General features: G+C 40.6%; 2 protein-coding genes across 4 annotated transcripts in view; both read left to right on the plus strand.

The window, feature by feature from the left end:
• The window catches only part of LOC117455499 (CUB and sushi domain-containing protein 3-like), a 405,573-nt gene extending 367,222 nt beyond the window's left edge, over positions 1 to 38,351 (plus strand). Inside the window, exons 54-72 of the mRNA XM_034095008.2 lie at positions 5,282 to 5,455; positions 8,704 to 8,877; positions 12,031 to 12,204; positions 12,804 to 12,989; positions 13,986 to 14,159; positions 17,593 to 17,775; positions 17,925 to 18,101; positions 20,691 to 20,870; positions 24,023 to 24,196; positions 24,574 to 24,747; positions 27,541 to 27,614; positions 28,564 to 28,675; positions 28,777 to 28,956; positions 30,565 to 30,624; positions 31,811 to 31,969; positions 33,495 to 33,631; positions 34,314 to 34,401; positions 35,413 to 35,548; positions 36,099 to 38,351. Coding sequence (XP_033950899.1) covers positions 5,282 to 5,455; positions 8,704 to 8,877; positions 12,031 to 12,204; positions 12,804 to 12,989; positions 13,986 to 14,159; positions 17,593 to 17,775; positions 17,925 to 18,101; positions 20,691 to 20,870; positions 24,023 to 24,196; positions 24,574 to 24,747; positions 27,541 to 27,614; positions 28,564 to 28,675; positions 28,777 to 28,956; positions 30,565 to 30,624; positions 31,811 to 31,969; positions 33,495 to 33,631; positions 34,314 to 34,401; positions 35,413 to 35,548; positions 36,099 to 36,258 — 2,876 coding nt within the window. The 3' untranslated portion in view covers positions 36,259 to 38,351. The remainder of the gene's footprint in view (positions 1 to 5,281; positions 5,456 to 8,703; positions 8,878 to 12,030; positions 12,205 to 12,803; positions 12,990 to 13,985; positions 14,160 to 17,592; positions 17,776 to 17,924; positions 18,102 to 20,690; positions 20,871 to 24,022; positions 24,197 to 24,573; positions 24,748 to 27,540; positions 27,615 to 28,563; positions 28,676 to 28,776; positions 28,957 to 30,564; positions 30,625 to 31,810; positions 31,970 to 33,494; positions 33,632 to 34,313; positions 34,402 to 35,412; positions 35,549 to 36,098) is intronic.
• A 48,296-nt stretch (positions 38,352 to 86,647) lies between these two features.
• Positions 86,648 to 205,496, plus strand: tshz1 (teashirt zinc finger homeobox 1). 3 transcript variants are annotated; one of them, XM_071204828.1, is made up of 5 exons: positions 86,648 to 86,722; positions 136,421 to 136,508; positions 172,152 to 172,226; positions 172,679 to 172,774; positions 200,910 to 205,496. In XM_071204828.1, the coding sequence occupies exons 4-5, from the start codon at positions 172,735 to 172,737 to the stop codon at positions 204,242 to 204,244; spliced, it is 3,375 nt and encodes a 1,124-aa protein (XP_071060929.1). In that variant the 5' UTR covers positions 86,648 to 86,722; positions 136,421 to 136,508; positions 172,152 to 172,226; positions 172,679 to 172,734; the 3' UTR covers positions 204,245 to 205,496. The 3 variants fall into 3 exon arrangements, with proteins under 3 accessions (XP_071060929.1, XP_033950945.1, XP_033950946.1); XM_034095054.2 differs by lacking the exons at positions 86,648 to 86,722; positions 136,421 to 136,508 and adding an exon at positions 171,709 to 171,987 and having other exon boundaries at positions 172,152 to 172,285; XM_034095055.2 differs by lacking the exons at positions 86,648 to 86,722; positions 136,421 to 136,508 and adding an exon at positions 171,709 to 171,987.
• The last annotated feature ends 51,121 nt before the right edge of the window (positions 205,497 to 256,617 follow it).

The raw sequence follows: 256,617 nt of genomic DNA on the forward strand, positions 1-256,617 counted from the left end.
GAGTTTACCCAACAAAGCTTTATAAATAAACGTGTACCAATGACTGAGCCTCCGTACAGAGAGTGATGGTAAACCTGCCTTGGTATACAGTGTACAGTGATGTGTAAGCGCTTTACAATTTGTGACAAATCTCAGAGCACTGTGATACGCAGCATCCAATTTGCTCAGGTAATTGGCAGGTGCATTCATATACAACAAATCACCATAGTCCAGCACAGGTAAAAAGGCCACAGTGACTAGCCTTTTCCTGGCCTCAAGCGAGAAACAGGACTTGTTTCTGAAAAAGAACCCTAGCCTAACCCTCAGTTTTGTAAGCAGGTTATTGACATGAAGTTTAAAAGAGAGACAATCATCAAGCCAGATACCAAGGTATTTGTAACAGGCAACAACTTCAAGTTTTGTTCCTTGCGTAGTTACAATATCTAAAACAGGCTCTGGTGTCTTTTTAGCTTTTGAAAAGAGCATTACCTTGGTTTTATCCACATTTAAAAGAAGCTTTAATTCAGAGAGCTGAGTCTGAATAGTGTTAAAAACAGCTTGTAATTTAACAACAGCCTCTTTAATGGAGGGACCTGCACAATACATCACAGTATCATCCGCATAAAAATGTAAAGTAGCTTCATCCACATTATCACCTACACTGTTAATATATATTGAGAATAAAAGTGGTCCTAAAACAGAACCTTGTGGTACACCATTAGAAATGTTTAACCATTCAGAAGACAGCTCTGGCTCCCATTGTACTTTTAGAGACTCTAGGAACAACCAACAACCCTGCATTCTTGGAACGCAATGCCCTAGTAGGACAGTAGGGTATAATGAGATATTTAAGGTAAGATGGCGCCTGCCCATTAAGGGCTTTGTAGGCGAGAAGAAGAATTTTAAATTCTATCCTGTGTTCTATAGGGACCAAGTGTAAGGCAGCCAGAACAGGAGTAATGTGGTCCCTTTTCCTAACTCTGGTTAGTACACGAGCTGCAGCATTTTGAATCAGCTGAAGCGACTTTACTGACTTCTTGGTACACCCTGATAATAAGGAGTTACAATAATCCAGCCTTGAAGTAACAAATGCATGGACTAGTTTCTCTGCATCGTTTTGAGGCAAGATATGCCTTATTTTTGCAATGTTACGTAGATGGAAGTAGGCGGTCCTTGAAATTGATTTTATGTGGGCGTTAAAGGATAAATCCTGATCAAATATAACACCAAGATTCCTTACAGTCTCACTGGAGGCCAAATTAATGCCATCCATAGTTAGTATATCTTTAGATAATTTTTTTCGTAGATTCTTCGGGCCAAGTACAATAACTTCAGTTTTGGTCGTGTTTAACATCAAAAAGTTTAAGGTCATCCACGTTTTTAAGTCCTTGAGGCAGTCTTGAATTATATTTAGATGATTAATTTCATCAGGCTTGATTGATAAATATAGTTGAGTATCATCCGCATAACAATGAAAATGTACAGAATGATTCCTTATAATATTGCCTAACGGAAGCATATATAATGTGAACAAAATAGGTCCGAGCACTGAGCCCTGTGGCACTCCATGGCTAACTTTGGTTTGCGTGGAAGATTCATCGTTGACACGTACAAACTGAGAGCGTTCAGATAGATAGGACCTAAACCAGCCTAAAGCAGTTCCCTGTATGCCAACTAAGTGCTCTAGTCTTTGCAATAGGATGTCATGGTCGATAGTATCAAATGCAGCACTGAGATCGAGCAAAACGAGAATAGAGACAAGTCCATTGTCTGAGGCTATTAGAATGTCATTTGTGACTTTAACCAGAGCTGTCTCTGTGCTATGATGTGTTCTAAAGCCAGACTGAAAATCTTCAAATAAATCATTGTTTGTTAAGTAATCACACAACTGTTTTGCGACTGCTTTCTCAAGAATTTTTGAGAGGAACGGAAGATTAGAAATAGGTCTATAGTTGGCTAAAACCTCTGGATCGAGGTTGTGCTTTTTAAGAAGCGGATTTATCACTGCTACTTTGAATGATTGGGGAACATAGCATGATAATAAAGACATATTCATAATATTTAATAAAGAAGTGCTAATTAATGGAAAAACTTCCTTCAACAGCTTAGTTGGAATTGGGTATAACATGCACGTTGATGGTTTAGAAGAGAGAATCATTGAATGTAATTGTTCAAGGTTTATGGCTGAAAAGCATTCTAGTTTACTATCTAGTGTAATATTAGAACTTATGTTTCCAGGAGCTGTTGATAACACTATACTGGTCAAAGGCAAGAGTTCATTAATTTTGTTTCTAAGAGTAACAATTTCATCGTTAAAAAAGCACATAAAATCATTACTACTGAGTGCTATGGGAATAGAAGGCTCAGTCGAGCTGTGGCTCTCTGTCAGCCTGGCTACAGTGCTGAAAAGAAATCTTGCATTATTCTTATTCTCATCTATTAATGAAGAGTAGTAGGCTGCTCTCGCTTTACGCAGTGCTTTCTTATATTCATTGAGAGTAATATGCCAAATTAAACGAGATTCTTCAAATTTAGTGGAACGCCATATCCTTTCAAGTTGTCTCGACTTTTGCTTTATTTTGCGGGTTTCGGCATTATGCCATGGAGCTAGTCTATGTTGTTTTATGTTCTTCTTTTTCAAAGGAGCAACATAGTCTAATTTTATTCGCAGCACATCTGTAGCACTATCAACAACATGATCAATTTGGGGTGGTGTACATTTTGTATAAGTTTCCTCCCTTACATGCAGACATGCTATCGAGTTAAGTATTGGTGGAATCTCTTCCTTAAATTTGGCTATAGCACTAACAGATAAGTTTTTGCTGCAGGAGCTTTTGACTAATGCTTTGTAGTCTCGTAACAGTACTTCAAAAGTTACTAAGAAATGGTCGGATAAAGCAGGATTATGCGGTTCGACTAATAGTTGCTCAATTTCAATACCATTAGTCAGAACAAGGTCGAGAGTGTGATTATAGAAGTGGGTTGGTTTATTTACACTCTGACGGAAACCAACAGAATCTAATATAGAATTAAATGCAACAGTAAGGCTATTTTTATCATCGTCAACATGAATATTAAAGTCACCTACGATAATTACTTTATCTGTTTTAAGTACCAAAGTTGATAAAAACTCAGAGAATTCTGATAAGAATTCTGAATAAGGACCTGGTGCACGGTACACTGTAACAAATAAGATTGGCTGCAAAGTTTTCCAGGTCGGATGCGTAAGACTAAAAACGAGACTTTCAAAGGAGGTATAATTTAATTTTGGTTTAGTATTGATAAGTAAACTTGAGTCAAAGATTGCTGCAACTCCACCTCCTCGGCCTGTGCCTCGGGCAATATGAGTATGAGTAGTAAAGATCATGGAGAAGTCATTGAAAAGTCATTGAAAATCATTGGTGAAAAAGTGTATGAACCCTGCTTATTGTCATATATGCTGTATAACGGGCAGTTGCAATATACAATGATACTTTAAGGCTCATCTCTTCACACTTAAATATTAAAAAAAAATGATACATACTAACTAACATATAAGATTAAAAAAAGTAAACATAGTGCATGATGTGCCGCATGATCAAATAAAAAATAAATAGGATATATAAACAGTAGGGTAGAGTATGGCGTATAAATATGCATATGAATAAAAATAGATGGACTTAAAAGTATTGTGTAAAACAATATACAGTAGTGACAGCCAGTGTTTGTTACTTTTGTGTTTTTCCTCTGATCCATTAAGTGCAAAAAATAAAAGCAATCTCTTAATCGATTTCTGGAATCTCCTGTGGCCGCCTGGCAACTGATCCAAGCCAAGAAATAGCCGGGCACAAAATCCCTTGTAGAACAATGAATTGTTGTGAAAAATATGAAATATTCAAATATTATATGGGTGAGCTTTAGATCTGCTGGAATGCGGGTTCAGTTACAAATTAACTGAAAAACAGCTTATTTCCAAAGCTTCTGAACTAAGGCATCTCTCAGACTGACAGGACTGATGTGCTGGCATCACTGCAGCATGTCACTCCAACACACTCATTATGTGCAGTTTACTAAACACACATTCAACACCCAACACCCATGCTTGTCACGTTAGTTATGTTCTATTTTCATTTGTATACCTTGTATTTATTATCTTACTTCTATGTACTACTTAGACTCTGCTCCATTTATTGCTGTGTCCTCCTTCTTTGTAAATATGTATACATTTTTTAATATACTGTAATGTTGCACCATGTGAGGCTGTTGTTATTGCAATTTTTTTGTGCTTAATGACAATAATGTTCTTTGGCCTTCCTAGCTTTTTCCCTGTGTTGCTATGATTTGCTAACCAGCTGTTGGCAGTTCATATTTAATAGACGGATAAGAGAAATATATAAATGTTCAACATCTAAATCATCCACAAATAAGCGTTTCCTTCAGATGCAGAGCATGTTTTCTGATTACTTTATGTACTTCTTAATACAAATAATGAATGCATGAGCCATTAAAACAAAAAATAAATTATATTTCAATAAATCAAGCGATAACTAACTGTACAAGGAAAACTGCTTTTTCTTACAATCCATTCTCACCTTGACATTTTTGTCATAAGTTATTTCAAATTTGAGGATTTCTTGACATTTGAATGAATCAATGTTGTTTATTTAATGTTCAGAAATGTTTAGAACCCCAAAGCAGAGAAGGATACTAGTTCAGTTTGAAGGTGTTTAATAAACAAAGCAAGGAAAATGGAGGGAGTTAATGAAGGCAGGGAGCTGCCTGGTTTGCAGAAAAAGTCCCAGGCAAAAACACAAAAAGTTGCACAACAAACTGCAATCTGGAAACCACAAGGCTTGGGCTGCAGAGAGGCACTCTGGATCGTCCAACAACATTCAGTTATCTGGCAGAGTAGTGGAGTGAGGACCAGGCTCTTAAAGTGAAGGTTGATGAGGTGAGTGGTAACAGGTGTGCCTCATCTGCAGCCAGGAGAATACGAGCCACACCCCCTGCCACACACCAGCCAATCAGAAAGGAAGAACAGAGAAGGGGACAAGAACAAGCACAACAACCAAAAAATATGCGGAAACATTACAATATACCTTTATAGAAGTGTGTGACATTTCAGAAATGACTGTTATATTCTTCACCAGCAATTGTGAATTTCCATTGTAGTAAAAAAGTATGTATTCATTCCAGATCTTTGAGAGTCATTGGTAGCATAGTTTCTTGAAAGCAATGCTCTTTACCAACAACTCAAATCAACCTGGTGCGTATTTGGTACATGAGTGCTTTAAAATGGTTTGTTTCTGCCTGTGTGTTTCAGTCATATCCTGCGGAGAGCAGCCATCTCTTCCCAATGGGAAGAAGATCGGTACTCAGACGAGCTTTGGGGCTACAGCCATTTACACCTGTGACGCTGGTTTCATGCTGGTGGGGTCAGCTGTCAGAGAGTGCCTGTCCTCTGGGCTGTGGAGTGGAACAGAAACTAGATGTCTAGGTATGTAAGGACAGGAATTAGTAATGTATTCAAACATGTAAGTATGTAGATATATATTTTAAAGGTCACCTATTATACAAAATCCACTTTTTCATGTCTTTTATACATAAACATGTGTCCCCTCTGTGTAAGGAGATTCTGAAAGTTTCAGGAAAAAAGATTTTCTCTCTTTTTGTCCTGATCCATTTATATAAAAACCTGTCTGAAAATGAGCTGATCAGATTTTGGCCACTTTATGATGTCATAACGATTTTTTGGCTTGTGTAACCATTAGCCAATCACCAACCAAGGTAACCCCCCCCCCCCACCTTATCACCTGAATCTCCTCCTAGAGCACCATTGTGTTATTTTTAACCAAATATCTCTCAGAGGGGCGTTTCCTCTAAAGTAACAGACAGAGAATCGGCCCTTTTGAAACATGGCTGAAACAGAGGGGTTTATGGGATGCTAGAGCCAAACATTTCAGAGACATGTTTTCTATATATGCGAGACCTATAATATATTGATGAAAAATAGTATAATAGGGGACCTTAAAAGTATATCTAGAAACTGTATTGTATACTTAGACTTAAAAGGAAGTCATATTACTGCATGCCTCTCTGAAACACTGACCATTGGAAAGGGGGTTTGAGTTATTTGTTTTCAAGTCAAGATAATGAGGACAGGTATCAAAGGCAGGGTCTGCACAGCTGCTCCGCTCTAACCTCGTCCACCTCCCAAGAAAAAACTATTACGAGCTTCTGCTGTGCACTCACTAAATTCAGTTAGAATGCTTTTTTTTATATATATATATATATATATATGCCAGAAAAAAACAGCTTATTTCTTCTGTCAGTGTGCCAGCGAAAGTTAACATATGCTATGACAAGTTGCTGTCATTTCTCCATGAAGCCTCAGTAGAAACAGCGCTTCCCAGAATACTTCACAGGCCGAGGGGGATATGAGATGCAATTTAGAACGGGAAGGTTCATTCAAACTTAACCTAGACTGATAAGGAGGCAAGGTTCTGGCAAAAAATAAATGTATTGAGCCCTAAAAAAGTGCTATAAACAGCATTTTCAGTCAATAACTTTGCCAATTATCCTTTGAACCCAATCTGGCTTTACTGTACTTGTTTTGCTAATTTTAAAGTCGGTGTTGTTGTGTTTCTTATTTCCAATCATCTTTGTAATCAAAGCTGATGCACAAAATATGTTCTATGATTACCCTCATTTGTTCAATCATGAAAAATACGGTTTGTACTAATGTCTATTCCTTATACATAACTTTCTGCAACATTTTCAAGAAAGTTAAAATCGTCTTACTTTAGAAATGCTGCAAAATCTCAAAGACAATGTGGGAGGACAAAGGTTATGCAGAGCAACCTTTTCTCTTCCTGTTCCCTCCCACTCTCCTGGCTGCTTTTGACACTGTTAGCATTTTGCATTGAAGACACAGTTTATCTACTGTAAAGAACAAAATCAATAGCCAATCCAAAGTTTCTGAGAATACATTTACTCCTGTTTGGTTGGCTGTTACCGGTAAAGCCTGATACTTAATAAACACAGAAACATCTTCATTTAAAAGGTAGATGCTTTCGACAGCAATGACACATCTGTGTAAATGCTGTAAGGGGGCAAATTCCCATCAGAGACTTCAACATAAATAGAGAGGCTAAGTCCTGCCCATCTACTTCCGACCCATGAGACCTTATTTCGGAAAAATTATGTATTGAAGTCAATGGGGAGAGAAAACGTATCTTTCGATCCCGTTTGAATTATGCCATGAATTACACATATGATGTTTGTCAATCTTAAAAAATCATTTCCATGTCAAAAAAGTCACAGTTTGTCTTAAAACTGTTGAAATATAAGACTATGAAAAATACGCAACTAGAAAGACTACAAATCCCAGAATCCCGGTCCCGCATGCTGGCTCTTACGGAACCGACTAACTCCCCTTCTGTGTATACAGCTCTCAACATGCCCAGACTTGTAGTGATTTTCACCTCTTTTAATACTTTTCGCCTCATTCTGAAAGAAAGAAGTGAAATGTGCCAACGTGACGGCCGTCTTGCTGTGTGGTGCAAGGCGGGAGATGTAGTTCATTGAGCGGGTTCACACCAAAAAAAGTGTTACTTCACAGTTTTACGACACATTTTAATTTTTTTGACTTGCAAAGTTATCTTTTAAATTGACAAACATCATATGTGTAATTCGTGGCACAATTGAAACAGAATCGAAAGATAATCTGTCTCTCGCCATTGACTTCAATACATACTTTTTCCAAAATAAGGGAGCTCCCCCGGAAAGGGAGGGACTTCGCCTCTCTATGACAGGTTGTCCAATTTATGATAGAGCTTCTAATATTGTTCTTGAAGATGGAGCGCTTGTTGTGCTCCATCTTTGATGTTTCATGGTGTGTGTTTGCTCAGATTCAAATGTTTCATTGACAAGAGAAACAGGTTTCAAGCTGCAATTGCTTCTTTTACAGGCTAGCAAAATGTTTCAACAGCTGTTTAACATCTTAATGTCCCATATGGAGGCAACAAACTGCCTCCTAAGCCAAGATGATGTTAAACCCACAAGGTTTGTTTAAAACTACAAGGCTTGATTCAATTGTTACGGTTTTTCTGAGATTCTCTCCCTGTAACCCAGATGCATATCATGGTTATAAGCCTGAACCTAAAACATCATTGTCATGAAAAAGTATTTAGCCCTAGGTTACATAGGAGATTTGTTAAAAAATCGTAGAGTAAAATTGCACGTTAACCTCAACGTTTTGAAGATTTTCATTTAAATAACGGTCTGTTAATTCACCCTCTTTCTATCGCTGAACGAGCCACCCAAAAGGATATTGAGCCTACGGCAAACCGAAATCAAAGCCTTAAGATTTGCAATGTTAAAAATTGGTTGTCTGTTGCAAAATTTTCCAGGAAAAGGCAAGACTGTTTGGATTTCTTTCTCAATTACCCCTCTTGATCATAGATGGCACCTAAGAGAATAATACATGGAAATCTCCAAGATTTTCATCCAATACAAGATTTGTATTATGTCCGTTTTGTCTATCTAAGGTAGATATAGGACAGCCAAGACCTGGAATAATAGAGAAACACATGTATAGGAATAGAATCTGAAATAGTTAATAATGAGAGAGGCCATTTACAAATAAAAGTGAGTGCTACAACATATTATCTTCGCAGCAACGTTTCTGAGGCACGTTCAGGAACACCATTCTGAGTCGTCTGTATGTCTTTCTGTGTCTTTCAGCCGGTCACTGTGGGATCCCAGAAGGCATTGTGAACGGTCAGGTGATCGGGGAGAACTTTGGTTACCGTGATACGGTCGTGTATCAGTGCCTGCCTGGATTTCGACTAATAGGCTCATCGGTTCGAATCTGTCTCCAAGAAAACCAGTGGTCTGGACAACTGCCTGTCTGTATATGTAAGGAATACACTTATCTGTCTCTTTTACAACCTATGATCTGGTCGGCTTCCTGTCTTTTCAGAAAACTGACATTACAAGTAGTAGAAGAAAGCATTTGTTCAGAAGGAAGCGGTCGACTCAGTGAACAGGAAATCACTAAATCAAGAGTGTATCCTGATCCAGCACATCATTATAAAAACGCCTGAGGACAAATATTTGCTGTAGTTCAGTGGTTACACAAACTGATTTAGGGAATACTAACAAGGATCAAGCCTTTTGGGTATGTGGGAGTAAGTGTGGTGGTGTTGATGTGTGGTTGATACAAATAATTTAATTTATTGAAAACTATTTTTATTTCTGCTTGATTTGCTCTTAAAGGTGGGGTAGGTAAGTTTGAGAAACCGGCTCGAGATACACTTTTTGTTATATTCCATGGAATGCTCTTAACATCCCGATAGCATTGAATATTTTAAGTGCTTTGACAAAAAATCTATAAAAAAATGTCATCTGTGGAAGCCGTAATACTGTAAAAAGCACGACCGGCCCGGCTAAAATAACTGGATGGCCTATCTGCCTGTCAGCCTTCCATCTGTGCACAAATTTATCTCATGCCCTCATTGGTCATGTGCGCGTTCGTGTGTGTTGGAGGAGGGGCTCTGTAAGGAAGTGGCAGATTTGTTCCGGCTGTGTATTTTCAAATTTCAAGTTTTGTTTTGTATTATAGCAGCTATCGGATGGAATCAATACATGTGCTGCATAGCTTGTCATGTCCGACTATCATAAGTAGAATCATAATAAAAATACACCGGTAAAATGTGCCTGTAGAAAACGGCTTATGCCAAACACATTAATAAACAATGCACCACAGCACTCTGGAGAAAAGTATAGGGGTTAAGAAGTAGTTATTTAATTTAATCTGGCTTCGTATGATTAAAAGCAACACGATTATCGACCCAACGCCATTGGGGAGAAAATCAGCGACGTAAACGGTGAGGTCATGACGATGACGCAATGACGCAGCACCACTCGGGCTCTGTGAACAAAGCGGGGGCTGAAAAGAAAAAAACGATTCCGATCCAGAAAAGCTCTAGCACAGAGCTAGAACGGGTACCACGTTGGTGTGAAAGGGGCATTAATCTGGTCGAGCCGATAAACCCCATTCCAATTTCACTCGAGGGTGGAAATATCAAAATTAAACCTTTTTGTTCAAGAGTGATTCAATATGTATTTTGAGAAATATTTTTGTATTCACCAAATAGTCCTGAGGTTCGGCAGATTCACACCAGCAGTCTTATACAAAGGGCCAGAGGGCCAAACTGCCTGTGTGGTCTGGCTGAGATAAATTGCTAGGCTTGATGATAAAGCAGACCACTTTGAAATGTCCAGGCTTCTGTGAAAATGTTCAAAAATCGGTCACTTAATATGGACGTCCTGAAGGTTTTTAGGCAGCAACTGGGCACGGGTAAGGTGGCGATGATGAGCCAACTCCAGCCAGCCACAGGCACCTTTTCCCAAAGAGACAGCCTGTTTGTTCACTAAATTAGAACCATGTTTAAAAGATGTGGGTGGTGAAGCAGTGTTAACATTCTGGAGTACCAGGGAGTTTATTTCCTCTAAGAAATTGTTTTGACTATGACACTTAAAGGACGAGAAGTGTCATCATAGGGACTTTATATCAGAAAGAATCTGTTTTTGTGTATATATTTGTGTTTATGTTTAGGATATGTGTGTGCTCCGCTGTTTTTATTGTGGTTATTCATGCAGGAGTTATTGACGGAAATCATTTTACAGCCAAATTATATTGTAATTGTTTAGAGGCATAAACACAGAATGATGATGAGACTGTGATGTGCCTGTGTGTGTGTGTGTGTGTGTGTGTGTGTGTGTGTGTGTGTGTGTGTGTGTGTGTGTGTGTGTGTGTGTGTGTGTGTGTGTGTGTGTGTGTGTGTGTGTGTGTGTGTGTGTGTGTGTGTGTGTGTGTGTGTGTGTGTGTGTGTGTGTGTGTGTGTGTGTGTGTGTGTGTGTGTGTGTGTGTGTGTGTGTGTGTGTGTGTGTGTGTGTGCAGAGCATGCTAACGGTGTCAAAAACATTTGTATCTTAGGCAGGCAAACAAACTGATTCTCACTGATCAAGTGAAAATAAGGCCATGCCTTCCTTCCTGTCTGCTCTTATTGTCGCTATCATCTCTTCTAGTTTCCTTTTTTCTGAAAATGTCTTGGTTTTTTCTCCTTTTCCCAATGCACCTTACTACCCTCCTCGTCTGTGTCTTTCCTTTTTTCGTTCTATGGTCAACCTCCTCTCCTTTCTTCTCCTCTCCTCTCCTTTAAAGGGGGTAGTTTAACTATCTGTTAACACAAACATTAAAACACATTGCACAATGAGGACAAGGGACACACACAAACTTCTAAGTAGCTCCAGTTAGTGAAGTTAACACAATGAATAATTATGATGCACAATGCCAAGCAGAGGTCACTTAATGCTAATGCAGAAGATGCAAGATCTAATTTTTTTTTTTGTATTCTGTCCCTAAATAGAGATATTTGCTGTGTCTGCTAGATCATCAGGCATCTCATAATTGTTTATCCAATACTCGTAAAAATTGTATTGATATTTGTCCCAAATCTGTGCTTCTTTTAGGTTGTTTGTTTTTGCAATACATTACATGGTCTCAGATTTGTATGTCTGCTAGAGATCGCACGTTTGTAGCTTTTATCTCAAGAGGAGATTTTGCTGAATTTGATGTTCTGAATTTAATGAGAACATCTGCCAATTTGATATGAAAAGTCAACATATGTTGACATTTAAACTAGTGGTCAGCTGCAACTAAATGACATTGAATGCTGAAAAACGTTTGCACCCAGAAACATTCACCCATCATAAAGACTTTATATCTCTATATCGAGGGAAAAAAAGTAATTATTGTGGTGTCAAGCAATGAACAGTAGATGTTACAAAACATATAAATGTTTCTGTGAACAGGGGTTAACACATTTTAAGTTTATTTCCTTTCATGTGATTTAATATCGGTTTTAAAGACATTCATATTAAACACAATGACGCAACCCGACATGTACATTTGTAATGAGCACTCTCAAAATAGACTTATTTAAATATATTCAAAAATCTGCTTGTTCCATGTCTCCACTGTTCACTCTCTTGTCTTCCCTTTAGCGATCAGCTGTGGCCATCCAGGAAGTCCCATATATGGTCGTACGGTGGGAAACGGCTTCAACCTCAATAACGTGGTCAGTTTTGTGTGTAACCGGGGTTATGAGATGGAGGGGCCCGCACATGCTCAGTGTCAGGCCAACCGACAGTGGAGCCACCCGCCCCCAACGTGTAAAGGTGGGGAGAAAAGTTAAGTGTATTCCCCCCTAACCTTATTTATCCCTAACCTTTTATTAACATCCAAACTCTTATGTTTATTTACCCTTTCTGCATTTCCCAAGTTGGCTCTCCCGTGTTTTACCACTGCTCGTTTCATTTCAGCTCATTGACTCTTCATCCTTTATTTAATTTATTGAAGTTTTGAGCTAGATATTTCTCTACATCCCTCCTGGCTCCAGCCTCATGAATGGAAATGTCTTGATTGTGCTCACAAGTTTGTACACAAGCTATCAGCGCTCTACCAAGATTACATAATGAAATGGCAATGAATCGTGTAAAATGTAAAATGCAACCCATTGAAAGCAAGCATTACCCTGCATGGGTGCTGGATCCAGAACACACAAACCTGCCATCATCATCAACTCATTTGCCATATTTACCATTTTAAACACCATCCTTAATTAATCTCCTTTTTAAGCCCTTTATTATTTCACAGGCAGAAAAAAGGAAGAGAGGGAAGAGAATTGACTCTCCCTGGTTTAAGCCAAATAACACATGCTTTTCTCTCTCTGTGTACTTGTGTGTGTGTGTGTGTCTCTGTGTCTCTCTGTGTATAGTGGTCAATTGCTCTGATCCAGGTATCCCAGCCAACTCCATCCGGCAGAGTAAAATAGAGCACGGGAACTTCACCTTTGGCACTGTGGTCTTCTACGACTGTAACCCGGGGTATTACCTGTTTGGATCACCTGTTCTGTCCTGTCAGCCTACTGGACAGTGGGACAAACCTCTGCCCGAATGTATAGGTTAGTTTGATCCGTGTCCTTTTGTCTTTTTAATTTCACAATGAAAAAGATAGTGAATTGCCTTTGCTAAGCCTGACTGCCCTTAGTTACTGTTGCTGCACCTGTCACGTATTTAATTATAAAGAAGGCACATAATGCAGTTTATAATAATAGCGGCGGCAGAGTAACCTCTCAAAACTCGTAGTTATTTTTTAACCTTGGTTTTTAAGACAGGGGTAAGACAGCAGACTTCTCATTGTTTGGCCATGGAAATAACAATCCATACCACCATGGACCGTGGAACGAATGTTAACCTTTAAACCTTTTTTAATTGGACACTTGGACCAGGCACCAGAACAAAATGACTCAAGGTTCTGCCAAAAATGTGGTGGGTTTAAAGTACAAGTCTTCTGAAAAAACACTGTTGGCTTTTATTAATAGAGGTGTTGATACTGTATATTTAAACAATTACATTTTGATAAATTATTCCAATATCCAAAATCGAAATCAATGTCATGAGTTCAATAAAAGATCAGTATATTGCCCTCTCTTCTATGATCCCCCTATTTCTCTGCTATATCCTCCTGGGAACTGAGGGAAAAAAGTGTTTTCCAATCTTCTTTATTTTTTTTTAACCCTACCTATTTAGGGTTAAAAAAACATCTTGCAATTTAGAATTTTTTTATTTTATTGAATTTTTAAATGTTACAGTATGTCCACTGTAGAGGACGTCAAGACCATTTTAGTTTGAAAAGACAGCCAAAATACAGTAGCTGCACATGCTAAAGCTCACTTTATACATATTTCTTGATTAAAGGAGTGCTTAAAATGATCTGCAGTGTGTCTGCCTGTTTCCTCACTACCCACAATCCTTCACATGTGTGTTCTAAATCTGTACTTTGAGTTCTTGACAGCAGTTAATGCAGCTCCTCTCACAAAGCTGTGTTTAGTTGAAACTAGCTGTCTATCCTCAGCCTCTCAATCCCTAACTCTCTCTCCCTCTCTTCTGATCTCCAGTTGTGGATTGTGGTCACCCCGGCTCTCCCCCTAACGGTGTGCTGAGTGGAGTTAAGTTTACATTTGGTTCAACGGTCCGATACTCTTGTCTTGGTGGGAGACAGCTGAAAGGAGAATCATCCAGGACTTGTCAGCTCAACGGGATGTGGAGTGCCCCCATGCCCTTCTGCTCTGGTAACCATTTTAACCTCTATTGAATATACCGACTTTGTAGCCCACCCTGTCAGAAGGGGGAGATGGATGGATGGGAGATGTAGATGAAAGATGAGATGTCTAAAAACATGTAGACTCAACAGAGTGTGGAGCACTTCATGCAGGCCCAATTTCTTATCCCCTTGCACTCAGTGGAAGGGATAATGGGATGGATGGATGGGCAGATAGAAGCTCGGCCTGGCGCATGAAAAGAGAACATATCAGTCCCTGTCTGTTAAAAGGGTTGTGGAGCATAACCTCCCCCCCCACACCCACATACTGTAAATCCACAGCCATGGACCCTTGGCCATGAGCATTTATTTTCTGGTTGTTCAATTTCAACTATTTGTAAACCTACTTTTCTTTCTTATGATGTCTCTCAGAAATGAATGTGTTTTCTCTCTTGAGGAGAACTGAAGGATGAGAATACAAATGAACATATGGAGCGGTTCTTTAAATATTAACACGTTTAAATACTTCAGTGTTACCTGAGCTTTTTCTTTAGCATAAGTTCTAGTGATTTAAGACAACTTTGTTTACCGTAGTGTAGCCCCCCCCCCCTGCTGGATTTACTGTATATGCATATATCATCACTTATTGAGCTATAGTGTCTCTCCAGACAGCAAGCCTCCTTACCTTCCATCTTGTATAAACAAACCGTCTAACTTATATTGTTCTCAGAGGGATGGCTGGAGGCATGATTATGGCTCTCCAGGCTGAGAGGCTTCCAGCTGCTGCTTATATAACAAACTCACTGGAAACTCCAGACGAGTTGACTAAAAACTCATTGTTATTTACAGCTATTGCCTGGGGCACACAGTACGCAGGGTGAGCCAGGGTAATGGTGTACGTAGCAGTGATTCATGGCTTATACCTGGCAGGTTTGTACCCATGGTAGAAAAGCGACGTCAGCAATTCAGCTTGTTGACTGTTGATAAGCTAGTGTTGTTTCTAATGTAATGATGTTTCTGACAGCACATTTCAGGGGTAATAATACATTTATTTAAAACTAGGAAGTAGAGTGGTTACTGCGTCTAGCCCTGGAGCCTCAAATTACATTCATGTTTACTTTATTGAGAATACATTATGTAATAGAGCCGATTGTGCATTTTCTAACAGACTTGGAGACCTACACTAAAATGCTTTGAGACTTGATGTACTTGAGACTTGACGCCTTATTCAGGCACTGCATTCATAGCTTGAATATCTATTGATTAGGCCTATACATTAAACAGCATTGGTTCCATGTTTTTGGTTCTGTTGTTTAACTGATAAAAGATTGATACCACATTTTGATGCGTATGGTCATACCAGCATGATCTTTCCAATAAACTAATCTTGATTTAGAGGGAATGCAGCTGGTAGATGAAATGACATTTTATAGCTAATGCTATTAGTGAATTATGTGGTGGTCTGCTATCCTTTTGAAGTGAATTGGTTTTATAAAATGCTTCCATCTACTGATTATTCACAAACTTGATCCCCCAAACACTTAGGATTCAAAAGTCAAAAACTTCCCAGCTTACATTTTTTTACCCTAGTAAAATGTAATCAAAACAGACACACTACTAAAATATGTATTCATTTGGTGTTGTTTGAACAGTCTATTTTAACTGTGGTTTTAACTCAACATAATGTTCATATTTTGTATTATTGTTGTAATTAGTATTAAAAAAAAATGAGAAGACATGCATGCAGCTAGCCGTTTCCCTGCTTTAAACCTTAATGCTAAGATCCCTTGCTGGCTGCTGCATCATATTTAAAGGGCAATGGTAGAATTAGCCAAAATGTCAGCTATTCCTTAAATCTTTAGTTACAGCTAGTTAAACAAAAATGTGATTTGGAAACTATATTTTATAAGAAACGACATAATGTTCAAACGGTTTTATTTGCCCCCACCTTCCCTACTCGGCAGCCTCCAGTAAGTCTCTGGATCAGACGAGTAAGAAGGTTATAGCCTTGTAGCTTTGATCGTCGAGCTTAATGACAACTCCTGCAAACCTGGGCAAAGGAGCTTCAGCTCAGTAACCCGTGAATTTACCCGAGTCAGAGTAGAGCCAAATACTTTCTATCAGATAGACGTGTGTGTGTGTGTGTGTGTGTGTGTGTGTGTGTGTGTGTGTGTGTGTGTGTGTGTGTGTGTGTGTGTGTGTGTGTGTGTGTGTGTGTGTGTGTATGCATGTCTGTGTGACCGATTAGTGGTTGTTCCAAAGTCACCTGAGGGAAACGACCGAGATTAGTTTTCACAATGCTCTGTCACACAGACACCTGCACAGATACGTGCACGCCATAGACTTTGTATGACACGCACTTATAAATACACACATGCAGCAGTGACATCAGGTAAATTGGTTTTTGTTGTGTTTGGGCTCCGTTTTAGATCCCAATATTCACATAGAAAACCTCCATCTTGCTGGAGACGATTTTCCCACATTTCTGAGCTTTTAATGAATCCTGAGACAAAGCGGTAAAGGCTTATTTATTTTCACTTGAAAAAATCCTGAAGCATTGCACCAGATGTTATGTCATTATGAGTTGTGTCTGAAGTATGTGTAAGCTCAATTTGGCAACAAGCCTCTAGATTTATGCAGTAAAGCACCAACCGAGCCAGTGTGAAATGAGGTTATTTGTCAAGAGTATGAGGGTAATCACAAAAACATTGCACATACATTTGGGGAATTCTTCGGGTGGTTGTTTATCACACCACATACTTTGTTGCACACCTTGAATTATGGTCAATAATTGATGAGGATGGTGTGAGGAAATTGAAAATCACTGTAAAAATGATAAAATATTCATTCTGCGTTCTCAGAGCTATCCAAAACTATCTAATTAGTCGGGCTTTGACGTTACTTATATGCACATATAAACCGATGCAGATGTTAGACTATTAACAAAATTGGAAATGGTGACTAGGATTGTTTGGCTTGTACATGGAGGTGACAATGTGTGTGTGAAAGTGTGTGGGTGTTCCCAGGAGCACGCTCTGTCTGTCAGGCAGAATTTGCTGACCAGGCGACTTGGCAAGGGCAGAGTGAGAATCACTCACACTGCTTCCCAACCAGCAGCAGCACCCACACACACACACACACATTCCCTCTTAAGGCAAACATATGCCTCTTGTCACCAACATGTGTGTCGTCCACAAGAAATTGCTATACTCAAGTCTCCCGAGAATGTGATTCATATTAAAACAAAGCAAATATTCACCTCATTTTGTGGAGTTCACTTTACAATTTTGTTGATGAAAAACAATTGTTATTTTGCGTCTTTTTAATCTTTTACGTTCTCTATTGGGATTTAAAATGTGATAATTCAAAAGTAATTTGAAGGTTTGAAATACATTCTTGGTTATGTAAAGTGTTGTAGTTTTGAAGTCGGAGACCTAACTGTCTTCTCGTTGCTCTCCCTGTAGGCGACACAACGGGTTCCTGCGGCGATCCCGGCATTCCCTCCCAGGGTTCCAGGGAACAAACGGATTTCAAGATCCGTTCCAAGGTTTATTTCAGCTGCACAGAGGGCTACGATCTGATTGGTTCTTCAGAACGGATGTGCTTCCCTAATGGGACGTGGTCTGGCACACAGCCCTTCTGTAAACGTAGGAAGATAATTTTACTTAATCTCAACACATAACAGTCTGACACTGATCCAGTCTAAAGATCCACCCATGTACTGCACAGTCAGTTTATGAGCATATTCATAGAACTGGAACTCACTGAGATGCTCTTTTCTCTCATTTCCCCCCAGCTGTCCAGTGTGGTAACCCTGGCACTCCCAGTAATGGCCGGGTCTTTCGCTTGGATGGAACAACGTTTTCGCACTCTGTCATCTACTCCTGCGTGGAGGGCTACCTGCTCAGCGGCGCCACCACCAGGCTGTGTCAGGCCAACGGGACCTGGTCAGGAGCGCAGCCCAACTGCACCAGTGAGTAACCTGATGGATGATTACAGTGGTGGAAAGCTTTCCCAAGTTTTCTTGAGTATATTCACTTCCGGCAACTTTATATTTTTACTTCACTACAATTTTAGGAAAATATGCAATTTATTACTCCACTACAGTTACTTGTATCTGGTTAAGATCATTACCAGATGAAAAATATCCATACTATTTGTGTTACGTCCCCACTAAGGTCTAGGGGACCTGGAGACAATAACACACAACAACCAATAATTATGAGGGAGTCAGCGTAAAGGTTGACAACTGGTTTATTCCTTGAACAACGTAACTGAACAGAAGTTTAACAGAAATACTCTTCGTGGGAGTAGTAGTAGTAGTCAAAGGAGATTGTGCCAAACAAAATAAATAAGCATAACAAAACCAGGCCTATCACTACATCTATCCTTTGAAACCAAAACTCAAACAGAAACCCTCACTAACTAAACTACTAAGAACTGGACAAAACAGAATACAGGGGTGGCAAAAATCCGCTAACCTAGTGTGTCTTAACATTAGTTACCTACGTGATGAGAAATGTACAGGGTACCCCAGACTTACCTAACTCCCCCACCTCTCAACACACATACATTTATCAAATGTTAGAACAAACAAAGTAGAATGACTTTCTTAACAAGGCAGTCAATTGCAGGCTCCTCAATCAGCAACAGGCCCAGGGTGAGAGAGAGCGAGAAGACTTCCTGGGTGCCTCCTTTATGGTCGGCCCTGGCTGCTGATAGGCCAGCTGAGGGTGTGAGGATCCAATCAGCCATCAGACTCAGGTGCACAGGCAGATACAGATCAGCTGCTGATTAGCTGTGCAGAAGACAGGGAGAAGAGAGAAACACAGGAGGGAAGGAAAACCACACAAGTACAGCCTGCCTGGCACGTAACACTATTCATGCTATAAAAACCCTATTTCTCAAAACTTGTTGATTATTAGGTTTTTAAGTAGCACAATCTTACGCATTTGCAGCAGTAGTATGCAATATACACTTAATCAGCAGTTATATTTACACAAAAACATGTTAGATATCTATAAATAATAGTAAAACCCGATAGTATTTTGTTTATAATACTAACATCCCTTTACTAAGTAAGATTCCTAAGGCAGGACGTTTAATTGTAGTTGCGTTTTATCACAGTGTGGGATAAGTACTTTGACTAGTGGATCTGAATACTTTCTCCACGACTTATAAATCAGTTTGAACATAGTTGAAATACCTGACTCTCAGAGTAAATGGAGTTTTCTGCATTACATTTTTAGCAAAGCCTTTTTTTCTAAATAAACTCAAATTCAAAGTGATTTTAGGCTAAAGCGCAAACTGTCAGCTTTATGTATTACTTACTATATATTATCAGGGTATTAAATCCTTCAAGTAATAAATAAACACCACAGGAGTTTTCCTGATGTGTGATTATAAGGTCTGCTCCCCAGCCTTTTGGGACCCTATGTCATGCCCCGATTTAAATTATTCTGTGACAGGTTGGCTTCTGAGTAATGAAATCAGCCTCAAATGTGCATGCTCCTGTTACAGACTTTATAGAGTTACATGAATGAATAACCTTGATTGTTGTTTACTTTAGCTAATTTGCTTTTTGAACTCTGTAAATAACCATCAAATATAACATTCAGCTCCCATAAGAAATGTGACCTGGCCATGGTTGAACAAGTGTTAATCAGTGCTGCATGTTACACAGACTACAAAATCTGAATGTAAAGTTGCGTATAACAATAACGATTAACATGAACTTTAGTTGGTAACAAAATACCTTGTTAAACACAATTCTACATTGTGTCTAAAGGTAAACTTCACCTAGCTCTGGAACAACAGTATTTAAATGTTGAAATGTTTCTCTGACAATTGAAATACACAGCAGTAAGGAAGGATAAGAGAGATAGAAACGCTGAGAAACCACATCTCTTTACGATCGGTTCCTGGCAAGAAACTATGTTTTTTAAGAATCCCCTGACTTTAAGGATATAGCCTTTTACAGTAAATTACAATAAATCTATTTACAGCCATGACATTATCTGGGGTGGGTAAAAGCATTTAAAGTGCCTGTTAGACCGTGAAGGACGGAGCGTTATAAGTGTAGTTTGGGGAATCCTAATGCTCCTTAAAACAGTCCCAGGACAATTTTACATATCTGTGTTGTTTCATTCACGAGAAGGAAAGCCTATGAAGTCATCCCTTGGATCACCGGCACTTTTTTAAGACCAGATTACATATGTTTACAATTAAAGACTTAATCAAAAGCTAGGACATTCTGATATATTTATTAGAGGGTCCTTTCTAGGCCTACACAGATTTTTAAAACAGTGATAAAACTACAAAAACATGAACAAATGACTCCTTTCCCCTTTTGTCAGTCGACAGTATCCTTTTTCTGTTCACTTAATTACATCTCCTCGGCTTTCTTTTCCCTCCCTCTTTATCACTCCTTCTATTTCAATCACACATGTATGACTTTTATGCAAAGTGAATACTAAATTGTCTTGCCATAGCATAAACTGTTAAGCATTCTACGTCTTCATCCAATTTCTTCCTTTCCTATCCCACTTGTCCGTCTCCCTAGTGATAAACTGCGGGGATCCTGGTGTGCCTGCTAGTGGTCTTCGCTATGGAGAGGACTTTACGATTGGTCAGAATATTTCCTTCCAGTGCCAACCAGGATACAGGATGGAGGAGGACGGGTCCCCTTTGAGGACTTGCACCAACAATGGGACCTGGAGTGGGATTATGCCTATGTGTACAGGTAAATTGTTAATGAAACCACTTGAAGCTTGGGTAGATCATTTATTTTAAAGGTCACCTATCCATGTCCTTTATACATACAAATGTGTCCCCTCTGTGTCAAGAGATTCTGAGATGCTACAATCTGTTTGGTATTTCGAGGCCAAACACTTCAGAGACATGTTTTGTATATATCTGAGACCGATAATATATAGATGAAAAACAGTATAACAGGGGACCTTTAAGTAGAGTTTTCAATTAATCATATTCTCATAAGCTTGCTTAGAGTGCTCCATCTGCCTATCAAGCTCTCATTGAGGTAGTTTTATAGAGTTAACAGTGGCACTCCTACTGTATACCCAACGCCCTCTAGTGCAGTGGTTCCCAACCTGGGGGGCGTTCCCCCCTAGGGGGGGGGGGTGCCAAAGATCGCAGGGGGGGCGCCAGGCCTCAGATGATTTGAGGCCAAATATCATATTTAGACTTTTTTTTTTTTACATATAATTGTAACGCATACATGATTGTCACTAAAAGCCTTGTCTCTACATTACAATAAAATATAAAAAATAATTGATTAATTAATTTGAATACAAATTCAAGTTAGTAGCTATTATAGGCATACAAAGACAGAAATGTATAATTCTTTCTTTAATAGAAATGTTTCTTCTGCCTGTAAATTGTCCAAACCGGGTTTTTCTGGATAAGCGCATTTTTAAAACATAGTCATTGTCCATGCCGGTTTCAGATTATTTGTCAAAGTTGCTCCGATCAAATCGGTCTCCTCCATTTTGTAGATTATTTACGACTTTTGAATCCACATAAACACATCTGCAAAATCCGGCTTACTTTGAGCATGTGTTTTAAACAGTTTAATCCCTTTGTGAATTGTTTCCACTTGAGTCCAATAACCATCAAAGTCACTCCAATGGTGCTCCTTAATTACGCTTTCATCGTCCTTTAACAAAATACTTCACATTCATCCAGTTTGAGACAGTAGTTGTAACATTTTTGAGACTTTTAAACTTGGATTACCGATGTTGCTTCCCCCCTGTGTGTGTGTGTGTGTGTGTGTGTGTGTGTGTGTGTGTGTGTGTGTGTGTGTGTGTGTGTGTGTGTGTGTGTGTGTGTGTGTGTGTGTGTGTGTGTGTGTGTGTGTGTGTGTGTGTGTGTGTGTGTGTGTGTGTGTGTGTGTGTGTGTGTGTGTGTGTGTGTGGGGGGGGGCGCAACTTCCAACAGGAGTCATTTGGGGGGGCTCTTGGGAAAAAAGGTTGGGAACCCCTGCTCTAGTGGACTTCTCCTCCAACATTAGTCATGCCGTGTGCATTCATGTGTTTTGAGTAACTGGCCTTGTAGGTATGGGGAGGAGCTGAGATTAATTTTTTCAAAATGTAGCTTTTAATTGCTTGTTCTGCAAAGATACCTACCCCAGCTTTAACTCAGCTTAAGATATTTTTGGCAGTCTTAAATTGTTCATACATTTGTTCTATAGAGCAGCGGTTTTCAAAGTGTGAGGCGCGCCTCCCCTGGGGGGCGCCAGAGAGCTTCAGGGGAGGCCCAGCGTGAGAAAATAAATTACGAGAAAAAGACGAGTAAAGTGACACTTGCACACTTTTGGCTGTCTGTGGAGACCGAGTTCCCCCACCTCGCCAAAAAGGCTGTAAAAGTGCTCATTCCCTTCACCTCCACCTACCTGTGTGAGTGCGGGTTTTCCGCATTGACTTTGATCAAAAGCAAATGCCGGTCAAGGCTGCAGCCAGAGGATGATCTGCGTTTGTTCCTGTGCACATCAAAGACGCAGACTCATTGTTCCCACTAAAGTAGGGGTGAGTGTAATAAGGAGGTAAAGTTGACGTTCAGTGCGTTGCCGGGAGCATATAAGGATGTATCCACGATGTTAAAAATGTTTAAAAAATATGTGTTGAGAACACGGCGTGCGAAAATGTACAGGTCGTGCTGCAGCTAGATTTGCCTGTCCTCTGTAAGAAGGTGTCGGTGACTGACATGCAAGGAAGAACGGCTGTCCACAGGCTGTTCCAACTTTAACAACTTTATTAACTTCCAGGGTAGTGAATTGAACATGCAATTGTAATTGGGTGTGTGGTATATTTTCATGCACGCACACGCTTGTTCCACAACACACAAACTGAACAACACTCAATTGTCCGATCGCTACCAGTGTCCTTGCGATCTTGTTGTTATCACAACAAGTGCATGTTACTGATGCAATATGGTTGAGACCATTCAGGCTTATTCTAGGGGGGTGCAAGGAATTGTCCAAGTAGTGGGGGAGTTTTATACAATATGTTTAAAACATAAAGATAAAAAGGTTTTAAAAAGTTATTGTTTAATGTTGTAAGGAGGTGACGCTACTCAGCCAATCAAATTGGTGCAGTCAGTGAGTCAGCTCGATAGATTCAAACACACACACAGAGACGAGACAAGAAGAGAGAAACAGCCGGAGTAATTTCAAATGGCGGAAGGTAGACAGCGAAAACAGAGCATTTAATAACATGTTCTCTAACTGGACCTCTTTGAAATGCAATTGAATACCCACTGCATTATAGCAACAACAACAATAATAATAATAGCAATAATAATTGGGAGGGGGGGCGCGGCTGTTCTTATGTTCTCTGAGGGGAGGCTCAGCTTCCCACACTTTGAAAACCCCTGCTATAGAGCCTACTATACAACCACCTCTAGAATTGCTTTTTCCAGAGGATGTTTCTAGTATATAAAATGTCTCATGTTTACAGCTAGCACATGGTATGTAATAACATGGTTGCTCCAAATCCAACTAAACACTTGTATTTAAAGACAAAGATGGCAGATTCTGCTCTCCTCCCAGGAGGGGCCTCCTAAGAAAATCAAGATATCTAAACAAAGAGCCACGTGTAACCTCTTGTAATTGCCTTGATTACTTTAAACTGTGTCTGTTATTGAATTTGGCATGAAAATTAAATCAGTACAATGTAATGGCTCTGAAATTATAAACTAAATTCCAAATCAGTTGTTGAAATCAGTGATCCAATCAATGAGTCTCTCTCTGAAAAGCTATCCCTCAATTTCCACAACAGTCACTTTTCACCTGCAGCTGCTAAAAACTGGCACCTTTTTTTTGTTCTTTTCTTTCCTAACACCTCCCTTTCTCTCCCCCTATCCCTCCCTCTCACACAGCTGTGACCTGCCCGGCCCCCCCTACCATCAGTAACGGGGTACTGCAGGGCAGTGACTTTGAGTGGGGGAGCAGTGTGAGCTACAGCTGCTCTCCAGGATACGAGCTCTCGTTCCCAGCCGTCCTGACCTGCGTGGCCAATGGCACCTGGAGCGGCATGCTACCACAGTGCCTACGTAAGAACACACACACACACACACACACACACACACACACACACACCTACAAATATTCCAGCACTCACACTGCCTGTCAGTATTCTTTCCCAGTCATTAGTTACAGTTGGAAACAAAATTTACATTTGTCCTTGAGCTACATTGTGCTTATTTGCAAGGTGAGCAGCACATAGTAAAATGTGTGTGTGTGTGTGTGTGTGTGTGTGTGTGTGTGTGTGTGTGTGTGTGTGTGTGTGTGTGTGTGTGTGTGTGTGTGTGTGTGTGTGTGTGTGTGTGTGTGTGTGTGTGTGTGTGTGTGTGTGTGTGTGTGTGTGTGTGTGTGTGTGTGTGTGTGTGTGTGTGTGTGTGTGTGTGTGTGTGTGTGTGTGTGTGTGCAGCCAAGTTTTGTGGGGACCCAGGTACCGCAGTCGGAGGCTTCAAAGAGGGACGAAGTTTCATCTATCAATCAGAAGTCTTGTTCAGTTGTTCCCCACCTCTCCTTCTGGTGGGAACAGCAACCAGACAATGTGAAAGTGACGGTTCCTGGAGCGGCACGCAGCCTCGCTGTATCGGTAATTTATATTCAACTATATTCACTTGATGAGCAAACAAAACCGAGAATATACAATTCAGGGAGTCCTTCCTTTAAACTAGAGAATCTCATGCTCATAAGGTATTAGTTTGTATCATACTTATATCAACTTTCTTTCCCTACTTGGCCAAAATAAATCAGTTTGAGTTTCCCCTCGTTTTTCACATTTTTCATTTTCAAACTCAACTGCAAGTACTGATGTTTAAAATGACTTTGGATCTTGTAACATGTGGCTACACTACCATAACTTTGTAAAAATATATAATTGGCAACATATGTAATTGAAATGTCACTGATCAGAAAGGGGAATAATGAAAAAGAGCATTACTCTAACCAGACATGAAATGCCATTTTTTTGGAAACTTTTCAATATTTGGGTTTCGAGGTACAGAAAATACTGAGATTTGAAACCTAGACCCATAAGTCTTACTCAACTAAATCAAAATATGAAAGTCAAATCTTCAGCACTTTTTTTCTGAATACATTTATTAGTTAAGAAAATCCCCCTTAGGATGCAGTGCAGCCAAGTCTCCAACGTGTTTAAAATACAGTACCAAGGCTCTTAACCTCCACAAAAAAGTATTAAAGAAATTACTGATTACTTTTGAATAGTTCCTGACTATATCATCCATCATTCACCCTCACATAATCTGGAGCGCAGCCTGGCATCCTCAGGCCGGGGGTGTTATTATTAAAATGCAGAGGTAGTACATCTTAAAATGATATTTCTTAGAAGGAAGTAAAAAGTATCATATCCAAGCACAATATAACATACCGGTTTGTCGTGCCATCGCTGTACATATTTTCTTTTGATTTCTGCGGTTTCGCTTGTTTTTAATGTGTTTACTTTCTTGACGGAATAGATGTGTGGGTTTGTAACCTATGAAATGATTTTGTTTATGTTGGTGTCCTTTGATCAGGACTGGTGTGTGGCTCAGCGGGGGGGGGGGGGCTGGACTGGTGACTGCTTAATGATCATGGCAATGAATGGTCGACGCCCACATTTCAATTTACTTACTGCTGTTCTGTCAAAGTTAAAGTTACACAGACTTGTCCGAATAATAATAAGTGGAGGAGTCAGGGGAGGACAAGCCTTAAAGAGTTCCACTGATGTTAGTAAAGCTATCATTTCAAATGTGGCACCTTTACTTTTTTGCATTTTACAACTTTTAAACACAGTTCAAGTGAATATTACAAGTTTACGTGTCATTAGCTTTAGCTCCTACTACCAACCACAACTCCATTACACCAACATGTTTATCCAACATCCTCAATGGCAAGGCTTCAACTTTCATTGTACACCAAGAGTCATCAGATATATTTTAGATGTCATACAAAATACTTATTTAAAATCTAGGTTTTGCAGCTGATAATCACAAAGCCAATGTGTTTTAAAATGAATTCTAGAAACTTCTTGTGATGCCTACTCTCCCTTTGACTTTAGTGTACACAAAGTACTTAGACTATGAACCGAATTCCAGCATATTAAAGAAAATGAATACAGTATTATGTTCAAAAATATTCAGTGTGTAATTTAGTATGGATCTTCTATAGGAACCCTTTTTCAGAAATTAAAGAGACAGTCTTATGTATATGCTCTGTACCATGCAATATTTAGTGAAAAGGTGTCCAAACAAGGGCATCCACAGGTGACATACATACATCAAGCTGCTGCTATCCAGGAATTATAAATAATGAATATTCAGAACACATTACAAATAGTCCCACTGGGTCACTTCATCACCACGTGATGTTTAGAGCACCACTTCACATGTCTGACTCCGAGCAGGTGCTTAAACATCAAGTACGGTGATGAATTGTAATAAATGAGAGCTTTTGTAATGCGAACAGACACTCGACTCTTTGTTCCTTCATAGCGCTAGATGGGGCATGCTAACAGAACTCTACAGCTAGTATAAAGGTGAATGCTCCTTGTGAAATTGACTATCTAAAAATAGAAGGCTCCCTCTGAAGTGTTACTCCACTGATGTAAAGACTTAATCTATAGCGACTGCAGCAGAAGAAGTTACAGCATGCTCAGGGAAATCTTCCAGTTGTATACCACGACTTCTTCTCAAGGCTGTGAAACAAACACGAGCATACACACAAACATCCCAGTGTTTTCTGCTGTGATGGAAGTGAATGTAATGTGTGCTGTTGGGCTTTGTGTGTGTGTGCCGGGGTGATTTATTAGTGAGTGATTGCACCTGTATGTTAGTATGTGATGTGTATTACGATGTGAGAGAAACAGAATGAGTTTTGAGCCCAAGCAGCCTGTCTTTAAATAAGGAAGAAGAAGGGAAGGCAGCGGAGTGGAGGGGGGGAAAGAGATACAGTGACATGTAAAGATAAAACATTGAGGAAGAGAGCAGTTAGAGAAAGAAGGGGAGAGAGGGCAGTTAGAGAGGTACAGGAAGAGAGAGCGGGGTAAAGGCGGGGGTAAGAGAGAGAGGAGTGGGGAGTGAATCTGTCATTTCGGAAGCTGTGTTGAATCGAGCTCTAAGTCAGGATGTGCTTTACATGCTGATGTCCATGCCCCACACACACTCTCTTTCTCTCTCACACACACACACACCCTCTCAGCTGGCCCCGCTTCGTTTTCTGATAAAGCACTACTGCCCCCTGCTGTCCTGCCGGGGTACATACCCTACAGTTACCATGACAACAGAGAGGAGAGGGAAGTTGAGGGAGAGCATATAAAGCTTCTGCTAATTTGTCTTTCTTTTAGATTTTTTGTGTGTAATTACTTCCACGCCTGTTCCGTTCCTTTCAGAACCGACCAAAACCAGCTGTGATAACCCGGGGACGCCACGCTACGGATCCTTAAACCGGACCTTCGGTTTCAAGGTAACTTACACCTTCTGACAGATAACTAACTCCAGCTACCTTCCCATACAAGTAGGTAACTCTTAAACTAATATAGAAGCTGACATTGTGCCTCCTAGGATAAGGAAATAGAGCTTAGCATCTATTGTATTGCAAAGAAAGAAGAGGAGGAGGAGAGAGGCAGACAGGAGATGAAACGGACATCTTTGGAAACTGTTGCTCAGACAAAACAAGACATTTAAATATGTTAACTTGGATATGCAAATATGTCAAACTTGATTAATGTGGAAGGTAGATTGTAGATGAATCAATTATGAAACTAATTGTTGGGATGGCCTTTTACAACCAGGCAAATGAAGGGATAGCTACCACACTGCTACATAGAGGTGGCAACATATCTCATGACAGGAGGGGGTAGAAGGTGGACACAAATGTGAGATATTTTGATTACATGACTAACATTTTGAACTTGGAAGTCTATCAGGATGCCACATGATTATTCCTCCTGTCCCTTCCTGCGTTTAAGTCACTGTAAAAGATGGGCGAGGGATGATTCACAGTACAGTTCTGAAGAGAAAAAAGGCTTTCTAAAGTTCAGCCAAGCTTTCCCCTTCACTGAGGCTCATCAAAGAGAGAAACAAGAAACAAAAAAGAAATGCCACCAAAATAACCAGAGCATCCTTGCTTCGGCTGAACTCTGAAATATAGGAATGGACTGAATGAGCACTTTATTTATCCCCATATGTATAACAGTATAATTATAATATAAAGATCATTACAGCAAACTACATTTCAACCTAATTACTAATGTGAATATAGTCATAAGATGGGTAATTTACAAATGTATCTATCCGGTGTAATGACTGGATTAAATGAAATCTTTGTAGTATTCCATTATTTAAATTGTATCACTTTAGTCCTGTTTGTGTTGTCATCCCACTCCATCCCCTCTCTCTCCCTCTCTTTCCAGGTGGGGAACGTGGTGTCGTTCCAGTGCCAGCCGGGTCATTTGATTCAGGGCTCTTCCTCTAGAACCTGCCAGCCTGATCTGATGTGGACCGGTTTTCAACCTGAGTGCATACGTAGGAAACATTCATCCTATTATCCTGTCAACCTATCGCCCATCCATCCCCTGTCCGTCAGACTCTTAACTCCAGTGCACAAATCTCCTCTCCCGCTACAGCCCACGCCTGCAAACAGCCGGAGAGCCCGCTCCATGTGGACGTGGTGGGGATGGACCTGTCTGGTTTTGGCTACACCTTGGTGTACAGCTGTCAGCATGGCTACTTCCTGGCAGGAGGTTCTGAGCACAGAGTCTGCAAGAACGACGGCACCTGGACGGGAAAGATGCCTATATGTCGAGGTAAGGAATATAAACCAATGTATGACTTGAATGTGTATGTTTTTGTCTTTCTAGTGGGTTGTTCTGGAAAAACTAAGTATGAGTAAACAGGTAGTGAACACTACTTCTATTCTATTTTATTGTATTACTTGCACTATTTTATCTGTTTTATTGTGTTGCACTGTTGGAGGAGCCTGGGACCTAAGATTTTCATCGACATAACTACACTCTCGCTATGTACGAATGACAATAAAAGCCTTGAATCTTGAGATAGGAGCATTTAGTGCGTCTTGCTCAAGGACACTTTATCAGCATGCAAACTGGGGCAAACCGGCCATCTGCAGAAGGGTGAGATTAGCTCAAAGATAAAACAATATCCCACTATTAGATTAGCCTTAATTACATGTATTAGGTAGAGCGATGGAAGACTGATTTTATTGTTAGGGTATTCTAATTCAAATTACCAACATTTGTTGTCATGTATCTACACTTAAATTATGCGACGAAGTCCTAAAAAAAGCTAAAATACTCTAAAACCAAGCATTATATCTTGTCTGTTGCCACTTTGCATGTGAAATGGGATCAGTCTGACCGACATTTACAGGCATGTGTTAACAATAGCAGGCATTCTGCTATTGTTTTGTTCTAGTCCTACAGTGCCTTATTGTAAGTGCCCAATGACGTTGTATGACCTCATACACTTGCATAGGGTTTTCACCATAAGGAAGAACTCAGACGACATCAATACTTGCCAAAACCATTTATCCATAATGTGTTTTTAGTAGCTGTTCTGAAGCTTTCAATCGTATCCCACAATCTCCACCAGCAGATGGAGTTTGCTGAGCTGCAATTTCAGATGTTGATATTTCTACTCTTCTGAGCACTTTAAGGACTTCTCGTCCCCATTAGCCTGAAAGTGGCTCTCTGACTCTGAAAACGGCTGTAGACAAAACAATCTCACCACAAGGCCCATTTAGTTTGCCTCCATTAACACTATTGGAAAAAAGGGACATTCCCTAAGATGTAAAAGTTATGTTAATATGTGGGTTTTTTAGGCATTAGTAGAGCTTCTGTCTTTTTGTATCAAGACATGCTAACAGAGGAAGTTGTGCAAGGGAACAATTCAAACTTCAGCTTTGAAATCACTCACCAGGTCTGCCACCTTGTTGCCCCGTGGTAGCCTTTAAAATTAGAGCTTTCTCTGATCCAATTTGAGATTCTAGGACAAATACTCTCTCCTGCTTGCCTTTACTTGCTGGCAACAATGGCTGCATGTTGAAACGATGGTAGGTGCAGCCCTGAATAGTCAAAAGTGTCTTAAGGCCATTCTTAAAAGGATCCAATATGCACAACAGTTATTGGTCATGAACTCTATGTTTGCAGTGCCTATAAATAACCATTAAAGAGGCTTATATTGGATGACCCTAACCCTGACACTTGTCACTTATTACGAACATGTGTGATTAATAGTAAGCAACGCTGCATTCTAATGTGGTGTTCTGAACGACCAGTAAGTTGTACAAGAGTCAGACTGATCACTTTTAATATATCCACATGCTTTGTCCCACCATTCTGCTTGTGTTTTATTTGGACATTGTCTTCAACCCTCTGTCTCTCCTGTGTGTGCAGCTGGGGAGAAGAAGAAGCCTGTAAAACCAGCAACAGGAACTCCAAGCCCCAAACTAAACGGTCAGTTCTATCCCTTTATTTTATTATCCAGAATAGTCCCGTCATTCTTCGTCTATTCTTGACTCTTCTTATCCGTTTCTATTTTGGTCGGCTTTAGTTTGGTCTTGTCTTCTATACTTTAATAGATTCTGCTCTGCTCCTGTCCAACTTTGCTCTGCCCTGTTCTACACTCTTGAGTTTTCGTCGATGTTATTGTACTTCAGGGCTTTCTTTCCATCATGGTTCTAAATAATGTATGTTTCCTCAACGCCCATAGAAAGAAGGATGAACTATGGTGATGATCTGCTTTTCTCTGTATCGCTGTTTTGTTCAGTGCTCTATATTTCAGATCTGCTCTGTTGTTATCTGTACTGTTCTGTTGTAATTGAATAACTCTTTGATTTGTATTGTAACCTACAGCTGCTATATGCACAAGGGCTGTAATACCCAAACAAGGAAGCAACCTTTACATCTGAGGAATGATTCAGCTTAAGCCAGGCATTCATTATTGTTTCTTCTTGCATATACTATATATGGATATAGGGTTATAGGCGATCTGAACTTTATATATTTACTAATCAAAAAGCAAATAATAGAAAAAGGGGAAATGTGGTCCTTTATGTATTCTGCAACATGTTTACTTGACTGAACTAAATTGGATAACATCAAAGACCTCAGCCCTCTGAGACTTAACTATGTTGTAAAAAAAATTACAAGCAGTTGCTTCTTATTTTGTTTAATGAATATACAGCTTAAGCATCTAATCATCATTTAATCAATTATTTTCTTAAGTTTTGAGAATTTAAATTGTTATAAACAAAGTCAAACAATCAAATATAAGCTTTAAAAAAGACATGACCTATGTTTGTCTTTTTTTGTTCTCTTTCGTGTTCATACTGTGTTGTTTGAATCTACCCTGTTCTGTTATTTTCTAATCTGTCTGGTTGATCAGATAGTACAGGTCCTTGATTATCATTGGCTTAGGTGCGTTCAAAGCCATTGTAAAATACTCTGCAAACACATGCTGTACCTGTGCCGCATTACATAAGTGTTTCCGTGCTGAACAAATTGTTTCAAATATCAGATTATGTTGTGAATCATAGGTTTCTCTTGCTGTGTATTTCTATCTACATATATTTAGTAACCATCTAGTAACAACACGCCCTGTGGTTTAATCTGTCCCGTTTGATACTCTTCTCTCCTATAGTTCCAGATGACGTCTTTGCTCCTAACTACATATGGAAAGGCTCCTATAATTACCGTGGGCGGAAGCAGCCGATGACTCTGAGCATCACTAGCTTCAACTCCACCACAGGGAGAGTCAACGTCTCCCTTAGCAACGGAAACATGGAACTGCTCCTATCAGGCATGTCTGAAAATGGATAATTAATTATACTAATTAACTCCACACTGTTCATTCAGTACAGCACACGGGAGATGACATGACAGGACACGTCATAGTCATAATGTATGTCGTGATAATGCTACAGTATATCATTATTTATCCTTTGGTGACACACTAAATAATACACACGTAGCTTTCGGTTTAAATGAAGCTTCAACCATTTAAACATCATATAAGACTATTCATATCATTTATTCTGTGTCTGGCTTTCTCTTCTTTCCCAGAGCTACCAAGCTTCTTTTTAATTTTGTTTCTGTATTCCAACTGAAACTGACACATGCACTTTTTCACACAAAGACCTCCCAGGGTCCTACAACAGTGTATGTGGGGGGGTTAAGACCCTATTAAAACACAAATCCTCTTGAAGCAAGAATTGCTTCTTGGAGTGAGCAGAGAGCACAAAGCCGTGCAGCTTTTAACATTCATCTTCTGGCCTGAAGGAGCAGCGTTACTGTTGATCAATAACAGCTAAAGTTGCGCTCACACAGGCACAAAAGGCCAGCGCCCCCGTTGCATAAAATGTGAATGGTTTTCTTCTTAAAGGAATACTTCATCAATAACTCTGCCTGTGTTACCTTCAATTCTATAAGAACACTTTTTCCCCCCCTATTGTGATGGAGAATCCAAAAATGGAGGTCATTTTTGTTCGAGTGAAGTAAATAGGGGCCAGATTTAACAATAGCAAAACGATATCGAAACATCTGTTTACAAACTCTCACTCTACGTGTGCAGGATAAAAGTTGTGTTTATCCAGTTGTGTGTTCCCTACTTCCCAAGCTCAGGCGGACTATCCATCCAGACTCCTGAACCAGCATGAGACTGTAATGGTGGAAGTGTATTACATTTTTTTGGGGCAAAAATGAATGTGTTTGTAAGCAGTGAACATACAACTGGATAAATAAGACTTACGTTATACTGCACAACTAGTGTGACAGTTCATAAATGGATTTATGGTTTTAATATAGTTAGCATATGGTAAACATGGCCTCCATTTATTTTAATTAAGCACTGTCTTTGTCAGAACATGCTGTCAACATGATGCTGTGTCCCAGATTTCATAATTATAATTATAATTATAATTTCCCGCTTCATTTAGATAGCTTTTACATAAAATATGTATCTTAGATAGTACTTTATTGATCCCAATTTGGGAAATGTTTGTGTTGCAGCAGCATAAAAAGACATGGCATTGTACACTAAAAATTAAAATAGAAGAAATAAACAAGAAAGTAGAAAATATACATGTTGAATTTACAAATTAACAATAACAAGATATAAAGCAAGGTATTATATAAACATAAGTATGTGACAGATGGAAAATTAAATATGAATCTGAATATATAAATGTAAAATGTACAGTGTGATTGTATTCCAATGTATGTGAATAAGGGAAAGAATACACATAATCAGAGCGGTATAACTATGTAATCCATTGTATTCTTGTTAAACGGTGCTGTATTGAAACCAGTTCTTTGTGTCCCTGCAGGAGTGTACAAGGCTGTGGAGGCCCGGCTGCTGCTGCTGATGTACCAGGTGAACCACGCCAACCAGGGGAACCAGCTCAAAGACTCAGCCGTCTCTCCAGCTAAAATCATCGACGACTCCTGGACCATGGATGGATTTGTAAGTCTCAGAGGAAACGAAGCAATCCACTTAATTAGATTCAGTTGAGCTAGATTAATTTAGAGGGGTTAAAACAAAATGTCAAATGAGAAATGCTTCTTATTGTAGTTAATCAAAAACACAAGACAAGCCGTTTGAGTGTAACAACGCCCTTTTGTAAAGGCATTTAACTGAAGTGCTTTGAATTTTATTACGCATGTTCAGCCCACTCAGTGACATTTCAGTGCTTCATACTTTTCAATTCAAGCACAGTTAATGGTATCTGTCAAACTATATATCGAATAAATATATGAATAAACGTTAAGAAATATGTGAACGTTTAACATGTAACTTAAATGTCCTCCTCATATGACTAGAAAGCAGTGGTTCTGAACCAGTTGTACGTGAGGAAGTTTAGGGGTCCCCAGAAAGTGAGGAATGACTTACTTTAACCATTTTGTGTAAGTGAGCCTTATGTGTGGCACAAGAGTGACTTTGCTGATCATAGGTTTCAATTCCTTCAGGGTCATTTTCGCATCTCTTGTTCAAAAGTACAGATTCCTGGTCTTATTCATGTCAACACTCACATGTTTTAGAAAATAATCTTAACAAAAAAGTACATTTCAAGTGTCCTTGACACAAAGTTTGATGACCACTATTTGTGTTGTAATGGTTGTTTCTGTCGCTCCTCTCTTCCCCTCAGGTTTCAGCAGAGCCGGATGGTTCCAGTTACGTATTCCAGGGTTTCATTCAGGGAAAAGACTACGGACAGTTTGGACTGCAAAGACTGGGTAATTCTCTGAGCTTCACAGAATCAATGTGTTTCTTATAAATCAATGTGGTCTACAAATGGTAATTGTAGAAACTCTGATGAACTCCTTGCAAGAACCTCACTAATGGAGAAAGTGATCAGGGAGTGTCTCTGCTGGCGACACAGACCTTATACAGTAGCTCACATCAAGTCAACCTCAATTAACCTTTAACTCCATTAACCTGTGTCCAAAGATCACTACCTTCTTCATCAAATACAGTTGAGAGCAGTCACTTCCTGTTTTCTGAGCTCATCTGCACTGATCCCAGAACAGACTAGCCAAAAACTAAAGATTACCAATATCTGACCACTCCTACAACCCATGGACATCCTGCAAATGTTAGAAATTGTAATCATGCAACTAATAATCACTAAATCAATTAATATCGTAAGTCTTTGAGAATTACAATTGTTATAAACAAAGTCAAGCTATCAAATATAAGCTTTAAAAAAGACATGACCTATGTTTGTCTTTTTAGTCACTTTTATTTTAATTCTGTTTTGTTTTAATCTACACTGTTCTATTATTTTCTAATCTGTTTGGTTATTGATCAGATAGTACAGGTCCTTGATTATCATTGGCTTGGGAGCGTTCAAAGCCATTGTAAAATACTCTGTAAACACATGCTGTACATAAGTGTTACCGTGCTGAACACATTGTTTCAAATATCAGATTATGTTGTGAATCATAGGTTTCTGGGTGGACTTGAAGTGGTAAAAAGAGATGGAGAGGATAAGGGAGGAGGTGAATAACAAAAGGAGACACACTGAAATTACTGAGGGAGAAATGAAAGGGCTGCAAAAAAATAAAAAAGCTAGAACTGTTACACTCACTATGTGATCTGTTAACGGTTTTCAAATCTGGTGTGCAGAGAAAAACCTGGCTATTGATTTTAATGAGCTTTATTTCAAATGTGGAACACCACTTAAAATCACATTTTGATTAATTTAAAGCAATTGCTCTAACTGTGTGTTTCCATGTATGTCTCAGGTCTGAATATGTCGGAGAGTCAGAACTCGCCCCCCCCTCAGCTCGGTACCAACAGCAGTTCTGTGGCTATCGCTATTCTGGTGCCTTTCTTCGCTCTCATATTTACCGGCTTTGGCTTCTATCTCTACAAACAAAGGTATCTGCTTGTGTATTTCTGTTGAACTTCAGCATTATAAACTAAGACGTTTCTGTCACTGCATAGTTATTTCACCCCTTGTGTTTCCTTATTGTCATTCAGAACTGTGGAAAGGCATTGGTAACATTTTAAGAAGCTGTCTGATTCATGAAAACAGTGGCTGCCTCAGTGATTCGGTTGTTGGGAGTCATTGTCTACTGCAATCTGTGCAGCAAAACAATTCTGTTTAGGAGCTGTTCAATTGGATTTTTCAGAGATATGATTTAAGCACAATGACTGGCGTTCACATTGTTAACAGATGCAAATAACTTCTGTTCTGCTGTTAATATCTGAAGGACAAGCCTGCTGAAGGAATTAGATGGGCTGATTGGAATCTCTCTAGGCTTCCTAAAAAGCTCTCTAATCCTTCTTAAAGCTTGTTTACTAATGTTTCTACTCCCAACACTGCATTCACTATTGTCCACTGTTGTGTGAATATGAATAGGCAATTATAACTAATTTTAACTCTTTAATGGTGGTATTTATAATTTTGTTCTATGTTTTTCCACAGAACCACACCAAAAACACAGTACACAGGGTGCTCAGTCCACGAAAACAACAACGGCCAGGCTGCCTTCGAGAACCCGATGTACAACACCAACGCCAAGGCTGTGGAGGGGAAGGCTGTTAGATTCGATCCCAATCTAAATACTGTCTGCACCATGGTCTGAGGATTGATTACCCTCACTTGAACTCCATGACTTATATACCTAATGGGACCACATGAGTGCGAGGCTATGGGAGGGAAAAGCCCTACACTTCGACTCAGACCTCGACACAACACGGTCTATACATTGATTACAAAAGACCTTCAGAAACCCCAAGCAGAGGGGAAACTGGCCACATGAAACTAAAACTAAGCGATGGCTCTTTTTATTTACGGCTTTCGGTATCCACAGATGAAATCTAAACAAATATAAAATGTCTGCTGCCTTCGATGGATGCATATAACATTACATTACATGTTGATTGACTTGATAGACGCTTTTATCCAAAGCGACTCACATACTCAGTACTGTGGACAATCCCCACAGGAGCAATTTGGGGTGAAGTGTCTTGCCCAGGGACACAACGACATGCTGACTGCAGTGGGGTTTGAACCTGTGCTCCCCCGAACATCAACGCACTAATCCACTGCGCCACACGCCTCCGTACACAACACAACCAGAGTAAACTCACAGCTAAAGAGGAAGATGAAACCCAACCGGAAAACTAAACCGACTATTATCCAAGACTCAGCTGGTCATAGAAAGTGTATAATTTGATTCTCAACCGGGCACAGCCATTACATTTCAACCTCCTATTTAACCCGCTCCCTGTCCAGTAGTAATGATTACGCCATGACCTGATGTCGGTTATCATGACACCGTAACCCGACGCTGACTTGTATTCAGCGCAGAGCTTCGAAAAGAAAGACCCTCTGTGACCCGGTGAGAGGGAGGGTACACCATCAGCACTCTGGCCATGGTTTTACATCACACAGAAAAACGGCACTTCAAAAAAGGGTTGATTTAATTTGTACCAGCTGAACTGAACAATTACTTACTGTGAGGAACAAAGAAGAAAAACATCCCAGATGACACTGTGAAGCAAAGAAAACTGTTTCCAAACATCTGGGTTCATAACTGACAGTCAGACACTGTCACCAGCAGACCATCAGTTAAACACACTGAGATGTTACCAACCACACTAGCAACCAAACAGGACAACCTCCTGTCTCCATGACAACAAGAGGCTGGTATCGCCCGTCTTTTTTTCTATGAAAGCAGACTCTCAAACGGCTAATGCTAGCAGACAGTAGCTAAAGTTGCTTTGAAAACTCTTAGGCAAAGGATAAGGGCAGCCCTGGAGACAGAGCTATAATCCTAACTGAACTGGGATCAGAGGGAAAAGCAGAATTTAAAGCAGAGCAAGCACTAAAAGAAGAGAAGAGACTGACTCGTCTAATGGATAAACTGCTCCTTCACATCCAAGAGAGGATGCCGAGGAGACGGAGACAACCTCTTCCTGAACTTGAAGTCAAGAAAAAGATGAGATCTAAAAATCTTAACACAGCCAATCAGAGCCTGTCTAACCTGAAATCAACTACTGACAGAGGTCAGCCTCGCCTCTGCGTGATGAATCAGATCAGACAGAATATGGCCTTGAGGAGAGACGTTCCTGATCCTGTGAATTTAAATGGATACAGAGGACTCTGACGAAACAAAGAAATAGACTTTGAGAAACAGAGAAAGATCTGGCACTAAAGCACATTTCACAGGAACACTACCTGTCCGCCCACTGAGAGATGGACTAACGCAGGGACAGATAGAAGGGTGAGAGAGGAACTGATGACAGACAGGAAATATGACAGGTACACACACTAACACAACTCTGTGGAGACAGAAAGACAGATGGTATTAAGACCAACAGTTAGACACACAAGGAGATAGACAGGTTCAAGATGAGGAGCATCTAAAGACTGTTGCGGACCATCGTCCATTCCTCCACACACAGATTTAAGGGTTGGAAACAGATTAACAGGTTTATAGTTGGACAGAGACAGGCTGATGGACAGGAGACACAGACTGACCTAATTTGACAGACAGGCTTATAGAAAGACAAACAGGGTCGTATCCCTCCGATGTGGACACAGCTCCACTGTAATTCTGCACTCTGCGAGTGCTTATCTTCTTTCTTTGTTATTGCTGCAGAATCTTCTGATCTGTAAATCTATTGCATATATATTCGGGAGCATTCATCACCTATATTTTTGTGCTATATATTTACCACAAGGGGGGGGGGGGGGCTGAAGGGGAAAAGACGGATTATAGCGGATACTTTTTAGTAAAAAAAAATAAAAAAGGAAATAAATATCAGATTAAAAGATATTACAACGATGTGTTGTCCACAGAAGTCACACAAAGTCTTTTGGTTCCTTTGTAACATGGAATTGTTTTGTTTTTATTTGCTATGTAATGTGAAGTTCCTCTCACTATCACTGTCTTTCCCACTGAAGCCATGATGAGTGTCAGTGGTATTGTTGTCGTCGTTGTTGAGATGCAAGGTTTGCCAGCAACAATCATTTTCTTTCAAGTTAATGTTTTATCAACTTTTCAACTCAGACGGCAGATTTCTAAACCATTAAGAGATGGGGAGTCTTTTGTGGCTTGTTTTTCCCCTTTATTAAAGCTACTGTATTACAAATACATATATGTCCTTAAAAGAATGCCACCATTGTGACACAGACCACACTTCTCCTGGAATAACAGTTTTGATAACCTAACTGGTTAAATGTGCACATTACAACTCAGTTCAGTGATGTCAACACAGCAAATCCCTTTTGTTTGATTACACATGGCCAAACTCATAGCCTGCTCTGACTCTGGTCTGTTTTCTCCTAAGGCAACAGTGAGAGAACCATCACAGTGAATATTATGTAACTATTAATAGTGATAATTGTTGGTGAACTGCCCAACATGTAGATTACTGATGATGGTCTACATAAGATGTTCCAACTCACGTAGGAAATGTGTGTGTCAGTTAATGTTTGTATTCTTTCGTCATACATTTTAGGATGTTTCCAATGGATATGTTTGTGAACTCTAAAGTTATGATCTGATTTATCAGTTCATACAACCTCATCATCTTAAATGATCATGACCTCCAGGTTTTATATCACTGAGTCTTGGTTCTAAAGTTTCTCCCTGTGTTAAAGATGTGTTTTGTCTCACAAACCAATACTCAAATGTCAAAATCGCCTGAATTCTGTTTGAGTTTTTTCTGCTTATATGTAATTTGCCCTTGTACTGAAAACCAATCAATTATAAATTGGCACACATTATTTTAAGGTTTATTTTGTATGTCTTTGGCACTTTCTAAGTAGTGCACAGTATATTGAATAATTGCTTGTTTACATTGCATTTAAAAAAGGCCTTGGAAGTTATTTCAGAGACTCTGAAGTTTTAGTACAAAATAAACATTTTGTCAGAAGCTCTTATAATTTCACGTCGACAGTTGAGTAAATCCAAACACGACCATTGAGATTCAACATTTCTCCTTGCTTCTACTTATTATATTTCATGAAATGTATCCTTAAAGTTCAGCTCAGTGTTGCTTGACTGGTAGCTATTTTTCAGATCTCATTTACCATCTACTCCATCACTGTGTTTTGCTGCAGTTGCACATGTTGTTGGCAACCTGAGGGTTTCATGTTGTGTAAGTAAAATAATCCTGAGAGTTTAATTTTGTGTAAAAACCATCCAGAATCATAATGTAAGAGTTGGGTCTGAAAATGCACCATATTATATCCCTACTTGGCAAGTGGTCCCCACATGACAGGAATACATGTATCAATCGATTTGCATGTGTCTTTCAACTTTGTTGCACATTTCAGATAAACGATACTTGTTTTGTTTTAAAGAGCCTGGTTTAAAGTTAGCGAGTGTGTGTCCCACACATGATGAACACCAGTTGTTTTTAATGAGTCTGGGTGTCAGGGTGGGTGAAAACATATCCTTTGCTTTAAGAACCCCCGCTGTAGAGACCACAGGCGCACACTGCAAGCAGCTGACTGAAAACTCCTTTTAAACTCATTACTGATTTAAAAGCAACGGTGGCTGCGGCCTCCATGTTTGTCACTGCTGCAACTGTCCCGCACTGCATCGCTATGGTGACATCGCTATGGTTTCTTATTACAGTTTGGATTGATTGTTGCTGCTGCTGTTGTTGTTGCTGTTGTTGATGTTTTTTCGGTATGGATCTGACACAGTGCCTACCAAAAACTATGGGACCCTCCCTGTCATCTAGACACACACACTCTCTTTCAAACACACACACACATTCATACAAACACACACCTGCTCCAGCGCCCCCCTTTCATCAGAAGTCTTTTTTTTCTAAGCTTCAGTCTATTTTGCCACAAGCTTTTCCTACTAACTGACCGCAATAAGACCCATGTGATTTGAAAGACTTAAAGTTGTTCCTGCCTAAGGACATTGGAAATATTCACCATTTGAAAAAAAAGATGAAATATAGAATAAAAAAGTGTTTTGTACAGAAATATATTTTTATGATGAAATTATTTGTAAAATGTATGAATCTATTATGTACATTTTCAATGCAATGTAAGATTAAAAAAGGCTAATTGCTTTTGTAAAAAATGTGTCTTCCTTTGCTGTCTTTTTTTAACTGGTTCAACCTTAAATTAAATGAATTAACTGATGTATAACAGGCACAAAACCCGAATATATTGTCATTTATGAGGAATGTTGTTGTTCACAAGCTCACATACATGCAAAGCTAAATGTTGTAAATAAGTCTCATCATGTGAAATGTAAAAGTTTTGACTTGAAAACTAGTTTTCAAAGTCAGGGATTGTATTGAAGAGAAAATCCTGCAGGCATATTTAATTATATACATTACACATACATAAATATGCTATCTCACCTTGAAAGGACATCCCTAAAATGCTGCCATTTATTCACTGTGAAGTTCTTAATGACCTGGAAATTCACAATATTATTTTTGCAGTTACTTTGTGCATAAAAAGCCGGTAATATGAAAATAAAATAAAGAGTTATTACAAGAGATATGTATGTTTTGATACTTTGGAAGTGCAAGACTACATTGTTTTCAATCATTCATATTTATAGACCAAACCACATTCAACTGCTAATACTGTTCGAATCAAACCTAGCAGGTCGACCTTTAAGACTACCCCACATGCCCTGAACATTAAGCAGGCACAGGGAAATGAGACTGGTAAGCTTATTCTGAAAAATAACTCAAGAAATAAAAAAAAAACACTTCAAATATTTTGTCAGTGTAGACTAAGAAATCATTATCTGCATTTACATGTCATTGGTTACCATTTAAACTGATTGTATTGCAATGCTAAATACACAATTTCATTAGTGAATACTTCAGTGTACAACCTGAAATGTACATATTGTTCCACATTGTCCTAATAGAGTTGAAAGGTGTTGGGCGCTTGAGCTTAAATATCGGGATACATGTATTTATTTATCCTTGCAATTAATGGAAGTACTCATCACATACAGAGCATATGGTACAACTAGTTCCCCGAACAGTGTCCTTCACATGCTTATATACAAGAGAGGGTGTTACACAGTCACAAGATGGAATACCGGTTCAAAGCAGTATACAACATTTAGTTTAGATTAGCTAAGACCCACGTCAGAAAAGATCATGCTTGTCATAAGTCTATCTCCATAGAGGCTGAATCATCATGTTAATCATTAATATATGAGGCGGTATACATGACAGGATGTATGATTACCCAGAAGAGCATCAGGACACACTGTTTTAGCTATCATATGCCTAAAACAATGTGTCCTGCTCTTCTGGGTAATCATACATCATGTCATGTACACAGCTACAGTTGGGCCTTTGTTATCATGTGCTACTACTACTACTACTCCCCGGGCACCGTACATAACACTAGGATGGGTCAAATGCAGAGAAACAGTGTCGTCACATAGTACCTGTACTACGTAATGACAATAAGTTGAATCTTCAATCTTCTTATCTACTGAGCCCACCTAATATCTCCAAAATGATCCATCGGGTTGAACGGGCTATTCATACATAACCTCAGCACCTTATTGTCTGTAGGTAAGCCTTGGGCTATTCAGTTTTTCCTCAAAAATACCCTCTTTATTCACCGAGCCACTTCGAAACCCGTCAGCTTTTCTCCTTTGCTTTTTGAAAAACACAATTGTAATTTATTGTGCGATCCAGCGCATACATACAGTATTTGCTGTTGATAAATAGCACGTTAATCCTTAAACACATAATTGTGCACATTCCAAGCACCAAAATGTTTCTTTACAAAGTAGATTAAAACTTCTGATCAACAAAGGACTGAGGTAGCTGAGGTAACAGTCAGATAAACTGTGAATTAATTACGTTTTTACATCATACCACAGGAGAATGGATTAAACTCAACAAAAGCTTCACGTTTTGCTATAAGGAACAACTTTTAAACACACGGCCCTCTGTGACCTTTACTAACCTCTGAAGTTTGCAAGGGGGAACAGCATCAACTCTAACTAAACTTTTTTCCTGCTATCTTTGTCGGCTGGTAAACTCTTTAAAAGGCTTTAAAGTTTAAAATAATTAAAATAAATATAACTAAACTTTAAAGCCTTTTAAAGTTTAGTTATATTTATTTTCGAATATTCACATATCTAAACTTTGCAGATATGTTGGTCTATTAAACCTAAGATAAACGAGGATATAAAGTTTAAAAACTTCCATCATAAAACTGGATTGGAAACAGATTATAACAAAAATACAGTAGAATTTGAAAGTTGTATTACCTTTTTTGTGTTAATTCGTTATAGACTAGCCTATTTACATTTAGTAGTAGTAGTAGTAGTAGTAGTAGTAGTAGTAGAACCTTTATTTATCCAGGAAAATCAATTAAGATCAAATTCTTATTTACAATGATGACCTGACAGGAGGCAAAGGCTTCCTGAGGGGATGGGGTGTGGGAGGGAAAAAAATAAAAAGACAGACTCCGGGCACTACAGAACCCAGGAGACAACACAAACACATAGAGCAAAGATGACAGGCATAGCAGTTAAACATATACAAACTCTAAAATAATATTGCTGTGGTTCAATCAGTCATTAAAATCAGCATCAGGCAAAGCAGCTACATGTGTGTACCGGGGTGTCAATAATAGTAACATTGAAGGTGCGGGGGAGACAAAGGTTTTCATTTTAGGGGGCATTGGTGGCGAAGCGGATGGCGGAGTGATACAGAACGTCTAAATGATCGAGAGCTCCTTTACACGCCGAGCGGTAGATGGTATCACCGTAGTCGAACAGAGGAAGGACAGTCATCTGGACCAGAGAGAGTTTAGCAGATGAAGTGAATGAGGAGCGATTCCTATATAGAAAGCTGAGTCTAGCTTTAACCTTGGTCTGGATTTTGGAGAGATGTTCTGAGAATGACAGATTACTGTCAATCCAAAATCCAAGGTATTTATAAGATTGAACTATTTCGAGGTCCCGGCAATCGGCGGTCACAATAGTGCCAGTTTGGGAGGCACCACTGCGGCCAAACCACATGATCTTGGTTTTAGTGGTGTTCAGGACCAGGCCAAGGGCAGAGAGATGTGACTGGATTCTCTGAAAACTATCCTGAAGAGTTTTCAGGACAGTATCTGGGGAAGGGCCAGCAGTGTACAGAATCGTGTCATCAGCATATAGGTGGATAGAGGAGTTGCCCACTGATTTCTCCATGTCATTTATATATATTGAGCATAGGATGGGTGCTAGAATAGAGCCTTGTGGTACTCCCTTAGAGATGGATAGGGGCTGTGTCATCAGATTTTCAGATTGTACACACTGTGTGCGCATGGACAGGTAGTATTCAAACCAGGCTATCGATTGGTTAGTGACACCAATGCATCTAAGCTTTCCCAGAAGCAGTTGGTGATCTACAGTGTCGAAGGCTTTGGCAAGATCGATGAAAATGGCAGCACAGTATTGTCTGGAGTCAAGGGCATTGATGAGATTATTTAGGACTTTGAGAGTCGCCGTCTCACACCCATGTCCTGCACGGAACCCAGACTGCATGTCAGATAGTATGTTGTAAGTCTTCAGAAACCATGTTAGCTGTTTGCAAACTAACTTTTCGAACACTTTCGCTATACAGGGTAGAATGGATATTGGACGATAGCAGTTGGGGTCAGCATGGTTTCCCCCCTTTAAACAAAGGTTGCACTAAGGCTGCCTTCCAGGCAGAAGGTAGCACTGCTGTCTGTATGGACAGATTACAAAGGTGGGAGATAGCTTCTGCAATAATCGGGGCTGCAACTTTAAAAAAAAAAAAAAAGAAGGGTTCTAGCCCATGGGCGTCGCCTGGGGTAGGCAAACATCCGGGGCTTTAGCCCCGGATGTTTTTTCTTTAGCCCCGGACAAATTCTGCCACAATAATATAATACATTAACTGTACTTTACCTAGAAGACGGCAGAATTGTAATTTCCCGTGTTCCGTGAATGCAACAGAGGCAAGACACCACCAGACCAATCAGACAGTTGCATGGAAATACACGTGTTTTATTGGCTGACAGGTACGTACCTCTCCTCTGTGACAGTGTTTAAACTTTAAACTTTCAGCCGCGGACGCGGAGTTTCTGAAGATGGACATTAGACATTTGTTTAATAAAAAAGACGGCAATTCTCAAGTGGTGGCTCACACAACAACCCCAGAGCCACCACCTGAGCCAGGTGAACAAGGTATGTAAATGTCAGTAAACTTACAAGTTATGTCAACATGACGTTACTTTGAATCGCGTGGGTAAGCTAAACCGTTAGCAAGTAGCTTTAGCTAGCCAGATATATTAAATAAACACTTTGTCATACAATCTAAATGTTGTGTTTTTTTGCGTTACCTGGTGATTTCAAAGAAAGTTAGTGTTTGACATGAAGCTAGAAGCTACCTTACATTACACAGTTGATCCTGAGTCCCGTCAGTTAAAGTGTTTCATAGTTAGCTTAGCTAAGCATCAACCTAGCACTAAAATATATGGATGTTATGTGACAGTATTTCTGAGAAAAAGTCAGCTGCAATGGTGGCATAGTTGCCACTGCTTTACGTGTCGACAGCATGTTTGAACGTATTTGCAGCAGTAAATGTGACTGTTTGGCCACTGACGTTGCCATAACAACACCTGCATTTAAATCTGCAACCTCTTTTTGTGACATATTTTTGCTTGAAATTATAATTCTTCTGATTGATATTTCCTATTGACAGCTAGTTTCTATGTGAACATTATGAGATGGACAGCCAGCTAACAAGCTTTATATACAAATATTTCAGATGAAAGCTAATCCAGTGGGGTTCCTGAATGGGGGCAAGGGACGCTATGCTCCCAAATATTAAGCCTTGACCCCCATCTTAAAATTGATATGATCAAAAAATTATCTGCATTGTCGGAGGCCTTTTTTCCTCATTATCATGTCAAATTGTACAGCTTTCCTTAGTGTTGAATGCAGAAAGATGACTATATTAGAGTATTAAGTGAAAATGACTATTAAAGTGTTAAGTGAATATATTAAGTGAATTACTCAAACTGCATTTGTATAGGAATGATTCTGTCCTATTGGCAGATAACTACTCTTAACAGTGATATCTACAAGAAGTTTCCAATGTAAATGTAACTATTTTCAATTGGTTAGTATTACATTTTGTGACAGTGTGGTGACACTCATTTTAATGAAGACACATTTGTGTATCTTGAAATTCATTTATTTGACAGAGCTGGAAACTGATTGACTTACATACTTGTTTGTGTTTACCTACACAGTCATCACAGATGAGCCAAACAGAGTAGAGGATGAAGAAAGGGGAACAGGAGAAAGGGACACACAAGAAGGAGATGCAACAGACAAGAACGACAATGGAGACAACAATGAACAGGCACACCAGAACAGACAAGAGTCAATGGGTAACATGACTGATTTAGGGACTGCAGATACAGGGCCAAGGCAAGTGAGACATCACTGCTTTCCATCCAGCATGTTTGGCCAGCAAAAGAGATCATTTCAACCGCAAACAGCAAGTGATGAGGGAAGCAGCAAGTGATGAGGGATTATTATTTCCTCCTGCCATCCCTTTTTTCTGTTTAATCTGATTACTAACAACTTCTAATAATTTGACATAGTTTATGATTTAATTGGAAAATGAAGTGTTTTTAAATAATAAACCCGTTTCTGATTCTGATTCTTTGATTTATTTTTGACATATGGGTGTTGAGAGATGTATCATATCTCTTAATGTTGCTCTCAAAGTGCACAAGATTGATGCTTTTAACTTCAATATTTAAAAAAAATCTTCCTGGGGGACCCCAGAGGAGGTGATTCCCCCCCAAAATAGCACTTTATCTCTGCTTATGTAACTCCGGTGTAGTGTCCCCTCGGCAACAGATCACTCTGATTACTTTCCTGCATTTCAATGGACAGCATATAAAAAGGACACGTGAGCTGCATTGCTTAAGAGATCTTCACATGCTATCTCTTTTACAAAAGTGTCCAGTCAACAACAAAACATCAGTGATCGTATAGTGGTAGTATATTTTTCACAAGCAATGTGAAACATTAGACTTATACAAACTGGTGTACAAAACTCACATACCTGCGTTGATCTCCTGGAGTGTCTCTACTCTTTCTTCTCCACATCTCTTGTCCACCATCAGAGATTGCAAACATTTCAGAAACAGCTAGAGGTAGGGGACAAACAACTTGTTCGCTGGGCATGTCAAAAACCTCCCTGCTTTGATCAAGACTTTAGGGAGCCTCTCTAGCAAAGGGACTGGAAAGCAAGCTTTGAAAATTCAGTACCATCGACATGCTTGTCATGTTCCAGACACTGCTCTCAACCACTCAGGGCCTGCACAAATACCTGCAGAAAGAAACAATTGACTTGGTGCAGGCAGTAGATTACAAAACAGCAGTTGAGAACACACTGAAAAGTTACCGAAGTAACGAGAAAGCACATGAGGTCTGACAAGACCAAGGCCCTGTGCAATGATCTTGATATTCCCGAAACTGTGACACAGAGGAAGAAGCGTAGAAACATGGAAGACTTTGTAGTCAAGGCATCATGTGGAGCAATGTGAAACATTAAACATAAATAAACTGGTGTACAAAACTCATACCTGCATTTCAATGGACAGCATAAAAGGACACGTGAGCTGGTTTCTGGTGCTCAGATTAGCTATTGATGATCACGTTGATAAATCATATAAAACAAATAGCCAATCACACAAAAAACATGTTGCTGTGACTGTGAGCATTAAACAATTAACATTAAACTAAACAAACACAACAGTACGTTATTGTCCTTATAAAATAAAAACATACATTTTGTCCACCGAGATAATACAGGCACCTTACCCTCAAGAGATCCTCACGTGCTATGAGAATCTCCCACAATCCATTGCTGTAACAAAGCTAATGCAGGCACACGTTTGTAACACCAGATGGCGCAATTGTGTATGTGCGTGTCTTGCAGTAGAAAATTCGACTGTAGCGCCGCCACTGTGGGCTAAGCCCCGAATGTTTCCAGGTCCAGGCCCATCAAGACCTGCAGGTTTGTTGGGGTCAAGTTTGCTAAGGACCTCCAGCACATCGTTCTCACTAACTTCCTGTAGCTGCGCTAGAGGGGCTGGGTGGCGGAGTGTTGGTGGGGGGCTTAGGAGGTGCTATAGAGCCAAATAGGTTCCCACATTTAACAAAGTGCTGGTTAAAGAGCTCTGCTATGCGTTCATTACCGGTGACTACTGTGTCCTCAATAACGAGGGAGTTAGGGAGATGAGAGGATGGGGGTTTATTCTTATTCTTTATTTATTCTTTATTAGTATCTCTTTCACTGTTTTCCAGAATGTCCTTGGATTGGATACACAGAGGTTGAATTGATTATGGAAGTAATCAACCTTGGCTTTACGGATATAGCCTGTTGATTTATTTCTAATTTTCCTGAATGATAGCCAATCGTCATGGGATTTTGAGTGACGAGCAGTGGCGTTTTCGCCTGGAGGCCAAGGGAAGCCAGGCTTCCCCTGTTTTTTCGGAGTGTAGTTATAATTTTAATAAATAAAAACACTTCGTTTAGTTTAGGAAATTCTTTGTTGCGTGTTGCTGCCGGCCCGTCTCTCCCCCATTCTCATTGAGTATTTTACAAAGAGCGCCCCTCTAGATGTTATGGTGAAACAGTAGATTGCACTCTCTGCTGCGAGAGGAGGCCAGCCGAAATTGGCTTCCCTTGGTGAAAAAAAATGGAGAGATTGACCAATCAGATGAGGCTCACGTGATGCCCCTGCCAACCTGTGATTAGTCAGGGCCATGCCAAGGGAAGCCAGAGGCGGCTGGCTTCCCTTGCCTCACAATCCAATCAAATCGCATTTATTTTGTGGTGCAGTGACGCGTCGGGTTCCCTCGACAGAAAGCAATGGGATTTCTCATAGGATTTTGGAAAATAGCTCGAAATAAGGTCAGTGGAAAACGAACCTGTTAGATAAATCCACGTTTTGTTCAGCCGGATAATATCCACATGTCTACCCTACTTTTATAATTTTTGAATCATAAATCTAATCGATAGAAGATAGATAGCGTCACTGCACCACTCTCACCGCCGTTAGAAAGTAGCAAGTAACTGAAGCAAGTGCAATTATGGAGGGTGAAGATGTGGAGTATTTACTCTAATTGTACTAAACTTCCGCTACAGCAGCAACAACAAATACAATCTGATGACAGGCCGATGCCCAAACTGTAGCTGTGTACAGAGAGGAAAAAAGGAGTGAATCGGATGTAAAACGTTAAAGGTCTCCTGATTTAGTTTGTGAATGAATGCTTATAGAGTTTGGGCTGGAGAGTGCGTGCGGACCTGTCTGTTCGATAACAGGCTAACAGTCCTGCATCTGTATGATACAAATGTGTGTACAATGATACTGGGTGCTGTAATCACTCATCTGGTTACCTTATTATATAGACCACCACACCCCCGACCCAAAAGAAAGGACGTATTATTGGCTTCCCCTAATTTTGTCCCCACGCCAGGTAAGTGGTGACGAGCCCTGCGCCAGGTGGAGTTCTTGAGGTGAAGCAGTTCAGCTAAATCTCGGTTAAACCAAGGACTGCATCGGTTTTTTATCCTCATTTTTTTTATGGGAGCATGTTTATTGATTACCATACTAAAGGAGTCATAAAAGAAGGACCATGCAGCATCGATGTCAGGGATCAAGCTAATTCTGTCCCACTTGATAGCAGCCAGGTCGTAGAGGAAGGCTTGTTCGTCGCAATGTTTCAGTATTCGTCTGTGAGTGGTAAGAACTGGCTGTTTAATTGTGCCACCATTACGAATGCAGCCAATAAGACAGTGGTCACTGAGATCGCTACAGAAGACGCCAGTTTTGAACATGTCAGGGTTATTTGTGAGGATGACATCAAGGAGGGTGGCTTTTTCTGGATTTTTGGTGTCATACCGTGTAGGAGTAAGGATAATCTGCAAAAGATAAAGAGAGTCCCATTGTTTTTGGACCTGCGCAGGAGGGTTGAGCATGTCCCAGTTTAGATCTCCAGTAGCACAAACTCAGAATGAATGTGGGGTGCCAGGAGGGTGCTGAGAGCAGGTATACAGGGTACATGCTGGGGCAGAGGGTGGGCGATAGCAGCCAGCGACTGTCAGTGTAGAGTTATTTGCCAGTTTAATGGTTACGATAAGTAGGTCAAATTGTTTGGGGACAGATTTACTAGTGGCGATAGAACACTGGAGGTGTTGCTTTGTGAATATAACTACTCCACCAGTTTTAGATGATCTATCCTGCCTAGATACATTATAACTAGCGATGCCGATGTCAGAGTCTGGGATATTCTTCTTCAGCCAAGACTCAGTGATGACAAGTCCGGATTTGAGCTGTGAACGAGTACTTTTATCTGGTACATTTTTGGCAGTAAGCTTCTATGCATTTACATGTAGAAAACCTAAAGCTTTACGAGAGCAGAAGTCAGGGAAACTCAGATTGTTGTGACAAAAATTGACATAATTAAACATTAAACAACATTAACATGCTGCTAAATTTGATATAACTTGCTGTATTTGCATGTAGCCTACTGTAGCATAGGCTATATGATGTAAAATTGTAAAGGTGACAATAAATGTAATGTTATTTATATCATGTTCATAGTTTTGCACTACATTTTCATATTCTACCGAATTCAGTATCCCAAAAATAATCATATATCCGGTTGTCAAGTCACTTTCCATGTTGCCATGCAGTTACGTCACAATAGCGACTACAGGTGCGTTCTCGTTGTCTCGTGACAGCCAATGGTCACCATCACATTTACCTAATTTTGACAACCCCCGTTGAAACTTTACCATTAAAGTTATCAACTACTTCCAGCTCGACGGACCTCTTTCAGAAGTGGAACTTTCTTAAAAATGGTAAGTCACTTCTTACTGTTTTATCTGCTGCTGCTGTTTGCTAAAGTTGTGGACATGTGTTGCTAAAAAAACTTTAACTTTCACTGTTGCTTTGTTCGGCTAAATTATGCTAGCTGTCAACATGCTGCTCCAAACTAAATGTGTTATTCGGTATACATGTTACTTTCTTTGTGTTGGACCTAAGGCTTGTGTCATTGTGCTGTAGTGTTTGGGTATATTAAAATGTATTTTTTTTCACGGTAATACTAACAGTTAAATAGCTTGAGAGTGAGATGGTCTCAGCAGCAGGACAAGGGAAACATACAGTAGCATGCTAAGCTAGTTGTTGGTTGGTTTGTAATTAAAGTAGAATTGGGTGAGGAAGACTTTTCACATTGTATCATGTATATTTACTGGTTATTAGGGGACAGCACACATGTTTAAAAAAGGATGTGAGGTGAAGTTGACCTTTTTGAAAAGCCTGACTTCAGTTAGTAGTCCAAAGTAGTTGATTCCAGCTTTGAAGTTAACCCAATGTGATATTTTTGAAAATGTGGTATTTTTCATTTTGAAGACAGAAAAGGCACTTTGTTATGATTCACAAAGTTTTGTTTTTTCATCAGTTTCATGTGTATAATCATTTTAATTTAAACAACAGCCATCATGGCATTATGTCTACCTGTTCCAGTTTAAAATGTTATATTTTATACACACACACACACACACACACACACACACACACACACACACACACACACACACACACACACACACACACACACACACACACACACACACACACACACACACACACACACACACACACACACACACACACACACACACACACACACACACACACACACACACACACACACACACACACACACATGCATACGCACGCACACGCATGTAGAGCAGTTGCCAGGTAGAGTGGCTCTGCGTGTTTTCTGTGAATATAGGCCTCACTTGCAGTCATGTTGGTGTGTACAGAGCTGCAGGGAGTGTTTTCTTCTGTCTTGACAGTATGACAGAGAGGGATGCTTGTAAAATAATGTTTTATATTTGCTCCTAATGATTTGTATGATGCTGGGTCTGGGTGGAGGGCTCTACATATTGTGGATTTTGATTATTGGTCGTTAATGATATTTACTATAGCAGTATAAGTTATGTAATTCGTTGCTGAAATGTGTGGTGTATCTGCTTTTGCCTGGTATTGTATTTGCCAGACATCGCCACTAGATGGTGCCAGGTGAAATTGTTATTTATTTATTTGAGCAATTCAGCCTGCATGATGCACGCGTTTTCACAATGATAGCCTACATTAAATTAGTGCTTTTAACAATAAATATAATGACATTTAGTTAAAAAACATTGATTACTCAAGCTAAAACTAAATGTATATGATGAACCAAAAAAGACATGGCCTGGAATTTGACAGTTCTTTATGATTCAGTCTTCAGAAAATACTTGTTGGAGTAGTTTTGCCAGAGTCTGGAAGAAGATCAACACTTTCATCTTTGTATCCAACTAGACCAATATGCTCGCTTGTTTTCTATTATCTTTTATAGATGTGAGTAAACAAGTTTTAAATCTAGAGGTCAAACATATTTGAAGAAAGTATAGGCAAGTTTATTTATATAGCACCTTTTAACACAAGGCATCTCAAAGTGCTTTACAAAAAAGAAGGACATTAAGAGCATTAATAAATAGTGTGGCGCAAACATGATCAAATGGCATTTAAAAAGCAAGAGAATAAAATAAACATATAATATGAATAACACGGGTATAAAATACATGAATAAAAGTTACAGTGCAGTCTAAGATATGAATAGTTCTATTAAAAGCAGCTGCAAAAAGAAAAGTCGTTGGCCTGGATTTAAAAGAAGTATGCGGACCGGCAGGTTTCTGGGAGTTTGTTCCAGATATTTGGAGCGTAATAACTGAATGCTGCTTCTCCATGTTTAGTTCTGACTCTGGGGACAGAAAGCTGACCAGTCCCAGAAGACCTGAGAGATCTGGATGGTTCATCATTTAGCAGGAGTTCAGAAATGTGTTTTGGCCCTAAACCATTCAATGCTTTATAAACCAGCAGCAGTATTTTTAAGTAAACAGAATAATCAAGTTGTGTAAAGTTGTGAAACCGTATACTTATAAGGACAATGAGATCCAGGAGGAATATGTTTGTTTTTAGTCGTGCCACATGATCTACTCTCATCCGAAAAAATGCATTTGATTGTACGTGCCATGTGTGACCAGTAGATGGGGCCAGATAGCCTCTAAAGTACTTAGCCTGTGTTGGAAACATGCAGCTGCAAAATGTAAATGTTGGTGTTCCTAACCATAAATGTGTCTTTGAGATGTAAATAAAATCACAAGTCACATCAATATCAAAAGATATTTGTTAGAATGTCCTAAACCAAAAATATTTAACTTTACAAACAAAGTATGCCTGGATGGCAAAATAATTAAACAATTTTTTGTAATTATTCTTATGAAATGTTGATACAAAAAGTCATACCCTTTATAAATATTAAGTATGAGTAAGTTGAGAGGGATGATATAGACAGTAAGACATTCCTGCAGTAGTGAAATACTCAGTGTTCGTCCTGAATAGAAAATGCACCTCTGTATAATGCTGTGGTGTAATGTGTGTGTGGACCGTACGTCGTCAGTAGATGGAGCTTGATGACCTTTGATACAGATTCCGTTACCCGAGTAGAGAGTAGAAAGCATAACAACAGGGATGGTGTTGCTGAACTTTCCCGCATGCTTTTGAGCTGAAGCAAACTTGATGTATTTCTCACTTGATGAGTGAGGAGACGACAACAGTGAGCAAAATCATGACTTATTTATATGAATTGGCTCCTTTTGTCGAAATCATTTTAATGTAATTTCTTAGCTTTTTGCTACTTTTTATTTAATAAGACATTACAGGGGGACAATATTGTGTTTTTTAAATATCTTTCTTCATCAGCAATGTGTTCAAAACGTTTGTGATATGGCCCTTTCTCTCTGGCGGAGGGGGCAAAACGGAACGTTCAGCCCGCCGTGTGTTAGTCGAAGTGGGACGCGCTGAGGCTGCAGGCTCCGTGGGATAATGATGCAGCGAAGCTCCTCCAGAAGTCCTTTCGTGTATGAAACCCTCGCGTAGCCACGTGAGTGTACAGGAGAGCGTGTCGAGAGGGTAATTCCGACAAAGACAGGGACCATAATGTGAGAGAAAAGGTGGTTAGGGATCAGCTTTACACATTTAAATGATGTGGATAATATTCTATTTAGGATACATGCCATCACTTCTTTTTTTTCTTTAGCAGAAAATATATCCAACACTTAATCCTAACATTTAAAATGAATAAAAAGTAAAATAAAACAATGCATTGATGCATTGCTTGAAAATGTTGTCCCTCACATATCTTGCCGTTCCGTGTGTGTCTTTCATATATGAAACATTTCATCTTAAGAAATATGACATTATAACGTGTTTTCTTCGTTCACTTCTCGTATTGTCTCTCTTGTAATCACTGAAACAGACTTCCTTCCCCCGTTGTTCCTTCATTTGCTCGTGCAGTGTCCTGGAACCTCAGCTTTCCTCTCTGTGCTTCTTTCTCTGAGACAGTGTGCAGCTTCAGTAGGACCAGAATGAATAAATACATGCATGCCAACACATACACACACACATACCTTCAAATCAAATCCATGTGACTTGCTGATGCGAGCAATATATGGTTAATATCACCAATAGCCTTGAGAATCTTCAGGAAAATGGGGTTTGAAAACAAAAGAAAAGAATAAACTAACCATAGGCCTACTTCAAGGTTTCTGGCTTAATCACTTTGAGGCTTTGAAACTCCACATGTTAGCCCAGTGTGGTTTAAACATTTCATCACATTTAAGTCATTTGTATTGTACATTTTTTTTTTCAGAGCTATTTTATTATCCTGTCATTTGAAACCGGAGCTTCCAGAAGGGTTTCTTCCGATCACCCCGCTTCCCGCAGTCTTCCTCTTGTGACAGAGAGCTTTCCCAGATTTCTCCAGCGTTCTGTCTTCGACTGCTCTCAAATCAATCTGGGATTAGGCTTGATTACACGGATATCCCTCTGGGACGCTTTATTTCAATGAATTAGTCGAGTGAATGAACAGAACTGCAACAGAACGGTATTTTGTACCAGCCACATAAATTATGCATAGTCTGTGGATTGCAACCAGCCTTGATCTTCTTTTGTATGGTTTGGATTCAGAGTGAGAGAAATGGTTAATTGCCACTCTTGTCCCATATAATCTGGGCTGTGTTTGAGGTGCAATAGGCATGCAGTCTATATGTTGCTTATTTATTTAGGTGCGGATGGAGATGCTCCTCATGATGAAACGCAGACCTAGATCAAATGTTTCTGTGATGTTTTGTGTTTAACACTACATGGCTATTGCTAGAAAAATGCCGAGCATAACGAGTAGGAAAATGCAATGATAACAGAAAACTGGGACTTTGAGCATTTTGTCTCATCAATTATTTGTGTCTTTACAGCATATAACTAAATTCTATAGTGGTATGCATTTGATGTATTTGGCTTTCATAATTTGCATTCCGTCCTATGCCACATCATGTGAATCCTGCATTATGTTTCATTGGGGTCAAATGAAGAAGTAATTGAACAGTAGAGTCTAAAAACTGCATCTTTTTGAATCCTGAAAAACCCTTTGAATTTTAAGAGCTTACCGGTGATTATTAAACAGTGATAATGAGTCCTAATTAAATCTGACCAAATATATAGTGTTTGTATTTATTAGAAAATGGTAAATGTACTTTAATAGCTGAATAGTTTTTAGCTGAGACACTTATGTTTTCCCTAGATGAAAGTAATTTCACTTGAGGCATAATTAAATACACTTGCATTTCTGAGTCATTCTTAAAAGCACATGCATGTTGAAACATGATTGACAGAGGTGCATTAGTCTGTGATCAGCACGGCCCGAGACTCCAGTGAATCCCAGGGCTGGAAATATTTAAAAATGCAAATTGCATGCAACAATTTGCATATGGCAGTATTTAGAAGCAGTGTCCTTGCCTAAAGAGGGGTTTGTAGAAGACAAAGAGAGGGATTATGGGTAAACACCCACCCGCGTTTTGATCGCAGCACCATTGGTCAAGTCATGTCTCTGTAAACAATGGGCTCCTCAAGAGGCTTGGTAGTGCATTCAGGCAAACATGTACAGTGCCTTGAAGTGCTGTGACTCAGTGACTGAATGTAAATTATCATCTGGTTTAGAGGATTTAGCGCTAAATATAATCCTCTTCTTCGTTGCCCTTGAAATTAGAAACGTATATTGTGTTTAGATGTTAAACCAAATTGTCTTATGTACTGCCAGATAGAGAGATGGAGAGATAGTTAAATAGAGAGACAGACAGACCTCTTCAGCAGAGGTAAAGTGCTCACTGCTCAACCTGCAGTGGTTTGCTGCTGTGACCAATCGATTAGCATGGCATGCTCAGCCATGTCCTACAGTGAGGGGCTACAATGTTAGATTAAATGCCGGCTAGATCCTCATCAGGAGGAAAATCAATGGTTGTTGTTAGGGGCGAATAGTGTCCGAGGGGGGTTGGGGGCGGAGGATTGTAGAGTCACTTTACATGGTGTGTCCTGGGCTGTTTGCACTGTGGCGCCTGCTTGTATTGACCTGGGTAGGAAGCCTGGCTGAGGAGGAGGAGGAGGAGGAAGAGGAGGGAGAGAATTTGTCACCGTAGCTCTCCTTCACTCCCGAGTCCCCGCTCACTTCCACTGACTGTTGCTTACTTATGATCAGACTACTACGAGACAGAAACAGCACCACAGAGAAAGGGTGGAATGTTGTCACAGATTTACAGACTGGTCAACCAACACCATTTCAAATGAACAATCTCATTTGAATGTGTATGTGGAGAATTATTGCACTTGGACTTTAATGATATACATTTTTTAATATGGTTTTTACAATTATACACAACCCAAATGTTAAACTTGAGAAACCAAACAACCACCGAATGATCAATTAAACACAAATGCGCATTATATTGTGCAAGATTGCTGTAGTATGTTTCTAAATGATCCTACATAGTTGTACAGCCATTACTGCAAGTCTTACTAATACAATGCTGCTTGCTTATTATCTGTTTATGTCAACATATTCACAATTAGGTTCTAACAGCTGAACATCAAACACATCATTACGCATGAACACATTTGGCATTGTTTTGGTTAAATTGTTAGATCATTTTATATTTACTTACTATTTTCTTGAAAATAAAAATAAAAAGGTGCAATGTCCTCGCCGCATACGTTTAGATGTCCTTTTATTTGTGTAGCAGGAAATCAAGTACACACAGTATTTGTGCTCCATTTAGTTTTAGACCGATATTCTGCTTGCTTTGGGACTCAACCCACAACGTCTTCCTCTTCCAGATGTTGAATTGCAGAGGGTTTCAGACAATTAGACTAAAGGGCATTCACAAATGAAATGTGGATGACTTCTGTTTCAAGACTTATTGTGGGGAAAATCCCAAACCTCAAAAACCCTCCAAACTTCTCTTAACATGCCAAACTGACGCTTCATGTTAGTCAAACAAGAGCAATAAGGAGAGTTTGAGCCAGCCAACAAAAGAGAGCGATCTGTAAACAGTGGGGCGAGCTTCAGATGGCATGGTGTGCTTTCAAGTAGTCTGCTCTCAACTCCCAATCCTTTAACCAGGCTTTGCACAAGATGGAATTACTGCATCGATCATTGGAATTATTCACAACCGATTTGTTCAATACTGTTTCGGTTCCAGTAAACGTATTTTCACTTTAAGAACTTTTAGTCAAATCAATCCAAAGTTGCTTCGTGTTGATGTCTCTCTTCAAAAGAAGCCTCTTATTTCTTTTAAGTTGCTCAGAAGCTGGACCAATCATTTTCAGAGTACTTTTGGTTTACCGCCATTAACACCGTGATGTTAGTAAATGCCTGCTGAGTGTTCCCAGACCAAACGGAGCAGAGTGACATTTAAGGCCTGGCATGTGTGAGGACAGCCTCCCGCAGCTACACTGTTCTGAACACATACGTTGTGTGTAGCTGCTGCTCGGTACCGCCTGTCATAATGTTGTGTCATTTCAGCAAGTAGACCCGGCTAGCTGGAAAGCAGTAATTAGCTTGCATTTAGACAAAGTAAACGGAAACTAATCAATTGTATTACTTTGTTGCTTCCTGTTTAGCCCACTAGGAATGGAGCCATTCTTCAGTCGGCTCGTTGGACATGTGTATACCTGTAGTCTATTAAAAAACAATGCAGGATAGAACAAATTCTGTTTAATGGTTGCATTTACTTTTATGCCCGTGTTGTATTTGCCTGCCAAAACGGCTGTCAACGGAACAAAATGAACAACACATGAGAAGAGGGAGAACAAAGACGGTTGGAAATAAAAAATGCTTTATTGTTATTAACATCAAAAAGTTTAGGACTGGCAGTTTTTTTTTTTTTTTTTTTGCTGTGCTCAAGAATTGTATGGTGATGTGCTGATGGTATTGCTTCTCTGACAGTGGTTCCCTTTTCACTGCACACTATGGATACATCTCAACATGTATGATAAGTTATCTTAGAACTTCTGAATGTGGTGTGTGACCTATAGTCAAAGAACAAATGGGGCACCACATGGTCAAAATCCTAACATTTAATTATGTCAATGGCAGTTTAACACATGTGTTTAATTTGCATTACAGTTCAACCTTATAATACTGCATACCATACTGAGTACTCCATTCTGAAATGCATCATGCACATTATGAAACCCCCATGAAACAGGACTCCCTACCACCTGTCTGAATGCTTCTGTGATGGATAGCATCCTGTGCTAAATCAGTACATCATAAATATACTGACAAAAGGCAACACCAAACTATCCAGTTGAAGGTATAAAGACTCAACCTTTTCAAATCATACTTATAAAACTATCTTAGTATTTGTGAAACATTGCTTCTACTATATTCTAATTATTCTTCTACTACTAGGCAACAGAATATGTACTGAGGAAATAGTGAAATGATGTTCTCACCTCCTGAGTGTATTCCTCTATACCCTGCTTACACACCTCACATCCTCTGCACACCACCACTCTCAAGGACAAAGAGAGAATGCCTTCAGTGTGTTGCTGCTGCTGTGTGTGTTGTGTGTTTCTGGGGCAACAGAGAGATTACAGCAGCAGCAGCAGCAGCAGCATCAGCAGCGAGAGCCCTAGGTGCTGCTGCTCATGCCAGATAATTATGCATAAACAAACGAACCTCGAGAAAAGGTGTGCTGCCAAGACTCTCGGGCCATTTAAAATGGCACAAGTGAACCAATAAGAACACAAAAAACACTCTCTGCATAATTAGAATTTTGAATTAGTGGTAAAAAAAAAATGCAACTAAATTATTCTGAGGCCCTGACATATTTTCCTTATTTTTTCCTTTTAAAATATGAACGTGTTAGAAGGTAGGTGATTGCATGCGGTGTGCAGCATGCTTCTCTTTTTACAGTAACAGATCCATTAGACTCTTCCTACATTACAATCAGGTCCAATATAACATCATAGGTTTGGTCACATTATGAAACTGTTCACTATATATCATAACCTTATTATAGTATGCCTCAGACTGTAAACGCTGTTACCTTTTTTATAGCTATTCAGGTATTTACTGTCTTTTACAGCTTCACTGATCTACTTATGTTTTACAATCCAAAATGGAGATGTAATCAATATATGTGATCTCAAGCGTCACATTTGATTCCCAGATGTATTTTCCCTGAAAGAAACCCAAACTATTATATTTTATTACCCAGAAAACAACAGATTTTCTTAAATGTGTTAACTGTTAATTGCCTGTGATTAATTCAACACAAGACAAATAAATAATACATAATAGTAATAGTGACATAAGTACTTAGCTTAATGGAAATGTAATTTTCTCTGTGAATTTAGCAAAGAGTAACTCATCATGCTTAGAGATGTGTGTGTTACATTTAGTTTTTAATATCACATTTAAATAAAAAAGAATATCTGCTTGATATAATTTAATCTCCTGCAAAAAAATCTGCCTTGTTCATGTTTGTACTGGCAATGAAGGTCTCACAGTATGCAAGGAGCGTTTAAACCTGCGAGTGAACTGCAGCCGCTGTGAAGTGCTTGTTAACAAGTGATTTATGACTCTGGCTTATTACTGTGAGATTTCATTGATTTGTGGAAATTGCCCACCCCCGGTTATTGTGTGCTTTTCACAGAAGAAGTCAGGAGGTTGGTCAAAACTGATTTACTTAATGTTTAATGGGTTTTGTTGTAAATCTTGCAGTCACAAACATGTATACGGGCTCTGTGTGTGCGTGGGACGAAGAGGCAGTAAAACATCTACACACAGAAAGTGGAGAGCTTTGAGAAAACCTTAGAATCATCTCCCTTTTCTCACCTAGCAGTTTGTACCCTCCAATTTCTCTCGCTGACTTCATGCTTGCCTTGTCCAGAAAAACTCTTCCCCTTCATTGTAGCGTGGGGGATCTCCACAGAAAAACCAAAGGATAGGCGGAGGAGGACCTGCTGGGGTGTAGGATTGCTTGTAGAGAAGCACCCGACCGCTCGTCTGCAGGATTTGTTTGACTCGGGTAATTGAAAGTGTTTTAAACTATTATAGCAACCGGAGGGCTTGTTTAACTGTCGAGCTGCCAGTCAAGCGGGTGGGCCAAAAGCCCGAGCGCGTCAAGGCCTGTCAGTCAATGGAAACCAGAAGTGTCGGCTTAATGGATTTCTCCACAGCGCCCCGTCTGCGCACCCAGCGGAGCTAGCAAAGAGGGGGAGGGAGAGAAATAAAAATCAATGCATTGTCATGTGTGAGTGTGTGAGCCATCAAACCACCAGGTGGATTGGAACTGTATTTGTCTTGTGTCGATGTCACCATGCAATACTGGGAGTGAGCAAGAGCTGTGTGTGTGTGTGTGTGTGTGTGTGTGTGTGTGTGTGTGTGTGTGTGTGTGTGTGTGTGTGTGTGTGTGTGTGTGTGTGTGTGTGTGTGTGTGTGTGTGTGTGTGTGTGTGTGTGTGTGTGTGTGTGTGTGTGTGTGTGTGTGTGTGTGTGTGTGTGTGTGTGTGTGTGTGTGTGTGTGTGTGTGTGTGTGTGTGTGTGTGTGTGTGTGTGTGTGTGTGTGTGTGTGTGTGTGTGTGTGTGTGTGTGTGTGTGTGTGTGTGTGTGTGTGTGTGTGTGTGTGTGTGTGTGTGTGTGTGTGTGTGTGTGTGTGTGTGTGTGTGTGTGGCCTGAGAGGAGCAGGCTCTGAAATAGACAGACGTGCTGTGCCTGTCTCCAGGGGCTTTTGTTGTGATGTGAGCTGTAAAAGGGGTCGCATCACCTTCAAAATAAGTTAGCTTTTCATCCCGTGGTATCTCCACAAGTGAAACACTGCATGTTGTGCATTGATCGTGTTCTCTGTCCTAATGGACACTCGTTGGCAAGAAGAAACTGCTCACCACTGGCCAGGAGTTTATGGACGTAAATACAGTTATCTGCTAAAACAATTAATGCATTAATTGGTGGACTCTGAATTAAACAACTATTAAGATTATTGATTTGTTTTATTTAAGTCAATATCAACTAAAACCTTTATATGATAAAAAGCAGTATATCTTTGGCTTTTTCTTTTGTGGGTGTACTTTCTTTTTCCAATTTTATGGTGTATAAAAAAAATAGGTTAATCTACAAATAATTGAGTTGAAGAGTTCTTTAATTATTTACTTCATTATGGTTAGAAAATAGAAATTGTTTATAGAGATATTTTTTGAAAAATCTGCTTCACTGGTTTGCTGACTGAGGTCTTTCAACTGTCATATTTGTCTGATTTATGTTCCTAAACCCAAAGATATTCACTTTTCAATTAGGGCTGCACGATATATCGTGTTGTGACGATAATCGCGATATGCGCATGCGCAATATTCACATCGCAGGACGTGACGTTTTAAAAAAAGAAATTCTTCCCTTTTTTTTTTTTTTTAGATATTAAGTAGGCAAATTACCTCAAACACATCATGTTACAATTATTTTGCTGCTTGCTACAAAAGGAAAACTTGTGCGGCTCTCATGTCAGGGGTACTTGAGTGAGTGACATGCAGGCTCTGCATGAAACCACCAATCACAATCAAATCTCCAAATCAAACGGACCCGGTGATTAAAGGTAAAAACACTGAATAAAGTAGTTTCATGTGTTTCTCCAGATCAGTTCGGCGCTGCTAACCGAGCTAGCTCAGCTTGTTGCTTTGATAACTTAAGATCCAGATGTCCGTGACTAAAATCCTTCATCCGGTTAAATATAGTTAAAAAAATACCAATTGTATAGCATTAAAGTTCAAGAAAGGATGGTTTGCGGGGGGAAAAACGGTCTTTTCTTCAATTCCTGTATGTTTTCATATCGCAATATATATCGCAGGGGGGAAAAAAATCGCAATGTTAGTTTTTTTTCAATATCATGCAGCCCTATTTTCAATAATAGAAAACAGGCAAAACCAAAAATCATGGCAGTTGTAAAGCTAGAACCGATAGCTAGCAACCATTTTGGCTTATTACTTTATAAAGAACTTTGAGAAGATTGTTGACTTTCCCTCAATGACCTAATTGTTTCATCCCTCTTTATGAATGTTTATTGGAAGAATTTGTCCTTTTTTCTAATTCTAATTGACCTCCTAGCTGTGTCGTTCTACAAATGTCACAATAATACCTGCTCTAAAGACATCATTAATAGAGGCCGTTTCAGCCTGACATTGCCTTGTTATTAGCAGGGGTGTCCAAACCAGATAACAGGGCGCTGCACTCGTACTAAACCATACACTACCATTTTTATTTATTTTAAAAACATATGTAAATCGTATCAAATAGACCGTCAGACGGCATAGATTTGTTTTTACGGAGCTCTGAAATAAATAGGGGATCGATGTCCGGTCGGTCTGCCGGTGGACGAGTGGCAGTCAGCAGGCTTACATTGAAACTGTGATTTCTAAATTACATTATTTCTTTTACTGTTCTTTTTTCTGTAGAGCAGCTAAAGAAACAGTAAATCAGGATGTATTTGTTGTTTAATGTGCAATATATGACTCTGCAGCTTTAAGACTTGAAAAAACTATTATTATTATTGCTTCGCTTTAATACATTATTTATGCCGGAAAGGGGGCAGGGCTGTCATTTTGTCCGGAAGTGTCGTTAGCGCCCTCATACTATATTTTTCTAGAAAAACCTTTGAGTAGCAAACGTGTGACCAACCACATAAAATAGAAAAAAGTGGACCGAAAGATCCCACATGTAAACGTTGATTGGGTTTTTAAAAGTGTAATTTCTCTCGTTTGGAGTCTAATCTAAACATGTGGACACGTGAAGTGGTTGGCTGATGGATGTCCTCCAGTATTCCAAGTCCTGCTACAAGGCACAACATGAGTAAAGCATTCACACACCCCGACACACCTTACACACTACACCCCCACCTCACACACTACACCCCCACCTCGGAGATGTATTTATTTTATCATCTCTGGTCTTGGTCGCAGCGAAAAGGCTGTCGTGGCACGTACCTTCACTTCATCTCAATACCACCTTGTGTGATTTATGGCCAGCAGATCCAGCTCCAGCGCCATCCTTTTTAACCGCCCCGTCTTTTATCTCCACCAAATGATCGTATTAACCACCGCCGAACACTAACACAAGGCAGAGGGAGATGTCTGTGTTGAGCTAAACCAGACGACCCTCTGAAAGGCATCAAATCATTTCACCATGTTGAGAGCGAAAAGTGGTAATTACTTGTAATTGGCGCGTCACATTTTTCTCTCGCTCGTCCCTCTTTTGCTAAATTGGATGATTTCCTTTTTCTTTTTTCCTTCTAGAGGGACGATAGATACCTCAAAACCTATAATGGGGCCACAATTGAAAACTGTTTTTGTTTCATTTGAAATGTATCAGTGTTAATGTTCTTCCATTTTGCATGCTTTCACTCACACACACATTTTTACACACACACACTCCTGTGCCCCCTCTGATCCTGAATATGTTTCAAATATTCATGACTATGCTGTTAAGTTTTGTTTGACATATGACTGCTCTCAGTGATTTATGTTGCTCTTCTTTTAGTTTTTGGATTTGTTCTTATAATAATAATAATAATAATAATAATAATAAATGATATTTATATAACGCCTTTCAAGGGACCTAAGGTCACAGTACATAGTGGACAAACAAAACAAACAGACAAAGGGCAAACAAAAAATAAAGGAAGCCGGGGGACCAAGAAAGGGAGGGCCCGAAGGCCAGGGTGAACAGGTGTGTTTTTAATGATGATACAAATATAATATATATAATTTTGTTCAAATGCTATAACACAAATAAAGACAAAATGCAGCATGCTTTCACATTTGGGAAGAAAGAACAAGCAAATGTTAATAGCTAACGTTTAGCTGACAATTACTTAAGAGATTAATTGATTATCAACATGGTTGCCCATTAATTTCCTCTAGAGTGACTAATCAATTAATCAACTGACTGTTTCAGCGATAAGACCCTCCCCCTTCTTTCTACTTGTTACCATTAGAACACTAAAATAGCTGCTTAAGAAGAAATCACAGAAACCTGGTGGAACAAACTCGCTGTAACATTTTGTACCAACTAACCGGTCTGTCTGGTCGATGCAGACGATGGCCCACAGAAGATGTAATTATAATAAGTCAAACAACATATTTTAACACACACACAGATGGTTCAGAATTTGCAATGCATGAAATGTACATAAACATTTGTAATTACTGCAAATTCATCCATGTTTTACCACATGCATAAATAATCAAATGATTGAACAGGATTGTGAGTGGGAACCTGCTCTTTTGCGGACGACTGGGACACAAATAATTGCTGTGTAGCTCATATTGCTTTGTGAAAGAAAGACAAGAAAATTAGTACAAGGGAGGGAGAAAGGGAATGTTTGGCAAAACGAGAGCAAGGAAGGAAGACAGCCAAAGACTTGACATAGTGCTGGAGGAATATTTCCTCCTTGTCTCTCTGAATCAAGCAGTGGTGCCTCAGCAGTATTTTAATCGTGCTCTAGCATGGAGTTCCTGTTGTTATTACATGTGTGTTGCTCTGTTTGACACACACACACACACACACACACACACACACACACACACACACACACACACACACACACACACACACACACACACACACACACACACACACACACACACACACACACACACACACACACACACACACACACACACACACACACTGAACAACCGACATTGTGTAATGTTTTCAGATTATGCAGTGAAAGCTAGAGGCAGACAGTGTTCTGCACTGGTGTGAAACTAATAGTAAAGAACACCGAGGTTCTCCGCTGAGTAATCCAATTTGACCTTGTCTATGAGAAGACGGTCTATTGAATAACATTCTTCTAAGTATGGCACTGGCAGAACATCTTATGACCCACTTTTAGAGGGTCTCAGCTCACCATCTTTAAAACGCTGTTCAATGACATCCAGGGGAGGAACTCGTCTTTGTAGAATCTCTTTTAAAGTCACACGAAAGCGTTTATCTCGTCTGATATGGATGATAGAAAAGTAAAAAGGATACTGATGAGAGAAATTCCCCTTTGTATATTGGATACACCGTATGGCTTTGTGGACACCTCCGCCTCTCAGCCTCCATATATGCTCAGTCTCACTTTTCCCTCACACTGCAGACTGTGTGAGGCTGAGGGTAAAGAGCTCACTGTGTCCTGCCAGCAGCGGAGACATCAAAAGGGGCTTCTTGGCAGAAGTTGGGGGGCCTGAGCACATAGGATTGCAGCAGGAATAACACAGGGTGAGATGTTATTATTACAAGGCTGATTTAGGACTATTATGGAGAAGCTCTGTGGGGGTTTCAGTTCTAACCACCCTGACGCACACACATAAAGCACACATCACTTACACACGGAGCTCACTGGCACACATTCATAAAAGCAACCTACATAGATACACACGACAACATGGCATATGTTGTTGGCTTGCATTCCCAGTATGGAGGAAATAACACACACATACACAGGGCTTGGAGGGAGATAGATGTGTACACTCGGAGGGGAGGGGTGTGAGCTTGTCTGACGGCGAGTAAATCACATGTGACAGAACCCAAATTCAACCGAGGTGTGTCTCTTGACATGGTGCGATGGGGCGCGCCCTAATGCATTACCGTCCACCAGGGCTTTGTGTACGTGGACGCCCACATGTGTGTGTGTGTGTGCAGGCGAGCATGTGTCTATGCACGTGTGTTTATGTATGGGCCCTCTTTACTGCAATGTTGTGAGCAGCCAATCATTTCTTCCAGTCTAATTAGCACGCATGTAAATTCAGGGTAACCGTGGAGCTCGTCCAGGGAAACCAACTGCGACATGGCAACGGTTCACCATGAGGGTGTGTGTGTGTGTGTGTGTGTGTGTTTGTGTGGTTCACTGATTTGACACAAGTTGATACAAAGTGTAACAGGGTTGTCGACCACTGGTGACCAATGAAATCCAGTCTGTGTTGTCATAAGTGCTCGTATTTGACCCCATCCCCCCTGCCACAGACTGCTGGAAGGACCATCACTGACCATGTTCAGGAACCATCATCACCATCATCACCATTACCATCACCATCATCATCATCATCATCTCCACCAGCAGCCACCAAGCAGATTGTAGCCTCTGCTCTGTCAGATGTACTGGACATAAAACGGTATGCAAAATAAATATAAACTGAGTCAAAAATACAAAAATATGTCAAATGTTTCAGAATCAGACATTTGGAAAACCTGACCGTGCAAATAAAAGGCGAATTAAAATGGGTAGTCTAAAATATATATTTTTAAAAAAGGCAACCACACAGTATTAAAATAAAAATAAGAAAGATAGGCAAATGTAAGTAGCAGCAATAATACCATAGCTAAATTGTAAAAAAAAACCTGTTAGAAAGTGTTATTTCTTAGTGTTTCAGGTACAGTTGAGTAGCAGTGGTAATAAGATGATTCAATTGAAAAGAATGTTATTTATTTTGCACATAACTTGATTAGGGGTTATTTTCATGTCATGTTTCAATGACAGTAAGATACAAAAGTATATCATGTTAAAATAATGGCAACAAAATAATAATACCCATTTTATGTTTTATTCAGCTATACGAAATTGCACAATTTTCCACGGGTTGGGGGTGGGTACATATCACACCTGATGTAACAAGACAGTGTTTCCTCGTTGGCACCTGGGTGGGGGAGGCAGGAAAGGAGAGAGAGACGCTGGATCAGAGGGGGTAACGACAGGAAGAATAAACACATGAATAAATAACAGCAAAAGGCAAACGGAGCCCAGCCATCAGTCCGATTTGGCCGAGCCTTGTCGCTCGCTTGTTCACTCGCAGCTGGGAAATTCACGGTAACTTGGTTTGGTCGAGACATTGGACTCACCTCCATGTTGGCGGCCAAATGCATGTGGCAGATGTCAGCATTCAGATTTGTTTTCCCCACATAGTGTTGGACTGCGGCAAGAAAGTGTGTGTGTTTGTGTGTGTGTGTGTTTGTAGTGTATGTTTATTTTCTAAGTGTAAATATATTTGTTGGTGTTAAAAGAGGTCAGAAAAGGGCAAACTAAAGAAAATAAATATGTAGTAACTAAGGAAAATGTCACCTTTTTGTTTTTTAACATCTCGAATAGTTGGAATACTGAGATAAGTTGAATTTGTATATAAACTATATTAAGTGAAATCAGATTAAATGGCAGTGAAAAGTGCTGACACTGAAGTTTAATTTAAAGCATTACATAAATGTTTAATGTAAGTTTATGTGTAACCACTTGAAGTGTGTATGTGTCATTGTATTTAATAATTTTACATCACTTTATATTAAAATTAAATTATAGTTTTATGTCCGGTTGAGAGCGAGCAACATGGCAAAACATGCATCAACATTTTAAATAAAAAAAAATATTGATACATTTCCATACCTGTTGGTCCTGGTTTTTGAATAATAGCATGCAGATATATGTATATATATATATATATATATATTATGTGTGTATATGTATATATATATATATATATATATATATATATATATATATATATATATATATATATATATGTGTGTTTGTGTTTTGAACATTCACTCACCAGTTAGCAGAAACACGTTTCTCTCCAGGATCTTCCCCACAGTCCAGGCGTTAGTATTTAATTCCCAGAGGAGAGCTACAGTATAGGGATATTTTCCTCTGGGCTTTATCTGTGCGCACAAGCACTAATAAACACACATCTTATACATGTGTGTGGGTGTCTGTGTGGGTGTCTGTGTGGGTGTCTGTGTGTGTCTGCATGGCTGACTCAAAACCAGCCCTTTGAAGTGAAGTAACGATGAGGGGAAGTTAATTACGTCCCATTATGCAGGCTGGGCGCGACCATGCACCAGTTAAGGCCATGTTTTCCCCTTTAATTAAGTAGAAAGCCAAACGCTCGGCTGTCAGGGAGCTGCTAAAAGAGCATTTCAGAGGAAGAAACCCTCGGGGCGCTGATGAGGGGGTGCTAGGACTGGCCACATGTTAATGGCGAGGTGTTAGCATCTTAAACCGCGTTATCACTCGCCACTCTCTGTAGTCTTTCGTAAATGTGCAAGGGGAAATCTCTGGGATGGTCTCCGGGGGAAACGAGCAAAGCTCCTAGACTTTGAGAGTTGACGCTGCGCCACTACAAAGTGTTCAGGACTGGGGGAAGTTGAGGAACTTTTTTTTGACTGCATAAAAAGGAACCAAAAGTGCCTGAGCGGTAACTTCTTAATTAGAAAGTCCCTTGGATGGCTTGTGGATATTTCGCCAAACTGGAGAACTTTGGAACCTTGATTATCATCTCCAGCCTGGAGTTAGTTTCTCAAGTGCAATCCCTCCATCAGAGCTGTAGAGATACTTCCATAGATGAAGCAAGTAAACACATTTGAAAGTTCCAGTTATGTTATGTTCCCATGTAAATGTGTTACTTTGAAGAAGAAAATATTTTCTAAAATTCTCAACTCAAGTCAGACACAGACACATTTTTCAAAAAGCACATTATATGTAATGCTTCAAATGTTTGGGTTTCATCAGTGAAAAAAGTAGAACTTTCTGTTTTGTTTTTTATTCAGAAGCAGCTAAATAAAAAGCATGCGTTTTGCATTTAGAAAGGATGCAGGATGTTGATGGATGTAGGATAATTGACTTTTCCCACTTGTATCTTTTATTATATGTAGATAATTGTGTTAACATCGCTGAGGAAGTGGATGGTAACTGTAAATGTTTCATCATGTTATTTACCAACCTGTCATAATTTCATGTTGGAAATAAAGTTGCCTGGCAACAAGAGAAATCAGACACTCGTATCCACTGACAGCTCACAGAGCTGTACACTACTTACAGGTTTACAGTCATGTCCTGTCTTTAGCAGACAATACCTGAGCACCTTGTTGACACTTCAGTGTTCACCTGAGCACGCTTTGCCATGTTCACTCTCCAAATATACACATGCAGGCCTTGTAATGTCGGCTGTTTGAGAAATGACATGATTGCAAAGAATTAACTTGTCAGGTGCTGCTGGTGCAGGGAACTAAAACTAGCACACTTTAATTGCTGTGTATCTGTCTTTTCTTTGCTGTGCTCGGTAGGATAGTGAAAGTTGCAGGGAAGCACGTTTCCAAGGCGAGCAATTATACAGAAAGTGACAGCATGAAATATGATGATTACGGTTATACCAAAGGCACATTTATTGGATTGAGAAGGAAGCTAGAAGGATAACTATTTTCTTTATACCAAAGCTGTTATTTTGGTCACTTGGCTTTGTTCGCTCAGTTGATGCTCTCAGACGATTTTCAGTTTCACACGTCATAAGTTCTCTCTTCTATTTGACTGACTGCTATTATTTGTCTTGTATAAATCTGTTTTTTCAGGGTTCTTATAAAGTCAGCAAGGAGAATATCTGACCACAAATACTGTGTTTTTGTTTACCAGGAGAGTAAATAAATCATTAATTTCCCGTTTGACACAGACAAACCCAGTCAAAGCCTTGATGAGTGTTCATATCAACTCAATTATTCTTGTTTTAGATGCTTATAGCAGAGAATATAGCGCTGACCTATTGCCACAAATCATTATATTATGAATGTGTGTTTTCACCAACACATGTACCATGCTTCACATGAATACATCATTCACAAAGCCTGCATGCAAAGGTTAATTAACATGAACCCTCAAACACGTTTCCAACGTACAATACTGTGCACTGCCAAAGGGTGGTGCTAACCACAAACTGAATCAAACCTTACACACAAATGCATCTGAATCCAGAATACATATGGCCTCAATAAAATATATATGTAGTCTGCATTTATATATATATATATATATTTGTTGTATTTTCTAGTATTTGTCATTTAAGAAGCTGTTTTAGCTCATGCCAGTACACACACACACGCTCTTTTCCGCACTCTCTCCTCACTTATTGACCGGTCTGGGGGTCAATGACTGTGCAGATGACAACTGAGTTGTTATTAATGGCCACTGCGTTCCAATATATCCGTATCTGTGCTGGGAAAACGGTCCGCAGCTCCTTCCCCCCCACTGGGCTCCAGCTGTCTGGCTCCATGTGTAAAAAGATCCAGGCCTGTCTCTCTTCTTTACCCCCTCATAACCTCTTAAAACCCAAGGAAAAGCAGTGGGAATCAATAATAAAGATGCTTCTGGAAGTTCTGTGTAGTTTTCAAAATGTCATTGCAGTATAACATGTTTGTTAAAAATGCCACAGTGAGCAAAGGAAAAGGTGTCTTTCAAAATCATACAATTAAGTTATAAGTAAGACTATAGATAAGATGCGTAATCATATATGTGTTTCTATTTTCCCACCTTTTTCTGGTGCCGTAACATTTATGTACCTACTAGAATTGTGAAGTTAGGAAATGTATTAAATCAACTCAGTAAAAGTAAATCATGGCGGCAGCAACCAGGGCAGCGAGGAGGAGGAGGAGGAGGAGGAGGAGGAGGAGGAGGAGGAGGAGGAGGAGGAGGAGGAGGAGTCTCCGCTGCCTCAGAAATCATTACTGCAACTCTCTCTTTCCTTTTCGTTAATTCAGCCTCCCTCCTTTTTTCAATGTGGTTGTTTTATGTTGACTTCCTGTTGGTCCGTCCGGTGTTGCGTCCTCCCTTAAATAATCCATCTTTCCCCCTCATGCCATCACTATGGTGAACATCTCACATTGAATGTCTGCTAATTCAATCAAAAGAAGATCAAATGAGAGACTTTATGATTTGATGATACCCTGGTTCAATTTCATGCTGACGAGGAAATGCATATCTGTCTTGTTTTAAAGATAAAAGACAAGTTGTAGATGGTCTTTGTTCGATATCATTCTAAATTGAATATATTCGGGCTTTTGGATTGTTGTTTTGGAAAAGAGTCTTCCTAGTATGTTATGACATTGTATGGACAATGAATTCATCATGAATGTATGTTTGGCAGATATCCATGATGAATATAATGTTACCCCTCATTCCTAGTTTGCACTTAAACAGAGGTCATGACAATATTTTTTCAAAACTATTGTGAACTGTGTCCCATTCATAAGAGTGCATACAGTTTGGATTCAGTATGCCGTTAACCGTTTGACTCACTCCGTGGTCCTCTGTAGGTTCTATTTCACACGGACACACAATATACCAAATTGGTGTGATACTACAATGCAATATTTCTATTTCTTTGTTATCATTCACATTCTCATTTCAAACAAAGCATTTCTGGTCTTCTTTACTCTCTTCCTCCCTAGTGCTTCCCGGTGTCCTCTTTCTCTGCTTTTACTTCCTGCTCTCACTCTTCTTTGTAACTCTCCATCGTGGTCCATTCTCCCTGTCTCCCCCCTCCATCCTCTCAGTCCCTCCTCTCCTAACTCAGTCTCTCCCTCTCCCCTCTGTGTCTGTCTCCCTCTCCGGATGGGTTCCGGCTGTTGAGCTGGTGCGGCTGGTGGCCGGTGTGACGGCTCGGCTGTCTGGTGTCGCGTGCGATCAGGGCGGATGTCGCGCGGCGAGGCCGATCGGAGCTGAGCGCCTCCGCCTCACCGCGGGTCACCTTTCACGGGCAATTAGTGTCGGAGCAGAGGCGCGCTCGCCGCTTGTCGGCCCTGCTTATTGTGAAGATCAACGGCAATCAGTCTCCACACTCCACTCTGCACTCTCTCCCTCGCTCCTTCCACATCTATGCCTCCACCCCTCACTCTCTCTTCCCCCTGTCTTTCTTTGTTGCCTCTCTATCTCTTTGAGTTTTCCCCTGATGTGCTTTTGCAGCTCTCTGGCTAATGGCTGCTGTCTGGCAATATGTTATCCCAGCGTTCAGCTCTCTCTTCATTATACACTCTTTGACTTTTCGGCCACTTGTATTGAATACAAAAAATACATATGCTGTGAACAACAGAAGACACTCCACAATGTTCCTCTTCTTTCTCACGGCACGTTATTTAATTCACTTTTATTCTCTATAGCTGACTGCGCAGGATGCGTCCTGTGTTTTCAGCTCAAGGATTGTTCTCGTTGCTTTGCTCTCGTATCCTCAATATATGGGCATCCTGGAGTCAGTGGTTTCTGTTGTTTACCATGTGATCCCATATTAATGACCGTAACCTACAGAAGTCAATATCTCAGTTTTCACATTATCCTGATGCAGTGGTTCTCTTTCCATCTCGATGTTTGTTCTAAAAACTGCATTAATGTACCGCAATGTACATTAAAAGGACCTGTTTTGATCTATTCTTCGCAAGGCAAGTTTATTTATATAGCACCTTTCAACACAAGGCAATTCAAAGTGCTTTAAAGGAAACATTTTCTCAACCCTTACCCACACATTGTTAATGTTTAAGTATTATAGGCATATCATGAGATGGCTTTTTGATGCAAGCTTAGATATAGAATAATTGATCTGTATTCAAAGCAATGAACTGTGTTCCACTTGCATGCGCCTATAAGGCTTTACTAAATGATGGTGTCACGAGGATGTGTTCACACGGAAGCTCAACTTTGTTGTGTGTCGTTTCCTCATGGAATCCAGACTTCAAGGTTGTGAGAGTCTGTCCTTACTAAAAGCTATTTTTCAACAAAGATGATGCATGTCATCGTGTAACCACAGGCCGTGTGTGTGTGTGTGTGTGTGTGTGTGTGTGTGTGTGTGTGTGTGTGTGTGTGTGTGTGTGTGTGTGTGTTGTGTGTGTGTGTGTGTCTGTTTGTGTGGTGTGTGTCTGTTTATGTGTGGTGTGTGTGTGTGTGTGTACACACATTGCCTGCAGTTGACTTAGTACAAGCAAAGTGGATATCTTGGATGACTGGTGTGCTGTTTGGTCGCGCACAGTAGAAGATCCTGATCTGAGAATGACCTTTTCACTTTGAATGTGGCGTAATTGTTTGAGTAATGAGTTTTCCTTTTATGCAAACCGTCACATAAATCGTTTTTTAAAAGCCAACGTTTATAAAGTCTCTCGGAATCAGTGCATTGCATCTAGTTGTATTCTGAAGCTGTTTTATCTTTGAACATTTGCTTCTGTCGTGTCTTCTGATCCCTCGACCTTTTTTCAAGTGAGTGAATGAGATATTCACTTTTACAGCAATGCATTTTGTAAGCAAATAACACAACAATTAAACTTAACTTAATTTAACTGAAAATACTTTAGTGTGTGTGTGTGTGTGTGTGTGTGTGTGTGTGTACACAATAGTCTTTGTATGGTTATACTTGTGTGTGATGTTAAATGTAAGCAACGTAAAGACTATAGCGACACCCACCATTGCTTGAAACGACAATCAAATCTGATTTGATATATTAAAAAATATATGTTCATATGTTTCCTTGCTTAGAGTTTCTACATAGATGACACCAAAGGTTTTTATTCAAGAACATCAGTTTAAAAGAAAGAAACTGGTAGAGCTCAATGCCTGGTGCAGAAGTGAGTTGTGTGCAATGGTAAGTGTGATTCTTAACATAAATACGGTGTCCTCCATACATACATTATCCTGTGAATTTAGAGTTCTTGTGCTGTAACAGTTATGCCACATTGACACGCCCACTTTCCCACTTTCAGCCACAAACACAGAAGCGGAAAAAGGGCACGCTCATTTGCATATGGGGGCTTCATTAGATAAAGCTAAGGACAGCACGAGTGCATCTCCAGCCACAGTGATGAATAGCTGCTTCATCCGAAGTTGCTTCAGAGTAGTCTCGTCCTAACCCTCATTTGCATCGGGGCCTTTTATAAATATATGTATTACTAAGTCACATAATAGTGGACACTTACCGTTATTTCTGCATCCTCTTGAGAAACCTCTGCTGGTGTTCTGCAATTAAAATGCGCTCCTTCTGATGGCTTTAGAGAGGCTGTGATTTCAGAAACATGGGCAGTCAGTTGTGATGAGAATGAGGATCGGCAATTTAAATGTGTAGAAAAGGTGTTAATTACATGATATTTTAATAGTGAGCCAGTGGAGCATAAATGATGAGCTTTGATTTAATCACAAGAGACATTTCACTGAAAGGTTTCATGCATACACACACCATCGTACTCTAATGATAACCCTACATGTGCAGCATAACACCGTTTTACAGTTGACTTTAGTTTCATGCATTGCTTGTAAATGGAAGTGATTGCTTCTGTAACCTCAACTAGTATCACTTAGGAAATTGGAACCTCTACAATAACCAAACAACTTTTGATGAGCTTTTTTGTATGCAGTGGGTTGCCCGATCAATCAAAGGGGTTCTGGCCTATACTAAGAGTCACGCTTGCAGCTTTGAAAGGCTGCACGTAGGCATATTGGTGGCTTGGCCTAAATGCTAACTTAAGTGTGCTATCATGCTCTTTATTGTGTTGCTGACATGCTAATGTTGGGCAGGTATAATCCTTTACGAATATGGTATTCTCCTCAGGACTAAAGCGATATACCAACCCATCGAGCAGATTGTGCAATGTGCGTGCTTTTTGGAAACATTGACCAATGTAGTCCACACATTAAATATTGCATACTTGTATATAAATATAAATGTTTCCAAACCGCCGTTATGTTTATATTGCTAACAGCTGCATAGTTAGGTTGAAAACAAACTTCTTGTGTGTAACATGTAGGTTGTTTTATGACAGATTAAATATGAATAAATTGACTTCGAAGGCACGCTGTGCACTTTAATTGTTTAAGCTAGGGTTGAAACCCAAGTGTCTTATAATTGAATTCCCACTTGTTAATTGAATCACATTGCTTTATTTAAACACAGTGTTAAAAGTAAGATTCATTATACTGTTCAGGGTAAGATACCTGATCATTCACATTCCTTAGTCGCTGTGACAGCAATACATCTTGAAATGGTAAACAACAACTTCTACTAAACTGTTGTTGTACAATTTGTAGCCACATTATTTAGCCTAAACAAATGTGATTGAGTATTTTATTCTGTAGTTATCAGATGAAACTTAAATGACCACCATTAAATCCAACTCCTCACTTTGAGTGTAGAACTATTGTCTCGAAACAGAAAACCAAAGAAATGGAACTTCCTCATGAAGGTGAGAGAGATAAGATCCTGCCTAATAGCACGGGATCAGTGCTGAAGTCCAATGCCACAGGAATCTAAAATCCATACGCTTGGGACTTCAAATCAATGATTTCTTAAAAAATGAATCTGCTCTCCAAGAAAAAAGCACATAGTAAACATGCTAAATAAATCATATTTCTTTCTCTTTCCTCCCTGCTCTTTTTTACACTCTGACTCTATTTTTATTTTTTTTATAAACAGACCCATGGGCGTTAGCATCTCCCAGGCCTCATGCCATGCTGTCTTTCCAACGCAAACCTGTGCGGATAGGCCTTGAACGGCTGTTTCATCTCGTCATCCAGGGCCTGACTAGATCTGACTGGTCCAGTCCCAAGTGAGTCCTGCATCTCAGCGGCTAGCCATCACCCTCCATAAACAAACCGTGCCCCAACAATGTCAGATGTTGGCTTGCATTTAAACGATGGTCGCTCTGGGAGGCGAGTAGGAAGGGGTGGGAGAAATAAACACAAAAATCAAGAGCTCATGAAATAAAACAAAACAATCTCAAGAGGACTGTTTTGGCCCTTTTAGAAATCATCATAGTACGATAGTTTGAGTTGCAATTGCTGACTTCAAGATCATCCCCTATCATTCTCCTTCTTCTCTGTGTTCAACAGTGGTGCTGTTGTAGCTGTTGTAGCCTTCCAAGACTGTTGATTCTCTTCACAATATTTTCCCAGAAAGCTCTTCATTTGTTGCAGCAACTCACATGTTCGAGCTCTCAATACGAAGCTGCCAAACATGTTGACTCCACAAAAACATGAAAATGCTTCCAATTTTCTATTCTACAGTACATGGCCACTGTGCATGGCTGCGATGCCGGGAACAAGGGTCCCGGCTGGACTCAAACTAGGGTCATTCCAGTTGCATGGTTTATAATGCCACCAAGACGTTCAACTCATATCACTTACTTTTTAGTGTCTTAAGCGAGTCTTTGATTGCTCTTAATTGGCAATACCAAACGTTCTCTAAAGAAACCGTAGCCCAGATTATCTCCTAACCGAAGCAGCCAGTTTTATCTTCATTCTTCCGAACCCAAGGGTGAAGCCTAAGCCCGCCTTCGGGACTGCAGTGCTCTAAATCTTATGTACCAGTCTTTTTAAAAAGGAAAAGGCAAAAGAATATATATTCCTAACAGCTTGCCGGCAGGACTTACATTTTTAGTCACTGGCCCACAGTTTATTTGATTTTGAAGAAGCTTTTCCTAAGATGGCTAATGAGAAGCACAGTGCTGTTGAATGATTTAGTAAGGAAGGATATTGAGCTCATACAGAGAGAAAGTCACAAGACAAATTATCAGTATATTCCCTAATTGGTGAGATAAAAAATGAGGTAGTTCACAATAAAAAATGACAATTTAAAAAAGGGTTGCTTACTCTAATTATGCCATATGATTCACTATTAGCCAAAGAACTGCAACAGTATCATGCCACGACTTTAAAGGGGTTTTATTTTTTTATTAAAGGCAATCAACAAAGTGGTTCTACGCTTAGACACAAACCCACAAGAACCACCAAATGATTATTGGTTGAATCACTGTCAGTAGCTCCTCACAAGTTGGCAACAATGGAGGCATCACATATATAAAGCCGGCCAATCGGATCAAACTCACATTTTGGACTTATACATTCACATTTTAAGTAGTCTTTTGGATTATAATGGATTTTTTTAACATACTGTTGTGAGCAATAAGCGATAAGCTTTACTTACAAAGTGCAGCTTCCTGTTTTGCAGAAGTTCTTCAAACCACTGGAAGATGAGGAAGGGTAGCCAGAGGAACTTACAGGGAAATCAAAAATATTGCCTCCATGATCAAGTTTTCCAAAAATCCGCCTACTCACATAATCGATTACATTACATTACATGTCACTTGTTAGATGCTTTTATCCAAAGTGACTTACATTCAGTACAGTGGGTAATCCCCACAGGAGCAATTTGGGGTGAAGTGTCTTGCCCAGGGACACAACAACATGCTGACTGCAGTGGGACTCGAACTTGCTGTCCCCTGATTCGAAGTCCAGCACACTTACCGCTGAGCCACAGCTTCCACAAACCCTTCGCACTTATCTCAGGAGATTGTACACCCGCCCACTTGATGTGTGTTGTACTTTGCACTAACCTTGGCATCAACCCGAGGCTTCAAGCTGTGGCCCGCCAACCAATGGAAGATGTCACGGTGACTACAAACACTTGTGGTTTACATTCTGAAAACATTGCAGGAGACGGGTTAGTCTACCACTCAGTAAAATACGTACGAGACAGACAAACCTCCCTCTGTAAAAAAATGTTTTTGAAATGATAAGGCTATGCATCACCAATCCTGTTTGTAATATACATGGATGGATTTCGAGGCGTAGTCGTGGGGGAGGGGGTCTGCAGTTCGGTGGACTAAGGATTGCAGCACTGCTTTTTGCAGATGATGTGGTTCTAATGGCTTCATCGGTCTGCGACCTTCAGCACTCACTGGATCGGTTCGCAACCGAGTCTGAAGCGGCTGGGATGAGGATCAGCAACTCCGAATCTGAGGCCATGGTTCTCAGCAGGAAACCGATGGACTGTCCACTCCAAGTAGGGAATGAGTCCTTACCCCAAGTGAAGGAGTTCAAGTATCTCGGGGTCTTGTTCTCGAGTGAGGGAACAATGGAGCGTGAGATGGGCCGGAGAATCGGAGCAGCGGGAGCGGTACTGCAGTCGCTTTACCGCACCGTTGTGACGAAAAGGGAGCTGAGCCAGAAGGCAAAGCTCTCTGTCTACCGGGCCATTTTCGTTCCTACCCTCACCTATGGTCATGAAGGATGGGTCATGACCGAAAGAACGAGATCGCGGATACAAGCGGCCGAGATGGGTTTTCTCCGCAGGGTGGCTGGTGTCTCCCTTAGGGATAAGGTGAGAAGTTCAGTCATCTGGGAGGGACTCGGGAGTTGAGCCGCTCCTCCTTCGCGTCGAAAGGAGCCAGTTGAGGTGGTTCGGGCACCTAGTAAGGATGCCACCTGGGCGACCCGACCACGGATAAGCGGGAGAAGATGGATGGAAGGCTATGCATCATATATTTGCTCTTTTTTTTTTGCATTTGAGAAGATGGGGAAATAAAGTCAGTTTCAGATTATCTGAGCCCTAAAGGAAAATGATCTTGGATGGAAATCATTTTATATCAATTTTGACAAGAACTCTTAAAGGTATAAACGGTCCACTTACTTTCATCCTCCATTCGAAGAAATACACTAACATGCTGATGGAAAATACATTAGCAATTGCCCATCACATTTTGTAAGATAATTTACAGAAAAGAATTGACACTTGTATTCCTTGAGCAGGCGGATAGCTTAAATCTTAAAATGGTGGAAGACTGATGATTTATAAAAACATCTTTACAGGTAATGTCAGGTTTGGAAAATGTGTACATGCAGAAGAACCTGAAATATTCTGCTGGCTATTAGGGAGTGCATGTAAAACTGGTTATTCTCAAAACAGTTTTGATTGTAAGTGGATTTGCTGTTCTTGTAAATATGAACTTTGACCCCTTACAAGTGTAGCGGAAGGAGGACTAGGCTCATGTTTATTCAGCATGTGTAACAGCCCCTGGGACAAATCACACTCAAGAGTGGCTGTCGCCCCTGGAGACTGAGAGAACCACCTAAGGGTGTGGAGCTAAATATGGAAATTGCAAGACATGCTCCAATATGCATATTCACTAATGTGTAGTTCCTCCAAATAAAAACAGCTCCTCGTTCACATTATCCGCCCCTCCGTCTGTCTTTTGCAAATACCTCAGTGTAGAAATGTAAAGCTGCCATTATCTGAGGCATGTTCCATTAATATAAATAAACCCGAGTCATATTTTTCTTCATTTTGATCCTTTTCCATGTTTTGTGTGTGCCTGTAGAGGTGGACTGAGAGCCGGTGTGTGTGTTTCTTTGCCCGCCCAGCTCAATGATGTGTTTGCTCAGGTCTGTTTAACTGAAGCTGAAGTTGTCACTGTTAATATGGGTTTGTATTCAATCATCCTGTCAGCTTCTGAGAGGCGTATGAGTGACGGATGTAAGAGGCAGTGGAACTGGGGGCTAAATTCAAGGAGGGCAATTTCTTTCCTGTAAACGTAAGATCTCCGACAGACGGGCGTTAGCTGCCGAAAGTTAGACAACACCGTCTGGTCCAGTAAACGCATTGACAGTGATCAACAAAGGACTGTTGTCTTACCTTTTTTTAAATTGTCTTCCTGCGGTCTCAAAGATCAACTGTTCAGTTTTTTTTTTGTCAGCAATCGTCAAACGTGTGTGTGTGTGTGTGGTGTGGTGTTGTGTGTGTGTGTGTGTGTGTGTGTGTGGTGTGTGGTGTGTGTGTGTGTGTGTGTGTGTGTGTGTGTGTGTGTGTGTGTGTGTGTGTGTGTGTGTGTGTGTGTGTGTGTGTGTGTGTGGTGTGTGTGTGTGTGTGTGTGTGTGTGTGTGTGTGTGTGTGTGTGTGTGTGGTGTGTGTGTGTGTGTGTTGTGTGTGTGTGTGTGTGTGTGTGTGTGTGTGTGTGTGTGTGTGTGTTGTGGTGTGTGTGTGTGTGTGTGTGTGTGTGTGTGTGTGTGGTGTGTGTGTGTGTGTGTGTGTGTGTGTGGTAGGTCAAAGGCGATTTCCCCACGAGCTGTATTCGCAGAGATGCTCTCAAAGTGATCTTGCACATGTTTGTCCAGCTTGGCGCTTCTCTCTGAGGACGTCTTTGGTTGTTGACGGGCCCGGCTGCGATCATCATTTTTTTCTTCCCCTTCTGCTGTTGAGTAATTTCAGCTTGTCTCCCAGAAATGATTGTTGCTCCTATTTTTAGTCCAAAACTCCAATCTTCTTCAGTCAAGTCCATCAGAATTGTCTAGAAAACACCTGCTGTGAAGTTCCTCAGAGATCACCTGTCTAAAACCTGGTCAGTTGAGGGTTTCTTGATTGAGCTGAAAGAGATCATCATGACAGGAGATTAAGAGGAAAGTAAGGAGACGCGAGGCTTGTCATTTGAATATGTTACTTAAAGATTGGTGATAGATTTCCTGCTATTAAGTTGCCTTAAGCACAACTCCTGCCTTTCTTGCTGCGAGTAGATATTGAGAGAATCCTCCAATGGGTCTGTCTTAGGGAATAGCAAAGCATGGTGAAGGTACCCGACCGACCACACTTTGAAATGCTGAGCTCAAAAATGAGGTTATCACTCAAAACACAAGCAACAGCAGCTTCTCCAAAAAAGAGAAGCTCAGTTGTTCATAATACCTGTGTTGTAAGTCAGAGGAAACATGCACCTGTAGTTGCCAAATATATGTGTAGTTGCCAGATTTGACAACATTTGGAGGGATTTAGCCGCTGTTTAAATGTTGGCAAGAAAAAGATACATTCGCCATTGATGGAGATTATTGGATTCATTACTAACTATCTTTTTTGAAGTATTGGCCTGATGGTCTGACGGTTATTATGATTTTTGGCCATACAGTCGCAGTGCAACTATCTGTTAACACAACACTGCTATATCATTACCTACGTTAAGATTTTAAACCATGTACACACCCAGATGAGGTGGAGTAACGTAATCATTCATATATTTAGAGTTTCTGGTCAAGCTTTTAATTCTGTTTTGGTCACCACCAGCTACTGAGCAATCCATTTAAAGGTGGGGTAGGTGATTTTGGAGAAACCAGCTCGAGTGCGCTAGAATTAGAAAATACACAGCCGGATCTGCCACTTCCTTACAGAGCCCCTCCTCCAACACACACGAACGCGCACATGACCAATGAGGGCACACGATAAGTTTGTGCCCCGATGGAAGGCTGACAGGCAGGTAGGCCAGTTACTTTAGCCGGGCCGGCTCAGATGATTAATCGTGCTTTTTACAGCGCTACGGCTTCCACAGATGAATTGTTTGTATGGATTTTGTGTCAAAGCACTTAAGATATTCATTGCTATCGGGACGTTAAGAGCATTCCATGGAATATAACAAAAAGTGTATCTCGACCCGGTTTCTCAAACTTACCTACCCCACCTTTAATGATTTGATTGCTAAATGCTCAGCTACGTTCAGCAACTGGTTCCTGACCTTGTTGGTGTTGTTTGATGCTCGGAATGGTGTGGACAGTCGGTTTATCAACATTTTATTTAGTTTTTTTGTGCTTCAGTGGTATGACTTAACCAAAACATCAAAAGTCGTGACTCGTGATCATTAAAAACCAAAACAAGAAGCTTTGAGATGCTAAGATGCTCCACAGAACCGATGCCAACTGCAGTCAGGTGATCATTATCTTTGGGTGTTAACACATTATCAGCTTCATTGTTACGTTTGGATACATCATTTCAAAATGATACCTTAAAAATGCTCAGGCAAGTATAAAGTTGCATGTTTAGAAAAGAAGAGTACGGCTTTGTGGAGGTGGCTAAAATAAGAAGCCATGCCCGAGGCAGGCCGTGTTGGTGGCTGACTCTGTCATGGGCATATATGGGAATCATGTGATAACAAAGTAGGAATATTATCCAGTATGAAAAAGATGTATTGCTTTCATATTGCCGCTACCCTCAGGATGAAGATGCACAGTCAGAGCCCTGCAAGGTTGAACGGTCGAGGTCATCAGGCAGCTGTGTGACATATTGTCCTGATGTGTGGCTCTATGGGCACCTCGTGGGCCCTCACCCCCTCATCTACTCATCCCCTCTCGAAACACATGAGGCCAGACCAGCTCAGATGAGGAGCTTGTGGCTGTTGACCATAAAAAGAACATCAGGGCAATGAGCCACAGAGAAAAGAAAGAAGGATGCAGTGAATAGGGAGGTGAATGAAGATGAACAGGAAAAAGGCACTGAGGACTGGTTGGTGAACAACTAAGATGAGAGTGAGAGAAAAACAAGAGTAAAGTATGGAATAAAGAAGAGCATGGCAAAGAATAAGGCAGCGAGAGATGGAGGAAGTGAGAGAGAGTGTTCACTTTGGGCCAAATGGGAGTTACACTGTTCCAGCTGTGACCATAAAACAGCAGGTGGATGCCGTCATTAGGCCTGGCAGATACAGCAGAGTTCCCAGAGTCCCCTGCTCTCCTGATGCATCCCTCTCAGTGCCAGACGCTCATGACATAAAACGTGACTCTGAAAGAAGAGCAAAAGCCAAAACATGTAAGAATGACAACCTACATTCACATTCTTTCACTTGAACTTCAGGCCTTTTTATTCTCAGTCTTCTGTTTGTCGTGGCCATATACAGGGGTTGGTTATTTTTTGACACATACAACCTTTTAAGGCCAAAAATAGAGTACATCAGTGTGCTGATTGGTTACTTTGGGGGCAGGGCAGGGGGGGTGACTATTATTAAGATATGTAATGTTCGTGTGTGATTCATGATAATACAGCTCAACACTTACAGTATAACACTCAGTCATTTTCTAATCCTACACAAATCAATACATTTTCCATACATGATTTATAATCTGGTTCTGGATTTATATATTTTAAGTATAAAAAAGAAAGTAGATGCAATCTTTGTATGCTTTTTGTCCTACAGGTTCCACCTCATGAAGATTATACAAGGTTCCCTATAAAGTATATTGCGCCAGGTTTCCATACAGTGAATCTCTTACTACATATTTAAAAAGAACTTCAGGTCAGATTTACGTTTTTAATAACTGCTCTCTGAAGTGTTTGCAGTAGCGTTCCCACGTCCTCCTGTTTTTTTGTTCAGCGTAAGTCTGTGGGAGAGTTTTGAGTTTAGCTAGGAGTGTACCTCAGAGCTGTCGTCTGGGATGATAGTTTGATGATGGCAGATGAGAGCTGCCATTGCAGCAGCCTCCAGGAGCCCTCGGGGCTAAATGGAGGGCTGCAACACGGCACTTTCTCAAGGAGATCCTGCGCTCTGATTTTTCTTCAGCTGGGTTCTTCCTGCCATGAGCAGACATATCTTTTTGGGATGCATCCTTCTTTTAACTTTGTTGTTTCCTGACTCACTTATGTTATGTTCCACCTTCCTATTGAGTAGAAATAGACAGAGGCCCATACACTTCTGGTAAATAAGATTAAGCATTAGGTGTTTGGAATAAGTTTGAAACCTAATTTGAAGTGATGACTGACGCGCTTGAAAACGTCCCTGATTAATGAGATGATTTCAAACCTTTGTTTGCACACGATGTTGTTTTTTTCTCTGTCTTTTATGAATAGTGCATCTATTCATTAAATGAACTGTTGTCAACAGGGCAAACTTGTTAAATAGAAATCTACTCAATCAGTGGTAACAACCGCTCACTGAGAATCGCTGTGATGTGGAGGATCTTCCTGATTCTGTTGTTTTGGATGCGGCAGCTCCTGATGCAGCTTTTGACTTTTTGATTGGTCTTTCGCTGGAGTTCAGTCGTTTTCCCTCTGTGGCCTCAGCGGGGAGCGAAGTGGTGTGGAAGCATGTCATCCCCTGATTTCCTTTTAAAAAGCCGACCCTGATGCTTTTAAATGCATCATCAAGGCAATGGGCTGTCCAAGTCGGTTACAAGTTAACCAAATAAACACTGACAATGAAATTAATAATGCATATTGTTTGCGAATGCCTCAGCTGGATGATTTGACTGATGTATGCAAGGATGGTAATTTATTGAAAGTAAATTCATGTAATTGTGCAGCGGAACTTGATGAAGCAAAAGAAGGTGTCAGCACGGCTTCCATCATCATCAGAAGAAAGAAATCATTAAAGAGCAAAAACAAATCCAACTTCAAAGGACGGTGCAGAACAAACACTTATTTTATGGATGTGTTTCATTTAGAGCAAAGTTCAGAACGGCTGTTATGGTAAATATGTCAGATTTGTTGCTGGTTGTTTGCTGATGTGATAGTTTTGGTTTATTTATTTTTCTCAAAGTCCACAGGGATGCAAACCCTCACTCTGCACATATCAAAGTAGTCAGTGTAAATGTAATTTGAAGATGAGGGTGAACAAGAGCTAAAATGTAGTTGTCATTGTCGAGACATATTTCAAGGATGAGGAGCTCAACAGACAAGACGATCCCAGCGCCCAACTTGATAAAAATAGTTTACAACCAAACTGTCTTCATAATGATTATGATATCAGCAAAGTGACATGATTTGAAAATGATGCGTTTGCCTCACTGGTTTCCAGCAGTAGTGACAAACTAATGTTCAGCTTGTTCCAAGAAGTGCTTTCACTCAAAGACTCTGCAGCAGGCAAGTCTATTATGGGAATGTATGCAGTAAGGGCATTCACAGTTACTTGCTTGTACTTTATCTTGCTGAACATCAAACTGTGCTGACCTTTGTGGTCCTTACTCTCTTGGGACAGTCTAGATCCCTTCCAGTATTGTACTGATATAGACACAGGCTCAAGTACATCTAGTGTTTGCTATTTTTTAACCTGAAAACTGCTCTTGTTACATTTTGAAAAAAAGCAAAGATAAAAGCATCTACGTCAGACTTCTATTATTTAGTGCTTTCAGAACCAGAAACATCGTTGTGGGTGAGTTACAACAATTAGAAGACCAATGTTATGGCAAAACATCCCAAGAAAGATCATGACCTAAAACAATATTGATGCAAATGATTGGTCCTCCTGTTGTTCAGACCATCTTTGGAGTGCAGGTTTATGGTATTGCTCATCAATAATGAGCACGGACCAACACATCTGTGTTGAAATGGCAGGAGAGCTAGTGTTCGTTAGCTTTTAGCAGCTGGCGGGTAGCACAGATTTGCTAAGTCACAGACGTTACTAAAGCTACAACGCTAATGGAGGCTGCAATGAACTGTCTCTCTAAGTAACCTTGTGATTTGTTCAAACGCTAGTCAAAATGCATATGCATGATTGGTTTATGTATGAGGGCCCAAGTCACGACTATTACCTTAAACCTGTGGCATTTTACGGCCTGAGTTGCCAGGCCAAGACAATGGTAAGTCAAACACTGAAAAGCAATGTCAAATAAGAGAGTTTACACTAACTTTGGGACGGTTTAAACTATTTTTCAAGACACATTTTGGGCAGTGATTTAAGAAGAAGAAAAAAAGCGTACGGGATTGGTTACAGATTTGATGTTTTTTTACCCATTTTCTCTCTTTTCTCACCCTTCTATTTTTTTTGTAAGTGTTGGACCTTCCTCTGATTCTTAAAAGTGAAGCTTTAAATATGAGTCGGTGCCGGCGAACAGCTCACTCACAACTTTGCTCATATCGGCACTCGCATCACTGTGGCCTATTTCTGAAAGGGCCCTGTCAGACAGAACACGACAATGGATGTTGAATATTAATAAAGTACACCATATGTTCCCGGACAAAATATTATCCATGCATTATTAAATGTGATTCGCTGTGTCAGCCGTTAATTAATGCTTGTTAAAACATAATAAAAGAATGAGATGTTGGACATGATTAAAGAAATTAAAGTTTGTTGTAAACACAGAAATCCTATGAAGGGTAATGAGATAAGAGAATACATTATTGTCAGAGATTGTCCTTTACATTCTTTGTGGGCGCTGCTAAGAGAGCTACTTCTGATTGATATGTGGTCTTTGTTGTATCTCATTTGAATATTTGACTCGTTTGCATATTAAACATTATGATGGTGCTGTATGACTGCACGTCTGTCTCGATCTGCGTCTGAGATGCAGCGGGTTGTTGAGGGCAGCTCAAACGCGCCGGACTGTTTCTTTGCTGTCCGCTGGATCGTATGGGAGAAGGCTTTGAAAGTTGGATGTTTAAACTGTCAAATATGCTAATCCATAAACTTCAGAACATGGTACTTTCACAAGATAGCTTCCATCAGTGGTCTGTTCAAAGAAATGTGGGTCGTTTAACAATTGGAAATACTTGGAAATAACTGTTTTACAGGAGCTGTGAAACATACACACACACAATCTGTATGTTGCTCTTCAGGAAGTGACAGTCTTTGCAGAGTACTGCATCTGGTTTAGTAATCAAGGACTTTTCACGATATCTTAATTTAACAAAAATATAGCTTTTCTGGTCAAATTGGTTACAAATAGAAAAAGATGTTTCAGAAAAAGGAGCTGAGGCATATCATTCAAGATGCAAGGTTCAAGGCTTTTATTGTCTTTCGTACATACAGTAGCTACAGTGTCGTTATGTCGATGACAATCTTAGGTCCCAGGCTCCTCCAACAGTGCAACAGAATAAACAGATAAAATAGTGCACGTAAATACAATAAAATAGAATAGGAGTAGTGATACATAATTTGTAAGTTGCAAACAGGTTAATGTTATGGATGTTCTGAGTTCAGGTATTGCTCTCGTGCTATGTCCTTCTATTTACATGTTGTTCTTTAATATACCTGTAGTTATAACAATTGTGTTACCCCCAGCTTCCGCTTGAGTCAAGTTCAGCAAACCTTCAAAGCAGCCCCTAACGTTTAACCCTTCTGCGGCCAACACATCAAGTTTGACCTATATATCATGTTTTCAGATGTAAACAAAGTCAAATACATTATGTTTGTTTCCTGGGTGTAGTTCAGTCATAAGATCATCTCTCCTGCCTGGCTGCTGACAGCTCTGTCAACCGAGATGTAAACCACACAGGAGGACGGCAAAGGTGGTCGCACAAGTGTCAGGATCACAGGTAACGCAGTGACGCGAGCATGTGAGTTAAGTGTTCGCTCTCAGTTTCCATCATCCCTTATACATGTTTGTTTCCAACACAGCTTTTTTGTTTTTGATCATTTTGAAAAAGGACAGTTGAAAATGTATCCCAGCATGTTGTTCTCTACGCTACTTTGTGTACAATGACACTAATACATTAACAAAGAATCGACTGACAAAAGGACATTTCACCCAGCAGCTGATGAGTTGAGTCTTTGACACCTGAAGGGGGGGGGGAGCCCAAGTGTGTATGTACTGTATGTAGGACTGAATCAAGTGTTTACAACTCATCTAAACCTGAGCAGATATTCAGTGTTTTTGTTGATTGGCTTGTTGGAACAAAGTATAACCAATGATAATTAACTTGCTCACATGACGGCTTGACCCGGTTGACTAATCAAGACCGTTACAAGTGAAGTGATTGGTTTCAGAATCCAAATCCAGATTCCCCGTGTTCCTCCGTCAGATGAAGAATTGGAATCGGAGGAGAGCGAAATCACCCATCAGTGTTTCTCCTCTGTCTTTTGGCGTGTTAATTTGATTTCGAACCGCCAAACATGGTGTCATGGTTTTCTGACAGGGCCTTGGGAGAGAGTTTATCTCATCATTAATTAAATATCATATTTCCCTACATGCTGCCTTTGCTTAATTAGGAAGAGGGGGTCATTTTGGAGGGCTTATTAACTGGAACAAATTTGTTAAAGGAAGGAGACCGAGACAGATAAAAGAGAGAGGGAGCAAGGGGAGAAGAGCGCCTCTGGGTTCAGTCGGCCCTGACAAGGCTTGGCTTTGGTGATTGATAACTGCAGCAGTCACGGCTCGAGTCAGACTGGTGGAGATGAAGGAGTAACTGGGGAAGAGACAGAGGGGAAGAGAGGAAATCTGGGAGGAAGGAGAAGGGGTGGGGGCTGGGAGGAAATGATTGGAGACATATGCTAGCGCTCAAGCTAGATAGAGTTAGACAGAGAGGAGGGAGATGTAGGACGAAGAGGGAGGGACAGTGAGATATGAAAACAAAGAGAGAAACAGAGAGAGGGGGATACAGGGAGATGGAGGAGATTGATTGCGGCACCAATCCACGTCACAGAGACTTTATTTATCGCATCCCAACCTCTCCAACATTCGCATTGTATTTTTAGAATGCTAAATATGATCGTTGAACAACATATGTCAGAAGGATGTATAACTTCTTTTACTGTCTTACCTTTCATCAAAATTCCATGGGATATTTGCACTGCTTTTGGTAAGCGAGGGAAAAAGCCAATCGGGCGTTGGTGTCTGATTCGCGAGTGACACTGTTTCCTGTTTCTTTAATTGACTGCGACAGAAAGGGTCGGGCAGGCCGGTAGAACAACAGATGTTTTACTCGAATGTGACAAGAGGGTTGTCAATAAGTCGTAGTGCACGAGTCTCGAGCTGACCTAGCACACGTTGTGGCAAACGGGGAACAGCACGGGAAGGTATGACGTTCGGGCACAAAAGACCTGCCATCAACAATTCAAATCTCACACATGAATTACAACAAGGTCAGTTTAAGAGAGGTTCTCACACCATAATGTTAAACTTGATGTCTGAAGAAACATCAACATGACATTCAATTCCGATCCATATCTTTATTTTTCTGCGTCTTTGTGGCCTAGGAGAAAAAAGTGTAGGAGGTAAACTTAAATTCACCAACACATTTTCAGACATATAAGTTAAATACCATGAAGCAAACATGTCTGTCAATCTGCAAAGAACAAGGGTTTTGCTCGACTCTCAAATAAAGACAGACCGGAATAGATGTAATTCATTGTTGGATGCAGTGATTGAAGCGCATGTTCTTTTTTTAACACACTGCTCGCACCAATCTTAGTATCTTTCCTCGGTACCCTGTTCTAGGAATAAAAACACAGCCTATGTTCTTAGCACGTATTGCATGACAAATGATATAGTTCATGTTCTTCTTAAACTCATCTTGGCAGGTCTTGAGCTCTGTACTGCAAGTTTCATTCGGTACCTTTTCAGGAGGAATACAAGCGCTGATAACTAGCAGACACCCAACAAACTTTATCAGACTGTGCAACACCATCACTTTGCCGCAGTGAAAACTTCTGAGAGCTATTAAATCTTGAGTGGACTGTCTTTGAAGGCACGGGCAAACACTGGCGCGTTGATTGACAGGGTTGGCCTTGGCTTAATAGAACATAATTGGGCAATTTTGAAGGGTCTCTAAAAAATGACCAAATAATAACACATGACTTATCTTGAGACTTGTTTTCTCAGATAATTGTGCAAAAAGCATCTGGCACACCATTAGTTCCATTTTCACATTAGAATAATAATCCTTTTGAACTAATAGACTCGCTCAAAAGTCTGTGCTTGGGTGGTGGGGACCGTGAGGGGGAGAAATACTGTATGTTGCTCACAGAAAGTGCAGAGAAAAGGTAATTTGGGGGGAGGATGGAAAATAACAAGGAGTAGGTTTTCCTTGAATTCATCATGTCGCATGAATTCAAAGTCCTCTATACACCCCACATGTTTCAAGTCATCAATTAGCTTCTTTAACTGTGACATTTTTAGTTGTTAAATGCAAGAATTCCGTTATTACCATTTACCTAACGTTTTCTATAAAGCAATAAATCACAGAATGTGTATCAGGAGATTCTTAAATGACAAATGCTTCGTGTTTTGAACAATAAAATGACTTTTCACTGTGACACCTTTCTAAATGTCATGATCATTAAGAAAATGAACACTAAGAGATAATACTAAATTAAAATACACTGTGCGACCTAAAACAAGTCCATCAGCCTGATGAATCGGTCTTTTTTGTAATCAATTACTGATGTTAATTGAGCTGCAGACAAATATTCCTGCAAGTACCAAAGTATGTATGTAAAAAAAAAAAAAAAAAAAGGTTTGTACTTTGCCCTGCCTTTTTACCTTTTTAATGTGCAAAACAATAACAATCCCCAAGGGGACCGTTATTGTTTGGGTCTTTCTTCCAATGAGAGATTGCACCAATATCACCTCTCAAATTAAAGGATAATTAAAAAATGTTATTTCAAAGTTATTGCCATCCATAAAACTTTGATTAGGCAAACATTACACACATTAGGGCTTAATGGCCATTGCCCCTGTGATTACAACAACACTTTTATGTACTGCACTAAGCATATGAAGAAATGAATAATTAAGAATGCAGAAAAAAAGGGGTTTTAAACAGCAATTATGTGGCTAATGTTGGGCTGTTTTTAAAAACAGCTTGTGTTAGGTAAAATGAGGCTGTGTGATTGAAACAGCAATGTTTTCAGTACCCACACTTTTTACTGCAGAATAACTACAGAGGACAGACAAAAGAAACCGTTTCCATTTAGGACACTAAGCATTCAACCAGTGAACAAATAGTAAACTTTACATTCTTACAAAGAAAGCTCAAGGAGTTGCAGACTTTGATTTATTCTAACTTTATTTATTTTCAGTTGTTTTGTATCTTGAACAATGTGAATCATTGGAATAGCCGATTACAGTATACAGTAGCAATCACTGTAGGTGTAATCTTAAAGGTGGGGTAGGTAAGTTTGAGAAACCGGCTCGAGATACACTTTTTGTTATATTCCATGGAATGCTCTTAACATCCCGATAGCAATGAATATCTTAAGTGCTTTGACACAAAATCCATAAAAACACAAACTTATCTCGTGCCCTCATTGGTCATGTGCACGTTCCTGTGTTTTGGAGGAGGGGCTCTGTAAGGAAGTAGAAGATTTCTTCCAGCTGTGTATTTTTTTATTCTAGCGCACTCGAGCTGGTTTCTCCGAAATTACCTACCCCACCTTTAACACAAAAAATGAATATTTCTCTATAGCCACTGCTACATTTTTAAACTGATAAAAGGAACTCATCGTAACTTTGAACCAAAGTTCTAGTAAAAACTAAACTTGTGCAAGTACCGTAGGGCAGCATTATTTTTGTACAGTGATCAAATAATAATTCACTCTATAAAATGTTGGATATAGTGAAAAATATTTGTAATAAACAAAAGCGACTTTTTACCCCAATTTTAGTCAAGAAGTTGTCAAGCGTTTACATTTTTCTGTCGCTTTAGCAATTGTGTGCCACAGCTGTTTAGTATACAGTTTGATGATTACAAGAGTTGTCTATCAAGAGGTCCGAGGAAAGGTCTCTGTCTTACTGCCTGTGTTCTCCACTGGAGAACAGCTGATCTATCAGAAGCAGGATTCAGTCTGTTAACTCAAATACTATAAAATACTATTAATGCTCTTGATTTATCTAGAGATGAGAAGCGTAACAATGGATCCTTGCCTTTTGTTTGTGCTGGCCTGTATTTGAGTTATTCTCGACTGTTTAGTTGCAGCGTTTGTCTCATTTTCACTTTATCAAAATGTAATTTAGATTTTTAATCTGATTCAAAAGATAACACACCAGACAGAAGCAATATGTTACTCAGTGCAAGATCATTATTTTAATCTGTAGTTCAAGTCAGGCGGCTAAATCTTCCCCTGAACAGACAGTATTAGGAGCAGAGGCCGATGCAGTTTTACTAGACACGAGCTAGGCTACAGTAGTAAAGATGCGCGCAGGTCATTGAATAAGACATTGAAACTGTACAATTAGTATTTCCTCTTATCAGTGTTTCACATTATTGTTGAGTTTGCTATTTGTTGCCTACTAAAATCATGCATTTTGGTCTCATTTATAAAACCTGTGAAAATTAAGCTGTGTTTGTGATTTAGCTCGGAGAGATTTACTAGCAAGCTTTGGTAAAATGAGATGAGTCGTTAGCGCCTAAGGTACTGTTACATTCAATAAACATTCCAGCCATTTTCATAAAGCCAGTTTATGGCAGCATTGCACCATATGCCCCCTTCCCCCCCCTCTGGCTCTGCCAACGGTTCAGCATGCAGAAGAGGCTTCAGTCAACTCGCTGTTTATGTTTCTGATGGTATTTATGAGCGGTGTCACCGCAGCGTAAAGTTGTGGATTAACATTTATTACTGTGACGATATTGCCAATCCATCTCTGGGCATGTCTCAAAACGGGAATGAATGTTTTTTATTAGATAAGCAGGGATGAGCTCTTTAAGAGGGAGGGTAAGATAATTGCAGATTAGTTGGAGTTAGTGTTTATGGTTTAGGAAATCTTTCATATGGTAATATGTATGTATATTTGAAGTTTGAGTATTTTTTTTGTCTAATTAATTTGAGGTTCTTGAAATAGTGTATATTATGTTTCACTGAGTGAGTTGTATCACTGAAAAAGACAATGAGATGCAACTGGAAGCTCCAGAAACAAAGGCTTTATGCAGAGGTCAATACATGGCTACATGCTCTATTGGAAGAAAAATGAAAGGGCTTAACAGTGAGCCCTCTACTTTATAAATCTAATGTTTTAATGGTCTGTTTTTAGCTGACTTCCAAATGTAATGGTTGTCGATGGTTATTGTATTATTTCTTATATTCCAAAATATTAAAACTTCCTTCAGTCCACAAAACAGTGCATTGTTAGGGTCTGTTCAATAGTTCCCGTTTTAATATCATGTTAAAAGTTCTACCCTGGTAACACGCACGCACGCACGCACGCACGCACGCACGCACACACACACACACACACACACACACACACACAGACCTCCCCCCTTTGTTTAAACAATTGAGCTTCAGGGGTTTCAATGGGCCTTATGCTGGCATAACACCATGTATACATCACTTCAGGGGACATTACATTGACTTATCCTAACCTTAACCATAACCAACACATGCCTAACCCTAACCCTAAACCTAACCAAGTCTTCACCCTAAAATTAATGATTCCCCTTATGGGGACCTCCATTATGTCCCCATAAGGGAGGCGAGTCCCCACACGTGACTATGTAAACAGATGTAGGTCCCCACAAGTATAGTAATGCTAGACTGACCACACACACACACACACACACACACACACACAACACACACACACACACCACACACACACACACACACACACACACACCACACACACACACACACACACACACACACACACACACACACACACCACACACACACACACACACACACACACACACACACACACACACACACACACACACACACACACACACACACACACACACACAGACCTCCCCCCTTTGTTTAAACAATTGAGCTTCAGGGGTTTCAATGGGCCTTATGCTGGCAAAAACAAGGAACTTTTCTTTTTTTTAAACTGCCTCTTTCCATGTAAAACTTTGTTGTGTTCCTCACACTGTAATCTGCAATGGAGAGTAAAAACCACTTCCTTTGTGCCATTCCTGGAATGCATTATTAATTGTGCTTTCATGTTTCTTCATGATGCTAATAAAGCAACAATGCTCTTCCAAATCACCTGAAAAACGAGTCCAAGGACAACGGGTATTGCACGGGAAAGGCGTGGCTGTCCTCTGTGAGAAACGATGGGACTCAACAACCAAGATTAATGGAACTCAGATGGCTTTTAATTAGTGCAGCTGTGCTCATTAATTATCTGCCCACAACACAAATGTTTTTATATTTGGGTAAAGTGTTGATTTATTTGATTTTGTTTGCCAGAGGATCGAGATGAATGGCTCTTCATTTTGAGTTTTTGCGAGCACAAAAAGGGAAGAATAGCCAGTCCGGTATACAGACACAATGTTACGGACGATGGTGTGATGTGACGGCAATCAGAACATAAATATTGAGAGTGAATTTGAGGTTGGTTCAAACTGTTTTTAAATGTTGTGGTTTCCCTTTCTGCTGTAATCGTCGCCTTTACCGTCTTATTTTGGGCCTTTCATGAAGTATTGATCTCTGGCCTGTAAACGTAAACATACGTGATCATTGAAACCAAACACTGTCAAATTGAAGTAACTTCCATTGCTATAGGCTTTTTTAGTTTCTCTTATACTTTTGAAACACAATTATCTTAGACAATGGGTACTACCACCTCTAAAAATAGTGGCTTAGTTTTGGTTTATGTGCAGAAATTGGTTCCAGTAGTACCACATAAGCTAGCAAGACACACTTTGATTGAGACATAAAGAGATATAGAAGATATCAAATCACAACAAGGAGAAATGAATGCGTAACTTAAAATATATCGTTGTAGAACAGTTTCCATGATGTTTTTCAAATGTGTGCCCTGTTTTGGCTTCTCTGAAAACGTTCAACTTAAAATAAATGATCGAGCCACAAGTTGGCAAATAGACATTGTACTAAACTACTTAAACCTTAGACTTCTAATATGTAAACTCATTGAGTTGTTTCTTCTCTCCATGGCACTTCCAAAGGCAGAGAACTGGTGGGGAAATAGTGTTTCTGTGTTTCTGTTGAACAAATTGACTTTTTTATAAAGCTGTTGCTGAAGTTAGCCTTTAAAAAGGGCATATCAACTTGTTGTAGTGAAACTGGTAATAGGAGTTTTCTTGGGCATCATTTCATGTGAAAGTTCCTCGTTCTAAGGAAAGGACATTGTTGAAACGACATTGTTCATAGGTACTTTTTAGGAAATGCTTTTAAAAGTAAATTAGTACGATAAATCCTGTAGTTACATGTTTATGATATCACTTTTCAACAATTGTGGAGATTTGAAGTATCTGTAGATAAGGTTGATTTGGTTTGCCTTTTTAACTTAATTTAAAACCTTTCAGCCAATTAGTCGTGAAGATGAACAAACATTCCATCTTCTGCCTGCTTTCTGTCTTGTCTCTCTCTTACCCACTCTCTCCTCCCCTCACCCTCCGGTTTATTTTTTCCTCACAGCCGCAGTACATTTCTTTGAAACATTCATCCGAACACGAATGAGGAAAACGCAATGGCAAGAGCAGAAATTAAAATTTCATTATTTACTGCGCCCGAGTTTGGGAACGCAATTAGTATCTGCACTGTGTGGCCCAGGGATATTTACTGCTTTGGCCTCTCCTCTCTTTATTGTGCTGTTTCTTTCATCCCGTCTCGCAGACTGTGATGCTATCACTTGCTCATTACCTCGAGCAGCCTGAGACACAGCAGACAATTACACCATTTCCCAGGGTCCAACATGTGAACTTGAGGATGGACACAGAGAAAATGCATCATGCAATGATTGCATTTCAAGACACTGGCAGGAGAAAAGCAATCACTTCCTTCACATCGAAAATGATTTATAGAATAATTATACCGAGATTTTTAAAGAAAGCAGTATCTTCTTGTAAATGGATATGTTTGACCATACACAGATGTACTAATAGGTACATCTAGGCCGGATATGAGTCATATTTTGAGTGGACAAAGAATCAAAGTGGACAGCACACAGATGTGGCTTCATAAAACAAAGTAACAATGTGTTTCAATCTATACGTAAACAAGATATAAACAACAGTAAAGACAAAGAGAATAACAACTGTTCATTCTGTCCTTCTGCAGAGGTTTTAGTGATACTACTGTACAGATCATGATAGAAGATCACAGACACTTAGCAGCTGCAGGCCTCTGTTGACTATAATCCACATCTTTTGGAACGTCTTTTCAGAAAGCTGGACTCAAATCAGCGCCAGTGTGTTTAGCCTCTGATCTGGCAAAGCTGTGCTCGATGATAACTCCTTAAGTCTTCTTACATGAAGCTGGTATTATGGTCGATACAGTGAAACGGGTCCCAACCTCTTATTTCTTTCTACTTTTAAAATCCCTGAACTATTAGTTTTCACCAAATGCCCTGGCATGATAACAACAACTTCTAGGTTTTGAATTGACATGAGATTTACGATTGTTTCAAGTAGTTTTACGTGCATTTATTTTGTCCAAAAAACCCCCAATGTTTCCTGAACCCATACAAAAACAACAATGCTGTTTGTCAAGTGTTTGCATGTAATCAAGTTCTGCTTATTGAGTCATTGATCTTTGTTTTATATATTTAAAAAAAGACACGTAAAGCATGGGTGTTGTTAAGGTTTTAATGTGAAATGTGCTATTATACTCATATATTATTCAATAAGGGCAGTACCTTTTTAAGATGAAACACCAAACAAAACAAAATGAAACCTTATTTACATACAACGCTCCCTAAGCCACTGTTTTTATTATGTGCAATTAAGGACAAAGCTGCGAGTGCTAATTTGCTTGTTGTGCACTTCTCACTGGCAGCTCAAACAAAACACCACCACCAACAACACTAAGAAGTGCAGGTTTTTATATTAATACTGGTTAGCAAACACTTCCTCGAACAGGGGCAGTGTTGTTTTCCCTCTCCCATATGTTTCCTTCCTGTTCCTCGACATAATATGCATATGAACACTGGAGCCTGTCGGATATAGGAGATCAGACGAATCGCGGCAGGGGATCAAAGGGACCTATCTGATCTTGTAAAATCATATTAAAGGCCGTTGCTTCATTCCAAGACACCACGTATTGATCACAGAGGAGACAAGGGGGGGGGAAAAGACTTAAAAAAACTAACTGAGGAGAAGTGATTCAGGAAATCGCGCATGCTGGGGGTCATTAAAACGGCATGGCACTCTATGTATTCCACAAACAATTGGATGGTTAACTCGAGGGCAGAGAGGGGAAAACAAGAGCAGCGTATGTTCATAATCGCATCCCTCCCACCTCCCCAAAAACCCCCCTTCCTCTTCACAATTCATTGTATTTATCTCCATTTGTTGATGGCGCCATCTTCACTAAGTGCGGAAGACAAAAGGCAGGAAAGTATCAGTAAAAATACCCCTCCTGTCAAGGGTGCAGGGCTCCTCAGATGCTGTATGCAACTAGGTATATAGAGAGATTTGATTATAGCATGCGGGCGGCGCCGTTGTTACCCAGTTTGACTAATAAGTACTTTTCAAACCTGCCCCACTCCTTCCCATTCAGCGGGAGAGCTGCAGTTTCTCAAGGAGTTAACCTTCACACACTATCATTACTGTCACTCTGCGCTGAAACTTCACAGAGCAGCTCACGTTCTGCTCAGTGTGTGTGTGTGTGTGGTGTGTGTGTCGAAACTCACTATTTGTCTCTAATTCGTCTCAATTACAGGTTCCCCTGATGTTAAAGATGGCTTTTTCTGTGAACTGTTTCCAACATATTGCTTTATGAAAGTAAAAGAAATAACTTTAGATTTAACCTTAGGTATTTTATTTTTCATATCGGCTCTGAAAGCGTGCCAATGGCCCCATCTGCATAAACTCATGGTGTGTGGCAAAGCTTCAGAGCTTCACAGTGTTTGAATTCTACTGAAGAAGATCCAAAAGTTACTGTCAGATGATGAAGTTTGGCGTAAGTTTGAGGAAAGTTTTAACACAATCATGGTTTTGATTATGGATTGTAGCTTAAGTTACGTTTTGGAACAAACATATATTGAATATGTATTAGATATGTCAATGAGATATGTCAACTTCACTACAGTATGTGAGAAACTCACAAACTAAGTAACTCAATTGGGATTTGAAAGAATTATGAAGGCGTTTACAAAATATAAATATTCTCTATGCTAACTATGTAGCATAAAGAATGTCTTCAATGTATTTCAGGCCAACGATCCCTTAGCATAAAGAGTGTATGATCAGGGACCTTTACTACATAAGTATACATTGATTTGAATATTAAACTTACCTTTTAATTCTAAGCTTTTAGAATAATAATTATTGTTCCGCTCATATATTTATCTTGTTTAATTTCTAGTCATGTAGAAGCCACAGTGAGGCTAATATATGTATTATTAATAATGCTTTGGATTCATGTATTTGTATTAGGGCTGAACGATATATCGTGTCATGGCGATAACCGCGATATGCGCATGCGCGATATTCACATCGCAGGGACGTACAATTTTATACATTTAAAAAAAAAAAAAAATTTACATTTTTTTTAGGCCTGCGATATTAAGTAGTTAAATGAACTCAAACACGTCATGTTACAATTATTTTTGCTGCTTGCTACAAAAGGAAAACTTGCGCGGCTCTCATGTCAGGGGTACTTGAGTGAGTGACATGCAGGCTCTGCATGCACAGCAAACCACCAATCACAATCATTCTTGATCAGATCACAGCAGGCCCCGCCCCGCTAGTTTGCAGACCATCAAAACACCGGTGAAAAATGAGCGAGGAACAGGAGGGCAATACCGGCGAGAATGAAGATTTACTTCCAAAAAGAAAAGCAACATCTGCCATCTGGAACTATTTTGGATCCAAAAAGGTTCTTCTCTTCTTCATTCACAGATGAACCCCCTTATTTGAGGGTAAGCTACATGCATTATCATGACATGTTAGATCATGACTTAAGGTATGATGAGTCAACCAGTTAAGATCCAGACGTCCATGACTAAAATCCTTCATCCGGTTAAATATAGTTAAAAAAACCGCAATATATTCGCAGGAGAAAAAATATCGCAATGTCAGTTTTTTTCAATATCGTGCAGTCCAAATTTGTATAAAGGTATTTCATTTTTGAAAAAATAAAAACATTATCAAATGTTGGTGATTTGACAGCGCTTCATAGGAAAGAACCATGGTGTAGACTCGCATTAGATGTTGTGTTTAAGTCCTTCCTGTATCTTACTGTTCTAACCTGAACCTGCAGCAGCAGTGAAGGCAAAGCAAATCAATTCTCTCTCGTCAATAGCATCTTAACAAGCTTAAATCCTAAATGAAAATATACTGCGACCTGCAAATATGAGTCAGAGGCCAAGAGTGTTACAGATGCCCTCTCAAACAAAGCATACAGAATGTTGCTTTTATTCCTGGCTTCATTTAACATATACGGTTTCTTCTTACCAACATGTTGTCAGAAGCTTCTTGACCTCTCCCGCTGCCAGGTTCTGACGAGTTCACTGTACTCATGTCTTTGGCCTCTGCATTACCTGATGAAATGGTACCATAATCCCCCCCACTGCACTGTATGGTCCCAAAAGCAGAAAACAAACAATACATGCAGGTGTCCCAGCTGTTGCTGGTGCCTGTAAGAGAATACATCACAAAATGTTCATGTGTAAACTGAAATTCATGTCCTTGTTCAACATCTTTGTGAATCTACAGTACAGGCTTGGCTTCTAATATTGTGTTATTTTCTGGATTTTGGTTTCTAAAATATGCTGTCGGAGGATAGAAAATGCTTTGAATTTCCAAAGTGAATCTGATCAAGCATTAATGTCACACAGTTCCTGATAGGCCGTAGCCCTTGTGTACTAAGCTCTTGATATATGTACTTTTTTTTTTTTGGAGCTCACTAGTGGCTTGCCTTTGTCGTATTGCCCTCTTGACACATGCTGCCTCCATAACAAGGACTTCATTGCATGCAGCAGTTGTAATGCTCATCACATGTTGTCAGCATGAGCTGTAATCATTGTTCTTAGAATAGGCCACAGGGAAAGAGGAACTTCCAATTTCACATATCAATGTCTCTTCTGTACTTTTGCACAAGTTGTTCTGATGTGATGACACTTGACCCAGAAAGGATTAGGGCAACAAATAGAAAATCTGGGGCCATGGAGTCAGAAAGAAGTGAATCAAATGTGAGGGATATCTGGACTGGGAGCTTACTTTAGGTTTAACCAAACTTAAAACCATTGTTAGCAGCTAGTATTTTGGTCATGTTAGATCATGTCCATAGCATACAAAGATGATTCCAGCCTAGACACGTTTTACAAGGTGATGATCAAACAGAATTGAGTGGCCTTGTAACTTAAAATGACTAAGAAATTGTTTTATTTGCTGAGTTCACACTGTGTATGCTCTTTTTCAGAAAACCACTGAGGGTTTGAGCGGTTATGTTAAAGGAGAAAATTGCAGACTAAAACAATCATTCGGATAAAGTGTCCAACTTTTCTCACTGCCATGTTGAGAAATGGACATTTGTTTTGACATAGCTTTATTTAAGTCTAGTGAAACAATGATAAAACGGTATGTTGGTGTGGTAATAACTCATAATCTTTCTTTACTTTGTGTCTTTTCTCCTTTATTTCTTCTTTTTCTTATTTCCTTCTACACCAAACCCCTCTTCCTGCAGTATCAATCACTTCTCCATTTCCTCTTGCTCCGTCTGTCTGCGTCTCTCCCTCTCTTTCCACAGTATGTGTCATTATCCATCCAGTGTGACTTCACCCGTCCTGCCCTCTGGTGACACAGCCTGCCCTTGTTAAGTGGCTCCAGTCCCTTTCCTCGTTTACAGGTGAAATCTATTCTCACACACAGCCCTCAAGGGCCCAACTGGACTGTAACAGAATTTCTCCAGCCCCGCCGGGCCCCAACCACAAAGCTGAGAATAAATGGCTGAGGTGCCAGGGCTGGACAGGAAAATCAATGCCTGTTTATACAGACATGACAGTCTCGGCGCCCAAGCAATTCTCCTGCTTGCCTCTCTAGACGCTGTGTTATACTGGTTTTTTTATTTATCTAACCTCTGCTGGGGATAAAATGTTTGCCCTCTTGAGAGGACAGAGCAGTAGATGATGCTCTGTGGCCATTTTGTCCTCAATTTGTTCTCCTCATGCGTTGAAGTATTGCACGGGGGTCGACAGAATGCTTTTGATGGAGCGACTGTCAGTGCTGCGTCTATGCTGAGCAGATGTAATGCAGACAACTGGGGTCATGTGTTAGAGCACCATGCTGTTTCTCTGCTGGGTCATTGTTCAGCAGGCGCGTTCTGACAGGGTGACGCAGTCGACTTGTTGCTATTGAAACTATTCAGCTAGGTTTTCATTTCCTGTAGAAGTCACAATAAACTAAACTGGTTATGTTGCTGTTCTGAGGAGGATATTGAACCTCTGGTGAGGTGACAGAAGGCCATACAACTAAAATCTTAGTCTAGATGGTGTTCATCAATTCCCTTTCTTGTTGTCTGTAGCAAAAAAAGACGAGTTTCTTCCTTTAACTTTCTTTTTCTTACTATCTTGCTTATTTTTGCTAATTTAATGGGCAGTATATGTATGAGCAACATGTAGCAAAGGCCTTCAACTGTAATCTAACCCAGGACAATGTATGCATTTCAGATAAAAAAAAAACCATGTTTGTATTAGTTGTTCTCTTGTTTAGTGACAATTGTCTTTTTTTCAAGAAAAAAAAGAGAAACATTGAAGAACAAAAAGAACGTCCTTTAGATACAGCGTCCTAAACATTAACATTTCGGCTTTTATTTGTGTTGGTAAAAAAAAAAGCAACACAGATTTTTTTGGATCTGACATTTTACAGACCAAACAATGGCTCTTATAAACAACAAAATAAGGACCCCAACAAATAAGTACTAAAATAATTAGGGATGTCCCGATCACCTTTTTTTGCTTCCGATCATTTGATTTTGACAATCTGCCGATACCGATTTTTCCCGATCCGATCTTTATGCAATGCAATGCATTTTTTCTCTTAATGCGTTGCATAAAGATTGGATCGGGAAAAATCGGTATCGGCAGATTGTCAAAATCAAATGATTGGTCGTGTTGAACGTAGCTCTGTTCTTTCCACCACGCGGAACCTCTGCCTTGCAAACATTGCATCTGGCTGTTACACTGCCTTCGCTTTCAATTTTATAATACTTCCAAACTCCTGACATTTTCTCTGTCCCGACTCCCGAGTCACCAGCTGAACGTAGCCTCTCGTTAGCTTACTGCTACTAGTAGACACTGCGCCCACTCTGTTGCCAGATTTCAGAGAAATAAGCAACCAGGTCTGAAAACAAGCCCAAAGAAAGCAACACATACATGATGTGTAATTTTAAACCAAAACTAAGTCCTCAGGATGACTTTAAGACGTAAACATGGTCATTTTTGTTTTGTAACATTAAATAAAATAATAAAAATATTCTATATAAAAAAGAAAAAAAAAAAGTTTCCCGATCCCCGATTTTTTTCTCCCGATTCCGATCTTTTCAAAATCACGTGATCGGCTCCGATCCCCGATCACGTGATCGGATCGGGACATCTCTAAAAATAATCATTAGTTTGCACATTAATTCTGTAATGCTCACATTTTCAAAGATTAAATACAATATTTAAGTTTTGTCTTTATACACAGTACAGTGCTTAACACGCATCTTTCGTTCCTCAGTTGTATTTGTTATTGTTGATCTATTCAGTATTCTTTGCCTTATTCTTATCGTATTGATTTTTTGTGGAGATGTCTGTGATTATATCTTTGTCCACACTTTATTGTGTATATGCTTGTGTGTGTGACTGTATAAGAACTTTGTGTGTGTGTGTTGCGTGTGCTTCATGCAGGCGGTTGTGTGACTCTCGAGGGGAGGTAGCACCGCACTTGTAACTCATTCTGATTTATGCCCCCTGTCTGAATAAAACATAAATCACTGCACCTGCCACAGAAGTCACTCTCACCGTGGTGTAGCTTGTCCGGCTCTGTTGTGGGTTGTGCTGTTGCACCCTCATGACAGAAACACAATTGATTCCCTCATTGCATCAATTTGTCGCCTAATCTGGTGATATGTTGATACATTTTACAGCTTTGTCAATTAATTTTCCTGAAAAATGGGCCTGGCAGGGGTGGACACATCAATACTGAGGCAGTGGAAATATTGGTGACAAAATTAAGTGATAAAATGAATTGCCCCCTTTCCCGTCTTGTGAAAATATAACTAATGAGGGAGGCAATTATAGTTGCATGTGGTCTCCTTCGGGAAAGATGGAGGAGGTGTTAGAAAAAAGACTTCTATGGTAATTAGACAAGTGGGACAAGGAGGATCTTGGGGAAAAATGGTCATCTGAAAGAGAGGGTGACTTTAGCAAGATAGCGCAGTGGATAGATGTTTGCTTCAGCACTCAGTCACAGATGTAAAGAGACAAACAAATGGAAGTAACCTTCCAAACAGCAGCGAATCAAGAGAGTAAGAGTGCATTCCTCCTGCATGCTGACAAATGATAACTTCTACTGTTTTAAAACATTTACAAGAGAGAAATATAACTTAGTGCTTTAGTTAGATATGGTTGTTTTCCAGAGGGGAGAAACAAACACTGTCTTTCTCAGAAGTGTGACATGAATATTGTTCTTTATTTTAGCATCAGCTGTATCAGACTACATCATTTGTATATCGCTGAGACAGTCATTGATTGTACATTTCTTTAATCAGGAGACCCAGTTCTGCAGTTCCCTTTTAAACACTGTTCTAGATTTAATATAGTCAGTTTTCCCAATGGGAATGCAAATCAGTCTCACCGGCTCCTTGGTCCGTGATCAAGGTGTTTCAATCATGGCGGCGGGTTCAAATAATGATGTGACTGCAAACATCATAAGCCAAAATACAAAAATATTGCTCTGTGATGATCATTTTTTCCACAAACTGTCCAACAACATTTCCATTGACTGTATGTTACGCAAACAGGACGATGCAATACAAACTGCAACTACAGTGTGTGTTCATTTTTAAAGTCTGTTTTTTGGTAGTGTCAATAATTTGATGAACGTAGCCTAGATTGTGTATTTTAGATATTTGACAGGAGCTATTTGATAACTAAACATTTGACACAGGTTGATCATAAATCTCAGACAGGTTATCTTTTAACAATTGGTCCTCTGACTTGTAACCTGGCCCTAAAATGTCATAGTCTGTGTGGTATTTCTGGTACATTACTTGTAGCCATTTCAGAGGTTTTAAAGCCGGTATCACAGCACACTGGGGAAGCATTAAGAGAAAGTACTTTAGAAAGGAGAGCTCATTGTAAGACTCTGGTGCCCACAAACAACCCTGAAAGTGACTCTCAAGAGCAGAAACATCATTAATACATTCATTAGGAATGGGTTAAGCTATTGAAGAGCTTTTTGAATGGCCAGTAGGCAACATGGGAGGCGCATTTACATTATATAATCACTATCTCTGGGCTGCTGTTGTTTGCATGCTTTGTCAGGAGTAATGAGATCCCTCCATCAAACAAACTCTCTGTGGGAAAGGAGCCATTCTTCAAAGAGGCTCTCTTCAGGGTGAAAGGCAGTGATGGTCGAAACATTTTCACTTGTCAGTCTCCTCGAGACAACTAGCATTTTCTACTGTACACTGTCTGCAAAGCAAAAACACTGGGTGTGTTTTCTGTTTTTATCTAGTCATTATGCGTTGGAGGCGTGTCCACGCTCCAGAGGAGATTAAGAAAATGACGTTCAAGATTGATTTACAAAACCAGGAAGCTCTAATTCCGTCATTTATTAAACGCCTGTGGAAAGTGTGTGGACGCTCCTCATGCTAGCCTCTGATGAATAGCAGCATGCTCTAACATTGTATTTTACATTGAAAGCCCAATGGTAGATGTGATCAAAGATGACAGATAATATTTATACATCAAAATTATACATTATATAATTGTATGTATGTTTGTTTTTTAGGTGCTCATATAAGGGCAACTTTATTGATCTAATACACGGACATATACGAAAACTTGGGAAATCATGTGAGCTCAGTTTCTTGCTACGAAAATCTAATTAGTGAAAACATCGGCTAACATTAAGTGTCAAAAGATACAAAAGGGCACACTATGGAGACTGTGAACGTGCACAGTAGGAGATTTAGATTTTAGATTTAGTTAGATGAAGCCTTTATAAAACGGGAAATAAAGTAGAAGAGGTCCATCTGTATGGCCTCTGTGTCCTTCAGGTGTACTATTTTAAAATAGATTATCGTGAATATTTTAGTGGTTGTTGACGACATCTCAGAAATGCCATACCATTTTTTCTAACATTTAAAGTTGTAACCATTTTCTAAGAGGATAAATATATACTTCATTAGACATATGACGTTGTTACTCAAGAGGGCTTATGCGTACATTAGGCGCTTTCACACCGCAATGTCTTGAGATTTCTTTTTTATATTGCCTTCAAAGGGTCAAACCTGAAGCATGTTAGATGTGATGCGTTGGCCAGTTTTATTTTCCATTGCACAAATTAAAGTGACAGTATCTCGTTTAAGTTAAGTTTCGGCAAACCTTATGTCTAAACATTTAAGGCAAATACATTTGTTCACCTGCTTTGCGTAAAGATGAGCTTGACTGAAAGGTGTGCCACTGACTTTTATCAGTTTATCCTCTGTTTTTCAATAAAGGTTTTTCTTAAGTAATGAGAAGAATGGGCATGTCACGGCAAGTCTGCTCTCCTAAAGGATTAAGCAGAAACTGCCATTAAGAGTAGGTGTCTGTTTTAAATATGAATCAACCCCTTCTAGTTCAAGTTGTAACTAAATAATGCAGCAACAGGGATGCATTATCGACTTGATGTAAATGTGATATGAGTGGAAATCAGGATGTGTGACTGAGATGATAATTGATATGATAATGGGGTTAGGAATGGATGGAACAATAGCAACACATAATAATGAAAGGCTAAATAAGAGATGGGTGTAAAACTGTTCGTGCAGCAGACTGCCACGCTGACAGCAGTGGGGTGGGGTGGGGGGGGCAGACGGGAAGTGAAACGCACCAGCTGCTTGGATACTAAGACTAGTGCAGTTTTGCACACGTCGTTCAATGGTGAGCAGATGAGAGAATATGTTGTAATATCTTCTAACGCTGCCCTTTTGCCCCCAGCATCTTTAACATCACCAACTTTTTGATTTTTCGTGCGATTAGGTTCACAAACGGAGGCCAGTATCATTAATGAGATCAAAAACTTCACAGCTGATGTGGTCTTCAAATCAGCTGCTCTTTTACTCCTTTTTTCTCTTCCTCTCAGCATGGGAATAAAAGGATGAAAAAGACGACGTGATGGTGTGTGTGTCTTTGAGGGGGGGGGGGGGGGCTGCATAAAAACTGCTCAAGTGCAGAGAGCAGCCCCATCTGGAAGACATCGGTCCTAAATGAAGTTGTACAAAACCATTCCATTGATAATAAAGCTAATTTTTATGGCTCTGACAAGTATGTAATTATGTGCAGTGGTGCTTTTCAGATTTTATCACAGTCAATAAACTACCACGCTAATTTCATTCCTGTTTTGACATATTTACATGGAAATATTCGATTTGGGGGGAATTAGAGGGGCCTTGAAAGCCGTTGATAGATGGCTTTTAATGATCTGTGACCCCCGGCCTGTGGGCTCATCTGTTTGTCGGCCCATCGATCTCGTGGGAGATGTGCTTGGTGTTCTGATCTCTTTAGACAGAGTGCCATCCAGACAGTGCCGTCCAATAAGCCCCGATCACTGGCCCCTTTCTTGTTGGCTGATTTTTCAAGCCCGCTGATCTAGAAAGATTAAGAGGAAGTAGATGTTTAAGTGCTCCTTTTTATCCGTTATTTATACATCATAGATAACATCAACGTACTTTTTCTTCAGCCTGACAGTTTAGGACACTGGGATATTCATGTGGAACTTTACTGCTGTGTTTTTCCCCAAACTTAGCCCCTACGTCCAAACAGAAACACAAAGAGGCCATGGTCCAGTCGACCCATCTTCAGGCTAGTGGTGCAGACAAAGTACAGCTGGCCTCACTAGCCAGACTCATTCTGTTGAGAGAACGCCACAGGGGTCAGCCGTGATGACAGGGTCCACTTATGGGAGGTGGGAATTGGTGTCAAAAGTGGGAACTGCTGCCCCATCCTCGCAGCTAAGCACGTACAGTGTCTCGCAGGAGGGGAGCTGGTGTCATAAAAAGTCCATCAAAAGCACCAGTAATTACCCAGGAAATTGACAGTGAAATTGAAAAAGTTTGCAGCCACTACGACAGACAGCCCCCCCCCCCCCCCCCCCCCTCCACCACCGCCTCAAGATTCCTGTTGTGTGACAGCAGCACTTTTGCTGCGGTGATAAAAGTGCTGTCCCAGACACCTGAGTGAACACATAATGTGCTCATGACAATTTATTTCTCTAAGTTCACCGGCCACTTTGTTCCAATGGATGTCCTGGTGCTAATCCAGCTGTTTGCGGTGGAATCTAGCAGCGAGAAGAGGAGGCTAGTTCACACCAGGTTAACAGTGTGATCTTTCAAGACCCAGATAAACATACCCTGTTTTCTTTCTTGAAATAATTCCAAACAAATCCCCCTGATTTTAGAATGGGCAGTGGATTGATTTACGTAGTGGTAAGACTTTCTTTTTTTGGGAGCCTTTTTCAATATTATGATTTCCCCTTTTATTTTTGTTATGGTATCCATTGTGCCACTCCTCATATCGGTCATATATGAAATGGGGACCAATTTTTTTTTTTTTCATCTTGAGCTGAAAATACTACCATAAATAAAAATGGGCAATGGTTGTTTGTTTCTTATCACAACCGTCATTGTTGTTGCATGACCACATTCATCACAGTTTATTATTGTCTACATGATAATGATGAACCTTGAGCTTTCCATAAACCTAAGTAAACCATTACCATTGGCTTGCCACATCATAAAGTTATTTTTTTTTAACACTGATTTGTACGTTTTTGAAGACACGGAAGAAACGTTATCTTAAGCTTTCACTCAGTTTGTCTTACAATTCACCCTGGGAGTTGTAGTTATCTCTTACGTTGTAATGCACACAATGAAAAGGACATGCCTACCCAAGCCAAGGACGTGCTCCATCAGTCATATGTAATGCTGTTAATGGAGGAAAGAATTGGCCTTTTCTTTGCCACAGGTTGTGCTTAAAATATCTCCTCCCACTTCACAACTCTGAGCTTTTGTCATTACTATCCCCTTCAGCCTAGTGTATGTGTAGACTCGACAGTGCTACAGTATTTAGCAAGAAGCTAATCTTCTAACATTAATCAGCAAATCATGCAGAATATATAGTAATGATATTTTCTATTCTATAAAAACACATGAAAATAGCTGACCTTCTCTGACCCAGAAGGCAAGGCGAGTTTATTTATATAGCACTTTTCTGTACGCGACAATTCAAAGTGCTTTACAAAACAAATTAAAATACTTTTTAGGAATTAATACATTAAAAACACATTATACAATTGTACAACAGACATTACAAAGCAAAGATAATAAACTAATACAAATAAACACCACAGGTAAACAATACATGTTTAAAAGGCATACTGTAGTTTGAATATGAGCATCTCAATTAAAAGAAAGAAATATCATTCCCATAATTCTGTGAATGTGACTTGAAAGTCTACAGGTGTGCCTTTGTCTGAAAGGAGGCGTCCTTTTGCATTTTCTTACATTAACATTCTAGAGTTCAATCAAATAAAACTTTAAATTATTTGATTTAAATTATTTTCCATATAAATCTTAAACCCTCAAAACATATTATATTGTAAAATTGTCATTGTCATAATTACACCGTAGTTATGCACACATGACAATAAAAGCCTTGAAACTTAATACAAACGAATATAAGCATAAACATTTGTTACGCTATTTTTGTATTTGTAAATGTAATTGTAGTCAGGACAATGAAGATAGCAGTCAAAGTAAAGTGTATTTCCTAGAGGGCTCACAATGCTTCTAGCAGTTGAGTCCAACCCGATAAAGACAAGAGGACGCATAAGTACATTATAATGCAGCTTGTCAATAGTAATGAAATTGTGACATGTTCAAGAACGGCCATGCGCGAGGAGGCAGCGCTGTTCTCCTGATTTTAATGCCAATCTCCATAATCAAGATGAAACCACACACTGCCAAAACTGGCATACACAGGCGCTCGCCGATGAGTGATTGATTGAATATGAAATAATGAGGGTTTCTGGTGCTCTACTGGTCATCTAAAATTCTGAATACAAATCAAATGGAAATTTTATGCAATGAGATGTATTAATGGGGTTCTGGCAGCGTTTTAAGGTCTTAATGTACAGCAATAAGCAACATAGGTTGTCTGAGGGAGATGAACAGTTGTTGCTGTTGATAGGCCATTTTAGTGCATTACTGTCAAAATAATGCATGGCTGTCTGAATATATTGCAGGGCTCCAGCCATCTTAACAATTACAACACGACCAGTTACTGTGTGCATGAATTTCCCTTTCAAACTAATAAAATAATCATTATGGACTGTACCATTAATGCCACTGAAGGAATTGTACAAATCTAAAATGATCTCCCATTTGCGTGCTTAAATAATTCGATATGTATGGTTCAAGTATTTGTTATTATGTGGGTTGTCTCTCTTACATTATGTTTAAAGCTTCTCTTTTTTTATATAGGACACAATCAATCGCTGCTTTTTATTCATCTTCACATTTACTAGAGTGCCACATCGTAAATTACATCATTAACTTTATTTCAGATGTACTAAAGATTCTGGCTGTTTTTTTATTAATTCATTCCACATGAGTGAAAGTCAATGACCTCAAGGAGCTATTATATTAGAATATATTATATAAGTATGAAGGAAAGTTGAGGCTTGGAGGTTAGGACGTCTGCTTGGTTTATTCCATTGATGTTAAGTGATTTCTACAGATTGTGGCTTGCAAAATTGCATATTAGAAGCCCAATTAACATTTACGTTGCCCAGGGCATTGTGTAGTATATCGCAGCTGGTAGGGGAGTGCCACTGTTGTGAAGTACGGTTGCCATGCAGCAGGAGATATGTAACATTGATGTAAAAGACAAAACCCCCTCATCATGTGATTAGCGTCCTCGTTAATCCGTCTGCGTTTATTTAAATCTCATTTAGATGTCCGAGCAATTACATTGACTTAAGTGGAATAATATTGTTATGGTTTCAAAATGGAGCGTCATCTGTACCAGCTCCTGTCTTTAAGAGGCGTGGTCACTGCGCAGTATAAAGCCACGAGATCAAAATGGAGGACATCGTTAATGAATGGCATTGGGAAATGTAGAAGAGCAACCCCTTTCAATCAAGCTCTGACTCCCAATGTGTAAATGTTACTTGTGGATACCTGAGTGGCAAAATGTTGACATTGTTTAAAATTCAAATATGTAAATGCAGCGCTACTGTGTGTGGTTTAAAAGCAAAGAAATGGACTGTATTAAACATTGTTATTCTTCCCATGCAGGGCTTCACACACAATACATTCTTGTTGGTGGTTCTGAAATATCATTTGTTGAGCTGTTGAATTTTTAACGCAAACACATTAATAATGAATGCTGCTTTTGTATTATGCCTGTTTGTGCAACCTACAGATTATGTACATTAAAAAAGGGAGACAAATAAACAGGCAGGTACTCTGTGTGGTGGAAGCTACTTTTAAATGTAATTTAATGGCGGATGGATCATAGCAAAAATGCTTGTAGAAAACTGTTCCTGCTTACAGTACTTGTTTGTGTCGAGCATTGTAGACAAATGATATGTATTGTGTGTTCACATGCACAGATTCAGATGTGCTGCTAGCTCTTTTCCATTGTCACTCAAACCCCCCTGGGATGCTGTTTGCACCATATATTTTATATAGACTGTTGTATGGTTTGCAACAACATGACGCAGATCAAGGTGAACGATGTCTCTTTGTTTGTTCATGTTATAGACGGCAAGAAACATTCAGAATCATTATACAAACTGACTTGTGCACAACATGTGGGCAATCATACACCATTTCCTAATGTAAACCATATTTAGTTCATATGTAGTTGTGTCCATTTTTTGCAGATATGTTTGAGTTAATCCCGACTTTTAGTTTCCATATGTGAAAAGAAATGACAGTATGTGCATGAATTGTGTCTGCTCTCCTCCACCAATACAAACTTCTTTAAGCTACGACTTGATTTAACATGTGCAGATGTTTTTGTATCATATTTTGGTTATAGAGTCATTCTTTTCCCAAATGATTGCTCATCCTCTCCTTGGTTATAGATGCGATGCACTCACTTGGCCTCGGTAATATTTCTCGGTGCTTCCACTCTTTATGATACTGACGTAGGCTGACTCTTAAATACTCTTTTATGCATGTTTTATGAGGGTTGCGATTACAGCAATTCCACTTCTGAGCCAGTTGTGTGCCAGTGATCTCAAAGGATGTATTCTCTCCATAGACTTTACATCAGTGTGACACTTAGGGAGAGAGGAACATTTCAAAAAAGACTGATTTCCTTTTTTTGTTTCTTTTCCTCCGATCGGATGATGTAGAATGGGGGGGCAAAAGGACAATTTGTTTTATAGAAGCATAGACTTCCTTTTTACAGAGATGATTTCACCTCATAAATTATTATTATTGGAGACCATCATTTATTAATTATTATTTTAACCACTTCACGAAACACCACAAACAAAATATAAGCTGTAAAATATTTTCCAACGTATTTCAAATATGATTATCAAATGATGTCTAATACATATATTCATAATAATACTATACATAATTATTTAAAATGCAAAAATGACCTCCGGAAATATGAGGACAACACAGTCTTTGTTCAGGTTTGCATGATATGTTTTATATCACAGCACAGGACCAGTAAAGAACACCATTTTTTCCAAAATATATAAGATAATCCACTTTATTTCAAAGAAGCTCACTATAGTTTATAATGGATTTTTTCACAGTAGAAATGTTGGAACAACACTTCATTCGTCACACGTCAAGTGTGAGGACTTAAAACTCAACTTTTGAGCACCAACTGAAAGTTATTTAACACGTTTTGATTGAATAAAAGAATCAAATATGTAGTCAAAATGTAATAGTAAAAAGATTAATATGATAGATAGATACTCCATTAACCCGTGTATGATTGTGTGCTGTCAGGAAAGCACTTGAACGTCGCGTTGAGAAGCAAATGGTTTCTGATGGCCATCCAGGATTCTTCCTCTTTGAAAAGCCCGGATCAAACAGGCTCTCTCTTGTCAGTGCCTGAGCGAGAGAGCTTCCCGTATGAAGGAACGATTGATTGACAGGTAGACATAGGTTGGCTTTTTAATTTCCCTGCCTCGCTTCAAATTAAACCTCTACCTGGGATAAAAGCATAGGCTATCCTCCATCAAGAACGCCCAAATCATAGGAAATGGACATTTTGATTAGCTAAGGATGAGGGATTTTCAGACTGCTGGATCTCCCAATAGTGCTGACGGTTCACATTCTTTCAAGGAGATAAAATAGTCATGAGAATTGTCTTTTTAGGGATTTTGTCAAATAGATAAAACGCGTACAGTTTGGAAAAAAAGTGGAAAGCAAGGGAAGAAGTTTTGCGATGATGACACATAGTTAAAAACATTAAAAAATGATTATAAAATATTATTTTCTTAACTAATCTTAGTAATCTCTTAACCATTTTAAAGCACCAAAGGACATGCATGCACATAAACACAACTTTAAAATCAGTCAGGTGCAATTTAAGGGTTCAACTCTCCTCTAAAACATACATCGCCTAAAACAGCTGTTTGTTGTGAGGGCGCCTGTTCCAGAGACAAGACCGAATAGCCACCAGAGAGTAATAGTAAATGTGCGGCTGCTTTTATTGTCTGTTTTTTATGAGACAACATACATTAAACCCGCTGTAGCTGCAGTAAATAAAGCGTGTTGTAAAACTGTGTTCATGAAAGAGCTTGTAAACATAAACAGCAACAATGAGGTCAACATCCGAGTAATTGTAATGCTGTATGAGCAATGAAATATAACTTAATGCTTCAGGACAAAAGGGTTCTGCAGTGTACGTGAAGTTGGCGATGATGGAAACGTGTGGTGGCTGTGGAACAATCCAAACTGTGGCTTGTTCTGTTGGCCTATTCATACAATTAACCCTGAACCGGCATTTGTCCAGAAGCTTGTACAGTGGTAATTGTGTCATACAGAGCAAGGCAGCATTGTGGTTGTTTTCATGCTGTTTTCATAGAGAGGGCCCAGCACAAATGGTGGTCAAATAGTGTGACTGCCAATAAACCCCTGGCCACTTAAACACATTAAACTTTGGCTATGTGCATTTACACTGAACAAAAATATAAACGCAACACTTTTGTTTTTGCTCCCATTTGTCATGAGATGAACCCAAAGATCTAAAACATTTTCTATATACACAAAATAACCATTTCTCTCAAATATTGTTCACAAATCTGAAAAAATCTGTGATAGTGAGCACTTCTCCTTTGCCGAGATAATCCATCCCACCTCACAGGTGTGGCATATCAAGATGCTGATTAGACAGCATGATTATTGCACAGGTGTGCCTTAGGCTGGCCACAATAAAAGGTCACTCTGAAACGTGCAGCTTTGCTTTATTGGGGGGGTCTGGGGGGGTCCGAAAACCAGTCAGTATTTGGTGTGAGGGCTAGGGGTAGGGTTAGTAGTGCACTGGCTCTCGGTAAATAGGTGTTTAAAAAAACATTAAAAACCTCCGTAAACATAAACCTTATAAAAACCCTTTTAAAAGCATTGTAAAAGCTCCGGGTTAGGGTAATGTTGTGAATCGAGTGGCCTGTGTTCGTCGTCCATAACATACGCCTGCCCATGCCATAACCCCACCACCACCATGGGCCACTCGATTCACAACATTACCCTACCCCTCACACCAGATACTGACTGGTTTTCGGACCCCCCCAGACCCCCCCAATAAAGCAAAACTGCACGTTTCAGAGTGGCCTTTTATTGTGGCCAGCCTAAGGCACACCTGTGCAATAATCATGCTGTCTAATCAGCATCTTGATATGCCACACCTGTGAGGTGGGATGGATTATCTCAGCAAAGGAGAAGTGCTCACTATCACTGATTTTTTCAGATTTGTAAACAATATTTGAGAGAAATGGTTATTTTGTGTATATAGAAAATGTTTTAGATCTTTGAGTTCATCTCATGAAAAATGGGAGCAAAAACAAAAGTGTTGCGTTTATATTTTTGTTCAGTGTAAATGCTCAGCCCAGTATCTTAATGGTTATATATATATATATATATATATATATATATATATATATTGGACACTATATATGTAGTGCTAATGCAGGTAACATTGTCTTTCTGTTAAAAGGTTGAGGTCATTTTTCAAGCTTTTTTTTGGCACACTGTCACGTATTTGGAATTATCTTTTGCTTTTGATTTCTTTTTTTTCCTTTCCCTATACTGTATTTAATCAAACAGTATTTGTCATGCAAAAGATCTTTGAAAGGAATCATTTACATTGTTGGTATGAGATGTGAAGAAAAAGAAAATCTCATTGAATGTAATCTGTTTAGTGTTATTTCATTCAACATTGTCCTGTATATTTTATTAGAGAAAGGAATTGCCTTTAGCATAATAGTCTAATGTCTAATGATAATCTGACTGATGGCACCCACAATATCAGTGGAAATGGCTCCAATTGTCCACATTGAATAGTTTTAGCTGTTTACATACAGTACGTCACTGCCTGGAACACTTTGTTTAATGATCAAAATGTTTAAATATCACAATTTTTCCAGTTTTATGATTTGTTGTTGACACTGAGATCTTTAGGATCAAAACAAGACCCTCTCATATATCAAGTTGTTCCCCTCATATGAATGCATATTGTAATGTACAGATGAAGCTAATAGAAGTGTATTAATTAATGTTTTAAAGCTAGAATCCACAAAGCTGTTTTTAAAAGCTGCCTCAGAAAAAGTTATGCTTTTGCAATGAGATCAAGGAATTCCAACATTTGATTTGCAGCAACTTACTTGAATGTATTCACTGAGACAGAAATGACAGCCAGCTTTGAGATTCCTTTTACTGATCACGTTTCATTATGTTTGGCAAAAGGGCCTGCGCCATTACCATGAGTAATATCATAAGTTATGAATGAGGCAAACGGCAAATGGCATAACACATCAACACTCAGGGCATCAGCGCTCATTTGGAGCTGTTTGAGTGTCACTGCACACTACATAGGCCCAGACAGCATTAGACGGAGAGCAAACTGAGCTTGACGTACACTTCTCTCCCTTCAACATGACTTCATTTCATAATGTGACGCCGGCCTCGCTGCAACCCAACTCATGTCAAACTGTTACGGACCATCCACACACAAATACATACACACTGACTCGGATAATCAGTGGAAAAGTTGACTCGGCCCCATCAGCATCAGATGTTTTGTTTCTTTCAAGCATGTTTTAAGGATTAGCACATAAAAGCAAGTGAAGGCTGTGGTCTGTCATGAGCACTGTAGGGGGATTTGTGGATCATTATATGAGCTGTACGCTACATGAGGCTTTAGGGAGAAAAAACTGGGGGCCCCCTGCCAGGGAACTTAGTCAGGGGGCTGAAAAAGTTTTGTCATTTGATGTTTTACATTTTGTCATTAGCAGCCGTCTTTAATGATTAACAGCATAGCCCTTTGGTTCACCCCTTTCTGCTCGCTTCATTTAACTGTTTCAACCTCTTCATACTGGGGCGTATTAGTTAAGAGCTCATAGTCTAAGACCGCTCAGTCAACATTAACAAGAATGTTAAACTTCCTCCCGAAAATTCCAAAATGCTGTCAAACCAAACGTATATTTGTTTTTGAGTGAACTTAAGAGCAAATGGAGTAGAGTGTGACAGCAGGGTGCTTTCAGGGCGTATTTCAATATTTGACTTTTGTGCAGATACAAAAAAGACAAGTTGTTTACCAAACGGCTCATCGGATCGCTTATTGATTTGAGCTGAAGCATACGCAGCGATGGCATGATGAAAGAAAACATCCAGCCTGATTATGGGATGACTAGTTCTCAACATCTAAGAAGATATTTAATTCATCACAGTAAAAGACTCACACATTTTAATCTGTGGCCCCTGTTAAGAGCAACGTTGTTCTACTAAAAGGAACAACATACTTTAAAGTACTATTTTGTATTATATTGTATTCCTTTTAACATCATGTTTGATTGAATAAAAATGTTCTAGCTAAGTCAGAAATATGCATGTACATTAAACAGCACATCCATAAATGTATGTATTATATTCTGCAGATTGTCATAGGTAATTGCTGCTATTGGAAACCTTAGCAATACAGTTGTTTTGTTTGGAGTTCACATGCAGGAAGATATAAATACGTGTGTGGCATATTCAAAATATTGATATGTGGAATGCAGGCTCCTACTGTAGATGTTACTCTGTAGTTAATAGTATAAGAGACACTCAAAGGAGATTAGCCTGAAATACATGTAATTGTTCTGACTAAAAGTACAATCATTTCACATGGGCTTCAGGGGATTATGGTGAAGTACTCAGTTCACTTCCTTCAGATGAAACATATCATTTATTTTAGAAGAAGATATAAGCTGCATTTCAGAATATAATTATTAACTGACCAGAGTGCTTGTTAAGACAGGCCCACAGTATGTCCACTTCCATGTTGTAAAATTGATAAAGATGAGTCATTCAGAAAAATCAAGAGAAAAACTATTTGAATTCGTTTTTGTTATATTTCCTTTCTCAGGAATTATGATCTGAAGCAGACATGTCCCTCTGTTGCCTGGCATGGAGTCACCTGCAAAGCTTGCCAATCACTGTGAGTGGCAGTTCTCAAGTTGGAGAGTCTAATTTCTGTCTGTTTTTTGATTGGTTTGTCAGCTTTCATCTGGGGAACCTATTTGGTACATTTTCTTACTCTGAAAGGACATGTCTGTCAAGATGACTGACAGCCCTCAGGCCCTGTGTGGAGAAGCAATGATTCCCAGCAGCCTGCTCTGCAACTGAAGCCTGCTGCAGTGTAAATCAAACCCAGTTATACACACAATGATGGACAGCTGATTGTCCAAAGGCCATACGTGGAAAGTTAATACGTCAAGTTTGAGCTTTCAGTCAATCGGTTGGTTAAGTAAACAAACGGCTCACGTCCTGAGAACTCAATCATAAATAATCCAGCATTTTATGGAGTTTTATATTTTAAAATGCAGATGAGTTAACCACATGGCCATATCTTAAGTCATATATGCTGTCTCAAGTGACTGATAGAATGAGTAGGATAAAGATCTTGTATAAACAGGAAATTTGCTAAATGTATGAACTAGGGAAAATTCTTCATTATTCAAATACCTCTCCAGAGAACTGTCACAACTGAAGAACTACTGTAGGTAACGGTTTTTTAAATGTGTAAAACCGTAGCGCAGACAATAATGTGTGCGATACACCACATATTCTAAAATGTTTACTTTGAGCTGAATGCTAACATCGGCATGTTTACAAACTTAATATTTCAATGATTATAAGAAATGAATATATGTTTTGCTGATGTCAATGGTTTTGTTGTTATTGCAATGAACATGTCCCTTTGTACTGTATGCTTCTTTTATTATCTCCATATTATTCCTTTTCCAACCCCCTGAAAACACGTGGGCCCTATGCCCTTCCCTGTGTTGCCCCTCATGTCCGTTCCCTGTTGTACCGAGCTCAGCAAAGCTGTTCATTAGTGATCTAGCGGGATCATTAACATAGTGACACTATTAGACCTTGCTGTTAACATTAGAGCGTCCAAGGTGAACTGGTACACAGCGTTCGATTTCAATTAATATGTTGCTTAACTTGGATTTGGGAATGGGATTGGAGCATGCTTCAGTGAATGAATTTACTTGGACACCTTGAGACAGATGAGGATGTCAATGCATTGAATTCTTCTTGGCAACCGTGGCCCTCAGAGCGCAGCCTGCCACTATTTGTGTAGCTTTTAAACCAAGCCATTCTAGTACCCATTGCTAAGGACCATAAACATTTTAAAGGGGTTTCCCATTGGTTTACCACACCAACACATGTTGTGTGAGTTGCATTGTGGTAATGTAGATGCCAAGTTTTGAAAAGGAAAGATATATCTTTGAATCTCCTGATTCTACTGCATCAATTGTAATCCTTTTTTAACTGTCCATCGTGAGTCAAACAATGGTAAAACAGTGCAGTGCTAAATACTTGATATCGTTTTGAGATGAAGTCTAAGGTTTGCTTGATCTAAGTCTCAGCTAATGAGGCAAGAGATTTCAGTAATTCACAGCTAGTACAGCTCGGTTTAATCGCCATAACGTATCACAAAGTGTATACAAAAACATGTCATTGTAGCTGTTATATGTTAGATACTTTGTATGAGCATTAGTGCAAAAATAAACAACCGCTCTTCTTCACATTCATCCTAACTCTTTGGAGACCAAATGTTGTCTGTAGCCGGCATTTAACTGAAAATGTGCAAAACTGCTTTCTAAATGTGTGTATAATTAACTTTTAAACAAATTAGCAATAAGAGACCTGGTCCAACAACAGCATCTTGAAGCTGTCTCAAATTTGAATATTTCAGTTTTATCCATGCAAGTATCTGAGGGTGTGCCTGTCAGTTTGAACATTTCATTTTGGCTATTTTCAACATGAATGCTTCAGAAATGAGCATTTGAATGTCTGTGTAATATGCCAATGAACTCCTTCTGGGAAAGAGTACATATGTGTGTGTATGTGTGGTCTTATCGGTGTGTGTAAGTGTGTGTGCATGTTCCACAAGCGGCAGGAGAGGACGTTCTTCTATCTGACCCGCGGCTCCACAGGGCTTTATCTCTGCCGGTGTTCCACATTATTGATAGCTGCAGTGATATTGACAGGCGATGTGCTGCTAGGAAAGGGAAAATAGGAGTTTGATATGACATATTGTGCTTCTCAGCAGGTCCCATAAATAACTCTGACACGTTTTTGTATGCATGGGAAGGCCTCTGATTCAGCCTCCCATAAAAAATAAACTTCTATTATGGAATGTATTTGTCAAGTGGTGCGGTGATGGATGGACTAGTGTTTAGCCCTTGGCAGGTGGATGGGACCCGCAAGCAAGCAGCAGCAAAGGCTTGTGGGGAGGATTTGCTAAGCAACTGTGGGTGGGAGGTGGAGGGGTGTCTGTGCAATTATTCAGCATGAAAGGGAATCATTTCAGCACCTGCTTTCTCTTTCCCATCATGCATTATTGTGACAGGATAGTTTCATCTTGTACAGTGACAGTAGATGAGAAAGAGGACAAAAAGGACATTAAAAACCCAGTTATTGGTGCAAACAAGTTAGTGTGTGAGCCTCCAAAGGGTTCAGGAGATAAATCTGAGGGGTCTTGAGATAATCGATGAGATTGAATAGAATACCATTGTCCTTTTTTGTTGTCTTCAGCAAGACAGTAAAAAAAAAAGCAACAACCGGCATGCCCCCTTAAGCCGTTCTTGCTTAGCTTCATTGATTCATTTGACTGCCTCGGGGCCCCGCTCGGCATCTTGGTTCATTTCATGGCTTCATCCTCCACGGTGTTGAAGACATCTTGGCACGATAGGAAAAACAGATGCCATTAAAAACATAATTTTGCTTGTTTTGGACCAAGTTTATGTTCTAACTTCTAGTTTGGCACGTCTTGTATGTTTCTGTGTTTTTCGTCAGTAGTACGGGACCACCCTGACTATTTAATTGTTACTGAATTGTTGACTTTTGACACTGGGGCCTCCAACATTACTTGTGTACACTCGGAAACTGTCCTTTGAATGTCCTTATCGTATAAATGGCTTCCTCCTATTATCTTCTTACATGCATAGCAATCAGATGATATAAAAATCAGCCAAATCTCGCCAGTGGGACTCCTTTTTGAGCAGCCGCCCGTAAACTTCCTGAACCAGAAAGCGTGTGATGGAGAACACTTAGACCCTCTCATCCATTTCACATTTGTTCCAATCAATTATTGAAGTAGACAGCCAATTACAAATGAGAGGATTTGAGTGCCCGGCTTTCGTTTCTCCAAAGGCTTGCATTAAACGTCTCTTGGTGGTGAATAATTGGTGCGATTAATTTACTGTTGGGCACAAGAGGTGTTTTCATCTGTCCATCGGAAAACGGCCCTCCCTTATATGATTTAAAGTATTAAGATCAGGGAGGGGGGTTGGGCTCATCAGCGAGCTTTAACAGGTTGAGATGAAGTTTTAATTGTGTTTTGATCCATGCGATTACATATAGCATTCTAGTTTTTAATCTGCAATTACTCCCTTCTTTGTACTGCTAATTGGGATGGTTGAGTAGCATTGCATGCAAATGAGGACGGTTGTACAGGGGTCCAAAAAATGCATTCATCATTTAATGTATTCACACCATAAGAGATGAAATATGGACTTATTTTTTCATCTTGCCATTGATTACTCCCACAATGTGTTTAATAGGATGGCCAGATTGACGGCTATAGCTATAGTTATTTGTCGGTCGGTGATGAATGACAGACCATAACGGACTGACGCTCCCCGTTGATGCTTCATCTCTGGATCATTTCCAGTTTACTACTCGTAGACATTATATTTATCCGGAGTCACAAAGAAGCTCGAGGAGGGGCTGAATTTGTTTAATGTGGACTTTAAATGTAATTGTTTTAGCTCTTCCGTTTTAGTACAGGAGGTGAGTAAGTGTTTGAACAGTAAGCTCTCTAAAAAAACAACTTTGTCCTTGCTCTAAATAAAATGTCGTTCTAAAAGAGCGAGCAGGTAGAGGACAGGGACTGCTCGAGCATCAAGGGAAGCTCAGGTGCACAAGGTCAGCACCCGTTTTCTCCGGAGACTCCCTTAAGGGTAAATGTGCCTATGATGGAATAGAGTGGCAACAGAACAGACGGGACGGCTGCTGTAGGCCCGCGGCACTCCATCACTCTCCCCGTCCCACAATAGAGCTCCGTACCACCCACTCCCAGCGGACCGCCAGAGTCCACCTGCTAACTTCACAATTTAGACATTCTTGTACTTCCTGCTGTATGTTTCCAGACACATCAAGCCAGTTCATGCAATGTATTGTATGTGTATGGCCTCTTTAGGATTAGCAGGTTAACTTGCTTGATCTGACAAAGTATTATCGTTAATCGTATCGTAAAATATTTTATTTGAGTTTTCAGCATTAAATAAAAAGCTTACTTTTTGCTTACTATGCAATGTAATATTAGGTTATTATTTAATATGAATTGGGGCATGTTATGGTAAAGAATGGGCAGGGTAAAGTGTTCCAAACTAACAGTGGTTATGTATTTTGTGTGCTCTTCTCATTTCGAAACCTCGACAAACCGAGTCATTTTCAGCTAGTTACCAAAGTTTAGAGAATGATGCTGTCGCTCCTTATTTTTGGTTCAATTCCCACAGATATGATCTTTTTCTTCCCTAATGTTTCTATACCAGCTTTCAAGTAAGGCAATACAAATGCAAAACGATGGGCCTTAAAAAATGCCCCTAAATGTATGACCAAAGCTTGATATTTTTGCATCTGATATAAAAGTCATAACGAAGTAATGACTAATACAACTTACTCTTCATGATTAATTGCTTATAAATCTTCCTTTTCATTTCTAACTGTCCACTACTAGAATGATGTGCTGGATAATGTAAACTCAAAGCATTTGTATATACAGTACGGACACCTCTAAGAATGCCTCTAAGATATAAAAGGTGTGCCTCTGAGTTATCCTCATGCCATTCAGGCTCACAGGTTGAAAGAATATGTAACATATGCAAGGTTTCGCATGCAGGTGTGACACCATATGTCTTCATTTGACAGATGGTTGACTCTCTGTCGGTTTCATATCATGCTAATTTGAGAGTTTGGTCCCTACATGTGCACATGGACCATTGGCAAAACCAGACATCTCTTTGTATTGCACGTGTGTAGTAAGATCTATTTTCTGACCAGACCACGCCTCCACCATCATAAGTGTTACACACACACACACACACACACACACACACACACACACACACACACACACACACACACACACACACACACACACACACACACACACACACACACACACACACACACACACACACACACACACACACACACACACACACACACTATACTACTACATCCATACTCGCAGGCCACTTGTTTTATTCACATCCCTGAATCCAACCTGCTAGTATTCAATCATTTTGATTAAAAGACCGATTTAGTCCTGAAACTGTGCGGGAGTTGGGAGCCCCATCAGCCAATGACATTTGAGGATTCATATATTTTCATAAACTTTTAACAATGTCAATGGGACATGTCTTCAATCTTAGCCTCACAATGGCAAAGGCACTCAATCTTCCTTTAGCCCTCGACAGAACATTTGAATATGAGCATAGGATTATTAATGTGACAGTTCAAAGGGGAGCATTATGCGGAGGGGGGGGGGGGGGCTTCTGCAGGTAGCTTTAAAAGGAAAGAGCATAATGTTTGCTTCTGGTTTACTATTCAGATGTGCTCTCGGCATGATTTCCTTTTTTCCTCATGATATAACTTGATCAGGTATACATACTTAGCATGGATTATGTCCTTTTGTTATGTTCATTCGTAACAAGCTGTGCAGTTCAGATGAGCAGATTATGCCTGCGCACAAATAGAAATGAGAAAAAATGAAGAATGATGAAAAGTGAATATTGTCATTCTTTTTAGTCAACAAGTCATCATTTTGTTAAATGTTAAACTCCTGAAAAGCATTTGTGAACACAACTATAGGTCTTTAAAAATGTGCTGGCTTTAACATCATTTAAAGATGTTACCAAGAAATAAAAAATAACCCAAAGTCCATTTAATAAGTAGGGCTAAGCGATATTGAGAAAACACAAATATCACTATATTATTATATTATGACATTTTACTTTTATGCAGTATTTTAAACCAGGATAATACAACACGTGTGCCATATACAATATTAATAATATCCGAAGTATAGAATGCTCTGTAGAATGCTCTGTAGACATAGTGGTCTTTCTTTACGACCGACACACAATTGAGTTTTCTTTCATTTGAATACAATTCATCAATCCCAATATGACGGCCATGCTTGATTGTCTGAGGTTATGGAAGTGGCTGTCGGTCAATAGTGGCATTGATCGCTGCAGTTTAAATCAGCAAGGTACTTCTTTACCTTATTACCCTCAGAATAAAAAATAAATGCGACGAGTAGACCTTTTCCACAGCTGTAGCCTTCAACTCCCTGAAGCACAACTCTGCTCAGCCATTGTGTTCTACTTTGTATTGTTGCGTTCAGCAAGTTTCTTTATTCTCCCTCATCTGTTTGTTTCCTCGCGGACAGTCGCATACTTTCCCATCTCCTGCCTCCTATCTCCTCCCTCCTTCCTCTCTTTAGTCTTGTGTATCACAGCTTTCTTGTCATACGAATGAATTGAATTTGTCCCCTTCAGTGCAAACAACAATAGACAGAGTGGGGACCTTACAGGGAAACAAATCTCCAGCTCCCGTCCCTGTTGGGGATTAGATACAGTATGTGTGTTTGTGCACGTGTACTGCTGATGAGGCTGAGGGGGCAGATGAGGAACAGGCCTATGCCAAAGAGCTACCCAGGGTCATTTATTAACATGTCATCCTCACAGTGTCTGTTGAACCAGCGAGAGATGCAGACAAATGGTGTTAATAATAATAAGTAGCCCTGTGGTGAGACTAGGAGGTCTGCTCTCTGTCCGTGCTGGGCACCTGATGCTTATTATGAAAATCAAAAAGGGTGATGGGTTAATGTCTGCAGTATATGTAGCAATGCAAAGGCCTTCACACTCCACATTGGGATTGTACGTGCTTTAAATAGATGCTTCTCCCCCTCTTTTTCTATTATGTATTTTTCCCCCTGCCTTCAGGCTTTTGTACCAGGACAGTCTGCCGGTGAATTCCCAGCAGTTTAGTGCCTCTGAAAGTCCTTCTTGCTCGATATAAATTAGTTGTGTCAAAGGCTTAAATTAAAGGGACACACAACTTATAAGGATAGACTTGCTGACAAGAGCCTAAAATGTCAATGATCCATGACCAGACACTCCATCACCTTGACTAACCGGCACACTGATGGTTACGTGAACACATTCAAGGACACCTTATATCCTCACTGTACAGGATGAACCATGCATCATCCCAAGTATTTTCGGTTGAGATCACTACAAGGCAACGTAGTATATTCGTTATTGTATGTATCATATACATTCATTATTATGTGTCTGTATTCTTTCTCAAACTCATAAACAATGCAATACTTTGAGATTGTCTTGTGTTTAATAGACACATGGCCGTGTTAATCAGTTTGTCACACTATATCAGATTGGTGTATATAAAGTGACCAGTATGTAAGACATTGATGCAGGAAATGGCAAAAATGTATTATTAGTTTTATCATTTGTTTGTTTTTTTAAACTGAGAAATCTACTTTTTATAGCTAAACAAATATCAGCCAATATATATTGGCATTGGCCTAAAAACAAGGCAGTATCAGCCCCGCTCTACTATACCCGTCCAGGGTACTTTACATGTTGCTGATGCTTTTATGAACGTAGTGCAAGAATTGTAGCTCAGCACCTTGTAGCTGTTTCCAGAAGCAACTATGTTGTCGACACGAAACTCACGCAGACTTGAGGAGGGGTATCTTGGTGTAAAGAAAAGTTTCTTTGCTATGTTCCCGTAACTTTCCTCTATGATATACATTTACGTACAGCATTAAATGATAAGTAAGTTGTAAAGAAAGCAGAAATTGTGCAGGGCTCCGAAACATTGGTACCTACACATATAAAGACAATCTGCAGTAGATGCATTTATGTTTGTGAAATCAGATAAATTCCAGCAAAAAGACACGATGTTTTAGTCTGCATGTTTATATGAATTGTATAAAATGTAAATGAACCGCTGTGGGGGTCTGTTAGTTGTAATCACCACGAGCATAAAGGAGGCAAAGAGTGAACGGAATAAGTTGATTAATGAAAGAAAGAGAAAAATATGAAACTCGGTATGCCCAAGTAAAGCTTCATGGAAATGTATGAAAAATTGTAAATTATGTGACTTGGTTTCAATGGTATTCAGAACGTGAAGCATTCACTGGAGTCAGTGGTTTTCATGCAGCATTCATAATGGTATCATACAAAAGTATTTTGTAAAGGGGACAAGCTCAAACCTAATCTCACATAATGGCGCCATTGACAACATTGTAATTCAACCTTAGTACATGACCAGTGGAGATCTGTTGCAGCCATTCAGACCACAAGAATATGCCTTTTATAACCACATTTAATTAATTGCAGAGGAAGGGAAGACACAAAGACAAAATGGCTCGGCTTTAATTGGCTTGACCGAACATTTTCATTACACAGAGGGTATATCTCTCTCCGACAGTTTCAAAGACCAAACTTGGTCTTTTCAGGAATTATTGAGCTTTATGGGAGCCAGGGTGATTTGTACCCATTTTATGCATGAAATAAATGGAGAAATACAAGGTCTTTCACTGCAAAGGTTTGCAATAATGTAAGGTAAATTAAGACTTTTCATTTTGCTCTTTTATTCTGCATATTGTTAATAAAAGTACATTTTTTTCAGCAAATTACATTTTGAAGTTTACATTATACTATAGTAGTAAATCTGCCATAACAGTTTTTGAATGGCCCCTGTATATATGTGCATTATGATACAGTGCTGTAAAAATGTAATGGATACTGTTTAATTTACACACCATAAGACGTGCTAAAGTTTACTGCCGTCATTTATATATTATCAACATAATTCACCAATGTCAATTGCCATCACTTTATCATATTAAAGGCAGGCTGGATATGAAGGTATGGGCTGCTGCCTTCATGCACTGTTTTGTCTCATTGCATTTGCTCTAAGCTTTATCAGATATCCGTTTAATTTGTTTAGTAACGGAGCCTGGTGAATCTGCATTTCCGGAGGCATCTTGAGTGAATTTAGCATTCCATTAGCTGCTACATTTTACAGCTGTCATTCAGATTTACCTGTGGTTATGAGCAAATATGCTACACTGCTATTGTAAGCCTTATCCTAGAGCAATAAACTGTATTTTCATGCAAATTCAGAGGCGTTCAATGGTGATTATGATAAGTGCGGTAATCTCCTCATCTCATCACAGTTTCTTTGGTTACTGAAATGTGCTATGAAATGCAGCTATACACAGAGAAATTGAGCAAAACTGCAACTAATGCCACAGTCTTTCCCCCTTATGTTACCCCTACAGCATTGTGCTGATGGTGTGGAACTACCCCAACTACATCAATCACAAAGTTCGAATCTGCTAAAAGTGCAGTTACCGGTGCAGTTATTTTATAGCAGATGCAGAAGAAATGTGTAAGCCTTGTTTCACACTTGTTTTACCAGCTGGCAGTCGTATATATTTCCATGCGGCCTCAATGATGATGGATATTTGCACGCTCTCCTGCCGCTTTCTACAGGTCAAAGGAATCCTTTGTGAAGGGTTGGTCGGACTTATATTGCACGATTAAGGCTACAATGGCAAATCTGCCCGGCAACATCTAACAGGACGATAATCAACATCAATATTTCATAGCTTTCAGTCAAAAACGTCATACTTAATAGCCAGTCGGTCAAAGCTAATTACACGGTGAAGTAACACAGACCTGCTGTTGCAACAATAGCCAATGATACATTCTGTTATTTGCTAGTAAGGCACTCTGTGACCTCGCAATAAATCACACATTTCCTTCAATATATGAACAGATATCTGTTGTATCATCTGTGCAAGGACATTGTCTACAATAGCAGCAGAGTGGCAGACACAATAAATATGTTTTAAGGACTCAACATGTCATCTGTAATACCCATAAATGCCATTACCTCACTTCATAGCATGTAGCCATAAACAAGTGATGAATAGAGTCTTCCAGTGCATCAGTACAACAGGTTTCTAAAAGCCCATTGATTTTGGATTCGAGAGTATGTGTTAACGTTGAGCACTTACAGCAACTTGCTGACAGTACAGCAAACACTCCCACAAAAGCTATTAGCGCCGTGTTAATGCGTTCAACGCCTTTTCACATAAGCCAAGGTCACATATTCTTCTCCGCTCTGTCACGTGTCACAAACAGTCTAAGGTTATATAAATGGAAACATGCCGAGATGGGGGAAAAAAACAGTAAAGTTGTGTGGTTAATTATGCCACATAATTCAATTTTGATTAATAATTAATGTCTCCTTTCCTAACTAAATATCTATAATTAATCAACAAGTCATAGCAAGAGAGTAGGCTAATTGGTTTGAAAACACAAACCTGAATACTTAATTCGTAGAGGAGGTTGACATCGCTAATTGCGGGAGTAATCAAAGCTCCACCCTTTGGGATTTGACGAAGAGATTGGTAAATGGGGGTTAGCGTGATCCTTCATAGCATTATCATGACAGCTCCATTTATAACTGGATGAATATCACCAATGACATGAACAGTAAATGGCAAAAGGCTTGCTGCATTAGGCTGTCTGAATGATAAACTCCACTGATTGAATCGTTCCAGGAGTTTCACTTAAGACTAACTTGTAACTGTTTTACTCGAGTCTCTCAGGCAACATGCAATCAGTGTAATATCTGTTAGCCTGTGAATACCTGTGTGTGTTTCTGGTACTGGATGAGCAGACAGAGGGCTGAGAGATTCAAAGCAGCATCGAGATCGAGTGAGAGAGAGGGTTAGTTTGTTAGGGAAAGTCCTGTATTGGAGGAAAGACCAAGAAACGTCGACTAATCCCATGAAAACCTAAAAGTACTAAGAACTTATCGCATTAACAAGTATTGCCTATTTAGCCAAGGATGTGTTTAGCTTAGTTTTTCTTTCGTGATAGGACACTCAAGAAGAAGAAACTAGTAATAACAATAACCAAAAAGCCCTTAAGATTTAAAGAAATGATATTACAAATAAATAACTAACACAGAACACATTAGATCTAAATAAATATATTCATATTCAATATCATATCAAGACTTATCAAAGGACAAGGTGTCTTTATTTAAACACTAACAACACCAATACACTTTTTTAATAATGTATTGTGGTAAAACAATACCTTTTTACATGTGGTTTAAAAAGTTGGCACAAGTAACATATTGTATAATATCCTGTTAATACAGGCATTGTGGTTATTATGTCCAACAAGTGTCTGTGCTTTTTCTGCGCCGTCCCAAGGTTTCCATCCTGAACGTCTTTACGACCGATTGAGACAAGATTAGTTTTCAGCTCGGTGTACCTGTTAACACATGACTTCTGTTAATGGCTCATTTGCACTGGATAAGTGTCTCCCACATTTCCGAGATGGGAGTGTCATACTCCATTTATGCATTGTCATCATACTAAAAGTCTACCATCCGTTACACATAACCTCCGATAGGGACCCATTTGAGAGGTAACATGAGTGCAAACAAAGGAAGTCACAGCTGTGAGAACAGGGTTCAGGCCGTGGGTGTGATCTCAGTTTGAGGTGAAAGCTGCGTTCAAGTGCAGCCTGACCTGACAGATTACAAGTCAGAAGTTTTGGAAAGAAATGAGCAGGAGCTTGCCAACAATCCCAGGAATGCCATTTTGTTTTGAACTCCTTCAAAAATGAAAATAAGGCTCAATTTCTATTGATGTTGTTGCACACAGTCAAAAAAGTACTTGATTACTCTTTCTAATAATGCCTCAAGTTTGTTTACCATTTCATTACAGGCCATGTTGACCTTGACGTGGCATTCTTTCTTCATTCACTTATTTTTGTGTCAATTTCTACTTTAATTGGACATCTATTTTTGTCACCAAAAAAGATGTATTACCAGCATGCAGGTGAGAGTGCACTTGACTGAAATTAGAATACTCTTTGTCCATGACATGGGCACATCCGTGGAGGGCTGCAACCTTGGAGGTGTGTTCCCTGCTGAAGGGGAAGCTGTTTGTGTGTGTTGGAAGTAGTGGTAACTGGTAATAGTATAGAGAGAGAAAAATACGGTGAGAGGAAGTCAAAGTGGGGCTATTTTCTGGGGACACTCCACCGATACGTCCCAACTGACTTCACAGTTACAGTAGGGTGTTTAATCAGCTTAAAAGTGTCACATTCTCTAACTGGCAAGGGAAACAGATCATTTGTAATGTGATTTGGTAATTGTTTAAGAGTACCATGATATTCATTTACTTTAATGCTGCTGTTGATGAAAATGTAGCTTGTTTTGGTCGACATTAGAACATAGATACTTCTATTATTCCCACCTGGGAACATTGTCACCAAAATGATTCTGCCTCAGACATACCTTTACATTGATTCCAACACTACTGACCTTTTTTAGCAGATCTGGCACAAGCTAGATTACCCATGGCCTCTAGCTGCAAGTCAGACAAGTGCTGTCGTAAAATTGGTTTGGGATGCAGGAAACTCACTAATGACAGGTCCAGAGGTCGCACCATATTTTGTCTGTGATAATGTTAAATTATGAACAACAAATCTGTGGTAACATCATCAGGAAGAGCTAGTTAATGTTAGCTGTTAGCAGCTGGTGGGCAGCAAAGTCCTGCTCGCACAAGGTTTTATTGAGTTACGGTTTGATGTGTTCAGGCTCTATTCAGTAAATATGACTATTATGACTATTAGTCACTATTACTTAGTAAGTACTTTATAACAAAAACCCACAAAGAAACACATTCTCTAAAAATGTGTATTTCCTTTTCTCATCAGCTATTTTATTCTGCCTATCATTCCTACATTTGAGTACAGTCCGGAGCGCCACGTGAGGGTTACGGGGCTAATTACGGTAATTGATTGTAAGTGTTGTTTGACAGCTCCCCTGATGCTGGAGAACAAGTGTGACGTGGGCACTTAGAGGCCTGCTCACCAGCAGCCGCGGATTGATCCGTCTGATCGATAGCTGGGTCTGTGCACAGAGACCACGTCTGAGAGGGTTCACGTGCGGTGCTAATGGTGAGCGGCGTGTGTGGTTTTCCTGCTGTGTAATTATTCTCCAAGCTTAAGGCTTTGGCAGCTAGTAAACCTCTGCTTGGTGTCTTTTTTATTTCTAACAGCTAGGAAATGACATGTGTGCCCTTTATGGAGGCAACATTCACATACATTAAGGGATACAACAAGGAACAGGCTGGTATTCCGCTTAGAAATTGGTTTTATTAATGCAACTTAACTCACTCGTGTGCTTTCTGCTATGTTGTTTTAAACCTGTAACCTTCCATCAGAGCTGAGAAAGGGATTTATAAGGGGACAGTGAAAGACCACGGTACTACATTGGAATGTAACATGGCCGTAGTAGAGCAACCATTAATCTCCCTCTCTGGCCCTTTCCCCCCTCAAATACTTTTTTCTATTTGACCATTTCCCATCACTGCCAAGTTCAGGAGCCTCAGATTAGAAAGAAAAAAAATCAGCCTTCGTCACAGCTGAGGCTCACGCTTGGCGAGTTGGCAGGCTTCTGTGTCGGGCATCGTTCGAATGTGTCCGGTCTGATATTTCCCCTCTATCTCCCATGACCTGATAATGTGAACCCTCTAATGAAGCTATTGTGTGCCTGTCCGAAGCCATTGTCTTCCGGAGGGAACTTTCCTTTCTCTCTCCGACATGCGCCGCGCTCTGTGATGAGCACACCTGTAATGGCCAAATCTCTCTGTCTCCTGTCTCCGTTCGCTTTTCTTTCTCTTTCTTTGCCTTATCATTATTCTCATTTTGGGTCAGTTTTCCACTATCTACATAGGCAATTTATTTTTCTCTTTTTTTACTCACCCTGTTTACCTTTTCTGATGGAAAGTGTACCAATGAGGTGTTTGATGCAATAATCCGAGTCCAAGGAATATAATTCAAAACCTGACAAAAAGATAATGGAAGAAATATTTGTAAAGTTATTATTAGAGGTATATAATAAGTTCAGGATTCTAGTTGACAGTCGATATGCAAACAATATAATGTGAAGATTAGATGTTAGAAAAACACAGTGGAGATCCTGAGCAATGAGACATTAAAGCTTGGCTTCCTGTGTCAAAGAAACGTATTAAGATGTTTAAGTGACATTGTACGAGTTGTAAATTCTACATATTGACCATATATGTTTGTGTTAATATAATCTATTGATGTAGATGAGCAGCTAGCGTTGCCTGTCCGTGGCAGAATGTTGATTTGAGTTATTTCTGTAAGTTTACCCAACAACCCATACAGCTTCATATGTTGAATTACATAGTGAAAGATTTAACAATATTATACTGAACCTATATTGACAGCATTCAAATGTTTAGATAAGTCTGACATGTAGGCTTGGATTATCACATATTAGAAGACTAGTTCTGATGAACTCTGATTGGTAGTTAGAAAAGGTCATAATTCATCCCTAAATCCTTAATGCTTCCATCTTTACAATACCTTGAAATAATTCGATGTTGGATTAAATGTATTTTTGTGCTCTTGCTGCTCTCACTGACAAGCATTCTTTAAATTGACTCTGCTGTTATTGACCACAGAGGTATGCTCAAATTCATCAAACACCATAATGACACCAAAGCCAGTGTGAGTCAGTGTTTGTATCTTTTGTGTGAGCGTGGCTTAGTGTGCTCTGAACTCGATGAAGAAAGACAACATTTGAAACTGATTACATTCACACCTGTCACAGATTGAACTGACTGGTGTTTAAATGTCATATTCCACTTAATTCCCCCTGACAAAGGAAGAGATTTGTTTTTTCTTTACCCTATGAAAAAATAAACTGTGGGAGCGTAGATGCGTATGTGACTTCCTTCTTACATTTCTCATTTCCTTTATGTAAACAGTGTTGAGTTAGAGGATAACACTTTAGGTGGATGCGTGAGTACATTTTTCTTTCATGCCAAGATTTCCTGAAACTTATACCCAGAGTGACACACACACACACACACACACACACACACACACACACACACACACACACACACACACACACACACACACACACACACACACACACACACCGTGCGCTCGCAGACAGTGAGAGCCGAGCACCGAGGACACCTTTGATGAAGCGAGCTAAAGAGCCTTTGATGTTGTGCGAGTGTATGAGGCTGATTCCAGATGCTTTGTGCTCTTCAAGGCCGTCCTCCTACGGCCTCTCCCACCAAATTAGAAATGGCACCTGTACACCTCCCTTATTCTTAAACAATCACTTACTGTTTTCCTCTTGCTTGTCTACAACAAATCATATTTGTTTCATTATGTTCCTCTCACTGAGGGGGGTGTAGAGAAGTGAGAATTGCCAAAGAGAGAAGTACTTACGTGAGTATTGGGAAAAAACAAATGCACTTCAAAGACCTATATAACTAATGTGTTAAATTACACACAATTATTACCCAGTTAGTTAAGGGAACACATTTAACTGAAAACAATGGCAGTATGTTTGCTTACCCCATATCCTACAGTATGTTATAAAGCAGACTTATTAACTTGTAATGTATTATTTGCACCGGTACAATAATAGTTCTGTTCCTTTACTTAAAGGTGGGGTAGGTAATTTTGGAGAAACCAGCTCGAGTGCGCTAGAATTTGAAAATACACAACTGGAAAAAAATCTGCCACTTCCTTACAGAGCCCCTCCTCCAGCACACACGAACGCGCACATGACCAATGAGAGCACGAGATACGTTTGTGCACAGATGGAAGGCTGACAGGCAGGTAGGCCATCCAGTTATTTTAGCCGGGCCGGCTAAAATGATTGGTCGTGCTTTTTACAGTACTACGGCTTCCACAGATGACATTTTTTATTGGATTTATTGTCAAAGCATTTAATATATTCATTGCTATCGGGATGTTAAGAGCATTCCATGGAATATAACAAAAAGTGTTTCTGAAATAAATTACATACCCCACCTTTAAGATAAATGAATAACATTTTACAAGGTAAAGTCTTGAATTTTCACTTTTACATAACAGAGCTTTTAGAAAATGTACTTGAGGTAAATTCAAAGTATTACATAGTTTTCTTAGAATTTAAACATTGAGGCATCATTGTGCAGCTGATGGCAGTTCATAGGTTGAGTTCATTGGAGGTATGAATGGCCAATAAGTCACAAATAGGTATAGAAATTATAAAGATAAGTTTATGGGAATTTACGTAGCAATTTTCTTTTAATTTGTCGAATGGCGTGCTCAGTACTTACATTTACACATAAATGATTTAATAACCAAATTTAGATTATTCTTTATCAGCATTGTTAAAAAACAAAATCAATATTAGCCTCAAATCTGGTTCCAGTCAGCTCTACTACTATGTATAGTGTTGGGGGTTTCTGCAAATGCATTATTGATCATGTTTTGAATGCACTACCAAATAAATGTAGTGGAATAAACAGCACAGAATTGTTGCCTAAGATTTACTTGTGTAAAGCCTGGTGACTTGTCAGTGACTAGTGTGTTTGTTCCATCTTTAGCACTGATATCTTCATAAATATAAGCCTTTAACAAGTTTAGCTGTGTTACTTTCTCTGTTGTTTACTGCCATAAAGCTACACAGCAGTACAACAAAATGCACACCAGTGTTGGAGCGTTTTATATTTTTCAGGTGTGCCTGTGTATGATGAAGCCACTACAGAAGCTTCATACTATCAGGAAACAGCTGTCCAGCTCTAATCTTTTTATGAGCGATATGCTGTTTTTAATGAAAGCCCTCGCAGCTCTTCACAATCAGCTAGCCATATCAGAGCTTATATTTCATCCTGCTATTGTGATGTCATCACCGGGCGCAGGCATAATACATAATTCCCTGTGTTATGACAAACTGTGGCCCCGGGCCAGAGAGGTATATGAACGCTTTTGGGCCCATGTCAAGTCCATGCCATTTGTGCTGGAATAATCGCTCGGGGCTTGTTGGTGGATCATCTGAAATAAGGGCTGGCATCGAACAAATAGGTCAGGGCCATTTGAATAAAAAGTGGAGAAGTCAAATGAATGGCGTTACAGCAGCTCAGATGCCTGTAAACTACCTCACTCTCTCCCTCTCTTTCTCACTCCTTCCCATCACATCCAACACACACACATGCACATGCATTACTTCTCTATAGCAGAGAAGCAAAATGATGATAAGAACAGTGATTTGTTTCCTATTAGTTTTTAACTGGTACTGGTTAAAGATAAGAATAATGTTAAGCACACCAAACATATTTGTGTTTTTTGATTGATGGATAATGAGAACTATAGGTTACTTACGTAACCCCAGATCTCAGAGTAACATGAAGTGAGATGTCTCACTATGGGATGCGCCTCAACGCGTATGCAAACAGAAGCATCAATCTCATTACGCCAATCCTGATTGTCTGGTGATCTTGACGTCAACGTCAGGGAATCCACCCACCCTTTAAGTAGCTTGCGCTACGTCGCAGCGTCATTCAAAATAAGCACCTCTTCTCGCTTCGCCTTAGCAAGAAGGGCCGTCTGGTGAGACATCTCACTTCATGTTACTCTGAAAACTGGGGTTACGTAAGTAACCTATAGTTCTCATTCATAACACTCCATTCGATGTCTCACTATGGGATATTGAAACTCCCGTATTGCTAGACATGCTTATCTCAAAAATCACCAAAACAACCAGAACTTAACAGGTAGAACCCTGTCTCAACACGGGACCCAGCACTGCGCGGGCCACACTTGGAGCAGAGACATCTAGCCTGTAAAAGCAGACAAAAGTGAGCGGTGAGGACCAGCTCGCTGCTGCACAAATGTCTTGGATGGAAACGCCCTTGAACAAAGCCCAGGATGTAGCCAGTCCACGAGTAGAATGAGCACGCAGGCCCGTTGGTGCCTGCAAACCCTGACTCGTATAAGCCAGAGCAATCGCTTCCACAATCCAGTGGGAGAGCCATTGCCTGGTAACGGGCTTGCCCTTATGAGGGTTAGCCCAGGATACAAAGAGATGGTCATTGCATCGAAACTCTTTTGACCTGTCCATATAGATGCGTAAAGCACAAACTGGACACAGCAAATTCGGCTGCTGTTCCTCAGAGGAACACAGTGGCGGAGGAAATGCCTCAATGTCAATGGGGGTACATGAGCAAAACCACCTTAGGTACAAAGGCAGGGTTGGGCTTCAGCAACACTCTTGTTTGCCCCGGGGCAAACTGAGTGCATGAAGGATGTACAGAGAGCGCATGAATGTCACTGACTCGCTTGGAAGATGCCAGAGCAGTAACAACACTGTCTTCAGTGACAGGTGTTTCATGTCAGCTTCTTCCAGGGGTTCAAATGGAATGTCGAGTGAGTCCATCTAAAACCACTGCCAAGTCCCATAAGGGCACCAGTGACCTGGAAACAGGGAGGAGCCTGCGAGCCCCTTTCATAAAACGGCAGACCAAGGGATGTTGGCTAGCCGTCTTTCCCTCAAAGCCCACATGGCATGCAGCAATAGCAGCCAGGTACACTTTGATCGTAGAGAAAGCTCTGTGTTTATCAATTAAGTCCTGTAGAAATGATAGAATCACCCCGACAGGACATTGAAAATAATGTCCTCCTCAAACACCCTCCATTTACAGTCATAGAGGGACCTGGTGGAGGAAGCTCTTGCACTCTGAATAGTGTTTATCACCTTCTGAGGGAGTCCCACTGTATTCAGGTTATACCACTCACGGGCCAGGCCCATAGTGCCAAGCACTCTGGGTGTGGGTGAAAAATGAATGAGAACTAAACCAACTACTGTAGCCTTAGCAAGTCATGTAAAGCTGTTTCAGAGGTGTAGGAAGCCAAGTAACAGAACATATAATGCTCCAGGATTGCTGCCAAAGAATCTCTGTGTATTTAAATGATAAGGCTGGAAATATTCTTTTTTTTTAATTCTCTATAAAATCCATGAAAAGACCAAATCCCACAAATAATTGTTTATTAAAACTATAATAAGTATTTTCTGTTTAGCCAAAATCGTATTTAGATTATTTTTACCAGGGACGTTCGTTGTTGTCCAAAAATGATTTAAAACACATTTATGAGTCATCAAATTGCACAGGCTGACCACCATCCATTACCTTGAACATGATATACTGTAATGCAATTTGAGTTAATGCTGCATATATTGTACTGAAGCTGTTGATACACCACTAACTAGCGCAACACATATTTAATAGCTAAAGAAAATCTAAAACAACTGCACTATTTCGACTTTTGTTAATGTTTGCTTTAGAAACATGTCTGAGCATTATTTTATGTTCGAATGAGTCAACTTATTTATGACGTATTTTTATGAGATTTGCATCATCAGTAAGACAACGTGGGCTTTGGAGTGCTACTGCAAAGGAAGAGAATGATGCATTGTTGATTTGGATTAGCAGGAATCCAACAGGACAGGGAGCGTCATAAAGATGAACGCATACCTAACTTAAATAAATGCAGGACTGAAAGGCTAATGTCGTCATGGTAAATCCTACACCACCTGTATTGAGTGTTTTAAAATGTGATCATAAAGGCGGGCGGATGCTGACTCCAGAGATGCAGGGTTCTTGTTTCAGTACGCCGGCCCCCAACCTTCACTCTCCCAGCCCCAAAAATCTTTATCTGCTACATGATGCATGAAAGCACACTGTCTTCTCATACAACTTTACATGACCCCTGACCCCATCTGCACAGATGCAATATGACCTAGCTGCCACCATCCATTTTGGCCTGTGGAGTAGATTCAATGAATTTTTATTATCCTGCATGTGTATGTCACTCGGTTTAGCTCTTTCTTTTGATCTTCATCGCCACCAATATGTCTTGGAAATACATCACTTGGCGCTCGAGGAGTAAGATGTTGAGAGAGATCTTAAGGTCTACTGTAACATAATGTCTTTGTAGTTGAAGTCCACAAGTCTGTAATCTGCAGAATACATACTGGGTGTGTGTGTTTGTTTGTTGTTTACTATAGATGGCAATTTCAACAGGATTGCGACTGATTTCCAACCACGCTTTCCTGGCAAACTGTAGAGTGTTGGTGAATATTTGAATTACTATATTTTTATAAATGTTGGCATTCAGTTGAAATGCTGGCATTGTCACATGTGTTCATTCCGAATATTCCTATTCTGCTGTTCTTTTCTGCACATAATCAGGGTAATTCTTAATCACCAAATGCTATTTTACCAATTTGTGTTCTGTACCAGAATGTGGCTTCAATAGAAATATTTGTTCTTGATATATGAAGGTTTCTATAGTCTGTGGATGGACTGTCTGCACTACAGAGAGACGCCTGTGTGTTCATCTGCCTTATTCAGTGTCTTCTTTTGTTTCCCCCAGGAGCCTCTCAAATTGTCAGAGCCAGGCAACAGCTCTATGTTCCCCAGAGGGAGCCCAAATATCCAGGGAATCAAGCGTCATTTAGCCTGTAAGAGCCTTTTCTTTCCTCGACACTCTGCATTGCCTTTTATTTCCCCCGCTCTTCTTCTCTCTCTATCCTCTCAACAGTGCAAACATTCAATCTTTGATTTCACATGAGGTGGTCTCATTCCTTTTGCCTCGCCTTCCAGCCCATCTTATTGATCAGTTTTTCATCTTTGTGTGTCTTTTTGGACAATAATGCATCACGGAATACAAGGGACACCTATAGCTAATGATTTATTTTATAAATGATGAGGATACCGGTATAGATTTTTTTTTAATTCATCTTTAAGGATATGCCTTGTAAAAAAAAAAAAAAGATAATCTTGACATCAAGCTTGATCTTTTTATTATTTGTTTCCTGTACAAAGTTGATTGCATCTAAAATCATAGTTTTGGTGAATTCCTTAAAGAGTTCCGAAGTAAACCCATTTCCTGTGATTGGATTCGTAGTATATATTGTAAAACTTACAGTAAAGTTGATGGAGCATTATTTGTTTTACAAATACAGAACGAAACATCAAGACCACCTGTTCCAACATTTAATGCACTTTTATTATCAGCATACTCCTAATGAACAGCACACAGTGAAAGCATCATGTCTTAACCATTTATGATTCAAGCATGGTCGTCCTTTACAATCCAAGGCCATTATGTTTTGGGAGGGAAACCATTTACTGTATATCTCCACCTCCCTGTTGGGCCACAAACAATTACATTGTTTAACTGTCAGAGATGACAGGGATAAAACAGGGATAGGGACATACTGCTGTAGCATGGAGATGTGTGTATGTGTGTGTGATGTCTTTGTAAGTGCAGTGTATGAACCTTTACGACTGCACTTATAGTGACTACGTATTACGCTGTGTTTTAACAAATCAGTTGTAATGCAACATTTTAGAAAATGTGTACAAGGTTAGTGAAGATTTTATCATATACAGTTCTCATTCATAACACTCCGTTCGATGTCTCACTATGGGATGCGCCTCATCGCGGAGCAAACAGAAGCATCAATCTCATTACGCCAATCCTGATCGGCTGGTGATCTTGACGTCAGCGTCAGGGGAAATCACCCCCTATAAGTAGCTTGCGCTTCACTGTCCGCTAGGGCTGTACCCGAATATTCGACTATTCGAATATTCGTTCGTTGGTCAACTATTCGGGTTTTAATTTCATTATTCGGATATTCGTTTTTTTATTTATTTTCAATTCAAATTTTTTCCTAGATGTATGCTATCAATAAAGGCGAATTTCCATATTCTTATACTATTTTTATACTTTTGAATTGCACTGTTAAAATGCGGAAATATATACAATCTCAGCCTGTGCTCCTGACATCGCATTCACTCACAGTCACGAACGCAAACGGCACGCTTCACCTCGCTTCACCTCGTTTCACACACCTGAACACAAAATGCCGAAGACTTCAGCTGTGTGGGACCATTTTAAATTGGACGATGGTAAGAAGAAGGCAGTGTGCCAAATATGCGACAAGAAACTGGCCTACCACGGTGGCACAACAACTCTGAAAAGTCACCGGATGCTGTAAGTACTAGCCTAGCTTAGCTTAGCTTAGCTGTTGTCAAGTTGCCGTGATGAAGCTGCTTTATCCGCCGTTTAAACAGTAACGTTACACATGATAAAATCGTGCACTTACTTTGCTTGGAAAATAGTTGCAAGCAAGCAACCGAATTGTTTTTTTATATTAGTTTTTCAATTTGATCCGAATAATGAAAATAATAGGAGCAATGTGGGAACATCTGGAACTAAGGCAATTATTGGCATACAGTTCGTTCATTTATTTTTCGTTCTTAATTTATTTAAATACTGTTTACTGTATCGGTAACAAGTATTACACTGTTAGGCCTACTGTTACGGCTATGTTATTCAAAGCATTGTTGTTATAACATAAATATGTGTTTTGTATCTTCAGGTTGTAAAACGTAATTTGGAAACAGATTTGGTCCCCAGGCGCTGCACTGCGACTCGGTTAAATGCAGAGGACACATTTAGTTTTAATGTATGCGAGTACTGAGACAATAAATAAATATAAATCGTAATAGTATGCTCTTTCTGCACTTCTGCTTAACAGCATGTTGTCAGGTGTCTCGGAGCGTGTTATGAAAATGTTTTGTAAAAAAAAATGTTATTTTAAAAAAAAAAAAAAAAGAAAAAAGATCTTTCCGCATCGAATATTCGCTGCTGATTACTACCGAATATCCGGAGCCCGAAAAATGGTATTCGGGACAGCCCTACTGTCCACAGACTGAACCCAAATACCCATTTCTGTCGACGGGCTCTCGCCGGCTACTCCTTCTGCTTCGCAGGAAGACGGTAGTACTAACGCTGTTAGTATTTAAAATCGACCTCGTCCTTCTCTACGAGAAAGTAAGGTAGGTCCGATTTTTTTAAGCTAGCAGCACACCTGTTGCTAGCTCGCTCCCTCTCTACCGACACCACGGTAGCGAGGAAGTTTTTTCTTTTCTCTTCTCCACGGAGGGGAAAAGGATTCAAAAGGAGCATACTGCCACACCAGTCAGTATTCTCCGGGAATAAAAGACCCACCGTCCTTTTTCTCTGGATTAAGGACAAGGTGGTAATACCTTTTTCTCCCGTCCCACCTGTCGAGAGCGGGCCCTCTCCACGCCACGAGGCGACCAAGATGGACGCCCCTCTCCCTCACACCAGAGGAGTCAGGGACTCGGTGGCTCAACTCTGCGGCTGCGGGTTGAAGATCTCGGGCACAGACACACACCAGGTCTGTTCGTCCTGCCTCGGGCTGGAACACGCCCGAGGCTCGATCGACAACCCCGGCCCATGCGGACATTGTGTCCGCTTCACCGTTAAGAGCCTCCGCCGACGGTTAGCAAGACAAGCTAGTCGGAACAGGACCCCCCCCATGTCCACGGACCCGCCGGCCGGTAGTCAAGACATGGGGGCGTCCGCCACAGAGAGTGAACCCCTCTCCATGTCGGTCTGGGGCTCACTATCTGCTATGGCTATAGAACCGGAATCCCCGCGCCCTGGCAGGCCGGGACCCGGTGACGGCAAGACACGCGGGAACGGTTTCCCGCGCTCAACCAAGCTGGGGCTCCCGGTTAGACCTCACCATGGTCTCACCCGCGGAGGATGTCCTCAGGCTGGACTACGAGGAGGACTACGAGGAGGACTACGAGGAGGACGCCTTGGCGTTCCTCCTGTCCAAATCGGATGAACAGGAAGAGGACACCTTCATGTCACCGGCTCAGGCTGCAAAGCCTGAGGCAAGTGCTGCTCTCCCGGGCGATAGCGCACCAGCTTCGCCCGGTCTGAGCATGGACCTGCAGGCCGTGTGCAAAACACGCTGCGGTCAGACTCAACGTTCCGTGGCCTGAAATGGCCAAGGAGACCTCCAGGTCCCGCTACGAGTGGAAACACCTTCCCCAAGCAGCGGGCAAAAAGAGGCAACTCCTCCCGGTCTTCCCGGAAATGTTGGATGAAGTGTCGGTCTCGTGGAGAGACCGGCCCTTCAGCAACAAGGTCCCAATCCAGGGTGCCTCCTCCCTAGACTGCGACGGAATGGAGAAGCTCGGCCTGCTCCGCATGCCGCCCATGGAACCGCTGGTAGCGGCTCACCTTCTACCAAAGGTGGGCCCGTCACCTAGCAGGAACCCCACGCTGCCAGCAAAGTTGGACCGTTTTCAGTGAGCAATGACTGAAAAGGCCTACAAAGCTGCAGCATTGTCTGCCAGGGCCCTGAATGTGTCCTCGCTGCTAACCGCCTACCAAGCGGAGCTCTGCGAGGACCTGTCGGGTAACCCGGGGGCAGCCACTCTGGACGAGATGGCAGCGGTCATGGACATTTGTCTCCGTGTCCAACGCTGCGCCGTCCAGGCCACGGGCAAGGTAATGGGGATCATGGTGGTGCAGGAAAGAGCGAGATGGCTCGACCTCACCACTCTCCCAGACCGGGAAAAGGAGGATGTGCTGGATATGCCCATCGTTCCCGAGGGAATTTTCGGCTCCGCTCTCGCCTCCATGCAAAGGAGGTGTGAGACGAAAAAGAGGGAGGACGAGGCACTCCACCTCTGCCTCCCTCGAAGGGTCCAGCCGCTGCTTTCGCAGCAGCAGTCCTCTGCCCAGGCTGCCTCTAACTCTGCTCGGTTTAAAGCACCAAAGACGCAGAGGCCGCAGCCCACCCCGAGTCCCCAGCCCAGGCTGGAGACAAGGGCAAGTTGAGCAGTTGAGGAAGAAGAAGCGAGCGGCGTGACAGCCCCTCCTTCTTCCCTCCGTGAATGTGTTCCCACCGCCTCGAGAGATGCCTAAACACCATCCTCAAGTCTGCACAAACACATGTCACACATTGGTTGATCCTTCTGTCATAAAACATTTGCAGCTGACGCATCCAGGCTTCAGGCCGAGGGCGCAGCTCAAAATAATGAAAAGAAAATCAATATAGCCAATAAACAGCCCGTCAATTGTTCCCCTTCTGAGAGCAGCTACGGCATCTCTCAAAAGGCGGATTACTGACGGGTCTGTGAAGGCACCACCGTCACGCGCATGCGCTGTGCCGGCTGGAGCTGTAAAGGCACCGCCGTCACGCGCATGCGCTGTGCCGGCTGGAGCTGTAAAGGCACCGCCGTCACGCGCATGCGCAGTGCCGGCTGGGGCTGTGAAGGCACCGCCGTCACACGCATGCGCCGAGCAGAGTCAGATTACGTAGACAAATGTCCTCATAAAGCACCCGCTCAACATGGGTCTCATAATAAAACTAAACCCCGCGCGCCACGGCGTGCGGAGAGTATTGGTTATTATGTAATGCGTAGTGGCACTACACCCGACTTTTCGAGTACGGGACGCGCCTACGGTAGGGCTGAACGATTAATCGATTTTAAATGATGCGATTATGAAATCGCAAAGCCTGCGGGGTCTCACCAGACGGCCCTCCTTGCTATGGTGAAGCGAGAAGAGGTGCTTATTTTGAATGACGCATGCGTTGTGGCTCAAGCTACTTATAGGGGGTGATTTCCCCTGACGCTGAGGTCAAGATCACCAGCCAATCAGGATTGGCGTAATAAGATTGATGCTTCTGTTTGCTCCGCGATGAGGCGCATCCCATAGTGAGACATCTCACTTCATGTTACTCTGAGTCCTGGGGTTACGTAAGTAACCTATAGTTCTCATTCATAACACTCCGTTCGATGTCTCACTATGGGACATTGTAGCTCCCGTATTGCCAGACGAGCTTATCTCGAAAATCACCGATCAACCAGAATTTAACAGGTAGAGTCCCGACTCAACAAGGTGCCCAGCACTGCTCGGGCCACGCTTGGAGCGGAGACGTCTAGCCTGTAAAAGCGGACAAAAGTGAGCGGCGAGGACCAGGATCAGGATTGGCGTAATGAGATTGATGCTTCTGTTTGCTCCGCGATGAGGCGCATCCCATAGTGAGACATCTCACTTCATGTTACTCTGAGAACTGGGGTTACGTAAGTAACCTATAGTTCTCTGTGGTGAAGTAACATCAAGTAGTTTTTCCAAAGATTCTTCAGGATTTTAGCATTACCTAAACTCCTAAAGATTTAAATAATGTAATGGGGTAGAATATACATATAAGAACCAATTGGTTTGCTTTAAAGCAACACAGGCTGGAATTGAGTTACAATTGTATTAAGATATCCAGATGTGATTGGTGGTAGTGATTGGTATCCATTGAAGCTAAGCTATCAAGGGCAATTTGTTTCTCAGAGTATAATATAATGCAAAATAAAACCCATGTACGTCTTGTTAGAATTTTGATATAAATCATTATGTAACACATGTCTACATGCAAGTGTGTGTGAGAGAGAGAGGGAGAGCAGCAACAGCTGTCAGGATGTGATGACTCAATTTCTTGACAAGCCTGACACTGAGCAGCCATTTGGAAACTGAGGGAGATTCGGGATGATGAGGAACTGCCACGGCCTATTAATTCAACCTTTTATAACACAACTACATTGTCTTGTTAAAGAAACAGCTCACAAAGGAAAACAAATATCCAAGTATCCATAAAAGCTTCAAAAACATCCCACTGAAGTACGATGCACACTAACATTGCTGGTGTTTGGTTCAGGCTGAACATTTTTCACTACACATTTAAACAGCCAGTTGAAAATCTGCAGCTTCTCTTTAAAGGGGCCTCTTATGCTCATTTTCAGGTTCATATTTGTATTGTGTGCCTCCACTGTAACATGTTTCATGCTTTAATGTTCAACAATGTTTTTATTTTCTCATACTGCCTGTGCTGCAGCACCTCTGCACCTTTTCACCCTCTGTCTGAAACCAGAGCCCAGTCTGCTCTGATTGGTTAGCTGGACGGCTCTATTATGATTGGTCAACCACTTAGAGATGTCCTGCTTCTTTGCCTATCATGTACAATGTGTTGGAGTGGTAGCCAATATAAGCGCAAATGTTATGTAGTGATGTCACTATGTTACGGAAGTAAACAAAGGAGTCCAATGGAGGTGTTAGAGACGGGGAGAAACTCCCTCTGGAGGGAACTTTAGGATGTTATCCTTTAGACCATTTACTTGCACAAAAACCAATATAAACATACCACAGGAAAGGGAAAACTCCAAAAAGCATAACGAGCCCCCTTTAACAACATCTTATTCTTCATCAATAATGATGTACTGTATCCACTAGTCTTGTATTTACAGTACTCGCAGAGGAATCCATTAGAAAACTATGACTTTGCATTGGATTTGATATATTATGTGTAATTTCTTGCTTTCCATCACCTAAGTTTCTAAGCATGGTTGAATTCTGCCTCTGTTGGATATACTCTACAATATCTCTGTTCTTCTTCTTGGCAAGTTATAAATGGGAATTAGAAATCCCTGTTTCAAATAGGAAAGGAAAGATCGGCAAAGGAGACATTGTGTAACTTTATGTACAGTATGTGAATGTACTGCACACTTCCAGAGATCTGATTCAAGGTCGCTCAGTGGACATACCCGTGTCCTCTCCAACTTATCTTCACTCAATCACTGTATCACATCTGACAGAGAGAAAAAAAGCAACATTCTATGTACAGTACAACACACACACACACACTAATCTATTCCCTATGAGATAAATATAACCCAGAAACCACAGGTAACACGCTAACAAATCACGAGAAGTTCACTTTGTCAGCAGCCAAAGGAGACCTGGCAACCTGTCTCCTCGCTATTGTTAATCGTTCTTTCTCTCTCTCTCTCTCTCTCTCTCTCTCTCTCTCTCTCTCTCTCTCTCTCTCTCTCTCTCTCTCTCTCTCTCTCTCTCTCTCTCTCTCCAGCCTCCATCTGCCTTTCCCCCTTTTCTTACTCCCATGATCTCTCTCTCTCTTTCCTTCTCTCTCACTCTCTGTCTCCCTCTCTCAGTCGTTCCTTGAAGCCCGCAATTTAATAACATCAAGTGCTGTCAGAGGAGACATTGAAAAATGGCTTCTATAAAACATAACGGCCTTAATCAGAGTACGCCGAGGATTCTCCCTGCTGCCTCCGATCCTCCCCCCCCCCCTTCCTAGAGCGCACCCCGCCCTCCCCAATCCCCGCCTCTAATGAATTAATGTTGAAATATGCAGGGGCTCAGTAGTCATTAGATGTGCGCTGTGAGACGTGATTTAAGATGGCTGCCTTTATGTGTCTGCCAGGCAAGATGGAGCGGGACGGGCCCGGCTGGACAGTGATTGTCTTGGCTGACTGAGTCAAAAGGGCTTTAAGACCACTCTTTGGGGAGGTTGATGTGTTACCATGAAGGCATTTCTAACAGAGTATTGTTGGTCAGAGCTTTTGTTTGTGTTTTTAGTAGGAAAAGCAGTGAAGTGTAATACATTTGAAATATGGACATGTGTTCAGTGGACACAGAGATGTGTGCTGATCAGGAGATAAACAGTATGTCTTGCTCTATTGGTGTATTGTATTATGCTTTAGCAATAGCATGTTGTGTTCATATGCAATCAAACCATGCCACCAAAGCCTAGGGTACGTGGTCTGATCTGGTATTATATGGCCCTGATTGGCTTACTGAACTCGAGGCTCCTGATGAAAATAAATCAACATTTCTAAAAGGGTTTCTGTGAACTTCTTTTCATGCAACTTTCCGTACAACTAATCGCACTTTCACTTCTACGCTGTTTCTTGTCATTTGCATCTTCATTCTGTGTGAAACCTGCATCTCTGTAGGTTCATCACAACAAGCAGCCCCTTCTACATTTGATGCATTGTTTATCATACACATGTAGGTTACAGCTTCTTCAGTTTAGTTGCTTCATATTAACAGCTGTCTGCTGACAGTAGACTGGTAGATTTCTTTATTTAGATTTGAGCAATGGTTTGGTAAAGTTCCATCGGTTTTAGAAAATACAGCCACGATAAACTGCAATCCTTTTGAAATATGACGACTTATCTTTGGATTTTGCATTGTTGAGTTTTAATTGTGCTTTATAAGTCTAAAGATAAACTATATTTGAGTGTTAAATGTTTTCTTAAGGTGTCATATAATACAAAACTAGTCCACATAACTTGTACTCCTTACGGTCTCATTTTGAAATAGCATGTCCTAATCGGTATATATTCATACAGTAATATGTTCTCAAAGAGGAAACCTAAAATGTAAAGGCTGTTATACATCTCACCAGCGTGCTTCACAGAATTAATCAAATTCTTGATACTTCTTCAAAACCAGCCTTACCATCAAACACTCTTCAGACCGGTGTTAAAAAAAGCAACATCAAAGTAAAGATGCTGTAACTTTTCTGAACATGTTCTGACAATGTTTCATTACCGCCGGGCAGGTCTATAATCTATTTCCTTTGAGACTTCTTTCTTAAGCCGAGATCACACAATTATGAGAGCTCTCATTCTGACGGCAGGGCGGAAATTAATTAATAAATAAACACTGCATTTTTACGTTCATCAACATGCGGTAAGAATAGCTCTAATTATCACAGGTGAATTAACACTTTCATTTTTGTGTCAAAAAATTAATTGTATCACTTAACAGCTATTCCCAGGGGGAAGTTAAAGAAGAGAATGGGGAAGGTAAAAGGAGGGAAAAAAACACAACAGTGCAGACCACCAGGAGTGCTAATTGATGCTTTCAAAGCCTTGCATCAGTGTTAACGTCTTTCCACGAGAGTGTACAGTGTCCCACAGAGAGATGCCGTGGGTAGAGCCTTGTTACAAATACTCAGATGTCAAGTCTTGATCTTCAGGACCTGGCAGGGAAGTTGTCTTCATCTCCACTTAACCAGGCACGCTGACCGAGAACAAGCTGTATTTAGAGCAGAAGCAGCATGGGGTAACTATTATGTTGAGACAAGAGTTAAATGCGTAAGTCATGTGAGGCATTTTGCTGTCGGAGCATGCCAGCTACGACTTTTACCTTCAAACATGATGATTAGATATTTTTGTACAGGTAGATTTACCAAGTATAGCAAAGCTTTAGATCCAATCCGACTTTATTTATATAGCTCATTTAAAAACAACAGAGTTGACCAAAGTGCTGTACATCAATAAATATATAAAAAAGCAGCATAAATACATTTAGACAAAACCGATAGGACAACAATAAACTAATGTAAAAGCATGAGACAATAAAACCATACTTATAGCGACAGACTGAAAACCCTCATACATGATGTAAAAACATTTTAAAACACAACAAAATAGAAAACCCCAATTTAGAAAACACAGACTGATGGATGCAGTCAGAAAATATTGTTTTGTGGTCCAGTATTTCTGCTATAGGTTAACACATACTTACATATTGCACACCAGCTCTGCCTGGGGAGGGATAGACCTGTGGAAAATAGCCCAAAGATTATTCTACTACACTAAAGTCTTCATTCACACGTTTAGAAGGTTAACCGTCAAGTAGGGCTGTGAGTAATGATTATTTGTATCATTGATTTCTCTGTCTGTGTTTTTTCCAATTAATTGATTTATACTTAAGTTGTGAGAACATTGCAAAAAAATAATCCCAGAGTCCAAGGTGATGTCTTATTTAATCTGACCAGCATTCCAAAAACAAAAAAGGTAGTGAATTTACATTAACAATAAATGGAGAAAGGCAGCAAATCCTCCCATTTGAGAGCTGGGATAGCCAATGAATGGCGTTTTACTTTCACGGTCTATCAATGTATGGAGGAAATGTTCCATCTCTTCTGTCGAGTATACCGTGTGCTATTTTTTTAATGTCGGAAGAACAAAGAGATAAGACCACAGAACTTCTTCAAAAAAATTGGTTGACTTGTCTTCCTTACCTTTTTTTTTTAAACATCTAAGTGTGTATGTTCTTCTGAGTGGGCCTGCCCTATCTAAGTGTCTTTACCCCTTTCCCCATTTTGTGTGTTAATGTCTGAGTGAATATCCTTGTACCTCAGATGTGACTGAATGACAGAATGAGTGGGAGTGAGTGTAGGGATCACTTCATGCATGCCTACTGTGTGCATGTGTGGTCAACCCACCTGTGAATACCACTGCATTAGCTGGGCCATTAGCACATTTAGCCGTCTGTAATGCCCGACTGTTAGTGACACGTTTGGGTCCCCCCTCCACTTAGGCCCCACATTTGATAGACAGGGCTGACATGCCAGGTGACAGTGTGTCACCATGTGGCAGTGTGCAGTGCCCCCTGCTCCAGAGACCACGTGAGATGTTGTTGGTCTTCTCTCTAAAAAGAAATCAGCTGGGTTACTGGCAAATATAAAACTACAGTAACATTTCAGCACTAATAACACGAGTGAGACATACAGTGCAATATAAGAGTGGAAGTGCTGCGGTAGACTCATTGAGGCTAATTTTAGTTCTAATATTTACAGTTTGATTCGTTGTTGGGACAACTATCTGAGCAAAAGGGTTGAAATCTCTCATCATACCACAACTATAAAAGGATATTGTTGTGATCACTGTCAGATACATTTGATGAATAAAAGTAACACTGATGGAAAATCCAAATCCACAGAGTAGTTTGGATTAGTACAATTGTAATTTAGCAATGAATTATATATATATAATGAAATAAACAGCTTCTAACCACTCATGCACATTTGTTTGGCGCAGAATCTGCTTTTTTAAAACAGTTTTCTGCCATTATTATTCATATCCCTGTCCCACTTTTGCAAAGTAGAGTAATATTAGGCCATCAACATGTTGGGGTTCGAACATATCTGAAATGGAGACTGTTATCCTTTGGAAATGTTGGTGCACACATCGTTGTAATTATTGTTATAGTTCTTGGTGTGGATGGCCTTTAAAGCATTTAAAGCCAAATCATGATACACAGATGGTTATTACTTTTTGCCAAAGATGTGCATACATAAATAACATCATAACATTTATATAGAATAGGTACCTTTTTATTGTTATATGGGTTTAATTAAGCTGCCTGCTAAGTTTATAGATCACAGTTGATGCTGACAATTTGTTCAGCAGCTAAGGAACACATGATGTTTTAGGCAAGGCAAGTTTATTTATATAGCACCTTTCAACACAAGGCAATTCAAGGTAAGCACATATATTTTCAAACTACTCTCCATCTTAAACACACCAACAATGACCGTGTATAGTTGGATTGACTAAGAAGATAATAGCACTTATCTGTACAGGCTGAGGTGTGCATTGAACACATGCTCTCCTCCAGTGTATAAGCGGCATGCTGTGGTCAGACACTGGAGTTTTACTGTCAGATGAATCCGTAAGTGTAAATCCAAACGTGGATGATGTGAAGTGCTTCTCAATCTTAGCTCAATATACTGCACACTGCCAGTTCACCATAAATGAAGCAATTTGATGAGCTAAGTTTGGACTCGAGAGCCTAATGGCGGCATTAAAGAAGAGACCTGAGAGATTAAATGGCCGGACATCATTCACTTTAATCACCCGTTTCATTATTCAGTGGATGGGTGCCACCTGGTCGTACATGAAGGGTGTCAATGGGATCCGGGGTCTGAAGAGGAGTGCGACGCCTTAAAGGGAGCTGTGGCCAGACCAGATACACCTCTTTATTTTCACTGGAGGCAGGAACACATCCGTCTGGCTCAACGTGTGTTCACTTTTTGAAAGATAGGAAATAAAAGAAATGAATTATATCTGTGTTGGTCCGATTTATCTTTGAAAATGAGGTCATTTCTTTAATCTACTTCACTGGAGATTGCATCGTTATGATGAAAGTCCAAAGAAACTGTGTTCACAGGGGTTGGAAGGTGCAGCAGTATTACAATCTGTTACTTTAAGTTCTGTTTTACTTTATGTGTTAGGCTGATTGAATGATTGGGGGCAGCCAAATGCAAGCTGGAGTCCTATTTGGGTCTGAATCTGGATCAGTTACTTCTTCTACATCAGCAAGATGGTTATTACTATCTTGCATTTCTGTAGAGTGCAGAGTGTATTATGAAATTGAAGAAACATCACAATGAATGTGAAAAAGCTTTGACCCTGGCTTCCTTTTAAATATGGCCTGTTCTTTGTGAACAGTTCGTCTCACTTCCTTTAACTTGTATTTTTGAAGGACAGCGCAAGTAACCTCCGCTCCATATAAAACGTTTGAATTCTGGGTAAAGGTCAGGACACAGGAAAAGTAAGCCATGCCTATAGGATGATGCACAGCCTCGCATCTCAATGCAGTCCCACCGTCCACTTTTCACAGGCGCACACCACAGAGGAGATAAGAGAGAGAATAAGCTGTCAGCAGCCGGAGTTCGCCCGTCCCCTCTATATTCTTCACATTACTACAGAGGGAACAATGTGTCTGCAGTGGCAGGTGGCCATAGTTCATAATGTGCTGATGCTGACCAAGTGTCAGTTTGATCCATGGGATAGCTGAATGGGACGGGGCTGTGGCTCCTGAATCCTTAAGCAAGCAACTGTGTGGTGTTCCTATGGGGACGGTCGGAGACATGATACAGATGAGACCGGCAACTATCTGCCTAATGGCAGACAGATACAAGCAGAGAGAGAGGGGAAGAGGGATGGAGAGGGAGGAAGAGAGTGGGCAGGACAGATGAAGGGTTGAGTATCACGTTTTAAAAAAGGCACAAAGGCAGACCCTGCACTTGTCATTCGGTGTTATTTGTCATCACAAGCCTGTAACTCTATAACTAATGATCTGAATCCGTCCCACAAACAGTAGGTGTTTGTAGGGTGTAGCCATTGTGTCGTAACAGTTTGTGTGAACTGCTGAGGCTATTGCTTTTGCTTCTTACATTCGGTGGTTCAAAAGAAAAGAAAGTTCTCTTCACTGATGGAAATGATCATTGCTGTACCTACAAACTGTATGTCGTAATGAATCATCACCGTTACCATCACGTGCATGGCGGAGATGAGAAGACTAGTTAACACAAGTGAAAAAGAGAGCTAGAGAATATCTTCAATCATTTGATTAGGATGGAATCAATTTAAAAACAAATGTCATTGGGCTAAAAACCATGAGGAAAGCAGCATGCAGTGTGTCCTGTGCAGTTTGACACACTTGTCCAATAAAAGGGAGCTACCAAATGTCACCAGATGATGTTAAACACTCATTTGGATACAAGCGACCTCATCTTGCTTTCAATCGCATAACACCGCATTGGTAGAACTTGGAAGTTGAAAAGACTTCAAGTCATCTCCATCTGTGAAAGTGGAGAGGAAATACCACAAACTACGTGTATCACTTGAGAAACACACAACTATACGCTTTTGTTAAATGCTGTGGAAGTGGATTTGAACAGACCACAGCAACCTAGGTAGAGGTATGTACTTTTAGTTTAAAGCTCTGACACAAATACATTTGGAGTTAGAACACAGTTGTTTACACAAGTACAAACACACACACACACACATTCCTTGAGGCAGGTTTTGCAGTGAGCGATGAGCCGAGTGAGCGTGATCAAAGCAACAAAGCACAGCAGAAGAGACACACACATCTTGAGCACAAAAAAAAAAAGTATAACTCACACACGCATCGACGGAGCTACTTTATCAGTCTCAGCATCTGACTCACCAGCATTTACATATTCAACAAACTGTCACATCCACAAATGCACAGTGGAGCCAGAGGCGTTTGTTTGAAATAGATAAATTCATTAAGGTATCAGCGAAATATTTACACAGTGACAATATATTCATGTCAACTAAACAATGCTCATGATCAACTGTAACATGTCGCGGCATGTCTGTGGACTCAATATGTTTATTTAATAAGGCTCAAATGTGAGATGTTGCAAGGCAGAAATCAGTGTTTTCGTTTAATTAATAGAAGGAAAGGCGGATGATAATGTGTTAATCTCATGAACAACAGCAGCACAACACAACAAATGCACATTATCAGACTATTTGTTGATGTTTCTAATACAGATAAGATAATTTTTTTCTTGTGTGCAGGTATTTGTGTCTTTATAGGTCTTGGTAATGTTTTATTTTCCGTTCAAATATTCAACTGACTGTCAGTGGGTTTACCCTCCACAACATCGCTGACCCCAGCTCATCTTCTCTCATTGTCCCTCCCTCCTCTCTCATGTCCCACTCCCTCCCTCCCTCCCTTTCTCTTTTGGTCTTCCTCTGCGATTTATTGCACGGTGCGGGCAGACAGCAGAGAAACCTCCCTGTATGGAGCGATCTGTCATCTCAACATTATCATCCAAACACACCGCCTTCCATATTGTGCTACAAGGGCTTGGGCAAATTGCTATTTTTATGGGACATGATAAAGGAAATGCTACCTTATGTTCACATTTTTTACTGCCCAATGTTAGAGCAGGACATGCCATGATTCACTATATTGGAAACTGTGTGTGTGTGTGTGTGTGTGTGTGTGTGTGTGTGTGTGTGTGTGTGTGTGTGTGTGTGTGTGTGTGTGTGTGTGTGTGTGTGTGTGTGTGTGTGTGTGTGTGTGTGTGTGTGTGTGTGTGTGTGTGTGTGTGTGTGTGTGTGTGTGTGTGTGTGTGTGTGTGTGTGTGTGTGTGTGTGTGTGTGTGTGTGGAAAGAGGGGAAATGAATATTGTTGTAAAATTGTCAACCATGAAACATTTCTACAGAAGTTTCATTCAATAGATCCTCAAGTCAGTTATAACGGCAACATAGCACACAAGTCTCTAATGGTGGGTATATATTGAAGAAGAAATATCAAGTGGTAGATTCATTTCATTTACAAATGGCAACACTGCTGCATATGTAATATTTTTTAATCTCAAATAGAACACCCATATGTGAATTATTTCTAATCTTTTTGGGTCAACTACTGGTTCTCGTAAATCAAAAAGTCGGAGACTCGCAAAGGGTAAAAGGGCAAAATAAATTGTGAGAGGGAGAAAAAAAGAACTCTAAAAGGCAAAAGGTAAACCTATTACCATGTTCTGGGGTAAGACAAGTGCATGTTGACTTCATCTGTCTGCTCTCTCTTCTCCTCTCCTCTCCTCCTGTCTTCCTCCCCTCCTTCAATCCTTCTCTCCCCGAGCCCTCGGCGTGCCTGACAGCCAGCGCTGCACCAAACTGACAGGCCCTCAAACCGTGGCCAAGAAAGCGAGCATTAATTAAGTCATTGCTGGACTGTAATTTCCTTGAGAAGTAAAAAAATTTCCTCACACGCGAAAAGGTTACCAAGACCTTTTCTGTGTCAAAATTACCATGCGTCATGAATATTAATGCGCTTAATGAAGACAACCTTTGGTTCATCAAGAATGTTCCAGTAGCAGGTGCCAAGCTGATAAACTCACTCGGTGAAGGCTGTTTTTTTCAGTTTTTCTTCCATCTCTTTCTTCTTTTTCCAGTTTTCTGTCAGATCCTTAGAGAGTCAGTTATTTAAATCAACATCTTCCTATCAGAATTTACTCACTCCCGTAAAAACACACACCCACATCTAAACACCTTCTCCTCTGATTCTCTTTCCTCGTCCTTGGGTTTGTTTTTCAGGCCTGCTGACTTTGGTCGACAGATTTCTAAAAGACATTTGGATTTTAACTGTTTATCTCTGGTCTGTTTGAGAGAATAAAACTCAGACATCCCTCGTATATTTAGCTGAAAGTATCATTCAGCCAATACTGCTAGCAAGACGGGGGATGTCTTTAAGCATGTTTAAGCTTTCACTGTCTAGAAGAAAACCTAAATGTTCCAGTGAAAATCTTCATCTTCAGAGAAGTCTGATGCCAGTTGTCTAAAGTGCAGCCATGTATTAGTGTTGTCTTTCATGTAATCCGTTGTGGCTCTGGCAAATATTATTTTAAAGTTCATCCAAAGCTAACATTTAGCTTCAACTAGCACGTGTGAACTATTACTGATTGCGTATGAACCACAATTTGCCATTAGTTTGAAAATTGCATTGTGCCTGCATGATCTGTGATATCAATGGTGTCACTATTAATCACCACAAGAAAATGTAGTTCTTATAACAAGCTAAATTCTAAAAATGATAAAACAAAACATAGTCCACACTATTATATATGTTTTTCTTGTGTTGCTCGTCAAACTCCTTTGATTTATTCAAACTTCTCGCCAGAAACCACAAAACTAGGTGACGATTTGTAGGATTTTACCACAATTTAGGACTTAAGTAACGGCTCTCATGAGAGCTTTACAAATATCCCAAAGTAAAAAACGTCCATATCGTATTATGGGTGTGCAAAGGCCTCATATAATACATATGTTCTCAACAGCATGGATCTTTTTATCTGTCGCTACAAGAGTTTGCATTGCGGTCTCCTCTACAACCTTTCACTGCAACACCTTAAGAGACTTAAATTAGCCTCCGATGAATAACAGTCATAAACATGATTGGTTGATTCACATTAAAGATGAATGCTGTCTTCTCTTCATACCCTCAAATGACTTTTTAAGACATTTCAAAACATAACATTTTAAAACAGTTATGGCCTTACGGAGTGAGAACAAGTGTCATTGACGGGGTCTTTGATCTGTCTGCTCTGCGGCTGAGCTGCCTCCTCCTCCTCCGCCTCCTCCGCCACGCCGCTGCCTATTATTTCTGTTGTGTAATTGAGATGCAGAAACATTGACAGAACTCATTTACTGCGATGGAGAACTGTGTAATGTCGAAGGGAACGCAGATTATTACATCAACGTGCACACACACAAAAAGCAGACGGACACGCACATGTTAGTCGGAGAGAATGTAATTTGGCACCGTGCTGGAGAGCCCCTTCAGTTGTTCTGTACTAGTGGTCTCATGCAACCAGGGGCGGGAACAGAGGTGAAAACATGTTGGGTGATTGCTTCCGACACTGTTGCATCCCTGTCAGAGTGTGCACAGGTGTTTATTATGAGAATCGCACATCAGCATGGCTGTGAGGGACTGCCTATTGAAATGGGATTGCTGTGTTGTCTGGTGCTTTCATTAAGCCAACAAATCAGGCACTTAAACAGGAAGATGACAAACAAAAAACTCCAATCTAAAAGGTTCATCTGTGTCAAAATGCTAAGAAATCTCCTGAGTCTTCTTTCCGTCTCGCTCTTCCTATTCTTCCTGCATCACGATGACAAAAGAAGGTGGTTCATCCTCTTGAGACAAAGGACCTCACTCACACACACGTGGACACACTCTCAACACACACCCATACACAAGAGCACCAAGGTCTGCTGTCATACACCTCTCATTAATTCCTAGCTGTCAGCCGGCTCCCCCTACCGTATCGGCCCCCCGAAAGGTGACAGCTTTCCAATGACTGACAAAGGCTCTTTAGGTGATACAGAAGATTCCTAGCAACTGGCGGCTTCTGTAAAGTGCCCCTCAAATGTCACTTTTGCCGCTTGGAGATGTGCGTGAACACACCCACACACGGTATTTTTAAAACAGAGGCCTGCTCTCAAGTCTTCAACCATATTTGACATGCAGAGGCTACGGATGTCACAGAGGCCTCAGCTCTTAAAGCTTTTAACATCCGAGAGAGATGGCGTTGTTTGACAGTGCTATCGCTGGATGCTATTGTTGCGTGTCGTTTTACCACCCGAGTGCATTGGATTTGCTTGTTTTTTCTCTTGTAAGTGGCAGATGAGGAAGAGCGAGAAACAGAACCAAACTTTCCCTCGGTGTCCATTCAGCTGTCATGTGTTGAGCGGCAACAACAAGCAATATTGGTGTTGCCTCGAAACAGTTGGGAAGGGGTCAGGTACATCGAAATGTTGGCTTCGTGTGTTGACAGCATTCAGCTGCCGGGGATCATTCCAGAGTGCAACCTTACCTGTGTTCGGGTTGGTCCGTGTTGTAGAGCTGGTAACAGTGGGTAGAGAGACGTGGAACATATCTGAATGTGGTAAAACTTCACACCTGACTTATTTGACCAAGACCTTCAAGAATGTACTCATTGACTTATTCGTAGGTGTGTCACCATGTGACCACATTAATATGCACAGGTTAAGCTCTTTGAAAAGACTCTATTCATATTTGATCCCAAATTCTGTGAATGCTAACGTAATACCACATCATCTCATCGTTCAGATTATAATCCTTGGAATCCACTCTTCATTCTTTATTATTATTTATTTATTGTATGTTGAATTGTATGGAACACGCTGTAATACTCTGCACTGAACACGAACTCCACCAGCCTGGCTGTGTGGTCATTAAAGATTCTAATCTAATTCAATGTGGTGGCAGGTCATCAAGACGAGACATCCCTAAATCTGTTTCTAAATGTTTTTTGAAATGATCTCCTCCTGATATGATCTTCTCTCATACAGTTATCAGCAGACTAATGCTTCTTCACTATTGAAGTAATCAAGGTAAGAGATGCCTGTAAAGTGGGATCAGGGACTACTTTTCAAGACAAACTAAAATTATAACTACATTTTTAAATTGCAATTTATTAATTGATCTAAAAGCATCACTATTAAGATGCAGCAAATAACTAGCTGGCTTACAACATATATCGTTCTCAGCAGGAGGTGCAGGAAAAGCATTGAGCTTAAACTTAAAAGAGTTTTTTTAATGACGTAGATTAAGCCAAGCACCAGCTCTGCGCTCGTTGCTGCAGTTTGAAACGGGGAGCATGTGAGAGAGAGAATGAGTGAAGAAGAGAAGGAGCTTATCAAATTAGCAAGTTTTACACACTGTGACTGAAATGGAAATCACAACAGGGTACCCAGGCTTAGAGAACAGAAGGCCTCTGGTCTGTTGGTACACTGTACCCTTTCAACCAAACTTAACTGGATGGTTTGGCGATGGAAAAGGGCTCCTGTGTAATTAAGAGGGTAGCCTGATGCAAACTGACTTTACCGGGTCTGCCGATGTTTGAAATGTAGACTGGGATCAAGATGTTGGCTCATTGTTGGTGTTTTGAGCCAGTTATCACAGATATGTATTATCAAAAGTAGCTCTAAATTCAGTCTGCTGGACAAGTGGTTGGAGTTGGCAGCCATGTTGTCTCCGCTGCCCAGTACACAGGTTCGACTCTGACCCACGTTACTATTAGGCATTGTCCCCCCCCCCCCCCCTTTCAACACTGCATCTATCAATAGAGCCACTCTCTGGCGCAAAAATATCTTTAAAAAAACAAAGTCGCACTAAACTGATAACACATTTGAATTATAAATCATAATCACCTTGTTAGATGCGAGCTGGATTTAAGACCTTGTTAAACAACTCAAATGAGTCTTGAGTCTGAAAGTTGTCACCTCACATAAATAATCTTTGTGAGAAAAAGATGAGAAGAGCAAGTGATGTGAATAAGTGCCGCAGAAACCAATTATCACAAGAAACGAAGCAAAAATGATTTCACTTTCTCATGCAGGCAGAGGATGTCGTGCAGGTTTAAATTAACTCCATCAGTAAACCAGATGATTGCATTCTGTAAACAACCACAATGTGACGAGGCTCTGCGCAAATAACCTGCTCCTGTGTATCCCACATCTAGGTGCAATTAGATCAAATGTGTTGGTAAACATTTGCAAGACTGACAAGTGTAGTATATTTTCATTGGTGAACACAATAAACTCTTAAACAGAAAATGTGCTATAGCCCTGTTTGTTCCATACTGCAAATATCATTCAAAACAGAATAGTTTCTCGTGAAAATAGACCATTTGCATAATTTGCCTTCCGAAATATTTGATTACAATTTGATTTGTAACTTAATATTTATCATCTTATCTATTCCCAGGTTTATTTACTGTGTTGGAGTCAGTAATGTTGAACTTTGAACCCTGCTGAAAGATAATAATGGAGATTCAGTTTTACATTCCATCACAGTGAGGAAACCGTAGAAAATATATAGCTCTGGGATCCCTGCAGAAATTAATTATATAACCTATTGTAGCATGCCTCAAAAGTTCACGGTGCATGAAAAACTTAATATGCATGGCCTTCACCTTTACAGGCTCATAAAATTGTAGAGTTGTGCTTAATTTTTTTTTATGATGTGACAGAGATAATTTATTAAGACCGACATATGTTAATAGCACTCTACATTGGTGAGACTTTAAAAAGTTGGGTTTGATGTCCACTTACACATCCACGGAAAGGTCAATACTATTTTTAATACGGCTCTAATGATATTCATGTCGCTACTTTTAAATTGGACTTTGTGAATTGCAGTGGAATTAATACTTTCTCTTTGAAAAAAAATGGATGGTGTGTAATTATGATACAAGGTTTTCTGTGATCACAGTGCATGCGTTAATGAAATAACCTGTGAGTGGGCAGTGCATAAGGGAGGTGCAATCCTTACAGTATAGGCTTCTACAATCTTTGACATAGAATTTGATTCCACAAAACCATATGCTTTTTCCATGAGAGCCTTTAATCTAAAATATATGCCATTTAACACTTAAGTAATACTCCTTTTTGTCTTAATTCTTGACCTAGAAGCAAATGAAAACATGTATAGCCTTTTTTCGTTCATGTGATTTCAGTTTGTATAGTTCTGCGTTGTAGACAAGTTATCTCATTCCTCCCTTTGTCTTTAACCCATATCTTCAGGGTGCCGTCTGTGTGAAAAACAACTCTCAACTGAAGATGGAAGAAAGGTGAAATGGCCATTTAGAAACCCTTTTTATGCACATGTATCAGCCGGCTGTGCGTGTTCTCCGAGCGGAGCAGGTCTGCCTGATACTGGATTACGCCACTTTGACAACCCGGCAGCCTGGTAAGGTCAAGCCCTACAGAGTGTCAGAGAGGTGGGATGATGATGTATCTCTCTGATGCCTCCGTTTTTCACCTCTTGACTTTGTTGTTTTTCTCCTTTGTGTCAGTGTCAACTTTTTGGCCCATCTGCCGGGGACGTGTCTCCCATCAGAGTTGGACAGTCAAACTGCTATCCCTCTGTGTACATGGCCACATTTCTTCTTCTCATACTTGTTATCGGTCGTTCCTCTTATTGAGTCAAATATAATCTCAATACCATAGAACATCCCGTGAATTTTCACCTTATTTTGCTAATTACAAACCAGGTAACAGGTTTCATAGTATAATGCACAGAATGAATCAGCAGTCAAACGAGATGATAGCAGCCTGATGATCATTTTATTTCACTTCAATTACTACTACTCATTCATTATGTGTTTGAATCGCTGAACTGATCCAAAATGTGTGCATGAGTTAGCGGTAACAGGCTTCGATACTTACGATGTTGGAATAAAATCAATCACAGTATCCATTTCCAAACCAGGTGCACCTATCCTCTCTGATATTTTCTGCCATGCTTGAGATGTTGTTTAATTCATTACTTTGGGTGGGTACTAGTATTCGGGGTCAAAGTTCAATTAGCTTGAACTCTTTCAGAAAATGTTGGGGAATTGCTTGCCCTTGTGACTCACAAAGCTACAAAGTGTTTTTCGAGTCGTAAATCTATCGATCATAAATTAGATTTATGATTCGAAAATTATAAAAGTAGGGTAGACATGTGGATATTATCCGGCTGAACAAAACGTGCCTTTATCCAACAGGTTCGTTTTCCACTGACCTTATTTCCAGCTATTTTCCAAAATCCTGTGGAGAAATCCCACTGCTGTCTGTCGAGGGAACCGAGCGCAGCTTACTTCCGGGTTTTAGGACGCGTCACTGCACCACTCTATTGGCATCACCATAGTCCTAAAATCCTTTGAGAATGTAAAAAGGAACAATAACCAAAAAAGGTACAAATGCACATTGTCTTTATGAACTCGCGAACACTGCATTTTCATCACAAAAGCAGAAATGTACTCTTCTGCAGGATGATTGCAGCTGGCTGTAGGTGACACCAGCCGCTGTGATCCGGATGTCTCGCCCTAAGCCTCTGGAGAGACGTCTCTTGTTGTTAGCATGCAGGAGGGGATATTCCAGCCCATAATGCTGCAGACGCTGAGGTCAGGGAGTGGGCTATTGCAGGTGTGACCTCAGTCATATCATCCATTATATCCAGAAACAAATAGGTATAAATCACACAATGAGAGTATAAACTGCACGATAAAACTCTCATTGCTAAATGTGTGTATGTGTCAGGTGATGTGACTCAGGACGACACAATGGGATGCTGCTCTGCCAGACTTCTCTATGTTCCCTCTTGGTGTTGGTGAGTCTCTGCGTCAGCGTCTCTGTATGTAGGAACAACGGGAAGGGAGGAGAGTAGTGTGTGTGTGTGTGTGTGTGTGTGTGTGTGTGTGTGTGTGTGTGTGTGTGTGTGTGTGTGTGTGTGTGTGTGTGTGTGTGTGTGTGTGTGTGTGTGTGTGTGTGTGTGTGTGTGTGTGTGTGTGTGTGTGTGTGTGTGTGTGTGTGTGTGTGTGTGTGTGTGTGTGTGTGTGTGTGTGTGTGTGGGGGGGGAGCGGTGCATGTGTGGGTGCTCAGGTGGCAGATACCCTAGGTAAATCATTTCAGATCCATTTATTCAGACGCCTGTGTGCAGACAACACCTGCACACCGCTGCCAAAGAAGTGCCACAATGTCAGCGACTTCGTTTGCAGCTCTGACCCCCCCCCTGCCGTGTGTGTGAATGTGTGTGTGTTCATGTGTAAGCATACAATATATACACTGTCTTTATTACTGTAGTTTGTCTTGGTGTTGCTCAGTCAATTGTCTTATTCAGAGAGAGAGACATGAAGCATTTCCATCATGAGCATCTGTGTTATTGCTGCGTTGCTTTCAATGACTCCTGCTTTTAATCATCTCTCCCGAGGATGATTAGTTAATTGAATTACTCTAATGAACAAACTGACGCTATAAAGGAAGATTGTTTGGTTCTTAAATAGCAAATTAATATTTAAAACGCCTCAGATCAAATTGATGGTATTTTTAGTCCGGATGAATTTCTATATTTTTTTTTATATGACAGCTGTCTTAATCTGTGTTCAAAATGAGCTCGTTTGCGTGTGTCATTGGCGCGCTGACAGTCAGTTGTGACAGTTGTAAAGTGTTCTTGAAAAAGCGTCCGACGTGGACACTCAAGGCAGCCAGACGAAAGATTTGCAGGCTGTGATGTCTGTGTGTCAAATTACTTATCTCACTAAGCATATGCTGGCACTTCAGAATCATATACTTCAAACTCTCGGTGTTCAAACGCGTCAAAACGGACTGTCTTATTCAACACATCAGTCATGTAGCCACCAGCTAAATGAGCGAGATGTCATTTGCACTCAACAAAAAGCTCCCAGAGACATTTAAAGACACTCTTGATGACTGTTTCAATTTGGAGAGACTGTTAATGATCTCGTCTCAGCTGCCTTTTGCCGGGTTTTTTCTTAAGATGCAAGCGAACGACAAAGAGTACTTAGATGTGCACTTCAGCTGAAGCTTTGCCAATTATTAATTTCAGCCTTGAAGACAATTAGTACATCTCTATGGCACCCATTATCCAGCTGTTGCCCTGGATGTTTGAAGAGTGAGCTAATCTTAGGGTCAATTTAGTCTGCCAGTAATGACAAAACATAAAATAATGATTCTCCCCATCACACTAAGACACATGTTATGTGCCAATAACAAAGCCATCTTTTGTGTGATGAGCCTAAAATAAAATTATACAAATAGTTGTAACCTAATAAAGGAGACAAACAACAACATAATATATGTACCAAACACCTGCTGTGTCATTCCCCGTTTTCTTTAGTTTGAACCCTTTTTCTTACACTTCAACACACACACACACACACACACACACACACACACACACACACACACACACACACACACACACACTTGTGATGCAACGCATAAGTCCTTGGTGCAAATATCCCATTTGGTTTGCACTGTTCAAAGGGTTAGGAAGGGTTAAACTATTTCATTGCACTAATTGGCCAGTGCCATTCCTGCCGTTTGGATAAACAGCGGAAAAGAGGCAAGCTGAGACAAATGATGGCTAATTAAACGAGTGTGTGTGCGCGTGTATACGTGTGTGAGAGAGAGCTGCAGTGATGGAAACTAGCTGACAAAGAAATGAAGTGACGAAACACCCAGCTTGACAAAAGCAACAACTACTTCTTGCGATGGAAACTTAACGTAAAGAAAGAACTCCTTTTTGCTTTCTTTGAAATCTTCAACTTCTCTCTAATTGGGTTTCACCCAGCACTGGATGGGAGAAACAATTATTGGACACATTCTACTTACAGTATTCTGGCAGGAGCAAGCAATTTTAAGCTTGAACTTAAAGTGTTTTATCCGGGCCATTTCCTATGTTTATAAATCTTCCTCTGGCAGTTATCCCTTGTCCTCATTGCTGCTAGTGGTCTGATAAAAGAAAACTCAGATAAAAAGTCATCTTAAAGGAATGGGAAAAAGGAAGATAGAGAGAAAGTAGGGAAAGCGAACTCTCAAAATGAGCTGAGGCATGTCTGAACTCCGACCCACAGGGGACATTTGTTTTCAGACGTAGCGTGTTGGCTCACCGCATCATCCCCGGGGAGATATCTTCCTCACCATTTCTCTGCTGCTTCACCTCATGTTACAGCCTCTCTCTCTCTGTCTGACTGACTCACACATGTGAACACACACACACACACACACACACACACACACACACACACACACACACACATATACATGCTCACATACAATCCCTCAAACCCTCGCCCAACCCCCCACCTCGCCTTTCTCGCATTTGACCACTTGTCAAGGGATGTTTATGGGCCATTGTTTGCAGTGCTGATGATCATTGTCACCGGTTGATTCCATTACCCATAGTCCTCTGATGGATGGGGCCTACCCTGACGTCCACTGATACGGGTGTCCTTGACCACTGGGGCAGACGCAATGAACGGAGGGGGCAGGGGGGGAGGGTTAGATCTTCTCTTTTTTCTATCCAGTAGAAACATGCATCATGCTGTTCAAATAATTTCAATGTGCTCCATTTGCAGGTTTGATGAGGCAGAACTGTGGTAGGCAATCATTTCTAAAAATATACAATCATGTTTTATAAACACATTTATGACGGCAAAATGAAATGTAAATAAGTGTTCCCAACAGTGATTGACAAGATAACATATTTGATTGATTGATTAAATGTTAAGCGTTATCGTGCCAAAGTGAAATTGCTTTTCAGCGTGGGCCTTTATTTACAAATACATTACAATTATGGGTTGTTTGTGAAAACCATTTTTTACAGAGAATTGCTTAAATTAGTCTCTTTCCGAAACGTTTACAAATCATTTTGGAAAACACAATTTAAATTATCTAACATAACCATTCTGAGAGTTTGTTAAGTAGGACTGGGTCAGGGATCTGTTTTAGAATAAGTGTCAGCTTTGCCAATATGGTTACAGTAATAACCACATGCAATGATCGAGTCATCCAATGTTGATTTGCGTCGGAAATTGTTTTTGTTTGATTTACTTTGTTGCTCAGTGACAACGTAACCGGACCTGGACACTTCAACATCAACATATACTGTTTTCAAAAAACTAGAGGTTGAGTATTTAATCTTTTCCCCTCAACTGGCTTTACAATGTCATGCAATGTGTTTAGTTTTCATTGCAACTCAATGCAGTTGTTTTGTATGTGTCAAATGAAACCCGGCAGAGAATAGAAACATTCCTAATAACAGTTGTATGGATTGATTCAAACAATCAATACGTTGGTTTTTGTATTGAAAAGCCAAATGAAGTTAATGACCATGCTGAGGTCATGTTTGTTAATCACGGCACAAGTGGTTTGATAAGTAATGTCCACAGAGATATGAGCTGGCCTACAAGTTAATAGACAAAACAATATACACACATTTATAGAACTCCCTAATGCAGTTCTTCCATCAAACGCTTCATGTCAGTCACTTTGCATTCTTTGACGGGAGTCATTTGAAAGAGCGATGTGTAATCATGCCCGTTTTATCAAGTCGTACATCCCTATGGTGTGACCTAAAGAGTTAACAGGAGCTGTAGTAATCTGCGTTGCTCTCTCTGGTCCTGATCACATTATCACAGTGCCTGTAAACCCACCAAGGGGTTTCCGGTGGTCCGGCCTCCTGTAGAGTGAAAGTGTCACAACATTATTTGAATATGTTTCCACCATCTCATTGAATTAGTGTTCCAGACTCAGGAAAACAGGTGAAGGGATGCTTCACAAGTCACACATCACGAGCAGACAGCTGCAATTACTGATGGGAGGAGATGGGCTGGGCTTTAACCAGGCGGAGGCCGCGGCGTGGTGTCAGTGAAGGATTGGCCGTGGTGTTGGTGACGGGGGATGAAGCAGTGTTGATAGCTAAAACATTTACCGCGGCTCCAGCCGTCGTCATTCCTCTCCGAGCCGAGGCGTCATTGATCAGGATGATATCTGGCGGGGGGCAACGTGTAGTTAAAGGCACATGTTTAACAAGCTTCTCCCTTCTCGTCACATAAAGACTTTCCATTATTATTCTGAACAAAGACAGAGTCGTTTTCTGTCCCTCAGATCTGTCTTTTGTTAACCAATCCTCACTGGATAGATTACTGTTCTTTGGAAATAGCTTTCCTGGATCAGACAAAATAGTGTTCTGAGATACAAACAAACCCAGATGCTGCACGTTGAGGAGGAAATTAGCCCCATTTTGTGATTGTCTTAATGATACTTAAGTTAAACCATCTCTTTAACAATTGGATGTCCTTTTTCCTAAGACAATAACAGCGTGCAGAAAAAGCAGGAAAACCCAAGCCTCCAATAAAACAAACATTAATGGCATTGCAATATGCAAAGCTATGCTAATTATATGCATACTGTCAGCCTACATTGTGGCTGTTCTTCGGTCATTTCAGAAGATATGACGGCAATTAGACGACAATTGATTGAAATCATTTGCGTTTTATGATTCCGTTACTTTTGAGAGCTGACGGGGCGTTGTACGATCCACTGACAGTATGTTTTCTCTGCTCGCGTAGATTAACTGCTATTATTGACCCTGATGTAAACCAACAGCTAATACATTTCAAACAAACTACTCACTATCTGGCTGATTTGCATGTGGTGTGTCATTTACCATATTCCCTGATTACCTCATGATGTATGCTTTAATATAATGCACATAGGCCTTTCAAAGCAATATGTGCACCATACCTTTACGGTGACTTAACATGTCGGAGACGGAGAAAAATTGAAATGATAGTTTAAGGGCTGTGGGGAAAAGAGAAGTCTTATCAGTTAAGACTTGCTTTGTATGTAGGATCTTTTTCCTCCTCTCTCTTTGGAAGGCAGGGTGCAGTTGATGAATTCTTAAGCAGATCTGGCTGATAATTGTATTTCATAACTGTCATGCGGAGAGGGACTGTCCGCTGAGAAGCTATTTGTGTCACTGCATCTCTCTCCCTCTCTGTCTCTCCCTCTCTCTCCGCAGCCTCTTCAATAAAACTCAAATCACGACAGGGATTGTTAAGTCTACCTCCAAGATTATTAAATCCAAATGGAGAATTTACGGGTGACACTTCATAACAATTAATCTGAGATGCTTGATTAATAAAGTTCGCTCACCCCCCTCTCTCATTCTCTTCTGTCTTCAGCCCCCCCCATCACTAAAGTTGTCCTATTTGAGTGGGATGGAGGAGGGGAACAGACGTACGGTTGGCAGGATGGTTGTCAGGGACGACATGAGTGTCATTCTTTTTGATTAATGGAGCATTGTGACCCCGCCCCTAACCCTCCTTCTTTCCCAGCATGCCCACTCTCACCTCTGCAAACCCCCCCTCCACCCCCACCTAATCACAGGTAAAAATAGATTGTGGGCCAAGTTATGCTCTCAATTTGAATTGTAGCTCCTGGTGATCTGATAGGGGGAGAAGGAGGGAATGAGAGAGAGAGAGAGAGAGAGAGAGAGAGAGAACCTTGTCACCATGTTAAGTCAGCTGTGATTAATTAGTTGAGTGAGACTGAGCAATTAGGTCATGAGTTTGGGGTGTGTGTGAGTATAAATGTGTGTATGAATGCGTCAGTGTGTGTGTGTTCATGCACATCGTTCCATTAAGTATGTATCGGTATGTACAATGTGTCAAAAAAAGATTCACTGAGGACAATTAAGCCAGAAGAGAGTTAAAATATTAAAAGGTATGTTACAAGTCAATGTATCTGCCTTTATGTTTTGATAAAAAGCATTTCAAAATTGGCCCCTTATTGGAATACTGAAGCTTTTTTACAAAATATGCTTCACAACTTCCTTTACCCAATGTCTGTATACTGATGGAACTTAAAACGGATTCTATCTTCAAGAGAGCAGCAAACAGAACCATCACATTGGCCCGAGACCAACACATGTTTACTTCCAATGCTGCAAACCCTGCATTGAGTAACGATAGTTCTGTATATTTTTAAGGATGTGGTAAATACGGATTTCCAGAATGTGTTGCACCGGTCCCATGTGAGTGTGCTTAATATCAGACAGTCCTTCTCTGCATCGAGAATCCGTTGTTCAATTTTGAACAGTTTTATTATGCGACTTGCATTTGAATTCTGTGTCGAATCTGAATTTACATCAAAATGCAAATGTGAAAAATAGTCATATATTCACAGTCTTTCCTCGATTTGCATTAAAGAAAAGCAAAAGTGGTTAAAATAATTGTTTTTTAAAAGATGGCCTTGGTGCGTATTATAGCAGATATGTGGCACGAGATTCCTTTGAAAGAGTTTGAGGATAAAAATCCCTTAGACAAATCCTTGAACCAGTAAAGGCTTACAAAAGATCATATTTAACAATGATGGCTATATATTTTCCTTTTTGCAATTAAAGAGTCCCTCTGTGTAATTTAATGCTTCTTTTCAAGTGTCGGGTCCCCGGAGACTTGGCCTGTAGCTATGCCATCGCTCTTGGTGATTATCATTAATGAATGTCGGCGAGGACCATCCCTCAATGTGACTAGGGAGGAAACACAAGCCCTAATTAAAGGTTCCTATTCATAAATATATGCCTCAAACTGCACGGATCGACATGCGCTGTGCACACAAGTCATTTTAATGTCAGGAAAGCACCTTTTTAAGAGCGTTCTCTCCCCCTAATGTACAGCACACCAGCAGCAATGACACACTTTTGCAGCTAAAACCCCGCAGCAATAGATCTGAGCAATTTGAGATTTGCAGATTTAAATGTAAGAATAAAGCTGAAGATTAGAACGCACTTATTTGACGTGTAAGAAGACTGATAATAAAACAGCTCAACTGCACTGGTAAGACTGGTAGTCTTACTGTATGAAGGTTAGGATATAGTTTACAGCATGTAATCCTCACGAGACTCTGTCGTGTTTCCACAAAAAGTGTTATAGGGAGCTCCTTGTGTGAAGAAGTCATAAAGGGGAAATGTATTCCTCTGTGTAATAAATGGAAATATTTATTGATTATAGGATGAATTTAAAAAAGAAAATATTACTTTCTGCTAGCGTTCTCTCATAGAAAGTAATATAAATCATTTTAATTGTTCAAAATGCAGACAGACAACTGCTCTTATAAACGCTGTTGGTCGCGTTGTCACATCAGTGTCCCAGACAAAGCTTTTTTAAAGTGAAGAAGATCATGTTAACAACATTGAGGATAATATTGAGTCAATCTGAATGTTGTATTTTTTTTCACAAGAGCTCAGAGAGTCTTGTCGGAAAAGGAGCTTCGTGAGACAAACAATTGGCTGCTTCTCTTCCTCCTTAATGGCTGAAAAATGCTAATTGGAGTGCACGTGTCAAGGAAAACAAAAGGGAAAGGAGGAGGAGAGGTGGGGGGGGGGGGTGTGTGTGGGTGTGGGTGTGGGTGTGTGTGAAAAAGGCTGGTATTTGGAAACGTGGAATATGTCCCTTTATTTAGCACGGCTGTTTCCACCCAGGAAGCAGGACATCTCAGAGTTCTGCCTGTGGTGGTATGAATTGCAGCTCGTGTTTAAAAGCCTGTGCTTCCTGATGTTCTACTGTATATATTCTGCTGAACGATTATTTCATAGTTTGTGTAAACAAGCTGAAGTTGCTTCCTCTCCTCACAGCTTTCTTGTTGCTATAAAATAACACCTGGAATCCTTGCGAGACTCGGATCCTTTAATAAACCTGCATCTGTCACCGCTGCACGGCATTTCATCACATCCTTCGTCCAAAGTGACAAAATCAGAAAAAGCTCAGGTGGGGATTACAAACCTTTAATTGCATTGTCAAAACTACAGCAACACATTGTATTTTAAGACTACACATTAAAACAAGTCGTGGAAAAGTACATCTCTATAAAATATCAACCCCCCCTTTCTCCATACTCACACTTGGCATTTTAATTATGCAGTCTTATCTGATAGATGTGGAGATATAGCTCATGTCAAAGTTAGAGCCTTTTCTTTATTAATTTTTTATTATATATTCTTATATTCAGGCTGTCAATGAGTGTCTGGAATCTGATAGGACCCATCATTGATTGAAGATTACTCAAGATTATGAAGAGAGGCATTATCATAAACTGTAATCCTTCGTCATTTCCAAATGTTAACTTATTTGTGTGACACGAAGGGAGAAAATGACTCTCTTTCAGTCCACTACGAATAAGTGTAGATGTCCAGCACTGTGGCAGATTCCTATACAACTAAAAAGAGCAGGTTCGTCAAAAAGCATATTGCAGAGATGTTAAACACCACGTTACACTTCTGACAGCAAATTTTCAGTATTTGAATTCCTGCAGTGCACATACCTTTAGACATCAGAAGTTTACGGCTGCAAAATAGCTCGGGTATTTAGCCACAGGCCAAAATCTGCAAATACACTTTTAATTATTTATGAATATTAAAAGGTAGGCTTTAAATTCTTGCGTTATGTCATGATGGTTTTTGTTGATATGCTTTGCAAGATAATTCAAAATATACCTTCACTGAATTTAATCTCCAAATAAAACCAATGAAAATGTAAAAGATCATATTCATATTCATATATCTCTATTCTTTGTCAGCACACACTTGTATTTACTGCAGAGCATACAGTTCCACTAAAACTGATGGAAAATGGTTTAGGATGCTAAATGAATTATATGTTTGCTGCAGTGTGTGGCTCCGGCACATTTTCTATCATTTTATTGTGGAATCAGTTCCATTTCAAAAACCAGACCATGTGATGTTCGCTGTGGTAGTGATGCTGTTGTTAAAACTGTGAGGAGAAGGATGGAGATAGTAGCGCAGATGATGAAGAGAAAGAAGGTTGTGTTTACTGTGATAGTGTTATCGGTTATTTTTAGACCGCATATATTTTGTGTCGCATGTTCAACCGGCAGCCAGAACAGCTTTCAAGAAAATGTAGACACACACAACTTAAGGCAAGACATCTTTTTTATTTGTTTTGTTTTTTAAACTGATCAGAACATTTAACAAATCATTTTCAGATTTCTTAGCTGGAAAACAGAAAGAAGTCAAATGAAAATGTGTACAGTATTTTTTTATTCTGGGGCATTCATGTGAAAAATGTGCGCTATAGTTGACAACATTTTATAATAGACAAAGGGATATAATTAAAGAATTGACTCACTTACTAAAACACTTAAAATGTTATTTCCTCAAATGTATGAGTAAATGTTTCCATATCATGTGAAAAACATGTGGTTTTAGTGATATTCTGAAACCACACAATGTTAGTATTGAGATAAAAATAATACGTCTTTACGTTTGTGTTATGATTTTCTCATATCAGTTTAAGCTTCTAAACGTTTTCAAACAAGGTCCCTCACCTCCTTTGACAACCTGCAGAGCTCCTTTCAGTAGGATCCAGCAGATCTTGGAAACAGCTTCTCTTTGTAGATGGTCACGTCAGACCTAGGAAGAAAAAACAAAGACGAGCCAAAAGTAAGTAAGGAATAACGTATGTAAAATATACATGACGACTGCACGCTTGTTACCCAGTATCGTCACACAGAAGAGCAGGAAACAGGACGACATGTCATCACGCTGTCACCGTGCAACAGTATGTTGAAGAGGGGCTTCATACAAGTTGGGGGGGTGGGAGACAACTGTTTGTGCGTTGGGTTTTCGTCATACATGCATACGGACACGGGTGGCTGCATCCCAAGCAATGTAGCTTCTGCAGCAAGCAATTTGGATCATGACCGTGTGTTTGGGAAATGATAAAACATATCTTAAGTCACATTGTTCATATTAGGTCACAGGTTATTGAGATAAGATAAGAAGTACTAATGTTGTGTTGAAGAAGCATACAAATACATGGCATTGTACAATACAAATGTAAAGACTAGAAATAAACAAGAAAGTAGAAAATATACTTGTTGAATTACAAATGTAAGAGCAGTATAGGATTTTTTTATTTAAACTGTAACATTTGAATCTGTGACTTTCAGGGAGGAGCAGTGGAATGTTATGAAGATAAATATACGAAGATCAAATACATCAAATTACACATGGATATACAACAGGTTTTGACTTTTATAGTATTTTATATATGCCATCTAAACAGGCGAGGGTCAAAGAAAAAGAGATAATCTGAATGAAAATGAGCAAGATACTGTTAACATTTTTGAAATACACTGTGAAAGGAATGTACTACAAAGACAGAAAATGTATCATATAATACATTGAGTTATTTTAACAAGAACATTTGAGCATATATCGTAATCTGAATACGTCCTGTTTATGTGCAGACATTTCAGAGCAGATATGGTTAGTACCCCTGCCTCTTGAGCCACATGTCCCCCCCTGCTGGCCCAGGATCAGATCCTCACTGCTTCTCTGCTGGGATACCTCTGCTGTGTCTCTGATGCTTAAAAACATAAAACCTTAATATAATACTCACTAAACCAACACCACAAAATATAAAAACACATTTCAATGTCTAGCTTTTATTGTATATTGTTAAGATGGTGGGTTTTATTGAACGTTTTTATTCACTAACCTAAACAAAGATCATTATGAGCACTGAAGATTGTAAAATAGTTCAGAATCCAAACAGTATGATTTTATTGAAAGGGTCGATGAAACATCTTGTTTTTCTTATTCTACTTGTATATTGCTTAGTATCAGTACAACTAGTAAAACATATATTTTTAAATGAAAATGTTAAGCTGTGATGCATTTGTCTCCCTAATGTAATCACAGCCAACCTTTACTGATTTAGTTTTGGGGCTGCGATCTCTAAACCACACTGAATATACCTCACAGAAAATATTCAACAAGAGTATTATTCTAAATGAGCCAGCAAAGGCTGCAGATAAAGGCATTGATATTAAACCTTGTTTTTTAAGATGTTAACATATGATTAGGTTTCTGTTGTATTGTGTTTAATGTAAGAAATTATTCTTAAATGTAATAAGTCTTAATGCATTTAAAGCACCTCTAAGACAATGAACAGTATCTTGTTAGCTGCAGCTCTTCTGTCTGCCTGTCTGTCCGTCTGTCTGTCGTTATTCTTTGGGATGGAGATATTAGTGACGTAAGTCGGCTCCATCAATCAGCATGCAGGCCGCGTTGACAGGCAGGGACAGACAGATGTTGGGGCGGTCCTTAGTATTTATTTTACCTCATAACAGGCGACCTCAGACCTCCTCTCTGCGCATATGATCAGCTTTTACAGACTGGCAGTCGCTCAGAAAACCGAGCGTAAAGACGCAGAGATGTTCAGAGGAGCTTGACTGCTGTGCGTAATGAGGAGGAGACACTCATCGGTTTATTACCTGTTCACTGAGAAAGCGTCAGGTAGGGGAGAGTATAGTTGGAAACTCACCAGAGTCAGTTAAAGCAGGACTGCAGAGAGTTTGTAATCCGGTTTCTGGTCAAAGATCCGGTCCAACCCCCCGGTTGTATCCCGGACTGGAGCCGGTGTGGCTCGGCAAGTCATGTCCTAAAGTCCTATGGGTGGCCGCACGCGGAAGAAGATCGCAACTCCCATTCCATCCAATTCACATTGTGTTTCTCTCACTCATAAATAAATACAAACTTTAGACGTGTTTCCCTTCTCTTTGCTCCACTATCCTGTCCAGCATTAAACGGGTAAATCACGATGTCTCATTGGAGGTAACATTCGCCTACTTGTGTGCCCTTTATAAACACTTTACGGTGGATAATAGTTAGGAAGGAGTGTAGGCTATTAATGGAGCCTCTTGTGGATTCAGAGCCCCTCCCCTTCACCACAAGCCTCGCTAAAAAGGTGTAACGAATCGATATGCAGCCTCCTTTGTCCCGCTAAAGAGGTCACCGAAAATCTGCACATTTCTAGCAAACTTTGGAGCAGAGCTAAGAGGGGATTTGCACTTCAAATGTAAGGCTGTCTGAACAAGGGAAACTCCTTATTTTATCTTGCATCTTTTATCATCCCCCGGGTCAGAGAAAAACAGTGTCCTAACATTCGGTGTCATTCAAGGAAACACTTTTATTAGTATCGTGTTTTTATATAATGTCATTGTCAGGAGTTTCACTATTTACATTAAGTATTTGGTTATTTCAAGTTGTAATCCAAACTATCAGTCAGGCCTGATTTTACTTTGCTTTATAATATTACCCTCCATGTGCCGGATCATCAAAGTCTAGTTTTTGATTTAAGCGATTTTTTTAATGGAAATTGTATTTGTATATTGTTTGCAATTGAAAAGGCAGTATTTGCATTGTCGTCGTTAGATCAGTCCTAATCTAATACATTTACTAACTGGATAAGAGCATGCGCAGGAACTATTTTACCAAATCTCTTTTTCATGTTTATATATATATATATCTCTCACACACACACACTGGCTGCACGTCAACTTTTTGAGTGTCATTGTGTTGTTTTACTTTACAAATCGGCCACTTGCATGTCCAGGAGCAGGACGCACCTCCTTTATGAGCAGAGACAGAGGCGTAGAAATGAAAGCCACCCCAGTGAACAATTAGAGCCTCGGATTGACAGGTGGGCTCTGACTGTCAGGGTGACGCTTCTGGAGGGGTGGAGTAAAGGAGAGGCCGGAAAGGGAGCTGGATGTGTCTGTCTATCAGTGGGAGCTGTCTGAACGCACGGCGCATCACCAACGTGCGCACATTTCACTGCGGACAATATCCAGGGACGCTCGTTAGAATAAACAATAATAAATAAGAAACCCGGAAACAATAACAACAGTAAGTCTGCGGCTCAGAGGGCGGGCCTGCTCGATGTGTTTTGGGATGACTTTCTGAAAAATTCGTCAAGTGTCCGTGTTGACAATCGGACGGACGCCGTATATGTGAGTATTTCATTATCCAGGGGGTGTTTTCAGGGAGACGGGGTGTGAGCTAATCGCTGCTGCGGGTTTTCTCCTCACACACACACACACTTGACTGATTGACACACACCCAGCCAGGCTAACGTGTCACTCTTTCCTCATTTCCCTCTGATTTCCTCCTAAAGACTGTACGGAGCCCGGAGCTAGCACCTGAACGGAAGAAGCGGAACACTACGGCGCAGTTTGGACTCCACCACCGAGTGAGTTAAAACGCCAGAAGAGGATCTCCCGTTTTTCTTCACTTTTCCCTTGAACCGAGGTATGAAATAGTCCGGTGAGGGGTGTAAACCTTTTTTTTTTATGGGAACGCGGCGAGGATCTCCGGCAGCTGTCCATATCCCCCCTCGATAGACTGAGATCCGCACGGAGCTTTCCGCCAGTTTTCACCGACAGCAGCCTGCGATGAGTTTCTGTGATCGGCAGAAGTTAACGGACGAGCTCCCTTTCGCTTTAAACGATCTATGTTTTTAATTTTCCCACCGGACATACCGATTATAAAATGATCAGAAGAGAATAACTCTCCACTCGCATTGATAAAAAAAAGACTTCTTCACCCTGCGAGGGATCTACACTTTCATTCTAACATCCGCTGAAGAACTGAAGGAAACGCTGCTGGCTTTGATTTCCTCATTTTTGTTTTTTTCCTCTTCAGCTTGTCCGCGATTTTTATCTCTGCATGAAAAGTCAGGCGGAAAGTCTTGCAGCAGCATGCCGAGGAGAAAGCAGCAAGCACCGCGGCGGTCAGCAGGTAAGAAACACACGCACTTCATTCTCCTTACAGTCACCAGAAACAGCCAGGAAGCACATCCAGTACGCACACAAGTTTACACACAGCGAACAGGCCTAATGCAGGACACAGCACGAGGATAACAGGACACGTTATACACAGTAAACTCGAGTCATGTGGATTCAGCTAAATGTCCGTATGTATAATTGTCCAACCTTTTACCAGCCTATAATAAGTTCATTGTTACTTATCTAAGGCTTGCCATGCCTCGGTGCCAATTGTGCCTCTTGAGAAATGAATGCACTTCACTTTCAACGCTTTAAAGCTGATCCTCCAGGTTGCCAGCATCCAAGTTCCCCAAACAAAGCTCAGCTCATCTTATCTCATTTTTACAGGCTAACGTGTTTGATGTGTTGGTGCCAGTAAGAAAAAAGAAAGAAAGTGGCGTATTTTGAGCTTGTGTTCCGCTCAGGGATTGCCATCCTTGATTTGATGCTTGATTGATCGCCTGTCATGCGACTGCCTTTGATCTATTCATTCCTGATAAACATCAGTAAATCATTCACCATAGAGCCACGCATGCGCCCCGGCAGCTGGACTCCCTCAAAGGATAACTTTTTGCCCCCACCGAGGAGCAAAGAAAAGACAAATTGAAAGAAAAGTTCTCAAGCGGGATAAATACTTTGCGATTAATACCCAAGGGGGAGGGAACAAGGGAGGAGGGGTGCTGGGGCGTAGCGAGATCACAGAAAAACGTCTCAAACAGGAATAGTCCCAAAACACTGCAGGGTGAAGAGGGGAGGTTATCTCTAATGGTCACTTTAAGCTCTTGACCTGACCTCTGCGTGTATCTCTCAGTGAAAGCTGTGTTGTGAATGTCATACATGTTATAGACAGGGTGCAACAGCAAGATTATATACATCAAAACACAATTTTAAGATTGGTAAAGTATGTAAAATCACTATTGTGTATCATAAACTAGTCAACATTTAAGTGTTTAGGTGTGTTTCAGATGAGCATCTGTAACAACAGGCACCAAAAGTGTTAAAAGTGAACCGCTCATTTGTATTTAAGCTTTTATTTAGGAGAAAGAATCTCAGCAAAAGTCAATAATTACATATTTTCTATGCCACAATATCTGTTATAGCTCCCACATTTTGCCTTCTGACACTCGGGCCTACATGTTTTCGTTAAGTTTATCAGACATGAACTGTTCTGAGGGAGAATGGCATGTTTGCCTGCATCCATTTGATGTCCCTGGGCAATGTGAGTGATTGACATGCGTTTTTCAAATGACGGGGAAAAGAGGAGCCTTTGAAGTTTGCGCAGTAATGACCAAAGCCGAATAAAACAGCTGTAGAATGTTAAGCAGGCGCTGGAAATGTGAGGTTAAGCAGACTTAATCAAGGTTGTGACAGAAAGACTTTGAACTCGTGGGGCTGTAATTTCTAATTGACGCCAGGCTTTAGTGATGGATAGAGAGAAATGTGTTTGAAGAACAAGCCTGGAAGTGAATAGTGTCGGTTTATACCTCTGCCACTGGTGAAATCCACAAAACAGAGCGATACAAAAAAAGCGTTTCCTGTTTTTCAGCCTCTTCTGGTCACTCAGTCAGCCAAGCTCTGAAGTGGCCCCATTCCGGCTCAGCTTTTGAATATTGATTTAATTGTCTGTTTTTGTGACGGACACATACATCACAGGCAGTAATGGTCAATCCCAACTTGGCAGGCTTTGTCTCTATGTTATTTCCAGCACATGACATATGGTCAATCTAAAAAACTATAACGCCTATACTGAAGTGTGTGCGATTTCTTCCTCTAGTGAAATGGTGTACACACCTTTTAAACACGGCCTATTTTTACAATACATTAGCGGATATTTCCACAACCTGGATTTGTCACTTGCACTAAAATAAAATGTTGCATACGCTCTTCAGAGAGAGAGAGAGAGAGAGAGAGAGAGGCTTCAATGGCCCTTTGTATGCCATTTCAAATGGGCTCTGTTTCATCAGTCACAGTGATGATTTTAGACCCTGTAATGGCGCTGTACCCTATCTAGTTTATGACCAGTGACAATACATCAGTGTTCTTTCATTTGGAACCACATTACTGCATCTGTTAGTTTTGGCAGTTGAGTTCAGTGCAGTGCAATTTGAGCAGCAGAGACTTTTGCTGCAGTCATTTGTCGTCATTTTCCATTTTTTCCCGTGTCTCCTCTCACAGAAGTACTGTTGTGCTGTGAGGTATTTCTTAATGGACCTCAAGGGAAACAATGCAGTCGTATTATGATAAGGATTCAAATGTAAAAAGAGGAGAAATGTAAAGGATAAAACAGTATTGTGTCCCCAAGCGAGTTTTGTTTCTCTCTTTTCGTGATACATTTTATATATTTAACTCTTTACAAATCATTTACATTCTTTATCTTCCAAAAGCATTCTCTGCTTCTCTGATTAATATCGGGTCACATTTTATTTATTTATTCTGACATTTCACTAACCACCTATTTTAACTGCATGATATCGGACTGTTGACTTTGGTTGCATTAGCATGTATGACAAATATATTGTGCGTATTACATAGATAGGCAGTAATTAGTTCAGTTTAAGATGTGAAATGTGGTGTACAAGATAAACAAAGAAGCCATAACTCTGTATTTGCCTTGATACCGAGGTCACGGTTTTGATTGCTGTCGGAAAATTAATGGTATTTCTGCATGTCTACTCCTGCTTTTAGTTGCCAGCCACAATATCTTAAATCAAGCACTGTCACTCTAAGTAATGAATCTGTCAACTAATCATTCAACATGTCAGTGTGATTACAGTGTGACACTGTGTTGAATTTATTCCAGGAGTTAAAAAGGTCTATCTTAAAAAAAAGAAAATTGTTTTATCACCTATCCTGCATAACAATCCTGAGACATAGGAAGAGGCGGGGCAAACGGTATGTGACCAAGCCACAGTGGGAAGGACCAAGGTACTGGTTAGTTTATGGGATAGACATATTTATAATTACTTTTCTTACGTTGATTATTCAGGGAATGTAAAATCTACTCGGTTTCCTTTCACTCTTAAGTGTACACGTTTGGAAATATTTACTCCTGCACGATTCTTATCTCCAGTGACAAAAGAGAAAGCAGCTTCTACACTGACAGAATTATTACAGGTCATGAAGGGAAAGAAAGTGACATGCTGTGATATTTTCAAACATTACCATGTGGAAATGTGTTCTTTCAGAGCTAAAGAGCGTAATTAGTTTGCCTTTGTCTCCTCTTTATAGAATTGTTAGGCTACTGTCTGGGTTTGGCCACTCACACAATTATGCTAATAATTAAAAAGTTTAGCGCCCTAAACATAAATCAGGTTACAGAGACTGTTGATGCTGTTCATTTCTTTAATATGTATGATTCAGTGTCTCCAATAAACGGACATCAGTGCTACATTTTAATGATCTGTCTGTATAGCTTTGCTCAGCATGTGTTTAATTAAAGCGCTCTGCAACATTTGTCCACATTGAAGACACAATGAGGAAGAGGATGCAGAGACAGTGCCTTGCCTTATGAGCTTCACAACTGACATCAGCAGCAGAACCCCCTTTACAGCGCAATATAACTACCTCAATGCACTTAATTATGACTTGTGGGCGGGGGAGAAGTTGAGCTTCCCTTCTTCCCGACGGCATCGTTAGCCGTGGTCCCTAATTATCCAGGTAGCTGACGGATCAGTGACAGGGCCCCACCGATTAATACTTACACATTCAGCAATGTGTCAAGTCGGCAAGCTGCCTTGATATAATCAACTTTGTGCAAGCTACTTTTCATACACCCAGATATTTCAGTGTACAATCATCAGCAGAGGTTGCAGTGGGACGTGACAAATCACAATGTGTGCCCGTGCTGGACACAAACACCCGTGTAAACAGGGTATTGATGGTAGCAGTCTCAAGTCTGGATGTACACCTATGCTTAGTAGATGAAATATGACTTCAAATTGTTGTATAGTATGCATTACAGGTCGTTTTCAATGGAAAAGCAATAGCTGGCTTCCATTGGATGTGAAAGATGTTCCGAATACTTTCCCTATGATCTTTCTGGTAACAGACTTTTGGTTTGTTTGACAGAACAGGAACAAAGTTCTAAGCGAAGCAGCATTCATTCATTTTGCTGTTGTTGTTGTTGTTACTTTGAATTGTATTTCTCCTGCAGACATTGAGCTCACGGCACCTGTCAACTAAAAAGCCATCGCCTTGGAACCTTGTGTTGGTTTATCGGGATGTTTCTGATAAAGTATTTAATGGCATTTGTCAGGAGTGCTGTGAGAAAAATATATATTATTTGTGAAGCGAAAAAGTCTGTAGATGAGAACAGAGCATGCCGGTGTGTTTGTGTGTGTGCACGAGTCACTGAGCAAGATGAGTTTGTGTGAAATATTCAGATCCTCTGATAAGGCAGTGTATGTAAAGTGTCATTAACAGGTGACATTGACTGAAGGAGTCAGTGGATATATTTGCTATCCCACACTCCGCTACGTTTCATTTGCATGTGGTGTTAGAGCCTCTAGGCCTTCAGGAAATCAAAGACACACACTAATGCGCACACTCGCACAACTACACTCTCTGTCCTCATCTTCATGGAGGTTAAGTGACAAATGAAGATCGATGACTGCTCTTATGGAAAAGAGAGGGTTGGATTGCAAATATGTGGGAATTAGGCTTGCCAGCAGGGTGACGATGTAAAGGCATTCAGCGTTGCAGCCCCGAGGTAAAACTATCCCAGAGCTTGATGAGGTTCAGAGGAAGCAGGAAAACCTGGATTTTCACTCAAGCACGACACGAGGAGCCTTGACAATGAAGTGAAGAAAACAAGGTGATTTTTACAGTAATGCAACTCACTAGCGTCCCCACTCTTAAACACATCCTGCATTTGTGTATTGTCTCTGGTTTTCAGTGTCTGTTTTCCATTCGCAAAGATATCTTGGCTTCGATTCAAAACAGCTGCACAACAAAAAGCCATGATGTACATTGGGGATGTAAAATAATAACGATAGTGGAATGACTTATCCTTGAGGGGTTAAGGGCTCTAGATGCAAAACAAAGTGTTGGTGCTGATTGAGTGAAAGAGGCAGTTGGGTGAGCAGAGGAGAGGCTGAAATTACAGACGGGGTTTTTAAGATTCATTCTTTGAATTGCTTCATACATTTACACTAGCTAAATTACTCCCCTTTGTATCCAACACAAACATATGGATTTCACCAATCCAATGTAACTGTGGGCCTTCATTCTGGCCATCAGGATGTTTGGTTAGGGCTGCAATTAATAATTATTTTCGTAATTATAATCTTAAATAATAGATCAACATGTTACCCAAAGCATATCAGAAATAAGATAATAAATACATGTTTATATTTCAAACAGCTAGGGGTTAAATGTCTTGTTTTTTTTGTCCAAGAAACGCTTTAAAACCCAAAGATATGCCGTGGACCGTCATGTATAGAAAAGAAAGGCATCGGATCCTCACATTTGAGAAGCTGACAATTATTTGTCTTTGCAGCTCGTTTTAGGTATTTAGGATAAGAAAGGGTAGAAGCCTAGAAAAGGACAAAGAGAATAAGGCTAAAAAAAAAAGGTGCAGAAGAGAGAGAGAGAAAAAAATGTGGAGTGATGATTTAAGGCAAGAAGACGGGAGGTCCAGGGTACACTCAGAGGTCAGTGTGTACTCAGGGGAGCCTCCAGTCTAGAGTGTGTGTTGTTGTTACAATACAGAAATCTTGTATATCTGACATCTAAGTACTTTAATATAAATGCACTTTTAGTTTTTAGTTTTACATTCCAGTGCCATGAAACATTGGTGTATCCGTATGTATTGTGTGCGTCCTTCATGATTAACGCTCTGTAGGCCAGACTGACGCCAGTATTGGAGAGACAGAGTTAACCAGAGCTGGCTGCTGTGATTTCATTTGTCAAAAGCCAGACTAGGAAAAAAGACTGCTTAGATTTTGATATTTGTTTCTGCATTTCGCTTGAGTGATCTCAGAAATACCTAATAATAATATATAATATTTGCTTCCCTTGATCTATTAGAAATGACCACTGAGGCGGCGCCTGTTGGAGTAAACATGGTGAACATACTAGAGATAAAGCTGGAGATAAATGGCCGCCATAACAGTCTCAGCGAGGTTAGATTACTTCTCAGTAGGCTTCTCGTTTTTATTGAATCTCTTGTTCCCTTTTATTGCTTATACTTAAGTCCAGGGGCCTCATTTATAACGCCGTGCGTAGGATTCACGTGGGAAGGTTGCTTACGTAGTAGAAATCCAAAAAATAGGTACAGACATTTTCCGACATTTTCCGATTCACCAAACATTGCGCGCCGGCGAGGAAAGTGCGTACAGCACTTCCTACGCTGGTTTCCCTTTATAAATCACAATCAACTGGAAATGCGGTGCAGCTTTTGCGGGCTTCACGTAACGCCCATATTTGCCTATAAATAGTCAAAGAAACGCCCATTCATTCATTCATTCATGTTGACTGACTTTATGAAGAAGATCGCAGGAAATGACGACAGAACAGCTAAAAAATACATCTCACACCGTCAGATTTTGGTTCCTTTGGGGAGGTCGAGATAAATCATATTGTTTGGTGGATGCCGTTTGAACCAGAGTAGCAGCATGGAGGTCGGATCGTCACCAAAATAAATAAATAAATGGCCCGAAAAAGTTTAATGACAAAAACAATACACATAGCCTTCCTCAGGCAGTGTGTTTGTACCGGGGACAGGAGACACCCCCTTGATGAGAGACTGTAAGAAGTGAACGGGGAATCCCCCCGGTGTGGAGTCATGACGACTGGATCTGAATTATGTTTTTGTATTTGGTGGTTTGTGTCCCAGCTGTCGATCAGCTGTGCGCAGCGTCTCCACTACAGCCTGTGCATCTCAACCCCCCCCCCTGCTGTACAATTGACCACATATGGTGTTCTTAGTTTCCATACCTCCTGTGTTTTACGAGCGACTTATCAAGTCTTGGCAAACGGCATAAAACACGATTAAACATGATGGTATATAAAACCATGCTCGTATCACAACCTATAGAAATGCAAAACGGCGTCAGTTTAGACGTAATTCTGTCCTCCTGCTTACCGCATCATTTATGAGAAAACATTTCATAACATTAACACAACATATTCGAGGTGGTTTTCAATAACATATCGGTATTTATTTATTTCTCCAAGTTATGTTTTTGTGTGCACTGAGGAGTCGCAAACAGGCATTTGTTTAATCATTTTTAGATTGGCTTTAATCAATGTTTGAAAATGAATTCTTCATATATGATAAATGAGAGGTAACATTTTGTTTCACTTTATTTCCACATATTTATCTCCATTCTTCCTTCTGCCAACGGTGTCGCAGTTTCTCGTCTCTCCCGTTTTTGTGCTTAGTGCGTACGCATGGGTTAGAGTTTGCGTGGAGGACCGCACATTTTCCCGTCAAGTTAGTATTTTATAAATCGCAAACAGTGCGTAGAAACTGGCGTACGCCATCTTTTGAGCGTATATCCCTTTTATAAATGAGGCTCCAGAGCTCAGTCCATGAAGCTAAGAGTGAACAAACTGTCTTTGATTCAGCAGCTAAACGTTAGAAAACAGCATTGAGGTGAATGAGTTGCACCGGAGGCCCCGTACGACCCAGCCGCTTCTGTTAACCAGCCTTGAACATCTGGGTGGGTAAGAGAAGGTGTGGGTGAGGGGGAAGAAGACAACGGAGGGAGAGAAAGATGGGCTGTGAAGAAAAGGTATTAAAAGTGACAGATGAACAGGACTCTGGTAGACGTTCTCCTGCAGCAGCTGTGACTGCTGCCATTGCTCTGACAGGTGTCAATTAAGAATTACTGCCGAGGCCCTGTAGTCATTTTTTCCTGCCCAGCTGTCTGTCTCTGTGCCTTTTTGAGAAATAACACTTTACCCTTGTCACTGCTTTAGCGCTTAGCCGCGGTCGCCCGAGAAAATGAGAGCATGGCGGACACGCTAATCGATAACCAGTGTATTAGCAATTATTTTGCCCATTGATTTACGGTGGGGCAGTGACTCCCACCGTGTTATTAGCCGCTGATTACATGCGCCTGTGCTTTACTGCAGGCTAGCACGCCAACGCCACTATTGCTCTGCTGTTGCCAGGTAGACATATTTTATCCTTAGAGCTAGGTTTACATATAAAGACGTGAATAAAACCCATATTTCCTTCTTGAGTGTTGAAGTTTAGTCCTTGAACTTGTCTCCAGATTTAATACAACCATAATTTAATACCCTTTTATAGGACAATTAAATTATGTGTTTTAGATTAAACCAAGTCTGGTTACAGAAACCACTTTCACCACTAAATTGTCATGTGACTTCAGCAATAAAACACAATTTAGCTCTCAGTCGTATCTCAAAATGAAACAATCACTCAGGTGGAGCTCTATGGCTGAAATAATCTGTAATTGATGTGTTCTGGGATGACCATTTGAACCACTTTGTACGCACCCTTTTGGCTTCCCATATTTCCAACAAAAGGAATCCTTTAAAAAATTTAGAATTTTAGAAACCTAATTGTGTGGATTAAAGATGGCTTTATAAGACCCTAAATAAAGAGACCCATTTCTTACTCACAGATGCACCAACCAAATCCTTTTGGACTCTTACCGACCTAAATAGTCACATCAGTTATCGTCGGCCAGCCTGATCCACATTAAGTAGTTTCTCATCAATGATATCGGGACAATAAACGTTCGATCAGTGCGTCACTATTTTACCACAACTTTAAATGTACTTATACATTCTTTATCTTAAAGCCAATGATTTTTGGAAGGTTTTACATATTTCAAGAAAATGGCTCAGATGCTTGAAACATTTGTAGAAACTGTCTAGTAACAAAAACAAGAGTAATTTAAAGACACTAACAACTGCAGTACTCTTTGGCTGAATATTTTATCCCAGCAGAAATTCCATTAAAGTTCAGAACAGGAAAATGAAAACGTTGTAATGGAGAGTTACGTACATTCTTCACGGCAAAGTATAAAGCAACCCCAGAAATGCTTGAGGCTTACAAATAGAATTAGTGTATTTTGTTTATTTTGTTGTGGTTGCCAAGGCAAGGGCTGGATATGAGCTGGAATATTTATGCCCATGATAGCTGTACACTTTTGGTGTTTTGAATATAATCCCCCTTTAAACATCAGCGGAACATTAACATTAATCAAATGTATGCAAACTAAGCAGCAGCTTGTGGTGACGTTTATTTTTCCCTTCATAGCTCCCAAAAAGAGCCTTGGTTTTACTGCATGTAGATTATGTTGGCAAGAACCAGGACACTATATCAGGAGAAGAAAGGTACTTGTTTTTATTACATGGATAAAAGCTGGCCTTAGCGTAACCAAGTCCAAACAATGTGGACAAAAGTCGGGGTGGACGTTTCTATCCCCAAAGGAGTGTTTGTTTAACTGATAAGGTGGGATGAGAAGCAATGAATATCATTTTTTTTTGGACACTAGTTTACTGCAGATAAGCCATCTGGGAATAGATACAGTTAACAGATGACACTTTGTCCTTGAAAGCGGACGCTGGGGAAGGTCACGCTGCATCCTCCCCTCACCTCTTCATCTTTATCTCAGCCTACTCCCTCTTTTTCTCCTGTTTTGTGTGTGGGATTACTGCCCTACTCTCTCTGCCTGTAAGCCTTTTCTCATCTTCCTATCTGTCATCAATCTCTATCTTACTGACTCAATTCTCCTCTACCCTGCTCATATTTTCTTTCATCTTCCTCCCTGTCTCTTGCCCTCATCTCTCTCTCGCTCTCTCTCTCTCTTACCGGATGCTCAAGATTCAGTGAGCTGGTTACAAGAACATGAACTCGACATCTGAAAAGGAGAGCGTAATATACCCTTTCAGGCCCACTGGCCATGTTCTCATATTTCAAAAACCTCTTTCTGCAATAGTCTGATTTCAACAACACACGGCAGTCACACTTCTGCGTTGTAAAAAACGGAAAGGTCACATGGCAGTTAAGTCATGTGTCATCTTCTCTGAAGTTTAAACACATGACTGTCACGTATTTTCCTAGAGGAGACATTTCCATTCCAATGAAGCTCTGTTGCACAGGAAAGGAATGAAAGCATATTTTGTTTTAGTGTAGCCCTCCAGTTTTCGTTGACTCAAACCCAAGCGCTTCAGGATTTGCCTTGGCAGATTTATTATTATTATTATTATTATTATTATTGAGCTAGCTATTTTCAGGGTTTCATAAAATAATCACTCAACGGTCCTCGGTTTGATGGGCAGTTGAAAGGGGATATAATGTCACTGGATCCCAACCCATTCAACAGCACCACATGCTACCCCCCAAAAAATTCCTCCCAAATCTCTCCTGAGCCGCCGTGTTGTCTCAGACTTGACAATCACAGGGGGTGTATAAGCTCAGCCCTGTCCCTCTAAGTCGTCTGTCTCAGCGTGAACAGCAGGATGCCTCCTTCGCACCCAAACGTCTCCTCTGTCAGCGTGTCTCTCTCCTCACTCAGTCCCTCCGTCTGTCTGTCCCTCTAACTGGCTGTCCACCTGAGCATCTGTTTCTGATCACCTGTCTCTGGCTGTCTGCTGACCCAACTAGTGTCCTGTTTACGTGTCTCTCTCTGGTCCATCTGCCTCACCCAAGCTACACCATGACAGGACTGCCGCTGCATCAAAACCAACCACCTTGAAACATGTTGACATTGAATAATGTTTCGTAGGGTAATTCGCATCAACGTCAGTGTTGGGTGTAAATTATTAATACATTTTAGCAGAAACAAAGTAATATTACGGATTTTGGTAATTATGATTATTTAGTTTTGTCAAGGAACCACCTGGAATTGAATTGTTTATAGTTTCCTTTTTCGTTCCATCCATGCCGCGCCATTTCTCCCAGTGTGCCACCCTAAGAATCTCCAGTGTATCCTCTTGGAAAAACTCTAGCTTCACAAGCAAAGAATTGAAATTGTTAAACTTCTTTTGCCACTGGTTCTATTCCATAGATAAAAGTTACATATATTGTGGTCCTAAAATAATGTCTCTCCATTTAAAGCCTTGAACATTTTTGCTGGTCTGTCCTGCAAAATATGGTCCATGGCTTCTGTTTCCTGTCAAACTGGTCCATGTATGTCTATTAAGTATTTGCTCCTACCTTCAACTTTTTTTATACTTCGGGTACCGCTTGCTCTTCTAACGTTGTGAAGGTCTGTGTAATATATCTGTCATCTTGCCGACTACTTACAGTATATTTGGAATATGTCTGGCATTACATTCAAAGTCCAAGAATGGGCACATTCCCAGTGTGAGTGAGTCATTTCTAGGTGTGAGTGTGACGTTCTTATTTTTTACTTAACTAATCTGTTTTTACTCAATCATCTAAGTCTGTCACTTCATTCATTTCCTGCCTTGCCTCATAGTTGGAGCCTTGTACTCAAACCTTTCTGGTTTAACAATCACTGCTGTCAGATATAAGGGAACAACATTAGTCTAGTTAAGAATATGCCAGAAACTGTCATTCCAAAGTGATGATAACAATATTTACATAGAGATATACGTTTTCCAAAATATTCTGATATACAGAAGGTCTCCAAATATATTTGCCCATCACAGTTTATTTGTTTTTTTTCTGATTCAGTATGCTTCTATTCGAGTTAAACTATCAATGAATTTAACTTATTAAAGCATTAAGATTACTTTTCCATCAGACCAACTGCCCAAAATCTGTTCAGTTTGCACTCACAAAAGACTAAGCTTAAGTTGCAAATCCTCAATATTGAGAAGCAGGTACTTCATGCATCATAATGCATTTTCTTTTTAAAACTTGGAAGATAGTATTAATAGCATAAACATTCATATCCATCATGAAAAAAGGCATATGAATTATAAACTATACATGTATTAATTAAGACCACAGAAGTGTACAAACTGATAGGTTAAAGTTACCTGTCACCATGATTTACATGGTTTAAATAATTCCTTTAACAAACAACAGAAAGAAATGTGTGCAGCGTTTTACTTGCTCGAGGGTTCTCTGGCATACCCAACACTAGGTTCAAATTCAATTCAAAACCTTTATTTATCCAGGTAAAATCCCATTGAGATCAATGATCTCTTTTTCAAGGGAGACCTGCAGCAGTAGGTTCCACAAGAAGACATAAAAACATAAACAACAGAACAACAAAAGGACATCATACAGCAAAATGTACAGGGATTACAATTTACATATTTAACCACATGTACAGGTACCAACAGCATCTGATTTTGTAGCATCCAACCGAGCTTTAAAAACATGTAGTGGTACTAGCTTGGTAATTTTCCATTCTTTTTGCAGACTGTTCCATGTTAGTGGAGCTGCACATCTAAAAGCTTTCTTCCCTAAGACAGTCCTAGCACTTGGCACATTTAATAAAACCACAGCATGCAATCTCAGGCAATAAGTACTTTCAATTCGCAGAGAGATCAGTTACATGGAGAGATCATGGAGAGATCTATAAGATGGTAGTTTATCCAACATGGCTTTGTAAATAAAAAAGTACCAGTGACTGAGCCTCCATACAGTAAGTGATGGCATAACCGCCTTGGTATACAGGTTACAGTGATGTGTAAGTGCTTTACAACTTGTCAAAAGTCTCAGTGCACTGTGATACGCAGCATCTAACTTGCTCAGGTAATTGGCAGGTGCATTCATATATAACAAATCACCATAGTCCAGCACAGGTAAAAAGGTCACAGTGACTAGCCTTTTCCTGGCCTCAAGCGAGAAACAGGACTTATTTCTGTAAAAGAAACCTAGCCTAACCCTCAGCTTTTTAAGCAGGTTATTTACATGAAATTTAAAAGTGAGACAATCATCAAGCCAGATACCCAAGTATTTGTAACAGGTAACCACTTCAAGTTGTATTCCTTGCGTAGTTACAATATCCAAAGCAGTCTCCGGTGTATTTTTAGCTTTAGCTTTAGAAAAGAGCATTACCTTGGTTTTCTCAACATTTAAAAGAAGCTTAAGCTCAGAGAGCTGAGTCTGAATAATGTTAAAAACAGCCTGTAATTTAACAACAGCCTCGTTAATCGAGGGACCTGCACAGTACATAACGGTATCGTTAGCATAAAAATGTAAGGTTGCTCCTTCGACATTTTCACCTAAACTATTAATATAGATAGAGAATAATAGCGGACCTAAAACAGAACCTTGAGGAACACCATTAGTGATATTTAACCACTCAGAAGACAGCCCATCAAACTGAACACATTGGGAACTTTCAGAGAGGTAGTTCACAAACTACCCCACTGCATGGCTGGATATGCCAATACTGACCAGTCAACAAATAGAGTTGCACAACTCTGCTTATTATCTAAAATACTCGTAATATCATTCACCACTTTCATTGTGGCAGTGATGGTGCTATGTTGCTTTCTGAAGCCTGACTGATGTTTAGACAGGATGTCATTTGTACATAAAAACTCCTTTACTTGTTCACTCACTAGGCGTTCAAGAACCTTAGCCATAACTGACAATTTAGAGATGGGTCTATAATTGTTTAATAAGGTGGCCTCCCCTCCTTTTAGTAGTGGCAGGACATACGCTGACTTCCATACTTTTGGGATTTTGTCCGTGCTGAGAGAGAGGTTAAAAAGAGTAGTAAGAGGTGGAGCAATAAAATCTGCAGCTATCTTTAAAAAGAAAGGTTCTACGTTGTCCGGACCTGCCGGCTTTTTAGGATCTAGCTTGGTTAAGACTTCACGAACAACATCAACAGTAAAGGGAGTAAAACTGAAAGGGTTTTCCAGACCACATTGTTCTGAGTCACCGACTGTGGTGTTCACAGAAGCAGAATTAGAAACGGAGAGCCACAGGACAAAATGCTCATTAAAACAATTTAACATAGAAGCCCTGTCCGATATAGTGCCAGATGCTGTGGTAAGGCACGGAGGTAGCTCATTACGGATATCACCGGTGGATATCGATTTTATGGCTTTCCAGAATTGTCTAGGGTTGTTCAGGTTCTTTGTGGTAACTGACAGATAATACTTAGATTTAGCACTTTTGACATGTGAAGTGAAGCTATTTCTTAGCTGCCTAAAACGCAGCCATTCTACCTCTGAGCCTGATTTCCTAGCCTTTGCCCAGGCCTTGTTTCTCTCATGTAGGAGACTAGACAGTTCAGCAGAAAACCAAGGATTGTTTCGTCCCTTCACTCTAAATGTACGCAGGGGTGCATGTCTATCTATAATTTCCATAAAACCAAGATAAAAATAAGACCATGCGGTTTCTACATCAGCACACAAATCGATGTTTCCCCAATCAAACCCAAACAGATCATGCACAAAACCCTGCTCCACAAAATGTTTTATGTCTCTCTTAATGATAATACGAGGTTTAACCTTTTGGACTTTTGTGTCCCTAATTGTGGCTACATCACAGTGGTCACTCAGATCATTCGCAAATACTCCCACAGCTGAGTATTTATAGGAAATATTAGTTGGAATGAGATCAATTAGGGAGGATGTATTTGGGGACTTAATATTAGGGCGAGTAGGACTGTCAATAATCTGAGTAACATTTAAAGAGATACAAAGGTTTTTTAAATCCTCTGACACTGCAGGTTGTTTCTGATGGTTCAGTAAGAATAAAAGGCTTTGTGACTTTTTGTTTTGAAAAATACTTTACAGTGTGAGAACAGGAGCTTCAGTGTGATTACAGTTTACTGTGAAACCTTGAAAAAGAAAATGCATAGCAGAGATGTGGATTTACAGTAAAATATATTAAACAATGTATCTGGTGATGTAGTCTCATAAGAAGAACCAGACCAACCATACTGTTAAGTTATGTGTGTGCACAGGGCAGAGCGTTATTCATTGGGGAGAATGTGTGTCAGGATTTGGTAATTAAACTTGGTCAAACAAACTACACAAGATCAAAGGGCAGAATGGCCTCGCGCTGATTACCATCGAGTTCACTCAATTATCTCGTTAAACTCTGTCCTCCAGGAACTTCACCACGCTATATAACAGCCAAAGAGTCGAGAAGATGATCTAATTTCCACTTAACAAAAGGACTTTGAGGCTGAAATTGTCATTTCCCAGCAATCGGCATTAAATACAGAGGAACCGTTTCTTCTAGGGGACAGTTTTGGCTAATCTAAGCTAAAACAAAGCTGCACTATTGTTAATCCAGGACACTCACGTCATATTTCTTTATGAATTTACAGACTTTGTGAGGTTTAATTATAACATTCTGAAACACTAGAAGCTTGCAAAGTGGCTGCGAAGCTGTTAAAAGGGCCCTCCTTGGTACAGGAAATTACCACAGATGATTTGGTTAAAAAAAAAAATGTTTTCACATATTCATAGGAAGCCTTTAAACTATTTTAGATCTACATTCAGACATTTTTAGCCTCGCCGTGCCAGACAGTGGAGCTACTGTGGAAGCAGTATGGCACAATCCTGAGCGGGTGTGAATGTGCACCCCCCCTCTTGATATTTGGGATCTATTATGTATGGAGGAGCTGAGTGTCTACATGACCGGGGCCAGAGGACTAGACAGGACTGAGTGAGGCACTATTGTGTGTGTGTGGGGGGGAGGCATAAAGGGATAAAAAAGAAGAGAAAAAGAGAGTGACAGCAGACAAAAAAGAACCAGGGGAGGAAAGAGAGGGGGTCCAGGGAGGGAGTGGAAAAAGAGGAGGCGAAGCAACAGAGGAGTGAAAGAGAAATGACTTGAGGGGTTGAGGGATGGAGAGAGAGGTGAATAAAGCGAGAGAGAGAAAAGTATCAAGGCAATGGAGAAGAAAAAAAGAGAGGGAGACAGTGAAAGCAGTTGGATAGTGGAGGGGAGAGAAAGAGAGAGGGGAGGATGTCACCCATGGCTGCCACTCATCACTCACAGCTTAATGACGCTGTTTTTTCTCCTTCTCCTGCTTCTTTTCCGTGGGAGAGAAGGGGGGAGGCAGTTAGGCCCAATCAAACAGGGTCATACAGAGTTCACAACCTCCAGGTGGGACCGTCCTCCTCCAGGGAAATGTTTGTGCATGTGAGGCTTATAGGACCGTCTGGACCTGGACATACTTTAGTTGTTTTGAGAAATTCTTATCAACAAATCGGGGAGTTTTAGTTTAATCAAGGTTGTGTTGGAAAACAAAAGCAGACTACAGGATGCAGTATTTTATGTCTGACACTTTTAATCTGCCTTTCAACCCTTTGTATATGTTGGTGAAGGTGCAAACGCCCCGTCCAAAGTTTGTGTTTGTGTTAACATGTTTACTTATGTGTGTGTTTGAAGCATGTGTGTTTATGTGTGTGTACGCACATGTTTGTTTTCAAGAAATCCGCTCCGGCTGTCTGTTGCTCCTTTCTGGGATTGGCTTGTTTCCTGTGTGTGTGTGTGTGTGTGTGTGTGTGTGTGTGTGTGTGTGTGTGTGTGTGTGTGTGTGTGTGTGTGTGTGTGTGTGTGTGTGTGTGTGTGTGTGTGTGTGTGTGTGTGTGTGTGTGTGTGTGTGTGTGTGTGTGTGTGTGTGTGTGTGTGTGTGTGTGTGTGTGTGTGTGTGTGTGTGTGTGTGTGTGTGTGTGTGTGTGTGTGTGTGTGTGTGTGTGTGTGGTGTGTGGTGTGTGTGTGTGTGTGTGTGTGTGTGTGTGTGTGTGTGTGTGTGTGTGTGTGTGTGTGTGTGTGTGTGTGTGTGTGTGTGTGTGTGTGTGTGTGTGTGTGTGTGTGTGTGTGTGTGTGTGTGTGTGTGTGTGTGTGTGTGTGTGTGTGTGTGTGTGTGTGTGTGTGTGTGTGTGTGTGTGTGTGTGTGTGTGTGTGTGTGTGTGTGTGCTCTCACTCAGTCCCGTTTCTGGGAAGCATCAGCCGTTTAAAACTCAAACGACAGGATTTTATCCCTCGCTCTCCTCCTCGCACCAAATTTGGGGAACAGCTGGGGCGGCCACGACGATGATTTGTCTCCCTCTGCCCGTCCGCCTGACAGGTTGAGAGCACGCACACACACACACACACACATGCACAAGTACACACACTCACTCACTAACAGGCACATACACACACAATTAAACATGCACTCAGTATCACAGACACATACCCCTTATAAGAGGCCATGTTCTTCGAGCGCTGCCAAAACACTCTGATTTCCTTTAGCCTGGGCGGCCATACATCAGCTCGGGGCCTCCCAGCCCGGATGGCAGGGGCTGACAGAATGACATGTGTCATTTATCAAACGAGGGGCGCCAGGCCTCAGGAAAAGAACAGACCGCCGCGTGACAAAGCCCCCCGAGAGCTCTCCTCCACTCGCAACGAGGGGAGTGTGTCATGAGATAGACACTGACAAATCTGCGGAGATAGAACACACATGGATACACGCTGACACCAACACACAAGCAGAGGAAACACACACTGAGAGGCACTTCCAGCACGGACACAAACCCAGGGATCACATTATGTCCATTGTGGCTTTTGTTAGCTTGTTTGAAGAAAGAAAACTCTTGTACAACACTTAACTAAAGCAAAAGAGTATATTTTCTGGCTTTTATTGTGCTGGCACTGGACCTACAAACACACATACCCACACATACACCCACATATATGTTTCCTTTGCAAGCAGAGGAGCGGCATGCCAAAGCTCCTCCTGGTGCCAGCAGCAGGCCTGTCTGTGTGCCCGTCCTTCTTAATGAACGGCCACTGGCTACCGAAAGGAACTCTCTTAGTTGCCAGTGCCGCTCCATCTCTTCCCTTTCATATCCGTACCACTTCATACTCACAATATCCCTCTTTTTTCTCCTGTATTATATCTCCTCCCCTTCATTCCTTCCCTTCCCTCTACCCTCTCTCTGCCGTGATCCCCCTCCACCCCCGTTTACTCTTTCCATAGCCTGTTCATTTGTCTTCATAAGCCTAATTTATTTTCTCTGCCAGATGCAAGCTGACAGCCATCAGTCTCTCTCCCACACACACTGACGCACACACACACACACCTGACCTCCTGACATGCAGACAAATACACTACCGTGTACGCACAAATGCACATATCTCTTTTCTCACTTTTTATTCATTTTCTCTCTCTCTATTACGCACACACAGCCCGTATTACCTCACACTGCTTTGAGGTCAGCTCTGCAGTCGCGTACCCTCTGTTTTACCTCTGTCCTCCACCCCCTCCAACCCCCAAAACCCTCCCATTAACATTACTGAAGATGGATGTGTCTTCATAGCTGAGATTGATTGCGGATATAGAGTTATGGTGCCATTTATGTGTGTGTGTGAGTGTGTGCGTGTTAGTGTTAGATGGAGGGCACTTTGAGAGGCGGCGTTTGGAGCTGAAATGTGAGGGAGGCAGGCTTTTCTCTCGTTTCCAGAACCTTCCAGCCGTTCGTTGTCTGTCCGCAGTCTGATATTGTGCTCTGTTGAAGGATTGCTTCCTCTCTTCCTGCCTCTCTCCCTGACTGTGAAGCTGTTCATAGCCATTGTACCCTCACACACTCACAAACACACACAGGCATGCATAGTCCCACACAGACGCAATCAGGCTGAGATGGCTCCTGATATAGTCCACTTTGAGAGCCCAGTACATAATTTACTGACTTTCTCCAGGGACCCTTTTTCAGCCCCTAATCCCTCCTCCCTCCTATCATTTCTTCTTTTGTCACTTTATTGCCATGGTCATCAGGAAAGGGAGAAAAAGCTCCACACATACACACTCCTAACTGCTGTGAGGTTCAGCGTATGCTTTTGTTATGTTTTTTGTTACGCCCCCATGCTATTCATCAAGCTTTAAATCCTAAACTAGTGTTGAAATGAAACAGTAGAACTTTTAATGTTTAATGGAGCGCCAGACTTCAGCACTAACTCGTCACTTAAGCGGGCAGAATGAAAAAGAAAATGTGGCGATGCATAGATAACCGTTTTGATTGTGCACAATTGGTGGAATTTCCCTTGTGACACATGCAGTAAAAGCACTAAAATGTTAGGGGACGTTTGGTTGTCCTGAGCAGCCTCCTGCCCGGAGGGTTTGCGGTTCTAATTAATTTCCCAGAAGTGACTTTCTGGTTTTTAAAGTTATGATTTCTTTGTGCGTCTCTGAGGTCATCCTCTCAGTCCTCTGCATTCTTGTGATGCATATCTGGTGTGTGGGATGTTATTGTCTTAACAAGAAGTATATACGCGTAGAGAGGAGGTGATGAAAGGTAAAAACTGCATCACAAAAGAGAAATAGTTTTCATGTTGATTTTTAAACATTAGTCAATATTGCAAATACTTTTCAATCGCAGTAGCCACTGTGTATTGTTTCTAGGTTGTGGCTAACTAATATCTGAATGCTGTTTAACGTTAACGGATTTGGTTTTATGTTGCATTTTGTCAAGTATTGTGTGCACTGAAGTGAAGAGAAGCCCTGGCAACTACTTAACATTTTAGCATTAGCATGTTCCCATCTAGCTAGCTTGTATGCAATTACCTTGCCAGCCGCAGTCACACACTAACCCGGCAAGTGTTAAGCTAGTCACCTATCCTTATAGAGAATATTTTGCAAAGACACATTGCAAGCCCCACTGGAGTGAGCGGGTCTTTAGGGTGCATCTTTCCCACCGTGGTTATTTTCCTCCCTCTGTCTCTTTCCCTTCTCTGAGTTTTGTTTCTCAGCAGTGTACAAAGTGGATGGCCTCTGAATCGAGGGGAGGTCTGACAGCGTGAAGAAGCTTGATTGATGGCTTATTGTGCAACCAGACTCGGCTAGACCGAACTGGTTAGGTTGTGACCCTGTTTTGGCCCCATGCCCTCCCATTTTCTCCATTTTTCATTCTCTTGTTTTCCTGTATCTCACTATATAGCGTGCCATGTAACTCTCCCACATATTCTCATATTCTCATATACAGGTTTGTTCAGACGGTAAACACATTTCCTCTTTGTGCTTTTACTCCTCCGACCCCCTCTTCTCCTTTGCTACACTAAACTCATCATTGTTGCCATCATTCATTCTCTGCTGTTTCCTTTCTTCCTTCCTCTGCCTACTTTGTTTTCTTTGTCCCTGTTCCTTCAGGACAGGTTTTGTGTAATGAGTCATTTCATCAGGTTTCATTTTACAGCCCCTATTCATTCAGACTGAAACCACTGACCACTCTCAAGAAACGCTCCAAACAACTACACTTATAGACAAATGCATTGCCACTTTTTGTTTGGTTCACCAGCCAGTTCTTGCCAGCAGGAGAAAGTAACTACGACTGCAATTCAACACATTCGTGAGAAACAAGGTTAGCACCAGACACACTAGTTAAAACTGGTTCAGCCTGTTTTTTGTTTCGTACGATTATTTTCTGCTTCTGTTCTCCACACAACCATAGTGATTTATGGTAATTATCCATCTTTGGGGTCATCCATCAACTGGTTGTTGCTAGGCGATGGGAGCAGCTGTTGTTTAGTCGGGGGAAGCTCCACTGTCAGGGGCAATGCAGGTGAATTTAAAAGACGCCATCGATGAAGAAAGGAAAAAACATGTTATTTTCTTAGCTTCGGTTTTAAACAGCCTTCTGTCATGGCCACCATTAATGCACCAAAATAGAACGACTTCAATAATCAAAGAGGTGTGTAGCACAAAGTGAAAAATGGTTACAAAAAATATGCTAACTAAACGAGTTGTACTTCTTATGGACGGTAATGAAAGTGTCAATATTTGCTCTAGAAGAATTTGTTTAACAAATGACATCTGTCTGGTGCAGCCCACATTGAATCAGTGCTTGGCATTGGTTGCGTAAATCTCACTCACGTCATCTTTAATTAGCATTAGTAATGCTGTATCTGTACTTCGCCTGAAGACAAACCAGATGGTTTGAAATGTGTTGTGCAGCACCAGTGCAATGTTCGATTGTTGGGCGTGGGGGGTTTTGGCAGAAAAGCCGAGCAGAAAGGGCTGGAATCTGCCGTGCCGATGATCTAATGGCTGTTGTTTCATCTCGGAGCAAGCAGGCACTGACAGTTCAGGGAAAAGGTGATTTATAGACCACAGTCACTGTCACGGCGTGTCGAAACTGGCTCACGGGAGATCTGAACAAACAGGGGCAGCAAGGAAGGAAGAGAAAAACAGAGGAGAAGAAACACTTGCAAAGCAATTCAAGAAAGAATTGGAAAAATCCTTTCCTTTAAAACAAAACGGCTACAGCTTTCCCTAGATGTGTTGCTTTTTCACTGATATATTCTGTCAGAAGCTATAATTTAGTCTCTCTTACGCATTTTGTACTCGTAGTGGCCTGATGAAGCTCAGCCAGAGGTAAAATGCACTGTCTATGTGACCCATTTAAAAAGGCTATTAGCATAATATGAGTTCAAGTAATTGCAAATGACTTGGGAACATATGTGGAAGCCCTCAGGACAGTCAAAAGTTTAGGAGAAGGTCATTTTTCTTTATCTTTTTTATAAAGAGTCCAAAGCAGTTCTACCTAGTGTGCAGTAACAAGAGTAAAATATCAAATCTTGTCTGCACATGTAGCTGCTCCCAATGTCCAGACTGTGCTGGCTGTTTTGTTTTCCCAAACCGGAAGAGTCGTGGAAGCGAAGAAGGATGATTTGTACAACACACAAGCTATTACAGGCCCCGGAGCTATTGTGCCATATGGTGGACTATTCCATGTGGGTAAGGAGAGGGTGGGGCCGCGGGATGGGGGGGGCTCTGTTAGGTAGGCTTTTACATGTCTGGTCAAGCAAGCTGTGAGTTACATTTTGGCAATACATCTGATGTGTGTCTATTTATGGAGCTTTGTTCTGTGTTGCGAGGCAGTGGCGTTATTAAACATGCATTTGAATCTAACCCTTCAAGGTGCTCTACTCCAAATGAACAACAAGATGGGTTTTCATTTTCATAGTAGGAAAACAGAAAGTAAACTTGATTGATCTAGAGTTTATATTTGAACTAAAGATCGTTGATGATGTTGATCAGATTATATCTGATGCAGAATTGTATGAAACGCCATATTGTTTGGTAGTTGTCGTCCATGGAGTAGTCCAAAGAGAGTGTCAGGTCCTATGAAACCACAGCCACTGCTATCCACGAGATAGAAAAAAAAGGCAAGAATGAGGAGGCTAGGGGAGAGCAGGGAGAGACAGAGATTGCCTGACATACTAAGCATTACCATAATTGGCTTTTCTACATGATAGGACAGAGGAAATAATAATGTCATTTTATTTACAGCCTTCTCTCTGCTGAAACACACACACACTCATGCACGCCATACAGGTCAATGACACACACTGATCAGGCTTGTCCAAAGCCATCAGAGGTGAGTGGCAGGGAATGGAGGGGCCGGTGACAAAGCGAAACGGGAGAGAGAAATAAGACTGCCACGGCAGAGCTCCCATTTTGAAGGGCCACTAAACGGTGTGAGGGGGCCTCGCCGGCCGCCCCGCTCCAGATGCAGCGCAGGGTAAATCAGCCGGGTGAGGGCTGGCGGAATTGGACATTAGCACTGCAAATGAGAGCCAGGATTGCCCTCTTCTCCGAGACAACATGAATAAATGAAGGGAAAGTGTGTGTTGTTGTGTGGGTGCTTGTTGTTTTGTGTGTGTGTGTGTAAAAGCAAAGAAGATAAAAAAGGGTGTGTGTTCCAGTGCGATGTCACACTCTAGTTGTCTCACCTGGCCTCATGTTATCACTTAGAACTGGTCAGTGTGTCTGACACCAGCCGAGTGTTTGGCACAGTTTTAATTATTATGTGTGTGTCCAGGTCAGTGTGCGAACTATACCACGGTCTCCGGGGGAGCCGGGATTTATTTTATTTTGTTGCCGGGTGGGGTAAATGCTGATCCGTGCATTAATAGCAACAGCACAGACACAGGCCTATTATAAAGAGAAGACCTGTTGCACACGGGGCGGTGCCACAGGTCTACATTTACATGAAACGTCCCGATGGATCATGTTCATGTCAACAGATTTCCCGAGCATGTATGGGCTACGCAAACTTCAATCAACTTGATAATAAATAATCCACGGACCACCAATGTAAAGTTTTACTGTTTAATTAAATCAACATAAAATGAACATAAAACAAGCTACATTGTTTCACATGGGCTATAGCCTATTATGGCTGTAGCCTACACAGAGCCGAACACACGCGATAAGAGCAGCCAGCGGCACCAACCATGAACAATATTAATAATACAGCTATAGCACCACACAACCCTCTCACTGCCTGGAGAGACGCGACGCCACACACAACACAACGATGCACATAGGCCTACTTATGAGAGAAGGGCTATCACAGCAATCCATAGGCCTACAACACAGCAAACTAAACGAGCTTGTGAATGAGTGGGTAGTGGGTGGAGCTGCGGGCAGCGTGCAAGCAGGCGACACTTTTTTCATGAATCATAAACTCTAAATATAATTTTATTTCACTTATTTTACACCTTTGAAGAAAAAAAAACATGCCAAAAATGGAATTTATTTGGTCATCATATCAGTATTTTAGAGAGCTCCCCCCAAATGTCACAAACCATGTTCCCAGGGGAGCTCATGTCACCACTAGGGGAGCTATAGCTCCCCCTGCTCCCCTCCAGTTCGCACCCTGGTCCAGGTGTTGTTTTAGATACGACTGGTGATGGAGTACCTTTTTTCTCTTTATTTTTCTATTCTATACCTTGCTTTAAAATATACATATTTCTTCCGACAAAAATCCAATTTATTATTAAAATAACTTAACTTTAATATGTGTAAGTTTAAATTGGCCAAATTATGCTTTAGATCAGTGATTGTGAGTATGCAATTCAAGTGTAAATAAACACAAAATTATAAATCTGACCAGACATTCAATCCCAACTTTGGTACTAATTGCTATTGACACATTACAGTTGGTTAGAAGTATTAAGGTTCATTATCAAGTCCCAGTCCACGCATGTGTTCATGTTTGCATGAACAATGCATGTGTGTTACATGCAGTTCAGTTGCATAGAAATCAGCGAGGACTAGGGATGTCCATCACTGACGCACACGCTGCCAACGATACGATACATTAACGATACCTTTGAAACACCAGGCGATACGATACACCCCTGTTGCGATACAGTTCAATACGATTTGATTGAACATTATGCGATTCGGGGCGATGCGATTCAACACGATGCAAAATAATGATACAATTCAATATGGTACGACAGAGGATTTCTGTTTTATTCCTCATATGCAGCATATCATAAATTAACAAAAAAGTGATTTACATATTTGGTTCTCTCTACTAGTAGGCTGCTGCGCATCATGCGGTTTCTTTTTTACCTTAAAAAAACAAACACTTGGACCTTTCACAAACTGGCCTTTTCACAAGTGTAGTAGTGTTCTCTGTCTCCAGAGTACAGTACAATTGTATAACACCTCACAGTTAAACAATGTAAGGATGCATTGCTCATGATTAACAATGTGCAAATAACAGCTACCACAGTGCAATGCCATACAGCTGCCAGCCTGATGTGCTTAACACTCATTCATAGGCTAACTCACCCGTGAGCAGAAAGCAGTGGGTTCTATATGAACAATAAAGAATACAAATAACCTTCACAAACAGGTATTTCATAACTGCTTACAGTAAGGAAGACATTTAAACTATTATTGGCCGTCACAGGCTGCTGTAAACTAAACACCACTCTCTCTGACAGAACACCTCACTGAGTGATTTAACTCATAGTCTAACCTTCAGGTTTCTCTTTTCAGCCGCAGACCCCATGTCGCCTCTTTATGTGCGTCGCTAAGTTCCTCGTACTACTTGTGTACTTTAAAGCAGCTCGGCATCGTTTACAATTTGCGAGCGATTTTTCAAGCTGACCGTCTTTCTTGAAAAATCCGAAGTGTTGCCAAACGTTTGATTTGTAGGTAATTTTCGGTGCGCTGTGTTTCTCTTTCTCCTCGACTTCCATGTGTGTCGATAACTGAGACTCTCGGCCTCCGTAGTGGCGAAGCCAAGATCAGAGATCGTCTCTGCTGACAGGATGAGGGGATATTATATGAATGAATCATTTTCATTACCGATGCAAAGACGCTACAATCGATGCATCGCGAGTTCAACCCAAACTGTAGCCGATGTGCACTCTTTCAACCGGTGCACTCGCATCTTGAACGTTTATGCCGGTGCACCGATGCGAATCAGTGAATCTTAACATCCCTAGCGAGGACACATTTTTCCGTGTGTGTGTGTGTGTGTGTGTGTGTGTGTGTGTGTGTGTGTGTGTGTGTGTGTGTGTGTGTGTGTGTGTGTGTGTGTGTGTGTGTGTGTGTGTGTGTGTGTGTGTGTGTGTGTGTGTGTGTGTGTGTGTGTGTGTGTGTGTGTGTGTGTGTGTGTGTGTGTGTGTGTGTGTGTGTGTGTGTGTGTGTGTGTGTGTGTGTGTGTGTGTGTGTGTGTGTGTGTGTGTGTGTGTGTGTGTGTGTGTGTGTGTGTGTGTGTGTGTGTGTGTGTGTGTGTGTGTGTGTGTGTGTGTGTGTGTGTGTGTGTGTGTGTGTGTGTGTGTGTGTGTGTGTGTGTGTGTGTGTGTGTGTGTGTGTGTTGCCACCTGTCTGCAGCAGGAAATCCTGGACTCTGGGCACAACAATAGTGACAGGCTCCTCTCCAGACGCAGATGGCTTCGCTTTCCCCCCCACCAGCCACATTGCATCCCTGCATGCACCTGACACACTGTGACACTTGAAAAACACACAAGTGATAAGCCACACCTAAAAACTTGTGCACATGGCAGTAATTTCACTACTTTATCTCTCCTGAAATATAACACTTAGTTTGTTGGATGCTGTTGAACTTGTTTCCCTGCCACGTTTTTTTTTGGGGAGATATGCGCACAAACACACACATTAGCGCACAACAATACACACACCTCTTGTTCGCTGGCCTATACACATCTTTTCTCCTCTCTTTTCAAAAACTTCCCCTCTTTTCCCTATCCTCCTTGACAGCACAAAGTGGGCTTACGTTTTTGACTGACAACCACAACAGACACCTTCCCCCTCCACCCCCGTTTTAATCCCCTCCCTATCCCTCTCTCCCTCCCTCTCCCCTTCCTCTTTTGTTCTGAGTGACGCTCGAAAGCCGCCGTGTCAGCATCTTTTCCATCTCTGATTGCCTTATTAGCCGGCGGTGGCACCCGCAGCTTTTCTGACACAGATGGTGAAGGAGGAGGCTCGAGCAGGGGGGTTGAAAAAAAATGGCTGACTTGTGTTTGTTGTTGTTACTTTCCCATCCCACCTCCTCTCTGGCTTGTTTGCGTGGACACTGACACCTCGGGCTGACACTGACACACTCCTGACACTGAGGCCTGTCAAGGCAACATACGGAGGATGGCAGGGAAAGACTAGAATGTAATGTCAGTGTGTTTTCTGTGTCTGAATGTGTGTGTGTGTGTGTTTGTACTGATGTCAGGTTTCTCTCACTTTGTCAGCTAAGCGGCTTTGTCTTTAACTACTCTCCCCACATTGACTTTGAATCGGTTTAGTTTTGCATTTATTTCAATACAGTGGGCTGAATCTTGACAGGAAGGACGAGACAGGTTTAAAGAACGCTGTGCAGCTGCATTGCCAAAAGGTTAACCTGTTCTAATTTAGTGACTAACTCAATTGAATTATTTCCGAGTGGCCTGAGTGTAATTAAAGCTTACAGTGAAGAGAAAGACTACCAATAGAATAGTTTAATTAAGAACAGGAACGTTGTACATTTGAGCATGTACGTTCTTTCTCACACACACGCTTTTACACACGCGAGGCTGAGAGTTGCAGCTGTTGGACCTCCAGCTTTTCCCAGGCAGCAGTAACTGGCACCTCACAAACATCAGGTATTATGTCCATTCCGATTATGGGATAGAGTGCTACATGCTGTTTGAAGCTGACAGCACATCTGCCTCCTCACTGGAGACTGATTCTGGCACCTCAGACAAGCATCTTACGAGGAATGGATTGGGGGAGCTGCCTTAGCATATTTAACCCTCAACATTTCCCTCTCACTTCTTCTCTCTTATGTCTCTCCTAATCTGGTTCCATTATCATATTTAAATCTTTTATCCTCCTAGTATTGAGGAGAATTATTCCTTTTTTAATTGTTTTTATCTCGCTCATCTGAAGGAATTATAATGCAGATTTGATTCTTTTTTGAACAAATGATTTGTAAAAATTGTTGACAGTTACAGAGAGTGGGCAGCCATTTTCCACTGATACAATAAATCTCTCTCTTGTTTTAAAATGGCACACTTGAAGCTGTGAGGACTCGGGGAGCACAGGCAGTAACAACACGGCTTGTCATGTCCACTGGCCGTTTCCGAGCACCACGCTGTGAGGACTTCCACAGTTGATGCCAAGTTGACTCCAGCCAACCATGGCTTGGCAGGGCTGATGCAGCTGGCATTTTCCTCCACTATCTCTTACTTGTGAATCCATAGCATGTGTGGCATGTTGGAAGAACAGAGCAAATCAAAGTCGGAAACAGATCTGTGGAAGCTTTACAGCAGCAAAAACAGACATTGAAATACTCTGCATCGACTAGTGGCTGTAGGCTGCTCTTGCATTTTAATTTGTTGATGAGGAAACATTTCTTGGAATTGATGAGTATTCTGAAATCTTGGCCCAAATGCAGTACATTCATCTTATTAATGTATTGTTACATTGACTCTATATTCTAACGGAAACATCAAAGTAAGGCGTTAAAAGAGCAATCAGTGAGGCAGATTTTTCTCTTTCCTGTATTTTATTCAATTGTTAAGAGACAAAAATGTCTTAATTTCTATTGTGAAGTAACAGATACCACCACATGATTAATAACTATCGTCTTCGCTGGGGATTTGTTCTCTGTATGATATTACATTTGTGCTTGTTTTTTAAACTAAGCAGAAGCATTTCAGTGGCTCGTCTCTGCTCTCTACCCTTGCTGAGATGTAGTGTTCAATAGCTTCATTAGGCAGCGCAGTGAAGAGGACTATTTGTCATTGTCAAGATATGGATGTTTGCCACTTTATTATTGCAGACCTGTGTCCTCTGCTGGGACAATCGACACAAATCCTCGTTAGGTTTATTGCACATACTACACTCATAAAGTAAGGGCGGTAGATGCATAATTTGTCTGATGTGAATGTATGAAAGTTATATTTACAAACAATATCTAATGTCCCTTTTGCTCTCCTTTGTGTTTTCCAGTTTACGGACCAGAGGATGAATTGAAACTGGATAATATTGATGAAGAAGAACATCTGCAAGATGATGGCCTTTCCCTGGATGGTCAAGATGCAGACTATCTTTACCACGATGACGAGGACGCAGGAAATCGTTATAGCTGCGAAAACTCTCCACTCAGCAATGGCACCAACCCAGACGCTGGGTACGCCTCTCCACTCAGCACCACCAGTGATCATCTGGTGGACCTTAAGACCGTGTCCTCCTTTGACGACCAGGAAAAGGTAGAGGAGAAGACTGGGGAGAGCACAGAGTCCATTAATGGTCTCTCAATACAGGACAGTCTGGCAAAAATGAAATCTGTCTATGCAAACTTGATCTCGGATGCCTCCTGGTCCAGCATTGCTCTTGACATGCTAAAGAGTAAACAAGGGAACAATTACCCAGCTAGCAAGGACAATGGGAGCAATCACAAAGGGAGCAATGGGATCCTGAACAGTCACAGCCCAGGCAACATCCATCTGAAGAGCAGGTCGAGCACTAGCAACCCCTCAGCCTCTACTAATATTACCATGAGCAGCACCACAACCAGAGCAGTGTCGAGCAACAGTGGCACCAGTGTAAGCTCTGGCAACACAGGAGGATTGGCCTATGACTGGCACCAGGCAGCGTTGGCAAAAACCTTTCAACATACCCCATACCAACTCCTTCCTGAGCACAGCCTTTTCAGCACCGTGCAGCTTTACAGGCAAAACAGCAAGCTCTATGGCCCCGTGTTTACAGGTGCGAGCAAGTTCAGGTGCAAGGACTGTAGTGGGGCCTATGACACTTTGGTCGGCCTGACGGTGCACATGAACGAGTCGGGCCACTACCGTGATGACAACAAGGATAGCGAGGATGATAAAAGCAGGAGGTGGTCCAAGCCACGTAAGCGGTCTCTGCTGGAGATGGAAGGCAAAGAGGATGCCCAGAAAGTTCTTAAGTGCATGTACTGTGGCCACTCCTTTGAATCCTTGCAAGACCTCAGTGTTCATATGATCAAAACTAAACACTATCAGAAAGTGCCTCTAAAAGAACCAATCTCAGCCCTAACTTCAAAGCTGGTACCCCCAACCAAAAAAAGAGCATTTCAAGACTTGATGTCCCCGAGCTCGCCAGAGTCTGTCTCATTAGGCAAACACATGGGAGAGCATCCTAGAGACCAAAGAGTGACCAATCCTTATGTCACTCCAAATAATCGATACGGTTACCAGAACGGTGCCAGTTATACTTGGCAATTTGAGGCACGCAAGGCCCAAATTCTCAAATGCATGGAATGTGGCAGTTCACATGACACCTTGCAGCAGCTCACAGCCCATATGATGGTCACAGGACATTTTCTGAAAGTAACCAATTCAGCCTCTAAAAAGGGTAAGCAGTTAGTTTTTGATCCTATCATTGAGGAGAAGTTTCAGTCAATTCCTCTGCCACCGACTACCACACGACTCCCAGCACCCAATGGGAGGTCACAGCCCGGCTCCCCACGGCCACCCACTGCCCCTGAAGAGAAAAATGAAGTCATGAAAGATGAAGAGGCAGAGGAGGAGAAAATGGAAGCAATGGAACCAGAGAAAAAAATAAAAGAAGAGAAAGAAGATCTTCCCGAAAAAGCTGATAAACCTAAAAAGATCAGATCTTACCAATATCTCAGAGAAGAAGACTTGGAAGAGGCCCCTAAAGGGGGCTTGGATATCATAAAGTCTTTAGAGAATACAGTTTCAAGTGCAATCACCAAAGCCCAAACAGGCTCACCAACCTGGGGTGGATACCCTAGCATTCATGCCGCCTATCAGCTTCATGGATGCTTTAAGTCTACTTTACCATCATGTGCACAAGTCCAGCCTCTGTTCAGCAGCAACAGTTTGAAGCTACTTTCCTCTGATTTAGGCACACTGATCCATTCACCTAATAGCCCCTCTCCACCGCCCAGTCACAAGAGCAATGTGCTGGCCATGGAGGAGCTGGTTGAGAAAGTGTCAGGGAAAACTTCAGTAAAGAGTGAAATGGAGGAAAAAAGTGTACGTAATAAGTTCAGGTCAACAAAGTCTCCAATGCCAAATCCTAAGGACAAACGGGCTTCACCCAATCCAGAAAAAAGCTCAAGGGCAGGAAAAAATACTGTAGTAGGGGACCAGAATGAATTGAGACGGAGAGACGGAGAGCAGGCAGAGAGTAAAGTACAGGCGCATATAAAGAGTGAAGTTGATTCACCAAAAAAACCTGTAAGCAATGGCTGCAATAACCTGAGCATCATTACTGATCACTCACCTGAACAGCCACTTGTGAACCCTCTTAGTGCTTTGCAGTCTATCATGAACAACCACTTGGGGAAAGCTGCAAAAGTGGCTACTCCATTTGTAGACCCCTTTGCAATGCTTTATAAGATCAACAACCACTCTTCTCAGATGAAGTCAGCAGAGCCTGTAAGCCAGTGCTGCGATGAAGAAGATCAGCCCATGGACTTGACAAAATCTAAAAACACCAACGGAAGTACGCCCAAGGGTGCTTCTACACCAAACAACAATGGCAGCGTCAACAACAGCAAACCATCTTACAAAGATTTCTCACAGTCCTCACCTCCGCCTCTACGGGAGAATGCTTTGATGGATATTTCAGACATGGTTAAAAATCTGACGGGCCGTTTGACACCAAAATCTACAACCCCTTCTTCCGTCTCTGAGAAGTCAGATCTTGATGGCTATTCTTTTGAGGATAGCCTGGAGGAGCTGTCTCCCATCCAAAGACGGAAGGGTCGACAGTCCAACTGGAATCCGCAGCACCTCCTGATCCTCCAGGCCCAGTTTGTCTCATGTCTTAAGGAGACTCCTGAGGGGAAGTTTGCGATCAGTGACTTGGGACCCCAGGAACGGGTCCACATCTGTAAATTCACTGGACTCTCCATGACCACCATCTCACATTGGCTGGCCAATGTAAAATACCAGTTAAAGCGGACAGGTGGCACAAAGTTCCTAAAGAGTATTGACTCTGGCCAACCTCAGTTTTTGTGCAATGACTGTGCTTCCCAGTTTAGGACTCCCTCCGCCTACATTCACCATTTGGAGTCCCACCTTGGGTTCACCCTGAAGGACCTCTCAAAGCTTTCCATAGATTTATTAGAGCAGCAACCAGTTAGCAGAATAGAGGACAAGACTTTCAGTTCCTCTGGACTTACAGAAGAAGACACTGGCTCAATATATCAGTGCACACTGTGCAATCGGACATTTGCGAGCAAACATGCAATCAAATTGCACCTTTGCAAATCACACGGAAAGTCGCCAGAGGACCACATTATCTTTGTGAGAGAGTTGGACAAACAATGAAGATCAAGCTGATAGCATGACAGATTACTGTTGCACTATAACTCTAAGCTACAATCTGTCACAACAGATAATGCCACACCTGTATTAAATATTGTGACAACACATATTGTAATGGCAACATGGTAGCTTTAATACCACATACTGTAATTATTCTGTTATCCATAAATGGCAGGATCTTGCTCTGCAGAGGCTCAAAGCTACATTTTCAAAGTAGAGTTTTTGTTGACATACACGTACCAAATTGGTGCAGGGGCCATGGCACTATAGTCACTGACTGATTGTTGCTTTCCTAATGCACTGCATCTTATCTGAGCCTTTGGGAAAAGTCCATCTGTTTTAAAACTGGACTCTTATTTTGATGACTGATTTTGAATGATTTTTTCAAGATGAATATATTTCAACAAAACTTGCATATTATTTATGAGACAGTTTGTGCATGTTTTTATGTAAACAGTAAACATATTATGTCTTACTAAATTTCAACCATAATGACATTTCCCTGTTTATCAAATTGCAGGTTTGGCTGTTTAAATGAAGGTATATGGTTATAAAAGTAGCCATCTGAAATAAGATGTTCTAAAGTATTAAGAATATTTCAGCACTTTAAGTAAGTGTAAATTGATGAAGAAATGTGTGGCTAAAATGACAACACATAACCCTTTTGAGTTTTAATTCCCTTGTTCAACATGGCAGTTTGGGGGACAAACTATAATATTATATTGTTTTTGCCATTAAATCACAGAAAATCTTATAAAATGTTTAGCATATTTGTTTCTCTAGTAAAATATAATTTTCTGGTTGTTTCAACATGTACAGTATTTGCGTTAGTAGGCTACCGATTTTATTATTGTGAAGCTCCAGTTGTAAAATTAATGAAGTTTAAAAGTTGTTGTATGAATAATCAGCAAATGTGTATACATGTATTTCAGCATATCTTGCTCTTTGCAGTTCAACATTATTTGTACTGTGTGCATTTTTATAATGTTATTTTCTTGACAATAATGGGGGGAAATGTAAGAAACTACAGAATATTGTCGGACCACATTGTCCTTTTTCAGTGAAAAGTAGGTCCTTCAATGTGGTTTACATAAAATGAAAGATTTTACCTCCGTCTGCTCTGATGCACGGTCCTGTACATAACATTGAAAAAATTAATTCTCACCCAATGATAGATTTGCAGGTTTTATCATCAACCCAATTATTCAGAATGGCATTCTTTTATTCTGAAATAAACTCCATGTCCTGGATTACATTTCTGTGTTGTTTGAGTGATTTTGGAAGAGTGTGAAATCCAGACAGACCAAGAATACAATATCATACGACAAGCTTTGAAATGGTACTGCATCTTTAAGAGGAAAAACAGTTTGTCCGACATTTTATGGATGTGTGTATAATTGAACTCCTCCACAATTCAAAGGAGGGCCAGTTTCAACAACTCAGGGGACTTTTGGGAGAAACATTCAAACCCGGCATTCATAACCTCCCATTTTTCAGCTGGGCTTTATTTTGATAAACCGACAGAGCCACCATCTTAGCTGGCTTTACTGGGAAAAACAGTGACGGCCACAGGAAGTCGTCCAAATGTGTATTCTCATATGGGCTTGCTGCTATCACTGAACCATCTCCAGGTCCCACTGAGGGAGCAGCAGTTGTTCCTATGTTAGCAACAGCCCTTCTTAATCTCAGCAACTTCCATAGGAACTGAAGTGTTGAAGCAGCGTTCCCTGCAACAGGTTTCAAAGCTCACCCTGCAGGGCCGGGATCTCTGACTCTGACATGGCTACAAGCTCTGCAGCCTCGGGTGCCAGATCTTCAGTCCCTTTGGAGAGGAGGAGAGCAGCTCCTTCCACACTGCACTCCCTTAGTTAGAGATCGCAGCAGGCTGAACAGGAGAAACAGACTGCTGGTTTGAGTCCACTGCTGTGCTGCTGAATGATAGCAGAGGAGGGTTGTGATCCAACTCAGAGCTCAAAGAATGGTCCACATTCTCCAGCTGACATTTAAAACTTGACATGTAAGCTATAGCGGAGAAGGCCTCAGATAGATAAGTAATGTTGTTAGTTCTTGAAAAGGGACAGTTTCAGCTCATATCTACCAGTTCAATGTACACTTTTAATGTAAAGACCAACAACTCTTAATACTGGTTAATTAAATCACATTTTGTTTTAGTTATTCATCTATAATATATTATATTACATTTTGTATTTAAATATGCATGAGAAAACAAACAAACCTTTTACTTAAACTTTAAATATAGATAATAAATAATAAGAATGCTGCTTTACGAGATGTTATGTGATGGACTTATACTTGACAAATACTTATGTACTTGACTTCCTGTTGACCCGGTTAGGTTACCTATCTTTACACCTTGTTTCTTACAGATTATCAAACAAGACTCAACATCTTATGGCGCGTTTCCACTGCAGGCCTCGCTCGGTTTGGTTAGGCCTGATTAGGCCCGGCTCACTTTAATGCTGCGCTTCCATTACAGTTAAGGAACTGGGGTAGTTACTATAGTAACGCAGTGTAGGCGGAGCCGTGACGTCATCTTCAATGAGCGCCCCTGAAAAACAACACAGCCGTTAGCTCTTAGCACTCAAAGCTCACAGCTCCTCATATCTGTTCAGAGACTAGACAAAAGTTAAACAAGTACAAACCACAGACTGCCTGTGTCATGGCGAATACAGTCGCTGGTTTATTTATGTCTGTATAGGCCGTTGTGAGTGTGGACGGTCGGAGCATATATAACGTCAGCTTAGCCAAGCTCCATTTAGAAAACACGCATTTTAAAAGGGTTTTTCGCCTGCCGTCTGTCTGCAGACTTGTCAAAGCATTAATTCATGGTTTTTACTAACCGGTATCAGTATGTTGTTACTTTGGCATCATTTTGAAACGTGTATTGCAATTAAATCACGGTCAAATATGTTCATCTTGTTGTAGTTGTAGCCCCCTTGCCTTGCCAGCAATTCTCTCTCTAGTTTAGCATACTCAGCCCGACTCAGCCTGGTTGTTCCTGGCCCTAGAACCACGATTTTATGGGGCCAGAAAAACTGTGAATTTGGACCCGCTAGCCGGTACTAGGCCAAGTGGAAACGCAACCAAAAACGGGCCCCGCACGGCTCGGCACGCTTAAAGCGAGCTACCCGCTGCAGTGGAAACGCGCCATTAGTTGAGCTTCAGAGGTGCTGGTAGGTGGATCTTGTTTTCTGTGGGTGAAGCTAGGCTAGCTTTCACCCTGTTGCCTATCTTTATGCTAAGCAATGCTAACTTCAAGTAGAGCTGCTGGCGAGAGTGGTATTGATCTTTTCCTCACTATCTGATAGAAAGCCAATTAGCCTATTTACCAATGAATCAGACTACTGTTTTAGGACAACCTCTTTAGCAGCAGGTTTCTTCTTGTGGGCAGAGCAAAGGTCTGGCTCAACTGGCTGGTAGGAAAATGGTCGAAATCACCCTGTAACATACAGTTCAACACTATCGAGTGAAAACTGAGCACAACATTTCTAATGCAACCTGGTGCACAAAGTGTTAATGTGAGGTGTTTTAATTCAGACACCATGAGGAGCCCAAATCAGTGAATGTGTATCAGCAATTTCAAATAGACATAATCCCTATAAAGGGTAAAAAAGGGAATAAAACATTGTCGTAAAGAAACAGGATTTGACTTTAAGGTTTGACATAGCGCTACGCTTTATAGTTCAGCTAGTGAGACACCTGATAAAAGAGGCCATGGCATGTCTCCACTGAAGGTATTTAAGTCGACATGCTCCCACCCTACGCAGCTCTTGAACACTAGCCTGAGGCGTTTTCCTGAAGAAACAATAGAGTTCCAGAGCCTCGCAGCGCTCTGTGTGGCGGGGAAACACTAGAAGCAGCAGACGAGAAGTACAGAGAAGAGTCACGCACAATAGTGTGCCATATGATAGATGGCAGCGTGCAGGAGCTAATGTAGAGAAAGTTAAAGAATATATGCAACAAGGAAGACTGAAAACCAGACACATAATAAACATGATAGCCTATATATTTTTCTTTCAATATACATGTTTCCTATAAAGACATTTTATGTTCAGAAAAGAGCATAAAACACATTTTAACTTTAAAGAATATCCTAGTTTACTGCATGACAGAAAACAGTGAAAATAGCAGATAGTTCATATAGTACACATCATATTGGTTTCATTTGACTAACCGAGTTAGCTCTGTGGAGTATCTAACACAAGCTGTCCCACTCAGCCTCGCTCAGTGAATACATGTGTTATGATGTTGTCGTTGTATCAAACATGGTCTCTAAAACAAGCCATCTTTGTCTTGTCACAACAGATACAAAAGCTCCTCGTATGACTTTGTCAGGCGGGCGATGTTTTGTTTGTTCTCTCGTGACTCTTGTTTGCTTTAAAGCAAACACAATTGGCTCAGTGTCATCACCATTACCAGGTGAGCGGCGGCTCACGAGACAGCAGCACAAATCTGATGTTAAACAAAAGGGTGTTTATGACAAGAAGCGTCGTGATGCAGCCTGTTATCCATTTATAATAATCACAACGGAAGGCTTCCAGTCGCAGTAAGCTGCTCTGCTACTGAGTGCAGTAACATCTGTACATGCATGAAGTATTACGTGTCAGCGAGATGCACACAGCGGTGCGGGCAGGGTTTGAATCCTTGTGACATGCATTTCATGTGTACTCATGTGCGATTTGGTCAATTAACCCTGTGCTTTCTTGTCCCCCCTCACAGCTTTCTGGGCAACCTTCTGTTGATCTCGGCTTTGTTCGACACTTTCAAAATCTGCGTGCTCTCTCTAGAGCAGTGGTCGCCAACCAACCAGTCGAGTGTGGTGCGGGTAGATCGCGAACCGTTAAAAAAAAAGTAACAAAAGAAAGACAAATTAAATAAAAATAATAATGTTTGAAAAATACGTTTTTAGATGTAAACCTATCATCCACCACCCCGTTAGGAGGTGCCACTTGATTAACGTATATTTGAGACACCTCAATAATGACACGAGAGGACGGCAGGTCTGCAATTTCCCGTGTTCAGTGAATGCAACAGAGGCAAGTCACCAGACCAATCAGAGAGTTGCATGGAATTACACGTGTGGTTGTGTCATTCAAGCTCGGCTCTGTGTGTGTGTGGCAATAGCGCATTTAGTGTGATAGAGAGAGGGAGAGAGAGGGACCGGTGCTAGCGGGGACCGTGATGTTAGCATATGGTTAGCTAGCTGCACTAACGGACATAAGGAGCTGTTTCCACAACAAGTTGGAGGAGGGTCCTCCCCTGTCAGACTGAGGGGCTCAGGTGATCTACAGTAAAGGACTCTCGGAGTGTTTAGAACGGTTTGTCACAAATTATTCAAAAGATTATTTCCGAGGCACACCTTCATATGATCATTATAGTTATACAAACAATAAGAGAATAAATGAAAAACAGCTATGAAATACTATATGGCAGTAAAACAAGAATACAGTTTAAAAGTGGAGTGATTTGTAAAATATCCACAAAGAAAAAGAAAATCTGTTAACAGTTCTGTTTCATATTGGTGCTGAGAGAGGTATCCATAGATCTCTTCATATTGCACTTCAATATTAAAAAAAAAATCTTCCCAGGGAAGCATCCCCCCGGACCCCCCTAGAGGAGGTGAGGACCTAGAGGAGGTGAGGACCCCGCTAGAGGAGGTGAGGTCCGCCCCCCACTCATAAAAAATAGCACTTTACCCCTGCCTATATGCCGTGAGCTGATTATGAAGCCTTCATTGTAACAGTAATTCAGATGCAATTAGCCTATATAAAAGGCCTCAAATTGGAAGCACTGTCTGGGCCCTCTTTCACTCAATTCTGCAATAGGTAGATCTCGCCTTTCACCTAGGCCGAGGTCGGTGATCTTGGGCTTAAAAAGGTTGGTGACAACTGCTCTAGAGCAGGGGTGCCCACACTTTTTTGGCTGGTGAGCTACTTTTGAAATGACCAGCTCACCGAGGTCTACCAACCAAAAATACCAAATTGCAAGGGTTGCTGAATAATATGTTTTATTTATACATGGGATAATAGGGCTGCAACAAACGACTAATTTGATAATCGATTAATCTATCGATTAATGAAACGATTAATCGACTATTCGGACTAATACATGCCTTGCACAATTTCTCAAACGCTCTTATTTAGCCATCAACTTTTAGATTTAGCTTGTTTTAGGCATGTGGAAACTAACAATGAAGACAATAAAGATGAAAACTTGATTCAAAAATACATATATTATTAAATTAATTGAACTGTAATTTAATTGTTTACAAAATTAACATTGCTTTTTATTTAAATTAAATAAATAATATTTCACATCAAAAGAAACAACAATGTTTTAACAAATCGTATTAAATAATCTGATGACAGAACTGTAAACAGAATAGCTGAATCTTTAACAAAATAAAGAGTAACTCAGTTACCTCTAATCACATGTTTGTATAATTGAGTTAACTCTAAATTGGACACATTGCTTGTGTTACCGCCCTTACATGCTGAACACTCTTGGCAAGGAGCATTGTCCACCTCAAGACGGGTAACATTTAACCACGCCTTGGAGCGCTTCTCTCCGCCATCTCCTCCGTGTGTTGCTGCATGGAGCAGCTGCGTGTGTGTAAACTGCCCTGCCCCCCTCGCACATGGGGGAGAGAGATCTCGTCTGGATCAGAAAGATCGAAAATACACCGAACATAGACGCATTTTGTTTGTCTTTTTGCAAATTAGAAACGAGTTGGCGACACTAAGACTGCGAGATAATGTTTGTGTAGCAATAATACATGACCTTTCTCTTTCTCAACTCGCTACTCGGAGAGAAGTCGCTGTCATATGCCTTGTGAACACTCCGATAATGCCTCTCCACGTTACCTTTCTTTAGCAGAGCGACGATTGCTTTACAAATAAGGCAAATAACCTTTGAATGTGACAACACAAACAAATATTCTTCCTCCCATTCTGGGTGGAAGTGGTATGTTTTTAGCTTTTTTCTCGGTCCTGCACTCAAATTTGTTGTTTGTCTCTTTGAGTTTGAGTTTTCCCGGCACTTGACTGATTTTGTATCGCTTTGCATTCTGGGTTAACAGACTGGAAAGCGATAGGTCGCTTTTTCTGTCAATCAAGTAAACTCCTGAATTAAGTGGCAGGGAGGCCAAGAGAGGAGGGATCAAAACCTGTTTTGCCTATTCTAACGGAACTGGATTTTTTTTTTTATGAATGACTCGCGATCTACCAGCATTGCCCCCGCGGTCGACCGCGGTCGAGGTACTGGGCACCTCTGCTCTAGAGGGAAGGAGATCTAGAAAAATCCCTTTTAATGTGAGCTGTTTCAGAAGGGGACACGTTACAACATGGAAGACGAAACATGTTGATCATTATAAGGCCATAGATTAAAGTATACAGTAGGTCTGATTTCAGAAGTCAACTCACTGCTGTCCTTAAGTTCATTGTTGAAGGTGTATTATAATAATCAAAAGTGACCTACATAACTTTATTACCATAATTTTCCTACCTGGAATATGACAGCAGGTAGGATGCTCTTCGTAGAGACTTTATTAGGCGCGGAGTACTTTTCCCCGTACTTTTCCCGTTTAGTTCCGTTAGTACCCCTTATGTTGCATTCACACCCTATGGTTCACACCAAAAAGAGTACTTAGTGCCGGGAACTTTTACCCCCATTTGTAGTGCCTGCTAGAGTTGGTACTATCCTGGTACCAAAAAAGTACCAATTTCTGATTGGCTGGGCGAATTGCAAACCACGCCCCGTAAATCTCTGAAAAGTTTTGTGAAGCCGCCATTTTGCTGGCATTAGCATTATTAGCATTAGCCCCTGTCACCATAGATATATAAACACTAGATGACTCACCCCCGCTGCTGGCCAATGGAGACCGACGTTGCCACATGGCAGCCATCTTGCCACAGGCAGCTCGCTCGTTCATAACATTATGTCTATGGTGCACTATTGAAATAACCATAGATTGCTCAATTTTCAAACGGTTTGGTTTATTATAAACATCAAAGTTGACAAAGACAGCCATATACCATACATTTTTGCATACATTCACAGTAAATATGTATTCAGTATGATAGCTGTCTAACAGAAGTTAAATTCATTTCTCACTTATTCTGACAATGTAAAGAAATAAAAGAACCCAATAAAAAGAGTTGTTAAATAATAGTAAAGTCACGTTGTAATAACAATAACTTATCTCTCTCGAGTTTTATTTTTCAGCTTTGCCAAAAGTCACTGTGTCAAGTGTCCTTCTTGGGTTGCCGTCCGGAGAAAAAAAACATGGGAACGGTGGAGTGATGAGGAGTTGTCGGCGTTCTGGGGACTTCGGGTTCGCCGTGAAGTTGTTGGCGGCCTGCCAGTAAACCCAAAGCAGAAGAAGACGAAGTGACGTCAGCGGCTCATTTGCGTAATCTTCCCTCAGGGAACTTAATCCGGTGTGAACGCGATTGGTACTTAGTGCCCTGGGGGCACTAAGAACGGCAAAGTACTTGGTGTGAAAGCGGCTATTGAGTACATCCAACTCAAAAGGATTACTACTACTTTCTAATAAGAGGTGTCTTATCAGTGGCTTTATTAATGGTAACCAATCATTTCGGATTCTTCAGGAATCAGTTAAAATATCTTCTATTATCTAACCCAATACTTTGAATACCTAAAGATATTCAAGAATAAACATAATTCTTTACATTTGACTTGTAACCAGAGAAGAGTTTCAAATTGTTCTTAATAAATGACTTGATTCACTTCAAGTAAAGGTAGTTCTTGAGACATTTTCTTGGATTCATTTGTTGATTAGTCAACCTGTTGTCAGAATCGTTTCGTTTTGCTTTTGCTTGTTGATTTTACCTACACTTGCCTGTTGGTTAAGAACATTCAGTATTTCCTGGCCCTTTATACTTTGATAGTTAATAATAATATGAATCCTTTCGTCCACATGATGACTCTACTTGAAGATGTCTGAAGTTGTAATCCATCAGAAGTGACCTCACTTGTTTCTCACATAACAAATAAATATTCCTGATGTGGCAGACTCATTTCTTTCTGCGGCAGACGTTCTGACAGCAAAACAATATAGCTCCTTAAACTTTTCTGTAAAAACATTAAGCCTCAATGCAGGATTTGAAGAGAAGCTGAAGGTTTAAAATCACCTGAGACATCTCATCATGGACAGAGAGTTCAATCCGATCGCTCGTTGACACGTTTGTCCCCGCTGAGATCTGCAGGCAGTCAGAACCGTCTTGTAAAGTGTTGTGTACCTGTCAGGAATGAGCCTTGTTTTGGAAGATACAGACGACATAATTCATCAGGCCGAGGGAGAGGCTCTTGAAGAATGGAGAAGTGACAAAGTCGATTCTTTCGAGAATAATGACGGCTGCCAGCGTGCTGAATGGATGGAGTGTCTTTTAGGATCTATCGAAGCCGTTTCCACTGCTGTAAAGCCCACAGGTGTGCAGTGCCGTCACCAAGTGTCAAAGTATCAGAAATATTGAGACATTTATATACAATGTGGTTTTTTTGTGGATGCTGTAATTTTCCACATTATTATTTTGATGGGGCTGTAGCTAAAGAACCATTTAACTACTTTCCTACGGTAAAAGCAGCAATACCAAACTATAAGTTTAACTTATTAAAGGAAAAGCACAGAATTAAACCAACAAAATGTAGATTGAGTATCAACATAAAAGCAATCATGAAGCAGACCAGCCCGTCAGTGTTATATTATGTATAACCATGTTATTGGACAATCATTTAAGAATGAATCTGTAAGTGTTTATTTAATTGTGTGACATAGTTGGTTGATGTGGGGATAATTTTCACTACTTCATGGTCTGAATGGTATTTTCATTTAAAATAACACATCATTTTTTATATATTTATAATATTATAATTTATAAAGTAACCAGTAACTATTGTTATAATGGTAATATTTCCCTCTCAAATGTAATGTTATGGAATGAAAAGCCCTAAAAGTTAAACTATTTGTTATTTTGTGTCATCAACTACTTGTGATTCGGCGGATGTTAATGAAGGCTACCTGTCCAAACTGTAAACATGTTTTCTCTCAGGCAACAGCATGTGAGTGTATGTATGTGTAACGTACTTTGCGTGTTCCTATCGGAGTTAGGGTGTGTGCTATTTAGGACCTAAGAAAAGGTAAATAGGTTACACTGGTTGTGCTGTGGTTCCTCTCACAAATCCCTCATTATTTTTGAACTATTCCTGGTATTGGTTGCCAGGTTTGAATGTCAAATGTCGTATTTATTTCATGTTGAGCTGTGGGAGAAACCTCTGTCATGTGGTTTGGTTTAGACCCTTGGACAGTGTGACGAGTCTCATTCACATTCTGTCCAAACCTGACATCATTTGCATGAGAATAAGCCCAAACTCTGCAAACGTGACACGTCCCAGACAAGGGATCACAACTTGGCTGTCATATTAGGCCGGTAAATTCAGGTGACACGGATCCTGTGTCCTCATCTGGGCCAACCTGACAGTGGTTCATGTTCCCTGCTGTCTTTTTCTGAGGGGCTTTGTGAGGGGGGGGTTGCTTTTAATCAGCATGACGAACCCTGCCACCCCCTGCGCACACACACACACTCTTACACTCACACACATTTGTGAAAGTGGGCATATGCTGAGGGGCAGTGGGCTGGCCGCTGTGCCATCATTAGTCCAAGCCTACACGGCAAGCTTCTGACACATGTCGAAGGAATTCATTCGACCTACAGAAGGAGCATCCGCATTATGCAAAGGTAGCAGCGTCTTTATGTGCAGCACCACTGTCAGAGGCTAGAAGGAAGAACTGAGGAAGGAAGTGCCGGAGCCGGGGGGAGAGAGAGAAGGGGGAGGAACAGACATGGAGGGAGGGAAGCTGACAATATGAGAAGTGAGGGAGACTGATTTAAGTAATAAGTAAGCAATGCAAAGTCGTATTTTCTTAATAAATGAATAATTGGATGAGCTTATCCCACATGTTTCTGATGCAAACTACTCTCATCTTGAATGTAGTTAAAGAAAAAGGACTCATTTGAAGGTATTGTAGTTATTGACACTGCACATGAAAGGATCCATCCTATTGTCTCATGTGTTCCTGTTTTTAGAGAAAACAGGATTTTTTTGACTCGATATTAAGGTTTTTATGATGTTGCCGTGGGAGGCGTTTGTGGTGGCGAAGTGGCATTTTATCAAGACAAAGGGCTGTTTTCTCTCACCTGTGCCCTCTGGCATTATGATGACTCACTCTGAATTGGACTGTGTTCAAGTTGGAGGCACAGTAGGACACGTGTCAGTGATGATCAAGTGCTGCAGTGCAGCAGCATTAACATCACACACTACATGACGCCTGCTCACCGGGGGAAAGTGCACACTGTCGTGTTTATTCACTTTTGAGTGGTTTTAGAGTGTGATACATGCAAGATGAAGGCTTATTGACTCCGTTTGTACCCACTGTGGTTTATTACCTTTCATAGTATCACTTCAGCCAAAGAATATGACATTTCTTTATTGTAACTTCATACGTTGCTGTGACTAATATTTACCTCAGTGTGGAATTTCATTATTGTTTCTTATTCTATGACCAGTGGAGGAATGTTCATTTACTGAAGTATTAAACAAAAATCTTAAGGTTCTTTACTTGAGTATTGACATGTTTTGATTTATATTTCAACTCCACTACATGTAATTGACCACTTTAGTTACAGCTACTGTACAGCTCTGTGTATAATTATTATATTGTTAATTATTGTCAACTTTTAAATTGTGATATAGGTATAGCTATCCAGCAGTATATACAATAAGTGTATACTTTATTTCCCTTTATACTTTATTTCTGCCAGATGCAACATTAAAGTGATGTATCAAAAGCTATTAACCAGCTTTAACCATATGATTCTGAAATAGCCCATTCTGTACAATGAGTACTTTTACTTTTGTGAGTTTAAGTTCATTTTAATGCCAATAGTTTTGTACTTTTACCCTGTAGTATTTTACTATTAATTAAGTAAAACATTGAATTACTTCCTCCACAACTTCATACGACCAGTTTTGATTTTCCATGATCATATACTTACTTTATTTAAGGTGCTATTCACTTGTCATCCTGCACACAGCCTAGTGTGTCATGTTCACCTCCATAGGCTTGAAATATCAACCACACCGTGCCCCATTTCAAACAGATACACTTCATTACAAATTGTTTTTCTTGTTTTTCTTAGATTGCAAATGTTGGTACCACTTTACAATAAGACTACCCTTATAAAGGATTCATAAAGGGTTTATAATTAGGTTATGAATTAGGTTGTAAACACTTTATTAATCATTAAGAACCATTTATAAACCAGTTCTAACATCGACACAGGCTCACTATTTGGCAAGATGACTAAGCCTTATATTGGCTACTTAGCGAGAATCAACTCAGTGAACAACAGATACCAAGGATGCTGGCTGATGAAGAAGAAGTAAGCTAATTAGCCAATATAAGACTTAGCAGTACAGATAAATGTGGGCTCACTATTTGGCAAGCAATCGGTCACAGTTGCCCTGTTTATCTCATGTCTTATAAAAAGCTTATTCATGATTTATAAAGTGTTCACAACCTAATTAATAATTGAATTACAAACTATTGGTAAACCTTTTATAAGGGTAGTCTTATTGTAAAGTGGTACCCAAATGTTACTACATAATGTGCAAACACTGTCCTCTAAAAAATGCTTTCTAATTCAATGCACAGTTTAAATGCAGCTCCTATATGTATTTATTTCTCTCTGTTCTGTTTATTATGATTGCATTTTTGTGAGAACAAAAGTGCTCTTTGTCACAGAAGTGAGGCAGCCTTTGGCGCACTAGACACTGATCATTACAAAGTCTCTTTAAGTTTGCAGTTTTTAAAAATTAGCAGCTGACTTAAAGGTTAACTGCCATCCCATCTGATATGGGCTCTCAGACCAAAATGCTCTCATCTGTTTATACAGAGATAAAAGTTTGAGAGTCACAAAGAAAATCAGTCCTGAATGATCGCATCATGTGTTCCTCTTGCGCCTGGCTTCAAAGAGACGCTCAATGACTAACCAGTTTAGGAAATGTGTTCATAGAAGAACCAACACTCCACTTAATGCCCAAAGTGAAGGGTAGAGTCATTTTTACAAGTCCAGAGAAGAAATTCAGCTTTCATTGCCCACGTCAGTACAATGATTTAGTAGCAGGCCCTGCCAGTCCTTTGTCACTTGGGCACTGCAATCTTTCTCTGTCAGTTGCCAGGGGGAAGGACTGAGATTCAGATTTTCCAATAACGCTTAATGCATCGCCAACAGGGCATGGTCCAATAGCTCATGAATATGAATATACATATAAATAGACAAGTTGAGGAGGCGGATGGATGTTGGCCTGTCACTTTAGCGTTCCTAACATATCCACTGAGGGTAAGTTGTGTCCTGTATCCAACTTCCTGCAAGTCACACCAGGCCTTCTTTTCTCTCCGTGTAAAACACTGCATATACTGTATATATATATATATATATATATATTTTTTAGCCCTGAATAAAGTTGGAGAGTGTTGTTATCTCTTTAATTAACAGTCATTCAACAATCATGATCACAGTCAGAAGACAGTGACGGAGGAATGACAGGCGGGCGTTGGAGGAGCGGCAGCATGGTGGCAAGAGCTGCATTTTTACTAAACTGTTTTAATATGATGAGTTAGTTTGATGCAGCTAAAAACACTAACGGCTGTTTTAGTACACGCATTTCAGTAGATGTAATCTGAGACCATTACAACTCAGATAAGAAATCAGGTTTGAGATGTTTATCTTGTGACTTAAAGAGGCTGCTCCGCTTCATGCAGAATGATAGCTGACAATTGAGGCCACACGGAGACGATATCAGTTGAATCTGCTAACGTTCTCTATCGTATAGACGGTTCGTCCACACGAGGCCGACACGGAAACGCGGATTCGGGCACTTTGATAATGGCTCCCAAAGTGCCGACAACAACAACAATGGCGGATCACAGGGTTGCGTTCGTGCTCCAGACGCTACTGACCATGATACAGATTTTAGTGCAAAAATATACAGCTCCTCTACCACAACCATCAGCAACAATAATAATATAATATAATAATAATAATCGTCATCGGTCTTATTCGCCGCTTTTGGTGTATTTCGTGGCGGAAGTACAGCACCACTTACAGGCCCGGCATATGTACAACAGCGTCTCCAGCGGGTCTAGTGGTCTCATGTGGACGGACACGTTTCTTCAGCCTATTCCGTGTGGACGGAAAACTTTTTTTATATCGAATTTCGGTTCATTTTCGTCTCGGTGTGGCCTGAGTGTGTGTGTTTACTCATTACTGTGTTGGACTTTCTATTTGGAATTCATGTTAATATTTCACAGTTGATTTATTTCTTCCATTACTGTATTACTACGTTGACAGTTAGGGGAATGTTGATGGAAAACAGACTTAGCAGAAAAATCACTGACTGTAAAGTCAAGTTTTATTTTCCCATAATTTAATTGTTTTCTATGTTTGAGCTTCTTTGTCTCTTCTTCTTTACAGACTAATGACAGCTGATTGGAGAATTATTGACTGTTTATCTCCATGGCCTGAAGTCTAAAGGTCCTTACACACCAAACTGACACCAAAGAATACCAAAGAACACGTCCCGACAGAACGTCGCCTCACGTCGCCGGCGTCTTGGCCATGTTTCGCACTGGAACACACCGCAAAGACTTCAGCCAACGGCCAAGTTGCACGTACGAACTGCGCATGCGTGAGTGGCAATAACTCTCCTTACCAGCAGGCGGCGGTAGTGTGTATTCGTCATTCAAAAGAGGCAACAACCGGAAGTCAGACTGCGTGATACACCGAGAGAAGAAGAACAGACTGCGTGATATAAACAAACAACAAATAGAGTGTGTGTTACATTTTCACTCTACAGCGAGAAGCTCATGTGGCTTTCCCGAACCTTAGTTAGAATGAAATCTCAGATTTACCTTCTTAATAGTTTGTTTGGGTCCCTCACTTCCATTTCGCTTGTCATGCACTGATTCGCTAAGCTGAACAGCCAATCAGAGTGATTTCTTTAGCCGACGGCCTTTAGCCGACAGCCTCCTGATTCAACATGTCGAATCGGCGGCGGAAGGTGTCGGCACGGCCTAAAAGACACGACGGGGCGGGACACACCATGACACACCAATCTGAGTAAGTCGACATGGCGCTCATTGACGGCCCGACATCTATCGACGGCCCGAAATCGGCTTGGTGTGTAAGGGACTTTAGTAATCTCTTCTTGAAATTTGGTTAGGATGTGTGCTAAGAAACCTGGCTATTGTAACAAAGCTGAAGTTTGTTACTTCTGTCAAGGAGTATCTCCAAAGTGATACCTGTATGTCATTTAATTAATCAAAGTAGAAGTCCTCTACAGGTCTTATAAAAGCGTTATCTTTTTAGATGTACTATAGAGGCTTCATTTAAAGCTATTCAAACTTTGTTAATGCAGCACACGCAATGACATGCCCACAAACTTCCATGGTATCTCCTCAAAAATTGACAAATTCCTCTCCGTTGACCTTTGCCAGGAGCCAGGACCCTCATTGAAAAGTGTGCCCATTATTATCAGTTTCTCAGTTAAAAAGCTATGCTGGAGGAAAGGATAGTACTTGAAAATAAAAACATACAAATTGCAGGATAAACACAAGGTTTCTCTTAAGATCCTTTGTTCGCTTTGTTTCAAATCCTTATTGGAAGACATCATAAAGTTAGAATCCCTCAATCCTCCCAAGGGGGAACTTTATCGTGAAATGTATCTGTTGATGCAGCATTCGAGGCTTTTTCTGGGTGCATCCATCTGGTGAATTGACTACTTCTCTTGTCATACCTGCCCGGCACACAATGCAAGGAGTATCTCTGCTTTGTTTGTCAAGACACTCACCAAACTCGGCTCTCCAACTCCTGGTTTAACTCCCACACTGTCACTATCCAGCTCGCTTCTGCACTGCCGTGGGAGTATTAACGTGTGACATCTACAATGGCCTTAACACAATACACCGAGATTGAGTTCCTCATTCTGCCTATACGCACCTCCTCTTACCTTCACTCTGAGTTAAGCCAACCCCACTGCTGGGAAAGAGATGTGACAAAACCTGGGGGAAGGGGAAATAAGGAAGCGCCAAAGCCGAGCTGCCACTCAGCGACAGGCGTTTTGACAATCATAGGCTGTCATCACTTTCTGATCAGACCTGTCAGCAAGCAACGCCGCAACAAGACAGCCCTGCAGAAAGAACATCCGCAGACTCCCTCCTTACTGTACACACACCCATACAGATATTCAGAGTTGTGTTATTTATGTACACACACATCACACCGAGACGTGCAAACACATCAAACTTGTCAGAAAGTGCTACGTACCGACCCTTAGAATAAAACAGGTTTGGTTACACAGTGAGTTGGCTGCGCTTCCTGCCAGTGCTGCAGGGATATCCCGCCGAAAAAACACAGAAGGCAGCAGGCAGTGGCTTTTCAAACAGACAACTGATGGACGAAATTATTTTAGATGAAATTGGAGAATTTATGTCAGTGTTGAGCTGGATTTATTTGCCATTATGAACAGAGATCACCTCCCATGAATCCTTTAGGTGCTCCTTTCTTTTACTCACGAAAAGTTGAATTTAGAGTTACACCCAAACCCTCTCTTGTGCTTCCACTCTTTTTAGCCATATGTTCAATTCAAACAGTTTGTTTGGAAACAAAACAGAGCTAAAACAGACTAAAACTGAGAAAGTTGTATGAGATTCCAGGCAATAGATCCAATTAGCATTGTGCGTCCAAAGAGGAAAACAAGAAACAGAGGAATTAAATAACATCTGTCTCGTCATCTGAGTCTCACTGCCACTCAGAGGAGCCAAGCTGCCATCTGCGTGAATAATGGAAATAAAAAAGGGATCTCTAAAGCATTGTTTATCTGAATCTTTTACAGACACATAGTGGTGGGAGGACACTGTCTTACTTGCTTCAACATTTATAAAGACATATCAGTTGAATAAATGAGTTAAATAAATAAACTTTGATAAGCTTTTAAGCTTTCATCTGAGTTTGTTTTGTGACTTAAATCTTCTAATTCAACCTGACCTATTAATATGTTTGTGTGTACAATATTAAGGACCATAAAAAGGGTCACCTGGTTATTAATCAGTTTAATGTATTAAAAGCTCAACCAGTTTTAAATAGATATACATTTGAAACAGCAATGATGCTCAAATCTATAATATACAAACACAAAAATAACAACAATGGAGCAAAAAACATATTATAACTTTAATTGTTTTGACAGCTGTGACCATGATATTTATTTGCAGTAGGCACTGTATATGGTGCCAGAAGCATATTGTCATAATTTTGGGATTCAAGACAAACTAAAATTCAAGACAAGCCTAAATCAGCTGTAAGACAGCGCATCTACGTTCATATCATCTTCTGTCTTTGTCTGTATATGTAGGTATAAGAGCACATGTGAAGGGCATCTTCACACTGCAGCGCTTTATTGAAACCAATGATGACATCAAGAGATGCTCCTGTGTGCTGCGTGTTGTGTGTTGTGTGTGTATTTGTGTGCTGCTGTTCATTAGCCGCACATCTGTCACTGCTGCTCGTCTTCATAACACTCTGACTGAGCAGCTCTGAGAGACTTCAGAGGGGCCGGAGTGGCAGCTGTCAACACAAACACACATCTAAAAATAAACAATACCAGTCATATCAATGTTAATTGGTTTAGACTATGAATAGAACACTACAAGTATATGATGTTTGGATCCAAAGGGTGCCTAATCAGCTTTCCTATGTCATGGTTGAAATGAGAACACAAATAAACTTTGATGATTTACTCATCATAATGTAACATACTACATATAACATATGTTTATCAAAATGAAGTGCAGGTGGATATTCAATCTTTTATTTACTCTAATAATAGATCAATCTAACCCGAAAGAAGATTCATATTGTAAATATTACTTTCTGATTTTTGGCTTGGCTCCTTTTATTTTCTTTGGCTATCAATAAAGAGACTACATCTTTGTAACTGGACCTTCATCTTATCCTTTAGCTTTCTTCCTCTCCTTTATGTTTCACACCAAGCCACATCCTCTTTGTCGAACCTGAGTGACATGAATGATATTGAAAGAGAGATCTTGTTCAATTTCAAAGTCATATAAAAGCTGTATTTACAACATTTTCTATAACCTTAAATACCATACCATTTCCTTTCAGTCCTTGTTATACCATTTCTTCTGGCACCTTTCTCTCACCTTATCATTTTGTTCTCAATGTTTCATTATGCCCTGCTGATCCGTCCTTTGCAAAACCACAACCTCGTTCGGAATAACAGGGACCTTTTATTAACCCCCTTAAATCTTCACACAATAGAATGTGGAATAGTTAATGGAGGAAAATAGAAAGATAATTTCCCATTAGGTTAACAGAGAGAAATGAAGGGAAATAGCACTGATGAGTTTCGTAATTAGACTGTCAGTAGAGTTAACACTGCACTGTACAGGACTACAGGTGGTGTGATCTGGGAGGATAAAGTGTGCCGAGTATACAGGAGAACTTAGTAAATGTATAATAACATCCAAAGAAATACATAGTGGGTAAAGGTATGAGAGGAACACATGTTTCTGTACGTAGTTTCCTGAAGACTTTATCTTAAAGGTCTCTTATTATGCTATTTGTAGGCATATATCATGGGTCTCAGATATATATAAATATATAAAAACATGTCCATGAAGTGTTTTGCTCAAAATACCAAAACAGATCATGCATTTTAGAAATCCCTCATGTCCCTCATATCCCAGCTCTGTTAGAAAAACGCTGAATTTGGGTCCTTAGCTTGAAACAAAACAACAAAGAGGAGGGGGAGCTTGTGCCTGCTCAGAATTCTACCAGCAGATAGTTCAATTCTGCCGTGATTAAACGCCATATCATGTTCCAAACCACATCAAGGATTATTTCTGAAACAGTATGGAGCTCAAATGCTTTTTCTCTTGCAGGTTTACCACAAGGTGAGTTTCTTTTTCTATATCCTGCTTTTTTACATATTCTCTCCAGTACAGGTTAGCTCTGAGTGTTAGCGATGCTTGCTAATGTAAACAAAGACCATATTACTTCCAAAACACGTCAGACATTGTTTCTGATAGCGATTTTCTGATAGTGCCGTGGGTCCACATATCGCAAATCTGGATCAGCTCCGTTGTACCCCCGTTTTTAGAGATTTGCGTACGGAAGAAAGAGAGAGGGTTTTCTTTTCTGACACTTTGTGAGTTCCCTGACACACCAGGGACACATTTATGTATAAAAGACATCATAACGTGCATTTCACATGATATGTCCCCTTTAAGTCTTGTTGCAATCTACGGTCCTTTATAAACATTATTCCAAATACACTCATATAACATTATACATGTAAACAGAATGAACTCTAACACACATCTAGAACACATGTTTTCTTATTTCTTATCGTCTTCAAGTTGCTGCAGCTATATGGTGGAAACATTTACGTTTCACTTGAAATCAAGGCGGTGGAAGAGAAACAAATTCCTCCTGCCAACTTCACATAATTAGAAACATCTTTTTCCTGGGCGCCTCGGCCCGGAGCTCCACACAGGCTGTCCTGGATCACATTTGTAATCCCCTCACCCCCATCCCACAATGCACCATTGTCCTGCAGGATGATTATGACAAGAAAAACAAGAAGGGGATGGTCCGGTGTTGTGACAGGCGAGGGCCAACACACTTCCCTGTCACCCTCTGAAGCCAATAAACAACAAACAAGACAACACACTGGGATGATTTGAACCAGGGCCCTTTCTAGTGAGTTTCTTTTGTCTTGTTCTTTACACTAACAACTAAACAAACACAGCTCCGACAACCTTGTGAGTGACTGTTAGCCTTCATTGTGTTTCTTTCCTTTGTATTTCAGCTCTTTCTCTCCCACTCAGACATCACTCCGACACACATCAGCGTTGAGAAACTTCCCAGCTCCTTGATGAACTTGTGTTAAGTGCACGGCAGCTGACGATGTGTTTGTAGCAGCTCTCGGTGTCAAGGTGTTTGCAGATATTAAGTGATTGTTACACACAGACTAATTAAAAAGGTGCATTTCAAAAGCAGCAAATGAATATGCAAATGGTCTGTGTCTGCGCCTCGTCTTCTGAAGTGATGATAACAATGTGGCTCTAAGCTCTTCTCTTAACTGTAATTTTCTTGATCCACCGTGACAAACAAACAGAAACGATAATCCTATTATACTTTTAATGGCACAGTTTTGTTTTCTCCAGGCAGTCTGTGAGAGATGTTGTTTTGTGCGCGCAGTTGTTTTTCTTCACCGTCACTGACAGAACTTGAAATCAATTTTCAGCCACTTCTGTTTCAGTCTCGCAGTTTTTCAGCTAATTCCTGCTTCTTTTTGTCTTCATTGTTGTGATGTGTGTACGTCGCTGTACCGGTCAACTAAAGAGAGCACCGTTTTCTTCTCCAGGGCAGAATTTACATTAAGTAGCTTAGCATCACTCTGGGTTATTATTTGCTTCCATTTTTCATTCCTGTGGGAAAGATACGTTCATTTGTTTTGGATGATTTTAGCAAACATTGACACTTTTTTGATGTCTCTCTTATTTAAGCATTTGAATTATTGTCTCTTCAGTGAAATGGTGTTGTGTTTTATCCAAATCGTGCACTCTGCTTTATTGACTTTAACATAACAGGATGTGCTGTGTACTTGTGACAAGAAAGTCAAACTAAATATAATTCAAGTGCCTCCCAGCGCTATACATCAGAGGCAGGAACAGGCCATCTGTAATCCTGGTCGAGTGATCATTTACATTTTTGAACCTGCACGGACTATGAATGATCTACTTAAACCACATAATAGCTTCATCCTTAATGTGTTTACTTTATATTAAATCCATACAATTGAAGTATGTGTGCACATTTCTAAATGTTGCACGTGAAATATTTCAATATGGTACATATTGGATGAAAAATGTCTTCAGAGAACATTTGTTAAATAATAACATAAAGCAAAGTAAAAGGAGGGTGCCTTCAAAATGCAATGTGTTTTATTATATACAGTTCATGATCTACTTTATGTCATAAAGTGAGAATCAGAAATTGTTCATAATCTTAAGGGTTCATAAAAAAGAGGATTAAATACCAATGATAATATAAATGTGTAATTGTAACTTTATTGTATATAAAATATTAGCAATTGTCTTTGTGTTTAGCTGCCCTGCTGTGCTCTGAATTCTGACAATTAGCACCAAATAACTTAATTAATTCCAGGAAATTTCTAAATATATATATACTTTAATTAAAAGAGACTTCCCATTCTAAAATGTTGTCTGTGACAGTATGCAATAAGGGCACGTCAACATTGGACATTTTCTAATTCTACACATACAGTTACATATTATGCATTTTTTGGACATACACTGAACAAAAATATAAATGCAACACTTTTGTTTTTACTCCCATTTTTCATGAGATGAACTCAAAGATCTAAAACATTTTCTATATACACAAAATAACCATTTCTCTCAAATATTGTTCACAAATCTGAAAAAATCAGTGATAGTGAGCACTTCTCCTTTGCCGAGATAATCCATCCCACCTCACAGGTGTGGCATATCAAGATGCTGATTAGACAGCATGATTATTGCACAGGTGTGCCGTAGGCTGGCCACAATAAAAGGCCACTCTGAAACGTGCAGTTTTGCTTTATTGGGGGGGTCTGGGGGGGTCCGCAAACCAGTCAGTATCTGGTGTGACCACCATTTGCCTCACGCAGTGCAACACATCTCCTTCGCATAGAGTTGATCAGGTTGTTGATTGTGGCCTGTGGAATGTTGGTCCTCTCCTCTTCAATGGCTGTGCGAAGTTGCTGGATATTGGCAGGAACTGGAACACGCTGTCGTATACGCCGATCCAGAGCATCCCAAACATGCTCAATGGGTGACATGTCCGGTGAGTATGCTGGCCATGCACGAACTGGGATGTTTTCAGCCTTCAGGAATTGTGTACAGATCCTTGCAACATGGGGCCGTGCATTATCATGCTGCAACATGAGGTGATGGTCGTGGATGAATGGCACAACAATGGGCCTCAGGATCTCGTCACGGTATCTCTGTGCATTCACAATGCCATCAATAAAATGCACCTGTGTTCGTCGTCCATAACATACGCCTGCCCATACCATAACCCCACCACCACCACGGGCCACTCGATTCACAACATTGACATCAGAAAACCGCTCACCCACACGACGCCACACACGCTGTCTGCCATCTGCCCTGAACAGTGAAAACTGGGATTCATCCGTGAAGAGAACACCTCTCCAACGTGCCAGACGCCATCGAATGTGAGCATGTGCCCACTCAAGTCGGTTACGACGACGAACCGGAGTCAGATCGAGACCCCGATGAGGACGACGAGCATGCAGATGAGCTTCCCTGAGACGGTTTCTGACAGTTTGTGCAGAAATTCTTTGGTTATGCAAACCGATTGTTGCAGCAGCTGTCCGAGTGGCTGGTCTCAGACGATCTTGGAGGTGAACATGCTGGATGTGGAGGTCCTGGGCTGGTGTGGTTACACGTGGTCTGCGGTTGTGAGGCCAGTTGGATGTACTGCCAAATTCTCTGAAACGCCTTTGGAGACGGCTTATGGTAGAGAAATGAACATTCAATTCACGGGCAACAGCTCTGGTGGACATTCCTGCTGTCAGTATGCCAATTGCACGCTCCCTCAAAACTTGCGACATCTGTGGCATTGTGCTGTGTGATAACACTGAACACTTTAGAGTGGCCTTTTATTGTGGCCAGCCTAAGGCACACCTGTGCAATAATCATGCTGTCTAATCAGCATCTTGATATGCCACACCTGTGAGGTGGGATGGATTATCTCGGCAAAGGAGAAGTGCTCACTATCACTGATTTTTTCAGATTTGTGAACAATATTTGAGAGAAATGGTTATTTTGTGTATATAGAAAATGTTTTAGATCTTTGAGTTCATCTCATGAAAAATGGGAGCAAAAACAAAAGTGTTGCATTTATATTTTTGTTCAGTGTAAATTCTGGTTTTATAATAGTAAAGAAGAGCAACTGTGCACAATTTGAGTGCAAGCAACTCTATTATATACAATATAGATACTATTATACTATTAGTATCGATGGTTCGGGCGAAACTACCAATATCAGAATCAAATCTCTCAATATATGTCCAATACCAATATTTTTGCCAAATGCAAGGAAGTAGTTTTCAAATGGAGAGCATCGCTCTGTTTTCATCAGCAGGTGGAGTTTGCTCAGACCGAAGTGGACCCTGGGTTGTGATTATTTTGTTAGTCTGCTGCTTCAAAAGTCAAGATAATGTCAAAACACTTGGAGATGCCGTCACCATATGTCAGTATTTACCCCCTGAAGAACTCTCTCTCTCTCCTCAAACCAGGTTTTGACAGTCACCTCTCAGCCTGCCAGGTTCCTACAAATGGCCGCTCATGTTTGCATCAGCAGCAGCGGTCACAGCTGCTCGGACGTCTGACAGCCCGTCTAGAGTTCAGCCACCCTGTCTGTGTTGACAGCTTCTGCTTAAAGACACCCGCAGACCACGGCCTCCCACTGAGACGCTGACTGGTTTAGAGAACACCGTGTGTAAACTCCCAGCTTTAAAGTCTTGAACGTGAAACTTGAGTGCACTTTTGATACAATAATAATTGTCTATCTGCAGCGAGGTGATGGGTCATGGCCGGATGAAGGATTTTGTTTGCTGAAAGACAACAAGAAAAGGAAAAAGAAAAGAGAAACGCACGAGCTCCTTCAGATATGGTAAACTATAAGTCATTTTAGTGCGTGTGTGTGTGTGTGTGTGTGTGTGTGTGTGTGTGTGTGTGTGTGTGTGTGTGCATTAAGCCTTAAAGGAGCTAAAAGACTGCAAATTGAGCACACAATGTCATCGCTATAAGTAGGATACCTTCAAGAGACACCTTTGACAACCAATGGCACTTTCATTTCCTAAGTAATACCTGAACTAAATACCTCATTCCTCTTCAACTCCAAAGGATTTACGTATACTAGCATTATTTTGTCCATGCCATGTGCCCTAATCAGTAAATGATAATAAAACATTCAACTTGAATAAACAGCACCGGGTACTTATGTTGACAATGTAGGGGTTTCAAATGAAAAAGCGTTACCTTCTCCTCTAGCAACGAAGAAAAGTCAACTTGTAATTATTGTGGAAGTGTTTGTTTGAATCTTAGTCGACAGAGGTATTTAAGAGTCTGAGCCAAATCCTCATGCAGTCTCCCTTGAACCCGACAGAAGACACCGAGACCCCTTTAATCTTGGCGGTAATTCACTGACAAGCTCTTCTGACGCACCTTTCATTTGAAATGTTTTAATGTCTCCTCACATTCTGCTCCTGTCAGCTCGCTCTCCTTTGCTTCTTCACTCTCCTCATCCCTCTTCCTGGAGGTAGGCGTTGTCAAACATATTAAAAAAAGCAAGTTTGAACCAACTTCTGAGGAACATCAGTCCAGCTTTAATCAGAATTTAAGTTCAGGTTTCTTGAGGAGTTCATTTATTAAAGTGATGGCATTTTTAACATCCTGCTCTGCGCTCTTAATGGAGGACAAACCCAATCATCCCCAGAGCTCATCCGTTAGAAGCGGGCATTTAACAGTCTCCATTGCACTTACATCCATTCAACCTGGCGTGGGGCTGAGTGAGGACGGATTATGAGACAATGCCCCTGGGCACAGGCCTGCAATAGGCCCCAGCATCTTTCCTACACAGGAGCGAGACACAGGCTTTGGGATGCTTTGCCTCTTTTGGGTTGTTTGTCTCTTCGTATAGCTACTGAACACAGCTTTGTCATTTGTTGGTTCTTTGTGGTTGTCTTGTGTCTTTTTATACATTTGTGTGTGTCCTTTTAGTCACTTTTGGTCACGTTTGTGTCTTTTTAGTCACTCCTTTTATTTTTATTTTGTGTTTCTTTGTGATAGTTTTGTTTGACCCAGTGGTTGATAAGTGTCCTTTTGTGGTCTCTTTAGGTCTTTGAATTCACCTTAGCGCGTTTTTGAGTTTTTTTAGTTGTGTGGTCTTGCTGTGCTCATTGTGGTCGTCGTTGACTCCTGGTAGGTACATTTCTTATTGAATGAAATTTGCACGTGACGGCCAAGGTGGTCCTTCCAATCATATATTTGGTTTCTGCCCCATAAGCCCGTTCAGTAATCCATCCGCTGGGCGGAGGGTCAGGAGACTGCAGGGTTTTGTTATCCACAGCCTCATTCTAGATGTAGGCCTGGCATTGCTTTGATGCAACACATCCAAGGATCTATCACAATTCCATTTCTCCGTGTAACTATCCAAGAGGCTTATCATGTAGGCTGTGATGATGGCTTTTGTTTGCCCATTACAATCTTCTGTCTGTTTCCAGTTATACTTTTATGAAAGACTCCGTGCCGTAAGAAGCTTTAAAGAGGATTATTATGTTCTATGATGAAACTACGAGAAAAAGAAAAGTTTCAAGGTTTCATTTTCTCATGTACTAATGAAGCAATAAAATTGACCTATAGTATTATTAACCTGTCTCTGTTTTCTCCCTGAGGCTACATAATGGACTTATTAAACAGTGATCCTTAATCTTGTGCACTTTGTTTAATTGGAGCTTCTTAATTGTCTGTTTCTTTTCAGACATCAGATGTGTGTAAGAGGATTGAAATGCTTCACATAGTGTACATTTGGAACTGATTTATCTTAATACCAAACTAGACAGCTGAAAGATTTTGAGGGCTGTCTCACTGAAGGTATGAGGGGTTATGGGGTTGAAACTGTCAGCGTCCTGCTGTGTCCACCACAGGGTGCACAACTTACCATATGGAGAGGAATCAGACGTTTCAACACCAGACATTTGAATGCTGCCTTAATCCAAAACACATCGAGTTGCATAGCTGCGACGAGGAGAACCTGGCTTCATTCACCTCGTACTCTTCACTGTATAAGGGTTTACATACTGTAAGAAGCCACCCTTGCAAACCTCTCCTCTTATATGGAACTCTTTATTTTTTCTATCATAAAGTAGACAATAAATAAAGAAATTAAAACCAAGTAATTTTCTTTCAAAGGCATCGCTATTTTCAAAATATGAGGCAAATCACATAGTGACACCAACCAGAAAATGATGTGAACGTGTCCTAATTAAGATAATATAGTAAAAAATGGTTTTACCAATTACGTTGTGATAAAAAACATAACACTTTTTGTGAGGTGACAAAAGCAGTTATTTTAAGCATAGGGAAATATTGTGATTTAGTTATATGTTAATCAACAACCAGATACTTAATGTGTTCTGCGTTAAACCAATATCATGACAACGATTTCCCTAATCCAGGGCTGCGTCTGCCACTGCAGGCATGTGGTGCAGTGGGTTGTGCGTTGGTGTTCGGATCAAGGGGTCACAGGTTCAAACCCCCCTGCAGTCAGCATGTCCTTGTGTCCCTGGGCAAGAGACTTCACCCCAAATTGCTCCTATGGGGATTGCCCACAGTATTGAGTATGTAAGTCACTTTGGATAAAAGGGTCTGATACATGTAAGTGACATGTAATGTAATGTAATAATCCCTAATAAAAGACATGATGATATAATAAAGTTGGTATATCATGACTTATCCAAGAAACTAAATTACTTATGATAACAACATTTGAATGAGATAACCTTATCTATCTATTATTTAGTCATTTGCAGCACACAGTAGTCAGGATGTATTTACTTTGAACATCAGTGTTGTGTTTTAGTTTGCCAGATTATGTTTTACTTTGCCAGAAGTAGTGGATTCTGTCCTTTAAGAATCTGAAGGAAACATAGATCATTGTTAAATCTATGATCCTGTATTTTCTTAGTAGTTTATTTGTCTATCCCTGCTTGTAGGCAGCAAGCACAACTGATTTGAGCCTTAAATACTGCACAATAAAACTTGTTTTTCACATCGCTCCCTGCCTTGGGAATTTAAAATGTTTAAAATGTTATGTCCTGAAGACAAATAGTGATTGTCGTGCTGATATCATTTAGTGATCATTAAGGGCCAGAGCCTCATGCTCTTCAGCAAATAAACACAAACGCACAGATGCACACACACACTCACACACACACATCATTAATGTATTTCACTTCAAAGTCTTGGCAAATTTCTGATGACATTCACACTCCTCCAGGGTCAAACAACATCTCACTGGCTTCGTATCAATTATTAAATATTTTAAGCAGCATCCCGCCTCCACCTCCGTCACCCCCTCGAGACCGATGCCGTTATCATTTTTGTCAGAGTCAGTTTCCATCTGCATTTGTCATCCCCACACACATTTACGAGTTATCAATCGCTGTGTCAGGATGCAAAATAACTGATGTTCTTTGGGGCGGGATTGGATGGGACTATCAGGGGCTTTCAATCAATGCATATTCTCCCTCTCTCTCTCTTTCCTGTGCCACTACTCCCTCATAAATCTCAAAGCATTGTGGGGCTGTAATGTATTTGCGGGGGGGGGGGGGCTCGGCTGTGGCTGCAGATGGGGTGGGGGGTCCTGGTGACAGAAGCAGTAGTTATATTATCAAACATTACACCTTAGGGCGAACACGGTATCAAGGGCTTTCAGACTGTGTAAGCTCGGCGCTGTGGCAAAGGAGGAGGCACGACTACAGCGTGCAGGACAAGAAGGGATTACTTTCTGTCGCCCATAAATCAACTCTCCCGCTAAACTAATCTCTCTGGCTGGATGGCAGAGTAAATACTCAGGGTATAGGGATGTAATGTGTGCTTGATGCATCTGGTTATGGATGCCTGGCTGCACACATGAAGGGTGAGAGGCACTCTGCCAGCGGTTACAAGTTTGTTAATGTATACTTCGCTGCCTGCTATATCCTTCTCTATCTTGTTTCAGATGATGCTGGTGAGCCGGCCAGCTGCACACTGGTGATAGAGTGTGTGTGTGTGTGTGTGTGTGTGTGTGTGTGTGTGTGTGTGTGTGTGTGTGTGTGTGTGTGTGTGTGTGTGTGTGTGTGTGTGTGTGTGTGTGTGTGTGTGTGTGTGTGTGTGTGTGTGTGTGTGTGTGTGTGTGTGTGTGTGTGTGTGTGTGTGTGTGTGTGTGTGTGTGTGTGTGTGTGTTCTTCTTTTACAAAATATTAGGAATAGCTGATAATAACTAAGCACTATCTATATGGTGGCAATTTTGCAAGGCAGATTCAATTGTATTAATTTTTTTATTTAACTAAATTTGCCCTAACAAATCATTAATGGGTCAAAAGGTCAAACAGTGAGTGCCAATATATTTTATTTATTTTTATATATTATTTTGAAAATTAATTGTATGTAGGCTACATACACTTGCAGTTATAAACACATGGTCAATGTTGTAAATTTAATCAAAACACATACAAAATGCAGTAAAAAAAAGGTCACTGTTTGGCCATAAATCTGTACGTTTGTGATGTGGTTTCTACGGAGCCCTGGGGGGTATACTGCGAAGCAGGATTTTCGCTTAGCCGGCTAAATTCAGGGAAAACTCCGGCTTTCCGGTCATCCGAAGCTGGTTCTCTTTTTAGCAGGCTAGATCTCCATGGTAATATATGCTAAGCAGCTAACCTGGTCGGGACCAGGTTAGGTTGCAGGCTAAGAGCTCAACTCAGTGAAAGCACCGCCTCCTGACCAATCAGAGCTCAGTGTGCGGAGTTTAAAGCGATCAAGTCATATTACAGGAGAAAGGAAATACAGAAAAACTGCCGTCGCAGGAAAGACGGCCGGCAAATATCACCGACTGTGTGAACGTGAACATGAATAGAATATCACCTCCATCTTCAGAGAAATCTGACTATTATAACATTAGCGTTAAGAAAGCTTACTTACATATCGTCCACAACATAAGTAACCGGATCAGAGTACATTAAGTACAGTCCGCGGCATATCACTTCATAATGTATCATATATCTCCTTATCTGAGTCAGCTGAGCCGTATCTGGCCGTGCAACACTCACAGTGTCACATACTGTATGCAGAAGTATTATTTTAAGCAACACATAAGTTGACGAAACACTCTCGAGTCAAATGTAATTAAAGTCAGATCGTGTCTTAGACGGGGCAGTGATATCATAAACCTGTTAATGTACGCATTCAAACACTTTTTATTTTGCCAGCTGTATTCACCTTGCAGGTGCAGCTCTGAGGCTTTGATCCTGGATAAAGTGTTTAAGTCATGGATGTTTAAAGTTTAACTTCTTCATTTTTGACTAGTATTAGAGTTCACTTTTCATTCAGGAAGTATGACGCTGTGCTGTCAGTGCGCTTCTCCATGTTTGTGATTGGTCGAATGCTCCAAATACCACCCCTTTCATGTGAACGCGCACCTAAATAGATAGGACACGGCTGGCTTGAGCGATCCACTTGATAACCCGCGTCGCAGTACCGTTTAGCGACAGCGCGTATGTTTTGGATTAGGCCAACCGGCTAACTCAAACATATCCAGGTTAGGTTGAACCAGGTTCGTAGTATAGGCCCCTGGTCGGGACCAGGTTAGGTTGCAGGCTAAGAGCTCAACTCAGTGAAAGCACCGCCTGCTGACCAATCAGAGCTCAGTGTGCGGAGTTTAAAGCGATCAAGTCATATTACAGGAGAAAGGAAATACAGAAAAACTGCCGTCGCAGGAAAGACGGCCGGCAAAAATCACCGACTGTGTGAACGTGAACATGAATAGAATATCACCTCCATCTTCAGAGCAATCTGACTATTATAACATTAGCGTTAAGAAAGCTTACTTAAATATCGGCCACAACATAAGTAACCGGATCAGAGTACATTAAGTACAGTCCGCGGCATATCACTTCATAATGTATCATATATCTCCTTATCTGAGTCAGCTGAGCCGTATCTGGCCGTGCAACACTCACAGTGTCACATATGCAGAAGTATTATTTTAAGCAACACATTAAGTTGACGAAACACTCTCGAGTCAAATGTAATTAAAGTCAGATCGTGTCTTAGAGACGGGGCAGTGATATCATAAACCTGTTAATGTACGCATTCAAACACTTTTACCAGCTGTATTCACCTTGCAGGTGCAGCTATGTGGCTTTGATCCTGGATAAAGTGTTTAAGTCATGGATATTTAATTTAACTTCTTCATATGTCTAATATTATAGTTGACTTTTCATTCAGGAAGTATGACGCTGCGCTGTCAGTACGCTTCTCCATGTTTGTGATTGGTCGAATGCTCCAAATACCACCCCTTTCATGTGAACGCGCACCTAACTAGATAGGACACGGCTGGCTTGAGCGATCCACTTGATAACCCGTGTCGTAGGACCGTTTAGCGAGAGCGCGTATGTTTTGGATTAGGCCAACCGGCTAACTCAAACATATCCAGGTTAGGTTGAACCAGCTTCGTAGTATAGGCCCCTGGAGGGTTCATTGAGAGAAAAATAAATAAAACGTGGCCACGCTTTAGTAACTCGTGCGCACGCTTTAGTAACTCGTGCGCACGAGTTACTAAAGCGTGCGCACGAGTTAATAAAGCATGGCCTCGTTTTATTTAAATTGAGGGATTCCTGTCCGTGACTCGCAGAATCTGCTGCCCACAGCTGTTTTATAGAAGGAAAACATCCTTCACTTTATGAAATCTCTGTGGCACCAGTGGCCTGTACAGCAGGATTTGCTATTTACACTATTCATTCATGAAGTATGACGCTGCGCTGTCAGCACGCGTCTCCATGTTTGTGATTGGTCAAATGTTGGTAACCCCGTCCCTTTCACGTGAACGCACTCTCAGCCGGACAGAGAAACCCTGGTTGATGTGCTGAGTTAATAACCAGCTTCGTAGGACCGCTTAGCGACATCGCGTTTGTTAGGGTTAGTTAAGCCGGGTAAATCAAACATATCCAGGGTCTGTTGAACTGGCTTCGTCGTACAGGGCACTGGAGGCAGTAACGTGTAATTCAGCAGAATCTGAGAAGAGCAGCACCAGCTGCAAAGAGCGGTGCCTTTTACTGTTTACTTCACTGCGTTGCCCTTCATTAGAACCGCTGGATAGAGATCGAGGCTGCTACGTTTAACCACACACACCTCTACACACATCGAACTACCAGAGTATTCCCCCTCGTTTTATGAAGGATATGTCCTGTCACCGGGGCGCATGCTGTGTGTGTGTGTGTGTGTGTGTGTGTGTGTGTGTGTGTGTGTGTGTGTGTGTGTGTGTGTGTGTGTGTGTGTGTGTGTGTGTGTGTGTGTGTGTGTGTGTGTGTGTGTGTGTGTGTGTGTGTGTGTGTGTGTGTGTGTTCAGCTCCGCTCTGTGTGTGCGTGTTCGGTGTGTTTGTGTGTGTCCGACACCCCCGGCATTTGTTTTCAAATTACCACGAACAGTAATTTACACAAATCTGGTTCTCCATAGTTATATGTGTATTCCCAAGTGAAAGAAATTCGTTTAATCTTAATCTCGATGTGCTATAGTCCTGCCGGAGTGCACCGGAACGAACGATACTATCATAAACAAATGCCCACGCACACACATAACGAGGCCACGCTTTAGTAACTCGTGCGCACGCTTTAGTAACTCGTGCGCACGAGTTACTAAAGCGTGCGCACGAGTTACTAAAGCGTGGCCACGTTTTATTTATTTTTCTCTCTGTGACCCCTCCAGGGCTCCGTAGGTTTCAGCTACAGAGATAAATGAAAATGTTTAAATGGATTTCACATGAATACGTGTTTTCTGGATGAAAGCCCTGAGTGTGTTTAACACCTCTATGCACACCGTCATACCTTTTCAAATTTAGAAACGTATTTGTGATGCATCAGAAATAAACGTTATGCATTATCCAAAATGAGAAAGAAAGTTTTAGCCATAATTATATTAGTATATATACTCAATTTAAATCCGATTTTAAAATGTATCCTATCAGGTCAATTTATTGCCCTTTCATGATAACCTGGAATAAAACACTTCCACATAAGGGTTCAAAGCAGTAGAGAACAAGGGCATTTCATTTGAGGATATAGTACAGCAGCACAGCACATGAGGCTCCTTAATGTTTGAGTAGTAGGAGGGGAACCATAATGAGAAGCCAAGCCGAGTCTTCACAGAAGCAATTTGAGTTCAAATCAGACCTCCGGGAAACAAAGAAAGCCCCGGTGACATGTAGCCCGCTCAGAGTAAATCACCTCTTACATTGTGTCTGGGCTCACCTGATAACTTGGTGCGTTTCTACATTTCCCTTTGAAAAGGATTTTGTCACTCAGGTTGAGGACACCACTGGGGCCTATAGGGACCTTAAATGACTATTTGAAATTGCAGCGCAGACAATTGTGTCTCACTTTTAGCACTCCCTCTAGAAAACAATAATTGACCGAGAAGATGCATAAATGACTGTAAAATTGCATGTTATAGGCTTATTGTTATTACAAATGATCAGAACAAATGTATTTTAATGTGTCTGGCTTAGGTTTGATGCAAATGATTACTAAACAGTTGAGTTGCATGTTTTGCCATATTGTTAGGAGCAGAACTGGCCTATTCAGTCTCTTAATAAATTAGTTTATCAAGAGAAAATAGTCAAATCTCAGCCAAAATGCTTCAAGTGTGTCGGTTTTAGCCTCTCAATTCTCTGGACCTGTTGCTTTTTCTTGTCATATGATAGAAAACTTCGATTTTTTTCTTTTTTGATTGGACATCCCCTAAGAGAAAGTGATGAAATGGCAGATTATTTGATCTAAGTGATCTGTAATACAGGAGGATTGGCTTTGAAAAAAGTTAACTTCTTCAAGGTCCCATGACATGGCCATTTCTACTGATCATAATTCCATTGTTGAGGTCTACTAGAATAGATTTACATTGTTCAATGTTCCAAAATCACATTGGTTTTCTCATACAGCATCTCTGTATAGTATGTGTATTCACTCTCTGTCCTACACGCCTTGTTGGAGCTCCTGACCCTCTGAGCCCACTCTGTTCTGATGAGTCCACCACCGTTACAGCGGAACATCAGTGATTATGTGTTACAATGGCGTTTGTTAGCAACCAGAAAATGACACCAGTAATGACAAAGAGATGAGAATGCTGCGTGGGGTCTGGTTGCCGTGTTGGCGGGACGTTGCGGGGCTCGCTGCTCAGTGTGAGCTGGATTACTGGTGTCGTTTCCTGGTTGTCTGCGAGACAGCGAGACACAGCGGAACTCAGCCTGAGCGCACACACACACACTCACAGTGGAAATACGCGGAGCCGCGGCTGAGAAAAGATAAGGCTGAGTGAGTGTGTGTGTGAGGATTGGTCCAAACGGACCACCCGCGGAGCCGTTACGTCACTATGACCGTTACGTCACTAGGACCCAGTGGCGAGCCGTGACTTTTATACCTAGGCCCTCTGACCCCCCCTTCCCTCGAAAAAAAAGAAGAGATATTACGTCTCAATTTATACTTCAGCGGAATATCAAAATAGTGGTCCGGGGTGCAAAACGCATCAATGACAGCGACCCTCTACCACACAAAACAACACCATTTATATAAACACCTATCATGACAGGGCACCCACAGCCAAGTAACAATTACAAATGAATGAAGTCGGCACGGCGGCCCGCATTGAAAATGACTTGGCCTACCTTTGATGATCAAATCACTGAAACACAAAGTCCATCCTCTTGTCCTTTTGGATGAAGCACTTGCGGGTCATTCAGCTGATCCTTTGCCACTCCAGTTTATCATTGTAACTCAATCTTGAAAATGACTCGGTTAATAATTTCGCAACGATGTCATCACTATCACTGAAGTGAGCCATCATGAACGAACTTATGCTAATCATAAATCTATCGATCATAAATCTATCGATTAGATTTATGAATCAAAAAAAGTAGGATAGACATGTGGATATTATCCGGCTGAACACAACGTGCATTTATCTAACAGGTTCGTTTTCCACAGACCTTATTTCGAGCTATTTTCCAAAATCCTATGGAGAAAATCCATTGCTTTCTGTCGAGGGAATCCGAGCGAAGCTTACTTCCGGGTTTTAGGACGCGTCACTGCACCATTTACATAGACCTTGTCACTACCCGATCGGTCCCCCTGCCCGATCGGTACTGCGCATGTGCGAGATGGTCCGCCATATTGGACAACTCCGGACGGCAACCCACGATGGACAGTTGACACAGTGGCTTTTAGCAAAGCTCAAAAAGAAAAACCGAGATAGATGAGTTATTGTTATTACAACGTGACTTCACTATTATTAAACAACTATTTTTATTGGGTTCTTTTATTTTGGGTTAAGTACATTGTCAGAATAAGTGAGAAATGAATTTAACTTCTGTTAGACAGCTATTACACGCAATACATATTTACTGTGAATGTAATGTGTGCAAAAATGTATGGCATATGGCTGTCTAACAGAAGTTAAATCCATTTCTCACTTATTCTGACAATGTACTTAACCCCAAATAAAAGAACCCAATAAAAAGAGTTGTTAAATAATAGTGAAGTCACGTTGTAATAACAATAACTCATCTCTCTCGGTTTTTCTTTTTGAGCTTTGCTAAAAGCCACTGTGTCAAGTGTCCATCTTGGTTTGCCGGACCATCTCGCACATGCGCAGTACCGATCGGGCAGGGGGACGGATCGGGTTGTTGTCACTACCCGATCCGTCCCCCTGCCCGATCGGTACTGCGCAAGTGCGAGATGGTCAAGTGTCCATCTTGGGTTGCCGTCCGGAGTTGTCCAATATGGCGGATCATGCATGCGCAGTACCGATCGGGCAGGGGGACGGATCGGGTAGTGACAGTTGTGACAGACCTCACAGCGGGCGGAACCTGTCATAAAGTCCGCGAAAATAAAGCCCGCCTATTTAGAGGGAAGATATGATTGGTCAATTGTACGGTCATTTGACATTACTCACTCGTTGAGTTACTATAGCTGGCCCTCTGTGAATGTAGAGAGGGACCAAGCTCTCCCGTCTTCACATAACTCGCAGAGACGGCATTTAACCCTTCACATTCCAACAGAAATTGAACAGGCAGATTCGAAGGATTTATTTCTTTGGAAATATTATTTTAAATACAATTAAATCAAGTTATTTTGGTAAAACTAATGAAAAATGTAACAACAACAAAATCTAAAAAATAATATTTAAAAAAAAAATGTTTTTTTTTAATGTTTTCAAATATAATTTTTTAGAATATCTTAGGCCCTCACAGAGGGCCTAGAGGGCCCTGACGGCTCGCCACTGCTAGGACCCCAGGAAGACAACATTTGAAAAAGAAAAATCTCCAACGGGGAGTTCTGGGGCAGCATAGACAGGTATTTTCTGTGTTAGAGTTTTACTCGCTACAGGGTGTACTTTGAGGGTTTGTGACTCTGCAGACCGTTTACATGCAGAAAAAGCTACATAACACACAAGGGGTCGGGTTATAACCAGAAAAGCATGTCATGGGACCTTTAAGGTTAAGCATTAGTTTGGTGTTTTAAAACAAAACTATTGGACTGATTAAATTCGGACCTGAAGATAGCGGTAGAGGAAACATCAAAGTCAGTTTTAAAGCCCATGTACGCCATTTTTCTTAGAGGCTCTTGAATGCAGCATTCTTGATTTAAGGGATTTATGGAGGGAGAGAATCTTCAGTTTCTCGCTGCTTTGCCTTCCCTGCTGACCTTGTGCAAATACTAATTACATTTAGCCTGTAAGTGTGGTATTATGTGAGGCGATTTTACAGTTCAGAATACACTGAAGTGATAAACTACACGAGGAAATGAAGCATCGACATGGTCTCCAGGGCACTGAGGTCAGGTGTGGCTCTTTGACCTTCCTTGCCAACATGCATTCACTTCCTTTTCATTCCAGAAAACTGAGCTGTTTGCTTGCGTGTCGTCTTCTACATGTCTGAACGTCACTGCCCAGATCCAGCTGGCCGGTCGCAATATTGCATTATTCATAAAACATAAACACGCAAAATGGATTCCACTGGTCCACTCCCCTCCAAAGTCAGAAGATTAATGAGTCACTCTTTAGGTTATAATTCAAAGTTCATCCTCACATACATCATATTTTGAAGCACATAGATTATAGGAGAGAGAACATTTATCATATGACAGGGTATACACAAGCTCCCCTGCACACATAACACACATCCTGACACACACAAACACACACACACAACTCTCTGCCGCAACACACTCTCACCCTCGTTCACACACAATTTGTTTCAACACCAGGCCCCACCAGAGTGAGCCTCCTCTTTCACATCCAATTATTCTAATTGTATTCCTACTCATCTCCTCTGAAGCATTAAAGTGCCGTTTGCACACACAGATGAGAGATAATAGTGTCTGGTCATTCCTTTACTCTGCTGCCCTGTGAGAGCAACCGAGATGATAATCATTCATCACAATAATCAAACCGTGAGACACACGCAGGATTTCATGCAGCGCCCTGCAAACAAAACTGGTGCTTTCAAATCTAAGTAACACGAAAAACAAAGAGACAATGCTTTTTTATAGCATCATATTATATATTCACATTAATAGTATATTTTTTGTCATTACACATAATGTTTTTTTACTTATCTGTTATGTTTCGTCTCTTATGATTACTTTTCTTTTAGTAAGTATCTGGTTACTTTTTATTTTCTTTACTGAATCTGAGTTTAGGTACAGTTCATTTGTATTTAGATAGAGCCAGAGTATATGAGAGTTTATATACTTTTTTTAAATAAAAAGCCGGTCTTAATCATACGTTTTAAGACGCAAGATTAGTTGTCAATTATATGCTTAATTTTCAATATCTTTTACTTATTTGTTCGACAAGAATCTTTCAACTCTTGGCAAGAAAGCCAATAAGTGTTTGTCCACAATTGCACCTTAGTATCTTTGCAACAAAACTAATGTGATCTAGGATCAATCAATCAATCAATGTTTATTTATATAGCCCAATATCACAAATGTTACATTTGTCTCAGTGGTCTTCAGTTTGTACAGAATATCATAATGACAATACGACACCCTCTGTCCTTAGACCCTCACATCGTACAAGGAAAAACTTCCGGAGAAAACCCACAGTTTAAAGGAAAACATGGGAGAAACCTCAGGGAGAGCAACAGAGGAGGGATCCCTCTCCCAGGACGGACAGACGTGCAATAGATGCCGTGTGTAAAGGATGTCTCTCATGGTTAACTGCAGATGCTCCCCATTAAAAGTCCTCTGTAAGTTGTTGTTCTGACGTTAGCAACATAATAAGGATCCACTCCAAAATGTATTTCCTTGCCCATAGTACACCCTTCCACTTGTTCAAGCAATCGGTCCAGTGTAGTATTTCTGTAATCATGCTGATAGACAAACTGTCAAACAGACAATCAAACTGTGGGAAAAAAGGTAACATTGCTTTGGAAAATATTTATATACTGTATATATTTTCCAACAAATCTTGAGAAGAACAGGCGTCGAGAAAAATCCTAACCCTGTCAGCGACATGTATGGACTGTGCAACTTGTGCAAGCATGCACAAACTGATGGAGGAAAGGGCTGGCAGGCTCATCAAAAATAATTCATCCCAGAATACAAATCTGGGACATTGGATTAACTGCTGGTCACAAATGAAACACAGACTTCATCAACTTTCTAGCAATTTGTACTGACAGCTGATAACCTCTCAAACATCCGAGCAAACATTAACCCTGCCTCTCAAAATGATAGACTGTATTGTGTTCTAATCTTCCCTCAAATACTTGATAAGAAAGGCTAATTTGAGTGCTGATGGAGTTGAGAATACAGCTGCTGAAGCTCAAGAATAAATACAGATATCGTATCATAATCACAAAGAGGCCTGACTGCACATTTCGAAACAAATTGGTCTCTTCACAAGTCCAATCACAGTTTTAGAGAGTTGATGCCAGCAGATTGAATTCTCTCTAAATTGGCATGGCAATGTCACAGATGCCACTTCAAATGAGGTTTGAACATACATTCATTCTGTAGCTCATTGGCTCATGGTAATCCTCTCCATTTGCCACTTGTCAGAGGCAAGACTGTCATTTAGCGTTGCCATCATCGCACAGTATTTCAGCCTTTCAGTAACTCACACAAGACGTGTCAGTCTTTCAATCAGGCAAAGAGGTTTCAGATCAGCTTAAACTTTTCTGGCCACTGATTAGATAATAAATTATGCCAGAAATGTATCCAATTTGGAAAAATATGAAGGCTTTGTAGAATGATTTATAGCTCGAGATTTGGTGGTGTGCGTGGATTACAAATCCTGATGGACTTCTCCAAACAGATATACGTTATAATCAGAATACTCAAACTTAGCATCATGTTAAAAATGTGCATTACCACAATATCACACTACATTGGGGGCCAATCTAACATAAAAAGCTCCAAAACAGCTATTTAATTGACCTAAAGGTGAGATTTCTTTGTGAATTACTGTTGAAATGATACCAAACCTGAATCAAATTTCTCCAGAAAATGTTGGGAAAAACACGTTAAATGGTGTGAAGCCTGCGAGCAGTTTCAAGTCAAGTGCTCTCCTAAACTCACCTGACTGCACCCTCAGTTGAAGACAGGCTATTTAAACCCTTCAAAGCCCCGCCCACTTGTTTCCCCGTGCTGCTCACCTGCAATGCATCAGGTGTGCAAAATCAGCTGCAAAACTGTGCTCAGATGTCGTGTCTAAAGGAATCCTCCCTGCAATAGTGCACACATTTCACCTCAGGATTGCTTTGTGAAGGAAAAGCTCCTGCTTGATGCTGGTTCCGAAATCAGCTTAGGCAACAAACCGGAAGTGGAGTTTTTCAGTCCTGTTATTCCAAATTTGACTTGCCATCACTTCATATCATCACTAAGGATTTACTCTTCAGTTCATCAAGGTAAGTGTTTACTGCGTTGTGAGCGTTTGTCTTGGCTATGTTCAGTTGGTGTTTTGTATGCTATATCCTCCTCCTGGGAACCGAGAATTTTCCAATTTTCTTTCTTTTTTATTTCCTACCTATTTAGGGTTAAAAAAAAACATCTTGCAATTTAGACTTTTTTAATTTAATTTAATTTTTAAATGACATCAGGACCATTTTAGTTTGAAAAGACAGCCAAAATTAACAGATAGATTATGTAACATATTATGGTTCTAGAGCAGGGGTGGGGAACCTTTTTCCTCTCAAGGGCCATTTCAATTTTTTCAACATCCTCCGAGGGCCGTACAAATTATTGACCTCTGCTTAAAAATACTAAAATCACAGCCCATTCATTTCGCTTTTCAATTATGCTGTGCAAAGAAAAAGCAACATCTTAATCCAGATATTTTACCATGACTCGCACATGCATGCACTTGCACGGTTGTGGCATGACCACCAAAACAGAAAGATATGGACACAAGATGTGTGCAATTTAGTTTCCTATCCATGTGAATATGATTTAAGTGTGGGGGAGGACCTAACCTCCTCCCCCGGGAAGATTTTTTTTTTAAATGTTGAAGTTAAAAGCATCAATCTGGTGCACTTTGAGAGCAACATTAAGAGATCTATGGACACATCTCTCAACACCCATATGAAACAGAACACTAAGCAGATTTTCTTTTTCTTTATGGATATTTTACAAATCACTCCCCTTTCAATCTGTATTCTTGTTTATTAATAACAACTTTTTTTTACTGTCATATAGTATTTTATACCTGTTTACTTTATTCTCTTGTTTTTTTTATAACTATAATGATCATATAAAGATGTGCCTGTACCTCACTGGTTGGAGAAACAGCTTCTTATATTCGTTAGCATAGCTAGCTAACCAGATGCTAATAACAACAAAGTTACTGACTGTATGATCAGTTTGACAGATGAACAGATCGCCACTGGGCTTTCAACTAAAGACACAGCCACGCAAAAAAACTGCGGCATGTGCACAGCTCCTAACGGCCCGTCCACACTACAGCGTCGACAGCGGCGACAGCTTCAATCTGCCCATTCACTTTGAATGGGGTGACGCCACGTTACCTCGCTTTTTCGCCGAACTGAATTGTGGGTAGCATAGCGGTCCGTCTCCGCCGTCTCTGACGGAGCGTCCACACTACAGCTTCAAAAAAAGCTTGGAGCTGGGTGTGTCTGTAGCTTGGGGATTTTATTCAAGCAACGCAACCAACAACCAATCACATGAATCTCCCGCCCCCGACATACAAAGCAAAAACCCCCGGGGATTTTATGGGAGCAATATATATATAAACTCCCCAAACAGGCGAAAACCTACCAGTTTCACCCACTGTCTCTGCCACCTCCCTCCATGCCTGGTTCCTCCGGTTTGTATCCCGGTAGGTGAAGAGGGTCTGGTCATACAAAATCGGGTGATTTGCTACAGCAATAATTAGTTTCTCCTCCAACTTTTTTGGAAATATAGAAATGAACGGCGGGATATCTCTCCCAGTTTAGACGTGGTTTGACTGGCTACGGCTTGAGCTGTCAGATTTTCCGAAACGGGATTTGATTGGCTGGCGCGGGCTATTCCGGCGTCAGAAGTTGAACGGCCCGTCCACACTACAGCGTCGACAGCGACAGCGTCGACAGCTTCAATCTGCCCATTCACTTTGAATGGGGTGACGTCACGTTGCCTTGCTTTTTCGCCGAACTCAATTGTGGGTAGCATAGCGGTCCGTCTCCGCCGGAGACGCCAGAGTAGCCAGCGCCAGCCAATCAAATCCCGTTTCGGAAAATCTGACAGCTCAAGCCGTAGCCAATCAAACCGCGTCTAAGCTGGGAGAGATATCCCGCCGTTCATTTCTATATTTCAAAAAAAGTTGGAGGTTTTGTATGACCAGACCCTCTTCACCTACCGGGATACAACCCGGAGGAACCAGGCATGGAGGGAGGTGGCAGAGACAGTGGGTGAAACTGGTAGGTTTTCGCCTGTTTGGGGAGTTTATATATATATTGCTCCCATAAAATCCCCGGGGTTTTTTGCTTTGTATGTCGGGGGCGGGAGATTCATGTGATTGGTTGTTGGTCGCGTTGCTTGAATAAAATCCCCAAGCTACAGACACGCCCAGCTCCAAGCTTTTTTTGAAGCTGTAGTGTGGACGCTCCGGAACATTGTTCAACTTCTGACGCCGGAGACGGCGGAGATGGACCGCTATGCTACCCACAATTCAGTTCGGCGAAAAAGCGAGGCAACGTGACGTCACCCCATTCAAAGTGAATGGGCAGATTTAAGCTGTCGACGCTGTCGACGCTGTAGTGTGGACGGGCCGTTATGGGTACTGACATTTGTGAAGTCCCGGCCCGGAGCGACGTCCTGGTGCTCTCCGGCAGCTCTAAACCCCTGTCGGACGATACATATACCACGTGATGACATGTTAGGCTTGTGTTGTGTTCAAGGACCCTGACCTTGGCCAGGAAAAACAGGCACTCGCTTGTTTAATTATTTTGCGGTCTAGATTTCTTAATCTTTTTTCTTTTTTGCGTGACCTCGAGGGCCGTATCAAATTGTCTCGCGGGCTGTATATAGAAGGTTCCCCACCCCTGTTCTAGAGTGATATTAATACAATAATACATTCACCTTTATTTAAAACATGAATAGGTAATTGATCTGAACATTGCTGTTTATTTGGTCACTAAAAAACTAGTTTGGTTTTTGGTGAATCTTTCCAGATCTTCAAAGACTTTGTAGTCAATGTACTGGAAAAGTACCTCATTGACTCCAGTCGGCACGGGCTGTAGGGTCATCTTGACTAGTTTTATGGATGTGGTCTCCATTTGACCATGCTCATAGAAACAAAGCTTGCATTCCAGAGGCAATTCTCATTTTTCATGGCTCCACTTAAAATAAAAACAACAATAAGACATACATGCTACTCTTGGCCCACAGAGGGCCATGTCTTTGCAGCTCGTCCCTATCTGTCTCTCTGTCTGTATCTGTGCGCTCATGGAGCCTCCTGCATCTTTCCCCCCCTTCTTCTTGACCCTCTTCTATCCCAGGTGTGAAATCCTCATCTCTCTCATCATCTGAGAGCTCAAAATCTCCCTTAACTATCTGGTACAGAAAATGTCTGCTTCAGTTTCGTCTCCTGCAACAATATTGAGTCATTAAGGCTGCGGCCCCACGAGGACGAATTCGGTCGTTTGCGTTACTGTTTAGTGTCATATAGACCGTTCGGCCACACGAGGACGACCGAATATGGCACTAAACGACTGAGGTAACGACAACGGGTCCCAAGGTGGATAGAAATGCATACGCCACTCTCTGGGGGGTCAAACAGCTCCGTGTGTGCGCCCTATACGGACATTTTCAGATCACTGATAGTGATTGCGCAATAGCCCCGCCTCTCCCCACCTCTTCTGCTCACCTCCGCTTACCCCGCGCCAGTGCTGAAGTGTTTCGCCACCAACAACAACAACAACAATGGCGGATCGCAGAGTTGCTATCGTGCTCCGGACGCTATTGACCATGCTACAGTTGTTTGTGCAACATCTACAGCAATAATGATGAGGCAATAGCCCCGCCTCTCCCCACCTCTGCTGCTCACCCCCACGTCAAAGTAAACTGCATCCTGAATTCAGATTATTTATCTTTCTCTCGCGAGTGAAGTCTAATCTGACAGGACGGAGACACGCAGCTCTGCCCACCTACAGCTCCTCCCGCTGCAGCAAAACACACACTTCAAGTCAGATCATCACCCTTAGCTATTTTAATTACCTCTCAAACTCCCTAAACTAGTTATAAATATGTTTATTTTTTACTGTCGGCCGGGTCACTCATTACTGGATCAGCTGCTGCATGAGACAGACACTGACGCTGTCCGAAGAGAAGGAGGAAAAAGAGAGGCTCCGTGTATTTTATCATTATATTATATAGAGTCGTTATTCATTTGTTTTAAAGCTCAATAAATAACAAAGAAGACCTTTGACCGGCACTTTTATAATTTTGTCCGGAAGATTTCAACTTTAATACACGCTGACTGGCGAAAAACTCTGCCCGGTTCCCTCGGCCCCCACCGCGGAGAATAAACAGAAGGGCAACCATGACAACCATGCTTCTTCGCTGCTTTTGTGGAGGAAGTTACAGCGCCACGTAGAGGCTCCTGCATATGTACTGCAGCTTCTCCAGCGGTTGGAGCTAAACGGAGCGGTCTCGTGTGGGCAGACACTATCCGGATAATTATTGCATGTGGACGGAAGCCGTTTGCGATTGCGTTTGCGTTAATCCTATGCGTTTAGCCGTTTTCGTCCTCGTGGGGCCGCAGCCTAAGTCCATGAAGATGGTCCTGACGTCCACTAGAATGGACATTTATAAAAGAGCTGTTGTTGCAAAACTTGGATTATTGAATTGCTTTCATAACTCAGGTTCAGGTTCAGGTTATTTATTTGTACCCGTAGGTAGATTCTGTTTGCAGAGAAAAAGACAAGGGTTCCATCCTGACACTAAAAACAAACACAAACAACAGACACATCTCTAATAAAAGGACTAGTAAAAGTACAAGTATACCCTGCTCAACCAAATCTCAAAATATTTAAAAAAAAAACATTTTAAGAAGGAAAACACTAGTACAAACATGGACATTCAAAATTCACAATTAAATAAATAAATTTAAAAAATAGTCAACTGTGTGACGCTCCTATGATGTGTTAATTTGTGCAATAGCTGCTGGGATAAAAACTGTTTTTATGCCGCTTCGTTCTACTCCTTGGGACAAGTAACCTCCGGCCCGAAGGAGAACTAATTATATAGTTCCTCACATGTTAATAAACAAGAACATATATGATTTTCATGGTAAAAATTACAATTATTCAACAATATTTGACTTCTCCTCCTGCTTCTATAACATTTTGTTTTTGGTATGCCAGCCATTTTGGATGAAAAGAAGGAGGAACTTCCCAGCATGCAATTTTAACCAATGACATATCACTGGAAAGACCAGGATGTCCTCTGTACAGTACATCAGGGATTGATAGAGTAGCTCAAAAGAGTGAAATGAGATGCATGTTAACAAAATGTCCACTATAGTGTAGGGCTGTGCAATTAATCGTATTTGAATCGCAATTACGATTTTGACCTGCCACAATTACGAAAACAAACGTAATCCAAAAACAATTATGATTCTTAGGTTGTGTCAGTGTACTGCAACATATTTGATCTAATTTATTTTGGTCTAATCAATTGTTATTTATCATATTTATATATGTTTAGTAGCTTGTGGAAGTGCGATCCAAAATATTTGTTGATCTTGTTTATTGGTATTTATTATTTTTTATGAATGTAAATGTGAATGTAAATATAAATGTATAATTTATTTTTGTATTGGTTGTTCAGTTGAATTATACGTTCAGGGTAATCAACAGTTAAAAAGATACTGTCGGAAATTATTATTTGTATTTGTTTTAAAGATCAATAAATGGATGTTTTCAAAGTCAATGAATAATCGTATTTAATAATCGTGATATTAATTATTAACCAAAAATAATCATGATAATGATTTTTGCCATAATCGCACAGGCTACAGTGGACATTTCCAATGGGCTGGGTCCCAGGAGGAGATGCTAACTTGTAGCTATGTGGCTGCTGATCTCCTGAACATCTCACTCTGTAATCTGCTGTGTATTTTGTCCTTATATGCAATGTTCTATATTTTCTTTGTCATTATTCCCTTGGCAACTATTGTTATTTTCTATTGTTGCCTACCGGAACTTGATTTGTGTTTGTGAAAATGGAAACTGAGATTTGAGTATTCATAATTGAGTATTTAGATTTAATTGGTTGAATTAGTGTGCATGATATAAATCCTCCTTACCTGCTGCTGATTTGGATTTGGATATTGCTTCAGTTTTACCTCTAGTCTCTATAGAGAATATAATTTATTTCTGGGATTGCTTTCTTTTTATATTGGTTTCTATCGAAACTTGTACTGTACATGTGTAACTGTATATCCCTGCACGAGTTCAGAATATGTGCAATAATATTGATTTAAATTAAACTATTTTTAGTTCTGCTGCTTTTGCAATGCAGTCAAAGCAAATCAAAGGAAAAAAATGAAGCTTACTTATTTTCTACTGATACTCTTTAAACTTGAAAAAAATGCAATATTGCTTTTTTTGCTATGTTTCTAATGAACAAGATGACATTGCAAGACGACAGTTAAAAACGATATATTTTGTGGTGCCCTACTTTCTAGACTCTTCTTACATCCTTCACCTCATGTTAAGTGAAGCCTTAGATAAACATTTAAACTCAAAGCGTGGGTTATATGTCAGCCTGCTTTTTATTATTCATAATCATGGATGCATCTAAGGGATCAGCTCTGATCTCTGCCTCATGCTGCACTCATGTCCTATATTGAGTTTACAGTATGAACTAGGGATGTAACGATACCAAAAACTCACGGTACGATAATATCGCGATAAAAAGTCCACGGTACGATATTTATCGCGATATTGAAAAATAAAGAAAAAAAATGTGAATTATTTTATTTTTTATTTATTAAATAATAAATCCTATTTGTACAGCATTTTAGTAGGATAGTAGTATTTTAAAGTGTCAACAATATAATAATCAGACCCTGCAATAGAATAAATCAAGTTTCACTTTAGTTTTTCAAGTAACTCAACTCTAACTGACTAACTCACTCACTCAGCATCATCAAGGTTATCTGTTAGGAATATGAGCATGTCCACATTTCCAGGTAGAAGCTGGGATGTTTGGGCGTTTACAATATCCCCTGTTGTGGAAAAAACTCTCTTGCTTGGTACTGATGTTGCTGTATGGGCATAGATATGTCTCATAATTATTTGTGTGAACATACAAATAATTTGTGTGTAAATATGTGATATGTAAATGTAAAATACCATCCACAAATGCATTTTTCACAAATGAAAAAAAGGTCTGTGAATATCTCTTTAACATTTACAACTTTCGATCAGGCATTTGTGAATCCATTTTGTATTTGTCGACCAAAAATGCGCTTGCGGATCTCAAATCTCTGCTCGTGGATCTCACATTTCTGCTTGTGTTTGTTTGTATAGCCTCCAATCACAGTGGGTAACATTGCCAGGAAGCAGAACAATTATACTTTCATACATTTCCAAATGACACCCACAACATCTGACATCTTAGTGAAGACGATACAAAAAACACCCACAAATATTTTTCAAAGATCAGATATTGTTTGTTGCATCCATTTCAATTGTTTACAAGGATTGTGCAGGAGTATGACAAAAGTGCTGTTGTCAGTTTAGAACCCAATGTATTGAGAAAAAAAAACAGGAAGAGGATTGACATCCTTTTGTAAATATGACTGTCATGCATATATTATGTATTTGAAAATAATTATTCAACTGTCAACTGACTGCAGAAACTACACAAATGTGTATTCACTTATCATTATTGATAGCCAGTCTGAGCCAGAAGACAAAATGGAGCAAAGGTATTAATTGTTACTATTACCACTTCATTTTTCTATTCTATACTGTAAATCTTATTACTAGATTCATCATTTAATATTACAATACATCACTTTGTCTTTCCCAGCACAGAATACCTGACTGCGGCACACATTGTTGCAGAACTCTCTGCAAAAGTAACAAATACATCTTGCAGTCATTCTATCTATATGGCGCTGGTTCTCTCTATGTCTGGTCAGACATCAATCTGTTCCATGTATCGCGCCCCCTAGAGGCCTGGAGCACTTCCGGAATGTTTTTTTTTTATGTGTTTTGGACTTTGCATATCGTTTTGGTATTTGCAGCGTTTTTCTGTTGCGTTTGTTTTCGGGGTTTGTGTGTTGTATTTAGTTTGCATCATTTCTGTAAATGCAGGGTTTTTCTGTTGTATTTGTTTTCAGGGTTTGTTTGTTTTCCATTTCATTATTTGCAGGTGTTTCCTGCTTCTGTATGCGTTTTGGGCCGTTGTTCCGCGTTTGCACCTGCCGGCCACCGTAAGGTCTCCCTTGAAAAAGAGATTGATGATCTCAATGGGACCATCTGGTTAAATAAAGGTTTAAAATTAAAAAAAAATTTAAATTTTTTTTTTTTTTTAAATCGCGGGAGATTATGTCAGTCTCACGACGGTATTGAGACATTTATTTACCGCGATATTCGATATATCGTTACATCCCTAGTATGAACCCATGGTCATCTGATGCTTATTAGTAGTTTATTAGCTTCTGAATATTCTGCTGAATCATTGATGTTTCTTAGCTTACTGCTGCCATCTTTACCATACTTATTTCTCTTCTATAGTTAGAGGTGCTTATTTGGGTAATAGCCACCTGGCGGCTTTGTAGATGGTATATTTTGACATATAATAATAGTTTTTTTTGGCTTTTGTATTTATTGAAATAGGCAGTCACAGGGTAACTATTTCAAACTAAGTGCTAAACTTTGTGCATTTTTGGTAAATTGAGTATTTCAGTTCTACATGAGTTTAGAGACAGCATTTAACTGTAGCTGTTTTAACTTTGTAAATGCAACAAAAAAAAGCAAAGTCCTCTTTTCAGGCTTTAAACTTCAATCTTCACTCCCAGCATGAGACTAAAAAGTAACAAACACGGACCATAATTTCTGCTATTACAATCAATTTCATGTTATTATAACACTAATTGGTCAAATATGATCTTGTTTATCCAGCATGCTCAAGAATGCTTCCATATTTTCATTGGCTGACTTACACACTTGGTTCTGCTCCTCTGTGCCCTGAGGAGCATTATGGGTAGGTCATATGATCTCACACTACTCATCATCTTCCCTTTGATGAACAAATGAGAAGTCCTGCGCCCTTTGAAGCATTTTTGTGTGGCACGTTCAGGCAATTAATACGTACAAGCGAGAATAGACGAGACACGATGACGAGGAAGCAGGGAGGGAAACGAGTGACGGGTTTAAAGCTTCCTCACCTCTTTCCAGGTGTCTCTGCTCACATGATTTCATCTGTGAACTGCAATCAACTTCCGTAATGAAATAAGTAATTAACATATTATAATTGTGCTACAGTTTGATTTGACAGAAATCATTTTCCATATCTAATACTATGCTAATTTAATCTGTTCCTCTCTCGCCAACATGACCTTTTGTGATTAAGTTTCATGGCAGATTTCTTCTGGGTTCCTGTGTGTGCATGGGAGAGATTATTTTAGAGACTCGAAATGTATAGGTTTCACTATATTACAGCAAATGGTAAACGAAGTGTTTTGGTGGAGACGTAGTGGGAGATGAAGTAGCTGAATTACTGTACGTTGCATATTATCTTCTCCACTGAGTGTACATTAATCAAACGGTGGATTAGTACGAGGTTGGGATCAGTATCCGTGCAGATTCTGACCTTATGAAACAGGTCAGGAATAGGCAATGTATCTGATGCACATTAAATGGAGTTTGATTGTAAAAGTTAATCCAAAATTCAGTGTTTCCACTACGTGTTATGTCCTGTCAGTCACCACGGTCAACTAACTAATGGAGAGGTAAAGTTACAACTGATACTGTCTAATCAAAGAATCATTGGCTTCTAGAGTAAACTGTAGAAGTCATTGAATGTTTAACAGTGTAAAAACATATAATTAATGTAAAATTAAATTACAGACACCAGGCAAAAAGCTTAGATTAGTTTGACAATATGTACAGATGTAGCACTCCAGATAGGACTAAAGTCCTTTTTCATTCCATATTTATGGATTAAGGCATATGTTTATGGTCTTTTTGTTTGGAAGTCATTTTCGATTATTTGATTAGTTAAAAAAAAAGAAATAATTTAATTGTTTTCTGCTTTCAGGAAGAAATAAAAACCTGCCTGTTAATAATCATAAAATAAATGTAATTTTCAAAAAATAATGTTCAACTTTTTTCAAATGCTCAGACAAATGATGTCCTTCAGTCGACATGGGATCCGAAAAATTAGTCATTTTGAAGTTAACATACAAATGATGTATTTATTTTTCTCATTCAACCAAATAGACGGCAAAAGAGCGCAATTCTGTCATTGATACAAGAGCAGAAACACGTTGTTATATGAGTACATGTTGCATATCATGGGGTTTTCCAGGCAGCAGCAGAGTCTCCTGCTCTTTAAGTCCACTCCTTGTGGCTGAGAATCAAACTCATCAGACTCTGTTCACTCTAAGAAAACAAGCTGCCTTCAGCTATCAACACGCTAGCAATCACGCTCATGAGAGACCTTAGTTATGATGATCACATGAGACTCCAGCTATCATGATCACAAGTTTTCATGTTTGCAGAAAGAGCAACAAATAAATATCATTTTACCTAATTACAAAAGGTCCAGCGGCCTGTGAGGGATGCAGGAAGTGGAGAGGAAGTAATCAGAGCAGCAGACTGGTATTAGGAAGACTGACAGAATATGTGCCAGCCAGTAACGAGACAGCGTGCCGCAGAGCTTCTTGTTTTGCTGTATGAAGGCTGCGAGGCCTCGGGGTGCACTGACAACATTACCATACTCTTCACCTCCTATATACAATACTCGTGTCATCATCGCCTTGGTGTGGCGTCGCCCATTTGGGACTTGACACTGTTGCTGTTTTAGAGTGTCACTTAAGGTTTCAGGCATGAGCTTATTAGTTCAATCAGACTCAGTGCGGATGCTTAGTGTGTGCCAACTTAAAATCAAATCTGAGCATGTTGCACTTGAATGCCAACTTCTCCCGGTGTGGCTTTCAGTGAGTGTAACATTTGATTTCTCAGAGTAGACGGTGGTTGAAGGCAGTCACAGTGACGGATTTGAGAGAAGACTTTTAATTTAATGTTCTGTTCTTCTGGGAAAAGTGTTGCATTTTGAAGTAGATTGTACAGTGCAGAAAGCAGGGGTTTTGAGTTAATATTCATATTACTGAGGCACAAGTGTCTGCTGTTGTCACGCACAGTCTCACTGTCCATTTTGATTTGTGTCTGCTTAGCGTTATTCCCCAGGGATTTCCTTTACTGCCACAATACTTCCTTTCATCTCCCCCCATTTCTCACTCTCCACTTTTCTGCGCAGTGGAGTCAGTCGGCACCACAATCACCACCTGGCTATTGATTCTCATGTGAATACGACCAAGCCAAACAACGGAGGTGAAAATAGATTTGTTTTGCGGCTGAGGCAATAAGCTCCAGTCTGCAGGCACACAATGTATTCTCAAACTGTTAAAAAACTGCTTGATTTTCCTTTTACCAGTTATGTCCATGTCATGTTAAATATTTTTCTACATTCGTACTGAATACCTGCAACATGATCAATGTCCTTTTACATTTTTTAAACGGGAATATGAACCAGGCCAAAGTATAATTACAGTTAATGACCTTGCTTAAAAAAATATTTGATAGTCAACATTTTTTGAGGTGTTTTTTATAGAATTTTAAACTTTTTTATCCTGCTTTCTGTTATTCTTAAAGCACAGACCAACATCTCACCAGGGCTAAATTAAGTTGCAATAAATACAAGAGAAATGTTAGCTACCTACGACTTGATGTCTGCAACACGTAGAAAAAATAATAAAAGCAAACCACATAAGGCCTGCAAGTTACTCATGATTTGAATACCAACTATTTGCCTGATCATTCCTTAGTTGATTGTTTAATCTGTAAAATATTGGAAAATAGGGAAGTACAGAAATATTAAATCCCCAAATATTCACAATTTACAAATTGTAAATAGGAAATTGTGGCATATTTGCCTGATTTTTTGTGTGTGTTAATTCTCTACAATTTCGTAATCAGTACTACCTTTCATTTGTTTTTTACTTAAACCTAAAATGTGAAACTGTGGTGGCTGCAGCTCAGTTTGTTAAGGGGGTGATTAATCACAATTCTTAATCTCCTCCTTTGTTTGTGTCAAAGAGCCTTTGAGAAAGACACTGGAACCGCCCTGAGTGTGTGTGAATGAATGTGTGTGTCTATACAAAAGTAACTGCCAAAGGAAAATAGTGTAATCTAATATTTTCAGCATGTTGTTGCCCTCTGCAGTTCAGATGGAGTTGTTTGGACGGTTGTGTAGACGGCTGCTTTTTATTTCCATCAACAACCAGCTAAAGTGTGACACCACTGGGCTTGAACTGTTGATGCATGGTGATACAGACGCTTTGTGTGAAAGGCTTTGCTTCCATTATCCTGACTCCATTTTGAGTTCACATTATTGGCAATGTCAGAAAAAGAGGGGCAAGCCAACAAGCCCATCAGCATTTGTCAACGGCAGAGAAGACAGATCTTCTCCAGCCAGCTGTAAATGTGTTTATTCTACTCTTTCACACAGGTGGATGTATTAACACTTTGTTGATTATGCAAGCCGCATTAACTTAGAAAATTAACACAAAAAATAACATATTCATACTTCATTCCATTTCACATGCAAAATGATTTTGTTGTTGGGAGAGAACAGACATTACGCCATGGTGGATCATCATCCTGTCAGAACTGTAAACATCTCCACATTCACAAGTTGAATGTGTTGGCATCAATCAAGCAACGTTTACACGTCAGTGACAGCGCGCTAAAGCATCTGGCATGTAAGTGATCAAGAAAACAAAGAGTGTTTATATAAATAAGCGCACATACCTATATACCAAAAGAATAAATCCTGAAGAATGGAAATGTCACTTTCAATTTCATACCTTGCTTTAACCAATGAATAACTTGTATTGAGCAAGGAAATCCAGCTCATCACTTCGAGTTTCTTCTAGATCCACGATTAAAAATCTAAACACAAATAGATCATTAAATATGACTTTAATGTTGTTGATCTTCTCCAATTTGTAGGTTGTTGGTAATAAAGAGTTATTACATAATCCATATTATTATGTTATACGTAAATATATCTTATTGATCCTATTATGTTCATTTATTTAAATCTTAAGTCTTGTGTATGTTTTTATACAGCTAGTTAGTTTTTCTGTTCATCTAATAAGTAAGGTAGGAACAAATGAAAGTAAATAAGATGTATGTCTGTAATTCTATTATAGATGTGTTGGTTTAGCTTTCACGTTCAGGGTCGAGTACAGAGAGGGAGCGCATGGTTGTGATCGTTGAGAGAAAAGAGCTTCAGGTTGGCCTGACACAAGCTTGTTATTCAACCAAGCGCTCAATCACACAACTGCCCCATGAAAAGAAAATAATGCCGGAGAATCATCTTCCTTGGCGCTTTCCCCTTTCCTCGACCTCTGGTTCCCTCCCTTCCTCTGCCTCTCCCCCTGAAGTGTGGGTGAGTGGTATCCATCTGTCAGTTGTCAGTGCCAGGGAGTGATACAGAGAGCTGTCACTTCTCGTCAGCCCGCATTGGTGAGGCCTTTTGCAGCTGCCCTGCCTGACTCCGGGCCAGAGGAAGTGTGTTTCAGTGTGTGTGAGTGTGTGTA

Source organism: Pseudochaenichthys georgianus, chromosome 11, assembly GCF_902827115.2.
Source record: "Pseudochaenichthys georgianus chromosome 11, fPseGeo1.2, whole genome shotgun sequence".
NCBI classification, from domain to species: Eukaryota; Metazoa; Chordata; class Actinopteri; order Perciformes; family Channichthyidae; genus Pseudochaenichthys; species Pseudochaenichthys georgianus.

Coding starts and splice junctions, on each gene's coding strand:
- tshz1 (XM_071204828.1), top strand. CDS start 172,735: ATGCCGAGGAGAAAGCAGCAAGCACCGCGGCGGTCAGCAG. Junction 172,775..200,909: donor AGCACCGCGGCGGTCAGCAG/GTAAGAAACACA, acceptor TGTGTTTTCCAG/TTTACGGACCAGAGGATGAA.